The 288,358-nt window shown below is 35.9% G+C and overlaps 2 protein-coding genes, 1 long non-coding RNA gene and 1 pseudogene across 4 annotated transcripts; 2 read left to right on the plus strand and 2 right to left on the minus strand.

Moving 5' to 3' along the window:
- Window positions 1-34,759: 34,759 nt before the first annotated feature.
- Window positions 34,760-88,885, plus strand: ZC2HC1A (zinc finger C2HC-type containing 1A). Of its 2 annotated transcripts, XM_010367765.2 has the most exons (10): window positions 34,760-34,877; window positions 44,643-44,719; window positions 47,438-47,554; window positions 55,065-55,206; window positions 57,340-57,488; window positions 64,210-64,309; window positions 65,215-65,314; window positions 79,145-79,261; window positions 82,375-82,482; window positions 86,495-88,885. In XM_010367765.2, exons 1-10 carry the CDS (start codon window positions 34,862-34,864, stop codon window positions 86,658-86,660), a joined length of 1,092 nt encoding a protein of 363 aa, XP_010366067.1. In that variant the 5' UTR covers window positions 34,760-34,861; the 3' UTR covers window positions 86,661-88,885. The 2 variants fall into 2 exon arrangements, with proteins under 2 accessions (XP_010366067.1, XP_010366069.1); XM_010367767.2 differs by lacking the exon at window positions 79,145-79,261.
- A 4,372-nt stretch (window positions 88,886-93,257) lies between these two features.
- LOC104665840 lies at window positions 93,258-101,577 on the minus strand (annotated as a pseudogene).
- Window positions 101,578-102,240: 663 nt separating this feature from the next.
- On the minus strand, window positions 102,241-167,796 carry IL7 (interleukin 7). Its single transcript, XM_010367761.2, has 6 exons — window positions 167,186-167,796; window positions 160,166-160,302; window positions 109,717-109,797; window positions 108,247-108,378; window positions 106,231-106,284; window positions 102,241-103,295 (listed from the first exon to the last, which is right to left on the minus strand). The coding sequence occupies exons 1-6, from the start codon at window positions 167,193-167,195 to the stop codon at window positions 103,176-103,178; spliced, it is 534 nt and encodes a 177-aa protein (XP_010366063.1). The 5' UTR covers window positions 167,196-167,796; the 3' UTR covers window positions 102,241-103,175.
- A 31,977-nt stretch (window positions 167,797-199,773) lies between these two features.
- Window positions 199,774-202,805, plus strand: LOC104665835. The gene is made up of 2 exons (XR_748465.2): window positions 199,774-200,334; window positions 200,386-202,805. It is a non-coding gene; the product is annotated as an uncharacterized LOC104665835 (long non-coding RNA).
- Window positions 202,806-288,358: the final 85,553 nt, after the last annotated feature.

The raw sequence follows: 288,358 nt of genomic DNA on the forward strand, positions 1-288,358 counted from the left end.
ATTATTTCTAACTCTCTTATTTCACTTGGTCTTAAATAAAAGATATGATGAAGCATTTGCAATCCTCTTAAAGTTTAAATAAAGGTCAAATGAGAATTATGAAATTTTTACTCCACAAGAACTGTATTACTCAGAATTCTCCAGAGAAACAGAACCAAAGGATATGCATTTTGAAAGAAATTTATTATAAGAAATTGGTTCATGCTAACTCTTTCATTAATAGAGGCAATTATGGAAGTTGAGCAATTCTACAATCTACCTTCTGCAACCTGGAGATCCAGGAGAGCTGGCAGTATAATTCAGTCCAAGTCCAAAGTCCTGAGAACTAGGAATTCCAGTGCCAAGGCTGGTGCGTATAGATGTTCCAGGTCAAACAATCGGGCAGAAGGGAAAAGCAGTGAATTCCTTCTTCTGCTGCTTTTTTATTTTTTATTTTTTTTCATTATTTTCAGGTACTTAGTGAAGTGCAGTATGTCCAGGCACACGGAAGAGTACCATCTACTTTACTGGTTCCACCTACTCAATACTAATCTTATTTGGAAACATCCTCACAGACAGACCAAAAATAACGTTTAATCTGGGCACCCCTTGGCACAGCCAAATTGAAACATAAAATCAATCATTGCAAGAAGTAAATTGTTATTCCCTCTGGACTAAGCACAATTATATAAATTAACCACAATTTTGAAAATAAAATATGTAATTCTGAAAACAATGTCTTAGCATTTCTTAGCCTGTGAAAAATTATTTGATAACATAATAATTATAAGCAGCAGTTATATTTTGAGAAAATCAATCAATTTCTTGTCATACAATTAAATTTTTGTTTTATTCTATTTTTTCCTGAAGTATATCCTGAGAAGTCTTATTAAAATATATAATGATAATTACAAATAAAAATTACTATAGTATAATTTTATAGTCTAATTATAATACGGATTTAAAAAGAAGTAGTTTTAATCCCAAGGGTCTGAAGTATATTAAGAAACTTGAGAAAATACAAATTATTGACTGACATTTCTAGAACAATGATCAACTATACAATAAATAAATATTTTATTTACAAAAATTGAATGATATTTATTATTTAAACCAATGACAACAGAAAGAGAAGTAGTTTAAAAAATAGGTAATTATCTGTCAATTCTCCTGGTCTTTAGACCATGAAGCAGGCTATTATTAATAAGGAAGTCAATATTTCCTTCTTGTTTTTCAGACAGTGTGATCTGGAGTTGAACTACTGAGCTTTGTTTGAATCTGAGCTCTGTCATTTGCTAATTATGTGACCTTGAGAAAACTAGTTAACCTCTTTAAGCCACAGTTATCTCACCCCTAAAATTGGGAGAATAAATAGTTACTATCTTAGGGGATTGCTCGGTGGATTCGCTAAGATAATGTGTGTAATGCATTATGCAGCATGCCCGGCACAGAACTCCTACTCAATAAATGTAAATTGTATTAATGATGAGCTTTGCATCTTGATGGGTAGGTTGGGCAAAAGATAGCATCTTCATATTACTTCTAGCGTTGGTTTGCAGACAGATTGGTTACTGCTATAAAGTATTCTTTCCTCTCTTAGCTTTCAAATTCTCCTTCACAGATTCCTCAAATTACCCATTTAAGGATTTTGGATCTTAATTTAGTTTAACAAATATTTATGAAATCATATATAATAATTGCAATGCTTATAAACCCTTGCTTAGGGCCTGGTACTATGGTAGATTCAATGAGGGATTGAAAACAAGTATAAAACGGTAGTCTATCATAAAAGGTGAGAGGAGAGTGAGCTGGAGTAGTTGAGAGAAGGGGAAGGGAGAGAAATGAAGGGAGGATGAGAGAGATTGAGAGAGGAGGGCAGGGGAGGGGAGGGGCGGGGAACTAAGTTTCCTCACTCAGGCAATGCAAAGAGCCCTTAAGATTATAACCATGTTCAACATATGATAGCACTACCTATCATAGCACTTTATATTATATTTAGTCACCTGCTTAATGGCTGTGTTCACTAAGGGATCTGAGGTCTGTCAAGGTAAGATCCCTGACTATTCCTTACCTCTGTATCTTTGGTCTCTAGCCTGGCTCCTGCCACTTGGAAAGGATACAAAAATATTATTAAACTAATAAATGAAAACTATCTTATCTCCTGCAGGTGATATTTTTGATAAATTTTACCTTTAGCACAGTTCAAATTTGCAAAACATTTGGGAAGATAGTACAGAATGACTCCATATACCCCCCATTGTTTCCCCTATTACTAACATCTTCCATTAATGTGGTACATTTGTTACAATTAATGAACAAATATTAATACATTATTTTTAACTAAAGTCTATACTTTTTTTTAAGATTTATTTAGTTTTTACCTGATGTCCTTTCTCTGTTCCAGAATTTCATCCAGTAAACCATATACTATTTAGTCACTCTGTCTTTTTTTTAATCTCTATTTCATGTGACACTTTCTCAGATTTTCCTTGTTTTTGACAACCATGAAACTTTTGAGAAATACAGGTCAGGTATTTTATAGACTGTCTCTCAACTGGAATTTCTTTGATGTTTTTGTTGATGAATTTTTTGATGATTGGTCCTATGGCTTATGCCTTCGGGAAAAGAATACCACAGAGGTAAAGTGCCATTTTCATTACATCACATTAAAGGTATCCACGACTGATCACTGTTGATGTTGACCTTAACACTAACCTTGGCTGAGGTAGTGTTTATCAAGTTTCTCCCCTGTAAAATTATTCTTTTTCTGTAACTCCTGGGCTCCAGTGATCCTCCTGCCTCAGCCTCCCAAAGTGCTGGGATTACAGGTGTGAGCCACCGCGCCTGGCCAAAGTACTCTTTTCATGAAGTGATGTATGTTCAGATCCAGTTTATGTTGATCTGTCATTTCACTACTCAAGAAAAATCTTAGTTCTTTCACTTCTATATTGTCTGGAGCACTCTAACATAAACCTCTTCATAGTTGTAGGATGATTAAAAAGAGAAATAATTGGACTAGTGACCAAGGTCTTCACCAGCATTTTTTTTTTTTTAGACTACAGTTGCTTACCCTAGCTTTTGAAAAACTGGTAAATCCTACTCAGTCATCCACTTAAATTATCTATCAGGCATGATAATTGGTGGTGATAAAGAAAAGAGAGGAAGTCAGAGGAGAACATGAGAAGTAAAGGAATAGAGATTAAAGGAAAGACCCTATAGCTGAAAGACTATCAGAAACACGTAGTTTTTCAGGGTATCAGAGCTGAACTGTGACACTCAAAAATATATGACTATGTACTAAAGCTTGGAAGCCTGTGAGTGTTACCTTATTTGGAAAAATAATCTATACAGATGTAATTATGTTAAGAGTCTTGAAATAAGAAGATCATCCTGGGTTGTCCACTTGGGCCCTAAATCCAATGTTAAATGTCCTTATAAGAGACAAACAGAGGGGAGACACACAGAGGAGAAAGCCATGGGAAGACAGATGCAGAGATTGGAGCAATGCAAGAAATGGAATCTCCCCAGTCCACTCCGAGAGAACATGATCCTGCAGAATTATACACTTTTGTCCTCCAGAACTGTGAGAAAATAAGTTTCTGTTGTTTTAAGCCACCATGTTTATGGTTATTTTTAATGGCCCCATAGGAAATTAGTACAAGAGCACTTCTTTATAAATCATCACAGTTATCAATAAAGAATACATAAATGATTATAACTAAAAACTGGAAGATTTATGTATGAAATGTGTGTGCTGAGTAATGCAAAGTTTTGCAGTGGAATAGGATGGCCTAATTAAAGTATCAGTGACCTTTTAGTTTTTCAAAGTGCTCCTACATCTTCTTTGGTTTTATTTTTATGTTCATTGTCATGGACATTATTGGTGCTACAGAATAGGTGAAACTGACTTAAGTTTCTCAGTTTAAGGAATTGATTTATTTTCTTTTTTTTTTCTTCCACAGTTTCAGCATATTTCTGACAAATACACTTTTCCTAGCCCCATTCTCCCACAAGTGCAGAGGTGGCAGTACGTATGCTTTTGGATGAACCTCTGATGCTGTGCTTATCATTACTGTGTATTGAAAATACATACTGTTCAGTGCTCAACTATTTTATATCAAGAAAAAGCAGAAGTTGGAGTTTATAAGACTCTAATAATAGTAAATTATTATGGACGAGGCATTCTGTTAAGTATATTAATGTACTCTTTGATTTATTCTTCACAGCACCCTCATTAGGGGCTATTCTGAGTCTTATAGATGGAGAAATTTAAACCAATGAGCTTGTTAAAAGTCATACCGCTGAGAGGAGACAGGATTACAATTCTAACGTGGATCTGTCATTGTCCAGAAATATATTATTTAATCAAAATATCCTTTATAAGTAGATAATCACCCTATCTTAATAGTTTGTCACACAGTCAATGTTCAATAGTACTTGAGATTAACTTTATATTGCCTAATGGGGCAATAAATCAGGCAATGAAGAGGTAGGCCTTCAAGAACATGTCCTTCTTAGAAGAAAAACTACCCAAAACTATCCCTCCAAAATAGGCCGCAGAATACTACTGGGATCACAAAATGTGGATATTTTCAGATAAACTGTGTCCTAGAGTTAGCGTAAAACTCTTGTTTTATGAATGAGGAAAATGAAGATAGAGATGTTTATTGATTTGCTCAGGGATTACACAGTTAGTGATAGAACTTGGACTAGAAGTACTGGTATTCAGAAGGACTAAGGTTATTAATATTGCACCTCTTGGCATATATACTTTAAAACAGTCAAGTCCAAACTACTATGGAAGAAACCATATTTATAAAAAACATTTTACTAAAAATTTTTGTAATGGAATACTTGAATTACAGTGGAAAAGCATATGCACCAAGAGACTCCAGATGTGACCATTAAAGAGAAGAACTGTATCAAGTAGAAGTCATTTATATGGTTTTGGCTCATTATTAGTTATATTACAACCATTTAAAAATGCACACTTACTTCCAATATTTTGTAAAAGGGTCAACCATTTAGGTCTCTTATGCTGCCTGAAGATACAGTAAGTTCATCTTTGACCTAGTCTCTGCCTGCTTCTAGTTTTTTGTCTATTCTAATTAATAAAGCAAGTAAGCTAAATTAAGAAATCAGGCCAGTGCAGTGGCTCACGCCTGTAATCCCAGCACTTTGGGAGGCCGAGGTGAGCCGATCACGAGGTCAGGAGATTGAGACCATCCTGGCTAACACGAAGAAATCCCATCTCTACTAAAAATACAAAAAATTAGCCGGGCATGGTGGCGGGTGCCTGTAGTCCCAGCAACTCGGGAGGCTGAGGCAGGAGAATGGCATGAACCCGGGAGGCGGAGCTTGCAGTGAACCGAGATAGCGCCACTGCACTCCAGCCTGGGTGACAGAGCGAGACTCCGTCTCAAAAAAAAAAAAAAAGAAAAGAAAAAAAAAGAAATCACAAACTGGTATTTTGTTTTGCCACCATAATTTTTAAAAATTTATATGCAATAAAACAATTTGTTTTTTGGTGTAGTGTTTTAATTTTTAGTACAGGCGTAGATTCATGTCACCACCATAATAATCAAGATACAGAACATTTCCATCATCACAAAATATTCCTTATACCGTCCCTTTATAGTCATACTCTTTCTTCTCTGCCACCCTTATTCTCTGGCAACCACTGATATGTTCTCTGTCTTTGTAGACTTGCGTTTTCTGTCATATAAATGAATTAATAGAGAATGAAACCTTTTGAGACTAGCTTCTTTCCCTCTGCATAACACCTCTGAGATTTGTTCATGTCGTTGAGGGTATCAATAGTTTGGGTTTTTTTGTTTGTTTGTTTTTTGTTTTTAGAGTGCTGACTGGTTTTTCACTGTATGGATATGCCAGAGATGATCTTTTCAACTATTGCATGGGGTTAGAGTTGTTTCCAGTTTGGGGCAATTATGAATAAAACTACTATAAACATTCATGCACAGGGTTTTGTTTAAACATAAGTTTTCATTTATCTAGAATGAGTACTTAGGAGCAGCATTGCTAGGTCAAGCAGTCAAGCGTATATTCAACATTATAAGAGACCTCTAAACTATTTTTCTGAGTAGATGTCACATTTTGCATTCACAACAGCAAAATGTAAGACTTCAAATGGCTCTGTATTTTTACCAATCCTCAGTACTGTCAATATGTTTTTATTTCAGCCATTCTAAGAGGTGTCTAATGGTGTGAAGTGATATCTCAGTGTGGTTTTAGTTTGCTTTTGCCCTATGGGCTATTCAGAAACATGTTTGATTTCCAACTATGCCTGGGTATGTATGTGTGTTGGGGGGATTTTCCATACATCTTTTTAAATGATTTCTATTTAATCCCACTATGTGTAGATAATGCATTGAATTTTTAAAATTATTTTAATTTGTTTTAGCATTATGGCTTATTTTGTTGAATTTTCCATGTGCCCTTGAAAATTATTTGCATCTCTTCTACTGTTGAGTAGAGTGTCTATAAATGCCAATTAGTTCCAGTTGATGGATAGTGTTGTTTAATTTTTAAAACATTTTTGATTATTGCTTTGTCTATTTATTCTAATTTTAATTTAATTTTTAATTTTTATGGATACATAATAGTTATATATTTGTTCTATTCATTACCCAGAGACGATAGTTTAAATCTCCAACTCTAATTTTTAATTTCTCCATTTATCCTTTCAGTTCTGTTGGTATTTCCATCATGCGGTTTTGGAGCTCTGTTGTTTGGTACATAATCTAATTGATATCACTTCTTGGTAAATTGATGATTTTAATCATTGTGTAAGGTCTTTCTTAATCTCTCACAGTTTTCCTTGCTGTAAAGTCTACTTTATTTGCTGTTGATACAGCACTCAAAGTTTCTTAAGATTAGTGTTTTCATGATTTATATTTCTCTACCCTTTTGCTTTTAAACTACAAATCATCATATTTAAAGTGAAGTTCTGGCTGGTTGCAGTGGCTCACGCCTGTAATCCCAGCACTTTGGGAGGCTGAGTCAAGTGGATCACTTGAAGTCAAGAGTTTGAGACCAACCTGACCAACATGGTGAAAACCCCATGGCACACGCCTGTAATCCCAGCTACTGGGAAGGCTGGGGCAGGAGAATCGCTCGAACCCAAGAGGCAGAGGTTGCAGTGAGCTGAGACCCTGCCACTGCACTCCAGCCTGGGCAACAAGAGCAAAACTCTGTCTCAAAAAAAAAAAAAAAAAAAAGTGAATTTCTTGTAAACAGCATATAGTTGCTTCTTTTTGTTGTAATGATTTTATAGTATGCCTTTTAAGTGATCTATTGAAACTATTTACATTTAATGTAATTTTTGATAGATTTGGAGACATATCAAACATTTTACTATTTGTTTTATCTTGATATCTTTTGTGTTCTCGTCTCTCTGTTTCCTATTTCCTACTTTCTTTTGGATTGCTTGAATATTTTTAGTAGTCCATTTAAATTTGTTTACTGAGTTTTAGCTTTAACTAGTTGTATAGTTATTTAGTTGTTTTGTTCTTTTTCTTCTATTTATATTGTGAATATTTTAGGCATTATAGGCCATGCAATCTCTGTTGTAAATACTCAGCTTTGCCATTGCAGTGCAAAAACAGCATTAATAAATTAATGTGGATGACAGTGTTCCAATAACATTTTATTTATTAAAACAGACAGCTGGTCTACGGACTGTAGTTTGCCAAACTCTGCTCTAGAGACCAAAGGCCTAGCCACCATTCCCTACTTCTCCATGCAAATCACTTTTTTTCCTCATCCAGCCCTTTGAAATTGACCTTGCTTTCCATTGTTATAAGTGACTAGAGTCAGTTATGATTATATTATTATTTTATCAGAAATGCATGTACTTATTAGAATTAAAATATTTGTTTATTTAAATTGACAAGTAAAAATTATACATATTTATAGTGTACAACATGATATTTTGAAATACGTATACATTGTAGAATGAGTAAATCAAGCTATTTAACATATACCTTACCTCCATAACTATCATTTTTTTTTGCAGTGAGAACATTTAAAATCTACTGTTTCAGCAATTTTCAAATATACAATATATTATTATGCCCTGTAGTCAGTATGATATACAACAGCTCTCTTGGACTTATTCATCCTAATTTAAATGTTGTCCTTTGACCAATATCTCCCTGTTTCCCCCTTGTCCTTCAGCCTTTGGTGACCACAATTTTACTATTTCACTGAGTTCAACATGTTTACACTCCAAATATGTAAAATCATTAGGTATTTGTGTTTCGGTGCCTGGCTTATTTCACTTAACATAATGTCCTCTTCATTCATCCATGCTGTCATAAATGACAGAATTTCCTATTTTTTAAGGCTTAATCATATTCCATTGTGTATATATGCAACATTTTAAAAATTCATTCATCTGTTGTTGGACATTTGTGTTGTTTCCATTTCTTGGCTATTTTGAATATTGCTGCAATGAACGTGGGGATGCAAATATCTCTTTGACATATCTATTTCATACCCTCTGGATCATATTGTAGTAGTAGTTCTATTTTTAATTTTTTGAAGAGTTGCCATACTATTTTTTACATGTCTGTACTAATTTACATTCCCACCAACATTATACAAAGACTCCCTTTTCTCTACATCTTTACTTGCTCTCTTTTGTCTTTTTAATAAATCTGTAGAATGGACTTAAAAAAAAAAAAAAAGTAGGATCTTGCTTTGTAGCCCAGGCTAGAGTGCAATGGTGCCATCATGGCTCACTGCAGCCTCAGCCTCCTAGGCTCAAGTGATCCTCCCACCTCAGCCAACTAGCTGGGACTACAGGTGTGTGTCACCATACCCAGTTCTTTCTTTTTATTTCTGTAGAGGCAGGGTCTCACTATGTTGCCCAAGCTAGTCTTGAACTCCTGGACTCAAGTGATCCTCTTGCCATGGCCTCCCAAAGTTCTGGGACTACAGGTATAAGCCACTGTGTCTGGCTGAGAATGGGCTTTTTAAATTTGAGATTTCTGTCACTGGTTTTGTTTTTGCTGTTTATTTTTATTGTATCAATTCCCTTTAATTTACTGAATATCCAACTAACCACCTTTGTTGTAAAACACAGCCAACCAGATAATATTTCCAGGAGTGGTTGCTGACTTTATTACCTTCTGAAATTTCAGACAATGCTTATTAATATCAGTACAAAGTAACATTGAAGGCTGATGTTAAACAAACAGCCAATTCGAATTTTTGTCTTGAGAAATTGAGAAATGGTAAAGAGGATGAGGGATTGAGAAAATGTAAAGACAAGTCAGATAAAAGAAAATAAACGTGAATTCAACATTTCATAAAGAAAGTAACATGAAACCTTATTAGACTCAACCTTTTTTATTAGCTTTTCTAAAAATCAACTCAAGATGGATTAAAAATTGTAAAACCCAAAACTATAAAAACCCTAGATGAAAACCTAGGCAATAGCATTTAGGACATAGGCACTGTCAAAGATGTGATGATGAAGATACCAAAAGCAATTGTAACCAAAGCAAAAATTGACAAATGGGATCTAATCTGACAAAGGTCTAATACCCAGGTCTATAAGAAAGTTAAACAAATTTACAAGAGAAAAACAATCTCATTAAAAAGTGGGCAACAGACATGAACAGACACTTCTCAAAAGAAAAGACACTTCTCATACTTTTGGCCAAAAATCACATTAAAAAAGCCCAACGTCACTGATTATTAGAGAAATGCAAATCAAAACCACAAATGAGATACCATCTCACACTAATCAGAGTGGTTATTTGTGAGGGGTATAGGACAACACATTCAAGCTTATGTGCAAGGCATTTGAGGTCGAGGCATGGAAAAATGCTGAGGTACTGTGGGCATGTTGTTCGTGCATGAGACTGTAACTCCTTGACTCTCAAAACAGGACAAGGAACAGGATGTGTGATAAGGAGTGCTGAACACAGCACCTAAGAAGGTGGTTTGAGTGCTTTTAGATGTAATAAACAAGGCCATTTGCGCCTCATGACCCAAGCACAAATAGTCACCTGGTGGATATTTCTTGTTTGCCTAAATTGTAGTTCAACAAATCTTCTCAATAAATACTTGGCAGAGGGATCTTTTTGGATCCATCTTTTTAGATGCTTTAGTTCAGGCTCAGGTGGACGGTCATCTATTTTCTCAATGCTGGCAGCACTCCCTTGGAGGAGCTGCTTCCCATCCCATTCAGCTGTAATTGTCTGAATAGAAGATTTATAGGGAAAGTAAACACAGGAACTGGAACAACAGGGAGGGGCTCCTCCCCTGACTTCATTCCCTTCAGTGGGGCATAAAGAAGAGACTTTTTCTAGTGATGATGAGGATGGACTGGAGCCTTTTCCTCCCCCAATAGAAAAGCCATTGCCCTTTTTGCCTCCACTCTTAAGAAGACTTTCATCCATTGGCCCCTTCAGACAACAGCATCTCCCATCTCCCTTGAGGAGCTTGGAGGCCATCCAAGAGATGATTCTTAGATAAGACCTCCAGTCAGAGAACATCTATATGACCCGGTGGCCGCATCCCCTTGACAAACTTCCCTACTAGAGAGGTGCCTCCAGGAGGGACTTGGGGAGATCCTGAGGCGCTTTTTGGTGCATTCATTTCCTGTCATTGTTCAAAATAACAGGAGACAGCATGAGAACTTGCCTGTTGCTGTCTTTAAGGATTCAAAAAAAAAAAAAAAAGTATCCGCAAAAGTGGCATACATTCATCCTTTACTTGGGATGGTTGAGGCCCTGGGAAATGGTTATAAGATGATTCCACATGATTGGAAAACGCTGGTAAAAGGTTTGGTCTCAGCTGCCGAATATACTGTGTGGTGGAGTGAGTATAGTGATCTAGCCATGCAGCAATCTTTGCAAAATTTGGATAATAATATCCCAGTACAGCTTGATATGCTATTGGGAACAGAGCCTTTTGCTTTAGCTCAGGCTGAGGTGAACGACTGTCTATTTCCTCAATGCTCGCAGCTGGTGATACAGGCATGGAAGAGAATACCCATGGGACAATCCCATGGTTCCTCTGTGACGGGTAGACGGGGTCCCACAAAAACATACATTGAATTTATCAACCAATTGCTGGCTGCAATTGAAAGACAGGTACCCCATCCTGAAGCCATCAAACTTCTTATGTTGCAATTGACTTTTGAAAATGCAAATAAGGATTGTCAGGCAGCAACAACCCCAGTCCGAGCCACTGCCACTGAAATCGGTGTGTTTATTAAAGTGTGCCAGGATGTAGGCACTACGACTCATCTGGCTCAGACTTTTCCTGCAATGATGACCAGGGCCACATGTTATAATTGTGGTCGAACTAGGCATATGGTCAAAGAATGCTGACAAAAGGGAGTCCCAAAGAAATCAAAGGCCCCTAAAATACCCTCTAAAGAATGCCCGTGATGTGGTAAATGTAAGCACTGGGCTAACAAATCAAAATTTGATAAGGATGGAAACCCATTATCAGGAAACGAGAAAAGGGGTGAGACCTTCAGCAGCCAGAAAAGTCCATGGAGGAACACCAACCTCCAAACTTGGGAATGGCTTTCCCTTCCGAGTCAGGACCGGAAATAGCATCCATGACCTCTCTTCCACCACCTCTGGCAGTGCAGAACTGGACCTCGCAGTCATAACGAACATGGTGCTTTAAGAGCAAGACGGGGTCCAGATGGTTTCAATTGGGATCTATGGCCCATTATCCAGAGGGACATTTGGATTGATTATTGGAAGGTCTTCTAGTACACTTAAAGGAATTCAAATTTTCCCTGGAGTTATAGATTCAGATTATTTAGGAGAAATAAAACTTATGGCACAGGTGTCAGGGGTCCACGCCATCTCTAAAGGAACTCACCTTGCTTGGATTATTCTTATTCCTGCTCTTCAAGGTAATGCTCGACAGAGACCCGCGGGGCTTCAGGATTTGGCCATTCAGGCATGAAAGTTTTTTGGAGTAGTTTAGTGTCATCTTATAGTCCATACTTGGAAGTAACAATTAATGGAGTTATTTTTATGGGAATTATTGACACAGGGCCAAACTATTATAGCTAAAAAACAGTGGCCTTCAGATTTGGTCTTCCTCTCTTGCCTTATGTTCTATCATGGGTGTTGGAAGGTATCAACAGCAGTTTAAAAGTAGGCATATCCATCCACTTTTGGGTAGGGAAGGCAAGGTTGCCCATCTTCAGCCTTTTATCTTAGAAATTCTGTTACCTCTGTGGGGACAAGATGCCCTAGCAAAGTGGGACTTAAACCTCTCTGTTCCACCACCCTTTTAGTAGGGGCCCCTGCTCCTTTGAAAATTATCAGAATCAAGTGGAAAACTACCAGTCCGGTATGGGTGGAGCAATGGCCCATTAAGAAGGCAAAACTGGAGCATATTCAATGTCTAGTACAAGAACAACCAGATGCTGGCCACATTGAGCCTACTACCAGTCCCTAGAACACTCCTATTTTTACTATTCCAAAAAGGTCAGGAAAATGGAGGTTATTGTATGACCTCCATGCTATTAATGCTGTGATGTTTCCTATGGGACCTTTGCAACCAGGATTGCCTTCTCCAGTTATGATCCCCAAAGACTGGCCTCCTATTGTCATTGATATAAAGGATTTTTTTTTTCACCATACCCTTGCATCCTGAGGATTGAGAAAAATTTGCTTTTACCATTCCCACTTATAATAATTAACAGCCAGTTCAATGCTATCAATGGTCAGTTCTACCCCAAAGGATGATGAATAGCCCTACTATACGTTAGCTTTACGTACACGAAGCTTTACTTCTTATGCGTCAATCCTTCCCCCAGGCAAAAATCTTCCACTATATGGATGATATTTTGATAGCTGCTCAGCAATAGTCATTACTGCATCAACTTTATGCAATGGTAGTACAGCATATGTCACAATATAGTCTCGTTATTGCACAAGAAAAGATTCAGCTGATGACTCCGTGGCTCTATTTAGGAAGTCTTATTTTGTCTACTACTCTGAGGCTGCAGCTTACAAAAATAATTCTCCCACAGCACTTAAGCCTTAATACATCAGAGCAAGTCCTAGGACAGATTAATTGGATATACCCTTATTTAGGCATTCCCACAAATTCTTTGACTAATCTTTTGACACCTTGAAAGGTGGCCCTGCTTTAAATTCGCTGTGAGTCCTCTCTCCGCTAGCACAGGCAGAGCTTAACACTGTGGAGCAAGCTTTGGCCCAACAATGCATCTCACATTTATATTCTGACAGACCTATAGATCTTTCTATCTTTAATACCCCTCACAGTCCTACAGGGATGCTTGGGCAAGTTGGAACAGATGTCTCTCCTTTGTCTCTCCTTTGGAATGGCTTTACCTGTCTCATAACCCTTATAAACATATGCAAAAGATTACAGATTTAATAGCTTCTCTTCTCATAAAGGGACACCGAAGTTGCATCCAATTATCAGGATATGACCCTATTACTCTTTTCCTACCTTTAAGGAAGGAACAAGTTCATACTCTCTTAACTTGTGATCTTGATTGCCAAGTTGCAATGGCTGACTTTATTGGAAATATCAGTTTCCATTTACCAGCCTCTAAGCTCCTGAACTTTTTACAAATTGTGCCTGTTAAATTGTATTTATTGTTGTCTCTGAGCCCTGCTTCATGCTACTACTGTCTTCACAGATGCTTCAGGAAAAATGGAAAAGGCAACCATAGTGTTGCAAGATGTCATGCAAACTGGCAGAAAAAAAATCCACAGCTGGGATTTCACAGCTACACAACAGGCAAAGTTAGGTTCCCTAATATTGGTCTTACAAACTTTTCCTCACCAAGACATCAATATAGTGATTCTGCTTATGCAGTGTACAGTGTTATTCATTTAGATCTCACACATCTGAAAGGCATTACTAATGAACCCCTACTAACCCTGTTTCTCAAAGTGTAGATGCTCCTCTTTGCCCATCATCACCCTTTTTACATCACACATATTCACTCTCATTCTGGGCTACCTAGTCCCTTATCAGGAGAGAACTCTTGAGCTGATGCTCTGGCACGACCACAGATGTGGTTTGCAGACTCTTCTGCATTTTTGTGAGCTCAAGCTGATCATTTCTTTTTTCGTCAGAATGTACACAGTCTTAAACAACAGTTTTTTTGACACTTGCTCAAGCTTGCATGATTATTAAAACTTGTCCTTATTGCCAACAGCATTTTCTCTCCTCTTTTTCATTGGGACTGGGTGCCAACCCATGAGGTATGGTGCCTAATGCTATCTGGCAAACTGATGTTACTCAGCATCCACCCTTTGGACACTTCAAATTTCTCCATGTTACCATGGACACTTATATGAGCCTGACACATGCTACTCCCCAAACTGGAGAAAAAAACTAAAGATGCAATTGCTCATATTTTTTAACTATTATGACCTTAGGTCTTCCACAAACTATAAAAACTGATAATGGTCTTTGCTATCTTAGCACTCGATTTGGATATACATCGCAACTTTGGCACATACAACACAAAACTGGTATTCCTTATAACTCAACTGGTCAGACCATTGTTGAACGAGTTCATTGAACTTTTAAAGTATATCTTAATAAACAAAAAAGGGGGAATATGGGGCTCTCACCTCGAGAACAGATAGCAATGGTATTATTTACTCTCAATTTTTTGAATCTCGGACAAGATGCCTGGACAGCTATTGATCATAGGATGAAACCAGTTGACGTCACAAAAAGAAAGGTGTTAATTTGAGACATTTGTACAGGGAATTGGGAGAAACCTATGAAGCATTGCAATGGAGTCAAGGTGCGGTTTGTGTTTCAGAAACTACAGGAGTAGAGTGAATCCTCATAAAAGGAGTGAAACCATATTATCAGTTGGAGACCACCAAACAGCCCCCTCCTGATCATGAAGGAGCTGTCATTGGAGAATCGACCAAAAATGATCATGATGAGTTGGAAGGCACCTGACATTACCTGAGGACAGCTAAAGAAATTGGATCAGCAGGCAACTATCCAGCTTGCAGCCATGGGGGCCCCTGTAACTGCAGAGAACCAGTTTCTTATGTATCTGGCAGTAATGGGGTAAGCTTCTGAGAAAGTAAGACAGACATGGCTGGTAATTCTTGTTCTTTGCCAGGTGGGCTCAGCTCAAGAACATGCTTATTGGAGTCATGTTCTGAATCCCCCTGTTTTCGATGTTATTACATGGTAGGATGCTGACCTACCTTTGTCATCTAATGATACTTTTTGGGCGGGAGATCGATGGATGCCCCTGTCTTACCCCCTCACTGAAAATTTGGGATGGATCAAACTTAATGACTCCTTAACTTTATTGTCTAGCAACACCCCTCTCTGTTTTTCCACAATGGCCCAAGATACATGCATTACTCTCATTCTTCAGGAGTATCTTTACTATCAGCCTAAAAGGGATGCTAAGCCCGCAAACTTGACTTTTATTTCTGCTGTTACTATTAATCTTACTGAGATTTCTAATGAAACAATCTTCCTATATGCTGTCCAAGAAGGGACTGGCAATATGTTTGAGTCTGTCCACTGGTCCCCATGCAGACAACCTGCACTACATCAAAGACCTCTGTTTGATAATGGTACCTTACTTGATTGGGGTCCCCTTGGGTATGTCATGTCTGCAAACCAGACTATTGGATTTGGGGAGCCCTCCAATAGTTCCGTTACCCTCCAATAGTTCCATTAGCTGCTCCCCACCCAGTTCAGCTGTAATTGTATGAATACTTATTTCTTGGTGTTCACTTCAGAGTAAACTGCAGCTATTATTAAAAAGTCAAAAAAACAATAAATGCTGGTGAGGTTGTGGAAGAAAAGGAAGACTTTCACACTGTTGATGGGAGTGTAAATTAGTTCAACCATTATGGAAAGATAGAGTGGTGATTCCTCAAAGACCTAAAGGGAGAAATACCATTCAACCCAGCAATCCCATTACTGGGTATACACCCAAATGAATATAAATCATTCTATTATAAAGACACATGCACACATATGCTCACTGCAGCACTATTCACAATAGCAAAGACATGGAATCAACTCAAATGCCCATCAATGATAGACTGGATAAAGAAAATGTGGTATATATACACCATGGAATACTATGTGGCCATAAAAAGAATGAGATCATATCCTTTGCAGGGACATGGATGGAACTGGAGGTCAATATTCTTAGCAAACTAATGCAGAAACAGAAAACCAAGTACCACATGTTCTTACTTATAAGTGAGAAGTAACTAAATGATGAGAACACATGGACACATACAGGGGAACAATGCACACTGGGCATGAGAGGAGGGAGAGGATCAGGAAAATAAAAAATGGATACTAGGCTTAATACCTGGGTGATGAAAAAACTCTATGCAACAAATCCCCTTAACGCACATTTACCTATGTAACAAACCTGGACATCCTGGACATGTACCCTTGAACTTAAAATAAATGTTAAAACTTTTTTTTTCTAAATCCTATTAATTTCAATATGATGTTCATATCTAACCAATTTATAGGTTCCTAGTTTTCCAAAATTTACAACATGTATTAAACTTTACCACATTAGTCTGCATTCTGCATTTTAGTCTATTTTATCCTATGTTTACTCTCTGAGTTAGAAAACATGTAATATTAAATGTCATTCAATTTTATATACTACATTCCTACAAATCAGGACACAATGGCCTAGATGACTCTCAGCTGTGTAAGAGTGAACTATTGGACTAAGATGTGGAAAGTTCTGTGAATCACTTGAATATTGTAAATGATCTACATGAAAATATATGTAAAAAAACAAAGGAGACAAACTTTTTTCATTTTTATCCATATTCTTAAAAATTCAAAGATATGATTTAATTTAAAATATAACTTTCTTTTTTTTTTTTTTTTTTTTTTTTTTGAGGCGGAGTCTCGCTCTGTCGCCCGGACTGGAGTGCAGTGGCCAGATCTCAGCTCACTGCAAGCTCCGCCTCCCGGGTTCACGCCATTCTCCTGCCTCAGCCTCCCGAGTAGCTGGGACTACAGGCGCCCGCCACCTCACCCGGCTAGTTTTTGTATTTTCAGTAGAGACGGGGTTTCACCGTGTTAGCCAGGATGGTCTCGATCTCCTGACCTCGTGATCCGCCCGTCTCGGCCTCCCAAAGTGCTGGGATTACAGGCTTGAGCCACCGCGCCCGGCCTAAAATATAACTTTCTAATGATAACAAATGCTATTGATTTCAGAGCTGGCTTTAGTTATACACTTTTAATTTCACTGTGTAATGAGTTTGTTAAAAAACTTGTTATTTAAAATCAAGATTTAATAGTTGCTTTGTATCAAATTATGAAGGTTTCTACTAGAGTCTTCAACTATGTCTTTAACATTTTCATCTTTAAGTGTCATTATCCGAACTTACATTTTTGGTGTAGTATTCTTAAGATGTAGTTTTTACAAATCTACATACAGATGCTTATGGAAATAGTATTTAGGGAATATTAAAAAAGTCTGACTCCCGCATTGAAATTACCATGAAGCATGGGGAAGAGACCAAGCATCAGAGGTTAAGTTGATATGTCAGCAGGACTGTGTCTTTGGAGTCAGATATGACAAGTTGAATATAAAATCTGTAAACTGCAAAAATATTGGACTTCCCACAGCAGAGTGTTTAATTTAAATAAAAACTCTCAAAGAAGAGGTTGACTTCAGAAGGGTCAATTCTGTTCTAATATTGTATAAAAGCTATGATGCATGAAAGCTGCAATTTTCAGCCAGACTTCACAGACTTAGCAAAGTGTTCAACATTGAGTTGGAGCACAAAAGTAATCTGTAATTTCTTTCTGGTGTTGTTTCTAAGGAACAACTATAAAGTAGTTGTTATGAAGAGACCTCACTGTGTATAAAGAAATAAGTGAAAATTCTAACAGAATTATAAGAATGTTCCTTAGTATTTTTGTATTTCTAATATCTATTTGTAAGGGATATATCATTTAAGCCTTATTTTTAATTTGAAAATAAATTTTAACTTACTTTAAATTTCTTGGCTATATTAAACCTAGTAAGTATATCTCTGGACATAAAGATAGTAAAAATAGTATTTGAAAATCCTAATATTCAGACTTCAGATGTGTATCCTACATGCTCCAAACTAGATCCAACTGTGTTTACTTCTTTGTCATGTGGATATACAAAGTATAAACCATATATTGGTTCTTTTCAACCGTGAATGCAAAAATATTTTGGATGCTAAATTCTGCAAGCCTTAGTTAGAAATTTACTGACAAATCTTGAAAGAATGAGAAATTATTGCCATAGTTGTTTTTGAACAGATCCTTTAGCTCACCATTACACTACATATTGCACTACATACATAAGGAAAATTCTATTGGATATCTAGGTATGCCAGAAAAAAATTTAGGTTACATCTATTTTAATCTGTATTTTTATCACAAAATTTAATATTTGCCTGTTTATTTGCTAAGAAAGTCAAAGTACTTTCATAAAATAGTGAAAATGCTGTTTACAATGCCACAGAATAGTCACTTGTAACTTTAAATAACTCTTACATACTTTTATTTTGGAAACCTGTGTTTGGTCACTTAAAGTTGAATCCTATGTTATAAAAGGTCATTAACTTTGCCTACCAATCTTGTGATAATTAACTCAGTGTCTTTATCTGTGGGAAAGAGAGTTTCTGAGGTGCCAGTTGAGTTGGTCTCCCCTGTGTGAGACACCCATGGGAAGCCATGGGTGGCCTTTGAGGTGAAAAGTCTCCTTATTGCCTTCACGTCTTTATGCCCCAAGAACATAACCACTCAGTGGCATTCCACAGGTTGCTCAGGGAGATAACACTCCCTCGAAGCAGTCGAGTATAATCAAATATCTTGGCTCCTCCTGAAACCTACTCCCACCCTTTCAGTCCTGATAAGTTAAAGATCTTAAGTAGTTTAGACATACGCCTTTGCTCAAGAAAATTCACAGAAACGACCACTGCTATACATCTTATCAAATGACTCACGAGTTCTCCTTCACTGATTAATCCTTTTCCTACTCCTTCCTCCCCATCCCATCTGCCCTAAGAACAAAGAACTTGCAAACCAATAAATTGGGTGGAGCTCGAGAGCTCTGGGCCTTCAGCAAGGCTCCAATGCTCTGGTGCCCTGGACCCACCTTTTAAATGCTTATTCTGTCTCTTTCTAACCCATTTGTATCTGCCAGACTCAGGGTACCCGCTGGGTGGTGTGGGGCTGGTTTCCCAACTTGTGGCGCCCAACGTGGGGCTTCCCACAATCTCTACAAATAATCCAGTGAAGAAACGCCAGAGCATGGAAAGTGGAGGATGACTGACAAAGGATGCCAGAGTACGTTTTCACTTCAGGCTCTATGGGTAATTAGAGCACTCGGAGAATTCCAGGTTAACCTCAGGAAAATATGGGTCAGGCTGAAAGTGAGTTTACTAATTACTTAAGCCTGGTGCAGCAGTTATAGCACTGTAGGGGGTTAATTGTGAGTACGCAAAATCTCACATCTTTGTTCAATCTCGTAGAAAAGTATTCTCCTTGGTTCCTGGAATATGGAACCATGAATGTAAAAGATTGGGACAAGGTCGTATCAGACTTAAAATGAGCACAAGAGGGCCATGATATTTCCTTCTCCGCTTGGTCTGTGTGGTCAGCAATTAAAACAGCACTGGGGCCCTTCCACACTGAGGAAGAAGAGGAGGAGTTTCAGGATGACATAGAAAAGTTTAATAATCAGGAGTCTGATGATCAGCAAAGTCAACCATCACAGTCTAGTTTTAAAAAGGGGGAGAAACAGGAAGGAATATATGCTAACCTCCAAAAACTTACAAAAGAAACAGTTCCACCTACTGCGCCTTTAGGGGAAGGTCCGGAATGGCTACCCCACTTCAGCCTTATGAATTTTTGAAACAGGAGCCTGAGACGTGGCTTGCCGTTCCCATTGTTGCATGCCCTGCCATTAACTATGGCAAAGGGAAGCTTCAGCTTTGCCCAACAGCCAGTTAAAGTGAGGGAATGATCCAGGCTTGTCCACCTGTTAATTATAGTAGAGAAATGCTGCGAGCTGGTCCAAATACAAATTATGGTGCAGGGAGAATCCAGGCATCCATTCATCAGGAACAAGAAATGGGGGATGTGGGACTTGGCAGTTTCTGGTCATTATTTCTCCAGCTGAGGATCCCAGAGAACTTGCTCAAGCACACTGGGAGCCATTTCCTTTTAAAATATTAAAAGACTTGAAGCAAGCAATTGGACAATATGGGCCAAATTCTCCTTGTGTTCATTCCTTGTTACAATCTGTGGCTTATAACCAGTGTTTAATACCTATGGATTGGGAGTCATTAGCCTTATCCACCCTGTTCCCCTCTCAGTTTCTCCAATTTAAAACCTGGTGGATGGATGAAGCAACAAGTCAGGCATGCAGAAATGTTCAAACCCAACCTCCCATTAATATCACATCTGATCAATTGCTTGGAATTGGACAGGCATGGGGTACTCTAAATCAACAGATGGTAATGGGTGATGAGGCTGTTGATCAGCTCAGAACTATATGCCTAAGAGCCTAGGAAAAAATTCATGACCCTGGTACTACTTATTCTTCTTTTAATTCAGTTTGATGGGGTCCAAGGGAGACTTATCCAGATTTTATTGCCCGTTTGCAAGATATGGCTCAAAAGGCTATTCTGGATTCTCATGCCAGGAAAGTGATCATTCAGCTGCTTGCTTATGAAAATGCGAATACAAAATGTCAGGCAGCAGTTAGACCTATTAAGGGAGATGCAGATCAAAATTACACTTATTGGGCCTACATTTCATTCCCACCACTGCTTAGGTCTATTACATGGTTAGACCCCCAGGTGGAAGTTTGTGCTAATGACAGTGTCTGGATGCCTGGACCAACAGATAACCAAGGTCCTACTCATCCAGAGGAGGAAGGAATGTTAATGAATGTTTCCATTGGTTATCGCTTTCCTCCCATCTGCCTGGGGCTGGTAGCAGGATGTTTAAATTACGATAAACAAAGTTGGATAGTTTATGTCCCTGCACATAATGGATCAAAAGCCTCTATTCATGCAATCAGTGGAAGAACATTTCCATCTTTGGACACTATTAAATACCTTGACCACCGCTATGTTATGACACATTGCCAGATTAATAAATTTAAACTGAATAAGAAGCCCTGCTCTAGGCAGGCCACTAAATGGTCTGGAAATCTAGAAGTGCTAACCTGGGAAGATTGTATTGTAAACAGTGCTGCTGTACTGCAGAATAATTCCTACGGCATCATATTGATCGGGCTTCTAGGGGATGTTTTGCAGCAAATTGTACTGGACAGTGCGAAGATTGTAGAGGGACTCCTTTCGCAAACGACTACACAAATAATACACCAAAATTTTACAGAAGAATTGAAACAAATTACCCTATTAAGTGGGAGGAGAACAGTATGGATCCTCCAAGCCCAAAAATGATTGATCCAATTATAAGTCCAGAACATCCAGAATTGTGGAAATTAATGATGGCTCAAACCCCAATTTGGATTTGGAAAGGAGAATATAAAACAGAGATCCATAGTAAAAAACTTCGATTTGTTATAGTCATGACCGCTAATCAGACGGTCCCATTGCGGAGTTGTGTTAAACCTCCTCTTATGTTGGCAGTGGGAAAAATCAATATCCTACTTGACTCTCAAACCATATCAGGCATCAGCTGTCATCTTTTTACCTGCATTAATTCTGCCTTTAATAAAGATAATAACATTTTACTGGTTAAGGCCCAAAAAGGAGTTTGGATACCTGTTTCCCTCAATAGATGTTGGGAGGCCTCTCCTTCCGTACATATTATCACGGAGGTACTAAAAGGAATACTTAATAGATCAAAGAGATTCATATTTACTTTAATAGCTGTGATCATGGGATTTATAGCTGTCACAGCTACTGCTGCTGCTGCTGGTGTTGCTTTGCACTCTTCTATTCAAACTGTGAGCTTTGTGGATAGTTGGCAGAAAAGTTCTTCTAAGCTCTGGAATTCCCAAAGTCAAATAGATAAAGATTTGGCAAATCAAATTAATGATCTCCATCAAACAGTAATTTGAATGGGAGATCAGATTGTGAGCTTGGAGCATAGAATTTGAATGCAATGTGATTGGAATACTTCTGATTTTTGTATTACTCCTAGCTCTTATAATGCCATTGAACACCATTGGGAAATGATTAGACATCACCTACAAGGAAAAGAAGATAATTTAACATTAGATATTACTAAACTGAAAAAACAAGTTTTTGAGGCATCTCAGGCTCATCTCACCCTGTTGCCTGGAGCTGATATGCTTGCTGTAGCTGCTGATGGCCTTTCTAATACCAATCCTTTAAAGTGGATTAAAACCATAAGTGGATCAACAATTGCAAATTTTATTTTGGTTTGTGTCTGTTTATGCTGTTTTTAGTCTACAGATGTGGACAGTGCCTTGGGAGAGAAGCCAGAGACCATGAATGAGTTATGATAGCAATGGTCGTTATTAATCAAAAAAAATTAGTAAAGACAAAAAAGGGGGATATGTGGGAAAGAGAGTTTCTGGGGTGCCAGTTGAGTTGGTCTCCCCTGTGTGAGACATCCATGGGAAGCCATGGGTGGCCTCTGAGGAGAAAAGTCTCCTTATTGCCTGCATGTCTTTATGCCCCAAGAGCATAACCACTCAGCGGCATTCCACAGATTGCTCAGGAAGATAACACTCCCTTGAAGCAGTGGGGGTGTAATCCAACATCTTGGCTCCTCCTGAAACCTGCTCCTACCCATTTCAGTCCTGATAAGTTAAAGATCTTAAGTAGTTTAGACACACGCCTTTGCTCAAGGAAATTCACAGAAACCACCACTGCTATACATCTTACCAAATGACGCATGAGTTCTCCTTAACTGATCAATCCTTTTCCTCATCCCTTCCTTCCTCTCCCATCTGCCCTGAGAACAAAGAGATTGTAAACCAATAAATTGGGCGGAGCCTCAGAGCTCTGGGCCGTGAGCAAGCCTCCAATACTCCGGTCCTCTGGACCCACCTTTTAAATGCTTATCCTGTCTCTTTCTAACTCCTCTGTCTCGGCCGGACTCGGGGTACATGCTGGGTGGTGTGAGGCTGGTTTTCCCAACAATTATCTTTATTCTATAATTTCCCATATACAAGTGGTTAATTAATTAGTCAGAAAGCACCAAAACACTTAGTTCTTCATAATCTTGCTTGTGGAAATATCTGTTACAAAAAAGGACCTTAACAATTCATTTCTAAGAAAGCAACACAAATACGTTTTTCTTTGTCAAATACTGAAATCTATTTCATCTATTACTGAAAATACCATAAATAGTTGGCTTTATTTTTCATTTTGTAAGGTTTCTTATTCTTACACATTAACAAACATACATTTTTGTTTCAAACAAACTTCTTTGCCAATTTTGTTATTTCTCCTAGTATAATTGCCTTGCTTTTAATCATTCAAACTGGAAAATATGAAGTCATACTGCTTTTCTAATTTGTCTTCAATCCAATCCCAAGTCTCACCATAAAATGCTTTTTTATAAATAAATTTTAGGGGAAAATTTCCTGAAGAATCAGAACACTTCCTAATCTCTGATAAAGAGATCTTATAACTCATTAGTTCTTCTCAATCAAGACAATCTGAAATGCCAGAAAGCAAGTAATCGCAAGATAACAATTTGGATTTCTCACATAAGTGCTCAGTCAAACTTGTGGAATTAATTTTCCATTCTTTAAAACATATTTTTATTATTTTCTGAAAGTAACATTACTATGCCTGCTTTTTTACCTTTGTTAAGCCTATGATCAGTCCTTTGCTCAAAATGCCTGTCATCATCCTATATAACCTTCAAGAACAAAATACAAATTCCATCTCCTACAGGAAACTATCCTAATTTTAAGCCATGTGGACTATTTTGCATATAACTCTTCTGCCTCTTTTGACCTGAATTTTCATTCTGGCATTATATGTGTTGGTTGCATGAACATGTATTTTTAAATCACTTTTATGTCTTATTACCTCATTTAGATTATAAACTACTGTAGGACTTCCATCTTCAGTGCCTGGTTTTACTCATTAATCCGTCCCTGGTAAAGCAGCCCATAATAACCTCTTTAATTAGTATATTTAGTACTCATTTTCTGTAGTCTTCATTTGGCCCTTAATTATATTCAATATGCTATTTATTTATTATGTATTATTACCATATTCTTCATACATTCTTGCTCAATTAACTACATCTTAAGTTCCCTGGGAGGAAAAGATTTTATTCTTACAATTCCTGAACTGAACTTTGTAATAATTTGTATATAAAAAGGCACAAAAATACAGCTTGAAGGGCAAAGGGTCAGAAGGTAGAAGATTTGAGTTCCAGTCCTTAGTTTAGCCAACCAACCAATCATTGTTGAATAGTCTTTTAATAAACCTTTCTGAGTCTTTCCAGGGTAAAGTTGTTGTAGGAGAAGATTGTTAAAATTTTTTAAGTATTTATTGTTTTTGGAAACTAGGCAATGAGTTTGTCTCTATCTGCAGGGTCCAAATTTTTATTATACTAAGAGATAAAGTAGCTACTTCTGAAAATAGGATGGGAACAAAGGAGACATCCTATCCATCTAGAAACAGCCAGTAGGGTATTTGAATAAGGACACAGGTCATATTAAGGTTGCACATTCTTTCAGAGAATATTCTTGTTTGTACTTTGTGGTTTCCAGGAATTGGTTGCCTACCTACCTTGGTAAGCATTGCAAGCACAGGGTAAGCATTCAGAACTCTTCAGAGAGATGGAGTCAACAGGACAGGTATATACAGAAAGAAAGAATGAGAAATTTATTTTAAGGAATTGGTTGGCTCATATGACTGTGGAGGCTTGTCAAGTCCAAAATCTGCAGGGTAACACATCAGGCTAGAGAACCAGGGAAGCATTGCAGTTTGAGCCTAAAGGCAATCTGCTGATAGAACTTCTCTCTGCCCAGACGGAGGTCAGTCTTTATTTTATTAAGGCCTTCAACTGATTGGATGAAGCCCATTTATATTATGGAGGGTAATCCGCTTTATTCAAAGTCTACCAATTTAAATGTCTATCTTATCCTAAAACACCTCCGCAGAAACATCCTGAATAATGTTTGACCAAATCTCTGGTTACATGACCATGCCATGTCAACAGATAAAATTATCCATCATGCATTGATTCTGTCATTGAGGGAAACGAAATATAACTCAAACGGCTTGCTTTTACTTCAGTTTAAGGATAATTTATCAGCTATGATTTGAAACTCAAGAGAGCTTAAATCCAGGGTCTTCCCTTTTGTCATTCTCCACACACTCAGTGTCAACTAGAAAAAGCAGTTATGCTATGACAAATGGGATCTCAAGTCAGAATATTTATTTTCATTATCCAACCCTGCCACTCACCAACTGTAGCTTTGAAAAAGTCACTTGTTCTTAAGGTAAAACCAAGTAATCAATTATAATTATAATTAGCATATATTTATAGGGTGAATTGTCATACGGCTTTTTCTATTAAAAGGCAGCTGCAGAAACCACAGGATCTGATTGATCTGATTGTTTTAAGAGCCATAAGGTTTGTAAAACCATGAAGAAGTGCCAAGATAATCATTTAAGTGATAATAGGAGAGTTTTTCTTCTTCGTCTTTAGTATAAATCCTCTGATGTCATCGTTAACCTTACATAATATTTATTTGTAAATCTTAGTTTCTGCAACATAAAAATGGAAAGAATAACACCTACTTCACAAGTAGGTTATCACATGAGTCTATATGGGAAATGGTGTGCATAATAACATATTAACCATAACCATTAGGAGCTAAATAAAACCTCTCTGCTTTCCTAAATTAACTGTTTTGAAGACCATACCCATTCGCTCATATTTATCCAGTCATTTAGCAAATATTTATTGAATATCATGACTGAAGTATTAAAAACTAAGTTCTTAAAAACAACAATGTTTTATGAAAATGCAGAGAATTACTGTCAAAGGTACTGAATAGATAGTTGATAATCTGTTTATTTACTATCAGCTCTTTGAAATCTCCAGGGGTAAAATGCAGTCTGTTTACATATCACCATCAGTATTTTACATTCTTGGTTTCAAGAATGTAATTCAGGAGAGCAGTGAAAGTCAGGGCAAATTTTTTCATCTCAGACCAAAAGTAACAGCTGGGCATGGGATTGAACAACATTTAATACTAGCAGTAGGCCATTAAATTGGTGCTATTATCCATTTGTAAAGGAGTCTTAGGTCAGTTTCCTTAGAAGCTGAGGGGATTCTTGTGGAAGTTATTTATTGAAAAATAGCTCCCTTTGAGTGAGGAAAGCAAGTTACGGCCTGAGGGCAGAAGAAAGGTAAGCAAGAATGTAGTCTTACGTGAAGACCAACTTCAGGCTAGCCTGAATCAATGGAGCCTGCCTGTTAGTCATTGGTTGTGAGTTTCCCCTCAGAGAGGAGGGTCTTAACCTCTCAGATATGGCAGTACCCTTTATGAGAAGGGCAATTCTATGGAGAAGAAGTAGTTATAGATCATTAGCCAACATTCTCAATAGTAGGGGTGAACATCCCTTCCAGAACAGGAGAGTTTGGAAAGGCAACAACAACCTTCACTTCTGAATGGCCATTAATATTCATAATAACAACAAAGGCACTGCAAAGGTTTAAGAGCTCTCTCACTTTTAAAGAAATTTCAAAGAAGTTTCAAAGAAAAACTGACTGCTAACCACTATCGTCTTTTATAACATTCAAATTGTTTGAAAATTAGTGTTCCTGTAAATTATATTTAAATTCATTTTATAAAAATAAATTCATAGAAACAATTTGCATATAACTTAAGGAACACTAATGTTTTTAGATAATATTTTGTACCTAGAATTTATTTTCTTATGAAAGCATAAACTTTATTATGCTTTGAAAACAGAGTCAGAGGAGATTCTTATTTCTGTTTTGTTGATTATCTATTAGCTGCTAAGAAACATAAATGTACATAGGCTTAAAAAGCTCTGCCTCTTAGAAACATCAAGCAGACAGTTGTTAGATTCATGTGATAAAATTAGATAGACAATGTACCAGGTGCATACTTTTGATATACAATCTAAGTAAGAAATCAATATATAAATTAATAAAATGGTATATTTTCAATACAAAAATGCAAGCAAGCAACTTTTCTAGAATGTCATGTTTGCAAACATGGCATTTGTATAAATAGCTAATAACGCATAACTTTAATTACATGTGTATCTACTGTAAAAACTTGAGCTTTTTCTTAAAGTAAAATCGAGTAACCAATTATATTATAAATTAGCATATGTTTATAGGGTGAATTATCATATCACTCTTTCCATTAAAAGGCAGCTGCAGAAACCAAAGAATCTGGTGGTTTTATGAATATGGTTCTTTAAGAAGAACCATAAGGATTTTAAAATCATGAATAAGTGTCAAAATATTTATTTAGGTGATTGATAACAGGATAATTTTTCTTTGTCTTTAGTATAAATACCCTGACATCATCATCATTATATAATATTTGTAATATTTTATAGCATTTTAAAGCAAGTTTTCAAGGCCCTAGGAAGCTGCTATGATTAATAATGAAGCAAGGAGGAAAGGACTTTTGATAGTTTTCTCTTTTTTTGTTGTTTATTTTCCTCCAAAAGGAAAGTTGCATTTGAAAACACTTGGCTGTCCTGGAGAAAACAGGCAAAATTGGACAAAGCTGAAGTGCATAACTTCTCAAAAGAGCTCTGGGTATTGATACCTTTGCAAATTTTTAGAGTTACCCAGCAACATAAAAGAAACTAGGGAAAACAGTTTTTGTTGTCTTCTTACCTCTAAATCTCTGTTTTATGAGGGTTAAGTTTGGCTATAAATGTAGAACAATCCCCCTTGCCTTTTCTTTTCCCTCAAAAAAATTGCTTAAGATAAAATTATTTCTATTTCTTGTATAAATTTAGAGATTGATGGTCCAGATGCAAGAGATCCATGCTTCTTCAGTCTTTTACCTCTTCTATGAATGGACTCTACTCCCAAAGTCACCTTATGGTCCAAGATGGCTATTCCAGCCTCAGGTGTCATGCCCAAATGCCAGACAACAGAGGAGAACAAAAAGAAGGAGAATGGCTCATCTTCTCTTTTCTTTAAAGACGCTTAAAAATTATGCACATGGAAGTTATGAATTCTTTGTCACCTGGACTACTTAGCTGCAAGAAAGGCTGGGAACTATAGTTTTTATTCCACAGCCATATGCTCAGCTTTATATCAGTAATACTACTCTGAGAACAACAGATCAACTAGTGGCCTCTGCAGGTCCTCCCATCTCTATTCTGGGTTCACTAACATTCAGGCCTCCAATGGACTCATGCTGTGTCCCAGTCATGTAAATCAGAACCCTTCCCCCACATCATTCTATCTGTATCCCTTTCTCCAGGCCTAATGCCAATCTTCTGCTGCAGTGTCAGACACACCACAAAGCTAATCATAAGGTAAATGTGCTTCAAATTAAGATACGAATGCCCAAATATGTAGAATCATCCAAGAGGGAATTTCATCTTTAAAACTAGAAATATATTTTTATCTTTTGTCTATCCATTCCCCACCCAAACTGGTTGTTTTTTTAGAGGGAGTACAATTAATAAAATAGCATTACTACCAATTATCTAATCACCAATCACATTTCCTTGTCAATACCAACCCTCTTTTTTCCACCATTATTAATCACATATACCTATCTTTGGTAGATTCAGCAATACAAAGAATAACAAAACTTGTCACTGGAATGTATCATAAATATTTCAAACGCAGAATTCATTGCTTGTCAGTAGTAGAAAAAAGCTAAAATTTTAGATATTTTTTGATATTAAACTATACTTTCATTCTTGGTATAGTCCTTATTTAATAATAATTTGGTTGAATATGGCTTGCTAACATCTCTTTTATGACTTTTGTATATATAATGTTAGAAGAGACAATCCTATAATTTTTCATATATTGCTTGTAGTAAAAAATTATGCTAATGTTAAAAAATTAATTATAAGCCTTTCCTCTTTTTAAATTTTATTGAAAATCTGGACACAATAGAAATTATCTTTGTCTTAAAGTTTGGTAAAACTCACCTGTAAATCTTTCTCTACCTGGGGCATTAAAGTGAAGAGATGTCTTTACCATTTTGATTTATTAACAATTTTTATTCTACTCAAGTTTCTTCTCACAATTTTAAATTTTATCCAGAATGATATCCATTTCCTCTCAGCTTTTACATTTATAGAAACAAAGCTGCTCATAATATCCTTGTATTTGTAATTCTGTGATGTCTATATTTACTTTTTCTGTTTAGAGATAGTTTTGGAAAAATGGACTCATGTGATTCCTAACACATATAATACACAAAGGTGATTCCTGATGGGTTGAAAAGCTAATTAAGAAAGATTAAAAGGATAACATGAATACAAAAACATGTGAGCAAATATCCTCAATAATCTAGAAGTGAAGAAAACTTTAATAAAACAATGCACAATTCATAAAGAAATATATTGACATATTTTATAGAATTAATGTTATGGGCTTCTGTTCAGGGAAAGGTATCATAGACAAAATTATTAAGTATTTGGCAAACTGGAAAAAGATTTTTTAAATAATAGAAATTAGCAGGGGTCAACATCTAGCATACACAAGGAATTTACATATCCATAAGAAAAAGATGATAATTTCAATACATAAATGAATAAAACCAGGCAATTCATTGAAAGTCAAATCTGAATTTGCAAGTATATGAAGAAAAGGCCAACTCTTGATTCAACAATTAGAGCTAAGACAGCTATTACTGAGCCATAGAAATATGGGCCCTGTACATTGCTGATGGGAGTGTACACTGGTATAATTATTGTAGAGAGAAATCTAGGTGTACTTAGTGGAAGTGAATATGATCCAGTAATCTATTCCAGGGATGCATCCCAGAGAAACTTGAGCCCAGGTTCATAAGGGGACAAGCACAAAGATGTTCATTGTAGCAGCAGGTTAGAATCAGCTCAGTGCCCATCACTACAGAAATGAGTAAGTAAAATGTGGTGGTGTATGCATACAGTAAAATATTATTATCTGATATCCAGAAGCAACAAACTTGTATTTCATACAGTGGCATGGGTGACTCTCTGAATGAATGATAAAAAACATTAAATTTAAAAATTAAATAAAATAATTAAAATTAAAATTTTTAAATGACAAACAGAATGAAAGCCATAGAATAATGCCATTTATGTAAATTAAAAACAGATGCATATATAAAACAGCACCATATGTGTTTCAAAGAATCACACATATCCAAAGACATATGTACATAATAGAATTGTACTTATATTGAGGAGGCTGGTAAATTGAGTGAAAATGGGGGATGAATGACAAATTAATAAAAGGAAAATAAAAGAGATACCTTGGCATGAATAGTTGAAGTATGTGCTGTGTGTTAGCAAGTATCATTAACTCAACATCCTGCCCCTAAGATTAAAAAGATATAAATTATATAGCCATAATGCTTGTGCTCTATAAAAAGGAACAAATGTTACACATGAACCAAAATATATACAAATATTCTCCTTGATTCTTTAGACTGTCCCAAAACATTCCAGGCTTGCATCATTTTCTTAAGGAGGATTATGCCATTGTCCCCGCATCCTCAGTGATCTCTATGATACTCTTCAAGACACAATTTAAGTTCTACTTCTATAGAACCTTTAAACTTGTTCCATTCATGTAAATGACTTGTGAAACCCATTGCATTTACAAGCTGTACCACAACATCTAAAACGTAATACTCTTAACCACTCTATTGCCCTGTATTATGCCTTACTCAGGGTTTCCTTTACTAGATGTTAACTTTCTAGAGATCAGAGAGATTTCTTTGAAGCTTTCTGTTGTGCCTAGAGCAGTGTTGTACTCAAGGTTGGAAGATCTCAATTTCTTACTGGTCAGAATGTTATTTTCAGTTAAAAAGATCACATGGCAGGTAAAAAAATATGTACAGACAAATACTTAAAAACCTAAGAGAAGAAGCTGAGCTTCATTCATTTTAGTAACTGGCTAGTGATACAATAGACTTGAAGCACAGAAGGTATTCAACAAATATTTGTTGAAAGAATGCATCAGAAAAATGGACTAGTCTAGAGAGGACCTCAATAAACATTTTGGTTAATAGATTTTTAGTTAAGATTTGAAATTGTGATGCAAAGGGATAGATAGGCAAGATCATAGCTGAAAGTTGAAAAAAACTGATCTTTTTGCAGCTGCAAATTAGTTTTGAAAGTAGAGAAGCATAGAGCTAGAATTGCTATCACACTATGAATGAAATAGCCCTTCAATCAACATAGTAGGTAAAGTTTGCTTTAAGTCCTCACGTTTTTAAAGCCCCTCTTTCTTTTCTTGATGTTTCCTGTCTAGGACACTTTTCCTTCAATAAATCTTCACCTGTGACAGTCTACCTATATGTTTTCTGATTATTCCAGGCCATGAGAAACTATCACTATTTTCTCCCTGAACACTTAGAAAATTTTATTTTTACTTCAAATAAAACTAGCAAGAGCCAACTCAGAGTATGCTTCCTCAATCTAGAACACTTTTAAGTGAGATATTTTCTTATGTTTTTTGATGAAAATTATCATTTTCTTATTATTACAAAATATATGGATTATTTTTATAAGCCAAACTGTGGTAGGTCATTCCTCTGCTGGTTATGGAAGGAAGAAACGTCCTACATAGTGGAGGTGATAAACTGAGTTTTCACTGAGACTCAGAATCTCCTTTAGTTGCGCTCTGCAAATGATCTGAATGAGAACCAATGGCTTTCTCTGAAAGGGGACTTGAACTTTGTGTGGGATTCAAGAGATTGGAGCTTTGAAACAAGAAGCTATATGCAGCTTGCTCAGCTTTTTAGAACGTACAGAACAGATGTGGATCTGCTCAGGGGAATGGTGGTTGAAGGCAATATAATGCAAAGTGGAAAGAATCAAGGATATGATGTAATAAAACACTGATATAATATCTATTTCAATTAAGTACTAGTTTTGTGATCTTGACCAAGTCAGAAACGTCTCTGAAACTTTGTTTTCCTTTTTGTATGATAAGGAGGTTGGAAGATCTCGAATTCTTATTGATCTATGAATGTTATTTTCAGTTAACAAGATCACATGGCAGGTAAAAAAATTATGTACAGATAAGTGCTTAAAAACATGAGAAGAAGATGAGTTTCATTCATTTTAGTAACTGGCTAGTGATAAAATGGACTTGAAGCATAGAAGGTACTCAACAAACATTTGTTGAGGCCGGGCGCGGTGGCTCAAGCCTGTAATCCCAGCACTTTGGGAGGCCGAGATGGGCGGATCACAAGGTCAGGAGATCGAGACCATCCTGGCGAACACAGTGAAACCCCGTCTCTACTAAAAATACAAAAAAACTAGCCGGGCGAGGTGGCGGGCGCCTGTAGTCCCAGCTACTTGGGAGGGTGAGGCAGGAGAATGGCGGGAACCCGGGAGGCGGAGCTTGCAGTGAGCTGAGATCCGGCCACTGCACTCCAGCCTGGGCGACAGAGCAAGACTCCGCCTCAAAAAAAAAAAAAAAAAAAAATTGTTGAATGAATGCATCCTGAAAAATGCTGCAGAAGTAATGTCATGATACAGTGCTAAGACAAAAGAGACTCTCAGACTAGGTATATAGGCGGCAGAGGAAAGAACTTACTGAAGGCAGATAGGAAGAAGTCCTCTTTACTCAGGGGTCAGAATCAGGGAAAAGCTGCAGGAGCCAGGGTAGCTGTAGAATAAAAGTTCTGAAGAGACTAATACCTGTAGGGAAGACTAGCAATCATGTTTTAGAGAATTAAGATTCATTATAGAAATGCCTACTCAAATATATGTTAAACATCGTATCTGAACACTTGGGTTTACACTTGAGGCAGCTATAATAAAATGCAAGGCAAGAAAGGGGAGTGAGGAGCCCAATTAAATCACCATAGGCTTTAGAATTTAACAGACAAGGGTGTAACCAAGCTCTACCATTCACTAGTGATACAAATATTGACAAAATATTAATTGCTCTGAGACATCTAGAAAATGAAAATTTTAATTCTGACAAATGAAGATTGTAGTATCTACTTTGTAGATTTCTTTTGAAGATTCGTCAACATATGACAAGGGCCTAAAACATGCCTCACATGATTTATTCTTTATTGCTATTTTTATTATTTTTATTGTTACTGTAGATTTTATGCCGAATAAGGTATCAGCCAACTCAATATTCGTCTTGCCTTCAGTGAAAGAACTTGTAATTTGTAACAATGGCTTCTTTTTGTATTTTCTTCTCTGTGCTTTTTTTCTCCTTAAGGCTCTCTTAAAAGGTCTTCCCCCCCCACCAAAAACTCTACCTTTGCCTTAGTAGCACTGAAGAGGAAAAAGGACCTATCCGCAGCACCCAGTCTAGAGTAGCTTATGGCCTGCAAGGCTACGGGTTGGCCAAGTAGTCCCAGGATCTCAGAGGAACAGAAGAAGCAGGGGGACCGGGGAAGGGCAGACGGAGTCATTGAGGCATGGTTGAAGTGGTCTTTACTTGGCTCCACACAACAGATGGACTCTACCACATTCAAATGGACTTGGAGTACCTTCTCAGTAAGAGATGATGCCCCCTCAACTGTTTGTTTTCTTTTTTAAACAACATCTTCATGTGAGTGGAGAGTAGGAGGAATCCTGCTTCCTGAAGGTAACTGATTTCATAGTAGGTAAAGTCAGATATGAAGTTAAACTCTTCAATTAAACAGATTAACAATAAAATTAATTCGAGGTTTGTTATGGACAACACATTAATACTGGTAACTTGCCAGCAGATACGCTGTAGTCAACAAACAATACAGCTTGTTTACGATTGCTAAATCTAATTTTCAAAGAAATGTAGTTCTGGTAATTGTAAGCAAAACAATTAAAATTGTCTCAGTTAGTTTTTAAGTTACTTTCATCTTCAGGAGGTTTTTGAACTCTGTTAGAGACGGGTGGGCCTCATTCTGTCAGGTTGTAACTTAATTCCTCAACTCAAACTTCCCAGATCAAACATTATCAGGCCAGGCGACTGTTTTGGTTCAAGGATGATAAAGTATAGGGACAGGGTAGGCCAAGAGTAGAAGACAGTGGGAGGACTGGGTTTCACTTCTAATTTTTGGACCAAGCTTTTGTGGTGAGGAAATTGTTTTCAAGGGCTTAGAACAATCGCAGTTCCACAATCGCCGATAGAAAGTATGATTTCTCTAGAAAAAAAGTGTCTTAACCTATGAAGCTGTGTGTGAAGATCAAGTCTAGGGGATACGCTGAGGTCAAGTCATGCGACCAAAGAGCGGAAAACAGAGAGTGCTGCATGCAAGCGTGCTGGGCGTTTGTTTGGTTTGCTTGCCTGCTTAAAGTATCTGCTGGGAGGGATGGCGGCTAGAAGTCAGAGGCATTGACTTGATTTGAGGAACTGGTGAAGCGGAGTCCATGAGGTGCTGAGGTACTCTAAATAGGAGGCTAAGGTATGAGGGAAAACAAGGCTGGAGTCAAACAAAGGCGCCGTTGCGTCGCAGAATGCAACCTGAAGCGGCTCGCGGCTCCCTGGAGGGTAACCGGGGGAGACACAGCCGGGTGGCAGCCAGGCGGAGACCGCAGGAGCCTAGCCTCCGCCGCGGCCCCGCCCCCACGGATCCCCGCCCCCGCAGCTGCGGAACCAATGGGAGCCCGGAATGTTAGCGGGTGGGAGGTGCGGCTGGGTTGCTACAGCCAGGGCTGGGCGGCGGCGGGAGCTGCTGCAGGAGTCTCGCTGAGCTCGGGGCGGTGGCGCAATGGAGGGACTGGAAGGTGAGGCGATGAAGGGATGCGGGCAGGACGGCTAGAGCGGGCCCGGAACAGCTGGGGACCCTGGACACCAGTAGCAGGAAGGCGAGGGCAGGTTCGGAGCGGTGGACCTCACCGCGTCGCCGCCGCGTCTCTGGGGGCCGGGGCCGTAGGGAGCCGGACAGTCCCCGATGCAGTGGAGCGAACGCTCCCGGGCTGCCCCGCCTCAGACGGTCTTCAACTGGGCTTGCCAGCCCGGAGCCAGATCCTGCCTCTGGCAAGATGCCTGCACGTCTTTTCCTACTATTTTCTGATCTTGCTTGACTCCTGAGTGCCCTTTTAGTGATCCCAGTCTCTGGCCAGGTTTTGTTTTCCTTGCACTGGACTCTCTCCATTATTGTCCACGGCCTTAACATCACCAGGCCAGTTTGTGCTGGAGCCCCGGGGTGTGTCTCCAGCCTCGAGCTCCTGACATTCCTTGGCTAGTTTCCCTAGGTAACCGCTTTTTTACATTTCGACAGCATCTTCTGTCGGAGGGATGTCAGAGCATCTCCTAAGGAAGTGTCACTGGCCAGCTTTAGAGCCGGTACAATCGATTACCAGGAGGATTTGATGGCTTATTCACGGCCGGCCGCTGAGTGAGGAAGAGCCTGTAATTGATTCCTTATCTTTGGGTTTATCTTTGTACTGTAACCATGACTCCAGATTTTGCTTTGTTCCCAGTTCTTTCACTTTTTCTCTATTCTGTTTACCCATTTTATCCTGTGTAATGAAAGCATTCACCTAAAAACAAAGGAAGGAAAAAACCACGGTAACTAGCATTGGCAACAACAATTTCAAGATTTTTTAATTTGTTTTGATGAAGAACAAACCTTCAGAATTGAAAGATCTTCTTGTCTTGATTTAGCTCCTTTTCCCCTGTCTCCTAGTTTACACAGATTCAGCTGGAATTAAGAATTAGCAGAAGCTTTGAGTCTTGTGTATTGTTGCATGCCAGGGAGTAAAATATTGTACATTGTGTGATGAAGTGAAAAGTGGTAACCGGTAACTTTTTCAGTCACCTAAGTTCACCAAAAAACAGATGTAATAACGTGAGTAGGAGTTTATTTCGTGCTTTTGCTCTGATAAATAAATAATTCTGATAATTTTTCATTTGTGGACAGCTGCAGTGTGCTATGGCCGAATGAAGGTCTTGTTTTTTGCTTAGGTGTTTTTGGAAGATAATTCAAGTTTCCATGAAATAAGGAATTGTAATGATAGTACAGTATTTTTTTACTTTCAAGATACTTTTGTATCTTGGTGGGATTAAAGCACAGTGGGTAGGAGTATGGGTTCTGGAATTCTCATGAGATTATCATACACAATATGATAAGGTTTTTTACATATTATCTATAAAGTGTTTTTTAACAGTTTGCAGATTTTTATTATTTTATTCAACATTTGTTATTAAGACAAAGATCGTCATCTGATTTTTCACTTACATATCCTAAGCACCTAAAACAATGCCTGACACAAAGTGGGTACTCAATAAATATTTGTTGTTAAATAAATGTCTATTACGGGCATCTTTTTAGGTTCTAGGATGCAGCAAAGAATAAAAATGAGAAAGATTTACTCTCATCGAACCTACATTTTAGTGGACCTTACATTTTAACAGTGCTAAGATATTACTTTGGAAACCTTACTACGAATATTTTTAAAATGTAATGGAAACCTATTATGATACTCAGTTGGATAGGTGGACAAATAGGTAGGATTCTGTATTTATAGGCATGTTTTATGGACCTAGCTTATGATGTTATAGGGCCTAGCTTACGATGTTAATAGTGCTTGCTCTTTATTTTACTTTTTTTTTTTAAGAAAATAAGATTCTGTCATTAACTATAATGTGTTTAATTGGATAAATCGGGTTGAAATATGTGAAGTTGCCTTAAATTATGTAGGGCAAAACAGTTGAATTTTGGTAATTTCAAGTGGTTCAATTTAATAAAAGTTCTGAGAGCTTTCTGTTGAAGTTAGGATGGTGCCTTTCTCCCCTTTCTCCTTCTCCCCCTCCCTCCGCTAAGAGATTACACTTTGCAAATATCAAACTCTGAGTCTTAAGTTTACCGTTCATTAATTCATTCATCCATTCTTTCATTCTAGAAATATTGATACAGTGATAGATAAAGTAGTTTCTTACCTCTATTGGAAGTTAAAGTCTAGTACTTTGAAGGTGTCTAATAAATATTATATTGCAGTGTCCAGTAAGAAATATTCAAAAGTTTGCTTAATGTGTCAGAGTAATTGAGTAAGTATTGTACTCTGGCATTAGACATATGTTTCTAGTTAAAACCAGTTATCAGACATTGATCTTGGCTATAAAACCAGAAAATATATGGACTCTTGACAATTTCTATTAAAGATAATCTTACTCTTTCTTATAACTTTTACGTTATTTGCATGTAATCATATACCATTTGTTTTACTTTTGGTCTTCTGGGTCTTTACACTTCTTGAATAGTCAATAGATGAGGTATTAGGCTCAAGCCCTATACTTTGAAACCAAATGTAAGTTATCTATGTTTTTGTAGAATCAATATCTGAGCACTTCTACTTTCTGTGGGTAATTATAGCAAAGCCTTTTCATTCAATAAAATTTGTGCCCTACAAAATCTATCTAAGGATAATAGAAGTGGTTCTAGACTTGGGAGAGTTCTAATCTCTTACAAGCTTCTTTTTTTTTTTTTTTTTTTTTTTTTTTTTTTTGGTCAAATGAAGAGATGGTAAAATCTAAGCAGATTTTATCCTTGTATACAGTATTGTCATTCCCTTCATATCCCTAATAAATGGTTATAAAAATTATGGCAGAGGTCAGGCTGTCCTTTCCTCTTGCAGATTGTTGAAATTATTAGATCTTAGTACTGCCCTCTAAAACTTGATTAGAAGACTGACTGCTCTTCAGTGGTTTAAAGACAGTCATGTCTCATCAAAATTTCTGTTTTGTTTTATTTTTTCGTAGTATAAATGTATACTAGTTTACTGAATAATTTATCTTTATTTATATATCTAGCATTTATTGCTTTTTGGTACTGAGTTGGATGCCAGATATTTTAATAGACAGTATATTGGAGAGGACTGTGTTTGAGTCCTTGCTTTGTTTCTTTTTAGCTCTATGATGTGGTCAGTTTACTTAATCTAAACCCTTATTTTCCCTGCTATGAAAAAAATGGAGCTATTAAATATGTAACTACCTAAATTATATTAAGTATTAAATAATGTAATATATGTAAAACATTTAGCTAAGTGCCTAGTGCATAGGAGGCCCTCTCAGTGTGTGTTTGTTAGATGGAGAAAATCACAAAAAGCATGTTAGCAGGTCCAGTATAGGTAAAACATAGCATGCTTGGGAGGAGAGAAGGAAATACTGAAGCCAAGAGAGAAAAGAATTTAAAGGTGAAAGGGATTCATCAGCAGTGGCTCAGACTATTGAAAGGCCCAGTAGGATGGGGATTCAAAAGAGGGCTTCAGATTTGACCATTAGTAAATTAATAGTAATCAGTTACCTTCCTTTTTAATGTCATTATTATCTCCTTATTAAACAAACTTTCCCTGATTATCCATACTTCTCCAAGACAGCATTGTGACCATCTTTTCTCCCCTTACTTCGTTCTACCTTCATTGTGGTTATCACCATGTAACATTTTATATATTAGTTTTTATTTGTTTTTTCCCTATTAGATGAGTGAAAGCTCTATAAGATCAGAGTCTTTGTTTTTTTTTTTTTTTTTTTTTTTTTTTTTTTTTTATCATCTTTATACCCCTACCTCCTAGAACAGTTTCTGCCTCATGCTAGGTGCTCAACAAATACTTACTGAGTCAAGGAATGGATGTATTTCTTTCTTTGTTTCTTTCTTTCATTCTTCTTTTTTTTTTTGAGATGGAGTTTTGCTCTTGTTGCCCAGGCTAGAGTGCAGTGGCATGATCTCGGCTCACCACAACTTCTGCCTCCTGGGTTCAAGCGATTCTTCTGCCTCAGCCTCTGGAGTAGCTGGGATTACAGGCATGTGTCACCACGCCCAATTAATTTTGTATTTTTAGTAGAGACGGGGTTTCTCCATGTTGGTCAGGCTGGTTTCGAACTCCCGACCGCAGGCGATCCACCTGCCTTGGCCTCCCAAAGGGCTGGGATTACAGGTGTGAGCCATCGTGCCTGGAAGAATGGTTGTATTTCAATACAGTGCTTGGTCTGATAATGTCTCCCTGCAATTTAGACAGCGAGTGAATGAGAGGTAGGGAAGGACTAAGCAGAAAATGTAAGTTAGTGTTTCAAAAAATGTGCTCCTCAGGACGCTGGTGGAGGACTTTGGTCTTGGGAGTACAAAGGATTTCTGATAAAATAAATTTGGGGAAATAACAACATATTGTCTCTTTAAGACTAAGGGAGTTCTGCTCTAAGAGAACCCATTTAACTTAGTTTAATCTACCATTTTCCGAACATTTGGCCATGAAGCAAGGGATTTGAGGATAATTCCTAGTATAAATCATGGGTCATGTTCAGACTGGGTAGAAAGGGACACGCAGCCAGGAAATCCAGGCACTTTGGGAGGCCGAGACGGGTGGATCACGAGGGCAGGAGATCGAGACCATCCTGGCTAACACCGTGAAACCCCGTCTCTACTAAAAAATACAAAAACTAGCCGGGCGAGGTGGCGGGCGCCTATAGTCCCAGCTACTCGGGAGGCTGAGGCAGGAGAATGGCGTAAACCCGGGAGGCAGAGCTTGCAGTGAGCTGAGATCCGGCCACTGCACTCCAGCCTGGGCGATAGAGCGAGACTCCATCTCAAAAAAAAAAAAAAAAAAAAAAAAAAGGAAAAGCAACTCACTTTGAGATCGAGATAGTAACTTAGAGAAAGGTAGGAGGTAGAATTCTATGGTTAAAGAGGAAACTTGAGTGTTTTAAAGTCCAGAGTTGGTTGTTTAGGCAGTAGTTTTGCCAAACTAGAGTGCAGGTGACTAAAATGCTGTGAAGGGTGAAGGTTGTGTGTTGAGTTGGGTAGGCATTGACTAGGTTAAGACAAAAACTCTTGTAGGATGAGCTGAAAAGGGTAAATCTTGTGAGACACTGGAGAATATTGATTTGGAAGTAATTCGATTTTAGAAAGGATACTGGGAAGAAAGTGGTATAACATATTTTGTGCTTCAAAGAAAAGGTTTGTTGAGCATTAAAGGAATCAAATGAACGATGATAGAATATAAGACTTACCAGCAGTAAGGAGATAGACATGCCACAAGGGAGACCAGAACTGTTCTTAATTTCCAAGATTTCTTTGAAAATGTTCTCTCACGGTTCTTAAATGTATGCATTTTAAAATGTCACAACTATTTTAAATAAAATAATTATTTCTCATCACTTACAGTGTTAGATAAAGATACCATTTCAAGTCTTATCATCATATAGGTTTTGAAGTTGCAAAATATAAGCAACTCATAGTTGCAAAATATAAGCGACTCATAATGGAATCAACAGTGTGTGCCAAATGAATTTTGCATGGAGAGATTGGCTTTTTAAGAGTTCTAGAATATTAAAGTACTTTTTTGACTTGGTTCTATCTATCACCTTGAGTGCTTATTTCAACAATATTTGCTTTCTGTTACAATATTCACCCCTCTGAATATCATCTTTCTCTTGTATTTTTGTAAGCTACAAAATTTGCTTGTTTTTGCCACTTAGGAAAGGTTAGTGGAGTTTGCCTGCATGTCTTGGAAAGTAGTATTTTTTATTTCTGTAGGTTTTGAAGCATTTTATATGTAATAGTTGATCCTCTGAAATTTTAAAGTAAATTGAGCAAATATTAGCCTCATTTAACAGATGTTAAACTGAGTCTGCCTATATGAGTAGTCATACATTTCCTTCTAATTCATGTCTTAAAGGCTTTTCTAATAAGGAGTTCTTTGCTGTAAGTCCTTTCAGGTTCTCAGTTCTCTGTGTAAATAAGTGGAAATTATTTCCTCAACATGGTATATACTACCTGAAGCATTCATTCTACCATCTGCAATTGGTTTAATCATTCTTATATATAAACTTTATTTAAAAAATCAGTAAGAAAGATGTCTTCTATGTAATTTTCTTGCTAACGTGGTCTTAAGGTAGATTTTGTTAAATTACAGTATGTTACAGATAAAAGGGGACCATATATCATTTAACTTAAATTCCTTATTTTATATAAGAAAATCTAAACCTTAGAAAACTTAAATATCTTGCCTGGGGACTCATAGTTCTCAGTGACAGAGCTGGGGACTTGAAGTCAGATAATATAAGACAAATTCCAGTGCTTTTTCAACTATAGTTGCCATGTCTTTTAATGAATTTAATTAGAGCAAAATGTGGCTTTTGACTCTGAGGCCTAAGGTATTTATCATGATCTGGATAGAAGGTTCCATTAATATGTTTTTTAAAAATTATTTTAGTAATAAAATTTATATCCAGGCACATGATTATTTTAATTTTAATTGAGTGAAAGGTTTTACCCTAGACTCTTCAGATCAACTCAGTATGCCACTTTACTGATTACCAGCAGTATTTCTTCATGCCTTGGAGATTAATAAGATAAATTTTGTTTTTAAGGTTTAGTAATTTACCATAGAGATAACTTTTAAGGTAAAAGAACATGACAAATTGATTTGTTTAAAATAATTCCAAGAAAACTACATATTTTCAACTAATAAACTTGGTTATCCTTAGATTATGACTTTTCTGTGTTTATTCTGGTCTTTTTGCCCACTGATAACTCTTAAGCCCATTTTAATTGATAATTTTGCTTACTTCAAAATACAGTAAGAAGTATTTTTTACAGCAACTGACAACTTACCAATGAAACTAAAGAAAACATGACAATGTGAAGTTTCACAATTTAAATTATAGAAATTATTTTAAATTTTTTTTTAAATTTTACTTTAAGTTCTGGAATACATGTGCAGAATGTGCAGGTTTGTTACACAGGTATACATGTGCTATGGTGGTTTGCTGCACCCATCAACCTGTCATCTAGGTTTTAAGCCCCGCATGCATTAGGTATTTGTCCTAATGATCTCCCTCCTCTTGCCCGCTACGTCCTGACAGGCCCTGGTGTGTGATGTTCGCCTCCCTGTGTACATGTGTTCTCATAGTTTACCTCCCACTTATGAATGAGAACATGTGGTGTTTGATTTTCTGTTCTTGTGTTAGTTTGCTGAGAATGATGGTTTCCAGCTTCATCCATGCCCCTGCAAAGGACATGAACTCATTCTTTTTTATGGCTGCATAGTATTCCATGGTGGATATGTGCCACATTTTCTTCATCCAGTCTATTATTGATGGGCATTTGGGTTGGGTCTAAGTCTTTGCTATTGTAAATAGTGTTGCAGTAAGCATACGTGTGTGTGTGTCTTTGTAGTAAGAATGATTTATAATCCTTTGGGTATATATCCAGTAATGGGATTGCTGGGTCAAATGGTATTTCTGGTTCTAGATCCTTGAGGAATCACCACATTGACTTCCACAATGGTTGAATTAATTTACACTCCCACCAACAGTGTAAAAGTGTTCCTATTTCTTCACATCTTGTCCAGCATCTGTTGTTTCCTGACTTTTTAATGATCGCCATTCTAACTGGCATAAAATGATACTCTGTTTTAGAGAATGAAAGCGTTGTCCAAATTGAAGAATTGTTACCTTGCTACCGGGTAGAAGTTCCCTCCATAGGTCTTGACATCAGTACACATGCACATGTTGTATTTTGTCACAGTGCTATACTCTATGACCAGCTAATATTAGAAGACATTATAAATTTATATATATGTTATATATATCTTTATTTTGGGTGAAGTAATTGCATTCTTTTCCAAAAAAGATTTCTTTGGGGTATAATTGCTTTTAAATTATCCCCAAATAGCATTATTTTAAAATGGGATTGTATGTGTTTATGCCTTATAGTGATGATAATTTTCTTTTTCAAAAAAATTTTTAAACATGTTTGATAGCTTGTGGAAATTAAGCTATCAAATTAAGCTATCAGTCAAGAACTGGATTTTATTATATGGTAATATTCTGGTTGCTGTTATGTTTTAATTTTTTTGTATAAAAAATAGGAGATGATTTGGTTCTTAGATCTATTTAATAAGTAAATAATATAGATTATGTTGGCTTTATGAGAACAATAATTGTGTTATTCTGTCCTTGTGTTAATATTACTTAATGCATGCTTAGTATGTAGTTTTTCTATGTGCTGAATTTATTTTTCTCAATAGTTAATTTTTATAAGATTTTGCTTTGTCATCTATTTAACAAGTAAATAAACAAATACACTTTTAAGTATAATATGTGGTGCTTTTTAATATTTTTTATTGATGAATTTTAAAATCATTCCTTAGTATGTAAAAGAATACATGAAAACTATAAGCAAATTTAGTAGATTAGTTAGCATGTGATGTTACTTAGACCATCATTTTGAAGACATTCTTATCTAAATGAACCTAATGGTTTCCATTTAGTAACTCTGGATTGTTAGTGGACTTAAGTGATCCAGATAAATGAGATGCTGTCCCTAAATAACTTAGCTCCTGGTGTTGGAGAAGGACAAATCAGGCAAATCTTAGCTTTGCTTTTGTAGTGTTGACTGCTTAACTGCCATTACACAACGTTGCCTCCATCTGAGATGACAAGTAGTCACTATCCACCAGTCAAATAGGACAGTGGAGTAACAGGAAAATGAGAAAACAAAACAATTCTTCTGTTACTGTATTTGAATGCAATCTTACTAGTATCTATTTTGGTTTGCCTGCTTAGTTCTCTGTGAACTCACTACATTTCTTGGACCAGGTTATATGGAGTCATAATTGTACTTTTAAAAATTAGTTTGTTACTTCTAAAGGAAAATGTTTTTCTATTTGTCTTTCGTATGGTAAAAGAATTTCAGCATCTCTAAAATGTTCAGCAGAAACTAAGGGGAAAATGTTACATGTTTAAGTATCATTTTTAGGAAATTACAGGTATGAAAACAAGTTTATGTTTGATATTTGGAAATAAAATAAAATGACAAAATGAATTATGTAGAGTCACAAAGAATGTAGTTTCTTTTTTTTTTTATTTTTAGTAATAGCATTTGTTGTATTCAGGTACATGATAGTTATATTAATTTTGTTAATAATTGAGTGAAAGTTGTAGCTACCTCTTTATTTAATTTTGTTTGTAAGGTCAGAATATCTCCATTTACTAGTCCACTGACTCTTATATAAGTTGTATATGTAAAAAATAATAATTCACATAATGTATGTAATTGCATAACTAGGTGATAGCATTGAATGTTCTATTGTTTGGTGATAAACAGAATAAGATTCCTTTTATTCTATATACTTCAAATCATTGGAGGAAGTCGCTGAACTGATCACTAATGGTATTTCTTCATGCCTTGGAAATTAATAAGATAAATTTTGTTATTAAAATGTAGTAATTTACCATAGAGATAGCCTATAAGTTAAGAGAATATGACAAATTGATTTGCTTAAAATAATTACAAGAAAAGTAGATATTCCCAACAGTATTAGTTTGGATATCTTTAAATCATGACTCTTGCATATTTATCTTGACCTTTTTCACCACTGATAACTAAGTATTATGCTCCTTTTAATAGATAATTTTGGTTAGTTCAAAATGCAGTAAAACATTTTTCACAAAAACTGATAATTTACCTATAAAACTAAAAGATTAAAATGTGAAGTTGCACAATTTTAAGTTATAGAAATTATTTATTAAATTCCTTCCTGTTTTAGAGAATGGAGGTGTTGTCCAAGTTGGAGAATTGTTACCTTGCAAGATTTGTGGAAGAACATTCTTTCCAGTAGCATTAGTGAGTAGACTGATTTTGTACCTTTATGGTTTTACAGATCTGTAATTGTTCAATAATTCTGGTCAATTCTCATGGGAAGAACTTATGTGGAATAGTTTTTCAAGAGTTAATGGGTAATATTCTTTGTTCAAGGGTCTTGATTTCAGCTATGCCATTCTTCCAGAATGCTTTCTTTCCTTCAGAATTTGGTCTTCAGAACTCTTCTATTAAAGTTTAAAGTTATTCCTAGTTTTATGAGACTCTTACCAAAAACAAACAAAATCACAACAAACGAAATCAGATACCTTAGAAATAAGTAATTATTTGCAGATACAAAATAATATAATGTCTGGAATTTGCTTTATAGGATTTCAGGAAAAAATCAGGGATAGGTGAAACAAAATTGTTCAAATATTGGTAACTGTTGAAGCTGGGTGGTAAGTAGTAAAAGGGAATCAATTATCCTTTTTTGTCACCTCTTATGTTTGAAATGTTTCAAAGAAAAAGATTTTTTCAATGTAAAAGTACACCTGAAATTTTTTATGTGTTCTTTAGATATGTTAGCTACTTAGTAAGTACAAATAAAAACGCTTTTAACTAATCTTAATAAAAATTACCTAATTAAATAGGGAATAATAAAAATTATGCCTATGTACCTTACATATTTTAATTTCAAACACAGATACACATTTATTAATACTTTGATGTAAGACAGGATTTTTCTGTGAATATGGATCTGCTGATTAAAGTTCTGCCCTATTCCACTGTGCATCCTCTTACTTTTTCTGGTTTGTTTCTTTAAAGCAAAGTGAGGAATTAATGATCCAAAATGTCCTTCTGACTGTAAGAACCTTTTAAATAATGATGGCTTTTTTGTAATCTTTTAAAAACATCTTGCCCACACATTCAATGATTTTTTTTAATCAATTTATTATTTTTTAGAGTGTTCAGCTGAATTTCACAGCAAATAAAAAAAAAAAGCCTTTTTCTGCTCTCTTTTATGTGGTATTTAACTTAATAATGTTATAACAACTAAAACTTGAGTTACGTTGGGAAACAAGCACCACATACACTTGACATATATAACTTAATAAGGAACATATATACATGGGTCCACTAGAGAGTCATCTGCTATCCTCATTTAAAAAAAAGAATACTTAAGAGCTGTAATTACAGTGCTTGTTTGTTGAAATGAAAACTGAAAATAAGTATGTAAAGTAGTTGATTGCTAATTGTCTACTGAAAGCCTACGAGGCTCCAAGACACCAAATAATCCAGTTTTGAGGTTTCGTTTTTCCCAGAGAAAGTTTGACAGTTCTACCTTCTTCAGTGTTTATGAAAATACAAAAGAAAAAAGTGTATTTAGTGTACCGATGTCATCAGTCATCGTGCTTAATATATTGGAGGGAGAATGTTTATCCAGTTGGAGGTCATTTAAGACAGTTTCCATTCTAATGTCCCTAAACTGAATAACTGAATATAAATGAATGAATGGACGACTCTATAAAAACAAACAAACAAACAAAAAACCTGTAGGAGTTTTAAACACTAGATAGCTCAAGAAAAATCGTAGGTGAAGAAAACTGCTAAATTTGAGTTCCAGAAGGGAGGAAAAGAATTAGTATGAGGGAAGGACACAAATCAGACCACCTGTCCTATTAGGTTGTGTTAACTTTATATTAGCATACTACTATTATGTTAACTTTAGTAATCCAAACTACTACTCTTACGTTAACTTTTGTAATCCTAAAACTAATGTATTCTTTGTATTTTCTTTTTCTAGTATCTATGTTCAGGTATTTAATGGAGACTTTTTTTTTTCCCCAGTGTAGTAATTTTGACTTTGTTACTTTTTCTTAGTGTTACAGGACACAGAAATATGTTGCAGGAAAAGCGTCCCAATGGAGACCCTAAAAGAGAGTTTTTGGATTTTGCACACGAGTTTAGGGCGAGTTCGCAGTGCAAAGTGAAAGCAAGTTTATTAAGAAAGTAATGAAAGAACTGGTACTCCATAGACAGAGCAGCCCTGAGGGCTGCTGGTTGCCCATTTTTATGGTTATTTCTTGATGATATGCTAAACAAGGGGTGGATTATTCATGCCTCCTCTTTTTAAAACATATAGGGTTAGTTCCTGATGTTGCTATGGCATTTGTAAACTGTCATGGCACTGGTGGGAGTGTAGCAGTGAGGCTGACCAGAGGTCACTCTCGTCACCATTGTGCTTTTGGTGGGTTTTGTCCGGTTCCTTTACTGCAACCTGTTTTATTAGAAAGATCTTTATGACCTGTATTTTGTGCTGATCTCCTATCTTATCCTGTGACTTAGGATGCCATAACCATCTGGCAATGCAGCCCAGTAGGTTTCAGCCTCATTTTACCCAGCTCCTGTTTAAGATGGAATTGCTCTGGTTCACACACTTCTGACGTTAGTAATGTACAAACTAGGAGAAGAGTATTAAATAACTTAATGAAATGTTAGAATAGTGTTTATAATATATATATATATATATATTTTTTTTTTTTTTTTCTAGCGAGAAAGATAACTTAGAGCATGCCTTATATAAACCTTTTACAACTTAACTTTTGGTTAAGGCAAGATATATCTTATTTATTTATTATTTTGTATTCAGATTTTTCATTTGGTCTTAGATTTTTAAACTGGTCTCAATGTAAATAAAGTTCTGTAGTCTTACCTTCTGTAGAAAAGATAATAATAGGCTACATTTCTTTTTCTTAACAGAAAAAACATGGACCCATTTGCCAGAAAACTGCTACTAAAAAACGGAAGACTTTTGATTCAAGCAGACAGAGAGCTGAAGGAACTGATATTCCAACAGTAAAACCTCTCAAACCAAGGGTAACTATAGAACCTTTTGAACAGTATGAACCTTGGTGTTATGTATGTTGAAAAATATTATATTATCTGTTACATTAAGATTAAGAATAAACACAATTATCTGCTACATTAAGATTAAAGAATAAATACAATTATATGTTCAGTTTAGAAATTATCAGAAGCTTATAAAACAAATTTTATTTTAAACAATAAGCTTTTAAACTTCAAAGGAGAGACCAAAGTGTGGTCTCAAACTCCATCAATTACAGTGAGATTTTTATAGCATTGGAGAGCCAATTGCTGTCCCACATTCTTTTCATTATTAAAAGCTTTCAATGTAACTTAAGTTCTTATTTATTACATCTTCTACCATTATGATAATCTCTACATCCAGAAAGTTAAGCAATTATTTACAGACATTTTAGCATAATAGATACTGCTTATTTTGACATATTGACTGCTAGGATTTGTAATCTGTATAATGTTTCTAAGGAAAAGTTTTATCAATTGTTCAGTGTCCAGATATAGTTGTTGTCAGCTTATTTTCTTTCTTGAAACCAAAACAATGAACCTATTGTGATAATCTCTCCTTAATATCTGTCATGTATTATAGTAATCCCTTGGTGTTTGTGGGAGATTGGTTCCAGGACCTGCCTCTGATATCAGTATCTGTGGATACTCAAACTCCTTTTGGCATAGTACTTATGCACATCCTCCCATATACTTTATGTCTAGATTACTTATTATTTAATGCAATGTAAATAGTTGTTGAATTGTGTCTTTAATGTTTGTTACTTTTTATTGTTACATGGTTGTTTACTTTTTTCCTGAATGTTTCTGATTCATGGTTGGTTGAATCCATGGATGTGCAAGCCACGAATGTGGAACCCATGAGTAGAAGGGTCAACTGCGTATTGCTAGGAGTAAATTACTTACGTACTTATTCAGCATAGTTGTGAAGCATCGTTGAGTGAAATGGTCTAAGCTAAGTACCTGATTGAATAGGTTTTTGAAACAAAATCCTACTGTTAATGGTAATGACTTCTTCCAGTGGTATAAGAACATTTTTCTATGGGGAAATTAATCTTACTAATAAAAAATCATTTGATGATAGAAAAATTAGATGTTCATTTTTATTTTTACTGTGAACATTTAAAGTAAGGATGGTAAAGTTTGAGTAAGCTATATAAATCAATATATGACGTTTTTCTTAGGTACCTGCTACCTATATTAGCCTTAACTTGCTTTGGTAGATAAAATTGCCAAATCTTTGGAGGCAGTATAATATAATGCGTGCTAAAATTGGCTCAACAGTCATGCTGTCTGAATTTAACCTTCACTTTGCTACATACCGTATTATTCTGACCAAGTTATTTATTGTAATTATGCTTCTGTTCTCTGTAAAATGGTGATAGTAGTAGTATTTATCTTGTGTGGTTATTGTAGGGATTACATAAGATTATCCATGGTGATTTCAATGAATATTAGTCATCTTGTTTCTTTTATAAGGAATTGGGGTTGTAAACATAAAAATTGAATTATAGGAAAAAGCAAAGTGAAAAACCATTGCTTTGAATTAAGTGTTCATTGCCTTGTTACCTAAAACTGTGGCCCACAGAGCAGTAATAGCGGCAGTATTTGGGAACTTGTTAGACATGCAGAATCTAAGCCTCCTCCCAAACATACTGAATTAGAATCATTTTAAGAACATCCTTGGGTGAGTCATGCACATTAAAGTTTGAGAAGCAGTGTCTTAGAAGCTTTGTATGTTGTAAGTGTAGTTCTTAATATATTTACCTGTATCAAGAAAATCTTACAAAATCATAAGAAGAGTGGGGCAAAGCAAATACAAACTTCATTTTTGGAAAAACAAAAGGTAGGCATAATTCATAGATTACCAAATATACGTAAGGACTGCCCCAAAGCAGTTGAAATCCAGGAGAAATTACCCATAAGAGGAGGTATAGGAAATTGCTTGGTGGCCTGTGGCTGGATTCTGGAAAGATTTCCAGAATCTACCTTAAAGGTGAGGGGTTTCCTCATCTTAAAAGTGATTCCTTAAAGGTGAGAGATCTTATCAGATAGTATCTTTACTGTTGTTTAGTACAGCCAAGGCAGAAACTGGGAGGAGCTGAAGGAATTTGGATAGCTACCAAATGATTCCTATCTTATCTCCTGGAATGAGCAGGGCTGAAATTGTATAAAAGCCAGGAGGGAGAGAATGGTGGGAGTAGGAATAGATTGTTGAGGAGGCCTAGTGTCAGAGGCCCTTAGAAAACATTAGTGAAAATACCTTTCCTGAAGATGAAGGGCTGACCTAAAAGGCTGTGGCCTTTATTTTTTGAAGTGGTTCTCATAGGATCTGAGGGAAGCAGGGTGTAATTACACAGAGACGCCTTATTTGCAGGAACTAGTCTGAATCTGTTGCAATAGAGAGGAGAGCTGCTGGTTTGTGTAGCTACCCTGGGCCTCTCCTCCCTAAAACTTCTTGCGAATAGCTGAACCAGGAAATCATGCTGAATAGTAGAAATGAATAATAGAAGTGATGAATAATAGAAAGTATATTAGCTCAGCATCGATAAAAGATGCTATGAGAAAAAAGGTAGAAAAGAACAGCAAAATTTACCAGTAGATGAGTAATAATCAGAGCAGGTGAATGTTATGATCAGATATTTTCCTATAAAATAAGAAACTTTAAAAAGTCAGTAATCTCAAACATCTAAATTTGCTGACATTTAAGATTTTTGCATTTATATTAATCAGAGAAGTAGATATGTAATTCTTCTTTTTGTTGGAGTTTTGCTGCTCTCAGAACACTATCTGGAAAGTTGTTTTGTTGTTTTCTATTCTCTGAAAGAGTTTGTGTAATATTGATACTAGTCTTTTCTTATATGTCTACAAAAATTAAAAATTAAGGGCAGCTGAGCCAGGAGGTTTCTTTGTGGGAAGGAAAATATTTTCTAAGATAAATATGACTATTTTGATTTTATATTTGTTCTGGTATCTGTTTTTTGTTTTCCAAGGACATTGCCCATTTTGTCGTAATTGTCAAATTTATTGGCATACAGTTTCTTTATAATATCTTCTTGTCTTTCTCATATTTGTGTATTATTTTTCATTCCTTAATAATTTGAGTTATCTTTTTTCCTTTTTGTTTCTTTCTTTTCTTTTTTCTTTTTTCTTTTTTTTTGAGACAGGGATCTTACTATGTTGACCAGGCTGGTGTTGAACTCCTGGCCTCAGGTGATTTCTCCCACTTTCACCTCACAAAATGTTGGGATTACAGACATGAGCCGTCATACCCAGCCATCTTTTAAAGTACCATCTTTTGACTTTGTGGATTCCACATGTAAATCTTGATTTTAAAAATATAGACATAATAGGAATAGTTGGGTATCTCAATAATATTACAAAATAAATCTCTGTAGCATGTGAGCCAGCATCATGTTTAGTGGAGGATACTAGAGGCAGTTCTCATTAAAATCAAGGAGAAGGTTAAACTGTAACCAATACAGTAAGTGCCAGCCGATACAGTTAGATAAGAAGAAGAAATTAGACACATAGATGTATTAGTCCATTTTCCTACTGCTATTAAGAAATACTGGAGACTGGGTACTTTATAAAGAAAAAGAGGTTTAATGGACTCACAGTTCCGTGTGGCTGGGGAGGCCTTACATCATGGTGAAAGGTGGAGAAGGAACAGTCACATCTTCCATGGCGGCAGACAAGATCACGTGTGCAGGGAAACTTCCCTTTTTAATAAAACCATCAGATCTTGCAAGAATTATTCACTATCACGAGCACAACACAGGAAAAACTACCCCCGTGATTCAATTACTTCCTAACGGGTTCCTCCACAACCTGTGGGGGATTATGAGAACTACACTTCAAGATGAAATTTGTATGGGGATGCCGCCAAACCATATAATTCTGTCTCTGACCACTCCCAAATTTCACGTCCTTACATTTCAAAACCAATCATGCCTTCCCAGCAGTCCCCCAAAGTCTTAACTCATTTCAGCATTAAGTCTAAAGTCCACAATTCAAAGTCTTATCTGAGACAAGGCAAGTTTCTTCTGCCTGTGAGTCTCTAAAATCAAAAACAAGTTAGTTACTTCCTAGATACAACAGGGATACAGGCATTGGGTAAATATACCCATTCTAAATCAGAGAAACTGGCCAAAACAAAGAGGCCACAGGCTCCATGCAAGTCTGAAATCCATTAGGGCGGTCATTAAACCTTAAAGCTCTGAAACTTTGACTCCGTGTCTCACATCCAGGTCATGCTGGTTCTAAAGGTGGGCTCCCATGGCCTTGGGCAGGGACTCCAATCTCATATTTCCCTTCTGCAGTGCCCTAGCAGAGGTTCTCCATGAGAGGCCCGCCCCTGGAGCAAACTTCTTCCTGGACATCCAGGTGTTTCCATATATTCTCTGAAATCTAGGCAGAGGTTCCCAAACCTCAACTCTTGATTTTTATGCACCTGCAGGCTCAACACCATGTGAAAGCTGCCAAAGCTTGTGGCTTGCACCTCTGGAAGCCATGGCTCAACTTGTGCCTTTGCCCCTTTTAGCCATGCTTGAAGCAGCTGGGACGTAGGGCACCAAGTCCCTAGGCTGCACACAGTAGGGGGACCCTTGACGTGGCCTAGGAAACAATATTTCCCTTCTAGGCCTCTGAACCTGTGATGGGAGGGGCTGCCGTGAAGGTCTCTGATGTGCCCTGGAGACATTTTCCCCTTTGTCTTGGTGATTAATATTCCATTCCTTATTACTTATACAAATTTCTGCAGCAGGCATGAATCTCTCCCCAGAAAATGGATTTCTTTTCTATTACATTGTTAGGCTGTAAATTTTCCAAACTTGTATGTTCTGCTTCCTCTTGAATGCTTTGCTCCCCAGAAATTTCTCCCACCAGAAACCCTAAATCATCTTTCCCAATTTTAAAGCCACAGATCTCTATGGCAAGAGCAAAATGCTGCCAGTCTCTTTGCTAAAGCATAACAGGAGTCACCTTTACTCCATTTCCCAACAAATTCTTCATCTCCATCTGAGATCTCCTTAGCCTGGACTTTGTTGTCCATATCACTATTAGCATTTTGGTCAGATCCATTCAACAAATTTCTAGGAAGTTCCAGACTTTCCCACATTTTTCTGTCTTCTTCTGATCCCTCCAAACTGTTTCAGCCTCTGCTTGTTACCCAATTCCAAAGTTGCTTACACATTTTGGGTTATATTAATAGCAGTACCCCACTCCACCAGTACCAACTTACTGTATTCGTCCATTTTCGTACTGCTATGAAGAAATGCCTAAGTCTGGGCAATTTATAAAGAAAAGGAGATTTAACGGACTCACAGTTTCACATGTCTGGGGAGATCTCACAATCATGGTGGAAGGTGAAGGAGGATCAAAGGCACATCTTACATGATGGCAGGCAAGAGCATGTGTGCAGGGGATCTGCCCTTTGTAAAACCATCAGATCTCATGAGACTTATTCACTGTCATGAGAACGGCACAGGGCAAACCTTCCCCCGTGATTCAATTACCTCCCACCGAGTACCCCCCATAACACGTGGGGCTTATGGGAGCTACAATTCAAGATGAGATTTGAGTGGGGACACAGCCAAACTATATCAATAGATATTTGAAAAGACTAGGTAAAACCATCATTATTAGAAGATATACCTGGAAAACCCAAGAGAATTAAGTGAGAAATTACTACGAACAATAGGAGTAAAGGGAAGTAATGTGGTAGGTTACTATGCAAAAATTACTAAGCTTCATATACTCACCAAACAGGCTCTTGAGACATAACAATGAGGAAAGGACCCTCTGCAAAAGAACAACACAAAGTATGAAATACTTAGGAGTAAACTTTGTAATAAAAATACAAGACTTCCACAAAGAAAAAAAAATACTACTGAAAGATAAAAATGAACTGTTTTTCAAATGGAAATATATCCCATATTCTTGTATCGGTAAGTTCAACCTAATAAAGATTTTAAGTTTCTCAACTTGTTTATAAATGTGATTCTTAATTTTTAAAAATTAGACAAGTTGATTCAAAAGTTTACATGGAAAAATTTATATACATGAATAACTAGGAAAATATTAAAAAAGCTTAATAAAATATTACCCTATCAGATGTTAAAATATATTGTCTTAATATTGAAAATACTGGTGCTAACACAGGATAATCAGAACCGTGGAACAGAAGTAGACCCAAATTCAGAAAGGAATTTAGTGTATTATACAGGTGTTATTTCAATTCTGTTGTGGGGGGGGAAGCAGGGAGGGGAGAGCCACTAAAGGACAGGAAAAGTTCATAGCCATGTAAAAAAAAAAAAGCAAAATTTGATTTAATTTGATACTCCACACACAGCAGGATAAATTCCACATGAATAGAAGATTTAAGAAATTTTAATTGATACTGAAAGTTGTAGAAGTAAACATGGGAAAATTTTATTTTTTCTTGGTGTGAGGTTGCACCTGGCTAATGCAGATCCAGAGGCCATAAAAGATTAGTAAATTAAACTGTAATTAAAAAATAAGTATACATAGTAAGAAGTGATCCATAGACAAAGTCAAAAGACAGATTGCTGGTGGGAGGGAGGGAATAGTTTCCTATAAAAATTACTTCAAATTATTACACTAAAGGCCAGTAACTCAATGAGTAAGTTGATGAGGAATAGAAATAGTCCACAGTAAAGGCAATACATTAAATGATTCTTAACAATTTAAAAAGGTGCCCAGTCTTAATCATTATAAGAGAAAATCCAATTAAATACAGAAAGTAAGGATTATTTCTCATGTTTCTAATTGGTTCAAAACACAAATGATAGATAATATACTCTGTTAGAAGATCTGTGGGAAAACAGGGAAATACACTGTCTTAGTCTCGTTTCTGCTGCTATAATAGAATACCACAAACAGGGTAATTTGTAAAGAAAATAAATGTATCTCTCACAGTTCTGGAGGTTGGGAAGTCCAGGAGCATAGTGCTGGCATCTGGCAAGGGCCTTCTTGCTGCATAATCCCATGATGTAAGGGCAGATGTGCATGTGAAACAGAGAAAGTGGGGGCCAAACTCACTCTTTTATCAGGAACCCACTCCTTCAATAACTAATCTGCTACTGGGATAATGGCATTAATCCATCATGAGGGTGGAACCATAATGACTTAATCATCTTTCGGATGTCCCCACCTTGTAATACTGTTATAATATTAATTACATTTTAACATGAGTTTTGGAGGGAACATTCAACCACAGCAACAGTCTTAGTGGCAGGATAAATGGATGTAGCACCTACAGAAGGCATTTTAGCAGTGTCTTTTACAATGAGAACTGCATTAAGAAATTGAATATAAAATTGCAATGTAGTTGCATAAAGTTTCTCTTTAAAATTATAAATTTGAGAAGGATATAATTTAAGGACTCCTGATAAGAGAACATTTAAAATGATATGGCATTATCTGATATTTTGTTTCAATATACTAAAAAGATACTGTTTATGTATTTATTTATTTATAGCCAGAACCACCAAAGAAACCATCTAATTGGAGAAGAAAACATGAAGAATTCATTGCTACCATAAGAGCAGCTAAAGGCCTTGATCAGGCCCTCAAAGAGGGTGGCAAACTTCCTCCTCCTCCTCCACCTTCTTATGATCCTGGTATATGGAATATTGTTGACAGAAATGTTCGTGTGGGAAGAAAATAATGATAGAGTTTTTGTAAATTTTAACTTGTTAAGCTTAACGTATAATCATGGAGTTTTATGAAGCATAATCTTTAAATGATTTGGTGTAAAACAGTGGTGGTAATCTAGTCATGTAGGCTTATAAAGACATTAATTTGGAACACAGAAGTGTATTATGTTTTTATTTTAATACTTTTATTTAACCATAAGGCATTATAATATCATTTAAAAATTATTATGATAACTATTAAATGTGAGTATTACAGCAAATATTTTAACCATGCTCACTGTGGATTGAAATGTAGTCATTCAGTAGGAGTCATGTAATTTTGTTGCCTGGTTCCTTGGTATCTTCTCATCTGGGATTGATAAAAAAAAAAAACATTACTTTCCTAGAATGTGTAATTCATGTGGCTCAACTACATTTATGCCTTAAATTTGTATATTGTTAATTTTTTTTCATTGAGCACGTAAAAGTTGCTTGATTCATTGTTACTAAAAGCAAAGCAAGATTTTTGCAACCCTGTATGAGATACTGAGATACCAGAGCCCCCAGTGGCCTAATGGATAAGGCATTGGCCTCCTTAACGCTTGGGCTTTGAGATGCTGAGATACCGAAAGACTTAAAGTGACAAAGGTGACACTTTGACATTCGTTATTAGAGCAGCCTAAAGAGGTTGTTAATGTAACAGGGTAGCCACATTAATATTATGTTAGTACTCTAGATTGGGATTTATTTTCTAACAAAGAGAAAGTTCTTTAGCAAATCTAGATATGATCGTTTTTGACATTTTATTATAGAGGAGAGATATAGTGTATTTACAGATATAATAAATATCGTAGATTTTATATGCCATAAGGTTTCTGTTGCAACAAATAAGCTATAGACAAATATATAAATGAATGAGCATGGCTGTGTTTCTGTAAAACTTCATTTACAAAGACAGGCTACAGGCAGGCTGGATTTGGCCCATGGGCCATACTTTGTGAAACCCTGTTCTAGAGTATTAATAATTAACTTATATGAATGAATGTTTTTGGTATGCTTCAATTGATCCTGGGTCTCTTTTAATACTACCTTTATTTTCTTCATGAACTTGAGTTATCTCTCTGCTTTGAAGATATTTAGATATTGTGTCTTACTCTACGTAGCTACATTTCTCGTGTCTAATATAAGAGAGTGAGAGAGTACCAGTTCTTCAGGGATCATTTGGGCTTTAGAAGTTTTTTTAATCTTTTGGGCCTGACAAAAACCGCTTATTTCTTTGTTATGAGAGGTTTAAGACCTACTCCAGTAGTAAGCAGGATGAATTCTTGAGCTGCAGATGAATATAAATTGTTAAGGGCAAACTCTCTATCAAAAAGTAAACCTGTTAAAATTGTAAACCTGTTAAGATTCTTTTTTGACACTTCTAAATTTTTACATTTATTCCCAGTGTCTCATTTAGTTATTTTACAATGCTACAAAATATGATTCTGGAATAATTTCAAAAGAAGTTTAATTTACAGTATGTTTTACATTTTGGGAAGATATTTTATCTTGGAAACATTTGCTGTTTCTTAAATTTGAATTATGTCAGTGAGATATATTTTAATCACTTCTTCCATCTGTTGAGACTTTTAAGAGAAAATAGCACTTTAAAGATAAGTAAACTATTTCTTGACAGTTTTCCATTAGATGAAATAAAAAATTTTAATAGATGAGCCTATATTTTAAAATATATGTTAATGCCACATATTATTACTTCCTAACTAGTCTGCTGTATAAAATATATATCCATTATAAATGAAAACATAAAGGCGAAAAAGAAATAATGTTTTTCCTCTGCTTACTCTTTTGTACTAAGGATTTAGCTTTTGGTTTTTTCCTTCATACATTTGATTCAAAGCTAGGAGAAAATTGGAATTCATGTACCAGCAGACTTTTTTTTTAAGTCTTTACTGAGTTTAGACAAGTCAAACTGGGTAGTTATAAGGATATGGGAGTTTTTCTTATCAGACTTTATTACTTATATTTTTTGAATGACTCTGCATAGAAACTTAAGATTTTTTAATGTCCATTTCAAGTACTATGCTCTTAATCTGTTTCTGTTTTTATCACTTATAGATTATATTCAGTGTCCATATTGTCAGAGGAGATTCAATGAAAATGCAGCTGATAGACATATAAATTTCTGTAAAGAACAGGCAGCACGTATTAGTAATAAAGGCAAATTTTCTACAGATACCAAAGGAAAACCAACTTCTCGGACACAGGTGATAAGTTCAGTTTTAATAATTGCTATAAATGAGAAAATAGCTCATTGACTTTCATAGATTATTGTTTATGCTTTTCATGACATTAGACTATATTTTCTCACCTGCTTTTATATATATATATATAGTTATGTATATAGTTTTATATAACAGTTGTATACTTTTAGCTCTTTTATCTGTAAATCATTTCAAGCTAATTGTGTATAGTGTGAAGTAAGGGGCAACTGTTCCTTTTTTTCTGTGTGGATATTCTATTGTCTTAGCACGTTTTGTATATATACATACATAATACATAAAAAAACTATACATATATACATGTTTTTAGATTGAATGAAAGAGCTTGTTATATATTCTTGGTCTTTTCTCAGATGTGTATTAAGAATATTTTCTCCCATCCTGTGACATGGCTTTTCATTTTCTTAAGGATGTCTTTTGAAGAGCAAAAATTTTTAAATGTGATTAAGTCCAATTTATTAATTCTTTACGATTTATGCTCCTTATGTTGTATCAAAGAAATCTTTGCCTATACTAGGGTTGCAAAGATTTTTCTCCCATGTCTTCTATAAGTTTTATGTTTTTAGCTCTTACATCTATAAATCATTTTAGGCTAGTATTTGTGTATAGTGTGAAGTAAGGGGCAGATTTTCCTTTTATTTTCTATGTGGATATTCTATTGTTTTAGCATAATTTGTTTAAAGGACTTTTCTTTCCCTGATGAATTACTGAGACACCTTGGTTGGAAATCAGTTGAATATAAATGTATGGGTGTATTTCAGGACATGCTGTTCAGTTCCATTGATTTATATCCCTGTCCTTTTAGTCAATACCGCATTCTCACTATACTGAATAGTAAACCTTAATAAGTCTTAAAATCAAGTCGTCTAAATTTTCCTACTTGAATTCCTTTTAAAGTTTTCTTTGGCAAGCCAGGTGCAGTGGCTCACACCTGTAATCCCAGCACTTTGGGAGGCCGAGGTGGGCAGATCACGATGTCAGGAGATCAGGACCATCCTGGCTAACATGGTGAAACCCCGTCTCTTATAAAAATACAAAAAATTAGCCGGGCATGGTGGCGGGCACCTGTAGTCCCAGCTGAGGGAGGCTGAGGCGGGAGAATGGTGTGAACCCAGGAGGATGAGCTTGCCGTGAGCCTAGATCGCACCACTGCACTCCAGCCTGGACGACAGAGCAAGACTCTGTCTCAAAAAAAAAAAAAAAAAAAAAAAAATTATCTTTGGCTCTTCTTGATTTATGCTTATATATACATTTTATAATTGACTAGTCAACATCTACAAAAAATGACTTCTAGCATTTGACTGAGATTATATTAAATTCATAAATCAATTTGAGGAGAATTGACATTTTAACAGTATTGAATTGTTCAGTTCATGAACCTGCTATATTTTCTGATCATTTAGATGTTTTTTTTTTGTTTTTGTTTTTGTTTTTTTGAGATGGAGTCTTGCTCTGTCACCCTGGCTGGAGTGCAGTGGCCGGATCTCAGCTCACTGCAAGCTCCGCCTCCCGGGTTTACGCCATTCTCCTGCCTCAGCCTCCCGAGTAGCTGGGATTACAGGCGCCCGCCACCTCGCCCGGGTAGTTTTTTTTTTTTTTGTATTTTTAGTAGAGACGGGGTTTCACCATGGTAGCCAGGATGGTCTCGATTTCCTGACCTCGTGATCCGCCCGTCTTGGCCTCCCAAAGTGCTGGGATTACAGGCTTGAGCCACCGCGCCCGGCCCATTTAGGTTTTATTTTAGCAGTGTTTTGTAGTTTATATTATATAGGTCATACACATATTTTGTTGGATTTTTCCAAATATATCATGTATATGGATGATCTTGTAAATGGAATTTTATTTTATTTCATTTTTAGTTGTTTAAAAAAACTGGATTTTTGTATATTAATCTTATACCCTGCTATTTTGCTAAATTCATTTACTAATAATAGTCTTCTTATAGATTTCTTAGGACTTTTCTATGTATACAGTCATATCACCTGTAAATAAGGACAGTTTTATTTTCTTCCCTCCAACCTTTTGGCTTTTATTTCTTTTTTGTGATTTACTACATGGGCTAGACTAATGTTTAATAGAGGTAATGAGAGTGGACCTCCTTGCCTTGTTTTTCTATTCTTAGGTGAAAAGCATTGTTTCTCACCATTGTGTATGATGTTCCATCAATTACTGAGGGAAATATGTTAAAATTATGACTTTTTTACATTTCTCTTTAGTTTTGCCTGCTTTTGATTCAAAATTTTGAATTTCTCTTATTATTTGCATATGCACTTCTAAATTGTTATGTCTTCCCCATTTATTGACCCTTTTATCATTATGAAGTGTTCCTTTTTGTCTGTGGCAATATTCGTTGTGTTGCAGTATGTTTCATGTGATAAGAATATAGCCATTTTAGCATAATTATGCTCACTTCTTTTCTCTCTGTTCCTTAACTTATGTATGTGTTTTTGCCTTGCTATAAATGGTTTTTGTATTTCTTTTTTTAAAATCAAATCTACTAACTTCATCTGGTTGGTCAAATTGCCTGTCATTTACATTTGATGCAATTATTGATTTGGTTATTTTTAGGTCTGTCATCTGTTTTTTTGTAATTTTTTAAAAAATTCATCATTTATTTTCCCTTTTGTATTCATAAGATTTCATTTTCTTTATTGGCTTTCTAGCTATAACTCTTTGCAGTTTTTAAAAGTGATTGCTCTAGGAATAAAAAATGCATCTTTGACTTACCCATATCTATGGATATTTTTATTTATCTCTGACCGGTTAGTGCTATTGTTTCATATATGTAACTCTAGACATTGTAAGCCTATCAGTACTCTTGATTTGTATTGTTATACTTACTGCCTTATTATATATATTTATTGAAATTATAAATTTGTAGATTATAGTTGTATATATTTATGGGGTAAAAAGTGATGTTATGATTCATGAATGCAATGTGGAATGATGAAATCAAGCTAATTAACATACTGTCACCTCAAGTACTTACCATTTTTTTGTGGTAAGAACATTTGAAAATGTTTTCTCTTTGCAATTTTGAAAGGTATGATACGTTATCATTTACTGTATTCACCATGCTATGCAGTATATCTCAAAATAAAGACCACAACAAAAACTTACGCATTTGACCATCATCTTCTCCTTATTCTTTCCCCCCTTTCCCCCTCATTCTAGCCTCTGGTAACTACCATTCAGTTCTCTGCTGCTTAGAGTTCCATTGTTTTAGATTCTACATGTAAGTGAGGACATGTGGTATTCATATGCCTGTGCCTGGCTTAATTTCTCCAATTCCAATCCCTATAGTTCAGTCTTATTTATTATTATTATTATTTGATCCTTAACTACTAAATCTGCCACCTGTGTTCATTTGCAGTTAGTTTCTGTTGACATTTTTGCTAAATATGGATCATGTTTTCTGTTTCTTTGCTAGTAATGTTTGGTTGAAAGCTAGACATCACATGGTAGGCAATATATATCAATTTCTGTTTTGTTTGTTTGCAAAGTGTTTTTACTTTCTTTCCTTTTTTAGGCAGGGAGCAGTAAGGAGTTCTAAGTGTAGATGGTTAAATCCAGGGTGTACAGTGTAGGTTTTCCAGTGGTTTCCAGTCATCTGTTTTGTTGTAATTGCTATCTGTAGAATGGTTATATAGCCACTTCACTCCTCCAACATTGAGCTTGTAATTTGTTATTGTGTTTTTAATTTCTTGCAGTTGGCTGGCTATTTTTCTAATTTCTTGTTTTTTTATAGTTTGTAATTTTCTATTAATATATTCATAGTTGTCTCCTATTTCTTTAAATGTAGTACTCATAATTGTTGTAATGTGTGTCTGATAATTAATAGCAGTATCAGGTGACCTGTATGGATATGTTCCTTGTTTTTTTTTTTTTTTTCTCATTCAGGTTCCTTATATCCTTATTTCCCTGATTATTAATGACCTTTACCACTTGTTACAAGTAAAAAATTATTCATAATTATCGTTCATGCCTTCTTGCAGAGAAGATGTGTGCTTATTCCTTTTAGGTATCTATGAGTGTTATCAGTCTGGAAACATTTGAAATTAAATTATTGACTTAGTTTGCTTGACCAGCCTAATAATGCAAATTTATACAGCAAATCCATGTGATGTTCAGGTCGTTATTATAATCCCATATGCTTTGGCCTGGAAATTTCTTCTTTTCCTCTCATTTGACATTCAGTGCTTTTACAATGATTTCTTATTCTTTCCTGAGCATTTTTAGTTGTTAGTTGAAAGGTTGGTCTAAATAGTAAATTCTACCATTTTGTCAGAAATGGATGTCCTGCAAGTTCTTTAGACTTTTTCCAATTTCATTAGTCATTAGTCTTTGTATAAATATTTTTGCGAGGAAATGTATGAGATTTGTGAGCAGCATAAAAACACAAAATAATAATTACCAAATAATAATGAATGGAAGAAATATGTTGAATATAATTGTATAAAATGATTTCATTCTCCTCATCATTAAAATTGATTTATATAAAATTATTGGGTGATAGAGTAATCCTGAAAGTCTTCATAATAGCACACAAAACTGTTGATTGATAGAGTCATTCTGAAAGTCTTTATGTACCAGTAGACTTTCAGCTTGATGTTGTAGAATAGACAGAATATAGCTCAGAAAGGAAGGAGTCAGATTATCTAGGTCAGGGAAACAGCAAGATACCGAGGGAGAGGTGAATAATGTTTTATACAAGTGGTATTCGGAAAGGAAACTAACCTGACTAGTTCTTGTTGAAAGTAATGGGAAATATTATAGGATATAGATAAGGTTGTTCTAGCTTCTGAATATCTCAGAAAATTCAACAATAAAATTTAGTAAAATAGTCGTAAGTCTTATATAGAGAGGGGAAAAGCAAAACGTTTTTTGGAGACATGTTCTGCCTAAGTATTTGTAAGCCATTAAGTTGTTAATAATTTCTATTATAAACATAAACATCTTTAGTCTCCATTATGTAATGCTACCAGAAACCTTTCTGCCTGTGTCCTGCCTAAAGACTTGACCTCTCAATACGTAATAGGCCACATCAACACACTTTGTTTATGCTAATCATTTTGCTCTTTTTTGATTATTTGCACAATTTGAGTGTTTCTTAATCTGATTTTATAAACTCTGTTTTTATAGACATACCTCTCATAGTTTGACAAATCTTTGTTAGATTTTTTTTTCCCTGTTGCTGTAATTTTAAGTTTTTTTCTAATATGTCTTTCTCTCTCCCTATTTATATAGTGGCCCAGAAGCCCTTTTAAACCAGAAGCACCTCTAAGATTTTAAAAAATCAGTATCATGATATGGTTCATCTCCCAAAGTCTCATAGACATTTGTTAATTTGAAAGACATTTACTGAAGGTTTCGGTTTTCTATTTTTCAGATGCTGGCATAATAGTGCAAAATGTACATGCTACTTTTTTTGTGTGATCCTTTATCAAGATTTAACTTTTTAAAAATTCACATGCAGAGTTAGAAGGATATAGTGTTTGACTTCAGAATTGATTTTAGCTAGCTGTTTTTGGTAGTAGTGCATCTTAAATTTTATATTGATTATTGGTTATAAAATATGATTTGATTTTTGAAAATGATGTTTAAAACGAATTTTTCACATGAAATCTTGAACCGTATTGGGCTAAATTCCAAGCACATATGCAAGTATGATTTTCACCTTACGGTTGAAGCATTGGGCTAGAACCAGCATGAGTGTAAATTCCTGCTCTGTTGTGAAGTTGGGGCATAACCCTGGGCAAGTTCATTTCTTGCTATTGAAGCAGGTGATCAGTAAAATACTTTTATAGTCAGGTAACTGAGCAAAATTTGGCTCAAAAAGAGAAAGTAAAATAAAATTAATAAAGATGTCTCTTTAGACAAGTAGAGAAATATAAAAATCCAAGATAAACTGAAATATCTTGACTTATGTCAATCCATACTCCATTAATTTAAGGTGGTCTGGTGAGGATAGTGAAGCCAGAATTAGCTCTTTCTCTTCGTATCGGGGAAATCCATAAGGCAGCTATTGTAAAACTTGTTCAGGTAATAGGTCATCTTATGATTTTTATCAGTAGGAAATATGGCTGAATTATATATATGGAATATAAAACCACATCTAGGAACATGTAAAAATCTTAACCTTTAAAGCTTCACCACCAAGTGAGCATCACCAGCTGTTTCTAAGTTTTTCTACTAATGTTTGTTTGGTGATTACAATCTTAACTTTGAGGAAGTATTTTCCATTAGACCTTTTTTCTTTTTCCTGTGAACTGGAAAAGTTGCTGTTAGTTTGTTTTAGCAGTGGAACATCTGAGAGGGAGTCTATTTTAGAAAACTTTCGAGGTGACATATTTTAATCTATACTTCCTCAATTTGTATAATTCAGTAGCTAATAAAAAGACTGTTCATTTAAGGGAATGTGAGCTATTTCTTTCCAATTTTTTTTTTTTTTTTTTTTACTGTGGTATAATACATGTAGCAGAAACTTTACCATCTTAATCATTTTTGAGAGTACAATTCAGTGTATACTTACAAGTGTATCAATACATTAATGACGTGCAACCATCATCACCATTCATCTCCATAACTCTTTTCATCTTATAAGACCGAAATCCTAAACCCAAAGAATGTTAAGTTTTGAACCACTAGTTTACAATCCATAATCAAAAAGTGATGTTGATTAAAAAATTTTTTTTCATTATTTTAGTATAAGCCACCCGCACTTAAAAAGTCAAATTCTCCTGGAACTGCATCATCAGGATCTTCACGATTACCGCAGCCAAGTGGCACTGGCAAAACTGTTGTAGGTAATGATAGCCGTAAAGCAACTTGATTTGTTTTTAAAACCATGTTGGCAGAGCAGGAAATAAAGATAGTGGTCTATGCTGGAGTATTAAGATAGATTTATAATTAAGAAGAGATGTAAAGGATAAGTAATTATTTCTGAAAATAAAATAACTGAGTAGTTTCTACTTTTAACTTTTTTTTTTTTTTTGAGACAGAGTGTTGCTCTGTCGCCCAGGCTGGAGTGCAGGGTGCAATGTCGGCTCACTACAACCTCCGCCTCCCAGGTTGGAGTGATTCTTCTGCCTTAGCCTCCTGAGTAACTAGGACTATAGGCGGGTGCCACCATGCCCACCTAATTTTTTGTATTTTTAATAGAGATGGGGTTTCACCAAGTTAGCCAGGATAGTCTCAATCTCCTGAACTTGTGATCCCCCAACCTCAGCTTCCCAAAGTGCTGAGATTACTGGAGTGAGCCACCGCGGTGCCTGGCCATTTATTTTGTTGTTTTTTCAGCTTAAATGTTTGCCCCAGATGTTGTTATTGATGTATCATCTGTTTAGAATAGTCAGCCCAGTACTTTCTTGATTCTTTGATCCAGAATTTTCCTCTCATTTTACGCTAGCTCTTCATAGCTTTCTGAACTTGGCAATTGTTCTTAGTAGACAAATACTTAATAGTTAGAAGAAGATATGGACCACTGATATGTACCTTTATTTATATATAAATTATAAGAAAAGAAATTTAGAAATTAGAAATGAAGGATGCTGTATGTTGTCCCCTGGAAATGCCATTTAAAAGTCTTCAATGAAAACTTGATTTATAGTTACAGAGATTATTACGAAATCATTGTTTTCTTTGTTAGATGCTCTGTTTTATGTAACTTTTTTTTAGAGTATTGTTAAAAATAATGCTTTTTTATTATAAGGTGTGCCTTCAGGCAAAGTGTCTTCAAGTAGCAGCTCTTTGGGAAACAAACTTCAGACCTTATCTCCCTCTCATAAAGGGATAGCAGCCCCTCATGCAGGGTAAGTCTACATTGGATATAATTATTAGTGGTATATAATTAAATGATACTAAAGTTTTATTATGTTTTGATAATTGCTTTTTCATTAATCTGCATTTCCTAAGTTCATTTGTCTTTTAACATTTTTCTGGTCAGGAGCACACTCACTGCTGTTGAGTAGCTAAATTTGTATAACCATTTTAGAAAATAATCCGGTATCAAAAGCCTTAGAAATCATAACTTAAATTGAATAATTTTACTTCTGGGAATTTAGTCTAAGGAAATAAATTGAAATGTTGAAGATTTTTATACTAACTATAATTTACTAAGCACTATGTATCAGGCACTGTACTAGACATTTTGCATATATTTTTGTTAAAACCACTTCATAATCAAGAGATAAGATCAGAGAAGCTCAGTTTGCTCAAAGCCACATAGCTGTTAAAGTTAGAAGCAATACATAAATTGGGATCTCTTTGACTGTAAACATTAGACTCTTTTCACGTTTTTATTATAATGTTAAAAATAAATCACCAAAATGTCTATCTTTGTTTGAATAGTAAATTATGAAAATCTATAAAGGGGTATTTTACAACTATAGTATGTATATACATTTTAATAAGGTGATTCTGTTAAGAGAAAAGTGTTAGCTACTAAACTCCATGTATAGTATGATAGAAACAGTGTGGTGATTCTCTTAATTTAATACTTTTTTATATTTTTCTACAGTTATATTTACATGGCTTTTAATGAAGTATATAAACTTTCAATAGTAATGGGAAAAATTATAACAGTGGAGATATTAATATAAGGCCATATATTTTTAGAAATTTACCTATTTTGTATTTTGATATATCAGAAAATTAAGGGATTGCTACTGGACCATTAGAATGAAGGTGTATGTCTATATCTTTACATATACTGGTACAGTTGATTAATGAAATACAGCACACATTATTTTCTTTTTTTAATTTTAACTTTTAATTTCAGGGATACAAGTGCAGGTTTGTTACATAGGTAAACTTGTGTCATAGGGGTTTGTTGTATGGATTATTTCATCATCCAGGTATTAAGCCTAGTACCCATCAGTTATTTTTCCTGATTCTCTCTCTCCTCTTACCCTCCGTCCTCCAAAAGGCTCCAGTATGTGTTTTTCCCCTCTATGTGTCCGTGTAGTCTCATAATTTAGCTTCCACTTATAAGTGAGAACATGCAGTATTTGGTTTTCTGTTCCTGTGTTAGTTTCCTAAGGAAAATGGCCTCCAGCTCCATTCATGTCCCTTCAAAGGACATGATCTAATTCCTTTTTATGGCTGCATAGTATTCCATGGTGTTTATGTACCACATTTTCTTTATCCAGTATATCATTGATGGACATTTAGGTTAATTCCCTGTCTTCAGTATTATGAATAGTGCTGCAGTGAACATATGTGTGTGTCTATATAATAGAATTATATATGTTCCTTTGGGTATATACTCAGTAATGGGATTGCTGGGGCAAATGGTAGTTCTGTCTTTAGGTCTTTGAGGAATTGTCACACTGTCTTTCACAGTGACTGAAGTAATTTATATTCCCATCAACAATGTATAAGCATTCTTTCTTCTCCACAACCTCACCAGCATCTGTTATTTTTTGTCTTTTTAACAGCAGCCATTCTGACTATTGTGAGATAATACCTCATTGTGGTTCTGATTTGCATTTCTCTAGTGATCAGTGATGTTGAGCTTTTTTCATATGACTGTTGACTGCATGTATGTCTTCTTTTGAAAAGTGTCTGTTCATGTCCGTTGTCCACTTTTTAATGGGATTGTTTGTTTTTTTCTTGTAAGTTTATTTTTTTCTTGTAAGTTTGCTTTTTTCTTGTAAGTTTGTTTAACTTTGTAAGCTTGTTTGTTAAATTATAGATGCTGGATATTAGACCTTTGTTGGATGTATAATTTGCAAAAATTTTCTCCCATTCTGTAGGTTTTCTGTTTACTCTGTTGATAGTTTCTTTTGCTGTGCAAAAACTCTTTAGTTTAATTAGAGCCCATTTGTCCATTTGTGTTTTGTTGCAATTGCTTTTGGCATCTTCATTATAAAATCTTTGCTGCTGCCTATGCCCTGAATGGTATTGACTAGGTGTCTTCCAGGATTTTTATAGTTTTCGGTTTTACATTAGTCTTTAATCCATCTTGTGTTAATTTTTGTATATGGTGGAAGGAAGGGATCCAGTTTCAATCTTCTGCATATTGCTAGCCAATTATCCGAGCACCTTTTATTAAATAGGGAATTCTTTTTCCATTGCTTATTTTTGTCAGATTTGTCAAATATCAGATAGTAGTAGGTGTGTGGTCTTACTTCTGGACTCACTATTCTGTTCCACTGGTCTGTGTTCCAGTACCATGCTGTTTTGGTTACTGTAGCCCTGTAGTATAGCTTGAAGTCAGGCAGCATGATGCCTCCAGCATTGTTCTTTTTGCTTAGAATTGCCTTGGTTAGTTTGACTCATTTTTTATTCTATATTTTAATGTTGAAATAGTTTTCTCTGGTTCTGTGAAGAATGTCACTGATAGTTTAATGGGAATAGCATTGAATCTAGAAATTGCTTTAGGCAGTATCGCCATTTTAATGATATTGATTCTCCCTATCCATGAGCATGGAATACTTTTTCATTTAATTGTGTCATCTTTAATTTCTTTGAGCACTGGCTTGTAGTCCTCCTTGTATAGATCTTTCACCTCCCCAGTTACCTGTATTCTTAGGTATTTTATTCTTTTTGTGGCAGTTGTGAATGGGAGATTGTTCCTGATTAGGCTTTCTGCTTAACTGTTGTTAGTGTATAGGAATGCTAGTGATTGTTGCACATTGATTTTGAATCCTGAGACTTTGCTAAAGTTGCTTACCAGGTTAAGAAGCTTTTGAGCTGATAGAATGGGGTTTTCTAGATATAGGATCATGTCATCTGCCATCAGGTATAGTTTGACTTCCTCTCTTCCTATTGGGAAGCCCCTTTATTTCTTTCTCTTGCCTGATTGCACTGGCCAGAATTTCCAATACTATGTTGAATAGGAGTGATGAGAGAGGGCATCTTTGTCTTGTGCAACTTTTCGAGGGAGAATACTTCCAACTTTTGCCCATTCAGTATGGTGTTGGCTGTGGATTCATCATAAATGGCTCTTATTATTTTGAGATATGTTCCTGCAATACCTAGTTTATTGAGAGTTTTTAACATGAAGGGATGTTGAATTTTATTGAAAACCTTTTCTTCATCTGTTAAGATAATCATATGGTTTTTGTCTTTAGTTCTGTGGTGATGAATAGCATTTATTGATTTGCATATGCAGAATCAACTTTGCATCCCAGGGGTGAAGCTTACTTGATCCTGGATAAGGTGGATAAGCTTTTTGATGTGCTGCTGGATTTGATTGGCTAGTAGTTTGTTGAGGATTTTTGCATTGATGTTTATCGAGGTTATTGGCCTGAAGTTTCCTTTTTTTGTTGTATCTCTGCCAGGTTTTGGTATCAGGGTGATGCTGGCCTCATAGAATGAGCTAGAGTCGAGTCCCTCCTTAATTTTTTGGAATAGTATCAGTAGGAATTGTACCAGTTCTTTGTACATCTAGTAGAATTCAGCTGTGAATCCATCTGGTCCTGGGCTTTTTTTTGGTTGGTAGGCTATTTATTACTGCCTCAGTTTCAGAACTCATTATTTGTCTGTTCAGGGATTCAGTTTCTTCCTGGTTCAGTCTTGGGAGGGTGTATGTGTCCAGAAATTTATCCATTTCTTCTAGATTTTCTAGTTTATGTGTATTGAGCTGTTCATAATATTCTCTGATGACTTGTATTTCTATGGGGTCAAGTGGTAATATCCCTCTTGTCATTTCTGATTGTGTTTATTTGAATACTCTCTATTTTCTTCTTTTTAGTGTAACTAGCAGCCTATATTTTATGAATTTTTTTAAAAAACAGCTCCTAGATTCGTTGATCTTTTGAATGGTTTTTCATGTATCTTCTTCAGTTTAGCTCTGATTTTGACTGTTTCTTGTCTTCTGCTAGCTTTGGGATTTGTTTGTTCTTGGTTTTCTAGTACTTTTAGTTGTGATCTTAGGTTGTTAACTTGAGATCTTTCTAACTTTTGATGTGGACATTTAGTCCTATAAATTTCCCTCTTCACAGTACCTTAGCTGTGTTCTAGAGATTCTGGTATGTTGTTTCTTTGTACTCTATAGTTTCAAAGAACTTCCTGATTTCTGCCTTAATTTCATTATTTATCCAAAAATCATTCAGGAGGTTATTCAGTTTCTATGTAGTTGTATGGTTTTGAGTTAATTTCTTAATCTTGATTTCTAATTTAATTGTTCTGTGGTTTGAGAGAATATTTGTTATGATTTCAGTTCTTTTGCTTTTACTGAGGATGTTTTACATCCAATTATTTTATCACTTTTATTTTATTTTATTTTTGAGATGGAGTTTCACTATGTCACCCAGGCTATAGTGCCATGGCATGGTCTTGGCTCATTGCAACCTCTGCCTCCTGGGTTCAAGCGATTCTTCTGCCTCAGCCTCTTGACCAGCTGGAATTACAGGGATGTGCCATCACACCTGGCTAATTTTTGTATTTTTAGTAGAGATGGGGTTTCCCCATGTTGGCCAGGCCAGTCTCAAAGCCCTAACCTCAGGTCATCTGCCTATATTGGCCTCCCAAAGTGTTGGGATTACTGGAGTGAACCACCGCACCAGGCCCATGTGATCAATTTTAGAGTATGTACCAGATGGTGATGAGAACACTGTATTCTGTTGTTTTGGGGTATAGAGTTCTGTAAATATCTATCAGGTCCATTTGATCCAGTGCTGAGTTCACATCCTAAATATATATTTGTTAATTTTCTGTCTTGATAATCTGTCTAATATTGTCAGTGAGGTGTTAAAGTCTCTCACTATCATTGTGTAAGAGTCTTAAGTCTCATTGAAGGTCTCTAAGAACTTGGTTTATGAATCTGAGTACTCCTGTGTTGGGTGCATTTGTATTTAGGATAGTTAACTTTGATTGTCAAATTGAACCCTTTACCATTATGTAATACCCTTCTTTTTGTTGGTGTAAAGTCTGTTTTGTCAGAAATTAGGATTACAACCCCTGCTTTTTTCTGTTTTCCATTTATTTGGTAAATTTTTCTCCATCCCTTTATTTTGATCCCGTGTGTATCATTGCATGTGAGATGGGTCTCTTGAAGACAGCATACCAATGGGTCGTGGTTCTTTATCAGACTTGCCACTCTGTCTTTTAATTGTGTCATTTAGCCCATTTACATTTAAGATTAGTATTGATGTGTGTGGGTTTTGATCCTGTCATAATGATGCTAGCTGGTTATTTTGCAGACTTGTTTATGTAACTAAGTTTTATAGTATTACTGGTCTGTGTACTTCATTGTGTTTTTGTAGTGGCTTGTAATTGTCTTTTCTTTCCATATTTAGTGCTTCCTTCAGGAGCTCTTGTAAGGCAGGTCTGGTGGTAACAAATTCCCACAGCATTTGCTGGTCTGAAAAAGATTTTATTTCTCCTTCACTTACGAAGCTTAGTGTGGCCTGATATGAAATTTTGGGTTGGAATTTCTTTTCTTTAAGAATGTTAGCCAGGTGTGGTGGCTCATCCCTGTAATCCCAGCACTTTGGGAGACGGAGGTGAGTGGATCACCTGAGATCAGGAGTTCAAGACCAGCCAGACCAATGTGGTGAAACCCTGTCTCTATTTAAAAAAAAAAAAAAAAAAAAAAAACTTAGCCAGGTGTGGTTCTGCATGCCTGTAGTCCCAGCTATTTGGGAGGCTGAGGCAAGGGAATTGCTCAAACCCAGGGGGCAGAGGTTGTAGTGAGCTGAGATCATGCCATTGCACTCTAGCCTGGGCGACAGAGTGAGACGCCATCCCCTCCCCCCAAAAAAAGGAATGTTAAATATTGGTTCCCAATATCTTCCGGCTTGTAGGGTTTCCACTGAGAGGTCTGCTGTTATTCTGATGTGCTTTCCTGTGTAGGTGACCTGGCCTTTTCTCTCTAGCTGCCTTTAACACTTCTTTCATTTCAGTCTTGGAGAATCTGATGATTATGTGTCTTGTGGGTGATAATCTCATGAGTATCTTACTGGGGTTCTCTACATTTCCTGAGTTTGAATGTTGGCCTGTCTAGCTAGGTTAGGAAAGTTTTCATGGATGACATCCTGAAATATTTTTTCAAATTGGTACCATTCTCCTCATCTCTTTCGGATATACCAGTCAGTCATAGATTTAGTCTCTTTATATAATGTCATACTTCTTGGAGCTTTTGTTCCTTCATTTTCATTCTTTTTTTCTCTATTCTTGTCAGTGTGTCTTATTTCAGAAAGCCAGTCTTCAAGCTCTGAGATTCCTTCTTTGCTTGGTCTCTTCTGCTATTAATACTTGTGATTCCATTATGAAATTCTTGTAGTGTGTTTTTCATCTCTATCAGGTTTGTTATGTTCTTCTCTATATTGGCTGTTTCATCTGTCTACCCCTGCAATGTTTTATCATGATTTTTAGCTTCCTTTCATTGGATTACAATGTATTGCTTTAGCTCAGTGAACTTCGTTCCTGTCCATATCCTGAATTCTGCTTGTTTCATTTCAGCTGTCTCAGCCTCAGCCTGATTCTGAACCCCTGTTGGAGAGGTGATGTGGTCACTTGGAGGAAAAGAGGACACTCTGGCTTTTTGAGTTTTCAGCATTCTTGTGCTGATTCTTTCTCATCTTTGTGAGCTTACCTAACTTGAGTCTTTGAGGTTGCTTACCTTCAGATGGGTTTGTTTTTTTGAACAAGTCTGACCACTTTTCCACAGGGCTGCTTGTATATACTAGGTGTCCACTCTAGTCACTAGTCACCCTGGATTTTTCAGTAGCTGGAGGTATCACCAGTGAAGGCTATAAATCAGCCAAGGTAGCGGCCTGCCCCTCCTCCTGGGAGCTTCGTTTTAGGGAGGCCTCAAACCTCTGTCAGCCGTAGAACACCTGTGGGTGTGGTTGGAGACTCCAGTTGGGAGCTCCACCTGGTGATGAGGAATGGGACTGGGAGCCTGCTTAAAAAGCAGTCTGACCACATTTTCATGGGACCACTGTGGTGTGCTGGGGTACCACTTCCACCCATGGGTCAGCATAGTCTCTCCAAACCCGAGACTGGAACTGCTGAGTTGCCCAAAGAGCAAAGATGGTGGCCTGCACACCCTATGGGAGTTCTATCCCAGGGACTCTGCAAATCTCTGTAGGCCAGAGAACACCAGCAGGGCTGGCTGGAGGTTCCAGTTGGGAGGTTCTTTCCAGTGAGGAGGGGCAGTATTCGGGACCTATTTAAAGAAGCAGTGTGGCCACAATTTGCTAGAGCAGCTGTGCTGTGCTGGGGTACCGCTTTCATCCCGGTTGCCTTTGGCTCTCCAAAGCCTGCTGGTTGGAATGGCTAAGTCACCCAAACAGCAGTGATGGCAGCCTACCCCTCCCTCTGGGAGCTCTGTCCCAGGCAATTTTCAAATCTCTGTGGGCCGGAAAATACCAGCAGGGATGGCTGGAGGTCCCGGTTGTGAGGTCCTGCCCAGTGAGGAGGAACGGATTGGGAACTGGTTTAACCAGCAGTCTGACCACATTTTGGTAAAGCAGTTGTACTGTGCTGGGGGATCCTCTCTGCCCCTGGTTGGTTTGTACTCTGCAAAGCCTGCAGAACAGCTGAGTTACCCAAACAGGAAAGATGGCAGCCCGTCCCTTCCCCTGGGAGTTCCATTCCAGGTAGACTCAAAACTGCTACTAGTGGCTGGCTGGAAATCCAAGCCAGTGGGTCTTATCCTATGAGGTGTTATGAAAGTGAGACCTGCAGATCATCCCTACTTGGTCCCCTTGATTCAGCCTTTTTCTTAAGGATATGTACGGGGGTCTAACATCCTGCTTTGCTGGAGTTGCAGTTACTTTTGCTGGGAAGTTTGGAGTTCCTGGGTCTTCACATGTGCCTGAGCAGCTGCTTTGCCAAGATTCCCCATATCTGTATGTCAGACTGAAGGCCTTAATGGAGTGGCTTCACGGAACTGTGGTTTCCCAGGATCACACATTCACTCACCACTTCCTGGGCCAGGGAGGTTCCCCTTGCTCTGTGTCACTCCAAGGTGGGCTGTCATCCTGCCTCTCTTTTCTTTGTTCTCCATGGGTCAAGTTGTTTCCTTGATTAGTCCCAATGCAAGTACATGGATGTTACAGATGAAGGTACTGTATTTACTCACCCCTTTTCATGTTATTTTCAAGTATAAGTTATATGTGGCTCACATTCATTTTGTTTTTTATGTGGGAAATATATACAAAGATATCTGTCAAATGACAGTAACTACCTTTTACTTCTCAACTCAGACTACATAGAAAATGGAAGACCTAAAGGAATATAATATAATTATTATTATAGAAAAGGAAAAATAAATAAATCAACAATATCTTATGAGTTAAGTGATTTTTCTTACTGTTGTGCTTCCAAAAAGAAGAGACAGGCTATCCATAAGAAAGAGATAGATTATCAGTAGATCAAGTAGTTGAAAAGTAAAACATTTTTGTCTTTTAATGGTAAGAAACTGATCTGATTTATTTTCTTCTCCAATGAGTTGACTCATTGGATGGTTAAGTGAAGTATAGACATAACAGTATGTGCTTTAATTTTACAAAGTCATTTTACCATATCACAGAGAATTGGCCTCCATGTTAGGTAATAATGTTTGTTCATAGTGTTGTTTATAGTTTCACTTACAGTTGATCATAGATTAAAAGCTGATTTTTTCAGTATTTCTATAGTACTGGCAATTTTGTCAATTGGCAATATTAAATTGTACTGACACGGTATTCCTAGATAGGGCGTGTAAAGCTGGCTGGTATAATGAAGAGAGGCGCTGACCTTGCAGTTAGAAGACTAGATTTCTACATCATACTCTGCCACTAAATAGCTTTGGGCATGTATCTCTTTGTCGTGCTGTGACATGTTGTCTGACTGTGACAACATCTGTGACTCTGCTTAGACCTGGACAATTGATCCAAGAAAATCTGACCAACATACCTGGTTAGTAATGGAAAATACGCCTTTGCCAGCAAGCAGAGATTTTGAGTACAATAATTTTGTCAGTTGTGCATTGCTTATAATGCCATGAAGAGTACATAACTTTTTTTGGCTGTCCCACATCATATTTCACTGTCAATCATCTGTTCAAATTCTGATTGTCCATTCTGTATAAGATCCTTACAGATTAAAGGAAGATTTCCAGCTACTGGAAAGAGAGTGGTGGAGCTCATTTCTACCAATATATAACTATATTAACTGGAACATTATAATGTTACTATATTAAATTAGAACCCTTCATAGCTGTCTATTTAGTCACAGAGTTCCTTTTTTTTTTTTTTTTTTTTTTTTTAAAGAATTAGTGAAGTAATGATTTGTTTCTCTTGCTAGATTGTAAGCTCCATGATGGCAAAGACTATGTCTGCCTGGCTTCCATTTGTAACTAAAATCTAGCAGAATGCCTAGGCTAACAAAAAAATTTTGGTTAATAAGTGAAAAAAGATAAATTAATTCCCTCATCTGTTAATCTATAGGCACGTCATAAAATTATCATCTGGTACAAGTGAAAGAATTACTTGAAGTTTGTATGACAACTGTTATTTCGATTTATACAGACGATTCAGATTGGATAAAGTTTGAATTAAGACATTTGGTCAGGTGTAACGCTCAATAAATTGAGCATTCACTGAGATTAGTAAATGCTGTTATTTCAGTGGATTGCAATTGTTTAAAGTCTGCTGTATGTAATCTTTATTGTGGTCCACTTTAATCAGGCATACCAGTGATCTGTAATATAATCATGCCATAAAGAAATTTATTTTTGCACTCGGAAAAATTCTCATGTGTTTGGTTGTTTGCTTCTAGACAGTTTGTGGATTAGGCCAGGTGCAGTGGCTCACACCTGTAATCCCAACACTTTGGGAGAGTGAGGTGGGAGAGTTGCTTGAGCCCAGGAGTTTGAGACTTGCCTGGGCAACATAGCAAGACCTCATCTCCATTAAAAAAACAAAAATAAAAAACCTTTAATATAAAAAAAGCAATCAAATCAATTTCTAGGTCAGTTTTAACAGATTTGTTTAAAAAACAACAAAACACACCCAAGTGGAAAGTTTTTCCCTTCTTCTAAAAGATGATTATCTTTTTTTTTTTTTTTTTTTTTTTTTTTGAGATGGAGTTTTGCTGTTGTTTCCCAGGATGTAGTGCAATGAGTGATCTTGACTCACTGTAACCCTGCCTCCTGGGTTCAAGTGAGTCTCCTGCCTCAGCCTCCCCATTAACTGGGACAGGTGTGTGCCACCATGTCTGGCTAATTTTGTATTTTTAATACAGATGGGTTTTCACCATGTTAGACTGGTCTCAAACTCCCGACCTCAAGTGATCCACTCACCTCGGTTTTCCAAAATGCTGGGATTACAGGTGTGAGCCACTGCACCCAGCCAAAAGATGATTATCTTTAATTCCAGGAAATTTTAGAAGTATAATGAATCACAGATCTTTTAAATAAATATTTCCCCATTTGAATTGTTTCCTAGAGTTTACACAGTTGTACCTTATTACCAGTTTAAATGGATAGCTCAGTTAATAATTTTCAGTAGCGAAATTATCATATATCAAAGATTAGTTACTATGAAAAACACGTTTACTTTGGAGATCAACTGTAATACACATAAAATTAGAGCAACCAAAGGCATGTATGGAGCATTTTTTAATTTAAAAAATTGTATTTTGTTTCTCATACCTTATTAAAAACGTTAAGAAGTAAATGTCTTTAGTTTTTGAGTACATTTTTATATGAATAGGAAACATGCTGTTTTCATAATCCAGTCTTTTGATGTGTGTGAATTGAATTTGTGTGCAATGTTACGTAAATTTTATGAGCTTGTTTTTTATTGTTGATCTAGAAATGCTTGTGATAACCTAGAATTCAGAGCTTGGCTTCTTATGTGGATAACAATGATTGAAGATTTTGGATAGGGAGCTAACTTTGCCATGGAATTGAGGTACTAATTATTTGTGTAGGATTGATGAATGTAGGATCAAAAGTAGAGGTATGACACATTTCACAACTGCCTTAGAGTAGGGGGGTGTTCAGTCTTTTGGCTTCCCTGAGCCACACTGAAAGAAGAATTGTCTTGGACCACATATAAAATACACGAGCACTAATGATAGCTGATGAACTGGAAAAAAAAAAAAATCTCATAATGTTTTAAGAAAGTTTATGAATTTGTATAGGCCCCCATTCAAAGCCATCTTGGGTGGCATGTGGCCTGCGAGCTGCAGGTTGGACAAGATTACCTTATAGCATCATAACTACAGTGGTGTCCAAAGATACAAAATACCATCGGGTAAATTCTTTCCCAATATTATTTCAGAAATCATCTTTTTGTTATATCTCAATCTACAGTACTTGCTACACTCCTACAAGGTACTTAGTAAGCCACACTAACATTACTTATTTCCTAAGTGAATTCACTCTCCTGGTATCAACAGTAAACGACTTTTCCTATGTTAAAGTTTATTTCAAATCATGGATAGGTTGATGTCGTCACCATACTCATTCAGCTGTGAGTATTTTGAAGGCCTGCAAAAGTATTATATGTGTAAAATCTTGATTGTTATTGAGATTTATAGATTTTGTTTTTGATAGCCTAATGGCAACTTAAAATACGTTATTAAGTCATTTTAGCCTAAAAATAGCATTCATTAACTTTCAGCCTAAGTAACATTTGAGTTGTGAATGTACATGTGTGTATATATATGCACACACATAAATCGAATTGAATGTTACAGGTATGGTTCAAATCATTATTGGAACGTGTCCTTCAATTAGGTTTTCAAAATGTGAAAATATTGGCAATCTTTTTATGTATGTAATATTTCCATTAGATAATTACCTTTCAATTAGATAATTACCTTTAGATTTTTATTATATTTTACACATCTTTCTTGAACTGAACTTTATTGTATCACTTGTAGGATTTGACCATTTCTTATCATATAAGACGAATATGTTTTTAAAATATAATAAAAAATTTTCTAAATTTTACTTTCAGTAATTTTTTTCTGAGAAAGAAAAATTTTACTCATTATTTCCAGAATCATAGATGCCTTTTCTTAGATAACCACTGGAACAAAAATGTTTTGATAATTAAGGATTTAGAATAAAATCTGAATGTTTAATTAAAATTCCAGTAGATGGCTTTCTTAGTACTTTAACAAATTAAAAACAAATTTTAATTTAAAATATTTTAGAAATTTTACTTAATACATCTATTTAATGAAGGCTGCTTTTTTTTTTTTTTTTGAGATGGAGTCTTGCTCTGCCACCCAGGCTGGAGTGCAGTGGCCGGCTCTCAGCTCACTGCAAGCTCCGCCTCCCGGGTTCACGCCATTCTCCTGTCTCAGCCTCCCGAGTAGCTGGGACTACAGGCGCCTGCCTCGTCGCCCGGCTAGTTTTTTGTATTTTTTAGTAGAGACGGGGTTTCATCGTATTAGCCAGGATGGTCTCGATCTCCTGACCTCATGATCCGCCCGTCTCGGCCTCCCAAAGTGCTGGGATTACAGGCTTGAGCCACCGCGCCCGGCCATGAAGGCTGCTTTTAAGAACTTTAAATCCTCACATAAACACCACCACCTGCAAAGTATTATTATCAACTTTTTCAACAAAATGCCTGCTATGTATAAGCTACTGAAAGGAGACAAAAATTAATAAAATGTGTCCCTCCTCTTAGATATCTGTAATCTAGGAAAATGAACACATCCTTTTCAGACACTAAACTCCATAAGAAAAAGCATCAGATCTATCTTATTTACCACCACATCCTCAGAATGTAGGACAGTGCCTGACACATAATAGATGCTCAGGGTTTATAGTCAGTGAGTAAGTGAAGAAATGAGTGAGCAAATATCTCTTAAAAAGAATGGACTTTTAGAGTTAACAAGCAGTGATGTGTTATTCAGTAGGCAAATACATTTCTTTCCTAATTTCGTAATTCAATTTTCCCTGCTTCCTACTATGACTAGATGTTGGTTGGTGATAGTTTATATGATTCAGTTATTTGGTTGGTTGATTTAAAACAGTGAAATATCCTACAAACCTGCAGTTTGTCCTGCTATCCTCTAGGTGGAGATCCTTTATAATTTTGGTCAAAATGTGTGTGTGTGTATACATATTTAGATGGAATGGCCCCTTACCATTATTACATGCGATTTTTAGAATTGCCATCCAAGGTTTTTTTTTCCATGCCGAGTCCTGTTTTACTTTGGATGCATTTCAGAAATAAAGTCACTTTTTTTGTTAGAAGTTAGTGGAGTTAGAAAGTCAGATGGGGTAAATGTTATTTATTCAATTCCTTATTTTTGGAATTTTAAAAAGCACAGAAATAAATAATATGAAGAATAGAGAAAGTTTCTATGAATTCAGGGAGGAAGAAAAATCGTTTGTGAATAACAGCATTCAGTTCACTTATAGCCTCATGATTTTTTTTTTTTGAAATAGTTGTCTTTCCTAAGTTTCTTCATTGATTCCATTGCCCTGCTGTGTATAATTTAACATTTGTTTGGATGTGTAGGGTAGCCTGTGTAGTCAGAATTTTCAGACCTAATAATGAACATTGTATGAACTCTCTCTGAGGATTCTTTTGGGCATTAGTTCTTACCTTGACAGTCAGATAAAATTAAGGACTTGGGGAGTAGATTTCTGATAAACCAGAATAATGTCTTAAAAAAAAACTTTATATAAAGAAACGGTAGCAATCGCCTTATGGGTACACCTTTATATATTTTAATAGTAATATGGACAAGTTAGGCCCTCCACTTCGAACGGGAAGACTTGTGCAAAGGTTGTATGACAGTGATACAAAATCAGACAGTGCCATCAAAAGACATGAGTTCTTACCTATTTACAAGTAAGTATTTGTAATTCAGTTTGGTTAATATTTTTCAGATATTTCCTTAAAAGCTTTATGTAATGGAATAATGTAAGTTTTACTGTCCTATACTTAAAAAAAAGTTTAATAATTTCTAAGCCAAAATGTGTTGAATAATCTAGGATTTAAAACATTTTGATTTTTAGTAAGCATTTCTGTTGTACTAAATAAAACTGTTTTTAGATTATACATTTATTCCATTAAATATTAATTTTTGGAGATTTTAAATTGCAGTCTCATTTAATTGTTTTTTATGAAGTCTTTTTAGTAGTAATTAGGATTTTTTAAATAATAGTTTTAAAAAGTAGAGTTTGGGAAAAATAATGTCTCGTACAGTTTATAATATTGTTAGATTATATTTTAGATAAGCATACTGTGAACTATTATAAAAAGCCCGGGAAAAGAAAAGATTTTAGGAAACTTTCAATCCAAGGGTCCTTAGTCTTTTTGTTAGATGGTTGTAAATTCCACCTACAACCGGGAAAGAGTATGACACTGCCAAAGAGTCAAACTCGGGAAAGAGTATGACACAGCCAGTTTTGACTTGGCTGGCTGAAAAGAGTGTGTGGCAATGGCAGTTGCTTTGAAACTCTACAGCATGAGCTTTCAAGGTTTACTAATTTGGGTCTCAATTCTAGCCCACATTTTAAGTATGATTTTAGGACCTAAAAATTAATTTACCTATTAATGGTGGAAAATGTTAAACAGAGTAACTTAGTTAACTTTTCAACCAACACCTACTACAGCAGTCTGCTCAGTATATATGTATGAAAAGTAATAATAAATTCAACTAGGTAAATAAAAATAGGAGAAGTCTTTAAGATACTAGCAGCAGCCATTTGCTGTTTTTAAGTAGTTAGTGATAAATCTTAGCAGGTAGAGTTTGTGCCGTGAGCCGTTTTTCATTTTGCTGATTCTGCTGTCAGAACCCTCTGATGCAGATCTCACAGTAACAGTGACTAGCAGTAAGATGGATTAAGTAGAATTCCAAAAATAAACCTTCTTAATTATTAATGAGAGTTGTAACAGGTAGATTCTAGATACAGAGTTAAGAGTAATGCTTTGCAGATTCTGAACAGAAAGAAAAATTTGTGGACTGTGTAAGAATGGGGCAAGATGTTTTAAGTGATCAAGGCCATTCTAGATGTTACTAAAAATAAATGACAGGTATTTAATATTGGTAGCTATTAATGATGATAATCTCTTATATTTTCCTCTAAATATAAACATTTTGAACAACCTCAAGTTACCCATATGGTGACATTATGTGTATATATTCATGGATGTGTTTGTATTGTTTGTATATTTCATTCACTTAAGATGATTCTATAGCCCCCCCCCAAAAAAGAGTGTTCTTCCTATTAAAATTCCATTCTTTGACAGTGATTCCCTAGAGATTGAATTTCTAGAAAGAGACTCTAGTAGTTCTACAACATCCCAAAAGAGGCTATACACAAGAGTAGAGTAAACCTCATGAATGAACTTGGAGTGTGCATTTGAAGAGGTGCAGGGCATTCCATTCATGCACCAAAGTGATTCTTTGCTTGTTGAAGTTTAGAAGTAATTTAAAGAAGTAACCATGCAAAGCAACCACTTTGAATGACAGCATTGTATATTGAATATAAGTTCTGTAATATAGCCCACTGAAGTTCAAGTACTGCTGTAGCCACATAGTAGCCTCACAATTTATATAATCTCTTTGAACATGCTTCCACTTTAAAATGGGAATAATATCTTCTGAGATTTGGGGGACATTAAGTAAGGCATGTGTAGTACCTGGCTTCATATTTGTCTTGTAGTGGTTGTTTGAAAAATAGTGGATGTTATTACCTTCATGTATTTTGGAAGCAGCTATTTACAATTTTAGGGTACTCTCTCCTACTTTGCCATGCAAGTAGAGTAAGAAGAATTTCCACTGAAGAACCTCAAATCTGGAGGTATTTTTTTAAAGTATTCTACTGTTCATATAGCACAACACTGCTCACCTGTGAAATTTAACGATTTGGTTAAAGCTCTATAGAGAGGAAGGGAACTATGCTTTAATGAACGTCTAAATCCTAGCTTTGGAACATACTAGCAGTGTCACCTTGGGTAAGTTACTTAGGGGTTCTTTGCCTCATTTGTCTTATCTGTAAATGGAGTTATTAATGCTACCTATTTCATAGGATTATTAGGATAAATAAATTTCTATGGACAAAATAGTTAGAATTGTACTTGACATGGAGTAAGCACTATTATACAAATGTTAACTTGTAGTGGCAATAACAGTAGTGATAGTATTAACATCAACTATCTAAATATTTATATGAATTGTACTTTTTATCTCATAACCTTTCTATAAGTGATCATTTTATAAACAATGAGACTCAGACTTACTGTCACGACACTGTAAGTAGCATTGGCATTTGAATCTAAATTCATTTGAATTCCCAAGCCTCTACTTTTAGTGTTATATCATCATCATTTAGCTTTCTAAACCTTCTTTGATTCTTAAAGTTTCAAAATGGAGACTCATGGATGATCCAACCAGAAGTCCCTCTGATTTCGGATAGCCCAGGCTGTGCAGTTGGTAAAATTAAATCTTTAAAGGGAATATTATATTAACTCATTTATTTTAGTTGCTGCTTTTTAGAACTTTCATAAATTGAGTATTATTATTTAATGTGACTAGCAAAAAATTCTTTTTTTAACTACATCGTGTATGCTTAGAATAATAATGAAACTTGTGTGTTTATTTAACAGTTATCCATAACCATTTATCAGAATATATGTTTTGAGGGAAATATAAATTTAAACTGTTTTTAAAAATGTGTCTTTCAGAATGATTACCTTATAAATTTCATGTAAAGCATATATACATATTTTAGTTGATTTTATTTACTATCAGAATAGTGTTAGTAAGTGCAAAATGCTTTGGTTTATCTTTAATATTAACTGCTATTTGCTTTCAGATTTAAAATAATTATTGGGACTTTAATCTTTTGAACTTCTCTGAAGCTTCTAAGTATTCTTTCTAATCATGTGAGTAGGTAATTTGAGAAATGCATGCTCACTGTTCAATACTTTTCCATTATTTTTTCTCTTTTTCATAGAGCTAATGTCAAACCTCGAAATTCCACACCGCCTAGTTTGGCAAGAAATCCTGCCCCAGGTGTGCTTACAAACAAAAGAAAAACGTATACTGAGAGCTACATAGCCAGGTATGTTTAGCTCTGCTATCCTAATAACTAAAATAAAAATGAGTATATGATAGTTTTCCAAGGACCATATACAAAAGTAAGTAACAAGCTATTTGTAGAAAACCTGATTTTTTTTTCTTTTAATATGGCTTTTAAGATGTACACCTCTGATGGATTTGGGCAAAGTAAACTGAAAACCTTCCGTAAAGGATTAACCATTCTACATGCCACTAAGAACATATGTGATTTATGGGAGGAGGTCAGAATATACACATTAATAAGAGTTGGGAAGAAGTTCCAAACTTCATGGATGACTTTGAGGGGCTTAAGACTTCAGTGGAGGAGGTAACTGCAGATGTGCTGGCAAAATAGCAAAAGAATTAGAATCACAAGGGAAGCCTGCAGATGTCATTGAACTGCTGCAATCTCACGATAAAACTGGAATGGATGAGGAGTTGTGATGACTCACGCCTGTAATCCCAGCACTTTGAGAGACTGAGGCAGGTGGATCATCTGAGGTGAGACTAGCCTGGCCAACATGGTGAAACCCTGTTTCTACTAAAAATACAAAAATTAGCAGGGCATGGTGCACGCCTGTAATCCCAGCTACTTGGGAGGCCAAAGCAGGAGAATTGCTTGAACCTGGGAGGCGGAGGTTGGAGTGAGCTGAGATGGGGCCACTGCACTACAGCCTCGGTGACAGAGCGTGACTCCATCTCAAAAAAAAAAAAAAAAAAAAAAAAAAATAGTTTCTTGATACGGAATCTACTCCTGGCAAAGATGCTGTCAACATCGTTGAAATAACAAAGGATTTAGAATATTTCATAAACTTAGTTGATAAGGCAACAGCAAAGTTTGAGACAGTTGACTCCAATTTCAAAAGAAATTCTGTGGGTAAAATGTTATCAAATAGCATCACATGCTACAGAGAAATGATTCATGAAAGGAAGTCAATCGATGTGGCACACTTCATTGTTTTATTTTAAGAAATTACCACAGCCACCCCAACCTTCAGCAGGCACCATCCTTGATCAGTCAGCAGGAATCAACATTGAGGCAAGACCCTCTACTTGCAGAGTTTACAACTCCCTGAAAACTCAGATGATTGTTGGAATCTTTTAGCAGTAAAGTATTTTTAAATTGTGTACATGTATACATTGTTGTTTTAGACATAATACTGTTGCACACTTTAATAGACTACAGTATAATGCGAAATTGTATATGTACTGAGAAATCAAACAAATTCATGTAATTTGCTTTATTGCAATATTTGCATTTTAGCAATGGTCTGGAACCAAACCTGCAGTGTCTCTAAGGTATGCCTCTACATACCTTCTTTATAACATAAAAACTTTAATATCATGCAGCTGTCTTGTACAGCTATCTGTTCTCCTCAAAATTAATGTATAAATTTAGTGAAATTTTCAAATGAAATTCACGCATCTTGACAAGTTGTTTTCAAAATGTATACAAAGCACAAAAGCCTAATATTAGCCAGGACAAGTTAAAGAGAAAAATGTGTGAATGATGTATGAAGCCACAGTAATTAAGATGTGATACTGATTCAAGAATAGACAAACAGAACTCTATCAGAATGGGGTGGTAAGCAAGAGATCCCAGCCTCATAAGTAACTGGAAATTTGCCACATTTCAGAACTAGCAGTACAGATTTGGGAAGTGGGAGTGCTGGGCCTATTGGACATCCGTCCATATGTAGAGAAAAACTTTCTACCTCATGTCAGGTATAAAAAAATCAGTTACATGTGAACTAAATTAGGCCTAAATGCAGAAAGGAAGGCTATCCAGATTTTATAATAAAGCAGAAGAAAGTCTCATTTTCATCTGACTTAGGAAAGGATTTCTTGAATAATTTAGTGAATGCAAATTGTATGGCAAAAGATTGATATATTTGATCCTATTTAAAGGAAAACGAGTGCTGTAAATAGCTCCATGGATAGAATGAAATAGCATGATAGCTTGAGAGAGAATACTTACTATATACATAAATCAACAAATTATTATCTAGGAATTGTGGGGAATTTTTACAAATAAAGTTTTAAAAAACTCATACAGTAGAAAATGCCTTTGGGTTTTGGTGGAAGTAGGGGATAGGGAATAGTCAATTCACAGTAGGAGAAATCCGAATGGCAAAAATAACACAAACATGTGAAAAGATATTCAGCCTTACAAGCAATCAGGAAATGTACATTATATCAGTGGTAGGCTACCATCCATTTCACTCTCATCAGGTTAGCAAAACCAAAAAACTCTTGACAGTACGAATTGTGTTAGAAAATGTAAGACATCAAGAAACCTCATATACTACTATTGAGACTATAGATTTGCCAGCCACTATGTAAAGAAATTAGGCAATATCTAGTTAGGTGGAAGTTTTGATATTTATTAATATTGGTAGGTGTGTTGAGTTCCTTGAGTGTGTATACTCTAACACTGAAATGACCTTTTATTTTTTGAAATAGTTCTTACATGTATTGTTGACAATAAAGCTGATGTATTTCCCCTTGGTACTCTTTCTTGATTGGGGTTATGTCTTCTAATTCATTAGTGGGTCTTCTTTGTGGTTTAAATAAATTATGCTTATGCTATAAATTTGCTCTCAGTATCTAAGGTTATATTTCTTGATGCAGGACATTTAGCCTTATTTTTGTCTCTTTTAGATCCCTAGTGCCTTTTATTAGAAAGTTCAGTGTTCATTTGTTTGTTTGTTTTTGTCACTCCTAAATTGCTTGTATGAAAGATGCACTCAAACTGGGGAGCACCTAGAATTCTTCGATAACTACCTCTGTGGATGTAAAAAGAAATTTATTTTTTCCAGCAGTGTCATGCTTATAATTGTCCTAGCAATGAAGAGTTCCTTTTCTGGGGACTTTAAATTAAGTATCATGTTCTCAGAAGAACACATGCCAGGAGGGAATGTAAACATATTTCTGTAGGAATCAAATAGCTCTTCTTCCAATTAACTATTTCATCAGTAGAATCTGGATTTCTTTAATGACTGACATTTGTGATAAAACCTTTATAATCTCAAGCTTTTTGCTCTAAAATGTTGTTACGGTGTATAGTTCATCTAGCATCTATTTTACCTTTATTACTGTTTTGTTAGTAGATAATAGAGACCTCCCTGTGAGGGCATGCATAAGAGTTTATTATTTATTGCATCACAATAAGTTAATATCATTAAATAATAAAATTAAAGTAAATACTAGAGGCATCACCTCACAGTCCTTGTGACCAAGGAGAGAGACTTGAAACCTAAGGATCTCTTATCTTTCTTCAGGGTTAGGTTCTAGTTTTCTCTTTAGAGATGGGTTTGCAGAAAGGACATCATAAATGTTCATTCTGCTCCCAGTGTAGTAAATTCCTAGCAGGAAGAACAGATGGAAAGTGATGTGGTTTGGATTTGTGTCCCTGCTCAAATCTCATGTCAAATTGTAACCCTCAATGTTGGAGGAGGGGCCTGGTGGTAGGTGATTGGATCATGGGGTTGGACTTCCCCATTGCTGTTCTTGTGGTAGTGAGTTCTCACCATATCTGATGGTTTAAAACTGTGTAGTACCTGCCCCTTCTCTTTTTTTCTTCTGCTCCCACCATGTAAGACATGCTTGCTTCCCCTTTACCTTCTGCTGCTGTGACTTTAATTTTCCTGAGACCTCCCCAACCAAGCTTTCTGTACAGCCTGCAGAACTGTGAGTCAGTTAAACCTCTTTTCTTTATAAATTACCCAGTCTCAGGTAGTTCTTTATAGCAATGTGAGAACACACTAATACAGAAAGCGTGGCTGCATTTAGTCATGATAAATTCTCATAACACAGATAAATATAATGTTAAAGAAAAAAATGTTAGAATTATAGTATTTACTAACAAGGATTTTTTTAAAAAATTTGAACTAGAGGAATATTAAAAATGAGATTAAACAGGATAATTGTTAAATTTATGCCCTGTTTATCCAGGGTTATGGGTTGAAAACTACTGATATGATCTTTATCTTTTCATTTTTTTGTTACTTTTTTAGGCCAGATGGAGACTGTGCATCTTCCCTTAATGGTGGAAATATTAAAGGGATTGAAGGAAATTCACCTGGAAACTTACCAAAATTCTGCCATGAATGTGGGACTAAATACCCTGTAGAATGGGCCAAGTTTTGCTGTGAATGTGGCATTCGAAGAATGATTCTATGAATAGAATCTCAAAAAAAAAAAAAAAAAAAAGCCAAGTTCAGAGTTTATGATTATTGCTGCTTGGACAGCTAGAGCACATCCTTTACTTTGTGCTAAAAATACTCAAAATACCATTTCCAGTAATTTTGGAGCGTCATCTTTTGGCTATATAATGTGTGTGTGTTTATATGTGTATATATACTGTATATAATAAATATCTGATACCCCAGATTGTGTCATTCAAGGAAATATTCACTTAACTGTCAGAAAATAATTTCAGATGGAACAATTAATTTAGGTGTTACTTTTCTGTTGTTGTTAAAGCACATTAAGTACATTTCCACAAACTCTCATACTCTAGTGCTTAGCCCTTCAGGCTTTAGGATAATTATAACTTTCAGCAAAAAATTTGAATAAACATTTGTATTATTGGTGCCTATCTTCAGATAGTATCATAGTAGGATAGATGCTGGGAGTTTTGTAATGGAAGAGAATGGTTTTAGCTACCATTAGGTATGTAAGGTCACTCCTGTAGAGCATGTCAACAAATTATTTTATAAATCCTAAAAACTAAGAGAAAAAAATCCTCTGTTATGTAATGTAAACATCCTACTCGTTTTGTAAAAATGTAATTATGCAATTTCCTTTTCAAAAACACAGGACTAAAAATACAAATCTATCTTATTCTATTTATAACAGACTTTTTTTTTACTTCTGTATGCGTTGAACATATTTTTTTACTTCCAATTGTTTCTAGATTTCACTTTTTTCTTCCTTTTCCATAACCCATGAAGATAGTTTTAATTTGCTAGTTCATTTTTGCTGTATTTGAAAATGAATTATTTAATATAGAAGGCACTGAATTCCCTGCAAAATCTTACATGTTTAAAAACATGTAATTGTATCTGAATTTAGAATAAATTATGCTAATGCATCTTAAAACAAATAACCTCACCTAATCATAATAGTTGTGGTAACCTAATCATTAGTGCAGAGCATGCAGATAAAAAATATTTGAAATTTTTTTTTCTTGGAAGTAAATGTAGTTATGAGTAGGTTAAGAGAATATCTAATTTTCCTACTCATATTTTCATCTTTAGCGTTTAATGTTGAAACACCATTCACATCACAATAAGGAACCACTGAAAATGTATTGTTTTAATGCATAACTGACATCTAATTAAACATACACCCAAATTTAATTATTTTTTCTCTTTAACCTGATCACAACACAGCTCTTAATCATTGTCACTTTCAGTATAGCATAGTAGTTAGTAGTAGATTTCCTTGATGGCAGTAATTCTATAGTAATTTCTATTCAATCAAACCTAAGAGAGCTTTGATCTTACTGTAAAGGTACAAACAATTTTTTTATATAATTCCTAGCTTTTTATTTATGATTCTGATCAACTATAAGACACAATGTAAAGATTTCTGGCTTATAATTTCTCTAAAACTTATTAGCTTTGTTTAGTTTGGGCAGGAGTTATAAACTTAATAGGAATTGTCATTTTACTTACAGTTTCTTTCCTGATTAGTTATTTTTTTCCCCTCAGTTATCTTTATTCAGTCATATTGGTCAAAACAAGCAAATAGTCCATCAACTAAAATAAGCTGTAATGAATTTAGAAGATGAATGCACATTTTAGATTTCCATTTAAATCGCTTGTGTTACAAATCGTCCGAAGAACTTAAAACTTGTTTTTTTTTTTTAAGTATTTTTTTAAAACCATAATGTTTTTGTCTGTTCAAAGAAAGGTTAGATAAATACTTGGCACACATTTGTTTCTCACTGAATTTTACAGTAGTAAATAAATGTTATAATGTACCATATGGAGATGAGTTAGTAAGAAATCATCTAGTTCCAGAGCCCAGAGATTATAAACAGTAGGTGAAATAGATTTATGACTTACGAAATATGTTGTGACAATATATTTTAATGCATTTTTACATTACTTGCATATTCTCACATTGATTTGTGCAATAGTTCAGTTTTAAAAACTTCCTGTGCATCATGTATTTTATTTTTATTTATTTTCACAAGTATTTGACACTATGGTAGAATAAAAGATGATTGTAAGATTAAAAGTAAATATTGCTTGTGTATTCTGAAATGTGTTAGGTTGAAAAAGTAAGATGATTGTGGTGACTATTATTTCTTGTCCACTATGTTTGTTTTTTTTTGTTTTTTCACCAATAATGTCTTCATATTTAAACCTATTCAATAAAGACATGAAGCATAAAAATGCTAGTTCGTATTCACTGATGTCTTTTAGTCGTACATAGAAAGATAGGAACCCAACGAAATATAAATACAATATTTGAAGTCAAAAATACAGATTTTTACAAATAAAAAGTAGCTCTTCATTGGCTGTATTCTTATGCCATCAGCTTTTTAAAATGTATTACCATTTTATTGAAGTGTTTTCTGACATCAAAGTATTAGAAATGTTTTTGTTACAAGTATTTTAAGGCATTATTTTCATAGACAATATATTTAACAATCAAACATTTGTGATGTCAAGGTTAATAGGAAACATGGACATTTCTAGTTAAGAACTATACAGTTTAATGGCAAAAGTTATCTGTGATGAATATTTAGTATTTTAGACCATCATATTTAAAATTAAAAAGGAATTTAGTGAAAATTTCAGATTAGACATGTTTAATTCTTTTCCTTAGGTTAGAGGTGAACACTTAACCATGAGTAGAAACTCTGGAGATGAAAAAATATTAGAAAACATAGATAACAAAGAATCATCAGAATGCTTGGGTATTTATTTTCATTGAATGTGTATGTATTTTACATGGTATTTTTTAATATTGAGATAGGTTGATTTTTTTTCAAATGACTATTATTAAATAGAACTGTGGATAAATTAAAGCCACAATAAATTTTATTTTCATTTAGAAAAATTTCAGTTAAATGTTACTCTGCTCCGTTTTTTAAGCACAGTTTTACTTAGCTTGTATGTGAATTGCTTTTTAGCCACTAGAGGGTGCATTTGGATAATTATTTCATAATATTACTGGCCTATTATTTTTAAAGGCCTCTCAGCAATATACATATGATTTTTTGACGACACGAAATTACAGAGATTTATAAGGGTAGTTTTCTTTGTTTTGTTGTGATTTTAATAATGTGTTTATATCTTAGAAATTTGGCCCAGCTCTACTGGGGCACCAGGATTGCAGTAATTGTTAGAGATATTTAATAATTACACTTCACCATATTTTGTTAGCAAAATTATGCGTCTCAAGCATGTCACTTATGGACATTACATGGGTTAGTAAATACTCCTTGAAATATTACTTTAATATTTCATCTTAGTTCTACCACAGTTTAGTAGGTTATAGTCTCATTTAAGATAAGGATCTTTTTTCCCCCAATCCTCTGGTCTAATTTAACATTACCTAACACATGAGAGTATGATCTATTTAAATAGGAAGCTAATAAGTGGTTAGACCAACTACTGTAAGGTGCACAAAGCTAAAGTTTTGTACTTACCATTGAACAACGCTTTTATGTGCTCTTTCTGGTTATGCAATGATGGGGATCAAGAGAATAAGAAGTGATTAAGTGTCTACCCTCAAGTTGATACAATTCACTTGGAGAAACTGATACCTAAACAGACAATTAGAACGTGGGACAAAAATAAGTGATTTATTTTAATGGAACTTTTGTTTATCATGAAGGTACCAACAAAGTGTGGCAGAAATATTAAAGAGGGAGCTTCTTAGAACCATAAATTATACAGCTGACCATGTCCCATTTTTCTTTTCTTCCTTGTGCCAATGCTTGGGAGGAAACCAGAGTATGAACAAGAACTATTTTACCTTTTAGTGGAGAAAGGACAGTTTGCAGTGGAAAGAACGTGTATGTGGTCCGTTTGATCTGTAAAATGTGAACTGGTTCTGTAATTCTGAGGACTGAGGAAAAGAGATGTTGAGTAAAAGTTACTGATAACTCCAGCTGTTCAGTCTTACCTCACTTTTTCCTCTCTTTCTTTCTCTGCCCAAATACCTCTACTTCTGTGCCTACTTTGAATTTGCAACAGTGAGGCTGGGGATAGGAGACAGCCAGTAGTGCTGAGTACTGTCAAGTACACTTAACAGTGAAATCCTGGTTTTTACTCATCAAATAAGAAATCTTAAATTATCATAAAACTGAAAACCTGAGGCGTTAAGATGAATGCCCTTATGTGCTGATGGTGGAAATATAAATTGATCATAATTTTTGAAAAGGTCAACTAAATTTACGTTAAAAGCCTTCAAAACATTTGTGCTTCATAACCTAGTAATTTTATTTCTAAGACACACTTAGGGAAATAATCTGAATATAGGAAAATATTTTTGCAAAACATGATAAATAATATTGTATAGTGGTAAAATTGAAGAAATTGGCTATTATAGCAATTTTAAATAATTTTAATGGCATAACAAGTTGTTTTATTGCTAAGATAAAAATTTTCAAATAATGTTTGTATATAAAATATTCCAATTACATAAAAAAGTGCATAGACAAAAGACTAGAAATATATTTCTCAATATATTGTGCTTATTTCTACCAAAGGATATTTGGTAAGTTATCTTTTATATTTTGTATATTGTCAATTTTTAAAATAAATGCACATTACCATTATAATTTTTAACAAGCAAAAAGGTTTCTGTTTTTCAAAGTTAATCATGTTCATCTGCCAATATTTAATCTGAAACTGCCACCTTTTACATTGTTTTCTAATGTTCACAAATGTCTTGTGATCTAGTTAAGCTAGTTTGTTTTTATAATAGCTGTATTGCTGAAAGTGGTCTATCAATTATAGGTATAATTTTAATGAAATTATTTTTCCTAAATGTCATTCAAGAGGACATTCTATATTTTAAACTTTTAAACTTTTATTTTTTGCTTTCAGTAAGAATTTTGCACATTTTAAAAATTGCAATTTTCAGGATGTGTAAGAAAAATATTTTTCTAATACTGAAATAAGCATGTCTTTGGTATAGAAATCACACCCTATGTGTGATCTTTAACTAAAAAAACTGATCAAGACCTATGATCTAATATGATAAACAAAACTATTCTTTGCCCATCCATCTGTCCCCTTTCATAGCCCCATTCTGGGACTTTAGAATATAGTTCTGTACATATCTCCATATCTACAAAGAATTAAGATGCCATATATGTTCAGAAGTTATATATGGTAGAGAATTAATTGGCTTATCCTTGACACATAATACAAAACACCAAAAGCAATATAAATACAGGACAAGCAAAATAGAGCATTGTCATTAAGGCCAAATAGTAGAAAAACAATCACATCGTTTAAGTTTGATGCATTGGAAACAAAGTAACTTTATAATTATTATGTAAACAGTTTGCAAAGCTCAAAAGGTAACAGCACAGAGCCATAAATTTGATAAGGTACTTTAAAGATAGCAATCAGCCGGGCGCGGTGGCTCAAGCCTGTAATCCCAGCACTTTGGGAGGCCAAGACGGGCGGATCACGAGGTCAGGAGATCGAGACCATCCTGGCTAACACGGGGAAACCCCGTCTCTACTAAAAAATACAAAAAACTAGCCGGGCGAGGTGGCGGCGCCTGTAGTCCCAGCCACTCGGGAGGCTGAGGCAGGAGAATGGCGTAAACCAGGGAGGCGGAGCTTGCAGTGAGCTGAGGTCCAGCCACTGCGCTCCAGCCTGGGCGACAGAGCAAGACTCCGTCTCAATAAATAAATAATACATAAATAAATAAATAAATAAATAAATACATAAAGCAATCAAACACATAAAAATACCAACTACAAAAAAAAAAAAAAAAAAAAAGAACTGTAAAAGTAGTAACCATAAAAATAGGGAGTAATGTATGCATTCTTTCTAGATAGTCTTTCATTTTCCAAAGGAAAGCCTTCTATAAAAATATAAAATTACAAATATATATATATATATGAAAGCTGTCATCAAAGTTCAAATCTCTACAAAGAGAATGTTTTTCCTCAAGTTAGTAAACTTTGGATTCATACATTTTCTAGAGAAGCAATTACAATCTTCATGCTATATATAGGAAGAAAACTAGCTTTTAATTATGTTTGTCCACTCTTTTATTCAATAAACATTTAATGACTATTGTGTGACACTGCTTTAGGTGCTAGGGATGTAGAAATAAATCAGAAGCAATCATTAGCTCTGGAGAACTAAACCTAATGGAACTGCATCTATCACTGGCAACCTTAAAATTACCTCCCTTTGTACTTAAGTTGAAGCTCAACTTCAAACTCTGACATGCTTGGCATCTTGTTGAAAACAAATAACGATCTACTTAGTTTGCCACTGGTAGCACTTTGACACTATTAACTATCTACTGATGAAATTAACTTTCATAAAGGATTATAAAAAAGTTTAAAGGGCAGAAAATACTAATGGATAAACAAGTACTGGTCAGCAATAAAAATAGCATCAGCTTTCTGCTTTTACAAAAGCCAAGAAAACCAAGAAAAAAATTATTCTGAGTATATACAGAACTGCTGGAAAGAGATCTTTCTATACATGTAGTACATGTGCAAATATCATATATGAGGAAGTATGAGTTATGACACAATCATTAATAACTAAGCACACCAAATCAGTCATCAGGTTTCAAAGAATCATAGCCTTCTTTCCAGAGGTCCCACCAGGTTTTAAGGAAACATGCATTTTCTGTACATTTGAAGACAAGTTCTTCCACTTGAGCTGATACTGCAGATGTGACCTCAAGAAATTGGTTAATGAAAATACTGCATCTCTGATCTGCATCTCCACTTTCTCCAGCAGGTCTACCATTCGGCCGTTGCTCGTGCTCAGAACTGGCCAGCCCAAACTCACTGGACATGTGGGGAAGATGCTGAAAGGCGTCTGAAGGTGAGGGAGAAAAGGGAGGTTCTGGGGGCTGGTGAAGAAACCCACAACTCCTCAAGATCGGCCACGGGGAGGAGCTAGGAGAGCTCGGAATCCGACCAGCAAGAGAACATTTTAAAACACGTTTTTTTTTCTTTCTCTTTTTATCACCTATGATTTTCAGAGTCCAGGTAATACAAGTAAAGTTTTACTATATAGAGCATAGAATAAAAACAGTTGATCTAAATATTTAAGAGGTATTTTGCCATGCTATGGTTGAGCTGGGGTGAATATATATTTACATTTCTGTATATCTACTTATGTATGAAATATTTAGATCTGTTTTCATATATTTGCCTATTTAAAACTTAATTTAAAAAAATGTTTTATTATTTTTCTTCTAATTATTGTCAAGGGGAACACTTTAAGAACTAGAAAGTTTTAAAAATATATATATTTTACTTATCTTCTCAAATGTATAATTCTTATAGGGAAAACTCATATAAACTCTTCAAGAAATATCAGGAACTTTAAATTTTATTTTAAACGTTAATTCCTTAACTGTGATTCACTTTGGAAACATACTATTCAATTAACTATTAATTTGAAAATTCAAAAATAGGTTTTTCCATATGTCTTACTGTCAGTGAAATCAAAATGCATTTGAATAAGCAACTTGTATGCTAGAGCAGCTTTATACCCTCTCTGAGGCAGTCTATTCTCATGCCCTTCCCTTTTAGTAAAGACTGTCATGTTCCTCCCTCTCATATCACTAGAAAGACTGTTTCTCACTGATGTCATTACCAGAAAGCTATTTTCGAGGAGGAAGAGGTCTTACCACCTATTGGCTCAGGTACCATAATTTAAGTAGAAAACATTGAACAATATAAAACACTGCCCAATTCATATCTCCTAGTGAAAAATTATTTTGATTTGTGATGTATTTCAAATCTAAATTTTGTTTTTATCTGTAATGGGCATTTGTCATCATTATGGCTAACACCTTTTGAAAATCCTATGTTTGGCAAATTTTCCATGGTGAAAATCTCACTGCATCAAAACTGTAGCTAGAATTTATTGTTTTCTATACTTTCTTACAGCGAGGGAGTATTCATGTGACTTGGGAACTACTAAACAGGCTTGGATTCTGAAATGAGTAATATGAAATGGACACTGCAGCCTCCATTTCCTAGTGAGGATGGTAGAGTTTAATGGAGAGACACTGAGCTTCTAAGGTAACTGTGGCAGAGCATCAAGAAGTGACACCCTTATTGCAACATGTGGCCTGTTCCCCATGGTAGCACTTTAACTGACTGCCCTCCCCTCCAAGTTTGGAGGCTGTTCAGCCAGAAAGAGTGCCAAGTTTGTGATTATAACTTGGGCATTGTTTCTGCCTGAACAGCCTCCAAACTTGACTATCTGGCTCTCCCAGAGATTCTGTGCATTTCCCAATAGCTTTTAGTTATTATTATTATTTTTTGCTTAAACTGACTAGACTGGGATCTGCTGTTTGCACTCAAAAACTCTTCAATAACCAAATTTGGTATAACTTGTACTTTCCTTTTACAGTGGCTGTAGTAATGGGGGATGTGTTAAAATCATATTTTACTGGAAAGAATATTCAATATACTGAAACAAGACAGCTTCCTTAACCCAATCATAGTGTTAGATAACCACAAACTGAATTTAAGAAGTGTGCTTTGAGTATAATTATATGCATCTTGCAGGATGAATTTGAGGATTATCAGTAACATGTATAAAATCTTTGCCACAATCTGTGACGTTTAATAGGCCTCAGTAAATGTTATGAATTATTTATTACATAATGTTAGATATATGTGCGTGTTAGATGTTGATCAAATATTTATTTTATTTAATTCCCACTTGGCACTATTTTAGGTGCAGTGAACAATGCAGTCAAAAATCTCTGTTTTTTTGAATTCACATTCTAATATATGAAGATTGGAAATAAATATGTCAAGCAAGTAAATATGCTTCACATTAAATTCTGACAATGTCATGGAGAAAAAGTATGGGAAAGGGGGTTAGAAGGAAAATGTGAGAGAGGGTGGAAGAGGGTTACAATTTTAGATAGGGTGTTCAGGGATGATTTCATTGAAAAAGTGATATTTGAGCACAGACCTGAAAGAGGGGTGAGCCATTATTGTGTATCTTTTTTTGTTTACTATACTTGTTTCTTGAATTATTTTCCTTTAACATTTAGTGCTTTCTGTTAGAGTATTCAATATGATTGATATGTACAAATGTACAAGAGAGGAAAGAGTATTTCATGAAAAGTGTTAAATAAGAGCACAGGCTCTGTGGTGGGAGCCCAGTGCCTCTGGAATGGTGTGTGCGTGGAAAAGAGGAGAAAATTAGTCATGTAACCAGCCAGCCAGATTATGTATGCTTTAGAGGCCATTCATATGACTTTGGCTTACTCAGAGTAAGATGGGAATAGGAGAGTGACCTGAACTGGCTTAAACATATAACATGAATATACATTTTAGCCCCTAAATTAGTGAGACGTAAAAGCAAGAGAAAATAATTGTCTCCCATTCCTCCCTAAAGTGGTATTGATCAAATTAAGTATTCTTAGCACTCAGTTTTAAGAAAAGTATTACATGGTATATTGTAGAGTTGAAGCAAACTGAGACTTTCCTCCCTCACCTGAGTGTAAAACAAAATGATCAATTTCCGTAATAGTGCCCTCCTGTCCTCTAATCTCTCATCCTTAGTCCCACTCATTAGAAATAAAGCCCTATTTGTTATTGACTCAACTACTTTGTCTTGCTTAGGATGCAAAGATTAGTCATTAATTCTGGTTTTTTATTATAGTATCTAATGTTCATAAATTTACTTTTCATTGTCATTTCCTCATTCATCAATGTAAAATAATCTCAATAGAACTTTCATATACAAGGGACAGAGATCCTTTTAGTTACCTTGAGAAAAAGAGTTTGACAGAAGGTGCATATGGATAAAAACTGGTCCTGAGAAAGGTCCTGAGACCATTAGGTCCTGAGAAAGCTCCAAGGACTAGTATATCTGTGGACCTCTATGCCTCTCTTAGTTCATCTGTCCATTCTCTGTTGTCTTCTTCACTGTGGTGTATCTTTTTTACTTTCCTTTTCTTTCAGCTTGCCAGTGCCCAACTTAATTAAACCTTGCAACTTCTTCTTTTCATTGTGATTTGGAGCAAATTCATGTGAGATTGTGGTTGTAATTCCTGGCATAGAGCACGTCAATCATCACATCTTTTCAAGCTGTATGACATATGTAATAAGTTATTAGCCAGCCTGTTAATTAGTTGCACTTAGGGGAGTTGCCTTATTCTCTCTTCCCTTTAGTTGGGACAGAGGAATGAGTTCACATGATTAAAGAACATGGCCACTTAGAATGCATGTGCAGAATATTAATAAAATTAAAAGAAAAGTAATAGCGCAGAATCCTTTTCAGGTCATGTCGACATTCCAAGGAATGATTGACATATTTCAATAACAAGTATTTGTTTACATTTTAAGAGTCAAACTCGAAAATTTGAAATTTGCTTGAAGTGGAAATGTAGAAATGTATCATAACTCTCTATGACTATTAATTTAGTGCTGAATTTCTTAATAGCAGTAGAGTGACAAACCCCTGAGAAATATGTATCTAAACCTTCTAATGAGGGGGCAATGGGTTATTTTAAAAGGCAAATTCAATATATCTATTATTTTTATAATACAAACATCAGAAAGTAAGTTGACACAATCTTGTCTGGGGGGCTATGCAGAAGATAAATTAAGAATTTTAAAAGTGAGATTTCATAAAGTTCTATGTTCACAGAGGCAAGATTTCTATTTTGCAGATGTCATTACTGTCTTTGTAGAAAATATCACTCCATAAACAGCTAGAACTAATAAGTGAGTTTAATAATCCTGTATCCATAGGATATAAGAACAATATACAAAAGTAAGTCATTATTATATATCAGCTATGAATTCTGAATTTGAATATTATAATACCATTTGTAAAAGCAGACATGTGCATACAAACCCAAATAAATAGTCATGTGTATATCTAATGAAATAGGTATAGAATGTGTATGATGAAAACTATAAAACACTAAGGAAAGAATTCAAAGAAAAACTAAATAGAGAAATACACCATGTTCCTTAATCCCAAGGAATAACAGAGTACAAATGCCATTTGTCCCCCAATTTAATCTATAGTCTCTGTGCAATCTCTGCTGATATTCCAACAAGCTTTTTTTTACTGATTTGATAGACTGATTGTAAAATGTATATAGAAAGGCAAAGCAACTAGAATAGCCAGAACAACTTTGAAAAATAAAAACTGGAGGACTCGAATGACCTAATTTCTAGAAATGTTATAAAGCCATAGTAATCAAAACTATGGTATTGGAGAAAGGATGCATAGATCATCAGAACAGAGCAGAGCATCCATAAATATGCACACATAAATATAATCTACCAAAATTTACAATAGTGCAAAGACAATTCATTTGAGAATGTAGTCTTTTCAACAAATGGTGATGAAACAATTGGATGTCCATATGCATAAAATGAAACTTGATACACATTTTACGTCTCGTACAAAAATAAGTCATGAACCTAAATGTAAAACATAAAACTACAACTTCTAGAGCAATGCTTTCAAGTGGGAGTAACTTGTCTCCCAGAGACAATGTATAGAGACGGTTTTGACTGTCAGTACTTGGGGGAGGAGATCACTGGCATCTAGTGGGTGCAGACCAGGGATGCCATGGGATATCCCACAATGCACAGCACAGTCACTGTCACACACACAAAAATGCCACTTTCTAGTCTGGATAAATATACCATGGTTATGTAAGTAACCCTTTTTAGAGGAACAGAAACTTGGTAAAGGGTGTATGGGAATGCTTTGTACTCCCTTTGCAACTCTTCAGGGCAATAGACTATACTTCAAAGTCTAACATTTAATAATTTCCTAATTTATTTCTGTGAAGGCATCATGTACTGTAGCAGATGTATTCTGCTTTGATGTCTTGCAAAATCACTTTGATTCTTCAATTAAATTTATTAAATGTGTAAATATTGCCAGTCATGTATTATATGTTAAAAATTTGAGACCAATAAAATATTTTCAAATGTCTCCTCTTTGAAAAAGCTTTCCTGTTTCATCTAACCTAAAATACTACCTTTCTCCACCAATCTTTCTGATGTTCTCCCCATGGAACTTTTTTCTGACTGTTTTTCCTTTTCTAAGGTATATGCTCCATGAAGGCAGGAACTTTGTTGTACCTCCAGGGCCAGAACTGGCACACCAGAGATGGATGCTATTTGTTGAGTGAATGAATTATATGTCTTTTATTGCGTCTTCCCAATAAGTGGTCTTTATTTAAACGTTGCAGCTTCAGTAAACCCCTATTTGGCTGTGAACAGATTAGTCTCAATCCTAGTATTTAATTTACCCCGAGGGAAAGTAACACCTTTCTGTTAAGCAGCAAGATGCATTAGTCTTTGCATTAAGATTTTTCATGGCAAAAAAAAAAGAAAAAAATCCATTCTTTTTCTTCCCTTTCTTCAGCTCTGGGGATGCCAGGCAAGAAGGAGATGATGGGGTAGATAATGGTTACTTTGTAATTTTCTGGAAGATCATGCTGGTTCTACTACAAGACTTTTACCTCACTTGATTGGATGCTCTTCAAGCTGAACTCCTTCCATTTGTGATAGTATTTGGACCATTTCCAGAATATGTTATAAGGTTTTCTTTCCAATTAAATTTTTAGGTTAAAGTTCTCATTTGAATCAGATAATTTCAAATATAAGAAAATTTGTTATAAGCCTTGAAGATAGAAATTGGCAAACATATATCCCCCTTCCAGAGGTAACAGGTGGTAGGTTATTAAGAGTTACTTGTTGAGCTGAGCAGTGGAGGCACACATGAAGGAATGATCAGTTTTGCCTGGGACAGCTTCAGAAAGAATGAAACACTTAGATTGAAGAAAAATAATAAATCAGTAATCAACAATGAACAACTAAATTTTAATGTTGCCACTTACTTTAACTTTCTTCGTGTAAAATATGAATATGAAATTAGCTCACTTTTAGAACAGTATCTTAAGTAACAATGACCTCTCCCCCATTTAGAAAATTGTTGCCTTATATAGAAAAATGCACTTCATTCTTACCACTTTTTATGTGAAGGATGCAAAGCAAACCCCAGATTATTCCCAAGACAAAATGATGATTTAGCACCTTTCTCAAATATCAACTTTATGGGTCTATGACTGCATGTATTTTTATATTTAGACATAAAAAACTTTTAGAATTTGTAATTATCATTACACCTACTTATTTCATTGTCTTGTCCTACAATATTTCCATAGATTCTATTATTTGGTCAGAATCAAAGCTAAAAGATGTTTCACAACAAATGAAATTTAGAAATCAAGGAAAATTCTGCCATATAATCCTGAATGCACCCAGAATGCATGGTGATTTTGAGTACATAAATTTGTTGGGCCATATTGTCCTAAATTAGTTATGTTTTGTGGTCCTATCATACCCATCTTTAAGTAAATTATATTTTATTGTAGAAATGTGTTTTCTAGATGATTTAAATGGGTATTAATAACAGAATGGCACAGTGCAGTTCCTGTAGACTTGCTAACTACCGTATGCCTAGCTTTTCCCCTTAGGAGCTGAAGGGAAGACAAAGATCATAATTATTTTAGGGTAGATAAAACATTTCAAATGAACAGATTATTTAAATTGTATTTAAGATAAAATACTAAGATGAATCTGGTCAAACAATAATGAATGATGCAGGCTTAAGTGCTATGAACAACTAAGGGAACATATATTAATATTATCTAGAATTATCATGGAAGTCATAGCAATTGAGGAAAAGGAATTGAGATGCCCCTTGGACCTTAAGCAAGACTGGCGTAGAATTCGCAACAACATTCTAAGCAGTAAGAACATGATGAATGAAGATTGCACATACAGAACACCATAAAGATTATTTGACCTACAATACAAGATACGTGTTTCTAGAGAAATATTTATATGGCGTGGTAGGGTTGACAAAATGTCCTTCTTAAGTTGACTGTCAATGAAAGTATGGCCTAAAGCAAAGAAACTTTTCTAGTTCAGGTTTCCCATGGATCAATTTTAAGAAAATTATCTTAATCCTGAAAAGAGTATTTCCTTCAGCATATTACATGAAAACCTGTTTTAAAATACTTTTAACCAAAACCCTTTGTATAAAGCAGGATTCTCCTTGCTGTTATATTAGCTTTAATTCTATAAATTATATTAACCTTGTGTTAGGTTAGGGTTTTTTAATGTAAAAATATGTTATATAATCAAGTAAGTTTTAGAAATGCTATATTACTATTAATTTTTTTTCACAGCTACATGAGTGAGTTTTCAGAGCCTTTAATATACTTACATGAATTGTGAACCTCCAAGAGAAAATTTAACTCACATTAAAAATACGTATCTTCCCTCCTTATTTTTTTTTTCTTTTTGTAGCAATGACAAGGATTAGCATTTCTTGGGACAAACTTTAGAAAATTCTGACTTAAAACATCTACATATATATTTAAAAGAAAATATTTATTGAGATAAGTCTCTAATTTTGAGGTAGATATACTTATACTCTCCCAAATCATTATTAGCCAACCTATCTTGCTAGTGGATAGGAAACAAAGAAAGAAAATGCAACAATAATTGTATGGGTAATTTTTCCAAACGTTTGGCACACAGTACAAGCTGAATACACTGTTTGAGTCCAATTTTCTCAAAAATTCAAATCTATAACAAGTGACAGAAACCAAGGAAGAAAATTTTAATAATGTTTTTAAACAAGCATTTAAAAAATATTGACCCTTATTTTGCTACAATCTCAGGGAGAATATATTGTTTTAACACTGTTAGGGAACATTATAGATAGCCTTGAAGGAAACATTTTCAAGGATACTTTGAAGAGTTTACCTTTAGAAATGTAAATCTCCTCATTTCTCTAACTAATGGTTTACCAATCGCTCCAGTAATCAGGGTAGAGATATACCACATGGTTGACCATGTTTTATGATGGAGGGAGCATAGCCTACTTAGAAAAGTCCATCTGAAGAAAGAAAGCTTGGTGAAGAATCATTTGCTTCTAAAAAGAGTTAGTCAACTCATCTTTCTGGAGTTAACAGTGATAACCAAACAGAAAAAAATACTTGACTCAAAGTCCTGTTAACGGGGCAGTTCAGTAAATTGTATACAATTCTATACAGCTTTCACACCAGTGAAGGTGAAATGTCATATGGGTCAGGGAAAGTGAGAGAAGGCAGGAAGGTGTTACCAACACACACTGAGGGTGTCACCACAGCATCCTCTGTAGATCAAATAAAGCCCATCAGCACATAAGTAGATGGTGATGAGGCTGAGAAAGAGCGTGAAGGATATGAGTTCAGTGCAATGCAAACTGACAGCTATTTGTGGATTTTGGCCTGCTTAGAATAGTGTTTCCATTTCCCTTTATCAGTGAATGAAGACTGCAGACATTTCCAAACAGGTTTCTTTTAAAAGACTAAAATTTAACATAGAAGGTACTGTCTCATGTTGATTGTTGGTAATAGGCTATTAAAGGTCATACATTCAATGAAAGTAGAAAATCAAAGAGCAGTGTAGTATTAAAAATCTCATCTTAAAAATTCTGTTGAGATTTATTAACTGAATCTGGCAGTGTTAATACATAGCTCATTTATTTTATCAAAGGAGAAATGTTATCCAAAGTAAGCAATTTGTAATACTGTATGAAAATATTTTATATACAGATATAGTGTCAAAATTAAATACACATATTTCATTAATTAAAAGGTAAACATATATTATTATCTTAAAAATATACCTCCCAAATTGCAAACTTACTTAGATAAGTTATAATCTATATAAATGACAAAGTAACTCAGTACTAAGGTTTAACATCCTTAGACTACGTGAATTTATTTTTATTTTATTTTATTTTTTTGAAATTATCCTTTTTTCATGTCAAAACATTTGCTATACCATTTATTGAAGGTACTGTGCTACACATTCATGATGAATTAAATCTCTTGAAATCTCTTTTAGGTATCTTGGACCTTGTTATGCTGTTGCTTACTTAGGTATATGACTCTTATTCTCATGGCCATTATCCATATATCATTGTTAACCCTAAAACATCTCCAGCACAGAAGATGACAATTTTCACTCTAAATACAGTATAATAGATTCATAGTGAACCATAAAATTATTTTGACAGCAAAGCAATGTCAATTTTGAATCTTTGAAACCATTATATACTTCATAGATTTAATGTCTGGAAATACTTAAACAGGTTTAAAAAGTATTATTGCAACTGATAACTTACATGAATTGTCTTACAAAAATCAGTACAGAATTATACTGATTGATATATGTTCACATATGTAAGAAATAGTTTGTTGACTGGAGCATTCAGTTTCCATTGCTTGTATCCATCTTCTAGTAATACAATATGAATTTTTCAATTGCTCTAATCCGTTTTGACCATGGTGCATTCAGTAACTTCTAGGAAGCATTCCACTCTGAAAAACTGCAGCAGATAGATTCTTGGAGGATGCAACTAAAGTTCGTGTTTCTATATTGCCACTCCATATTTTTCAGTGTTCTTTAGTGCCCATCAAAATTTTATTCCAACAAGTTTTTATCTTTTGTAGTAGTCTCTTTAGGAAACACGAGTCATTCAGTTTTTTCTGTTCCTTTAAAGATTTATTTTCTTCCTAGAGAATAGAGTTTTAAAAGTTTAAACTTCACATTTTTACAAAAATATATATTTTAAAATACTCAATTTTTCATCATATTACTTTATGCTGAAAAACCGGTGCAATGAAAAGGTAGAATTTTGTGTGACATTTTAAAGATGATGGTTTCTAACTACCCTTGTGATAAATGACACGTAGAAAATTCAAAGTTGGTGTGATTAAAGATTTAGGATTCTCCAAAGAGCTATATCAGCTGACCTGCAGTTTCACAGTTTAACAGTGGACATAATAATACTGTTTAGAATTTCATGAGAAAGGTAATTGTAGATTACTCAGTTGAGTTTCTGAGATGCTTTTTTTTTTTTTTTTTTTTTTGAGACAGAGTCTCGCTCTGTCGCCCAGGCTGGAGTGCAGTGGCCGGATCTCAGCTCACTGCAAGCTCCGCCTCCCGGGTTTACGCCATTCTCCTGCCTCAGCCTCCCGAGTAGCTTGGACTACAGGCGCCCGCCACCTCGCCCGGCTAATTTTTTTTATTTTTTAGTAGAGACGGGGTTTCACCAGGTTAGCCAGGATGGTCTCGATCTCCTGACCCCGTGATCCACCCGTCTCGGCCTCCCAAAGTGCTGGGATTACAGGCTTGAGCCACCGCGCCCGGCCTCAGTTGAGTTTCTTTAATGTAGAAAAATGTATTTTTAGTGAGAAGAATAATCAACATTGAAAATACTCAGATTATTTTACCAAAGATAATTAATAAGGATATAGCTGATGGAGCTTGTACCCTAAGGTCTACTCCAACAATTAACTTCACCAGAGTATGTCAGATGCCCGCCTCATAAGCTAGGTTTTAGCACCTGACAAGAATCTTAAAAAGGGCTACCTGTACAACCCATAGGAAGAAAGAGATACTTGGCATGAACAGACATATAAAGGAGTAACTCCGTATAGACTCAGTTATATTTCTCTGAGTTCTCTGACCTGTGAGAATGGGAATACTGCAGGGTAGAGTAATTCTTCACTTAGACAACAACTAGTTAATCACAAATATAAAGCATACTAGTGACTTTTACCCCTTCATAGAACAGGAGGTGATATCAGTCGTTTTACACTCTTTACAGTTGAGCCCAGACTTGAGGGTTAAAATCAACATAGTGTTTTCAACCATCACTACTAAGTAAATGAATGTGCAAACAATATAAAAACTATTATAACTAGTTATTACAACTAGCTATTCAGTAACTAGATAATTTAGATAGCAGGTTATTGGGTATTCTCTCAGTCATGTATTGTGCTCAGTGTTTTACATAATTTACTTCATTTTATTTGCTTAACTATCTTATGAACTTGATGATTTGAACTCATTTCACAGATGCAAAAACTGATATGCAGGAAGATAAATAAGCTGCTACCGTATGTGTCAAGTAAATATAATGAGTGAATCTTGAGCTCCTCTGTCCTATATTTAATTTGGCCACAAATTCAGATCTCTTTTTGTCATGTATTAGTAACACTAGCACATACTTTTTAAAGAATACATTTCAAAGATTAAACAACAGATCTCAAAGGGAAATATAAAGGCAAACTTTTCATATTATTTTCAATAAGGGGTCCTGGACAATTTTTTTAAGTACAAGTTGAAGTTGACTTGCCTAAGCAGATCTGAAATATATAGATGTGAAAATTTCATACTTTTCCTCGGACACTGAGAATAAACATTCACTAAAAACTAAAAAACAGGGAATCTTGGTTTTACCACTGCATCCTGGGAAAACAGTTGTTTTCTTTTCTTGTCTTTTTTTGTTTTGTTTTTTTGTTTTTTGGTTTTTGTTTTGAGATGGAGTCCCACTCTATTGCCCAGGATAGAGTGCAGTAGCACGATCTTGGCTCACTACAACCTCCGCCTCCTGGGTTCAAGCGTTTCTCCTGCCTCAGCCTCCTGAGTAGCTCGGACTACATGCGTGCACCATGCCCAGCTAACTTTTGTATTTTTAGTAGAGACGGGGTTTCACCATGTTGGCCAGGATGGTCTTGATCTTTCTACCTCGTGATCCGCCCACCTCAGACTCCCAAAGTGCTAGGATTACAGGCGTAAGCCACCGCACCCAACCTTTCTTTTCTAAACTTCCTTTTCAAATTATCTTAGTCAAAAGCCTTCAGGGTGTTTATATTGTTTTTAGCTCCTGTATTAATTTCAGATGTTCCACTTTTCATGGAATCCCTAGAGTTTCCTAAATCTGAGTGTACAGGCTCACTTTGCTTTTCTGAAAAGAATAAGGAATTTCCATGTTGCCACATAGCTATTGGTCAAATAATGGAAATGTAAAAGAAGAATCCATCACTTTTATGAACCAGGTGTGCTCATTTATCCATGCCTCAACCTAATTAATATCTATATCATTTTAAAGTTTAGTCAGATCCAGTTAAGTATTCTGCCTTATTAAGTCATTCATAAATATTTTCCATATTATTATATAATTTATCTAATAAAATTTAGTAGTATATGTATAAATATATGTTTATATACTATTATATATTATACTGTACATCTACAATAATAAAAGAGGTATAAGTTCTTATTGTTTAATTTTTATTTCTTTACAAACTAACAGGGATGGCTTTTTTTCTTCATGTATTTGTCATCTAGTTTATTTTCTCCTATATAAATTATTTGTTTATTTCTTTTACCTACTAGCTGCAATATTTTAATGTTGCTGCTTCTAAAAAAAATCATGCTTTGGCATTTGCCCTAACAGCTTCTCTTTTAAAATAGTGGGTTTAAAAATGCAATTTAAACGACTCAAATTTTTGAGGGGCACCTCAATTCTCCTTTTATCAATGTTATGATAAATTATTTCAAAACCAGCTATAAGAAGGAAACAATTCAAGATGAAAAATTAGGAATTAAGTTGAGTGAAAAGTTGATGAACCATAAGGAAAATTATACAATTATTCTCACCAAACTCTTTGTTGGTTGGGGTTCACCCAGGGCAGCTGGTTTTCTTCCTTTAACCTTAAAAACAAAGTCACATTTATGATATTGAATATTTCTTCATTGCTCCTCCAATTGTTTGTAATTGCTAATTTTCATATTGCCTTCAGCTCATCTAATCTATTTGAGACTCTACTTTAAATTTCTTATTGTTAAGAAACTAAAACATTAATATGATTTAGAAATGGAATGTCAGGGTAAAGGAAGAAGCAAGAGAATTCAATCTTTTGAACACCCAGAATCCATAATTTTGTAGGTATGCCTAGCACTGTGAAAAATTAACATAGTAGGGTATACTAGCAGAGATAAAACTTGAATTTTAATCCATATAAAAATAAAGTTAACAAGAAATTGTTAAATGCTGGCCATACATTTTATTAAGCTTCACTTATCAGAAACAAAATGAAATAAAACAATAGTAAAAAGCATGTAGCATGCCCGGCTCATGAAGAAAATTCAGTGTAGCTGATTGTTTTAACATCGTGCCTTGTTATTTCAAGAAAAGGGTAATTTGTATCAAGTTAATCAATGTTGTAATATAATTTAATTTCAAAGATTTAAATTATTTGCATATTTTCTTTCTCTACAGTTAGTTAATTTTGGAACATGATGATCCATACAAAGCTCAACACATAAGAGAAAGAATCACAAATATATAACATATCTAAGACCTTTACCCCTTCCTAGACCAAGAGGTGATATCAGTTGTCTGTTTTACACTTTTTTCAGTTGAACCAAGAGTGGAGGCTTATAATCAACATAGTATTTTCAACAGTCATAACTAATTAATTGGATGTACAAGCAACATACAACTTATTTGCATTAGACAGTACTTTGAAATAACTATAAGCAGGAATGAAGAAATGGTAGACTAGAGTAGGAAGTCTTCATGACTCTTGAGCTGAACCTTGAAAGCATAGAACAAAATAGATCCAATTTATAGAAAAAAAAAAGTAGAAATGCTCTCTAGGGGACAAACGTAAGGACTCAGGTTTGGAAATAAGCTTGGCAAATCCAGCACACTAAGAGGAGACTGGCTTCCATCGAGTACATAAAGCAATGATAAATGAGGCTGTCCAAGTTATATAATAGACAATCTACATTTTTATCACATCAATAGGGTTCAAAGATAATCTTACCATTTTACCTTCCATGGGAAACTACTAGTGCTCAAACAAAATTATTTTTTAAGTCATAAAAATGTTATTTAAGAAAACATTTAAAACCGTAAAATAACCTTTTGATTTTGTGTGGCAGCTGGTAAAAATCCATAAAGAGGCAAATAATACAAATAAAATAAAACATTGTATTAAATATTGAAAACTTTTTAGTACTAAGCACTTTACATGTGTTATGCCATTTAATCCTTTCAAATCCTACAATATAGATATTATGTTTTTCTGCATTTCGTAGATAAGGAAACTGCTGTCCAGTCTCTAGATGATGTCTTCCATATTTGGTTTTGTTGTTTTAGTTCATAACCACTAGTAGAAATGTAGGAAAATATTAGCCCTATTTGTATCAAAATTATTTAAAGAAGGGGAAATTGTTGGACATATATATGTCTAGTTTAAGCATAAAAAGATATTTGTTAAATACATTTGATTTCCTGTTTTATTCACTAGGAGTTCTTATAAATGTGTACATATATGGATTAAAGCTATTAATGAGTTTTAGATATAGAAATTTGCCATTCCCCACCCAATATATCACCCTAGTATCCTTGGAAGTTATTATGGCAATGAAGCATTTATTTATTTATTTTTTACTCCCCTTTCACAAACAATTCACTCTAGCCAAGATATAAACAGGTATTTCCAAACCGAGCCTTTCCTCTTCTAGGATTGAGTAAATATATTTCAACTTTAGATGATAATAAACACTTAAGATTCTATGATAATGGATATGATCACCAGAGAACAGTGGTATCTTGGCACAGGAGTAGTTAATATTTTCATTCAAAGTAAATAGTCCTTAGCTTACCTTGCCAGTGCAGTTCAATAGTATTGTTGTGCCTTCTGAAACTTTTAATAAGTGGAGATCAAAATCACCAGTGCTATTCATTTTAAGAAATTGCCTCAACTTGCGAGCAGCACGGAATAAGAACATACCTTCCTATTATAAGAAAAAGTCAGAAGGGCCATGGTTCAAATAAAATATTAAGAAATGATAAGCTTTCTTAAGGAGCCTAGAGCTTGAGCTATATTGGTAGATAATGCCCCACCTCCACCCCAGCTGTCTATTCCAGTTAATCATGTGACTGACAAGTAACAGAAGTAAAACTGTTTGACTCCTAGGTGACAGCAAGAAGTTCTTGGAACTTGGTTTAATGATTATCTTGACTTTTAAAGTTTGTTTTCTCTATTATGCTTATGTGATCTTATCGCTTATATGTGAATATATTACAAGATTATTCAATTTTAAACATGATAGCCGAAGGAGAAGTCTTCTGGAAGCAACAATATATTACAAGAGGTATGTGTGGTTTTTTCTTATTATTTCTTGCATCTTTTGAGCTATGGATGTATAGCTGATAATATGAAAATAAAGGACTGTAGTCACCTAAAACATAAGTTTTGCAGTTATTTAAATTAAGATATTTTTTAAAAAGCATTTATGGTTTTGAGATGCCATGAGGCTAACTTAGCTACTGTGAGTTTTTAAAAGACTATGAAATAGCACACCCGTTTCTGTAAGGAGCAATGACATAAACTTTTTAGGTTTTGTCAAGTGTAATATTATACCAACTAGATGTGATAATCATTTAGAGATAAGCAAATACTGACAGAAAAATTTTCAAAATGCTCCCGACTAAATTATACCAATGACTTATATTTGTATGTGTGCAAGCAATCACATTAACAAGTATTTTTCTGTATAAGAACTTTTAGAGGCCGGGCACGGTGGCTCATGCCTATAATCCCAGCGCTTTGGGAGGCCTACTCAGGCGAATCACTAGGTCAGGAGATCGAGAAACCCTGTCTCCACTAAAAATACAAAATTAGCTGGGTGTGGTGGTGCATGCCTGTGGACCCATTTACTCGAGAGACTGAGGCAGGAGAATCGCTTGAACCCAGGAGGCGGAGGTTACTGTGAGCCGAGATTGCGCCACTACACTCTAGTCTGGCGACAGAGCGAGACTCCGCCTCCAAAAAAAAAGAGAAAGAAAGAAATTTAGAAATAAGAGATAGATGTGTCTTTGAATTCGACAATTCTAGTATTTCCAAGGTAAAAAAATAGAATGGTTAAACAGAAAAAAATTATCTAATAAGCACAGGGCTATTTGTAAAACAAAAATATAAAATTGGACCATAGTATGATCTAATCAATGGGAATTATGTGGTCAGACTGCAAATATTAATAGTATTCATATAATTCTCTAACAGAGGCACAAAAAATATAAGCTTCTATAAAATCAAGCTTGAATGACAAACTCCAAATAATTATCATTACCTTATTATCATCACATAAATGTCTTTTAAAAAAGTTAAATTCATTATTCAGGCAATTGCTACCAATTTCTTTCATGCTGTCCTGTAATAAATAACATAAAATAATACAGTTAAAACTGAGTACTTTTCTAGTATCTTATAATTATAAAAATAATAATCTTATAATATCTGGTATTTATATGTGCATTTTAAGGAAAATAACTTTTGCCTGGCTCAGCTGACTAAGCATGAGGAATAGTTTCCTATTGTTGAAGGATAAATAAGTGTGTACACAAATTCTTCCATATCTAGAGCCCCTCCCAGATCCCATAATTGAATCCCACAATTCACTAAGAGAATCTGGCTCATCTAAGGAAATAAAAGTATCTATTTTAGAAGTTATGCTATATAGACAAAGTATTATAAAATGTGAAGTCATTAAGTTGAGATGAATTTAAGAGGTTATTCAGTCAAATTTCCTCCCATCAACAAACAACAAGAAAGGAAATTTATATTAGAATTAAGGGATCCATACAAAGCTCAACACGTAAGAGAAAGAATCACAAATATATGACATACCTAAGACCTTTACCCCTTCCTAGCCGAGAAGATTTCAGTTGTCTGTTTTACATCTTTTCAGTTGAGCCAAGACTGCAGGCTTATAATCAACATAGCATTTTCAACAGTCACAACTAATTAATTGGATGTGCAAGGAATATAAAACCTATCTGCATTAGACGGTACTTTGAAATTGACAGTGAGAATTAAGGTTGAAATTTATTCACAACACTTTTAGCAATCCAATTTTCTGGGATGGTTAAGGTAGAATTTTCCTGAGACACGGTGTAATTGCATGTGTGTGTATTATAAACATAGGAGTGGGAAAGCAGACTGGTATGTGCTCTATTTTTTTTTTTCCTTTTATAAGGAATGTAGTAGAAGAAGGTAGAGATTACCTAAATCAATAATTTAGTTGATATTAGGAAAAACTTCGTAAGGTTTCAGATTTTCGTATGCACCGGTTTGGACTAACTCTGTCCAGCAAACTAGCAATTCCATGCTATCAGAGCTTCTAGGACTAAAAACAATCTTAGCCTACAACAGGATAAGACGTGGAGCAATGGCAGGATTTAGTCATGGGCTTTGAATCTTCATCTGCCTCTCAGAAAAGTATTCATTACTCTTATCTCCTATGAAAAGCATGATGATGTCTGGGTTTACCCTGATTTTAAAATGTATATACTATCAGTTTTATCTGGAAGAAGTGTCTGAATACATACATCTCAAGTGTAAAAGATACATTTTCAATAAATATCTTCACATTGCCATTGTACATATTCCTGAAAATGTAGTGGATAACTAATATTTGCCTATTAAGTTATTTTCATGTTGACTTCCTCTTACCCAAAGGACAATAACTCATACATAATTTTTTTCTTTGATAAAACATAGAGTTTTTAATTTTTACCATGTCATCCTTCAAAAAAGAAGGTGAAATATGTGCAGCTACTCTATATGATATCTTCCAATTCACCAAAAATATCATATGAGACAATATGTCACATAATGAATGCCAATTTCTTGAAACATTTTAGCAAATTGCATGACACACGAATATTTAAAAAGCCATATTGGTTAGGTGGCTGTTCTAGGTTATTAATAAAACTTATTTTTGGCAGATCCACAGAAAGATAATGTTATACCAGTTGATTTTTTTTTTACCTAATGCTTGATACAGAATGTAAATGTGTTACTATAGCCTTAAAAGGTTGACTCCTATAGAGGTCACAGTTATTAATTCATCGACCTTAGTACATGTTATTAATGCATCCAATATAGATCTATTTGACTGCCAATTACTGTTGCTTTCTAAAATACTCTTCATTCATGCCCAGTCAGAAGAATGGCTCAGAGTAAGAATTATAGATACATGGTGTTGGAAAGAAACTTAGATGGCCATCTTTTGATTTAACAAAGAACAGAATTACTTGACCAAAGTCACAATAATTGTTTATTATTCACATGTCACATATGTCCAGATGCAAATAAGAAATCACAGCTGGGCACGGTGGCTCATGCTTGTAATCCCAGCACTTCGGGAGGCCAAGGAGAGTAGTTCGCGAGGTCAGTAGTCCCAGACCAGCCTGGCCAACATTGTGAAACCCCATCCCTACTAAAAATACAAAAAAAAAAAAAAAAAAAAAAAAATTAGCCAGGTGTGTTGGCACATGCCTGTAATCCCAGCTACTTGGGAGGCTGAGGTAGGAGAATCACTTGAATGCAGGAGGCAGGAGCTTGCAGTGAGCCGAGATCACACCACTGCACTCCAGCCTGGGCAACAGAGCAAGACTCTGTCTCAGAAAAAAAAAAAAAAAAAAAAAAGAAGAAGAAGAAACAAATCATATATCACATATGTCAAGATGCACATAAGCAAATTTCTTCAAATATTTTATGAATGTGGAAAATCAAAAGAGAAAAGCCAGGACTATAAGACTGAACTGCAGTATTTTCTAGTACAAAACATGACATTGTCTAAGTTCTTTTTTTTAGGTGAAGTTATTTATTTATTTATTTATTTAGAGATGGAGTCTCGCTCTGTCACCCAGGCTGGAGTGCAGTGGCCTGATCTCAGCTCACTGCAAGCTCCGCCTCCCGGGTTTACGCCATTCTCCTGCCTCAGCCTCCAGAGTAGCTGGGACTACAGATGCCGGCCACCTCGCCTGGCTAGTTTTTTGTATTTTTTAGTAGAGACGGGGTTTCACCGTGTTAGCCAGGATGGTCTCGATCTCCTGACCTCGTGATCCGGCCGTCTCGGCCTCCCAGAGTGCTGGGATTACAGGCTTGAGCCACCGCGCCCGGCCTAAACCTAGTATTCATTAGTTGTTTTTTGATCCTCTCCCTCTTCCTACCGTCCATCCTCCAAAAAGCCCCAGTGTGTATTGTTCCCCTGTGTGTGTTCATGTGTTCTCATCATTTAGCTGCCACTTATAAGTGAGAACATGTGGTATTTGGTTTTCTGTTCCTATATTAGTTTGCTAAGGATAGTGGCCTCCAGCTCCATCCATGTCCCTGCAAAGGACGTGATCTCATTGATCTCATTCTTTTATATGGCTGCATAGTGTTCCATGGTGTATATGTACCACATTTTCTTTATCCAGTCTGTTATTGATGGTCATTTAGGTTGATTCCATGTCTTTGCCATTGTGAATAGTGCTGCAATGAACATACATGTGCATGTGTCTTTAAAACAGAATGATTTATATTCCTTTGGGTATATGCCCAGTAATGGGACTGCTGAGTCGAATGGTATATCTGTCTTTAGGTCTTTGAGAAATTGCCATATCATCTTCCACAATGGCTGAACTGATTTACATTCCCACTAACAGTGTATAAGCATTCCCTTTTCTTCACAACCTTGCAAGCATGTTATTTTTTGACTTTTTAATCATAGCCATTCTGACTGGTGTGATATGGTATTCCATATTTCGTGGAGGTTGTGTTCATTCCTTCTCATTCCTTTTTCTCTACTCCTGTCTGCCCGCCATATTTCATAAAGTCAGTCTTCAAGCTCTGAAATTCTTTCCTCTGTTTGGTCTATTCTACTATTAATACTTGTGATTTTATTATGAAATTCTTGTAGTGTGTTTTTCAGCCCTATCAGGAGGATTAAGTTCTTCTCTATACTGGGTATTCTGAACCCTTAATGGAGAGGTAATGAGGTCAGTTGGAGGAAAGAGGGCACTCAGGCTTTTTGAGTTTTCAGCATTCTTGCCCTGATTCTTTCTCATTTCTGTGAGCTTATCTAATCTACCTTCAATGTTCGATGTTGCTTAACTTTGGATGTTTTTTTTGTCCTTTTTTTTTCCTGGCACAATTCAGCCACTTTACCATAGGGATGCTGTGGTTTGCTGGGGGTGTACTCCAGTCCCTAGTTGCCTTGGATTTTTCAGTAGCTGAAGGTATCACCAATGAAGGCTGCAGAACAGTAAAGATGGCAGCCTGCCACTTCTTCTAGGAGCTCTGGCCCAGGGAGTTACGAACCTGTTGCCCGGTGGAACGCACCTGCAGGAAGTGGCTGGAGATCCTGGTTGGGAGGTCTTGCCCAGTCAGGAGGAAGAGTATCAGGACCCACTTATAGAAGAAGTTTGGCCATGCTTTTGTAGAGCAGCTGCGCAGTGCTGGGGTAACGCTTCACCGCCTTTTGGCTTGGGCTCTCCAAAGCCTGCAGGCTGGACAGGCTCAGTACCGAAATAGCAGAGATGGCAGCCCACCCCCCCCTCTGGGACTTCTGTCCCAGGCAGTTTTCAGGTCTCTGTAGGCCAGAGAACACCAGCGGGGATGGCTGGAGGCCCTGCTTGGGAGGTCCTGCCCAATAAGGAGGGATGGCTCGGGGACCTGAGTCTGACCACATGTTGGTCAGAGCAGTTGTGCTGTGTTGGGGGATCCCTTCTGCCCCTGATAGGTTTGGACTCTTCAAAGCCTGCAGGCTGAAAAAGGTGTCTCACCCAAACAGTGAAGATGGTGGTCTGCCCCTCTCCCTGGGAACTCTGTCCCAGGTAGGCACAACACTGCTGCTGGTGGCTGGCTGGAATTCCAAGCCAATGTGTCTTATCCTTTGAGGCACCATGGAAGTGGGGCCCACAGACCATTGCTCCTTGGCCCCTGGATTCAGCCTCGTTCCTAAGGGTGTGCACACAGATCTAATCTCCTGCTTTTCTGGAGTTGCAGTTACTTTTGCCGGGAAGCCTAGAGTTGGAATATCTACAGTTCCTGTTCTCCAACATGTGCCTGAGCAACTGCTCTGCCAAGACTCCCATATCTCTGTGTGTTAGACTGAAAGCCCTGGTGGAGTGGGTTCAAGAGGGGATCTCCCAACTCGAGGTTGCAAAGATCCGTGGGAAGAGTGTAGTTTCCGGGTCCCATATTTATTCACCGCTTCTCTGGGCAGGGGAGGTTCACCTGGCTGGGTGTCGTGCCCAGGTGGGCTGTCGTCCTGACTTTCTCTTCTATGTTCTCCATGGGTCAGGTTGTTTCCTTGATTAGTCCCAATGCGAGAACTTGGATGTTTCAACTGAAGGTGCTGTATTTACTTGCCCTTTTGTTCCTCTTTGTGAGAGCCACTCACACGAGCTACTTCTAGTTGGCCATCTTGGCCACTTCCCAACTCCTTTTCTTTCAAGTTCTTAAAACACATAATGTTATTCACATTTATGGAATTAGATCTTCTTTAATTTCAGCATAGTTTTCTTCTATCTTTGAATTTTTAAATTATATTTTAAGTCTATTCTTTAGAAACACTAATTATATAAAAAATGAATCTTCTATTGAACTTTTTCTTTTCGTGTGTGTATGTACACAAATACATATACACACACACAATTTCATTTTGTATGGTTTTACACATCCTGTCTTTCATATACCTGTTTTAATGGAGTATTCATTTCCGGTTTTTATTTTAGTCTCTATATTTCCCCTAAATCCAAAGAACATTGGTTTCTTTCTGGTTTCTTTCATACTATATTGTTTTTAGCTCTTTTTACTTTGGTTTCTTAGAGACTTCACATTTTCCATTGCTTTCATGGATAATTAAACTGTGGTCTTAATACTTCATTTTCCTTTTGCCTATTTTTGTGTTAATTCATTTGTTCATTTATTTTGCTAGTATCAGTGCATAATGTTCCTTTTAAATTTTCTGATTATTTTTGAAGGGATGCTAAAGTAGAGTAGATTATTGTTCAGCCAATATTTAACATCTAATCTCACCAAATGAGAGGATGTATTCATTCCATATGGCTGACATAACAAATTACCAAAACCTTGGAGACTTAGAACAATAAAAACTTATTATTTCACATTTCTAGAGGTTCTGGTAGAGCATGCATTGTTTGCCTCTTCCATCTTCTGTTGTCTGCCAGCATTCCTTAGTGTTTCTTGGCTTGTCGCCTCATGGCTCCAGTCTCAGCCTCCATTTTCACATCACCTTCTTTGTGTGGGTGTCAAGTGTCCTCCTGCTTTTCTCTTAGAAGGAACTTGTGATAGCATTTAGGGTCCACCAAGATAATCCAAATAAACTTATCATACCAATATTCTTAATTCAATCACATCTGTAGACTTCTTTACCTTATACATTTCCAGAGATTAGAGTTTTTTTAATCTGGGTGGCCATTATTTAATCTGCTATACAGAAGTATGTTCCTCTGTCCATTAATGTTGTGTTTGTCCAAAAGACGTGTGGTAAGAAATTGATGCTTTCTGTATAGTTTCTGTGAGACAAGAATTTGGAAGCTGCTTAACTGGGAGCTTCTGGTTCTGCATCTTCCATGAGGAGGTAGTCAAGATGTTGGTCATGTCTGTAGTCACCTGGACTTCATCAGGACTAGAGGATCTATTCCCAAGATGACCCATTCATGTAGTTATTGGCAGAATGCCTCAATTTCTCACCACATGAGCTTCTCCACAGGCTTTCTTCAATATCCTTCCAAGATAGTTGCTGACTTTCCCCCAAGTATCAATGTAAGAGAAAGCAAGGAGGAAGCCATGTCTTTTATTACATGGAAGTCACACACTGCCATTTCCACATTATTCAATTGCCTTGCAGTGAGTCACTAATTCCAATCCACACTCAAGAGGAGGGAATTTAAGCTGTACCTCTTGTAAGGTGGAGTATCAAATAATTTGTGGGCGTATGTTAAAATTCCCACACAGCTGCTCCTTTCATCTTATGACTTAGAATGAAACATGTGGAGGTAATCAAACTCAGCTAAACTGTATACCTGTGAACCTAAGGTAAATGCATATTACTGTATGCCTTTCTGTCTTTCTGTGTGTGTATGTGTTTGTAGCAAATACTGACTGATAGAGAACTATTGCTTTTTAGATCAACTAATTTTCCAAAAATAAAGGTGGAAAAGGGCAAAGGTAATGAAATGAAACAGCTGTTCATTCTTATCCAATTTCTGTATTCTCTGTCATAGGACAGTTTTCTTCTTAATTTTTTCATATTTATCTTTTTAGGAGAGAAAGTCAATATGGTTCACAGTTACTCTTCATGGTCACATGTGTTAGAGCTAGCAAACTAATGTCTAATTATTGCTCATAGCTGATTGCTGCTTCCTTTATGTTCTTTTTTCCGTCTTTTTGTAGGGCTGGTTCTAAGGATTGGAAAGTTTTGGCATAGACTATGTTCAGTCTCATGTCTCTTGCTATAAATGAACTTGGTCCCTACAGAAATATATTTCATTGCTTTTTTTTTTTTTTTTTTTTTTTTTTTTTTTTTTTTTGGAAATGGGGTCTGTCGCCCAAGCTGGAGTGCAGTGGCACAGTCTCGGCTCACTGCAACCTCTGCCTCCTGGGTTCAAGCAATTCTCCTGCCTCAGCTTCCTGAGTAACTGGATTCCAGGCATGCACCACCACAGCCCGTAATTTTTGTATTTTTAATAGAGACTGGGTTTCGCCATGTTGGCCAGGCTGGTCTCAAACTCCTGAATTCAAGTAGAGTAGAAATAATTTTCATTTCTGATCATCACTATGACAACCTATCCATGGCCTTGTGCCATCTGAAGCCTTGTTTAGGGGGACTTTGAAAATGCGCTGCTTATGTTTTAGAAAATCTACTCTGTATGAAATTTGAAAAAGGCACATATTATTCCTGGAATTCTATTTCATTTGCTACAATTTTTACCATTTGTCAAGTAGCTTAGCAGATTATAGTATGACTTAATAGTTAATTCTTAGTTTAAATTAAAGTCATTTATTCTTTGATCAAATACTTTAGCACCTACCATGTGCCATTTAGTATTAGGAATACAACAGGGATCAAAATCATATATGGCTCCTTCCCTCAAGAAGTTTACTATTTGGTGGCAAAAACATTAATCCAATAACAGCAATCACTTCTCAACTTGATAACTGTTATAAATACAAGATATATGCTGCCATGAAGCCTATACAAGAAGATTTTATTTAAAAACCTCAATGAATACTTCCCAGAGGAAGATACTTCACAGGAGATCTCAATCATAAGTACCCTAGGGAAAAGGGGGATTCAATAGCAAACAATATAGGTCACTACTTTGAAGAGGGAGGGAATATGGCCTGTATGTGGCTAGAAACAAGAGAGCAAGGGAAAGTAGGAATATGGCTGAGAGAGGAAGAGACAGAACTGGTTCAACATAAAGCACGGGCTGGAAGAGATCAAATTATGTGTGGCCTTAAGGATATTTTAAGATGTTTTGTGTCAATCCTAAAAGCAATAATTAATGTATTTCTACTTACAAACGTGGGAATAGCTCTTCTGGTTTGCTTTTTTCAATGATCATATTAACAGCCACATACCAGATGGTTTGGAGAGAGGTTCAAGAAAGTATATGGGTGAATCTTTATGAGGCTATTACATAGTCAGTGCTTAAGATAATGGTTTATTGCACTTGATGGTAACAGAGAATCTTGAAATATGTGAATATATTTGAGAAATAGGAAGCAAATTTAATGTGATTTGAAAATAAAAACTAAGCAGGATGGACATATCAAGGATCATTCCTGACTTGTCTGGTGTGTACAACAGAAGAGTCAGATGCTCCTTGACTTAAATGGGTTTACATTCCAATAAGCCCATTGGAAATTCAAAGATTATAAGTCTAACTATGGTAAGCTGGTTATCATTAGTATTATGTTGCCATTGAGACAGGAAATAGAAGAAGAGGTGGAGTGTATAAATTACGTGTTAGGTTTTAAACAGATGATGTTTGAGCTGACTTTCAAAGATTCAGGAACAGATAATAGACAAATAGTGAAGCCAGAGAGTTAGACGGAAAGCCAAGAGAATAGATCATTTTGAGGAAGTGGTGGTCCACAGTAAATGCCAATTAAAAGGTCAGGTAACTTGAGTCTTGTTCAAAATTTATCTACATAAAGAAAACAAGTTAAAGTAGAAATAAAAGCTAATAATGGAATGGTAAAATAGATGATGGAAAATAAAATAAAATATTAAGCAGATATATTTGTTTTCAGGTAATGTTTATAAACAAGTGATGAATCTATAATAAAACATTAAGAGAAGAAGGTACTATGTAGAAGCCTATATTTAAATGTGAATGCATATGTAGACACTTGAACACACTTATCTAGCAGAAGCTTTTTAACTTTCATTTAACTGACTTTCTGCATGATCAATAGTTTCTATTCCTTCTGCCAAAACATATTGACTAATGCTCAGAGAACAATGAAGACTCCAGACTAGTAGTTTAGTTTCTTATGTGCTCGTGTATATTTTTTCCCACCATTTCAGCTGCTTTTTACTAAGTCAATTCCTTAACACTAAGTTATACTTAGCATTTAATTATAATACTTAATACTATATAAATCAATAAAACATTAGTATAAAAATAGTTCTTTTGAGAACTTCTACTTTTCAGTTTGGCATGCAGGAAGCTTAGAAGTTGCCAATCCATACTTACAAGTAAAAAAGCTAAACTCAATAAAAAAAAAAAACAACTCTCTTAGATCAGAGAAGTGAGGTCACAGGGCAAACCACTGCCCTGAAGTTGGAAAGACAGAGAGGACCCACAAATTAGAGAAACAGAACCACAACTTACTGAAGCAGAGATCCATGAGCAGAAACCTGCATAGCAACCATTGTGGGAATAGAAATAATTAAACTGTAGTTGGCAAATCGCTGAAGGCTCAGTGTGAAACAACTTTGAGAATTAAAAACTCCAAAGGTACCCAGTCATAGTGGGGGAGGGGGGGCTACATACTTTTATGAGTTTGACCTTTAGGAGCTCTATCTACTAGGTCCTCATGGTAAATATCAGATGAGAAAGTCCTCTTGTGCTTTTTGGTAGGAGGAGGGGGAAAAGCTACTATAAAATCAGCCAGAGGTGGGAGGATCACTTGAGCCCAGAAGTTTGAGACCAGCCTGGAGAACATAGTGAGATCCTATCTTTACAAATAATTACAAAAATTCAGACAGGCATGGTGGCACATGCCGATGGTCCCAGCTACTCAGGTTGAGGTAGGAGCATCACTTGAACCCAGGAGGTCAAGGCTGCAGTGAGCCATGATTTATATCGCTGCATTCCAGTCTGGGTGACAGTAAGACCCTGTCTCAAAAAAATAATAATAATTTCTAAAAAGCTGAATAGTCTGCTCTCCTTTAAAGGGTCTAACCTCAAGGGAGACTATTTGACCAGAGCCTAACCTTCTGAGGTTTTATCAGAGTCTGATCTGCCTGGGGGAAAAAGATACCCAAATCCAGGGTCCTCTAGTTTTTCACATGTTGGAAGGCTGCCCTGTATCCCCTAAGGAGGGGGAGAAAAAAAGCAGCACTGGTAAAGTTAACAGTCCAGGGCACAGGCTCACCAAAAGACTAAGACCTAATCACAGGCTTATAGAACACATCCCCTTTTTCCACACCATATCATGACATCACTAAAGGCCTATTTATCACAGTTTCTTTTACTCAGAACGTTATAATCAGCTATGAAAAAAAATTATAAGGCATACTAGAAGGCAAAAAACACAGTTTGAAGAGCCAGAGCAAGCATAAGGACTAGACTTATATATGGCCATGAGGTTGGAATTATCAGAACAGAAATCCTTTTAAAAGTCTATGATTGAGGCCAGGCGCGGCGGTTCACGCCTGTAATCCTAGCACTTTGGGAGGCCGAGGCAGGCAGATGACAAGGTCAGGAGATCAAGACCATCCTGTCTAACACAGTGAAACCCCTTCTCTACTAAAAATACAAAAAAGGTAGCCGGGCATGGTGGCGGGCACCTGTAGCTCCAGCTACTCAGGAGGTTGAGGCAGGAGAATGGTGTGAACCCGAAAAGTGGAGGTTGCAGTGAGCCGAGATCGTGCCACTGCACTCCAGCCTGGGCAACAGAGTGAGACTTCATCTCAAAAAAAAAAAAAAAAAAAAAAAAAAAAAGTCTATGATTAATATGCTCAGAGCTGTCAGAGCCGTAATGAAAAAATTAGACAACAGACAAGAACAGATAGAAAATGTAAGCAGACAAATTAAAATTCTAGGAAATATTTGTAAAATGATAAAGATCAAAAACCATCATTTTTAGCAAACTATCACACGAACAGAAAACCAAACACCGCATGTTCTCACTCATAGGTGGGAACTGAACAATGAGATCACTTGGACTCGGGAAGGGGAACATCACACACTGGGGCCTATCATGGGGAGGGGGGAGGGGGGAAGGATTGCACTGGGAGTTATACCTGATATAAATGACAAATTGATGGGTGCTGATGAGTTGATGGGTGCAGCACACCAACATGGCACAAGTATACATATATAACAAACCTGCACGTTATGCACATGTACCCTAGAACTTAAAGTATAATAATAATAATAGTAATAATAATAATAATAATAATAAAACAGAAATAAAATATGCCTTTGATGGGCTCATTAGTAGACGTCACATAGCTGAGGAAAGAATCTCGGAGTCTAATGATAGGACAACAGAAGCTTCCAAAACTGAGAAGCAAAGATAATAAAAAACTGATAAAAAGGAATAGAATATCTGAGAACTGTGGGACAACTACAAAAGGAGTAGCATACATGTAATGGGAATATTAAAAAGGAGAAGAGAGAGAAAAAGAAAAATCAAGGGATAAAGAAAATATCTAGAAAAGAATAAAAGTGGAGAAAAGAAACAACTTACCTAAAGAAGAGCAAAGATAAGAATTACATCCAGCTTCACCGCAGAAATCATGCAAGCAAAAAGAGAGTGGAATGAAATATTCAAAATGTTGAGAGTAAAAAAACACTGTTTAAATTCTGTACTCTGTGAATTTATCCTTCAAAAGCGAAGGAGGAATAAAGACTTTCTCAGACAAACAAAAATTGAGAGAATTTGTCACAAGTAAATCTGCCTTGCAAGAAATCTTAGCAGAAGCTATTCAGGAAGAAGGAAAATGACATAAGTCAGAAACATGGATCCAAATAAAGGAAGGAACAGCATCAGAGAATAAGTGAAGGTAAAATAAATACTTTCCCTTATTTTTACTTTTATTTTCTTTCATTTTTAGTTGACGCAATAATTGTGCATATTTATGTATGACACAGTGATATTTCCATATGTGATATACAATATGTAATGATCAAATCAGGGTAGTTAGCATATCCATCCCCTCAAACATTCATCATTTCTTTGTGTTATGAACATTCAAAATCCTCTATTCTAGCTTTCTGAGAATACACAATAAATTATGATAAACCATGTTCACCCTATAGTGCTACAGAATGTCAGGGCTTATTCCTCCTATCTAGTTATAATTTTGTATCGGTTAATCAGCCTCTCCCTATTGTTCCCTCCCTCTTACCCTTCTCTGCCTTTCATACCCACAATTCTATTCTCTACTTTCATGAACTCAATTATGTTTTAGCTCCCACATATGAATGACAGCATGTGGTATTTATCTTTCTGTGACTGACTAATTTGGCTTAATATAATGTCCTCCAGGCTCATCTATGTTGCTGTGAGTGACAGGATTTCATACATATTTATACCTGAAGCTTATTTCATTGAGTATATACACTAATTTTCTTCATCCATTTGTTTGTTGATGGACACTTAAATTAATTCCATGTCTTAGCCATTGTGAATACTGCTGCAATAAACATTAAGGTACAGGTATCCTTTTGATAGACTGATTTCTTTTCCTTTGGATAAATGCTTGGTAGTGAGATTGCAGGAGCACATACTAGTTCCATTTTTAATTTTTTGAGGAAACTTCATACTGTTTTCAATAATGGCAGTACTAATTCACATTCCCACCAACAGTTCCAATGGTTTCCTTTTCTCCACGTCCGCATCAACACTTATCTTTTGTCTTTTTGATAGTAGCCATTCTGACAGGTGTGAGGTGATAGCTCATTGTGGCATTGATTTGCATTTTTTCTGGTGATTAGTGATCTTGAGCATTTTTTCACATACTTATTGGCCATTTGTATGTTTTATTTTCATAAATGTTTATTCAGATCCTTTGCTCATTGTTTATTATTATTATTATTATTATACTTGAAGTTCCGGGATACAGAACGTGCGGGCTTGTTACATAGGCATACATGTGCCATGGTGTTTTGCTGTACCCCTCAACCCGTCATCTCTATTAGGTATCTCTCTTAATGCTATCTCTCCCATTGTCCCCCACTCCCCGACAGGCCGCGGTGTGTGATGTTCCCCTCCCTGTGCTCGTATGTTCTCATTGTTCAACTCCCATTTAGGAGTGAGAACTTGTGGTCTTTGGTTTTCTGTTTCTGTGTTAGTTTGTTGAGAATGATGGTTTCCAGCTTCATCCATGTCCCTGCAAAGGACATGAACTCATTCTTTTTTATGGCTGCATAGTATTCCATGGTGTATATGTGCCACATTTTCTTTATCCAGTCTAACATTGATGGGCATTTGGGTTGGTTCTAAGTCTTTGCTATTGTGAAAAGTGCTGCAATAAACATATATGTGCATGTGTCTTTATAGTAGAATGATTTAAAATCCTCTGGGTATATACCCAATAATGGGATTGGTGGGTCAAATGGTATTTATAGTTCTAGATCCTTGAGGAATCACCACGCTGCCTTCCACAATGGTTGAACTAATTTACACTCCTACAAACAGTGCAAAACCTTCCTATTTCTCCACATCCTCTCCAGCATCTGCTGTTTCCTGACTTTTTAATGATCACCATTCTAACAGGTGTGAAGATGGTACTCTTTGTGGTTTTGATTTGCATTTCTGTAATCACCAGTGATGATGAACTTTTTTTCATATGTTTGTTGGCTGCACAAATGTCTTCTTTGGAAAAGTGTCTGTTCATATTCTTTGTCCACTTTTTGATGGGGTTATTTGTTTTTTTCTTGTAAATTTGTTTAAGTTCCTTGTAGATTCTGGATATTAGGTCTTTGTCAGGTGGATAAATTGCAAACATTTTCTCCCATTCTGTAGGTAGCCTGTTCACTCTGATTATAGTTTCTTTTGCTGTGCAGAAGCTCTTTAGTTTAGATATATACCTTGTCAGTTTTGGCTTTTGTTGCCATTGCTTTTGGTGTTTTAGTCATGAAGTCTTTGCCCATGCCTATGTCCTGAATGGTATTGCGTAAGTTTTCTTCTAGGGTTTTATGGTTTTAGGTCTTACATGTAAGTCTTTAATCCATCTTGAGTTAATTCTTCTATAAGGTGTAAGGAAGGGGTCCAGTTTCAGTTTTCTGCATATGACTAGTCAGTTTTCCTAGCACCATTTATTAAATAGGGAAACTTTTCCCCATTTCTTGGTTTTGTCAGGTTTGTCAAAGATGGTTGTAGATGTGTGGTGTTATTTCTGAGGCCTCGGTTCTGTTCAATTGGTCTATATATCTGTTTTGGTACCATTACCATGCTGTTCAGTTACATTCCCTTTGAAAACCAGCACAAAACAAGGATGCCGTCTCTCACCACTCCTATTCAACATAGTACTGGAAGTTCTGGCTAGGGCAATCAGGCAAGAGAAAGAAATAAGAGTATTCAAATAGGAAGAGAGGAAGTGAAATTATCTCTGTTTGCAGATGGCATGATTGTATATTTAGAAAACCTCATCGTCTCAGCCCCAAAACTCCTTAAGCTGATAAGCAACTTCAGCAAAGTCTCAGGATACAAAATCAATGTGCAAAAATCACAAGCATCCCTATAAACCAATAATAGACAGACAGCCAAATCATGAGAAAACTCCAATTCACAACTGCTACAAAGAGAATAAAGTAACTAGGAATACAACTTAGAAGGGATGTGAAGGACCTCTTCAAGGAGAACTACAAGCCACTGCTCAAGGAAATAAGAGAGGACACAAGCAAATGGAAAAACATTTGATGCTCATGGATAGGAAGAATCAATGTGAAAATGGCCATACTGTCCAAAGTAATTTATAGATTCAGTGCTATTCCCATCAAGCTACCATTTGACATTTCTTCACAGTGTTAGAAAAAGCTACTTTAAATTTCACACGGGACGAAAAAAGAGCCCGTATAGCCAAGACAATCCTAAGCAAAACGAACAAAGTGGAGGTGTCACACTACCTGACTTCAAACTATACTACAAGGCTTTGCTCACTTTTTAATCAGATTTTCGTTGTTGTTTTGTTTTGCTGTTGAGCTGTATGAATTCTTTATATATTCTGAAAATTAATCCCTAGTATGAATAACTTGCACATATTTTGTCCCATTCTACAGGTTGTCTCTCCACTCTGTTAATTATTTCCATTGCTGTGTGGAAGTTTTTAGTTTAATACAGTCACATTTGTTTCTTTTTGTTTTTGTTACTTGTGCTTTGGAAATCTTGGCCACAATATCCCTCCCTAAAAATGTTCTGAAGCATTTCTCCTATATTCCCTTCTAGTGGTTTTATATTTCTGGGTTTTATGTTTAAGTCTTTTATCCATTTTGAGTTGACTCATATATATGGTGAGAGATAGGGGTCTAGTTTCATTCTTCTGCCTATGAACATCCAGATTTCCTAGCACTATTCATTAAAGAGACCATCATTTTCCCAGGTATGTTCTTACATATTTGCCAAAAATAAGTTGGCTGTAAATACATTGATTTATTTCTAGCTTCTCTATTCTGTTCCCTTGGTCTATGTGTCTGTTTTTATACCAGTGCTATGTTGTTTCGGTTAGAGCTTTGTAGTATATTTTGAAATTGTATAGTGTGAGACCTCCAGCTTTGTTCTTTTTGCTCAGTATTACTTTTGCTATTCAAGTCTTTTGTATTTCCATACAAATTTTAGGATTTTTTTTCTCTTTCTGTGAAAAATGTCATTGATGTTATGATAGGGATTGCATTAAATTTGTAGATTGCTTTGTGTAGTATGGTCATTTTAACAATTTTTCCAATCCATAGGCGTATTATGTCTTTATAGTTGTTTGTATTCTCTTCAGTCTTTCATTAGTGTTCTGTAGTTATCATTGTAGAGGTCTTCACCTCCTTGGTTAAATTTATTTCTAGGTTTTTATTTTTATTTTATTTTCCTCGTAAAAATTGTAAATCAGATTGCTTTCTTGATTTCTCTTTCAGCTAGTTCATTATAGTATAAAGAAATGCTACTGATTCTCATATGTTAATACTGTATCTGGCAACTTTACTGAATTCATTTATCAGTTCCAAGAGTTTTCTGGTGGAGTAGTTAGATTTTTCTATGTATAATCATGTCATCTGCAAAGAGGGACAATTGACTTCTTCTTTTCCAATTTGGATGTCCTTTCTTTCTTTCTCTTGTCTAATTTATCTGGCTAGGGCTTCCAGTGAGATGTTGAATAGGTGTGGTAAAAGTGGGCATCCTTGTCTTATTCCAGTTCCTATAAGAAAGACTTTCAGTTTTTCCTCATTCTATAAGATGATAGCTGTGTATTAATCAGATGTGGCCTTTATTGAGTTGAAATACTTTGTTTCTATGCCAATTTGTTAAGAGTTTTCATCATAAAGAGTTCTTGAATTGTATCAAATGCTTTATTTCTGTGCCAATTGAGATAAGCATATGGTTTTTGTTCTTCACTCTTCTGAAGCAATGTATCACATTTATTGATTTGTGTATGTTGAACCTTCTTTGCCTCCTTGGGATAAATCCTTCTTTATTATATTCTACTATTTTTTAGATGTGTTGTTAGATTCAGTTTGTTAGTATTTTGTTGAGAAACTTTGCATATTGGCTTGTAGTTTTCCTTTTTGTTGTCTCTTTGTCTGGTTTTGCTATCAGGGTAACGCTGGCTTTGTAGAATGAATTAAGAAGAATTCTCTCCTTTTTTTTTTTTTTTTTTTTTTTTTTTTTTTTTAAGAATAGCTTGAGAAGAATTGGCATTTGTTCTGCTTTAAAATTTTGGTAGAACTCAGAAATAAAGCCATCTGGTCCTGGGCTTTTCTTTTTTGGGAGACTTGTTATTATTGATTCAATCTTGTTACTCATTATTGGTCTATTCCTGTTTCCTATTTATTCCTGGTTCTGTCTTGACAAGGGTAGATGTATTTAGGAATTGATTCATTTCCTCTAGGCTTTCCAATTTGTTAGTGTACAGTTGCTCAAAATAATCTCTGATAGTCCTTTATATTTCTGTGGTGTCGGTTGTAATGTGTGCTTTATTTATTTCTGATTTACTTATTTGGGTCTTCTCTCTTCTTATTAGTTAGTCTAGCTAGTGGTTTATTGATTTTGTTTACGTTTATCTTTTCAAGAAATAAAATTCTGTTTTGTTAATCATTTTATTAATTAGTTTAATTTAGCTTTTAGTTTCTATTTTCTTTATTTCTGCGCTTTATTTTTTCCTTCTTTGTATTAACTTTGGGCTTGGATCCCTCTTGCTTTTCTAGTCCCTTGTGGTGCACTGTTAGGATGTTTATCTGAAATCTTTCCACTTTTTTGATGTAGATGGCTACTGCTATAAAATTCCCTCTTAGCACTACTTTTACTCTATTCCATAGGTTTGGGTATGTTGTGTTTACATTTTCATTTTTTTCAGAAATTTTTTCATTTTGATCTTAATTTTTTCATTAATCTAATGATCACTTTGAAGCCTGTTGCTTTATTTCAATGTATTTGTATAGTTTCCAAAATTTCTCTTATTATTGATCTATAGTTTTATTCCATTGTACTTTGGGAAGGTACTCAATATAATTTTGATCTTTAAAAATTTTTTGAGACTTGTTTTGTGGACTAGCATATGGTTTATCCTGAAGAATGTTCCATGTGCTGGTGAAAATAATGTGTATTCTGTAGCTGTTGGATAAAATATTACATAAATACCTGCTAGGTCCACTTGGTCTATAGCACAGATTAAGTCCAATATTTCTTTGTTGATTTTCTCTCTAGATGATCTACTCAATGCTGAAAGTGGGGTGTTGAAATTTCCATCTTACTGTATTGGAGTCTCTCTCTTTAGCTCTAATAATATTTGCTTTATATATCTTAGTGCTCCAGTGTTGAGTCCATATATATTTACAATTATTATATCCTGTCAATGAATTGATCCCTTCATCATTACATACTGGCCCTCTTTATCTCTTGTTATGTTCTTTGACTTAAAGTCTACTTTGTCTGATGTAAGTATAGCTACTCCTGCAAGGTTTTGGCTTTCATATGCATGGGATACTTTTTTCTATCATTTCACTTTCAATCTATTTGTGTCTGATATGGTTTGGCTGTGTCCTCACCCAAATCTCATCTTGAATTGTAGCTCCCATAATTCCCATGTGTTGTGGGAGGGACCCAGTGGGAGGTAAGTGACTCATGATTGTGAATCTTTCCCATGCTGTTCTTGTGATAGTGAATAACTCTCACGAGATCTCATGGTTTTATAAATTAGAAGTTCCTTATGCAAGCTCTATTGCCAGCTGTCAAGTAAGGTATCCTTTTGTTCTTCTTTCATTTTCCACCATGATCGTGAGGCCTTCCCAGACATGTGGAACTGTGAGTCCATTAAACCTCTTTCCTTTATGAACTACCCGGTCTCAGGTATGTCTTTATTAGCAGCATGAGGACAGACTTAATACAGTGTCTTTTCACATGATGTGAATTTCTTCTTGGCAGCATATAATTGAGTCTTTTGTGTTTTATTTTCTACCCATTCAGCCAGTCTATGTCTTAGAATTGTAGAATTTAAACCATTTACATTCAATGTTGTTAAAAATAGGTGAGAACTTACTACTGTCATTTTGATAGCTGTTCTCTGAATGTTCTGTATATCCTTTGTTCCTCTTTCCTCTTTTAATATTTATCTTTACAATTTGGTCATTTTCTGTAGTGACAAGCTTTGATTTCTTTCTTGTTTTCATTAATGTGTCTGCTCTATCCATGAGTTTAATTCTTTCTTTTGCTTTCTAAATAGTAGACATCATCCTTTTATTTATAGATGTTGTACTCTCTGAAGCATTTCTCATATGATTGATCTAGTAGTGATGAATGTCCTTCAGTTTTTACTTGTCTGAAAAAGATGTTATTTCTCCATCCTTTTTAAAGGATAGCTTTCCTGGGAGTAATATTCTTCATTGACATTTTTCTCTCAGCACTTTGAATATAGGATCTCATGCTCTCCTGGCCTACAAGAGTTTTACTGAGTAATAGGCTGCTAGTCTGATGGGATTTACCCCCCCCCCCCATGTGACTTGATGTTTTTCTCTTGCTATTTTTAAAATTCTCCCTCTGTCTTCAACTTTTGACAGTGTAACTTTAATGTGCCTTGGAGAACATTTATATTTTTATTCAATCTACTAGTAGATATTTTAGCTTTCTATATCTAGATGTCTGTATCTTTCACAAGAAGGAAGAAGTTTTCAGATATTATTTCAATAAATAGGTTGTCTATGGCATTTCCCTGTTCTTATTCTTATGGAACTTATAAAATTCAAATATTTGTTTGCTTTATGGTGTCCTATATGTCAGTAGGCTTTCTTCATTCTCTTTTATTCTTTTATTCCCCCTCACCTTTAAAAAAAAAATCTGGTTTTGTTATTTTAAAAAACCATGTTCAAAAATTCTTCTGCTTGATTTAGTCTATTGTTGAACTCTTGATTGTATATATAATTTTTAATTTCATCCATTGAATGATTTATTTCCAGGATTTCTGTTGGGTTCCTTTTTTATATCTGTCTCTCTTTCGTGAAATCCTCATTGAAGACATGAATTTCCTTCCCAACGGCTTTTTTTTTTTTTTTATTGTGTCTCTTGTATTTGTATCTGTGTCCTCTTGTATCTCACTGCATTTTCTTAAGAACATTATTTTGAATTCTTTTTCAGGCTTTTAAACATATTTACATTTCTTTGGGATATTTTACTAAAGAATTATCATATTCCTTCAGAGGTGTCATTTTTTTCTTGAATTTTCATATTTCTCATGTCCTTACCTTATCTGTGCATCTATTTTAATGGTTTCTCTTTTAATTTCATGGATTGGCTTCTTTCATAGAGAAAGACTTTTCCTGTTGCTGTATTTAGGGTATTGTTTGGGGAGGATGTTTTAATCCTGGGCTGGCACAGTAGTATTGTCTCTGTATGTTCTATTTGGATGCAATCAATGTCAGCATTGTCTGAGAGTTCTTCATTGGCTTAGGCTCTGGTTGTTAGTGAAAATTATGGTGAGGTGGGCCTGTCCTCTTGCCACTAGATAGTGCACACGAGTACTGTCAGTGGTGAGTAGAACTGGCCAATATGTAGCCCCCTGGACAACATTTGTTGGTGGCAGTTATGGCACATGGGGTGGGCTAATCCTCACACCCCCAGCCTATTTTTCTTATTCTTAATTGATATAAAAGTGAATATCTTCAAATAATAATAGCAACCATGTATTCAATTATGCTTATATGTTTATTTATAAGTGAAATGAATGATAGCAATGATAAAAGGTTAGGAGGGAGAAATTAGTAACATTTTGTTACCATAAATTACTTGTACCTCCTATGAAGTGGTATAATGTTATTTGGAAGTAGATTTAGGTTGATATTAAATGCAAATTGTTCATATAAAAATGATACAGAGACATCACTCTAGATCCAATAGACATTAAACAGATAATAAACAAATATTATGAGCAACTCTAAGTCCACAAATTTGATAACCTATATGAAATGCATCAATTACTCAAAAGACACAATCTGCCAAAACTCACACAAAAAGAAATAGAAAATCTGAATAGGACTATATCTATTCAAGAAATTAAATAAAAAATGATGTTAAAAAACAAAAATTACTAATCCCAGATGAGTTTATTGGTGAATTCTATCAAATATTTAAGGACAATATTATATCAATGCTCCATAGTATCTTACAGAAGACAGAAGCAGGAGGAATACTCCCCAACTCATTCTATAAGGTCAGCATTACCCTAATATAAAAATTCAAGGACATTGCAAGAAAATAAAACTATAGACAAGTACTTCTCATGAACATAGATACAAAAATCCTCAACATAAAAGTGTATACTTTTATACATTATTGGATTCAATTTGCTATTGGAGATAGCACTTATCATCTACACCACAATCAAGTGGATTTTATTTCAGGTATGGAAAGCTGTTTTAACATTGGAATATCATTTAATCCATCACATCAATAGGCCAATGAAGAAAAATCACACAATCATATCAATAGATGCAGAAAAAGCATTTGACAACATTCAACACTCATTCATGATAAAAAATTTTAACACACTAGGAATAGAGAGGGACTTCCTCAACTTGATAAAGGACATCTACAAAAGTCCTATAGCTAATATCATACTTAATAATAAGAAATTTGAAGGCTTCCTAATAACAAAGCAAAGCTATCCCCCTTCACTTCTGCTTTCAACATCTTACTGCAACACTTAGCTACTGCAATAAGACAAAAAAAAAAAAAGGAAATAAAATGTATACAGATTGGTAAGAAGAAAATAATACAGTCTTTGCAGATGATATAGTTGTCTATGTAGAAAAATTTTTTAATCTGTAAAACAATCTGATAACTAATAAGCAATTTTATAAAAGTTGCAGGATACAAGAGAAATAAGTCAATCACTTTTCTATGTACCATCAATGAACAAGTGAAACTTGAAATTAAAAACTCATTGCCACTTACATTAGCAACCCTAAAAATAAAATACTTAAGTGTAAATCTAAAAAAAAATCCAAGGTACATATGAGGAAAACTACAAAACTCTGATAAATAATATCAAAAAAGAAAAAAATAAATGGAGAGATATTCCAGGTCATGGGTAGAAAGACTCAATATTGTCATGATGGCAGTTCTTTCCAAATGAATGTACAGACTCAATACAATTCCAATCAGAATCCCAGGAAGTTATTTTGTAGAAATTGACAAATTGGTTCTAAAGTTTATGTGAAGAGGAAAAAGACCCAGGAGAGTAAATTCAATATTGAAAGAAAAGAGCAAAGTTAGAGGACTGACACCACTCAATTTCAAAACCTACTATAAACATACAGTAATCAAGACACTATAGTATTAGTGAAAAAACAGACAAATACATCAATGGACCAGAATATGAACTCAGAAATAGACTCACCTAAGTATAATCCATTGATCTTTGACAAAGGGGCAAAGGCTATTAATAAAATGGAGCAGTCTCTTTTCAACGAATGGTGTTAAGACAACTGGACATTCACATCCTCACCCCTAACATTAATCTAGACACACACCTTGAACCTTTCACAAAAATTAGCTCAAAATGGATCACAGACTTCAATGTAAAATGCAAGATTACAAAAATCCTGAAGAATGATATAGGAGAAATTCTTGGTGAACTTGGGCATTGAGATGGCATTTTAAATAAAATACCAAAGGCATGATCCATGAAAGAGGTGATTGATAAGTTGAACTCCATTAAAATTCAGAACTGCTGCTTTGCAAAAGGCAGCATCAGGAGAATGAGAAGACAAGCGACAGACTAGAACAAATATTTACAAAGGACATATCTGATAAAAGAATATTACCCAAATTTTATACAGAACTCTTAAAAATCTAAAATAAGAAAATTTACAACCCAATAAAAATGGGCAAAAACCCTGAATAAGTACCTCAGCAAAGAAGATACACAGATATCTAATAAGCATATGAAACGTTATTCAACAGCATATGCTATCAGAGAAATGCAAATTAAAGAACAATGAGATACTATGACACCCTATTAGAATGGCCAAAACCCAAAACATTGACCACACTAAGTGCTGACAAAGATGTAGAACAAAAAGAATTTTCATTCATTGCTAATGGGAAGGTGAAATGGTACAGCCACTTTGAAAGACAGTTTGGTGGTCTTCTACAAAAATAAACAATCTCTTATCATTTAATGCAGCAATCCTTGCTATTTACCCAAAGGATTTGAAAATTTGTGGCCACACAAAACCCCCATGTGAATAATTATAGCGACTTTGTTCGTAATGACCAAAACTTGGAAGGGTTGAATATGTCCTTCAGTAGGTGAATGAGTAAGTAAACTGTAGTGCTTCCAGACAATGGAATATTTTTTTTCAGTTCTGAAATGAAATGAGCTATTGAACAATGAGAAAACATGGAAGGACCTTAAATGCATAATACTAAGTGAAAGAAGCCAATCTGAAAAAGACTATATACAGTTTGAGTGCAACTATGTAACATTCTGGAAAAGGTAAAACTAGAGACAATAAAAAGATTTGTGGTTTGTTATGATTTAAGAGGGAGCAAGTGGATGAATAGGAGAGGTACAAAGAATGAACAGTGAAGTTGTTAGGGCAGTGAAACTATTCTGTAATATAATTTGGATTGAAGACATTTGGCAAAACCCATAGAATGTACAACACCAAGAGTGAATCTTAATTGAAGCTATGGACTTTGGGAGACAATGATGTGTACAGTCATTGATCATAATAAATGTACCACTGTGAGAATGACTGTTGATAGTGGGGAAATTTGTCTGTGGGGACAAGGAGTATATGGGACCTCTGTACTTTCAGCTCAGCATCCTATGCCTATGCATGTTAGGTGTGCAGGCATAGAAAATACACACATATAGATGCATATATAGGGTTTTACCAGGGTATTTTCCTTTTTCATTTTGTTAAAAAATAGGATCATGGTGTATACATCACACTTCAATTTTTGTATCATTCTCACTTTATATCATGACCATCATTCTAGGTCAAACATACTAGAACAAATTTTTTATAACTGCATAATATTCCACATTAAGTGTATTCCACAAATTATTCGATACTTCTCTTATTGATTAATAGTCAAACATTTGCTCCTACCAACAATTCTATAACAGACATCTTTGTATGTATATCTGTATGTGTTTGTTATCTCATTTTATATTAATGCTTGCATTTCTGTAGACTTAGTTCCCAAAAGTGAGATTTGCTGAATAAAATGGTATATGTAGTTTTAAAATAATTTGTGCTTCTACCAGCATATAAAGGAGGCCATTCTGTAACATTCTTACTTCGATCAGATGTCGTCAGTCTTTACCATTTTTACCAGTCCTGAGAAGTGAAAAATTATGCCTCATTATAGCTTAGATTTGCATTTTTGTAACTACTTGAAGATGAACATCATTTTATGTTAATTAACAATTTGCATCTTCTTTTCTATGAATAGTGTGTTCTTATCCACTTTCTTATATGTTTTTTGTCTTTTAATGATCAGTTGATAATTTTATATAAGCAATTAAAAAAAATTTCAGTATTTTACTTTAGGTTTATCTCTTATATACTGCATACAGTGTGAGTGAGTGAGTGTGTGTGTGTGTGTGAATAATCAGGTTAATTTTGGGGCTTAACATAGTTTATATTTATTGTCAGTCATTCTATTTCTTTTTGTTCCTTTTCCTTTATTTTATAATTTTACTGTAATTTTAATATTTAAGTGACTACATTGTATTTTCCTTTTCCTTTGTAATTTGAAAGACTCTAATTCTTTTAAGAGTGTTTTCCAATAATTATTAAAATTATATTCTCTACCAATCTAATTAGTATACATATCCACTAATCATTCTAATATAAGGGAGGGATTTATCATCTTTTTAGCTTTCTCAGTCCTTCTATAACCACACACTTTTTATATCCTTAGATCTTAGGTGAAACATGTTATTTTTGTGTTTCAATATTTATGATAGTTATCTATTGTATCTATGTCTAATAGAAATCACCAAATACTGCAGCATTTAATAGTTATTGTTTTATATCACTTTTTCTCTATTATTGATATTTATTAATATCTTGTTCAAATGGAGTAATCTTAAAGTCAGGTTTTTATGAATAAAGAAGCAATACCCTTGCTGGCTTATGTGTGTCTTTATTATTCTTGGTACATTCAACAAAATTTGCCTGGGTCTAAGACTGTGAACCCACAGTCACAAAACTTAGTAGTTATCACAAAATTCAGTAGAGCTTGGTCAATTGGAGCTAAACATTGGTAAAAAAAAATAGAGGTTAACCTAATTGTATCCTTTTGTTGACATGTTTTCCCTCTCTTGCAGGAAGGATGCTTCCTTGAAAAAATTCACCTTGATATATCCTAGTGTTTGTCTCTTACTGTTGAGTCATAATCAACAAGTTTAAGATTTTAATGCAGAAATAGATCTCCTATTCTGAACTTTCACTTCTATTTTGCTGGGCTATTTTCTCTTCAGAAACACTTATTATTTATAGATTAGCTCTCTGCTCTGTGTATGGTATCAATCATCTTCTCTTAATTATATATACATATGCATACACAGACCAATATGCAAAGACACACACACACACACACAAAGTGAGACAGGTCGGAAGATAGTATGTAGACAGATACACAAATTATTTCCTTTTGCTTTATAGGAGATCTTTACACTTTTGTCTATCCAGTGATTATATCGTAAAATCACTCTTCTTTTTTTATACACACATTATTATAATTTAAGCCTTTAACTTCCTATCTGATGGAGATAAACTCCTCTGAAAGCACCATGTAATTTCTGAAAATTCCCATAGTGGAGTCTAATGTGTGTTCTGCAATAAACTCTTCAGGTTCTTCTCCTTGGTCTCCACAACTTGCTGTCATAGAAATGATGAACTTCATGAAGCCACCGCTTTCCTAGGTAAAGCTACTTCTCTAGTGGGAATCACTAATGTTCCCACTCCAGTTGTGGAGAGGGGCCAGATCTTATTGTGTCAGAAAGTGTTTTCCTAGCTGTTTCCTGGCTGTTGGAGCTCCAAAACCTCCCAGTGCAATAGACATTCTGGTTTTCATTCAATGTCTTTCCTGTTTCTCTCTCTCCATTATTTAGTAGTCATTTTTTAAATGAAAGTTAATACCACTTCCATCTCTGACCTGAGCTTTGATTGGTCTAAGACTTAGATACTAAGCTAATAAGGGTCATCCCAGCTCTCAGTCCAAAGCAACTTGCTCAATTAAACAAGGTCTAAGGCAGTTGAAACCTCGGTCTTCCACTGACATACGGATTTTTTCATAGATAATCCAATCAGAGTACATCTAAGACCTTAGTTAACTGTAAGCAAGGGAATTACCATTCTCCTGGATATGAAAGAAGAAAAACCCTGGTGGCTACCAGTAAGCCACAACATGAAGATTAATGCCACATGGAGAAATGCAGAGTCAAAAAATTGCAAAGAAATAAAGTTGAAATTCTAAGCCACAATTGAAAGCATTCAACTGAGGTCTTTTCAGTCCACAGGCCATTAAATAACTCTTTAATGTTTAAGTCCATTTATGTTCAGTTTTCTACTAATTATACATGAAAGCATACTGACACAAATATACATGCTGAGAAAGCACACCTTCTTGAGCCTGGAGGGTTCAAAAATGAATACCTTGTGTCCGGCTGCTGTAAAAACTGCCCCCCTTTCTGTTGCAGCCACTCCTACAAAGGAAAGGCTTGCTCCTGCTGTACCTTCACATGGTTAGGGGAATACAGTCATAGCACTGGAACAGCTCTAGTCCTCTTTTAACTGAGATTTTTAAAGTAAGTCATTTCTAGTCCCAAAGAGAGGAGGAAGTTCCTTCTTCTCCTTTGGGAAAATAATCAGTCATATTTCGTATCCCAGGAACCCTTCTTCCTAAAATAATGGACAGTGCAAACAATATCTAACAACTATCACTACCATTACACTCCATGCTATTTTGGTTGCTGTAGGCTTGTAGTATATAGTTTGAAGTCGGGTAGCATGGTGCCTCCAGCTTTGTTCTTTTTGCTTAGGATTGTCTTGGCAATACTGGCTCTTTTTTGGGTCCATATGAATTTTATGGTTGTTTCTTCTAATTCTGTGAAGAATATTAATAGTAATTTAATGGGAGTAGCATTGGATCTATAAATTACTTTGGGCAGTATGGCCATTTTCACAATGTTGATTCTTCCTATCCATGAGCACGAAATGTTTTTTCATTTGTTTGTGTCCTCTCTGGTATACTTGAGCAGTGGTTTGTAGTTCTCCTTGAAGAGATCTTCACTTCCCCTTGTTAGCTATATTCCTAAGTATTTTACCCTCTTTGTAGCAATTGTGAAAGGGAGTTCATTCATGTTTTGGTTTTCTCCTTGTGTATTGTTGGTGTATAGGAACGCTTGTGATTTTTGCACATTGATTTTGTATTCTGAGACTTTGCTGAAGTTGCTTATCAGCTTAAGAAGATTTTGGGTTGAGACAATGGGGTTTTCTAGATATAAAATCATGTCATTGGCAAGCAGTTTGACTTCCTCTCTTCCTATTTGAATACCCTTTATTTCTTTCTCTTGCCTGATTGCACTGGCCAGAACTTCCAATACTATGTTGAATAGCAGTGGTGAGAGTGGCATCCTTGTCTTGTGCTAGTTTTCAAGGGGAATGCTTCCAGCTTTTGTCCATTCAGTATGATATTGGCTGTGGGTTTGTCATAAATGGCTCTTGTTATTTTGAGGTATGTTCCATCAGTATCTAGTTTATTGAGAGTTTTTAACATGGGGGGTGGGATGTTGAATTTTATCGAAGGTCTTTTCTACATCTATTGAGATAATCATGTGGTTTTTGTCTTTAGTTCAGTTTATGTGATGAATTACATTTAATGATTTTTGTACATTGCACCAGCCTTACATCCCAGAGATGAAGTTAACTTGATTATGGTGAATAATCTTTTTGATGTGCTCCTGGATTTGGTTTGGCAGTATTTTACAGAGCATTTTTGTATTGACGTTCATCAGAGATATTGACCTGAAGTTTTGTTTTTTTTTTTGTAGTATCTCTGCCAGGTTTTGGTATAAGGATGATACTGGCTTCATAAAATGAGTTAAGGAGTCCCTCCTTTTCAATTGTTTGGAATAGTTTCAGAATAAATGATACCAGCTCCTCTTTGTACCTCTGGTAGAATTCAGCTCTAAATCTGTCTGGTTCCAGTGTTTTTTTTTGGTTGGTAGGCTATTTATTACTGCCTCAATTTCAGAACTTGCTATTGGCTCATGCAAGGATTCAACCTCTTCCTGGTTCAGTCTTGGGAGGATATATGTGTCCAGGAATTTATCCATTTCTTCTAGATTTTCTGGTTTATTTGCATAGAGATGTTTATGGTATTGTCTGATGGTTGTTTGTATTTCTGTGGGGTCAGTGATGATATTTATCTTATCATTTTATTGTGTATATTTGATTCTTCTCCCTTTTCTTCTTTATTAGTCTAACTAGCAGTCTATTTTATTAATTTTTTCAAAAACCAGCTCCTGGATTCATTAATATTTTGAAGGGATTTTTATGTCTATATCTGCTTTGATTCTTCTCTGATCTTGGTTATTTCTTGTCTTCTGCTAGTTTTGGGGTTTGCTTGCACTTGGTTCTCTAGTTCTTTTAGTTGTGATGTTAGGATGTCAATTAGAGATCTTTCTGGCTTTTTAATGTGGACATTTAGTTTTATAAATTTCCCTCTTAACACTGCTGTCACTGCATTCCAGAGATTCTGGTACATTGCCTCTTTATTTTCATTGATTTCAAAGAACTTCTTGATTTCTGCCTTAAGTTCATTATTTACCCAGGAGTCATTCAGGAGCAGGTTGTTCAATTTCCATGTAATTGTATGGTTTTGAGTGAGTTTCTTAAAATTGAGTTCTAATTTGATTGTGCTGTGGTCTAAGAGACTGTTTCTTGTGATTTCAGTTCTTTGGCATTTGCTGAGGAGTGTTTTACTTCCAATTATGTGATTGATTTTACAGTAAGTGCCATGTGGTGCCAAGAAGAATGTACATTCTGTTATTTTGGGGTGGAGAGTTCTGTAGATATCTATCAGGTCCACTTGATCCAGAACTGAGTTCAAGTCCTGAATATCCTTGTTAATTTTCTGCCTCAATAATCTGTCTAATATTGACAGTGCAGTGTTAAATTCTCTCACCATTATTCTGTGGGAGTCCAAGTCTCTTTGTATGTCTCTAAGAATGTGTTTTATGGATCTGGGTGCTCCTGTACTGGGTGCATATATATGTAGGACAAGTAGCTCTTCTTGTTGAATTGGACCCTTTACAATTATGTAATGCCTTTCTTTATCTTTTTTTTATCTTTATTGGTTTAAAATCTGTTTGGTCAGAAACTAGGATTGCAACCTCTGATTTTTTTCTGTTTTCCATTTGCTTGGTAGATTTTCCTATTTTGAGCCTATGTGTGTCTTTGTACATGAGATGGGTCTCTTAAATACAGTACACCAGTGGGCCTTGACTCTTTATCCAGCTTGCCACTGTGTGCTTTTTAATTGGGGCATTTAGCCCATTTACATTTAAGGTTAATATTCCTGTGTGTGAAGCTGATCCTGTCATCATGATGCTAGCTGGTTATTTTACAGACTTGTTGATGTAGTTGCTTCATACTATCATTGGTCTATGTACTTCAGTGTGTTTTTGTAGTGGCTGGTAATGATTTTTCCTTTCCATATTTAGTGCTTCCTTCAGGAACTCTTGCATGGCAGGCCTAGTGGTGACAAATTTCCTCAGCATTTGCCTGTCTGGAAAGGATTTTATTTCTCCTTTGCTTATAAAGCTTAGTTTCACTGGATATGAAATTCTGGTTAGAAACATTTTTTTTTTTTTTTAAGAGTGTTGAATATTGACCCCCAATCTCTTCTGGCTTGCAGGGTTTCTGCTGAGAGGCTTGCTGTTATTCTGATGGGCTTCCCTTTGTAGGTGACCTGGCCTTTCTCTCTGGCTGCCCTTAATATTTTTTTCCTTCATTTCAACCTTGGAGAATCTAACGATCATGTGTCTTGGAGTGGTTCTTCTCATGGCTTATCTTACTGGGGCTCTCTGTACTTCCTGATTTTGACTGTTGGCCTGTCTTGCTAGGTTGAGGAAGTTCTCCTGGATGACATCCTAAAATACGTTTTCCAACTTAGTTCAATTCTCACCATATCTTTCAGGTACCCCAATCAGGCATAGGTTCTGTGTGTGCACATAATCCCATAGTTCTCACAGGTTCTGTTCATTTCTTTCCATGCCCTTTTTTCTCTAATTTTGTGTTTTATTTCAGCAAGATAGTCCTCAAGTTATGAAATGCTTTCCTCCACTTGATCTTTTCAGCTATTGATACCTGTGGTTGCACTGGAAAGTTCTTGTGTTGTATTTTTCAGCTCCATCAGGTAATTTATGTATCTCACCAAACATTATTCTGGTTAACAGCTCCTATAATGTTTTATCATGGTTCTTAACTTCTTCACATTGGGTTAGAACATGCTCCTTTGGCTCAGTGAAGGTCATTATTACCCACCTTCTGAAGCCTACTTCTGCCAGTTTATCCATCTTAGCCTCAGCTCAGTTCTGTGCCCTTGTTGGAAAGGTGTTGCAATCATTTCAAGGAGAAGAGGTACTCTGGCTTTTTGAGTTTTCAGTGTTTTTTTCATTGATTCTTTCTCATCTTGCTGAGGTTATCTACCTTTGATGGAGTTTTTGTGGGTACCTTTTTGTTGATCCTGTTGTTGTTGCTTTCTGTTTTCTTTTCTTTCAACAATCAGGCCCCTCTTCCATAAGGCTGCTGTCATTTGCTGGGGGTCCACTCCAGATCCTATTTGCCTGGGTCTCTCCCACCCCTGGGGGTGTCACCAGTGGAGGCTGCAGAACAGCAAAGATGGCTGACTGCTCCTTCCTCTGGGAGCTCCATCCCAGAGGGTTACTGACCTCATGTTAGTGGGAATGTTTTTATATAAGGTATCCGGTGACCCCTGTTGGGGTTGGTCTCACCCAGTCAGGAGAACAGGATCAAGGACCCACTTAATGAAGCACTCTGGCTGGAATCCCACTCGTCTGAACTGCCTGGATTCCTCAGAGCCAGCAAGGGAAAAGACTAAGTCTGTTGATCCATGGAGACAATAACCGCTCCTCCCCCTAGAAGCTCCATCCCAGGTGTATCAGAGCTTTGTCCGTAAACCCCTGGCTGGAGATGATGAAATTCCCAGAGGGAGGCCACATGCAGTGAAGAGGGATGGGTTCAGGTGCAGCCTAAAGAGGCAGTCTGGTGATATCTGCCACAGCTGCTGTGTTGCACTGTGGAGAATTTCTCCTGAATCTGAACCACCCAATATCTCTGGCACCAGCAGGGGAAAAGGCAGACTGGAGGCTACAGTGATGGTTGCTGACCCTCTTCTAAGTTCAGTCATCTTAGGCAGCAGGTAGACATAGTGATGGTGGCTGCCCTTCCCTCTAGGAACTCTGTAGTCTTAGGCAGCCCCCAGTCCAGTGGCCACTGAGAGAATATGCATTGCTCTGTGTTTGCAACCCAAGACCCTTTTGGCATAGGCTTATGATGGGAATCTCCTGATTTGCAGGTTGCAACCATCCATGGAAAAAGTGTGGTTTCCCGGGCAGGGTAGCACAATCACTCACTGTCTCCCTTGGCTGGTGTTGGGAGTCTCACTTACCCCTGCAGCCCCCAGGTGGGCCATTATTCCACTCTGATTTCTTTGCTTTCTGTCATTTGTGCCAACCACCTAGTAAGTCCAAATAAGAGAACCTGGATACCTTAGTTGCCAGTGCAGGATTCACTTGCTATTTTTGTTATTCTCGGTGGGCGCCTCCAACTGCAGCTGTTTCTAGTCAGCCATCATGGCCCAGCTCTCACTCATTAGTCTTAAGGTTAATATGCAGTAATGGTTATATACTATCCTACAAGCAGCAATCTAATTACCATTAACATTCTTCACAGAATTAGAAGAAACTACCATAAAATTCATATGGACCCAAAAAAGAGCCAGTATTGCCAAGACAATCCTAAGCAAAAAGAACAAAGCTGGAGGCACCATGCTACCCGACTTCAAACTATATACTACAAGACTACAGCAACCATTAGTCTATGTGTTCCATTGGTCTACGTGTCTGTTTTTGTACTAGTACCATGCTATTTTTGTTGCAACTGTAAATTTATAATCACAAGTGCTTATATGCTGTACTTTATAACTGTCTTACTATTTACTTGAACTTTAAATATCAATTTCAACTATAGAACCTATAATTAATGAGACAATTTGAGAGACGAAGTATGAGATGGATATATTCGAACATTCTGGTGAGCTGAAGTGGGGTGGTAACAGGCAGATCAAAAATAAAGATTTACTAAAGAAATATGGAAAGCAAAGTAGCCAAATATGATAAACCAAACTGTCAGAAGAGAGTGTTTTGTTTCGAGAGCATAACTTTAAACACCACCTGGTTAAGCAAAAATAAGCAAGCCATTAGGTAAACTGCAAGTAAATATATGAGTAGCACATAAACCAATAGTGAGAAGTCACTGATAGAACCAATATGGTGAAGACTGTAAGTCATATAATGATTTTACAATATCACTGTTATGAACTGAATATTTGTGTCTCCTCAAAATTCATGTGTTGAAACCCTAACCCCCAATGTGTTGGCATTAGAAAATGAGGCCTTTGGGAGGTAATTAAGTCATGAAGGTGAACCTCTAATGAATGGTAGTAGTGCCTTATAAAGAAACACCAGAGAGTTCTCTAGCCATTTGAAAATTTCACATTCTGCCACAAGAAGATATGAGAAGCTGGCAGTCCATAACCTGGAAGAGGTCCTTCACCAGAACCCAACCGTACTGCCAGCCCAATCTTGGGCTTCCAGCCTCCAGAACTGTGAGGAATAAATTTCTGTTGTTTATAAGCGACCAAAGTAGCAAAGTCCATGGTTCTTTGACATGGCAGCCAGAAGTGTCTAACACAGTCACTTACATATATCAACATCTTTACAACATAATTTTGAATTATACAATATACATGATATAACATACAATTTTATGCTACACTGTAATTTTATAACTTTAAAATAACATTTAAGTTTTTAAAATGTAAACTATGTTCATTCACTCAGTCAGTCAATAAATATTTATGAAGGGTCTTGTCTGTAACAGGTAACATTCTAGATGTTGGGGATACAAGGGTTATCAAGACAGAGAGTCTCTGTCCTAAAAATATGATAATTTCAGACAGTAGCAAGAACCATGAGGAAAATTAAAAAATACAATATATTTTGAAGAGGCCACTCTAATTTTACAAGGAAGTGAGTTTTGTGCCATCAATTGACCTTTTACTAGTGTCTGCATTTTTCTCTTGGTTGGTTGGATTTTATATTCAGTAGCTCCCCTCCCCCACCACCTTCTCCTTGAAAAGGCTCATGAGTGCTCTATTGCCTAAATTCTGACATACATAAGTTTCTGCCTGTGCACTTTATATTTGAACAATAACTTGTCTATGTATCAAAATCTGAGTCACATTTTTATCTCTCAGAATTTTGTAGACATTATTCCATTATCTTTTGCATTTAGATGTGAAAAATCTGAAGCTACTCTAATTCTCCTCCAAATGACTTGCCATTTCCACCTTTAGAATTATTCTTCCTTGCTCTTGAAATTCAGTCACTTTTCCAAGATAGAACTTAGTAACAGTCATGTTGAATCAATTTTTATAGTACATGATATACTACTTAGCATGTACGGTTCATTCCATTTTTGCTTTAATTTGTGGAAAAATTTTCCTCCGTCATAGGTTGTTTCACTCTTCCATTTTGATGAATTGTCTTTGGTAGGAACAATTATTCATAAAATGGCTCACTATCATCTCTTCTTATCTCTTATTGTTTCAGCAACTGTTTGTAATTTGTATTTTTACTTTGCATTCATGGTTATTATAACAAATCTATTTCATATTTTTTGTTTATTCTTCTTGTTATTGCTAACATTTTTGTCAGGTCCAAAATAGAGGGAGTGCATAATTTTGTATTTCAATGTATTTCCTTGGTTGTATAATATCCTTTTTCATCTCATTGCATTCTTTTATCAACTACTCTTTGATATTCTTTTGTAAAATTCATGTGTACTTTAAAACTATGGTGTGAAGTACAAATGAAGGTTTTTATTCTATTTCTTGGTGTCTGCCCACCTTCCAGAATGGACTCTCATATTCTAGGTTTCTTTTAGTCTTTTTATTTTGCTGTGGAATTTCTCTGTGGTTATCACAGAAATTCATCTTAAATTTATTTTCATCTTAAATTTATTTTCATCTTAAATTTAAAGTGGACCACTCTGTGCTGATATTTATTTGACTCTATATCTCATGATCCTCTTCTCACTTATTATAGTCTCTTCTCTGTTGAATTTCTAAGTTAAGCCACGGTATTATCTGCTCTGTGTGCTCTTAGAAAGCCTGGGAACACAGCTTTTTGGGAAGGGGTATGTGGCAATGGTAGTGCACTGAGAAGTGGGAAAATCTGTGGTCAATTTTGTTGGTGGACAGGGACTGTCCACTTTCTTTTTATTAAAGACTATTTTACAGAGTGGTTTTAGGTTCACAAAAAAATGAGAAGAAGGTATAGAGATTCCTCATATACATGATGACACTGTGAAATACAGTTATGTGTCACTTAATGATAGGGGATATGTTCTGAGAAATGTGTCATTAAGTAATGGTGCCATTAGATGATTTCATCATTGCACAAACATCATAGAACCCAAACCTAAATGGTATAGCCTACTACATACCTAGGTTATAAGGTATAGCCTATTGCTCTCAGGCTACAAACCTGTATAGCATGCACTAAATACTATAGACAATAATGACACAATGATAAGTATTTGTGTGTCTAAACATATCTAAATATAGAAGAGGTACAGTAAAAATAGGGTATAAAATATTAAAAATAGTACACTTGTATAGGGGACCTTCCATGAATGGAGCTTGCAGAACTGCAAGTTGCTCTGGATGAGTCAGTGAGTGAATGATGAGTGAATGTGAAGGCCTAGGACACTACTGTGTAAACTACTGTGCTATACGTTTATATGGCTGGCAGTGCAATGGGTTTGTTTACATCAGTATCATCACAAACATGTGAGTAATGCATTCTAAGACATTACCACACCTATCATGTCACTAGGCAATATGAATGTTGCAACTCCATTATAATCTTTGGGGCCACCATGGTATATGCAGTCTCTCATTGACTGAAACATTATGTCATATGACTGTGCATGTTTGGTCTTTTTCCCAGATTCCTGGGACACACAACCCATAAAATCCTTGAAACCTCCAAAGGGATGTCTTTTTCAGGGTTGATGAGATGACTGGTGACTGGCAGCCCGTAGGTAGCCCCTAGCTCCAGCCCCAGTCCCAGCCCCTAGGATAACAAAGCGTAAATAGAGGGTTGGGACTTTCAGCCCCAGCCCCATCCCCCAACTTCTGGGGAGGGGAGAGGGGATGAAGGTTATGTTGATCACCAATGGCCAATGATTTAATCAGTCATGCCTAACTCTCCAGAGAGCTTACAAATAGCTGAACATGTGGAGGTATTTGGAGGGTGGCACACCCGGAGAGGGCATGAAAGCTCCAGACCTGCTCTCCCATACCTTGCCCATGAATCTCTTCATCTATACCTTCATAATATTCTTTATAATACATGATAAATATTAGTATTTCCTCACGTTCTGAGAGCTGCTCTAGCAAATTAGTTAAACCCAAGGAGCAGGTTGTAGGATCCCCATTGTACAGCCAGTTGGTCAGAAGCAAAGGTTAGACAACCTAGGGTTTATGATTGGCATCTGAAATGTGGGTGGAGGGAGAAAGAGGAGTCATGAAGACAGCCTTAACCTGTGTTATATGATGCTGTCTCCAGGTAGATAGTGTCATAATTGAATTGACAACCAGCTTGTGTCCTTTGCAGAATTGATTCCTTACTTAGAATATGAGGGAAAAAATCTCCCACATATTTGGTCACAGAAGTCTTCTGTGTTGATTGTTGTTGAAGGAGAGAATAATAAAACTGTTTTTTTTCTACAGATACTCTCTGTCCCCACACATGCATAGCTTTCCCTGTTATCAACACTGTGCTCTCTTTTTAACAATTTACCTTTTGTTAAAGTGCATCATGGTGTATGGTGAGCTGGCCTGCATGAAGAAAGTGTTCTCATTTGGTCTTCAAGTTTCCTCCCAATTGAGAAAGAGGTGTTTTGCTTTTCATAGACTACCATATTTAGGGGTCATTTTCCCAATTCACTTGCTTTTCTCCAGTAGACATTTCCACGACCTCTCTTCAAAGTGTAGTGTTAGTGAATTTTTTTTCAGGATGTTGTCCACTTTTGTCACCACTTATTTGAGTTTCCTAGGGCTTCTATAACAAATGTCCAAGAACAGCGTGGCTTAAAACAACAGAAATTTACTCTCTCACAGTTCTGGAAACCATAAGTCTGATATCAAAGTGTTGGGAGGGTTGTCCTCTTGGAGGCTCTGTGGCGAAATCATTTCATGACTTTCTCATAGATTTTGGTGGCTGCTGGCAATCCTTGGTGTTTCTTGGCCAAGCTAAGTTGATGCGTAAAATTAACTATCAAAATACTATTACCTCATTATCTTTTTAACACCCATGGAATCAGTAGTGATGGCTCTCTTTTCACTTCTGATAGTAGTAATTTGTATCTTTTTCTTATTTTCATGGTCAGCCTGACTGGAGGCTTATTAATTTTATTGATCTTTTCAAAGAACCAGTTTTGCTTTCATTGATTTTCCTCTATTAATGTCTTGTTCTCAATTTCATCTCTAATTTCATTTATTTACTTCTGATTAATTTAGTTTTAATTTTCTCTCTCATTTCTGTTTTCCTAAGGTGGAAAATTAGACTATTGATTTTATATCTTTTTCTTTTCTTTCTATGCATTTAATACCCTAAGCACTGTTCTCACTGTATCACACAAATATCTATTTTATTTTCATTTAATTCAAAATATTTTAAAATTTCTTTTGAGACATTTTGTTTGACCTATATGTTATCAAAGATTGTGTTTTTAATTTCCAAATATTTGGGAATTTTCCCTCTATTTTTCTTATTTTATTGATTTCTATTTCAATTACATTTTGGTTGAGAGAATGCTGTGCATGACTTGTACTTATAAAAATTTGTTAAGGTGTGTTTTATGGCTCAGTACATGTTCAATCTTAGGGAATATTCCATGTGAGCTTGATAAAAATGTGCATTATGCTGTTGTTTGATGAAGCATTTTATAACTGTCAATTAGATCCAGTTGATTTACGGTGATTTCAAGTTTATCTGTAACCTTATTGATTTCCTCCCTGCAGAATCTGTCAGTTACTGACAGAAGGCTGTGAAGTTTCCAACTATCATAATAGATGGAATTTTATCTATTCCATCTATTATATTATATATTGCAGTTTATCAGTTTTTGCTTCACAGAGTTTGATGCTGTTGTTAGGCATGTACAGAGCAAGGATTCTTATGTCTTCTTGGATAGGTAGCCCTTTATTATTATATAATGCACACTCTGTATATCCATGACAGTCTGCCTTGCTCTGAAGTTGACTTTGACTGAAATGAATATAGCTACTCCCATTTTGATTAGTGTTAACATCGTGTATCATTCCCCATCATAATACTTTCAATCTATGTGTATCTTTATATTTAAAGTAGGTTTCTTTTAGACAACATAGGTTTTTAAAATCTACTCAGGCAGTCTCCATATTTTAATTAGTCTATTTTTATTTAATTTTTATAACTAGAAAAAAGTGATTCATAAAAAAAAAATGCCTTGCCTCTTAAAAAGCAATGTCTCTTGTTAAATTGCAACTGATTAGTCATGCTGAGTCATATAAACAGGAAATTTATATTTTAGCATAATGTGATATTAAAAAACTAATTTTTATTGTAATCAATTTACATTTGCTTTTATTTGTTAACTACAATTATTTAAACATTGTCCATTTATTTACACATAGTTTTGAAGTAATAATTGACAAGAATTTGATCCTTCTTTGGCTACTTCTGTTAGCAAATCAATAAAATGCAAGACTAAATCCTGATAGGTGCTGGGGGAGAGATGCTTTATTAAAGAGTTTAAGAAGAAGAAAAACTTTGGGAGGCCGAGACGGGCGGATCACGAGGTCAGGAGATCGAGACCATCCTGGCTAACATGGTGAAACCTCGTCTCTACTAAAAAAATACAAAAAACGAGCCGGGCGAGGTGGCGGGCGCCTGTAGTTCCAGCTACTCGGGAGGCTGAGGCAGGAGAATGGCGTAAACCTGGGAGGCGAAGCTTGCAGTGAGCTAAGATCCGGCCACTGCACTCCAGCCCGGGCGACAGAGTGAGACTCCGTCTCAAAAAAAAAAAAAAAAAAAAAAAAAAGAAGAAGAAAAATGGTACCAGATTTGAAATGGGACAAATAACTCAAGCGTCATTAAAAAGTTCAGACACACAGGGGAGGCAGGAAGGTTAGTCAGGGCCCATTGATGGCTGCAGAAGTGGTCCCAGTGAGATCTGGCAACTACTTGAACTAAGACTAGTAGTAGAAGTCTATAGAATAAATGGAGAATACAGGTGTTAAGATGATATGCTAAACTATAGAATTTGGTGATGGATGAGATGAAGGCTTTCAGAATTGAAAGACTGGGAAAATGCTAAGATTACCTAAGATAGAAAATACAGAAGCAGGAACAGGCTAAATGTGATGATAAATTAGTTCACTATTAGGCATGAGGTGCCATAGTACATCCGGGTAGAAATATCTACTTGATATTTGAATTAAATGGTCCTAGAGTTCGTGGAGAAATGTAGACTTCAGGCTATATGAGAGCTGTCAGTGCAAAAACAAAAGTTGAATCTGTGAAAGCCTCTAGAACAGAGTCACAGTTAAAAATATTGGAAGTTGTGAAAGCCCATTATAACTGATTAATCATTAGATTTATAGGTTTATAATTTAAAATAAAAGGATAGCCCTGTATTTGCCTACAATTAGACTGAGTTATTTCTAGAAAGCGTTTGGCCATTTCTAGCAGCCTTTATATTTTGAAGCAGCCTTTGCTCTGGTGACTAAGAGTTATGTAGTTCAACCACATGAGTTATATTTAGGTAAAATAATTTTTTATGGATAAAAATATTGTACAACATCCAAAACTAGTTCATATTGATATTGAAAAGTACCTGACATTTGATTCATAACAAATTTCCAAAGAAACATATGTTTAAAAAAAAACAGGCTTCCTAGATTATTCAAAATTAGCTCTGGGTTCTCATTAATTTATGGTGTTAACAATCCATAAACTATTTATTAAACATTTGAAAAACCACCACGTTTAAGATGCTGGGCTAATAGTCTGTGAGATACAAAGATAACTCAAACATAAAATCTGTCCTTACTATATATATATAGACTAGTATGGGGAAATAAGACGCATACTTAAGTAAGTATACAAGGAGTGGAGAGTTAGAAATCAAAGATAATTTTAAAATAAAATAAAGAAAAAATTCCATTTGCAATAGCATTAAAGAGACACAAGATACTTAGGAATAACTTTAACAAAAGAAGGGTAAAACCTATATTCTGAAAACTATAAAATATTGTCAAATTTTGTACTACAAGGCTACAGTAACCAAAACAGCATGGTACTGGTATGAAAACAAAGATATAGACCAATGGAACAGAACAGAGCCCTCAGAAATAATACCACACATCTACAGCCATCTGATCTTTGACAAACCTGACAAAAACAAGAAATGGGGAAAGGATTCCCTATTTAATAAATGGTGCTGGGAAAATTGGCTAGCCATAAGTAGAAAGCTGAAACTGGATCCTTTCCTTACTCCTTATACGAAAATTAATTCAAGATGGATTAGAGACTTAAATATTAGACCTAACACCATAAAAACCCTAGAAGAAAACCTAGGTAATACCATTCAGGACATAGGCATGGGCAAGGACTTCATGTCTAAAACACCAAAAGCAATGGCAACAAAAGCCAAAATTGACAAATGGGATCTCATTAAACTAAAGAGCTTCTGCACAGCAAAAGAAACTACCATCAGAGTGAACAGGCAACCCACAGAATGGGAGAAAAGTTTTGCAATCTACTCATCAGACAAAGGGCTAATATCCAGAACCTACAAAGAACTCAAACAAATTTACAAGAAAAAAACAAACAACCCCATCAAAAAGTGGGCAAAGGATATGAACAGACATTCCTCAAAAGAAGACATTCATACAGCCAACATACACATGAAAAAATGCTCATCATCACTGGCCATCAGAGAAATGCAAATCAAAACCACAATGAGATACCATCTCACAGCAGTTAGAATGGCAATCATTAAAAAGTCAGGAAACAACAGGTGCTGGAGAGGATGTGGAGAAATAGGAACACTTTTACACTGTTGGTGGGATTGTAAACTAGTTCAACCATTATGGAAAACAGTATGGCAATTCCTCAAGGATCTAGAACTAGAAGTACCATATGACCCAGCCATCCCACTACTGGGTATATACCCAAAGGATTATAAATCATGCTGCTATAAAGACACATGCACACGTATGTTTATTGCGGCACTATTCACAATAGCAAAGACTTGGAATCAACCCAAATGTCCATCAGTGACAGACTGGATTAAGAAAATGTGGCACATATACACTATGGAATACTATGCAGCCATAAAAAAGGATGAGTTTGTGTCCTTTGTAGGGACATGGATGCAGCTGGAAACCATCATTCTCAGCAAACTATCGCAAGAACAGAAAACCAAACACCTCATGTTCTCACTCACAGGTGGGAACTGAGCAATGAGATCACTTGGACTCGGGAAGGGGAACATCACACACTGGGGCCTATCATGGGGAGGGGGGAGGGGGGAGGGATTGCATTGGGAGTTATACCTGATGTAAATGACGAGTTGATGGGTGCTGACGAGTTGATGGGTGCTGATGAGTTGATGGGTGCAGCACACCAACATGGCACAAGTATACATATGTAACAAACCTGCACGTTATGCACATGTACCCTAGAACTTAAAGTATAATAATAATAAAATAAATAAATAAATAAATAAATAAAATATACAAATAAATGGATAAAAGACTCCATGTTCATGGGCCACAAGCATTTTTAAGCATTATTAAGAAGATGATATTCCTCAATTAGTTTATGCATGAAACAAAATCCCTATCAGAATCCCAGTTGACTTCTTTGTAGAAATTTGACAAGCTGATTCTAAAATTTTCACGTGGAATTCCAGGGGACCTGAAATAACCAAAACAATCTCAAGAAAAAAAAAAAAAAAAAAAAAAAACACGTAGAAGAATTCATATTTCCTGATTTCAAAGCTTATCCAAAGAAAGAGTAACAAAGACAGTCTGGTACTGACCCAGGACAGATATATAGATAAACAAAATGGAATTGCGAGTCCAGAAATATCTCTGGTGAAGTGATGTTTGATGAGGATGCCCACATTATTCAAGAGGAAAGACAAGTTATTTCTTCTCCAAGTGTCACCTATTTGTGGCTTTATAGGAAAACTATTTCTGTATAAATTTCACACCAGCCCCTGATCCCTCCCACCTTGGTGCCCAAATTGAACCCTCTGAAATTTTATTATATAGATGTCACTACATAAAAATAAAATTATCTATCAAAAGTAAGAAACTAAGGGAATTATGAATGGAAAGATGTTTTAAACAGATAGGACAATTATAGAGTTATACTTAGGCCAAGCACAGTAACTCATGCCTGTAATACCAGCACTTTGAGAGGCTGAAGCAGGCAGATCACTTGAGATCAGGAGTTTGGGAACAACCTGATCAACATGGCAAAAACCTATCTCTACTAAAACTACAAAAATTAGCTGGGTGTGGTGGCACATGCCTGTAATCCTAGCTACTTGGTAGGCAGAAGCACAAGAATTGCTTGAACCTGGGAGGTGGAGATTGCAATGAGCTGAGAACACACAATTGCACTCCAGCCTGGGTGATGGAGTGAAACTCTGTCTCTAAATTAATAAATTAAGTTATACTTAATATATTATAATGTACTTTTACCAAATGATGAGAATATCATCAAAATCTAATGGGAGAATGAAAATGGATCTTGAGAGCTGTAAGGAAGAGAATACTCTTAAGCTCCCCACCACTTCTCTACAGTCTGTCATTGCTTCTGTCCATACCACTCACTTGACCATACTTACTAGTATATGGAGTCACATGGTTTATTAATTGCTCAGAGATATGACATCACCAGAGAGATTTAGATTGCATTTAAATTATAAAGCTATTTAATATACTAATCCCTAAAAAAAGGTAGTCAATTCATAAAATAAATATCAGTAATTTCATCAGTATAAAAGATTTTAAGGAAATAAAAACACAAGTGAAAGACAAAACTGATTTCAAAACTAAATACCAAGCTACAGTAATTGAGATTGTCTGGCCCTGGCATAGGGATTATATATCAATGGATTACCATTGAGAGGTCAGAAATAAACCCATACATTTGAGTTCAGTTTATTTTCAACAAGGGTATCAAGACATTCAATGAGGGAAAATATAATTTTCAATATCAGATGCAGGAACTATTGGATAACCACATGAAAAAGAATGAAGTTGGACCCCTACCTCACACCATATACATAAATTAACTCAATATGAATCAAAGACCAACATGTGAGACTGAAACTATAAAGCTCTTAGAATAAAACATACCTGTAAATCTTTGTTGTCTTGGATTAAGCAATAGTTTCTTTGATATGAAAACAAAAACATGAGCACAAAGAGTAAATGAATTGAACTTCATAAAAATTAAAAATGTCCTTCAAAGGACACTATCAAGAAAATAAAACATAATACAAATGATGGGAGGAAAAATTATAATATCTGATAAAGTTCTAGGATACAGAGCATATAAAGAACTCTTACAAATATAAAACTGAAAAAACAAATAACCCAATTTAAAAGTGGGTGAAAATTTTGAATAAACAATTCTCCAAAAGAAGATATGCAAAATGGCTGATAATAACAGTCAATAATGAAAAGATGCTTGACATCATTAGTCATCAAGGAAATGAAAATCAGTATCACTATGAGATACTATTTCACACCCACAGAGATAGCTCGAATAAAAAAGTTAGATGACAACAAGTTTTGCTGAGAATGTAGAGAAATCAGAGCCTTAACAAACTGCTGGTAGAAACGCAAATGGTGCAGCCCCTTTAGAAACAGTTTGCAGTTCCTCAAAAAGTTTAACAGAGTGACCATATAATCCAACAATTTGACTACTAGGAACATTCTAAGAGAATTGCATAAAAACTTGCATAGTCAAAGAATGGGAAACCCAAATGTCCAAAAATTGATGAATGAATAAACAAAATGTGGCACATCCATACAACAGAATTTTATTGATTCGTGAAGAGAAATGAAATACCAACTCCTGTTATCATATGGATTAATCTTAAAAACATTATGCTAAGGCAAACAAGATCAATACAAAAAGTTGCATATCATCCATATGAATTATATACAAGACTTATATGAAATGTCCAGAATAGGTAAATTCCTAGAGACAGAAAGCAGAATGCAGAATAGTGGCTGCCAGAGGCTGGTGATGGGGAATAAAGAGTTACTGCTAACAGGTAGAATATTTCTTTTTGCAATGATGAAAATATTCTAGAATTAGATAGTGATAATGATTGCATAATTTATTGCAGGCATACCTCAGAGATACTGTGGGTTTGGTTCCACTGCAGCAAAGCAAGTATCATAATAAAGTGAGTCACACAATGCTGTTTGGTTTCCCAGCATATAAAAGTTATGTTTATATTATACTGTAGTCTATTATGTGTACAATAGCCTTATGTCTAAAATAACAATGTATATATCTTAATTTAAAAGGACTTTTTTTGCTGAAAAATGCTAACAATCATCTGAGACTTCAGGATATTGTAAACTTTTTTGCTGGTAGAGGGTCTTGCTTCAACATTAGTGGATGCTGACTGATGAGAGTGGTGGTTGCTGAAGGTTGGGTGGCTGTAGTAATTTTTAAAATAAGGCAACAATGCAGTTTGCCACATAGATTAACTCTTTCTTTCACAAAAGATTCTTCTGTAGCATGTGATACTGTTAGAAAGCATTTTATCCACAGTAGAACTTCTTTTAAAATTAGAGGCAATCCTCTCAAATCCTTCCATTGCTTTAACTAATTTTGTGTAATATTCTAAATGTTTTCTTGTTATTTCAGCAATGTTCACAGCATCTTTACTCAAAGTAAAATTATTTCAAGAAACCACTTTCTTTGCTCATACTTGAGAAGCAGCTCCTCATCCATTCCAGTTTTATCCTGAGATTTCAGCATTTCAGTCACATCTTCAGGCTCCACTTCTAATTCTAATTCTCTTGCTATTTCCACCATATCTGCATTTGCTCTCTCTATTGAAGTCTTGAACCCCTCAAAGTCATCTATGAGAGTTGGAATCAACTTCTTCCAAACTCCTATTAATGTGGATATTTTGACCTCCTCCCATGAATCACAAATGCTTTTAAGGGCATCTATTACAGAACAATGAATCCTGTTCACAAGGTTTCAATTCTTTGCTCAGATCCATTAGATGAATCATTATCTCTGGCAGCCATAGCCTTACAAAATATATATCTTAAATAATAAGACTTGAAAGTTGAAATTACTCTTTGATTTACAGGCTGAAAAACAGATGTTATATTAGCAGTTATGAAAACATTAATATCCATCAATACTCTTGGGTGACCAATTTTGCACTGTCAACGAGCAGTAATATTTTGCTGAAACTTAAAGTCACCAGCTGCATTTCTCCCTAACAAGAGAGTCAGTTTGTCCTCTTAAGCTTTGAAGCCAGGCATTGACTTCTCTTCTTTAGCTATGAAAGTTCTAGATGTCACCTATTTCCAGTAGAAGGATGTTTCATCTACATTGAAGTCTGTTGTTTAGTGTAGCCACTTTTACCAATTATCTTAGCTAGACCTTCTGTATAACTTGCTGAAACTTCTACACAGGCCAAAATTGCTTCTTTACTACTTCCAGAACACCATTTAAATCTTTTTGTTTCTGAGTTTGGTTTACAACCAGTCTATTTGTTAGATGATAAGCAGACATCTAACAAACAGGTAGTCACTCTTCCTACTTTTAAAACTGTAACTTGCATTATACACCACCAAACTTTAACCCTCACCAAAATGTAAGCTTCTTAAAAGAAGGATCTGTACTTGGTCCATCATTGTATTCACACCCAAACCCAACATCACCCACATAAATGGGTTTTTCATAGTAACTCGTACATATCAGGCCCTAAATAAATGTTTGCTGAACGAATAAACTATCACAGAGATTGTACTTGGGAGGTAGGAGAGTTGGGTAGAGAGCATAGACAAAGATTCTGGCTCAGTCACTTGTAAACTGGGTAACCCTGGGCCTCAGATTCTTCTGTTTTGAAACAGAGGTAGTAAGAGTGCCTTTCTCAAGGGGTGTTGTAAGGATTAAATTAGTTAAAACGTGGAAAGCACTAAGAACATAACAAGCACTTCATAACTATTACCATTGTGGTCTCCCCAAAACTTAAACACAGTAATGTCTGCAAAGCATCTAGTCCACACTGAGTGAATGAGTAACTAAATCTGCTCTACCAGTCATGTTGATATTAATAATTCACTGAGACTTTCTCCTTACCTCAAATTTATCCTCTTCTATGTATAGAAAACATTCTTAAAGTTACTATGGAACTACTAAGTTGGACTGACTAGCTGTGTTCTTTTCCATGTCTTGTGAATTAACCTCCTTAAGAAGAGTAGCCATGTTTTGTTTTTTGAAAATAGTATTATTATTGGTGCTGACGTACTTGTTCTTGTTTTGTATGTTAATGAGATTAGCTCCTCTATATTCTCCCACCAAAAAAATGTGTCATGAGTCTATTGGATGAAACTCTCCTTTTATGGAATTTTAATGGCATATTTTTTGAAGTTTTATACACATACAGTTGTCTATAAATGTTGAACTAGCACTACTTTGTTCTCTGCCCAGATAATAAAATTAAATGAAAAATATTATCTTGACTCAAAAGATTAATTTAGTAGCATCATCTAATGCAATGTCCAAATTAGCAAGAAATCTAAATTAACATTTACTATGCCCTATTTTTTTTTCTTATCAAAATCAGGCAAAATCAGGGACCTCTGGATTACAATGTACAGTGTAGTGCAGTATCTCTTTTTTGTTTCCATATTCCTACAAGAGGTATAACACTAAATTCCTCAAGGCATCATGCCACTTCAGTATGAGTATGTAGAAGAGACAGTGGAGTAAAAGGGGGGACAGATTAGACAATTTCTCCTATCTTAGGAACATTTGAGAGAGTTTTCCTTTGCTATTCAGAGTTTCAATGCAATTGAAAAAAGACTAATTATATGTTAAAACAATACATCAATCACATTGTATTGATACAACTCTGAAACCTTGGAAAAAATTAACTCTTGCAGATGACATGGTTGTCTATGTAGAAAATTCCTGAAGAAGTCAAATTGTCCCTGTTTGCAGATGACATGATTGTATATTTAGAAAACCCCATTGTCTCAGCCCAAAATCTCCTTAAGCTGATAAGAAACTTCAGCAAAGTCTCAGGATACAAAATTAATGTGCAAAAATCACACGCATTCTTATACAACAGTAACAGACAAACAGGCAAATCATGAATGAACTTCCATTCACAATTGCTTCAAAGAGAATAAAATACCTAGGAATCCAACTTACAAGGGATGTAAATGATTTCTTCAAGGAGAACTACAAACCACTGCTCAGTGAAATAAAAGAGGACACAAACAAATGGAAGAACATGCCATGCTCATGGATAGGAAGAATCAATATCGTGAAAATGGCCATACTGCCCAAGGTAATTTATAGATTCAATGCCATCCGCATCAAGCTACCAATGAGTTTCTTCACAGAATTGGAAAAAATGGCTTTAAAGTTCATATGGAACCAAAAAAGAGGCCACATTTCCAAGACAATCCTAAGCCAAAAGAACAAAGCTGGAGGCATCATACTACCTGACTTCAAACTATACTTCAAGGCTACAGTAACCAAAACAGCATGGTACTGGTACCAAAACAGAGATATAGACCAATGGAACAGAACAGAGTCCTCAGAAATAATACTACACATCTACAGCCATCTGATCTTTGATAAACCTGACAAAAACAAGAAATGGGGAAAGGATTTATTTAATAAATGGTGCTGGGAGAATTGGCTAGCCATAAGTAGAAAGCTGAAACTGGATCCTTTCCTTACTCCTTATACGAAAATTAATTCAAGATGGATTAGAGACTTAAATGTTAGACCTAACACCATAAAAACCCTAGAAGAAAACCTAGGTAATACCATTCTGGACATAGGCATGGGCAAGGACTTCATGTCTAAAACACCAAAAGCAATGGCAACAAAAGCCAAAATTGACAAATGGGATCTAATTAAACTAAAGAGCTTCTGCACAGCAAAAGAAACTACCGTCAGAGTGAACAGGCAACCTACAGAATGGGAGAAAATTTTTGCAATCTGCTCATCAGACAAAGGGCTAATATCCAGAACCTACAAAGAACTCAAACAAATTTACAAGAAAAAAACAAACAACCCCATCAAAAAGTGGGCAAAGGATATGAACAGACATTCCTCAAAAGAAGACATTCATACAGCCAACAGACACATGAAAAAATGCTCATCATCACTGGCCATCAGAGAAATGCAAATCAAAACCACAATGAGATACCATCTCACAGCAGTTAGAATGGCAATCATTAAAAAGTCAGGAAACAACAGGTGCTGGAGAGGATGTGGAGAAATAGGAACACTTTTACACTGTTGATGGGATTGTAAACTAGTTCAACCTTTATGGAAAACAGTATGGCGATTCCTCAAGGATCTAGAACTAGAAGTACCATATGACCCAGCCATCCCATTACTGGGTATATACCCAAAGGATTATAAAGCATGCTGTTATAAAGACACATGCACATGTATGTTTATTGCGGCACTATTCACAATAGCAAAGACTTGGAATCAACCCAAATGTCCATCAGTGACAGACTGGATTAAGAAAATGTGGCACAGGCTGGGCGCGGTGGCTCAAGCCTGTAATCCCAGAACTTTGGGAGGCCGAGACGGGCGGATCACAAGGTCAGGAGATCAAGACCATCCTGGCTAACCCGGTGAAACCCCGTCTCTACTAAAAATACAAAAAAGTAGCCGGGCGAGGTGGCGGGCGCCTGTAGTCCCAGCTACTCCGGAGGCTGAGGCAGGAGAATGGCGTGAACCCGGGAGGCGGAGCTTGCAGTGAGCTGAGATCTGGCCACTGCACTCCAGCCCGGGTGACAGAGCAAGACTCCGTCTCAAAAAAAAAAAAAAAAAAAGAAAATGTGGCACATATACACTATGGAATACTATGCAGCCATAAAAAAGGATGAGTTTGTGTCCTTTGTAGGGACATGGATGCAGCTGGAAACCATCATTCTCAGCAAACTATCACAAGAACAGAAAACCAAACACCTCATGTTCTCACTCATAGGTGGGAACTGAGCAATGAGATCACTTGGACTCGGGAAGGGGAACATCACACACCAGGGCCCATCATGGGGGGGGGGAGGGGGGAGGGATTGCACTGGGAGTTATACCTGATGTAAATGACGAGTTGATGGGTGCTGATGAGTTGATGGGTGCAGCACACCAACATGGCACAAGTATACATATGTAACAAACCTGCACGTTATGCACATGTACCCTGGAACTTAAAGTATAATAGAAAAAAAACAAAAGAAAAAAAAGAAAATTCCTAGTAATCAATAACAGACTTCTAGAACAAACAAGTGATTATAGTAAGGTTGCAGGACATAGGTTAATATACGAAAATCAATTGCTTTCCTATGTACCAGCAATAAACACCTAAAATTTGAAATTAGAAACACACCATTTACAATAGCACTAAAATATGAAATACTTAGGTATAAATTTAATAAAATATTTACAGGATTTATATGATGAAAAGAACAAAGCTCTGATGAAAGTTTGCATTTTCAATCACATCTTCTTTTGCAGAGTTTTACACACATATAATTATTTACAAATGTTGCCAAACTAATACTCATTTGTTCTCTGTCCAGATAATAAAATTAAATGATGAAAAAAATTAAAAAAGAGATATTGCATGATAATGGCTAAGAAGACTCAATATTGTTAAGATTTCAGTAAAGATGTGAGTTCAGACACCTCAGTAAAGCAGATATACAAATGGCAATAAGTATCTGAAAAGATGGTTAACATTGTATGTCATTATGGAATGGAAAATTGAAACAACACTGAGATACTATGGCAAGCCTATTACAATGGTTAAAATCTGAAACACTGACAATACCAAACACTGGCAAAGATGGAGGTCATTAGGATCTCATTCATTGCTGGTAAGGATGCGAAATGGTACAGCCACTTTGGAAGAAAGTTTGGCAGTTTTGTACAAAGCTAAACACAGTCTTACCATATGATCCGGCAGTCATGTTTGTAGGTATTCACCTGAGTTGGAAACTTATGTCTACAAAAAACCCTGCATGTATATGTTTATAGAAGTTTTATTCAAAATTTCCAAATATTGGAAGCAACTGAGACACATTTTTCAATCAGTGAAAAAATAAACAAGTTGTGGTATATTCACTCAATAGACTGTTATCCAGCAATAAGAAAAAATGAAATATCAAGCCACAAAAAAGTATGGGGGATGCTTTGATTCACATTGCTAAGTGAAAGAATCCAGTCTAAAGAGGCCACATGCAGACCGCATGATTCTAACTACATGACATTCTAAAGAAGGCAAAACTACAGAGATACAAACAAATCAGTGGTTACTAGGAGTTCAGGGGTAAAAAGGGAAGGATGAGTTGGTGGATAGATTTTTACCATATGATTTGTATGATATGTAATCATGGATACGTGATGTTATACATTTATCAAAACCCATAAAACTATAAAACAAAGAATGAACCCTAATGTTAAATATGCACTTATGTAATGTATTAATGCTGGCTCATCAATTGTAATAAATGTACCATACTGATGTAAGATAAGGGAAAGAGTGCAGAAGGAGAGAGAGCATATGGGAATTTTCTATTTTCTGTTCAAATTTTCTAGAAACCTAAGTTGGCTCTAAGGTACAAAATATATTAATTAGAAAAGCTTTACCCATCAAAAACAGACAATTTAACTCACAACAAATTATTGATTACACATAGATATAAAATACACACATATAAATAACTATGCATCTACATATACACATCCAAATAAAACACATCTATTCACCATAAGTTTTAAATATTTACTCTGTTATTTTCCCTCTCTTAATGTAATGCTTCTACAGGGACTAACATGGTAAAGGAGAGGTGAGGAAATTTAGGCAGTGATACTGAATTATGCTTTCAAGAAATTTACTAGTGAATAGGACCGAAATGAATAGTCATGAGAATCTTAGAGTCTAGGAAAGAATTATTTTTAAGCTACATAATTATGTCAGCTATAAAAATATGCAGTTAGTAGCTCATTAAATTTTATTCTGTAGTTATTTCACTTTCTTGTCAAGAAAGATGAATACTTGATATAAAACTACATACCAAAAAAAAGTTCAAATTTTCTCAATGCATGAAAATGTGAGTAAAAGAAAATAAGCACATACCAATAATTGATCGATGCTGACCATTAGAACACTCTCATATTGTTTGCCATCTTTACCTTCAATATCACAATCAGATGATGCTACTGGCAACAGAACAAGGATCAGGGGAGGAAGTCCAAAGATATACCTAAAAGAAACTAAATTCAACAGTAAATAAGAATGTGCTAAATGTTATATCATATTGCATTTGATTGTGGGGTTTCAATGGACTGGACCACTTATTTCTAATAATTTTAAAAATACATCTTGGTTTGGAGAGACTACAGGAAGAACCCCAAAAGTTGAACTTATGTAACAACCAAAGTGGAACAGTCTTTTGGAGTGTAGCGTCCTTTCACTTTTTTATTTTGCAATTACTCTTTAGGAAAGTGTAAAACAAGGGTGATGAAATCAGAGACTGCTTCTGAAAAGCACTCAAGGGTGTTAATCAATTTGAATTTATGTTGAACATCCCCATAAGAAAAGGCTACATTTCAAAGAGTTACATATTGTTGAAATGTTATGATGTACTGCACGTAATTGTATATTTTTGTAAAACTTGATGGTAGTTTGTATGTCTATTTGATATTGCAGGCAACACTGTGGGAGGGATTGCACTGTAACTACTGTAACTGCACTCTTTCTTTTTAATAATGAACCCTGAAGGGTTTACATTCCCAAAAGTCTTACAAAGTTTATGTTTGTATTTTGGGACTCCTCTCCTATCCTTTCACTATCTTCTGTCTCTGAATCCCCAGAGACTCAGATTCCTTTCAAACACAGTGCTGTCCAGCTTCTTGTCATGTTAGAAAAACTCAATAAATAAATTCACATCCTCAGATAGAAACCAATTATTTCTACCTGTTTTTGATAACTCTTCCCAATTAGGAGCAATTGTCTCATCAAAAGGACTGAAATAAATGGTATTATTTCAGGCAGAAAAATAGAAAGCCAGTGGTTCCCACAAACATTAAAATCTGATCATACAGGGACCTATTTCTTCATAAACCTGCCATAGTGTTTTATTTATATCTTTTTGTAAACTCTGAGGCATATTGATGATATATTTCCTGTGAATTTCCCAAATGAACTTTAATTGTACTCAAATGCAAGACATTTCACTTGTGTGCCTTCTCTGATTACGAGTACAAGCAACACTCCTTCAAACCCAAGGAACTAATATTGTGACAGCCTGAAGACTGTTAGGGATATCACAAAGTTTCCAGTAACACTGTCATCTATTATATCATGATCTGTCATATTAAACAATCAATAACACCTCCCAATAAATCAAATGACAAATGTTATTACAAATAGAGAACATTGTCTGGGCAGCAGTTATGAAAACAGACAAAAATCTAACTTCTCATCTGCATATGTGACAAGAAAATAAGAGAAACAAAAATCCAATAATTTTATTTATACAAATCTATTCATAACTCTGCCACTAAGTGCCTATATGCATGATGAGCATGAATTAACTCAGGAGACAGATAATGATGATGATGCTAGTTACCTTTAATTGAGTACCTGCCATGTGTCAGGAACTTTATATATAAAATCTCTAATACATATATATGTATATATGGGTGCGTGTATGTGTGTGTGTGCGTGTGTGTGTGTGTGCGTGTGTGTGTGTGTGTGTGTGTGTGTATATATATATATATATATATATATATATATATATATATATAATTTGTAAATATCCAAAAAGATCTGCAAGTTAGTCTTTCTGTAACACATACATAGTAGGTGCCAGGTATGGATGCTAACCTGAATTTGTTGCTTTACCAGGATTTGATGGCCATAATCTATTGATAACATGTAATCACATTTGTCTTCTGAATGAAGTTTTGCCTCTCTCTTCTACTCCTGTTCCTTCATCCTAAAGATCCTCAGTGATTGATTGCTAACTTAAAAAAATAGTTTGGCAATTAAAAATGTACACTCAGATTTAAGGGGGACCAGAGCAGATTTCTTAATAATACATATTTAATATACTGTACAGTGGTGAAGTCTGTGTATCTATCACTTGAATAGTGAACATTGTACCCAATGGGTAATTTTGTAATCCTTATCCTCCTCCTGCTCTCCCACCTTTCCGAGTCTCCAATGCCTATTATTCCACTCTGTATGTCCATTTGTACCACTGTTTAGCTCCCAGTTATAAGTAAGAACATGCAGTATTTGGCTTTCTGAGTCATTTCACTTAGATAATAGCCTCGAGTTTCATCCATTTTGATGCAAAAGACATGATTTAACTCTTATGGCTGAGTACTATTCCATGGTATACATGTACCACATTTTCTTTTTTTTCTCCTCTCTTTTGGAGACAGGGTCTCACTCTGCTGCCCAGGCTGGAGTGCAGTGGCATGATCATAGCTCACCAAAGTCTCAAATTCCTGGGTTCAAGCGATCCTCCTACCTCAGCGTTTTGAGTAACTAGGACAACAAGTGTGCCCCACCATGCCCAGCTAATTTTTAAAAATTTGTTTTTAGAGGACGGCTCTTACTCTTTTGCCCAGGCTGGTCTTGAACTCCTGGGCTCAAGCAATCTTCCTGCCTTGGCCTTCTTGAGTGTCAGAATTACAAGCATAAGCCACCATGCCTGGCCATACCACATTTTCTTTATCCAATCCTCTGTTGATGGACATTTGGATGATCAATTGCTAGTTTTCATCAGATTCTGACCTTATAATCAGATTTGTATAGATTGTATGGAATCATACTTTTATTTTCTCTGTCATCTTACAGGTGTCCAAAAGATATACTTCAGGAGGAGTAGATGACAGGGGAAAAATTATATAACATATAACTTGAAATGAGCTTAAAGGAGAATATAATAAAATGATTAAATGCTAGAGTGAAAGCGATACTTTTACCATTATCATAAATATTATTTCAAAGGTCCAGCTTTTGTTTTAATACGTGAGGTTGTTTTACTTTCTATGAGTACTAGCTGTATTCTTCACCCCAATTTTTAGTAGTTAAGTGCTCCCCACATTTAAATCAACCTATTTATTCACTGGATAGCATTTTGTCCATTCTTTCCAATGATGGTTGTTGGAAAATTCAGTCTTTTTGTGTATTACATATACTTTCTCAATTTTGAAACATAATTTGTCTTGCCTGTTAAGAGTGTTTTCTGTTGCCATTGTTGTCATTGAATAATTAGTCCCAGACAGACTGTGGCAATGTTAAAAGCACAGAGGTTTTGGAATATAGACATTTGAGACTTTTGACTTGCCAAGACAATGGTTTGTGTGACTGTGTAAATGAACAGCATCTCTTAAAATCACTTACCTGATTTCTAAAATGAAAACTTTAGACTAAATGATCTTTTTCATCTCGCAGACACCTTATTCTAAGAATCTACCTGGCCATCCAAATGCAGAAACTCTTTAGATCTGAAATTGCCTCAGGGACAATGCTGCAAACATACCTAGGACCTTGGACCCACATCTCATAGGTCCCCAGCTCTCCCATTAATGATGTAGCTTGGTAGTTTGGTCTGTAATTGAAGACCTTTCTCCTACATCACATAGAGAGTAACATATTAAGATTGGCTGGTTTGAGAGTGCTTTGGACATTGTTGTCACACCCACTCCCCACCATCCTGAACTTTTATTTAGGTTACCAAAAAGATAAACCATAAGAACAATGCAAGGCAAGAGTGGGCTTGTGGGATTGCCCTTACTTTCCCTGAAGAAGCTGAAATTGGAGAATTTGTTTTCAGTAGGGAATTTGGTTAAACCAGAATGAGGTCTGTCTAAAAATTCTTGTTGGTTTTTAATGTAAGCCAAATAATACATTCAATCCTCAGATGCTTAAGTTATGGGGGTAAAAGTGAACATAAATAATTTTCTACAATCCATCAACTCCAGTATTTATCAGTCTTTAAAACCAGTTTTTACTGAATGTCCATTGCATAGACCTATTTTCACCGATAATTTGATTCCATAACCACTTCATGAGGAAGTAGGTAAGTACTACAAGTTATTCAAATTTATAGATGGAGAATCTGGGGCACAGAAACAGTTATGTAGGAAAACTCCAGGCAGGGCACGGTGGCTCACGCCTGTAATCCCAGCACTTTGGGAGGCCGAGGCAGGCGGATCACGAGGTCAGGAGATGGAGACCATCCTGGCTAACACGGTGAAACCCCATCGCTACTAAAACCAAAAAATTAGCCTGGCGTGGTGGCGGGCGCCTATAGTCCCAGCTACTGGGAAGGCTGAGGGCTGAGCAGGAGAATGGCGTGAACCCGGGAGGCGGAGCTTGCAGTGAGCGGAGATTGCGCCACTGCACTCCAGCCTGGGTGACAGAGCCAGACCCTGTCTCAAAAAAAAAAAAAAAAAAAAAAAAAAAGAAAGAAAGAAAGAAAAAGAAAAAGAAAGAAAACTCCTTTTCTCTCTCTCTCTCTCTCTTTCTTTCTTTCCCTCTTTCTTTCTTTCTTTCTTTCTTTCTTTCTTTCTTTCTTTCTTTCTTTCTTTCTTTCTTTCTTTCTTTCTTTCTTTCTTTCTTTCTTTCTTTCTTTCTTTCTTTCTTTCTTTCTTTCTTTCTTTCTTTCTTTCTTTCGATGGAGTCTCATTCTGTCACCTAGGCTGGAGTGTCATGGTGCGATCTCGGCTCACTGCAACCTCAGCTTCCCAGGTTCCAGTGATTCTCCTGCCTCAGCCCCCTGAGTAGCTGGGATTATAGGCACTAGCCACAACGCCTGGCTAATTTTTTTTTTGTATTTTTAGTAGAGACAAGGTTTCACCATGTTGGCCAGCCTGGTCTCCAACTCCTGACCTGAGGTGATCTGCCCACCTCAGCCTCCCCAACTGTTGGGATCACAGGCTTGAGCCACCACGCCTGGCCGGAAAATTCTTGTATATAATATAGATATGGAATTCAAATCCAAGTCTGTCACGTTGAAGAGTCTAGAACCTCAGCTTTTAGGCACTGAACTACATTGCTTTCTTAAAAAATAACCATATATGTGTAGTCAAGGGGATTGTACAAAAACCTATCTTCTTGTGCATGAACCTCACTAGGGTACTTCCTGGCCAAACTGTGATACTGCATCATATACTCTTATTTCAGAAAAAGACTAAATATTTGTTCTTATTACAGTAGGTTATGTGTCAGGGTTAAAAGCAGAAAAAAAGTCACATACATGAGTGTGAATATGACATGTAAGTTCGTTCTATGAAATGGCCTTTTCCATGTTTTTAAAAAATATTCAAACACTAATGTGATGCAGTTTGTAATTCTACTTTATACCTGTTCAGGGTTTCTAATGTTAGTTCTCTATTATTAGTTTTTGAGACAGGGCATCACTCTGTTGCCTAGGCTGGAGTATAGTTGTAAGATCATGGCTCACGGCAGCCTTGACTTCCAGGTTCAAGCAATCCTCCTGCCTCAGCCTCCCGAGTAGAGTCTGTTTTTATTGCTATTCAACTTTTTGGTCCTCAAATATGATGAAATTACCCTAACCAGATAACCACATAGTAGATCCTCAACTACTTCAACTCTCAAAAGAAATGGCAAAAACAAAGGGTAAAGAGTAACCTTATGTGCACTCTTGATGGAACAAACTTTTAGTGAAATCTCTTGAAACAAACTGCAGGAAGCCATGCATTATAATCATTATTATTAGAATTTTAATATTTTGTCTGCTAATGAAAACTTATAACCCATAATTCATATAGCTGTACTTTAGAAAGTAAAGACTCTTTCTGAAAAATGCACACGCTAGCTTCCTTTTCTCGGTTTACCTTTCTACTTTAGAGCAGAGGTGTTGCAAGGATTAGAACCAAAGGTGATCCAGAAAGAAGAAACTGCAGGAGAACTGTGGGCATTGCAAGGAAAATAGGGTTGTGCTCAATTTTTAGTTTTACATTAAGCTCCCGGAGGACACTCCTTAGAAGTCTTCCATAATTATGTCGGCTATTCTTTCCGCTATCCCTATCTGTGTTTTGTTACTGAGCTGGTACTCCTTGGTTGTGTCAGTTCTTGATTCTTTACTCACGGGAGTGGAAAGAAGTCATGATCTAATGGAGTAGCCATCAAAAGAAAGAGCAGTCAGTTTCCTATTCCTGCACGCTCCCCCCAGCTGTCTTCTTGCTTGAGGAAGTAGTTACTGTAAAGCATTCCAATTTCCCTAAGCAGATCTTTTCCCCTCACATCCCTTTTCCCTCCTTTTTTATTCCAGTAACTGTTGTGGCTCTTTCATTGGTCATACATGACTGCCATCCGAATCCAACCCTCCTGAATTCTGTCCCTGTCCATTCTAAATCCTTATTCTGCACAAATAAGACATACTAGGTCTCAACACTGGTCTAGAAGTCAGAGTCATGCCTATTTCATTCTGCCTCCATCAAGAAACGCCCGTGGGGAAAATAATAATAATAATAATAGTAACAACAACAACAACAACAAAAAAGAAGCTGGCCTTGTCTCAGCGCCAGCCCCAGGACTGGTTTCCCAGCAATAGGCGCAAGGTACAGCCCTTGTCGGAAACTCCCAGCCTCACTCGGGGGAAAAATGGGGTTTTCCGGAGACCTGTTTCCCTAGGGTTTAAAAGCGCGTCGCGTGGGAGCTTCGCTTTCACTTCTCTAGGGAGTTCTGAGCTGCAAGAGCCCAGCTACTCGTCGAACCCGGGTCGTCTGCGTGAGTAACTTGGAGCGTCCAGGAGCACGGGAAGGGCGCCAGACAGACAGAGAGCCTTTGGCTGCCTCTGAGACCGGCTGTAGGCTGCCACCGCTGAGCGGCGCGGAGGCTGCAGCGTTCCGTCTCCGGACAGAAAGCAGGCGTCGGGGACTGCTACTCGCAGCCTGCCAGGGGCAGCAGCAGCCCCAGGTTCAAGTGACTATGGGCCAGGATACTCAAGCGCAGCTGGCGGCCGCCCGTGGGAGAGCCAGTGCTCTCCGCAGGTCCAAAGTGCAAGGCCGGGCTATTCCCGGACTTGCCTAGGCGCAGGGGCCCCCAGCGCGTCCCGGATTGCCCCGGCGCGCCTGGCGCGCGAACTTGTGCGCAAGGGAGAAGAGTGCTTACCATGGAACATGGTCTGAGGGAGGTGGGCGTAGTCATGATGACCGCAACTGGAGCAGGAGCAAGCTCTCACCGCCCATAGTCACTCCCAGGACCCTGGTCTTCCGCGGAGTTGCCGAGTCTGCGTTGGGCAGGGTGATCTCTGAAGCTGGTTCCTCTTACCCACGCCGCGCCTGCTGTTTCATCCATCCCAGCGGGGGCGGCACACACCACGGCCTGGTTCTGCGCTTTGCCTTTTCCATAACTTCCGTAGGATCTGCCAGCAATGTACTTTCAGTTTCTACTTTGCGCTTGGTCTGCAGGTTCAATTTTTGGGATAATTAGCACGGAACCTTCATTATCCCCTCTCTCCTGGGCACCTGCTTCCCGCGCACCTGGACGAGGACCAGAGGAGGGCGCGAATTTCCAAATCACCGCAGGAGAAACCAACTGGCCTGAATCAAAGCGATTCTGGGTAAAAGACTTTCCAGATGACCTCTCAACGCCTTGGCAACGCTTGGCGACTGGGAGCTAAAACCGTGAGTTGTTAATATGTGCACGGAAACCACAAGTGTGCAAGACGCAAGCTGGGTTATTGGAAGCGGACGACACCAAGGAGGCGTTGACGCGGATGTGGTGGACGTTGCCAAGTTGTCTCTTAAAAAGAGGAAGTGAAGAATGATTAAGAGGGTCACGCCCTCTACCACTCCAACCTCTCTAATCAGTCTCTTTCTGTTCTGTCTACTGTACATGCACCTGCTCAGGTGAGACCTCAAGGAAAAATAATCCTGTGGGTCCACCTAATCTGGTAAGTGTTACATTTGGAAAATCAAACCCCAAATTAAATAGAAGACGATGGAAACTGACAATAACATTTGACTATGACTTCCACATGCACATTTATCTGAATTGGTTAATAAATCAAACTAACCATCTTGAATGTGTGCCACTGAAATGTTAACTTTTTCCTGGGCTTGAATTATGTAGCTTATTTGCTACATTAGTTTGGTTTCTGCTATTCTGCAGAAACTCTGCTTAAATGAAGGTGGATAATGTAAACCAGTAATGACAGCGATAATAACAACAACTATCATTTATCTAGCATTTGCTCTCTGCTAGTGTTGGGCTAAGTATTTTATGTATATCATCTCTGGTAAAACTTTGTGTGAGGCAGACCATTTTCTTATCTGCACTTTGCAGATGTGGGGACTGAGACTTCCTTAAGTAACTTTCGAAAGTTCACTTAGCTAACTGAGCTTAGACACAGACTTGCTGCATTTGGGCTGTAGAAACTCCTGCTTGGAACTCCTGTGAATAAAGTAATAATGTGCACACTGATGCCGGGAGGGAGACGACAGGACGTGTGTGGCTTTGCCCCAGTGTGGGGACTTCAGGAACGGTTCCTGGAGTTTGTGACTTCTAAATTGACACTTGAAGAGGAATGAACTTGGGGCTGATAAGGAGTATGTCACATTCTATTATAGTGTGAAGAAGGAAGAGGAAAAGAGGAGGGAAGGAGAAAGGAAAAAAAAAAAAAAGAAGAATGGCAATGAACTAGTGAAAACAGAGTTGCTCAAGCCTGAAACTTGGGTCTCTGATTTCCTTTTTTCGTCTCACTTCCCACATCAAATCCATAGACAAGTGCTGTCTGCTCCACCTCCAAAATTAACCCTAAGGTGACTATAGAGACTGTCTAAGGGATCTTCCGGCTTTCACTTTTGCCGGCAACCCTTCATTCTTCTCAGAGCAGCAGGATATCTGATTCCACTTTGTGCCCCGCCCTCTGGTCACTTCCCACTGGGTACCAGGCCCTCAGTGCCCTGGTGATCTGGGCCCTGCTGCCCTCTCTGACGTTTCCTGGCACCATGTCACTATCCTCCAGCCACACTGGCATTTCTCTTGCTGCCCAGCGTCCACTTAGTATGGTCTCTAGCCCATGGCAGGCACAGGGTGATAGAGTAAGAGAGAACAGGTGAATGGGAATGCATGAGTGAATATGTGTGAAAGAGAAAGTGCATGAAAGCAGAAGGAAATAGAATGAAAGAGGAAGAGAAGGGGGTAAGCAAATGGAAAAGAGAGACAGAATGGAGTGAGAAAAGCCACATATTTCCATTTGACTGGAAACTAGAATGGGAGGTGGGGAGGAGGACAGACATGACACTGGAGTGAGCTTTAAAAATGATTTCTATAATGAAACACGCCTAGCTTGGGGATTTATTTATTTTAAATCCCTAACAGCAGCATTGAAGTATGTAACTATTCACAGCCTGCACCTTTTTTTTTTTTTTTTTAAACTTTCCAGGAACAAAGTAAAAGAGCATCCATCAATAATTTACACAAAAGGAAATCCGTCTTCCTTTTTATCACAATCACCATAAATCCAGGCAAAATAAGGGTTGTACATACCTGAACTTTTGGGAAGCCTGAAAGGAAGTTATTCAGAGCTGCAGGAACGGCAATGTAAATGTTACACTGGATTCTGCCCCCAACTATAAAGAATCTGTCTGAAGAGAATATTCATAAAGCTTTGGGAACTGTTGTGGTTATATGAAATGGGCACATTCTAACAACATCAAGTAATGATTTATTTTTCTGTCTATGAGATAATTAGTGCCATTTAGAAAAAATCCAAAATGAAGTTTTAAATTAGCTTTTGATATTTTGATAAACTGAATATTATTTTTATAAGATAGATGAACAAGGACAAAATGTTTTATAAATTTTTAAAATGCTAATGTTTTATGATTAAAGAAATGGAGTGGTTACTATTATATTTGCTCATAGACTCAATGAACAAGACAAAAAAGCCTTTAAGGGGACAAAATAGTAAATACATTTTATGAATTATGGTAAATAAATGTTAAAAGAGAAGACAACATTCTCAGAATGATCAATATAATGTAACAGAAGAAGTTCAAATAAAATTATATGATGTCAATTTAAAGAGAAAATTATTGAACATTAACCAATATCTTTTTAATGTTCTACAGTCTTCAGTCAGAATAGTCAATAATTATAAACCGGAAAATATTTTTTGATTAATATCTGAAGTATTTTTACCCAACTTAATATGACCACTTTTTATAGTCTGTGATCTGAATTCTATCTATCATTCTATCTATGGGTAGTATGAAGTTATTTTTATTTAACTTTCCAGTAATAATATTCAACATATTTAAAACATACACACAGCCACACAGCCAACATTATGGATATATGATCTGTGTAATTGCACAGGGCTTTGTACTTCATTTGATGCTCTGCTGTCACTGTATTGAAATACCTCATTTTTAGATAAAGGGACTCTTATTTTCATTTTGCACTGGATTTCACAAATTCTATAACGGTCATGCACATTCATACATGCTAAGTTACACATTGTGGATAGCAGTGCATGTCTTTGAGGTGATTTCAGTTTGGTGGGAAAAACAGATGTTAAATATCTAATTTCAAAGATGAAAAATATTATTAAAAGGGAAACATGATATATTATGTGAATCAGAAGTTTAAAGTAGTATAGGCCCATTTTTATAGTTAAATGCAGATCCATAAAAACTAATTTACCTGCCCAACAAACAAGCAGCTATGAGAGGATGACCTGTAATTTGATAAAGTTTAAATCTTACCAAATGACTAATGAACATCTATTTACATGATCATGGGTTTTTTTGCTGCATTCCTAAATAAACCATAAATTTGACATAATGCAACATTCAAATTGGTAATATTTAACCTAGAATTTTACAGTTGTAGTCATAATTGGGTTATGTTTATTTTTCATTTTATATTCAACTGATATTGGGCTAGTTTTGTCAGGTTATGCTAGTTTCATAAAGTAAATTGGGAATTCTATTGTTTTCTAAAACTGTCAACTGTTTAAATATGTGAAATATGTGTTTAAACATATTTGTTTCTGACAGACTTACTGGAGTTCAACAATAAAACTTACTTGATTCCATGGATGAAGCCCAGGGATAGGATGAGACTATTAGTTTTGAGCATTACAAGTATGAAAACGAAAAAGGGTTTATTTTGAAGGCTGAATCAAAATGGCCATGTCAGACTGTCAGAACTTTGCTGGAGATGGGTATGTTAGCATATCAGTGACGGCCAGAGCCGTGAAAATGAATTCAGATACTCAACCTGTGTGTTAGAAGACAGAAGACAGAACTAATGCTAGCAGGAAACTTGGGGCACGAGCAACCCTAAAAAGTTGAGAAAGGGGTGGAGAAAGGGGTGCCCATCAACAAAACAGACAAATACATAGTAGGTAGCAAAGTGGAAAAGTCAGAAGTCAGTGTCCCAGAAGGCAACGGAAAATAGAATTTCAAGATAGAGTAAGTAGCCACTATTTCCAAATGTCACAAAGAGGTTGAATAAGATGGAGACTGAAAAGTGTGTCTGTTAAATTTGGCAGAGCAGAGATTATCCATGATCCTCATGGCAACAGTTTGAGAAGAGCAGTGTAGATGCAAACAATATTCTAGTTTGCAGGGGTTGAGAGAAGAAAGAAATAAAGTAACAGAGTACAACTTTTACAAAATGTTTGGTAATAATAAAAGGGATAGGGTAATGATTTGAAAGTCATGGAATTTTTTATTTTCAATTATAAGAAACACTTGAGCATATTTATATATTAATTGATAAAATTAGGTTCTGCAGAACGGGGAAAACATGGAACCTAGAAACCCAAGATACTCCGTTGATTTGTTTTTCTTATTTTCTCTCCATTTCTCCCTCCTCTTTAATTTCTGACCCAAAATTCTATAATTCTGAACAATCAGAATCCTCTCTCTATCTGGGACCTAAATTTATGTTTCTTACTGAAATGTTGCCATTGGCACTCATCTAATTCTGGATTGAGTATTGGCTTGTCTAAGAAAGAAGTCTAATATTTCCCAAATCGCCTTTCAGAGAGGGCAACTGTAGCTTTTACATAGATTGCATTATCCAATCCCTTTATATGCTAATGTTGCATTGTTGGCAATCAGGGCTTTCTTGTATATACAGTCTGGCATCGCTTAACAATATATTCTGAGAAATAAAAAATTCACCTTTGCTTATTGTAACTTTTTTACTTTATAAACTTCTAATTTTTTTTCAACTTTTTGACTCTTGTCATAACATTTGACTTAAAACACGAACACATTGTACAGCTGTTCAAAATATTTTCTGTCTTTATATCCTTATTCTATATGCTTTTTCCTTACTTTTTAAACTTTTTTGTTAGAAACTAAGACACAAACACACATATTAGCTTAGGCCTACACGGTGTCAGGATCATCATCACTGTCTTCCATCTCCACATCTTGTCCCACTGGAAAATTCTTCAGGGACAATGACATGCATGAGCTGTCATTTCCTATGATGACAATGCCTTCTCCTGGAATACCTCCTGAAGGAGCTGCCCCAGGCTGTTTTACAGTTAACTTTTTTTTTAATAAGTGGAAGGAGTACACTCTAAAATAGTGATAAAAGTATAGTAAAAACATAAACCAATAACATAATTGTTTATTATCAAGTATTGGGTACTATACAGTACTGCATGTGCTATACTTTTATAGGACTGGCAGTGCCGTAGGTTTGTTTATGACAGCATCACCACAAACACATGAGTAATGGGTTGTGCTAAAGTTGTTACAATAGCTACAATGTCACTAGGTGATAGGCATTGTTCAGCTCCATTATAATCTTAGACCACTGTCCTATATGCAGTTCTTTTTTATACAATGCATGATTGTGCTAGATTTTGGAGGGACTATGCTTTTAACCATTGCCTTTATAGAACATTAATTAGAAAAGAATACACCTACAACAATTTTCTTCATGCAAACTGAAAAAAAATATAAACATCTTTTGTTTAAATCACTGGATAGATTCCCTTTATATGATCCAGTTACTATATGAAGATGTCAAACTGTTCTTATGAGCTCTTGGAGAGCAGTTACTATCTTATTCAACCTGGAATTCTCTGTAGTCAACAGAATACCTTTCAATTTACAAATTCTACCCAAGTATGACTTGTGGAAAAGGGAGACATCAGACTGCACAAGTCTTGACTTGCTGTTATTACACAAAACCAGTATCTGAGAGAACTTGTGATAACATCCAAGAATGTTACAAACCCAGCTACTGATTGATATTGATATATCTAAAGTTCTGAGAAGCTTGTTAAAATTCTAATATTTAATATAGATTTAGACTTCTTTTCCTGATATGGAAGACTTCCTAATATGGAAGTCTGTCTTGTTGAAATCCTTTTATTGTTAGATTAGAAATTAATCCAAACTACCTTTCCTTCAGGCAAGCCAGGTTTGGTACAAGTCAGGTGTCTCATTGCCTTAGACTATGATTGGACTCTTAGTACATCCATTAACTCATATACGATGCAAAATCATTCGGTTTATTGCAACAGTAATGAAATCATAATCTAGAAAGATATTATATGTCCCTGAGTTTCTGGGGTATCAGTCATTGTTCTATGCCAATAATGTGTCAATTAACTGTCATCCTACAAGCCTGGAACTACCATTAATGTTTTCTCCAAATAATTTAATATATTATCTGGCAGTGACATATATATTTCAACGAGAAGCGCACAAAAATTGAGATTTTTAAGAGACGAAAACACTAAGTCATGGAGTTTCATGTGCCGGTGATTTCTTCTTCAAACCACGAAGCAGTGTGTCATCTATTTCTTGAGTAACGTTTTATTAAATGTCGGCTGTATGCTTTCATTTCCTTGTTTCTTTTTCTAACAATTCTCCCCTATGCTTTACTAAAATGTTTTTCAATTATGTGTTTCTCATTTAATGTTTTCAAATTTTTTTATATTGACTGATAAAATTGTCTGATTTCAAGTATATATAAATTGTGAAATGAATAATCTAGTTACCATATGCATTACCTCACATAGTTATCATTTTTATGATAAGAACACTTACCTTCACTCTCAGCATTTTTCAAGAATATATTGTTATTAACTATATCACCATATTGTACAGTATATCTCTTGAACTTATTTATTCTGTCTAACTGAAATTCTATATACTTTGACCAACATCTCCTCTACTTCCCCCACAACCACTCCAGCCCCTGGTAACCATAATTCTTCTCCTTATTTCTAGATCAGCTCTTTTTTAGATTCTACATATGAATGAATAAGATCAGGCAGTATTTGTCCTTCTGTGCCTGGCTTATGTCATTTAACATAATGTCCTCCAGGATCATCAATTTTATTGCATACCACAGAACTGCATTCTTTTTATGGCTGGATAGTATTCCATTATGTATATACACCATATTATTTTATTCATTCATCCACTGATGGACGTTTAGATTGATTATACATATTGGCCATTGTAAATAATGATGCTATAAACACAGGAGTGCAGATATCTATTTGAAATACTGATTTCATTTCCTTTGGATGTATACCAAGTAGCAGGATTACTGGGTCATATGGTAGTTCTATTTTTATTTTGTTGAGAAACTTACACACCATTTTCCGTAATGGCTGTATTAATTTACATTCCTACCAACAGTGTTCAAGTGTTGCCTTTAATTCACATCCTCTCTAAAGTTATTATCGTATGACTTTTTCATAATGAACATTCTAACAGGAGTTTGGTAATGCCTCATTGTGGTTTTAGTTTGAATTGCCCCAATGATTAGTGAAGTTGAACTTTTTTTCATATATCTGTTGATTATTTGTATGTCTTCTTTGACAAATGTCTATTCAGATCCTTTGCCCATTTTTAAATCAAGTTATTTGTTTACTTGCTATTGCGTTGTTTGCATTCCTTATATATTTTGGATATTAACCTCTTAACAAGTCTATCATTTACAAATATTTTCTTCCATTTTGTAGGTGTCTCCTCTCTCTGTTGATTGTTTTGTTGTCTGTGCAGAAGGTTTTTAGTTTGATGTAGTCCTAGTTTTTGATTTTTGCTTTTGTAGCCTGTGTTTTTGGAGTCATATCCAAAAAGTCATTGACCCGGTCCATGTCATGGAGTTTTTCTCCTATGTTTTCTTTTAATAGTTTCACCGTTTTAGGTCTTACATTTAAATCTTTAATCCATTTTGAGTTAATTTTGGTATAAGATCTGAGATAAGAATCTAATTTCATTCTTCTGCATTTGGATATCTAGTTTTCCTGAAATCATTTATTGAAGAGATTGTCTTTTCCCTATTGCATGTTCTTGGCTCCTTTGTCAAAAATTAGTTGGTTATAAATGTGTGGATTTTTGCCTGGGGTTTCTATTTTGTTCCATTGGCATATGTTCTATTTTTATGCCAATACCATGATGGGTTTTAGTTAATATAGCTTTGTAGTATATTTTGAAGTCAGAGAGTGTGATGCCTCTTGCTTTACTCTCTTTGCTCAAGATGGCCTTTGCTCTTTGGGGTCCTTTGCGGTTTCATACAAATTTTAGGATTTCTTTTTGTATTTCTGTAAAGAGTGTCATTAGTGACTTGACAGAGATTGTGTTGTATCTGTTGATTGTTTTTAGTAGTGTTGATATTTTAACAATGTTAATTCTTTCAACCCATAAACATTCAATATGCTCCCATTTATTTGTGTCTTCCTCAATTTATTTCATCAGTGTTTTATAGTTTTCAGTGTAGATATCTTACACCTCCTGGATTAAATTTAATCCTGAGTATTTAATTTTTTTTGTAGCTATTGTAAATGGGATTGTTTTCTTGATTTTTTTAGACTGTTTGCTGTTAGTGTATAAAAAATGACTTTTGTATGTTGATTTCGTATCCTGCAACTTTACTGAGTTTCTTTATTAATTCCAATATATTATATGTGTATAGTTTCTATATATAAGACCATGTCATTTGCAAAGGGAAAATTTGACTCCTTTCTTTCCAGTTTGGAACTTTCATTTCTTTCTTTTGCCTAATTGTTCTGGCTAGGACCTCCAGTCCTATATTAAATGGATGTGACAAGAATAAGCATCCTTGTCATGTTCTAGATTTAGAGAAAAACCTTTCAAGTTTTCTCCATTGAGTATAATGCTAGCTGTGGTTTTGCCATATGTGGCCTTCACTGTATTGAGGTACATTCATTTTATACCTATTTTTTAATGTATGTTGCATTTTGTCACTTTTTCTGCCTCTATTGAAATGATCATATGATTCTTGCCTTTAATTCTATTAATGTGATGTACCACAATTATTGATTTATGAATGTTGAATCATCCTTGCATCCCTGGGATGAATCCTATAAGATCTTGGCAAATGACTTTTTAAAATGTACTATTGAATTTGGGTTGCTAGTATTTTGTTGAGGATTTTTTGCATTTATGTTCATCAGGGATATTTGCCTGTAGTTTTCTTTTTTTGTAGTGTCTTCGTCTGGTTTTGGTATCAGGATAATGCTGCCTCATGAAATGAATTTGTAAGTATTCCATCCTCCTCATTTTTTGGAACAGTTTGAAAATAATTGGTATTAGTTCTTCTTTGCATGTTTGATAGAATTCAGCAATAATGCCACCCAGTCCTGGGTTTTTATTTGGTGGGAGGCTCTTCTTTATTTCCGATTCAATCTCCTTACCTGTTTTTGATCTGTTAAGATTTTCTACTTCTTGAAAATTGATAATCTTGGAAGGAGGTATGCATCACGGAATTCATTCATTTTTTCTAGGTTATCCAATTTGTTAATGTGTAATTGTTCATAATAACCTTGTATGATCCTTCGTATTCTTGTTTTATTGGTTGTAATGTCTCTTCTTTTTTATTTTGGATTTTATTTGAGTCTTCTTTTCTTTCTTACTCTCTTAAAGTTTTGCCTATTCAAAAAAATTCTGTTTATTTTTTCTAGTCTATATTTAATTTACTTTTGTTCTAGTCTTTGTTGTTTTCTTCCTTCTCCTAACTTTGGACTTAGTTTGTTCTTCTTTTCTAGTTCCTAGAGAGACAGTGTTAGGGTATGTATTTGAGATCTTTCTTCTTTTGATGAAGGTTTTATTGCTATAAACTTCTCTCTTAAAACTGTTTTTGCTTTATTCCATAGGTTTTGGTATGTCGTGTTTTCACTTACATTTGTATCAAGACATTTTTAATATCTCTTTTAATTTTTTCCTTGACCCATTGGTTGTCCAGGAGCATGCTGCTTAATTTCCATGTATTTGTGAATTTTCCAAAGCTCCTTTGGTTACTGATTTCTAGTTTTATCCCATTGTAGTGAGAAAACAAACTTGATACAATTTTAGTATTTTAAAATGTGTTAAAACTTGTTTTCTGGCCTAACACATCATCTATCCTGAATAATATTCTATGTGTAGTTGAGAAGAATGTGTATTTTGCAGCTGTTGGTTGGAATGTTATGTATACGTTTGATAGGTCCGTTTGATCTATAGTATAATAGGTTAAGTCTTATTATTCCTAATTAATTTTCTATGTGAATGATCTCTATTGCTGAAAGTGGGATGTCCCTATTATTATTGTATTGCAGTCTATATCTACCTTAAGATCTGCTAATACTTGCTTTATATATTTAGGTGCTCTGATATTGGGTGCATATATATTTACAGTTGTTATGTCTTCTTACTGAAAATGCCATTATATAATGCATTTTTGTCTCTTTTTACTAAAGAGGTCATTTATATAATGACCTCTGTAAAGAAGAGTCATTAATATAATGACTTTCTTTGTCTCTTTTTACAGTATTTTACTTAAGGCTTATTTTATTTGATGGAAGTATAGCTACTCCTGCTCTCTTTTGGGTTCCATTTCCATGGAATATCTTTTTAGGTGAAGTGATCTTCTTGTAGACACAAAATAGTTGAGTCTTTTTTTATGCATTCAGTCACTCCATATCTTTTTATTGGATAATTTAATCAACATAATTATTAATAGGTAAAGATATTGCCATTTTCTAGTTGTTTTGTAGATCTTTTGTTCTTTCTTCCTTTCTTGCTGTCTTCTTTTGCGGCTAAGTGATTTTCTCTAGCAACATGTTTTGACTCCTTGCTTGAGCATGTGCGTGTGTGTGTATTTGTGTGTGTGTGTGTGTGTCTGTTTCTACTTACAGGTTTTTGCTTTGTGATTGCCATGAAGGTTACAAAAAACTTCTTGTATTTATAACAGGTTATTTTAAACTCATTAAAATAAAAAAAAGAACAAGAAAACCAAAAGACCTCTATGATTTTACTCCATTTCTCCCTCCACATTTTAAATTTTTGTTTGCAGTTTACATCTTTTCGTATTGCACATCCCTTAACAAATTCTTTTAGCTATTATTTTTAATAGTGTTATCTTTTTATCTTCATCCTAAAGATACAAATAATTTTCACACCATTTTTACAATATTAGAGTATTCTCAATTTGTGTACTTTTTCCCATGAGTTTTATCCTTTCAGATGTTTTTGTGTTACATATCAGCATTCTTTTCTTTCTGACTGAAAAACTCTCTTTAGCATTTCTTATAAGACCATTCTGGTCTTATAACACCTTCAGCTTTTGTTCTTCTGGGAAGGTCTTTATAACGCCTATATTTCTGGACAACTTTGATAGGTGCAGTATTTTTGGTTGGCAAGTGTGTAGCAGGCTTCTTCTTTCTTTCTTTATTTTCTTCCTTTGTATAAATCATCCTACTCTCTACTGGCTTTTGTAAAGTTTTAATTGAGAAGTCTGCTGTTAACTCTATTGAAACTTCCTATATATTATTTGTTTATTTTCTTTTGCTGCTTCCAAAATCCTCTCTTTGTCACTGATTTTTCATAGTTTTGACATTTGTGTTGGGGTAGTCTTATTCACATTGAATCTGATTGGAGACCTTTGATCTTTAATGTCTAGATATTTACAACTATGTTAAGGTTTGGAAAATTTCCTGCTACTATTTCTTTAAGTAAGGTTTCTGCTTCTTTAGTTTTCTCTTTTCCTTCTTGAAGTCTAATGTCTTGAACGTTTAATGTCCTTTTGAGACTGTTCCGTAAATGCTGTAAGCTTTGTTTATTTGTTTATTTATTCTCTGACGGTATATTTTCAAATAACCTAATTTTGAGTTCAAAGATTCTTTTCTCTACCTGAATAATTCTGCTGTTCATGCTCTCAAGTGCACTTGTTATTTCTTTCATTGTATTTTCAGCTCCAGAATTTCTATTTGGTTTTTTTATTACTTCAATTTTTCTACCAAGTTTTTCATTTTGGTCACATGGTTTTCCTCATTTCATTGAATTGTGTTTCTGAATTTTCCTAAAGTACTCCAAGCTTCCTTAAAATAGTTATTTTGAATTCTTTGTCAGGTAGTTAATACATGTCCATTTATTTAGCATCTATTACTGGCACCTTATTTTGTCTCTTTAGTGATGTATTTCATTGATTGTTTGTGATCTTTGTGGTTGTGTTTTGAAGTCTGTGTATTTAAAGTAGGTACTCATCTTATTCTTTATAGACTGTTTTTTTTGGTTGGTTTGTTTGTTTTTCTTGCAAAGCCCTGTGATAAGCATAGCACTGATGTATGCCAGAAGTTGGGGAAATTGCGACTAGCTTGCTATTTCCAGAAGTTTGGAGTCCACTGTGGTTGGTGCAGCACTGGCATGGACTAGAAACCAGGGGCAGATGAGGCCAGTGCAGTGCTGGAGTAGACCAGAATTCCAATGCAGCTATGGCTGACATGTCACTGCCAGAAAACTGGAACCTGCTATGACAGGCACAATGCTGGAATGAGCTCGAAGCCCAGGGCCATTGAGGCCTGCCTGCTACAGAGGGCTGTGTGGAGCCTGGATCTCCTGACATCAGCCCAGTGGTGTGGGATAGAGATTGAATATGCCACTTAAGACTGAAGCCTTAGCCTGTGTGGTCCCACTGGTTATGAGGGAAGGCAGGCCTATAAGTTAATTTCAGGGGTACAAGTCTGGAATATAGGACCCTGGGGCTCTCCCAAGTGCTGGATTTACTGTGGTGGGCCCAGTGCTGGGGTTCAAGGCAGAGTCCTGTGCTCACTTCCCTCTGTTTCCTCCAAGTGTACAGTATCTCCCTACATGCTGTGCTGCCTGGGTTTGGGGGAGGGGTGATGCAAACAATCCAAAACTCTTCTTCTTACCCTCTTCAATGCATCTTTTCTTATTGTTGTCCCACAATCAAGAACTATGATCTCTCACCTTGCTTCCTTGACTCTTATGAAAGTATGTTCGTATGTGAAGAGTTATTCAAATTGATGTTTCTGCAGAGGGATTATCACTGGAGAGTTCTACTCTGCCATTTTGTTCTCTATCTGGATACATTATGAATAATTATAAAGCCATCCTTTAAATGGAAAATCAGTAGAAGAATGCGATTGTGGAGGCTAAGAAGTTCCACAAGCTGCAGAACTAGGAAAACCAGTACTATGGCTTAGTCCAAGTCTGAAAGCCTCACAACCAGGGAAACTAATGGTGTATACCAATCAGTACAAGGCCAAAAACTTGAGAACCTTGGGGCCACTGGTCCTGGACTCTCAGTCTTGGAGTCCAAAGTCTGATGAACCTGGAGTTCTCATTTCCAAGGGCAAGAAAATAAGTCTGTCCCAGTTACAGAAGAGAGAAAGAGATAATTTGTCTTCTCTCTATTTTTTGTAACCACATAGTTTTTTTTTTATTTATTTTATTTTTTTATTTTTTTATTTTTCTGATCTTCCTTGGTAATACATTGCTTTAATCAGCATAATGTAAAATTTTATATTTTCTGTTATTTTCATCATTTCAAAATGATATTCTGAATTATTTTCATTCTCTGAGACCTTTAAGTTTTTATCTAAATTAGGAAAAGGAGATCGTTTTGATTCTATCTCTAAACTAATAGAAACTTTTATAACTTTCCTATTCTAAAATACATTTCATGAAATTAGGGCTTTTTTTTTTTTGGCAGAGTTTCACTCTTTTTGGCCAGGCTGGAGTATGGTGGCACGATCTAGGTTCACTGCACCCTCCCCCTCCTGGGTTCAAGCGATTCTCCTGCCTCAGCCTCCCGAGTAGCTGGGATTATAGGCATCTGCCACCACGCTGGGCTTTTTTTTTTTTTTTTTTTTTTTTTTTTTTTTTTTTTGGTATTTTTGGTAGAGATGAGATTTCACCATGTTGGCCAGGCTGGTCTCAAACTCCTGGCCTCAGGTAATCTACCTGCCTCGGCCTCCCAAAAAGTTGAGATTACAGGCATGAGCCACTGCACTTGGCCGAAATTAGGGCTATTTACCAAACAAATATATCTGACTATATTAAGCTATTTGAGTTTTACTTTTAAGCTTTTCAGTACATATAGTTTTCCCTTTATTTGAGTGGTCTTATAACCTACAATGAGGTCTAATGGGAAAGCAAAACAAGAGCAAAAATATTGTGTGTTCAGGTGTGTCGATCATTTAAGAATAAGCCAGTGGTTGAGACTAGAGGTTTTTGCAGTCATTCTCCAATAATTACCAGATTTAAATCAGTGATTTAAAAATAAAATCCAAAACCAACCAAACCCCCAAAACATAAAACAATAGAATGGAAGACTTTCAACAGCCACATGGATCAGTATTAAAAGGCAAAAAAAAAAAAAAAAGAAAAAAAAAAAGAAAAAAGAAAAGAAAAATCCAAGGAAAACCCCAAGGGTTAAATCTAGAAAAGATCAGGAGATACCAAGCAGGGCAATTTCCTGTTTGTTGTTGTTTTAATCTTGACTACAACGACTGTCTTCTTTATGACTTTAAATTTTTTAATGAGTCTTTATAGGCCCTTAATACCCTCAATAAATATTTGTTTTCTTGGCCTGAATTTGAATTAATACAACTTCTTCTTTTCTTCATCCTGTAACATCTTTATTGAATATTAAACTGCAAAAGAAAATAATTGAACTCTATCACCAAACTGTTCTTGCAAGTACACTTCTTTGGAAGTTCTCTTTCAGTACTTTCCCACGGTTTTGGTGCAGCTATTTCAATATACTATATCAGGAAATGGAATTAACTGGAATTTTGATTATCATGATAATAAGTAGTGGTTCAAACATTGTGTGTTTCCCAAACATTATTGCCAAGACAATGAGTTTCTTTCTCTGAAAAAGCACCACCAAAATTTTTGCATAGCTATTTGTTCTAGCAGTGTGCATCTTTCGTTACTAGAAATAAAGACCAGGCTGGGTGCAGTGGATCATGCCTGTAATCCCAGCACCTTGGGAGGCTGAGGTGGGCGGATCACAAGGTTGGGAGTTCGAGACCATTCTGGCCAACATGGTGAAACTCCATCTTTACTAAAAATACAAAACATTAGCCGGTATGGTGGCACGCACCTGTAATCCCAGCTACTCAGGAGGCTGAGGCAGGAGAATTGCTTGAACCTATGAGGTGAAGGTTGCAATGAGTCGAGATTGTACCACTGCACTCTAGCCTGGGCAACAAAGCAAGACTCCTTCTTGAAAAAAAAAGAAAGAAAGAAAGAAGAAGAAAGAAAAAGAAACAAAGGCCAAATGGCAAAGACACATAATGGTAATCAGTTTTACTCTTTACTGGCCTGTAAGATTTCCTGAACAGGTTTTATCTGTTTACTACTGTAAATATACTATATACACTGTCTGAAGAATCAAAGGAAATCTCATAAGGATTGCTCTGTTGTCCTGCACTTCATTGATGAGACTCATTCTTCTTTCTGGAAATAGTAAAGATTAGCTTGTAAATGTGCTCAAGTCTCTCCAATCCTAAATAACTTTTCTTTTAATTCAACATACAGTTATCAAGTAATCTTATGTGCCATACAGTGTTCTAGGTACTCAAGATATATCAGTGTCCAATATCCAAAAATAATTTCTTTGAAACTGAGTTCACCTATTAGTGAAACAGCTACACAATATATAGTAAAGAATATCAATTGTATAAAATGCTAGATAGTTATTAAGTTCTACGGGGAAAAAAAGTAGAATCAGGGTAGAGAATTTGTGTGTGAGGTGTGGAGGAAGTGTTATGATTTTAAATAGGCCTTAGTGGGAAAGTAACTTTTGAGTAAAGATGTGAAAAACATGAGTGAGTGCGCCATGTGGATACAAATAAGAAGTGCCTTCTGGAGAGAGCCAAGGCAGCACTAGAGTCCTAAGGCAAGTGCCTGCCTTGAAACTTCAAGCTGTCCGCTCTCAGTTACTTTCCTTTCTCTTTCTATTCTTACATACTGGGCTCATTCTGCATAGTTTTACACTTACTGTTTCTGCTCCTATTATTCTCCACTCCACTGCACTTTGACTTCTGTCTGCTGTGTCTGAAATCACCAATGAACTAGTTGGCCAGTTGTTTTTGATGTTACTACTTAAATAGCCATTTAAAAATTATAAAACAGAAACATGCAAAATGTAAATGTTTAATAAATGAAATTAAAATTTTAGAGCAAAACTTCATATAATTTGTGACAATTATGCTGTTAATACCCTACTACATAGTTGCTCTCTGCACACATAAATGTTTATGTACAGTATGGTACCACATAACAGTATTTCGGTGAATGACAAACCACATATATGACAGTCTATCCCATGAGATTATAACACTGTATTTTTACTGTACCTTTTTTATGTTTAGATACACAAATACTTACCATTTTGTTACAAGTTCTTACAGTATTTAGTGTAATAACATGTTGAACAAGTTTGTAGCCTAGGAACAATAGGATATGCTTTATATCCTCGGTGTGTAGTAGGCTCTACAGTCTAGGTTTGTGTAAGGACACTCTGTGATTGCACAATTACAAAATTGTCTAATGAAGCATTTCTTAGAACAAATAGCTGTCATTTAGTGATGTATGACTGTATGTATGAATTTTCAACCCTAATGAGATAATACTGTACATATTGTTCTGCAACATGGTTTGTTTTCTGTCAATGACTTCCAATTTATATTTCAATAAGTTTTTTATCTAATATTCAAATGGTTAAATTTCCAAAATTGCTCCCAAAATGTTAGTTGCATTGGAGATCTGTTTCTGGGCCATTTCTGTGCTTATAGCTAGAAAAGTTATGAGCTTGCATTCATGTTTCCAATTGTATTTTAAGAAATAGTTTAGCTTTTTTAATTTTATTTAAATAAATAACTTTACTCTTTTCACTTTCATTGAAAATATTGACTTAATTACTTATTAATAATAGATTCTTATAAATAAAGTTCTCATGAAATATCAATACTGATATTACACCAAACGATATAATTATAAGGGAAGTTTAAATGGTCTTCATAGTTATTTCTGTTCTTTGAATGCATCTGATATGGTTTGGCTGTGTCCCCACCAAAATCTTATCTTGAATTTTAATTCCCATAATCCCCACATGTTGTGGGATGGACCAGGTGGAGATAATTGCATCATGGGGGCAGTTTCCCTCATTCTGTTCTTGTGATGGTGAGTTCTCACAAGATTTGATAGGTTTATAAGGGACTTCCACCTTTGCTGGGCACTGATCCTTCTCCTTCCTGCTGCCATGTGAAGAAGGATTTGTTTGGTTCCCCTTCCGCCATGATTGTAGCTGTCCTGAGGCCTCTTCAGCCATGCTGAACTCTGAGTCAATTAAACCTCTTTGCTTTATAAATTACCCTGTCTTGTGTATGTCTTTACTAGCAGTATGAGAATGAACTATTACAATAAATTGGTACTGGCAGAGTGGGGTGCTGCTGTAAAGATACCCAAAAATATGGAATTGTCTTTTAAACTGGGTAGCAGACAGAGGTTGGAGCCATTTGGAGGGCTCATAAGAACACAGAAAGATGTGGGAAAGTTTGGAACTTCCTAAAGACTTGTTGAATGACTTTGACCAAAATGCTAATAGTGATATCGACAATGAAGTCCAGGTGAGGTGGTCTCAGATGAAGATGAGGAACTTGTTGGGAAATGGAGCAAAGCTGACTCTTGTTATGCTTTAGCAAAGAGACTGGGGACATTTTGCCCCTGCCCTAGAGATCTGTGGAAATTTGAACTTGAGAGAGACGATTTAGGGTATCTAGCAGAAGAAATTTCTGAGCGGCAAAACGTTCAAGAGGAAGCAGAGCATAAAACTTTGGAAAATTTGCCTGACAAGGCAACAGAAAAGAAAAACCCATTTTCTGGGGAGAAATTCAAGACAGCTGCAGAAATCTGCATAAGTAACAGAAGCCAAGAATGTTAATCACCAAGACAATGGGGAAAATGTCTCAGGGCATATCAGAAACCTTCTCAGCAGCCCCTTCTATCACAGGCTTTGGAGCCTAGGGGAAAAAATGCTTCCAGGGGCTTAGGGCCCCCTTGCTGTGTGAAGCCTAGGGACTTGGTGACCTGCATCCCAGCTGCATCAGCCATGGCTAAAAGGGGCCAAGGTTAGCGCAGGCCATTGCTTCAGAGGGTGCAAGCCCCAAGCCTTGGCAGCTTCCATGTGATGTTGAGCTTGCAGGTACACAGAAGTAAAGAACTGAGGTTTGGGAACCTCCACCTAGATTTCAGAGGATGTATGGAAATACCTGGATGTCCAGGCGGACATTCACTGCAGGGGCAAAGCCCTGAAGGATAGTCCTGCCTTTCATGTCTTTATTAACTCTGTGGACATATGTACATAGGTCCATTCTAATACATATGTATTTTTAACCCAAATGACATCATACTATAAATATTGTTCTGCAACGTGGTTTGCTTTCAATGGTTTCCACATTTATATTTTAATAAATTCTTTAATATCCAAATGTTTAAATTTAGAAAACTGTCCCCTAAATGTTAATTCATTGGAGCTCTGGGGTTTTTTAGTTGATTATTGTACTAGCAACTACAACCTGGGCACTAGAAATGTTAAACATTTCTGGGTCATTTCTGTGGTTATAGCTAGAAAACTTATGAGTTTGCATTCATGTTTCCAATTGTATTTTAACTAATAGTTTAGCTTTTTCACTGAGTTTAAACTAATAACTTTATCTTTTTTATTGAAAATATTAATTACTTAATAATAAATATTTATAAATAAAGTTGCTATAAAATATCAATACTGATATTATACCAAACAGTATAACTTATAGGGGAAATTTAAATTGTCTTAATAGTTATTTGTGTTTCATGAATGCATCCTTTTAAGGACATATGTAACATCAAAATCCTGTATTCTAAAGTGACTTATAATCCAGCATTCTATTAATGGTTATTTTGCCAGTTTAATATATGATTAGATTTATTTGCTTACATTCGTTTTCTTTGGTATTTTTGAAAACTTTAGTTGTATAGAAAGTGATATCACAGAAGTTTTATATGTTCAAGTTCTACCTGTTTTATAACTTCCACTCATTTTTATCTTCTTCCAATAGGTAAATATTTTTCATAGCAGAAAATATATATCTTTTTGCTGTTATTTTATACTACCTGAATTATATATGAATGGCCCATAACTTTTAAAACAATGCCCTATGTCTAACTACTTGGTTTGGAAGTGGTCTTGCAAAAGCATTTTGGGTACATTTTAACACTTGATATCTCTGATGCATTTGGCACTTGTTCTCTCTTTCTTGGATATTTTCCCTCCTATGTTGAGCCTGAGATCACTCTCCTGATTCCAATTTTACAGACTTAATCTTGCCTTCTCATTCTTTGGATTTTCTTCCTCTGCCTGTTGACCATATTATTTCTACTCCCCAGAGTTCTGCCGTTGGCATTGTCATGTGTCACTTTATCCACACCAATGGTTTTAACCACAGCATCACACTTATTGTGTACATGTTGTATTCTCAATCTAGTCATACATGATTTCATGTTCCAACCCTATAATCCAACAGAGTACTCTACCTGAGCTTCTTAAATATATCTTAGACTCAACATGCACAAAAATGTGCTCATGTTTTCTACCTCATTTTCCCCACCATATGTCCTCCCTGAGTATGAACTTTGACTATATATTTATCACCTGGACTATAGACCTGGGAATAATAAAATTAATCACTAAACCCTATTGATACCAACTACTTGCTAGTAACTCCCATTTCATCCGTTCCTGCTGCCTTTGATTGGGTTATTTCTCTATTTCTTCTTGACTACAAAACCTCCTTAACAGATGTTTTTGAGAAAACTGTTTAAAGTTTTTCAGTGGCTTCCTGTTTCCTGAGGTACTGTACACATACACTCTGCTTGGAATATAAAGTTCTTCATAATTTATTCTGCCATCCTCTAATCACTTATGTGTCCTACCAGATAGAGCCTCAATTCTTTCATACTATCAAGCTTCCCAACCTCTGCACATGCTGTACTTTTAACCTTTCCCACTCCATGCGTGAGGTTAACTTAGGTTTTATTTCTTCAGGGATGTTCTGTGTAACATTACTCATATGGATTAGGTCTTTATTCTCTCAAGCGCTTATTGGATATAGTGCAGTTGTTTTGACAATTGTATCCCCACAATGTGGGATCTTTGAAAGCACAGACTTCCCTTTTGTTTGTGATATCTTTTGAGTCTAGCACAGTACCTGTCTTGCCTTAAGTATTTAAGGTAAGTTTGTTGCATGAATGAGTGGCTACTTCTACTGTTACATGTCAAATTGTTATACTTTCACAGTTTCCAGAGGGCAGATACATATCTTATTTGTGGTTCTATTCTCAATTTAGTATAGTCTCTGGATATCATGGTTACTCAGTAATGGTATAATCAATATCACATTTAAATGTATTATTTCATTCTGTTATCATCAACTGGCAACTGGGATATAGATTAGAGTAACTCACTACTAAGAAATTATAGATGTAGACTGACTCCCCCTTTTAGATATATTCAATTTAGTCATACTGTAAACAACAAATCTACTGTTATGATTCCATCACGCATATCTGATCTCAACAGTGGTATCTACATATATGGCTATGTTCAAAAGGCAGCTCTAAGTATAAGAAATAGTTCCTATCTTGTGGTATTTAATACTCAGAAACATCATACAATCTAGGTAGGGAAACACTATCAATGTAAAATAAGACTTTATTTTTAAAAATGGTCTCCAGATGGATTTAATGTTAGCTAAATATGTGTGTGTTTGTGTTTGTGTGTGTGTGTGTTTTGTTCCAGAGTGAGAAATAGATATAATAACATAGGACTGTGAGGAGGAACAAAATTTAGCTAAATATAAACTAGCTTCTTATGTTAAACATTTATTTAAACATTTCCCTTTAAATTGTATGATTAAATTGAAAAATATTTTAATTATTAGATCAACTTTAGATTTTATTTTCTTCCTGTTTCTTCTCAAAAACAGGCAAACAAATCATTTGAAATTGAGGATACTGGCCCTAGAAAGTATTCCAGAATCACTTGTTTTTCTTTGCCATGTTCAGTTTGTGGGAATTATTTGTTATAACAATATTTATGATGACTAATGGTGGCTTCTAGGCAGCATTATAAATAGAATTTTGTGTCTTAGCAGATGGAAGGTTATGTTGCATGAATTGAGTCCACAAAATATGTTCTATAAACTAGTGAAGGTGTTGGTTTTGAAGTTTATTTATATTTTAGAATTGTGAATATAAAATATTCTAAAAGTAATACAATAATAGTATTGTATTACATTTGCTGGCCTTGTCAAATGAGTTTGGAAGTTTTCCTTCCACTTCAATTTTCTGGAATAGTTTGAGAAGAATTGGTATTAGTTCTTTAAATATTTGGTAGAATATTTAAAGGGGACTTCATAACCCCACTTTCAACAATGGATAGATCATCTAGACTGAAAATCAACAAAGAAGCATTGGACTTAAACTGCACCATAGACCAAATGGACCGAACTGACATTTATAGAACATGTCATCCAACAACTGCAAAATACACAATCTTCTCAGTAGTACATGAAGCATTCTTCACAGCAGATCACATGTTAGGCCATAAAATAAATTTTAATAAACTTAAGAAGATAGAGATCCTGTCAAGAATCTTTTCTGACCACAATGGTATAAGATTAGTAATTAATGACAACAGGAAACTCATAAATTTTATAAATACATGGAAATTAAACAACATGCTTTGGAATAACCACAGAGTAAATGAAGAAATTAAAAGAGATATTTAAAGAAGTGTTGAGACAAATGACAATGAAAACACAGCATACCAAAAGCTATGGGATACAGCAAAGCAGTTCTAAGAGGAAATTTTATAGCAATAAATGCCTACAGCAAAAATAAGAATGGTTCCAAAAACAAAGTAACATTACACCTCAAGAAACTAGAAAAAGTAAACCCGAAACTGGTCAAAGGACAAAAATAATAAAGATAAGTGCAATAATAAATGAAGTAGAGACTAAACACATACAAAAGATCAACAAAACAAAGAGTTGGCTTTCATAACTCAGAGCTAACGGTAAGATCAATAAACCCTTAGTTAGACTATTTAAAAAAAAAGCATACTTAAATAAACTAAATGATAAATGAAAGAAAAAGGCATTGCAACTGAAACAACAGAAATACAAAGGACTGTAAGAGACTGTTATGAACAATTATATTCCAACAAACTTAATAACCCAGGAGAAATAGATAAATCCCTGGACACATATAACTTAACAAAGTTAAATTACAAAGTAGAATAGACTTGTAATAAGTAAGAAAATTAATTTAACAATTAAAAGTCTCCATCAGAGATAAACCCAGAACCTAATGGTATTACTGCTGAATTCTACCAAATATTTAAGGAACTAATATCAATTCTTCTCAAATTATTCCAGAAAATTGAAGCGGAGGGAAAACTTCCAAACTCATTTGACAAGGCCAGCATTATTCTGATACTAAAACCAAAGACACAACAAGAAATACTGTAGGTCAATATACCTGACAAATGTAGAAGCAAATATCCTAAACAAAATACTAGCAAACCAAGTTCAACAGTACATTAAAAATATCATCCACCATAATCAAGTGGAATGTATCCCAGGATGCAGGAATGATTGAATGGAAGTAATCAATGTATGTGATACACCACATTAATAGAAAAAAAGGACAAAATCACATGATCATTCTAACAGATACAGAAGAAGCATTCAAAAAAATTCAACACCCCTTCATAAAACTCTCAACGAATTTTGTAGACATAATAATGGCCATATGTGACAGACCCACAGCTAACATTGTACTCAGTGGAGAAAAGGTTAAAGCTTTTCTTCTAAGATAAGGATAAAAACAATAATTCCCACTTTTACTGCTTCTATTCAACATGTACTAGAATTCCCCGTCAAAGCAATTTGGCAAGATAAAGAAAAAGAAGTCACCTAAATTGGAAAAGATGAAGTCCAATTGTCTTTGTTTGCATATAACATACCATATATATAGAAAACCCAGATAGATAGATAGATAGATAGATAGATAGATAGATAGATAGATAGATAGATAGAGTCTGTTAGAACTAACACAGAAATTCAGTAAAGTTGCAGGGTAAAAAATCAACATATAAAAATCAGTAGGTTTTTAATACATTAGTACTGAACTATCTGAAAAAGAAATGAAGAAAAAACAACCCCATTTACAATAGCTACAAAAATAAAATAAAATGAAATAAAATAAAATAAAATGCCTAAGATTTTTGTTTTTTTGTTTTTTGAGACAGAGTTTCACTCTGTTGCCCAGGCTGGACTACGGTGGTATAATTTCAGCTCACTGAAGCCTCAACGTCCCTGGTTCAAATGGTCCTCCTACCTCAGACTCCTGAATACCTGGGACTACAGGCAGCCACCACCATGCCCATTTTTTTAAGTTATTATTATTATTATTTCTAGTAGAAATGAGGTCTCATTATTTTGTTCAAACTGGTCTCAAACTCCTGATCTCAAGCAATCCTCCTGTCTCAACTTCCCAAAGCGCTGAGATTACAGGTGTGAGCCACTGTGCCCAGCCCCCTACGAATATATTTCACTAAAGAGGTGAAAGATTTCTACAATGCAAATTTTAAAAAATGAAATAAATTGAGGAAGACACAAATAAATGGAAAGATATCCTGTGTTTATCGATTAGAAGAGTTAATATTTTTAAAGTGCCCATACTATCCAAAGCCACCCACAGATTCAGTGTAACCCCTATCAAAATGCTGATAACATTTTTCACAGAAGTAGGAAAAAAATCCTAAAATTCATGTGAAACCACAAAAGATCCGAAATATCCAAGCAGTCCTGAGCAAAAAGAATGAAGCAAATCACACTGACTTCAAAATATATTATGAAGATATAGTAACCAAAACAGCATGTTACTGACACACAAAAAAACAGACATATAGACCAATGGAACAGAATAAAGAGCCCAGAAATAAATTCATACACCTACAACAAATTTATTTTCAACAAATTGCCAAGAACATACAATAAGGTAAGGACATCCTCCTCAATAAATAGTGTTGAGGAAATTGGATCCCTTACCATATCTAAAAATCAACTGAAAATGAATTAAAGACTTAAATGTAAGACCAATAACTATAAAGCTACTAAAGAAAATATAGGGAAAATGCTTCTCAACATTGCACTGGGCAAATATTTTTTGACTAAGCCCTCAAAAGCACAGGTAACAAAAGCAAAACATAGACAAATGGGATTACCTTAAACTAAAAATCTGTTGTGCAACAAAGGTAATAGAGTGAAGAGACAACCTATACATTGGGAGAAAATATTTGCAAACTATACATCTGACAAGGGTTAATATCCAGAATGTATGAGAAACTCAAACAACTCAACAGCAAAACAAAACAAAAACTTGATATAAAAAATGGGGAGAAAGACCCTAACAGAAATTTCTCAAATGAAGAGATAAAGATGGCCAAAAGGTATCTGGAAAATAATCAACATCACTGATCATCAGAAAAATGAAAATCTATAACCACAATGAGATATCACCTCACTCTGATTAGAATAGCTATTATCAAAAAGGTGACAATGAGTGTTGGTAAGGATTTGGAGAAAAGGAAACCGTTTTACCAGTTTGGGTGGGAGAGTAAATCTCTACAGTCATAATGGAAAGCCATATGGAGTTTCCTTAAAATATTAAATATAGAAAAATTATACAATCCAGCAATCTCACTACTGTGTATATATCCAAAAGAAATGAAATCAGTATGTCAAAGGAATATCTGCACTTCCATGTGCATTGCAACACTATTTACAATAGCCAAGATACAAAATCAAACTATGTGTCCAACAATGAGTAAATGAAAAAGATAATAAAATATATGCACACAATGGAATACCATTCAGCCATAAAAAATGAAGTCATGTTATTTGAGACAACATGGATGAGCCTGGATGACATTATAAGTGAAATAAGCCAGACACAGAATGACAAATACCACATGTTCTTACTCATCTGCAGAATCTTAAAAAGTTGGCCTCATAGAGGTATTGAATAGAACAGTGATTACCAGAGATTAACAAGGGTACAGGAAAGGGGGCATACAGAGAGTTTGTCCAGTGGGTATAAAGTTAAAATTAGAAAGGAAGAAAAAGTTCTGGGATCAATGGCATAGTAGTATGAAGGACTATAGTCAACAATATGGTATTATATATCTCAAAATAGCCAGAAGGGAAGATTTTGAACATCCCTAAAGAATTGACAACTGTTTGAAGTGATGTATATGTTAATGACCCTGACTTGATTATTATGCAATGTATACATGTATCAAAACATCACCTTGTGCTCCATAAACATGTACGATTGTTATGTGTTATTGAAAGATAAATATTCTACCAGAATTGGATGAATGATGATTTGATAAGTTTCACATTACACATTGATGAATAAATATTTGCCTTGATTTGTAAGTAATCTGGTGATACTTCCCCACATTGTCCAATATATGTTAAAAATTTTCAAAATATACAATGTCATTCATATTTTATTATATTTCTGTATGCTGATAGTGTAGAAATGATCACAAGAAGAAATCATGCTCTAAAATGAACAAATGAACAACATGTATTGGGATAGACACACGTTAAACAATAATATAAGTATCTGCATAATATGTATCTTAAATTATCATTATAAGCTATTATGAGTATTTTAACACACTGGAAAATTTACTTGCTAACAGTTTCTTCCATTCACACTGCTTACCTTGTGAATTTATACTTTTGTACTCATGCTACCATCCCTCAAAATGTTTCTTGGAAACCTCTCTTAGAGTAGGTTTTAGAGCCTCCAGCATGTATTTTTAAAATTCTTGCACATGGATCATGAGTTGGATTTTTGAAAACAGTTGGAAAAAATTCAGAAACAAAAGGAAATAATGGAATTCTGAAAAAAAATTATGAATTAATTTTGGTAGAATTATAAATTCAAGTGCCTGCATGTGCTGGATAGGTAATGTAAAGTGAGTTCAGACAGCCTGCTGGATACTGTAGTAGCTGGAGAGCTCAGGCTACGTGTAAAGGATGCTGGAGTGCAGGATCAGCATAGCCTGGTTTTCCAGTCTTGCAGACTAGGCTGAAAATTTGCATACTGTCTGGACCATCTCAATGTTTTAAATGTTGCTTCAGTTCTTTCAACACTTGATTTGCAATCTCTGCTTTACAATAGTACATTTTCATAGTGCTTATATTCTATGCAGATTTTACTTAAACTTTTCATAAATATAAATGTCTTCACACTTTTTTTCTCATTAATTTATCAATAACATATGACAAAGAGTGAGAGGCAGAATGGAAAGATATAATATGGTCTTCCCCCATATAAAATAGCATTTTCCTTCTACTTTATCCTCACATATTTTTGTCATCACATTATCAGCATTTGACAGATTGTGTATTTACTTATTCGTCTTTTTCACTACTATAACCTAAGCTTTATGAAGATTGTTGTTGTTGTTGTTGACTGATTTATCCTTAGTTATTAGAATATTTATTGGCAAATAATAGACTCTTAATAAATACACATTGAATGAATGAATGACTATTACACAGATAGGCAACTATATAGAAGAAGTGACCAGGGAATTACGGATATTTAACTTTGACAAGAAAATATACAATCAGGAATACATTCGATTGTATGTTGGAGCTGGCTCATACTGGCCTGCAAGAGGTGACGGTGTGCATCTCTTCTCAGCTCTGCATACAGTGGCATCCCATTGGTTGGCTGACGTAAGGCATGGTGAGATTAATTGCACCTCAGAAATCAGCAAATGATACAAATATTGTCTCATTTACCAGCATACTATTGGATACAAGAGTTATGATATATTGACTTAGTCAAAAGAAGCACTTTCTAACATTTAGAGCTATCTAACAACAGAATGGCCTATCTCACAGTGAGTATTTGGTTCTGCATTAAAGTTTCACTTATTGAAACTATACATCAGTGGTCCCCAATCTTTCTGGCACCAGGGCCTGGTTTCGTGGAAGACGATTTTTCTACAGATGAGGGAAGCTGATGCGTTTGGGATAAAACTGTTCCACCTCAGATCATCAGGCATTAGTTACATTCTCATACGGAACGTGCAACTAGATTCCTCACATACACATTCACAATAGTGTACTGCTCCTGTGAGAATCTAATGCTGATCTGACAGGAGGCGGAGTTCAGGTGGTTGTACTCTCCTGCCAGCCGCTAGGCTCCTGCTGTGCGGCCTGGTTCCTAGGAGATCAGAAACCGATATCCTTCCGCGGTCTGGGGGTTGGGGACCCTCGGTATACATCGTAAAACTTATTCGAGCTTGTAGAATCGCTGGGACCATAAGATATTTTGCTTCTTTGAATATAGTGTCATTTTTCCTATGGCTGCTTTTAAGATTTTTCTAATCCTCATTGGTTTTTCTAATGTTTTAATAAGGTATGTCCAGTTTTGGAATTATTTTTATTTATAATTTTTAATAATATTTTATTCATTTACTTTAGATTCTTGGAGGTTCTTGAATTTGTGGTTTGGTATCTTTTATCAGTTCTAGAAAATCTCAGTTATTATTTCTTTAAATATTTTCTCTGCCATATTCACTTTGTTCTATTTCTGACATGTTATACTTTCTCATTGTACTCTCAAAGTCCCTACCCCTTCCTTTATATTTTCCATCCCTTTGTCTACCATTTAGTTTCTCCTAATCTTGCTTCTAGTTTATTAATTCTTTCTTCAACCTGTGTCTAATCAAATTATAAATCCCATAGAATTTTTTTGCAAAGTTATTACATTTTTCTGTTATTTATTTTCTATTTGGTTGTTTTCCAAATTTGCTATGTCAACTTTTATAGTTTATAGCACCATACTGAAATATTTATACTTGATATTTTATTTTTTTTGTGAATAATATAAGCATGTATGTTTTTACAGCCTTATACTTCATTTATGATAAACCTAGTATATCAAGAGTAGTATATATCAAGCATTTGTGGGTATGTTTCTATTTGCTGTTGTATCAGCTTGGTTTCATTCCTGGATTCTTATCTCCTGTATGCCTGTTCAAGTGTGTTGGACATTGTTTTTCCGCATAATTTGTAAGAATAATTGGAAATCTATGATGACAAGCATATTCCTTCAAAGAAGACTTTTTTTACTTTTTGCGAGTAACTGGAAATAATAGTCTGGGACCATTTTAATCTCAGTTCAAGCTTTAAGATTTTCTGGATTATTCAGATGACAAACAACCAGGCTAATAGTCTATGGAAACATTCATTTATTTTCAGTTACTATTTATGATGGAAGTACAACATTTTTATGTCTCAGTTTAATGAAATAAATGATTAGAGTCTCCATTTTAAGTGGAACCCAGGCTTTGACTCTTGCTCTATAGCCCCATGACATTGCAGAAAGCTTAGCTTAACTTCAGAGCCTTTTCTCTGCAATGTTAGAATTTACTTATTTTGGGGTTCTCATCTTCCCACTGGCTCTGTGCTGTTAATTCTTCACCTTCTTGTTAACGCATAGCTGCTTTTAAGATTTTATTTTTATTTCACATAACTTGTTGTTTTCCTCATTTAAAAGTTTTTCTGAATTCTGAGTTCTCCATCACTCTAAATTGAACAGTGATTAATATTTTGAGAAACTGTATGTCTTAAAATACTCTTATCCTTATTTCACTTTTATACTTAATGAATAGTTTGATTGGTTATAAAGTACTGTGCTAAAATAATTTTTCTTCTATTTTTCGAAGGCATTCTCCATAGTTTTCTAGATTCCAGTATTGGTATTGAGAATTCTAACTCTAGTCTTAGTTCCAATACTTCGGCTTTATTTCTTCTTTGTGTAAGCTATCAGGATTATACCTTTGTCCTTAATATTTTGTAAACGTTCATGATAATGGGCCATTCTATGGATTTCATTTATTGTGCTTTAATCTCTCTCAGTGTAGAGATTTATGTCCTACAATTGTGGCAAGCTTTCTTTGTTAAATTTTTACTCTCCATTTTCTTCCTCTCCTCCCCTGAATCCTCCATTAATCAGATAATGAGGCTTCCTAGGATGATTTTCTAATTTTTTATACTTTCTCTTCTATTACTCACACTTCTTTTTTTGTTTTAATGTGTGAGAGGTTTCCCTGATTTTATTTTCTAATTCTTCTACTGGATTTAAATTTCTGATGTATATTTTAATTTGCAAGAGTTCTTCTTCTCTGTTCCTATTTTTGTATATCAATCTGCTTTGTTTTTTGTTTTTTGTTTGTTTGTTTGTTTGTTTGAAACAAAGTCACATTCTGTTGCCCAGGCTGGAATGCAGTGGCACAATCATGGCTCACTACAGCCTTGACCTCCTGGGATCAGTTGATCCTCCCACCTCAGTCACCTGTGTAGCTGAGACTACAGGTATGTGCCACCACACTCCCCAATTTTTTTTTTTGTATTTTTTTTTGTGGAGATGGGGTTTCGCATGTTGGCCAGTTGGCCAGGCTTGTCTGGAACTCCTGTTCTCAAGCCATCTGACCACCTTGGCCTCCAAAGAGCTAGGATTACGGGTATGAGCCATCATGCCCAGCCAATCTGCTTTTGTTTTATGGCTGTGGTATTTTCCTTTGTTGAGAGAGAGAGAGAGAGAGAGAGAGAGAGAGAGAGAGAGAGAGAGAGACAGAGAGAGAGAGAGATTTAAATGCCAATTTTGTGTTTGTATTATCTCCGTATATTTGTCTTTTTTCCCTCTTCCGTTACTTTTTCTGTTTCTGTGGTTAAAAGCAGAGAAGATTCTTCCTGTCTCTTAGAAGGGGGTAGTTGGGATAAGCCTAGCTCTCAATGGTGGGAGAGAGGAGTCTAAAGGCCTACTCTTCAGCATGCAGACTTTCCTTAACCCCCTTGATTTCTTCTCTCCACAATTGTCCTTCTTGCACTCTTCTTGCTATTCCAAAGTTGAGTCTCTCAGGTTCTATTTTCCCCTAAATTTCAGACTCCTGTGAGGCAGTTGGGAAGATGAATGGAAACAGTCATAGCTTATTTTTGTATGGCAGAGTTGTGAGAATGGAATCAAAACTAAGCTGCATAGATACTTGTGTTCAGAATCTCGATTTTTAGCCACAATCCTCATCCCACCTTCCATACAACCTGAAAAATGGCTTTTTGCTAAGAGAAACCCATTGTCTTCAATTAGATCACCTCTGAAGGCACTTTTTAAAAGTCACTTCTTTTACTAAGTTACCACTCTCATCTTTCAAAAATTTGTTGACATCTGTTCTCCCCTCTTCTATTCTCATTGTCTCAGTGGAATTTTACAATTTTTATTTCTTTAAATTTGGGGTGGTTTCTAGACATAGCAGAAATAAAGGTATATTTCAATTTTCTATCAAGGGATATAAAGGACCTCTTTAAGGAGAACTACAAACCACTGCTCAAGGAAATAAAAGAGGACACAAATAAATGGAAAAACATTCCATGCTCAGGGATAGGAAGAATCAATATCATGAAAATTGCCATACTGCCCAAACTAGTTTATAGATTCAATGCTATCCTGATCAAGCTACCAGGCTTGAGCACAGAACAGACCAGTCTTGATCACAAGACTTTCTTCACAGAATTAGAAAAAAAGCTACTTTAAATTTCATATAGAACCAAAAAAGAACCCATATAGCCAAGACAATCCTAACCAAAAAGAACAAGGCTGGAGACATCACACTACCTGACTTCAAACTATACTACAAGGCTATACTAACCAAAACAGCATGGTACCAGTACCAAAACAGATATATATACCAATGGAACAGGACAGAGACCTCAGAAATAACCCCAGACATTACAACCATCTGATCTTTGACAAACCTGACAATAACAAGCAATAGGGAAAGGATTCCTTATTTAATAATTAATATTGGAAAAACTGGCTAGCCATAAGCAGAAAACCCAAAGTGGATGCCTTTATTATACCTTATACAAAAATTAACTCAAGATGGATTAAAGACTTAAATCTAAGACCTAAAACCATAAAATCCCCAGAAGAAAATCTAGGCAATGCCATTCAGGACACAGGCATGGGCAAAGACTCCATGACTAAAACACCAAAAGTATTGGCAACAAAAGCCAAAATTGACGAATGGGACCTAATTAAACTAAAGAGCTTCTGCACAGCAAAAAATAAATAAATAAATAAATAAATAAATAAATAAATAAATAATAAAAATTAAAAAATAAAAAAATAAAAAAAATAAAAAAAAAATTTATCATCAGCGTGAACAGGCATCCTACAGAATGGGGGAAAATTTTGCAATCTATACATCTGATAAAGGGCTAATATCCAGAATCTACAAGGAACTTAAACAAATGTACAAGAAAAAAGCAAACAACCCTATCAAAAAGTGGGTGAAGGGTATGAACAGACACTTCTCAAAAGAAGACATTTATGTGGTCAACAAACATGAAATAAAAGCTCATCATCACTGGTCATTAGAGAAATGTAAATCAAACCCACAAAGAGATACCATCTTACACCAGTTAGAATGGGGATCATTAAAAAGTCAGGAAACAACAGATGCTGGAGAGGATGTGGAGAAATAGGAATGCTTTTACACTGTGGGTGGGAGTGTAAATTAGTTCAACCACTGTGGAAGACAGTGTGATAATTCCTCAAGGATCTAGAACCACGGATATCATTTTACCCAGCAATACCATTACTGCGTATATACCCAAAGGAGTATTAATCATTCTGCTTTAAAGATGGATGCACATGTATGTTTATTACAGCACTATTCACAATAGCAATGACTTGGAACCAACCCAAATGTCCATCAATGATAGACTGGATAAAGAAAATGTGGCACATATACACTATTGAATACTATGCAGGCATAAAAAAGGATAAGTTCATGTCCTTTGAAAGGACAGGGATGAAACTGGAAACCATCATTCTCAGCAAACTAAGACAGGAACAGAAAACCAAACACCACATGTTCTCACTCATAAGTGGGAGTTGAACAATGAGAACACATGGACACAGAGAGGGAAACATCACACACCAGGGCCTGTCAGGGGGTGGAGGGACAGGGGAGGGATAGTGTTAAGAGAAATGTGTAATGTATATGATGGGTTGATGGGTGCAGCAAACCACCATGGCACCAGAGGTATTGTTATATACCTATGTAACAAACCTGCATATTCTGCACATGCATCCCAGAACTTAAAGTGTGTGTGTATATATATGTAAATCCTACTGATCATTAAAAAAAATCAGATGAAATTGGCTCTTTAAATGTTTTCTCCTAGCTCCCATCCATTGTCATGTTTTCTGTGGCCACATTTAGGCTTGTTCTCAGATCTGTATTTCCAATCTAAATCCCATTTCTATTCTATTATTAGTAGTAGTACAAAAATAGTAATAAAAACAAACATTTAAGTAAAATCTAATAAATACCAACTATTCTTCTAAGAACTTGACATGTGCAAACTCATTTAAGCCTCAACCCTGTGAAATAGTGTATCAGTTATGTATTGCCACAATAATGCTATATAGCAAACTACCCCAAAACATAAAACTGTAAAAACATAATTACAACAATAGATCTTTTTATTCTTTCTTACAAGCCACTGTTTCTGCTGATCTTGGCCAAGTTCAAAAGACATTGATTTGGCCCACTCAACTATGTACAGTCAGCTGCCTTGTTGAATGGGTGCTGGGAGTATAGGATGGCCTCAGTTAGGACTGCTTGGCTGTTCTCTAGATGGTCTCTCATTTTCAAAATGCTAGCCTGGACTTATTTCCATTGCCATAAAAAGGTTCTAACAGAGAGAGAGAGAGCGGAAGCAGGCAATGCTTCTTAAAGCCTAGGCTTGGACTGCACCCTGTTACTTCCCACATATACTATTGGACAGATCAAGTGAAAACACCTAGGTCAAGAGGTGGGGAATAGACTTTGCTTCTAGATGGAAAAAATACACAAAGTGTCAAGTGTATGCATCCAGGAAGGGGTAAAGAACAGGACTAGTTTTGCCACTTATTAGGATATTGTTATTAATCCTTATTTTAGAAGAAACTAATATATAGCGGGGTTAAGCAACTTGCTCAAGGTCATGGACCAATGAGACAATGGCACTAGTATTTAAATACTGGCAGTCAGGTTTCATTCTGTGCTGTTAACTTCTACATGGTGCTGTCTCTCAGTTGAAGGAATGATAGAGGAGGAAAGGCAAAAGGCAACAAATAGGCTTTGAAGTAACTCTACGGAGATAATTGAAAGACCGCATAAAAGAAGGAAAAAATAACTTACTTCAGGAATTCAACACTAAGAATCCTACTCCCTTCATGAAATCAGAAAAGGTTTGCATGAACCCTGTGGGCCTTTGAAAGAGAGAAGGCATACTGTTGATGGTCACCAGCTTACTGAAGGCTGCAGCTTGCAGGAATCCATCTCATCAGAGTAACTGGAAAGAGGCCACAGTATCCAAAAACAAAAACAACAAAAGTCATGTGCTGGGATAAGTTATTGATGCTATGAATAGCCAGGAAAAAATATTTTGGATCTTCTTGACCCAGCTGTGATATTAACTTTGAATTTTGTCATATAGTTGATTAAGTTGCTTTATAAGACTAAATTTTTATAAGATGTGTACATAGGAATATGACTTCCCTCTCCTAAGTTAACATAACAGATATTACCAAATGTGTTGTGAAGTTGACATTCTTAAGTTTTAATTCATGGTTTTATTGCTCCCTGCAATAGCATCTTCTTTCATTTCCTAGTTCCCAGTTTTTCCGTTTTGTTTGCAGTAGCCAGATAAATCTATCGAAATGCACATGTGATTGCAGCATCCTTCGGTAATCACCATTATCTTCATACTGACAAAGGTCACTCTTTAAGGACCTTTATCAAGTGTCCTCTCTTTAGTTCCCCAACCTATGTCTTACCATTGTTTATCCCCCAGCTAAATACCTGGGAGAATTCCAAGTGCGTCATCCACTGTATTGTTCTGTTCTCACGTTGCTAACAAAGACATACCCAAGACTGGGGAATTTATAAAGGAAAGAGGTTTAATGGACTCACAGTTCCACATGGCTGGGGAGGCTTCACAATCATGGCAGAAGACAAAGGAAGAGCTAAGGGAGGTCTTACATGGCGGCAGGCAAGACAGCCTGTACTGGGGGAACTCCTGTTTATAAAACCATCAGATCTTGTGAGACGTGTTCAACATCATGAGAATAGTATGGGGGAAACCGCCCCCATGATGCCATTATCTCCACTTGTCTCTGGCCTTGACACATGGGCTTTATCATAATTCTGGGTGAGATTTGGGTGGGGACACAGGGCCAAACAGTATCATCCACCTTCATGTCTCTTTCTCTTTACTCACCTGCTTTCTTGACAAGAAATATCTTCATCAGCCCTTCCTTCCTTCCTTCCTTCCCTCCCTCCCTCCTTTCTTTCTTGCTTGCTTGCTTTTCCTTCCTTTTTCTTCTTTATTTCCTTTGCCTATTTGAGAGACTGGCAAGGAGAGTAATGCTGGAATTGAAAACACATATAACTAATACCAGCCGAAATAATTGTGAGCAGAAGTGATATGCCTTCTAAGCCAAGGCAGAGGAAAGATTATATGTAATTCTCAGACTTCTTCTCATCCTCATTGGCTAAGAAGGGCACAGGTCCCAGATGGAATAGCTATAAGTTCCTCCATCTGGATCCCTAAGTAACTTTGGGAAACAGAGCCCTTCTCCAACCTGTGATCAACTTGTACTACAAAGGAGAACTCAGTTTTCTTCTGCTAAAATACTGAGATTTGGAAATTAATGTGTGCTGTGTTATAACCTAGGTTACTAGAAATATATTATTGCAAATTATTTTTAATATTCATTTTTGTCATTATCAGTGAATTTGACGTTTCAGATAATTACTGAACATTTATATGTTATTTATATATTTATTATACTTAGTTCTTTGGTAAAATGCTATTTATGTCGTTTGCCTATTTTTCTAGTAGACTCTTTATGTTGATTTATAAAACATGTTTATATATTAGGCTACAGTAACCCTTTCATGTCATTGGTACTGAAATACCATTTCCAATTTATTAACTGCCTTTTATTATCATTTTATGATGTATTTTATGTCCAAAGGTTTAAAAATTATCTACTGAGTAATCTATAATTATTTAAAACTTTTGTTCTTATTTTACGAGAAAGGCCTTCTAAAATCTGATAGATTGGTTTTTCTCTGAATTTACTATTTTCTAGTTTTAAAAGATGAAATTCTATATTCCATTATGATTTATGTTGTTGCATGCTGTCTGGTAGGAATATAGCTTTGTAATTAGTACATTCATCTTAAAACTGACTTGACTCTTTCTCCTAAATTAAAAAGACAATTCTGATGATCTGCTTTTGAGTTATTCCTTAAGCTACCTTCTCTTGATGTTAAATATCCATTCAGAGGATTCAGAACACCTTGGCCGCTTCACCTCCCCCTGGAGATCTGTCCACTCCAGAGATGCTGAGCTCACCAAAGGTGTACAGGGGGGAAGCAGAGACCTCTGTGGAAGTCAAAAGAGGAAATGCCTGACTCAGCAATGCAAGCAGGTTGTGAGTAGAACAGGAAACAGTTCTCTTCCTCAGTACCTCTTTAGTTAGCAATTTATTTATTCACTGAGTCATTCAGACTTTCCTGTGGTAGTAAAATAAATTGAAAATTGAGAAACATTTTGCCAGGCAAATGAGAAACACCCTTGAATTGTTTTGCAGTTGTATAAGTGAAACAATAAGTAATTTACAGTCACTGAGACTTCCACTATGCTTAGAGAAAGACACACCACAGGTAGTAAAAACTTACCTCACCATATTTTTCATTACATGACATGTGTTCTAAAATTTGTATTAGGATATAATACTTGATTCTCTCACTAAGTACACGTAGATGTTACTCCTTTAACACAAAGGTCTGATGAGAACCACAAGATCAATAAAAGCCTGTAAAACTGAGGTTCTACAAATTTCACTCAGAAATGTGTAATTAGAAGTATGTCTGACTTATGGTGGTGGAGTATGGGTTTGTGTGTGCACGCTTTCACGAGAAAGGGAGCGAGAGAGAGAGAGAAAAAGGAGGTAGAGTGAAAGGAAGAGAGAGATATAAATAGAGATGATAGAGAGAGACTGAGAGACAGAAACAGAGGGGACACAGAGGGGGAATCAGAGACAGAATGAGAGAAAAAGCTAGAGACAGACAGAGATAGGCAGCAAGAGAAAGAGTCAGAGACACACACAAAGAAACAGAGAGGGGAGAGAGAGAGAGAAGAGAGGGAGAGGGACGTTGAGAGAGCTAGTGACACACATCTACACACAGGGGACCCAAGGAGATGCTGCCTGGTCAGAGGCAGGTTTACTTACCAAGTCAATAGCCTTCTGCTTTAAAAGCGGTCTTCCTCATTGATGAAATGGACCATCCCACCATCTTACTTTAGCCTGACTCACCTTACAAAGAATTTTTCATGGCGCTGGGCTGTGATAGTTCTGGGAAAGAAGGAAGATGGATGTTCTTAGTACCAACAATACAGAGAGCTTATAATAGCAACCACATTACCAGGTTTTTTTTTTTTTTGCATTTGTAGAAAACAAATGCAAAAACAGGTTCTATGATGCTAGCTCAAAGCACTAATCTTTATTTTGATTTCCCAGGAAGTTGCAAATGAAACTCTACATGGAATTGGTCTGTTGGTTTAATATTAGAGAGAAGTAAAAATGATGGGCATTAACTCTATCAGTCATTGTTTTGTGAATTTCCTTGTGTTTTAACATCTAGAGGAAGGTGACAAAGAACACTTACATGCAAAAATGGTATTTTGTGCATTAAATACAAGTTTTCCAAATATTGACAGAGTTATATTTCTAAATTTCTTAATGCACAAACCATTTTTTTAAAGGTTTTATTGTTCCAATTTTATCTTTTTGAAGATTATTAATTATGTACTATGTTTCAGGTATAGCCCAAGCAGTGGGGATAAATCAGTGAACAAATCAGCAAATATTTGTGCCTTTATGGAGCTTCTATTCTGGTATGGGGAGATAGACAATGAAACTTAATAAATGATTAAGTTGCATGGTATTTAAGAAGATTATAAGTACTATGAAGAAAAATAAAGCAACTTAAGGTGGCTAGGGAATAACCAGAGGGTTAATGGCTGCAGTGAGGATTCTGGAGTTAACTGAAGGTAGAGTCATAAGGATTTGTTAACAGATTGGTTGTAGGATATAAAACAAGTGCAAAGGCCCTGAGATAAAAAACATCCTCATTTATTTCAAGAACACCAGGAAATCCATTGTGACTGAAGAATAAAGATCAAAGGGAAGAGAATTAGCAGAGGAGATCAGAGGGGTAATGGTGGGGCCAGAAATATAGGACTTTGTAGGCAATTGTAAGAATTTGAGGGGGGAGGTATTTATTGCACTGGTTTAAGCAGAAGAGTGACATGATATTACACTTTAAACTGATCACTCTGGTTGTGTTGCTGAGAACAGGCTGGAGTGGGTAAATGGTGAAAAGCAGGAAAACCATTTTGGAAAATGGTGTGCTAATCCAGTTAATAGAAGTTAGTGCTTATTCCAAGATAGTAACAGTGAGGATATTAGGAAGAGGCCAGACCCTATGATTATTTGAAGGTAGAGTAACCAGAATTTGTTATCAGATTGGATGTAGGGTGTGAAGAACAGAGAGGAGTCAAGGATAAGTCCACGGTTTTATATGTGAGCACCGGAGTGATGGTAATTTTATTAACAGAGATGAGAAAGGGGAGCAGCATTTGGGAGAGAAGAAAATGTTTTTTGGATATGTTCATCCAACGTGTAGGTGTCATTTTAGACCTTCAGGTATATGGATGTGGCATTCACGGGAGAATTGTGAGCTGCAGATAGAAATTTGAAGGTTGTCTATGACTGGGTGATGTTGAAAATTGTGAGTCAGGATAAAATGACCAATGCAGTGAAGGTAGTTAGAAGAGTGGCTAAAGGACTGGGCTGTGGGGCACTTGGGCATTAAAATGTCTAGGAGAAGAGGAAGGGCTTACACAGGAAACTGAATAGGAGTAACCAGTAGGGGAGGAAGAAAATAAGGAGTCTGTCTTGAAAGCCAAGTAATGAGCCTTTTTAAATGTTTCTAGGTAGTCAAATAAGGTGAAAACTAAGAATTTGCCAGTGGTTTAGCAATATCTAGGTCACTGAAGACTTTGATCTAGCCACGGTTCAGTAGAGTGACAAGAGTAGGAGAAAGGGAGGACTTGAAGGTACAAGGAACAGATAAATGATTGTGTTTCATTTAAAAAATTAGTTTCAGCTGGGCAAGGTGACTCACGCCTGTGATCCTAGAACTTTGGGAGGCCAAGGAGCGTGGATCACCAGAGGTCAGGAGTTTGAGATGAGCTTGGCCAACGTGGTAAAACCCTGTCTCTACTACAAATACAAAATTAGCTGATCCTGGTGGTGCACACCTGTAATTCCAGCTACTCAGGAGCCTGAGGCAAGATAATCACTTGAACTTGGGAGAGAGAGGTTGCAGTGAGCCGAGAAAGTTTCATATGATAGAAGTAACAGTACACTTGTATGCTGATGGAAATGGCAAAATATAGAAGTGGGGAAATTGATGTTGCAAGAGAAAGAGAGATTTGGGGAGCTGGTTCCTTGAATAGGTTAACCATAACCTAAGGCAACATAGTGAATGATTGAGGAGTTGCCCTTGGGTAAGAATGCAGACAGTTTATCTATAACAAAGGAAAACAGAGTGAAGGTAGTTATTAGGTGCAAATATAATGATGAGAGCTTGTTAGAGTGTCTTCTGATTGCTTCAGTTTATTTTTATTCTTCTTCTTTTTTTTTTTTTTTTTTTTTTGAGCAAAGTAGAAAGCAGAGCCATTGGGTGAGAGTGACAATAGGAGAGGTGTTGAGCATGAGGAGGGAGAAAGACATTTATGAAAATAATCATCCAGAGAATGGATTAGATAATCAGCACGTACAAATAATGTAGAGGTGGGGCTGCAGGACGGGTGTCCTTCTGACCATTGTTGCTCAGGGTAGTTCAGTACTTCTAGGCTGGTCAAAAATTAGTAGAGTTCTACTCTTAGTCTCTCTCGTCTTCTGCCTCTGCTTCCCAAGGAATCCAGCCAGAACCTCTGTCTCTTTCTCTACCTAAACTGAACTGCTTGCACTCCTGTGATTTATATATCATCCTTGTCTCCAGTTGTTCATACTTTGTAACTTACTGTTATTAGTTATTATATTAAGAATTAATGTTGTCCATGGAGGTTATGATTGGCTAAGCTTGGATATATAACTAGATTTAAAACAAGGAACTGTTGTCTCTGAATCAAGTTTGTGGATTGGAATTATGGAGACTTGATTATAAGTTAATGTAAACTTTTTAAAATAAACAATAGATAGCATCTGGCCATAAAAACCTTTTATTCTGGATATTTAATGAATGGGCAAGAAGGATATATACTTTTGTGAATGTGTAGGAAATGTATCTATTCTGTTCTTATGTGAACAGGAAAGAAAGTGAGGGCTAGAGGAGCCCCTGGAAAGAGGAGCATTTTCCCATTTTTACTTTTATTAACTTAGCAGAAAATAAACGCCTTATGGCTGTGGCGGAATAGTCAGTGCCAGAGGAGCAAAGCTAAATGCAAGACTCTGCAGTGCCAAGCTCCACGGAATCCCTAAATACTCACTGACAGATCTTGATTCCAAGTTCAACATATTAGTGTGAGTTGAATGAGTGTTTCATTAATACTCTAAAATCTAAGTCAGATTGAAGAAAGATCACGAATAGCTAAGAATTACTCTTGTAAATATAACAAGGAGTAGAATGGGTAAGAGAAGTCAGGAAAAAATAAAGAAACTGTGGACTCAAAGTCAGAAGTCCTGAGTTTTAATCCTGGTTTTGCCATTGCCTAGAAACCTTAAAGAAATCCTGTAACCAGTAAGCCCTGAACTTCTTACTTGAAAATGCAGGCTTGAGTTAGATGTCTTCTAAAGACTCTTTTAGCATGAAAAAGTAATTATCTCGAGTTAATCTTTATTAAATTGTTTGATCTATTAAAAGATGATAAAATATCTTGATGTTTATCTTAATGTATTTAGTTTTTTAATTTTTAAGGAAAATAGGTATTTAGTTTTTGATAATATGTTTTGTTTTTGTTAATAAAATTAACACATTTTTTGAAAAATACAGAAATCTAGACAATAAAAAAGTGAAGGAAGAAAGCACATCCAGTCCTATCTCTCCCTAGTAACATTTCATGTCTGTAAGGCTACTATATAACAGTTGCTATTGTGAATGAAATATCTTTGTTTTGTTTTAAATAGTTGTTTATTTATTATAGAAAAGCTCCATTTAAAAATATTAATTTCTTAACTGATTGTCTTTGCTGAACACTCTATCTTAAGTTACTTTTAGTCAATATTCTTGTTTTCTTTATGTGGCAAACTATTTTGTCTACAAATAAAATTTAACAAATTTTGAGTCTTTATTAAAATTTTGTTAAAATTTAACAGAATTTGAGTCCTTTTGATTGTTTATGCATAATATTCTTAGAAAATATTTTTAGTGATTCCTTTGCCTAGCTTTCCTAGAAGAATATTAATAGTAATGGTGAAAGAGAAAATTTCTGGCTGTTAAGTTTTTTTTTCTTTAAAAGATATGCTAAAGGTCTTTATTAAGAAGTTTTTTAAAAGGTTGAATAGGCGTTTGATGACTTTTTAGAACATATGGTGACTACAGATTCTTTTCCTCAGTCTATTTATGAGAGAAATTATATTAACAAACCTTCTAGCATTAAACCATTTTTATATTCTGCAATGAACATCAGTTGGCCATTAATAGAATTTCAGTATAGCAATGGATTACAAATATTAACATCTTATTACTAAATTTTACTGTTAAATTTATGTTGAAATGGGTCTGGGGTTTTATTATTTGTAGGTTTTTTTGGTTGAGTTTTGCTTCAGGGTTACATGGATTTTGTATAAAATTATGTGAAGCCTTCCTTCTTCCTCTGAGCTCACAGAAGTAAATTCCTTGAAATCTGAAAGAATTCTTCTATAACACTTGTTGTTCTATAACAGCTTTGTCGGCTTTCTTTTATTATTGATTTATTTTGGTTCACTTATATTTTTCTAAGAAAAATGTCTTTCAAACAGATTTTTAAACTTATATGCACGGGGTTGAACACTTTACACAGAGTTAATAGCTTTCCTAAGAACTTGAAAAATGGGAAATTATATGATAATTGTATGACAGTTTGTATTATTGTATAACTTTGTATTATTGTATGCCTTGACACTACAGTTCCTCCTTAAAATTTTCTCCTTTTTCCTGAAATAAATCTATTGGCAAAGAATATGCTTAATCTGTTTCCCATGCTGCACTTTCTGCTGTATTTTTAAAACATTTTCCTTTTTTTTTTGGCTCGTACTCATCTTTGAACAAAGACTGTACAAGATAACTTTTGTTCCAAAAATAGCATGGATAGATCATTCATGGTTTCTCCTGTTTATCTGGCTGCCATTTTAATTCATCCTTCAAATTTAAATATAAATTCAGTTACGCTGCACCTGGGCAGGTAGGAAAAGACTTATGGCCATGAAAAGCTTTATTTCTGCATTTTTTCTCTATATATTTGCTGGGAAAGAATGCACTAAATTTCAGTTCTAGTGTGTTGTGTGAGTTCCAGTGTGTGTGGGTTGGTGGAGGGAGCTAGGAGGAGAAGATGGGAGTGGGTTGTGTGTAGCCTGGGTTGAAGGTAGTAAGAAGTATGCCTTTGATTTTGGATTATTCAGGTATGTTAACTAGATTAGAAACCAGGTTGGATAAAAGCTTTCGGGCCTATCGGCTTTCAGTGTGCTGAGGCTATGTTTTTTCTCTTGTTTCTTGCATATTAACATTTACATCTGTGAAAATTGTTCAACCTTGCTTCAAAAGTCTCTAGATTCTGAGGATCCCTTTCCCATTGCCATCCCTTTCCCATTGTCTCTAGATTCTGAGGATCCCTTTCTCCCATTGGAGAAAATATGTTACTTTTAAGAAGAGCGGCATCAGTGAAGAAACAAACAATAACAATGTACTGAGGAGTGGCTGTCCATTTTCCTGAGTTTGATTAGCTTGGGACAACAACAGTCTATGGCAGAAACCCATTTCCCCCAAAGCTGCCTGTGCTTCCAGCCTGTTCTGCAATTACTTACTGTTAGTGAGAAGTGTCAGAATTTGCTCTAATTACTTCCCTGAAAACTGCACATTTTCAGGAAGGGAAGTTGCATATCAATCTGGTGTTTTTCTTCATGCTGATTCAAATTTACTGTATCTAGCAGAGACTCCTGCCAGAAAGTTGTGATACAAAGTAAGTGTCCCTTATCTGAAATGCTTGGAACCTCAGCGTTTCAGAGTTCAGGTTTTCTTTTGGATTTTGAAATATTTGAATATACATAATGAGATATCTTGGGGATGGGACCTGAATCTAAACACAAAATTCACTGATATTTCGTACACACCCCATGACCGTGGACTGAAGGTAATTTTATACATTATTCTTAGTAATTTTGTACATGAAACAAATTTGTGTACATTAAATCAGCAAGCAAGGGTGTCACTATCTCAGCCATTCATATGGACAATCTGTGGTTGTTTGGTGTAACTGTCATGATGTGCTCAGAAAAGACATATTGCAGCAGAAGCGGGCTGGGGGGTCTTTTTTCTCTTGAGGATGCTTGGTAAACTGTATGCTGTGCGTCTGTGCTTTGACTGTGACCCATCACATGAGTTCAGGTGTGAAATTTTCCACTCGTGGTGTCATGTCAGTGCTCAAAATTTTCAGATTTTGGAGCATTACGGATTTTGAATTTTGGGATTAGGGATGCTCAACTTGTGTATCATTGGCAGTATTTACTGGTTTTAGAATTGATGAACATTTTCTTTCTCATTTGTATTTATTTTAGGTTATCTCTCAGTTTCTTGGAGGAATCTTTTATAAGAAATTCTCATAAGAAGAAACTTTTTTTTTATTTTATGTAAAAACAAGTGAGTAAAACATCTATAGGACGCTTGATTATTTGAACCCTGAGACAGTTAACATTTCATGTAGCAGTTCTCAAAGTATGTTCTACAGAAGTCAGTTCCAAATCATGTTAACAACATTTATAGGAGCAAAATTTCCATGGTCAAAAAAATGTTAATCACGGAAGTGAAACAAAATTCAACGTAATTCTTTACTGAAGGACTTTTTTTTTCAGATATGGAGCTTGGTTGTTATTTTTTTTTAATTTTTTAACCTCTATTTTAGGTTTGGAGTTACATATGAAGATTTGTTACATAGGTAAACAGGTGTCACAGGAGTTTGTTTTACACATTATTTCATCACCCAGCTGTTAATCCAGGACCCAGTAGTCATCTTTTCTGCTCTCTCCCTCCTCCCACCCTCCACCCTCAAGTAGACCCCAGTGTCTGTTGTTTCTTACTGAAGGACTTTTCGACACCATGAGTATGCAAAAGAACATTGTGACAGACATAATATGCAGTATTTCCTATAACTTATTTAATTTAGTGCCTTTATTTTTTCTATAAATTATGAGAAAGGAAAAATAAGTTAGTATAACAAACACCAAAAACTACTGGTATAACAGCATCATTTCCTAATTATAGGTGAAGCAGTTAAGAAGAAATAAAAAGTCTTCTAAATGTTAGCCTTGCAAATGTAATTATAAAAGCAATCACTGCCTCCCTTCTCCTGTATCCATGCAGCAAATATTTGGCCCATGCTTAATTCATGATCCCATAAATGTGTGAAAGGAAATTTTAATACGAGGGAAATCGTATGTTCACCTGTTACTTTATAAGGATATTGTGAGAATTGAATGAGGAATGCATGTAAAGTGCTATAAAAATCCCATTGCTTTACAATGAAACCTATAGACCAACACTTTTAAAACATGCTGTTGTAATATACAGATGTATTGTGAATCATTGTGAGATATGTTGCAAGTTACTAATATTTCTAAGTTTGTGATATTATATGATATTATACAATACAAAATGTAACATGTTCTAGGTTATGCTTATTATGATGTCATTGTCACTATTTCTGACATCATCTCTCAAGTGGGAGGAAAAGGGAAAAAGGTTTAACAACTCTGTTGGAAATTGACCTGGGACTGGAATGTCTTTGTTGTTGCTATTTAGCACGTGCTGTGATTTGAACGTGTCCCCCAAAGTTCATTTCTTAGAAACAATCCCGATGCAATGGTGTTGAGAGGTAGGACCTTTAGGATGAAACTAGGCCATAAGGGCTCTGCCTTCATGTGTGGTTTAATACCGTTATTTCAGGAGTATATTCCTGATCAAAGGATGTGGTTGGCTTCCTTTCCTCTCTCTCACCTGAGTGCTCTTTTGCTCTCCTGCCATAGGATGATGCAGCAAGAGGGCTCTCACCAGGTGCCAGCCTCTTCATCTTGGACTTCTCAACCTCCAGAACTTTAAGAAAATATATTTCTGTTTATTACAAATTTTTCAGTCTCAGATATGCTGTTATAGAAGCACAGAATGAACTAAGACACCATATGAGCTGTAGCCCATAAAGGTTGTGAATTAAAGCAGCAGAACTCTCCACCTTGAAGCAGCAAACATTCATAGTTTTGATAAATCAAGAGCAGCCCCCTAATTGCCCAATGTGGTGACTGGTAATATTGCTGAGACATGGCTTTGAGTCACATGTGTTGTGAGGCTGCATAGTAGGGTGTATCACTTGGCTCTTGGTGGAGAATATGATTTAGGAGAAAATCTGACGCTTATACCAGTAGTCCCGATGAAGGCACTCATTTGGCTACTATATTTTTCTGTGAATAGAATGTGAAAATTTTTAGAAGACAATTTCTGTTTGCATAAGTTCGTGTTAACAAAAACTATCAGGCCACATTTTCCACAAAAGGTTTTTTTGCTTGTTTGTTTTTTGTTTTTAGGAGCTAAAGAATTTTGTGTATGGGAAAAGTTATAAGGTGGCTGAAATGAATGGCCTGTGAGGATGAAATCAGACAATACTGAAAAACAGATGTGAACACATGTATGCACACATCTACTGCAGAGATGCCAATCTCAGTTTTTAAAGGCATAAAGGCACACTGACTTTTCTACTTAATTGCATTTTAGCAAACTTTGTGATTAAGGGCAGACTTGTTCTACACTTTGACTAACCTAAGTGCATCTAGCCAGAAAAAGAAGGGCATCGTGCATATATATTAGCAGCCCATTACATTAAACTGTGACATGGCACAACCCCTTTGTACAGATTTCATTAGGGCATAGTCTCTTGCAGACATCAGAAATGCAAAGCCAAGTAGAACTTTGTATGCTAATTCCCCATTGTATGCTAATTCTCCATTGCCCCTTATTTATTTTGATTGGCAGATATTCTCTGATACAGTAAAAATGTCAAAATGATGACAGAATCTTATTGTTTCACACTTTCTCTTTGGAAAACTTGTTGCAACAAAGCACCTTTTACCTACATCTACCAAATGCTACTGCTTTGATAGTCAGTTTGACTGGCTATTTGGGAGTGAGCTCTGCCAATGGCTGCTTCAGGATTTAGTGCATTTTGTTTGAAAATCAACATTCAGTCATGATATTCAGGAGCTCAGGAAGACCCACACATTCTATTTAACACACAATGTATCTGATAGGACTGTATTAATGGATATGCAAAGCTACTTGCTGTTAATATGTAATGTACATTGGCTTTACAGTTTGTAGAATGTTTTTCTCATACTAACTCTCAATGTTGTTGTGGTAGAAATAATTTGGAGTTACATGGTTGGATGCAGGTATCCCAATTGACTCTTTGGCATTAGGCTGGCTAAGGTCATGTTGGAATCTGGGGATTCTGCCAGAGTCTGAATGAGAACACTGACCTCACTGTCAAAACTGCCCCATTGGAGGGTGTTCAGTTGTGACCGGAGTAACTGAAATACTGAATCCCTCTCATTCCTAACTCTGGAGGTATGCACACCAAGTGATACCATCCTACAAGTGGAGGCACAAAAAGTGTGATTCACAGCATGGTTCGAAAGGTGGTGCCAGGCTGTCACTCTTTCCTAGAGAGCTAAGCCTTGATAGCAGGACCCTCATCCTATGGTACTAATGCAAAAAGAAAGGGACTGACCTACATATGGTCTCTGGACTCAGGCACATGACCCAGAGTTCAGAAAATTCTTCAAATCTTAGCAGGAAACAAAGTGTTAGGCAAAGGGACAGGGCAGACTATGGAGTGGAAGTCAGCATTTCAGGAGAAAATCAGATCCTGTGCTTAGAGGATCAATCACCAGGGCTTGGCGATGGCAAAGTACTTCCTGGCATCATTGTGTGAGTACTCGGTCCTAGGTAGTAATGGTAGAGGCCTGTAGGCAATGACAAGACCTGATCCAGTTAAAGGACAGAGGCTGCACATTAGGATTCCCCCAGGAGATTTTAGGGTTAAGGAATGTATCACTGAAATACTTCATTCTGCTTACTACTCTGCAGAAGAATAGACAGAAGAATTAGGTAAAACAATAAGTTGTTGAGACACATTTGTTGTAATAATGAAAATGTTTTTTATTTTTTTATTTTTATTTTTATTTTTATTTTTTTTTTGAGACGGAGTCTGGCTCTGTCGCCCGGGCTGGAGTGCAGTGGCCGGATCTCAGCTCACTGCAAGCTCCGCCTCCCGGGTTCACGCCATTCTCCTGCCTCAGCCTCCCGAGTAGCTGGGACTACAGGCGCCCACCACCTCGCCCGGCTAATGAAAATGTTATTATGTAGTACCTTCCTTGTTTTGATGCCCTGTTTGTTTGTCGTTTGTTATACTTTGGAATATGTGTTATACTTTGTACTGTTTGTGAGTCCCAGTATGTTTTCTCAATTTCCATTTCACTTTCTGGAGTTTAATTTTAAATTTTGCACTATTTAAAATATATGGTTTGTTTCTAATGAATTTTGCCTTATCTGCTTGTTTTGCCAGGTTGTTTCCAACGGTGTTATCTACTATTGTGGCAATAAACACAATAAAAAGAACAAAAAGAATTTTTATCATCATCATCATCCTCAATCACTATCATCACCATACCACAATGGGTATCATATCTTAAAAATAAGAAGACTTTCATATTCTACAGGAAGTAATTTCAATGTAGATCATAGCTTTTTATTTTATTTAAAAATTTTTAGCATTACGAATATGAAAATTATATTTTATTCAACCACCAGAGGGAGCTCCCAAATATATGGATTCTAAAAGGGAAGGTGTAAGTAGGCAGCTTTGTATGTTTTATGGTTGAAAATCAAAGATTTAATCAGCTGTGTGTCATGGTTTTGTGGGATCACACGTTGGGTCTTTGTATATCAAATCATACTATATCATACTATAGCTGCTACATCATTTTAATTAATAGCTATGAAATAATAATCTTGTTTTTATGTTTTTTTTTTTAAAGTTTGAGTAATTGTGTTATTTTAACTTTATATTTTAATTTTGGACAATATTGATTGACAGCATGCTTTGCAAATATAATTATACTTCACAACCTCCTCTCTTAGGTCTCAATTTTTCTTAAGTTGTGTTTTTATATTGTCCAATTTATAAAACTTATATTCTTTTTCGTAACCATAAATTCAATGCTGACACATCTCCTTTTCGTATTTATTTGTTTTGATGTATTGCTTGACTTGCTAAATGTTATTGTCAAATAGTTTATTTGAGAAGGGTCTTTGGGTTCTAGAATCCTTGATATCTTTCATGTTTGAGAATGACTGCCTGTTGCTTTACACGTGTATGACATGTAGAGTGGGTATAATATTGTGAGGTCATATTTTCTTCTTCTCATCTATGATTTAATATTCCCCCTGGGAAAATCAAGTCTTCCAATTTTTTTTTCACTAATATTATGTGGGTGTGGAAGGGGAAGGAAGGAAATTATCCAACTGTTTCCTGCAGGCAGAGCAAGTCCCTACAGAGCAGGTTGCCCTCAGTGATGATGAGTTTTGGATCTCCCAGAACATCCCACCTCTTAAATGTCTGGCATCTTGTAAGTATCCTTCCCATTCATGTTTCTTCATAGCTTACTGAGTTCTGTCTCTCCTCTTTTAAATGGCTTTATTGAGATATAATTGATAAGTAAAAAACTGCACGTTTGATGTGTGAAGTTTGATGTGTTTGGAGGTATGTATACACTGGCAATACTATCACCACAATCAAGACAATAAACATATCCATTATCTCCAAAAGTTTCCCTGTGTCCCCTCAACCCCCTCCTTTTTTGTGTGGTAAAAGCACTTAGCAGGATGATCTGGGGAGGAGCAGTCCCTGGGATCACTGTGTTTATCTGTTGTCTCTGTACCCCACTTTAAAGCACCTGAAAGTTTTCTCACACAGTAATGTAATCAACCCCATTTTGTGGCTGTGGAAATTGTCAGGCACAAAGGTTAAGCAAATTACCCAAGGCCATGGAGCAGATGAGTGAGAGACCTGGGAGTGGATCCAGGACTCATAACTGCTCAGTTGATATATTGCCTTCCATTGCTTGACAAGGCTGCGAGCTGTCCTGCTTCTTCCCAACACACTTGACTAAAGTCAGGTATTTAAATTTCCATTTCTAAGCTGAAGTCAGCAGTATTTCCATAACTAGGATGTTGTCACAACAGAAAAAATGAATTATAAGCAATGAATAGAGGTGAAATATATTCATTCAGAGTCAGTGTTAATACATTCCATCTTTCTTCACTTCCTTTAACCTCTTATTTTCTCCAGGCTGCTTACAAATGTATTCAATGTGTTAACAAAAAAATGTAGTAAAGACATTGCCAGAATATCAGCATTGGGAATAAAGAAAAATACTTTCTATTTGGTGTTAGCATAACTGTGCATTTTAACTAGATGTATATCTCTCTGTGGATACTTAACATGCTATTTGTAAATAAAGTAAAATATTAAATATATGAAGTCACCATTTTGACTTATGTTTTTCTGCAGAGCACAACCACTCTCTAACAAATTTGTATCTGACAGATTGATAAATTATGGTCTCTGCCAGGTCAAATGAGCTCACTTCCCTTCAAACCTTAAAAGCCTAAGCAATAATGTGGTCTCCCAGACACAAAGAGGAAACAGCAAGCCTCTCTACTCCATCGTGATTGTTTCCTGGGCAAGCGTGTTTCCCAGCTGCAATCACAGATGCCCCAAAACGATGCCAGTGTCAGGCCCTGCCATGCTGTAGCTCCCTTCAGGGGGCATCTCAACTGCTGTTTCCCCCTCCCCTAGTCCTGCACTGAACCTGCCACACCTTCTAAGAAAAGCAGAGGGTTGGCTCAGGGCTGAACTGCAGGGGCCCTCACACACACTATAACCTGCAGGAACATAGGCATTTGACTGCTGCCTCCTCAGCTTACCACAGGGGGCAGACACTAACTGAAAAGAGGTCCAAGAAATAAATTCCTAAGGAACAGCAGGGAGATACAAAAATGCAAAATATAAATGAATCAAATAAAATTTAAAACATGTGTTCTGGTGCCGCCTTTAATAGTACATATCATGAGATGGGGTTTATTTCACTTATTTACAAATAAATAACTTCATTATTGCTGAAGATGTATGAATATAAGATTTAAAACTAGGGTGATTTAAAATTTTTCTGCAGAAAACAACTTATGGGTAGTGTTCTCTTTTTTACATTTTGTATTTCAAATTCAATAATTCTATGAATATGTTCCATTCAAATGTCCCAGCTTTGTTATGATCCCCCAAATGAATAATGCATTTCTTAGCAAGTATCTTTTCCAAAGGAGAAAGCACTATGAACATTCATTTTAACTTCCTTTATCAGTCAATGATTTTTATCCTTCACTATACAGGTCTTTTAAGACCTGACAAAGGTTCATAAAACATTGATAGTCTTTATCAGTGGAGCTACATGTAAAATTCAACATTCTCAGATCTGTGGGAAAGATTATGAAGAAATATTATGACTGGTTATCAATCTGCACAGACTTGCCTATGTTATCCTAACATTGTTTTTAGCATGGTGAAGACAAGGATAAACCATGAAGCCTACCTGCTGGGATCTGAAATTCTGCTTCACCACTTCCTGTCTTGAGCACATTACTCAATTTTTCTGTACCTCAGTTTTCTCTTGTCTAAAATGGAGATAATAATACTACTTCTGTTGTCATGAAGACCAAATGAGTTACTATTTATAAATTATGCCCACTAATTAAAAAATAGAACAGTGTCCGAAAGTTTTATTTTTAAATAAAATAAAACATACATTTTTTTACAGCATCACTATGCTCCAGGTCAATATTTCTATATTAGTGATCGGGTCTCTTTTCCTTACCTATCCAGAATGCTTGTGTTAGAGTTCCATTTGACAGTGAAAGGCATTAGGAATCTATCTGGGTCGATTTTCTCATCTAGAAAATGGTGATGATGATCTTGTCTTGGAGGTCTAATATGAAATGGAGTGAGTTTGCATAAATGAAGTCTTTAACAAAGGATCTTACCAGTACAAGGCACTCAATAAGTGCTCACTGATAAATAGAAGTGACTATGTGCAAAGTCATCATATAAGCTCAAGATTCAAGAAGATAAAATGACTAACATGGAAACAAAACAATTGTTCATTGAAAGTGTCAGATTGTTTTATCCCTTTATTATCAGATTCAAATATTTTCAATTCATACTTTCTAAAGGGACTATTCAGAGAGAATTTCTGAAAAATTTCATCCCTCCAGGGTTTTATAGACATTTCTTGACTTAAATACAATAAAAATAACAATAAATTTCTACTTACTGGGAAAGTCTTGTCGAAATATTGTTAAGGTTTACTTAGGGGTAAACAAAAGAGATTGAGCTACTTTTTTGTTTCTTGCTTATTTGTGTTACTCAGTGGTGAAGAATAGCACTTATCGTTTCCTTTGTGAGAATCATTAAGGAAAATGAAAAACATTTGTCTAAGCACAAGTCAATTGCTGAAAGCAGGTAAAAGCATTTGGTGTGGAGTAGGCACCATCTCAATTTTAGCAAACTGGATTTTAGTATCAGATAACTGGATTTGAGTATCAGATGACTGGAAATGAGCCTGAAAAACCACCCCTCATACATTATGGCATATTGAGTTAATGCCTTTGCAAATACTTATTGCTGCTGCATAAAATTTTAGATACCCATAGGCAAATCCAGATAATTGAAAATTGCCTTAGTTCTGGTAAAAAAAAAATAAATAAAAAATAAGTGTGATATTAGAACTGAGGGTGTGGTGGATGGCGGAACAGGCTGGACTTAAGAATGTAAGTTCTTAGGAACATATTAAGTCCACTGAGTTATGACAAAGTATCTGAGAAATCCCCTGCAGTGGGCACTTGGTGGGAAATCCCCTGCAGTGGGCACTTGGTAGGAAATGAGCAGGCTCTGATGAAAGCTGCAGCCAATAAGCAAGAAGTGCATGGAGAACGGTAAGCTGAGAAATACCGGCCAGGAAGGGCTAATCTCAGAGCAGTCCCTCTAGCAGCAGATAGAAACCATACTATCATAGAATTTTGAGTTTATGGAAAGTACCCTAACACCCAGGAAGACTGTAAGGACAAGACAGAACAAAGACCTGCTACTAAAGATATAGCCTTACTAGAGCATGATTCAGTTACTAAAATTGCGTTACAAGACAATAGTGTAAAATTGAATGTTAAGACATAACACAAGAACAGGATTTAAAATGTATCTGCCTAAGGAAAAGATAGGTTTTAAAATCTAGGTTAAAGCTGGACCAGCAGGTGATAGCCTTACTGTGCAGCATAATTAACACTACTGTCACCAATATCTTATCACAAATAAATGTGTGAGTTTCATAGAATGGCTTCCTTTAATGTCCTTCAGAAAGGCAGATGGCATGGAAAACCAAAGTGTAGTCTAGCAAAAGTCAAAATAGACCCATTTGGAAGGTATTCCATGGATCTGTGTGGTCTGTTTTTATGCTAAGGAGTTTTTGCTTTGTGCTACTAGTGCAAGACTAGAGCCTGGGCCATGCATCTCCTTTTATGAAGAGCAAAAGTTGGATTCATAAGTATACATGAATATGAAAGACTGGGGATGGGGAATAAAATAGTTTTCATTACCTAAACCAGGAAGTGAAAGATGGAGGCAAAGTAGACTTGTAGTTTTCAGGGGGCAGACAACTTGGATTGCTTTTCTCTTTGTTGAACGTATTATTCTGGGTGTCACCAGTAGAATTAGAGGGCTGATGAAATTCCTTCTAGCATAGACAGTTTTCAAATTAAGCACAGAGTTGACAGCATAAAGGATGACATAGGTGGGCCCGCCACAGTGGCACCACACCTTCTCTCTGGTGTGCGCAGCTATGCGTATAGTAAAAGCCTCATCCTGCGAAGGCTTGTTTGTTTTGCAAGAGAAGACAACAGAAGAAATGGAAGAGAGGCAAAGGCTGGTATGCAGGGTTCTGATACCCTCACTGTTTCCCTCGAGACAATTGGATCTCTGATCTGATAGTTTTAAAATCACATTAAAATACAAAATTATTTAAACGCTGACATCAGAATTGTCCTTTCATTACTAAATGTACCATGGAAAAAAATAGAATAGTGTTTTTCGAGAGAAAATGTTAGCACTGAAAAACCCTATACCCAGCCAAATTATTGGTCTCGTGCTTTGGCAACAGAAAGTTCTTTTATCACATGACGATTCTCAGAAAATACACTGTCCACATTCACTTTTGAAAAAAATATTTCATGAAACACGAGATGAAAATAGATATCACAAAAATGAGGAAGCTATAGTATACAGCTGGTAAGCATTGAAACTATTTGAACATTGTTGTATTTAATCAACAGCTATAAAATTCATGTAAATATAAAAACAATTATAAACAAAAAGATACACTGTATACATTAATATTGAATTGAACCTAATACTCCAGAATATTGTTTATTAAAACTAACAAGTGGGTTTGGGTTGGTGGCTTGGGTAGAGGAAGTAAAGCATGCTTCATTTCTCATCTATCATAGGAGGAAGTCAATAGATAACACTTCTGTACTGATGTAGAAATTTTTAAACATATATATTACAGTATACATTTTAAATATTAAATTTTTAAGTAATCAGTAGAAACATAAAACACGGTAGCTTCTAAACTGCTATAGAAATTAAGCAAACAAAATATCCATATAGGGAAAAACTAGTCGAAGGAGACAGAAAGAAACCACAAAATAAACCGTGTATGAAATACAGTGATATTCATGTGATTAAATATTTCAGATACAATGATAAATTTAAAGATTAAATTCACTATTAAATTACCAAAGTTAAAATGTGGCAACTCCAATGTATCTAAATATGCACTATACACAAGAATTACCCCAAAACAAAAATAACCAAAAAGTAAACAATAAAAGGATAGACAAAGGTATATTCAGCGAACAAGAACTGAATAAAGGCGTGAGACTATTGATATTCATTAAACATAATTCCAAAACAAAACCAGCAAAGGGAAGAAAGATAAAAGTTATTATCCACACTGAAGATATAATAGAATCAAACTCCAAGGAGCAAATAACATGGTTTTGACATATACAGAACAGAAATTGCTAGAGAAGAAGGAAAAAAAGTAAAACAATGCAATCACTTCAGGACATGTTATCACCACTTTGAATTTTTGACAGGTGATTAGACATAACATAAGTAAGCATACATAATATAATAGATTTAATTATTAGAATGACAATCGACATTTCTTTCTTTAAAAAGGTTTCATCCTTTTCATTTTTCTTAAAATGTTTATCAAATTGATGATACAGTAGTAAGGAAACGGAAAAAGTTCCCTTGTGCCCTTGTCAGGGTGTGCGACAGGGGAACTAGCTCACTTCTTCAGTGCCCCACTGCTCAAACCTCTAGGGGAGTGTACAGACGGGCAGGCTGTGGGGCTCCGACCTCATGGCAGTGTGCAAGGGTGAATGTTTATAGCTCCTCAAGCCCCACTGGGTGTGTGTTACAGGGTGCTCTTTTAGTTTTGCTGTCTATAGGCGTGTGTTAACCAGCTCAATTAGACCCTTTACCTCGTCGCAAGGACAGAGGGCTTTCTATATGCTGGGTTCTTGCCTTGGTGTACTGGAAGAATCGGATCACACCTGGGCTAGGAGAATAAGCGTAAGATTTTAGTGAGCGGAAGTCGCTCTCAGCAGATGGGGGAGCCATTGGGAGATGATTTTCCCCTGGAGGCCTCTCTGAGGGCTGGACTCTCCTTTGACTACACTATCCAAACTCCGCATAGTTCCCCTTGTTGATAGCCTGCCCGCCTGCCGGTGTCTGTAGTGTGCTCTTCTGCTGGTGTGCGCCCCTCCAACGTCCAGCCGCCTGTGTCTTCTGCCGATGAATCTTCCTCACGACGTCCAGCCGCTTGTGTGTCTGCCCACTGGGATCTCGGTTTATATTTCTAGGCCCAGGATGGGGTGTGGGGGGCCAGGGTGGTCTTGGAAAATTCAACGTTGGGTTTGAAGGCAGGAGTGCCTGTTCTCACCTAGGTCCTAGCTAGAGACCACACCCTCCTCTAACCAGCACTTCCCTTCTCCCCTTCTGTCATTTAAACGCACCACCCTCTTCCCTTCCCAGCACTCCTGTATCAGTAGGCCATACAAGAAATTCCAATAAATTCCCCAGTTTGGGAAATGTGCAGGTCATAGTTTAGAATAACGCTTGAATAAAACTCAAAATCAAACAATAATACTCACAACTTCTTAGAAATTAAAAGTTATCTTCTAAGGAACTCTTGAATCAAAGATGAACTTAAAATTAAAATTGCAGGGTTGCTTTTTCTGGCAATAATGCAGAATACATGTCTGGAAAAGCCTCACTACAATGCACATTTCTATGTGGATAAAGTAAAACCATTATTTTTTCAATGTATTCACTATAATGTAAGGGGATCTTTGTGAGTTAAAAAAAAACAAAAAACAAACAACAACAAAAAAAACAGAATTAGCAAACTGATTGGGAAATAGAACTGAAATCTATAACTACCCAGCAGAATAGTTTCAGAAAAACAGGAAGCTTTCCCAGGAGACCAGGCCTTGGACCTAGGCAAAAAGAGAGAGGTTGAAAATGAAGCTCTTGAAGAAAGTTGAAAATTAAAAGGGCTAAAATATTAATAAAAGAGTAGATGGAAAAATGCTAAGCAAAACAAACAAAAACAACAAAAGAAAAACCTTTTAGGAAGAAAGGTAGAATACAAAAATACTTATTTGTTTTAGTTACTACTTTCAGTGGGCGAACAATAAAAAGGTTCTGGAAGTGTGTAACCACATTGGTTTGGTGTTCTAATTTAAACTATTTCTGTGATTTAGGGAAACTCAAGCTGAGGCATGAACTTAAGTTCCTCCAAAAGCAAACAGAATTATAGCATGCATAGCAAAAGACAAACAGAAAGAAAGAACAAAATAAACATCATGAAATAAGATGCTGAATTACATTAGAAGGAAAATGTAAATCTTCTGAAAAGAGTTGTAGCCTTTTCTAGGCCTGGTGGAAATTCCACAGAAAAGTTATACTGGATATAAATTCACAATCAAAATTAAAACACATACATGAAATTAGCCCACTGAATGAGAACAATTGCAATGGAAAATATGAAAAATAAGGATATGCAATAAAAACATTTTATAAAGAAACCAAAAACAACTTGTAATGAAAAATATAATTGAACATATATCTAATAGGACATTTAGGAAAAAAAAATTGAGACAAGGGGAGAGAGGATCTTTTTAAGTAGATAAAGCCTAAGATTTTTCCTAATCAATCAAAGGCATTAATCTTTGTATTAAAGAAGCATAAATGACTCTTTTTTAACTTTTAAGTTCAGAGGTACAAGTACAGGTTTGTTACGTAGTTAAACTTGTGTTATGGGGGTTTGTTGTACAGATTATTTCATGACCCAGAAATTTAGCCTCATACCCATTAGTTTACCTGATCCTCTCCCTTCTCCTACCCTCATCTCTCTGAAAAGCCTCAGTGTGTGTTGCTGTCTGCTATGTGTACATGTGTTCTCATCATTTAGTTCCCACTTATAAGTGAGAACATGCAGTATTTGATTTTCTGTTCCTGTGTTAATTTGCTAAGGATAATGGCCCTAATTCCATCCATAGACGAAACCTAAGTAAGTCTTAAACAGATATAACAAAGATGAAATATATACAGAAATTCATCATTGTTTTCTAACAGATCAACAAAAGTAGAGAGACGTCTAAAAAGCCACAGAAAAAAATGAGACTACACATGTATAAAATTGACAGCAAATTTCTTAACAATAGAAGCCAGAAGACAGTAGAGGAATCTTTCTAAGTGTTGAGAGAAAATAATCTGGCACTTTTATATTTTTTCAAGAATGATGATTTAGAGCAAATAAAAACTCAATTTATCTCTAATAGACACTCACTAAAGTACCTTGAAAAGGATGTACTTCAAAATGAAAGAATATTATCCTAGGAAGACTATGAGATGCAATATCAAATGGAGAAAAAAGAACCTCACATGCTAAATATAAAATATAACAAGTATAAATAAATGTATAGAACATATATTGAACATATAAAACAATAATGTCTAATTTTGTGTTAAATAAGTCAGATATAAAATGCTGCACAACAATATCATGAAAGATAAGTTGGAGTTGATCGGGGTTAAAGTGTTGTAAGGTCTCTTTTGTTGTTTGAAAGAGTAGAAAGAGAAAATGCTCATTTCATTTTCATATTAAAATTTTCAGGAAAACCATTAGAAAAATAGAAATAGGGTGCATAAATTATGAAAGAAGAGAGAAAAGAAAAGAAGAGAAATTAACCTTAGACAAACATATATGGAAATAAAATATGCTATAAAAGCAGGACAAACAGCAAACACAAAATAAAACGGTAGAAAGATTCCAAATATATCAATAATCACAATAAATATAAATCGATGATTCTCACCACTGAAAAAAGATTTACAGATTATGTTAAAAATTATCAACTATATGCAAGTTAAACCCAATAACTTAAGGTTCCAAAAAAGATGACAAAAGGTAAAAGTACGCAGAAGAAATTAACCAAAAGAACTTAATATTGACATATTAATATCAACAAATTACATTTAAGTCAAAAAATAGAAATAAAGAGAACTACTACTTAAGTATCAAATGCTGAGTAAATCACGTTACCATATCTTTTGGCCAGTTCCCTGTGTACAACAGGCGTTTAACGTGCCTTGCTTATTTTCTCTTGTTGTTTGTCCTTCTTTTATAAATTGTTGAAATTCATTTTTCTATTCTAGATATTAACCATTTATAGTTAAATGCATTGCAAATGTTTTCTCCCAGTATGTGTTTGTCTTTTCAAACATTTGTATTGTATTTGGGGATTGGTTCAGTTTTCTTTTCAGCTAAGCTTGAATGCAGTGCTCAGATCCTTACTGAAAGGAAATGGTATCCAAATAAGACATGATATGCAGGACATATTATTGTCAAACTTTTCATATGCAGTTGATGGTGGTGGAGTGCTCAGTGAAGCAAATGTGTGGTGCACTTGAAGCCTGCTGTGTTTAAATCTTGCGACTGCAATAATTACTAAGAACATTGTAGCATGAGATGGTTGCTCCTCAGTGCAAGGAAGCACTTTTAGAAATAAAATATCTCACATCCTTAAACTTTCAGGTGATAGGACTCTCAGACAGGTCCCACTAGTAGAAACAGATAATTCCTATGGAAAATCTAAATTTATCTCTTGTTTCTTTACGTGCTATGATAATGTCTCTGAAAAAAAAAAAAAAGAAAGAAACTAAAATTAATTGTATGGATTGCCGAGGGTGAGTTTGCACCTTCATTAAAGTGACTCGTGAAGTTAGGGCATTGATGGAGAAGGAGTGGGACCCTGAGACTTGGAATAGAGATATTTCGGAAGACTTGGATGATATTGAGCATTGAATTGGATCATTCTGAATTTTCTTTGCTAGTGGAAGCAGTCCTTCTTCCTGTGTTTAGTATCTTATGATTAGTGTCAATTTTCAGCATGCCCCAGGAGGATATGTACAAAGTGACTTGGAAGGAAGTAGATTGTACTCCAAAATGAATTGCAAAATGCATATAAATGGATGAAGCCAAATATATTGATGCAGGTACATCTAACAGAGTCTGAATTTCATGTGCTAGTTTGGTAGGTGAAAGAAGCTCTAACATTTTACCTGAGTGTGATGTTGAGATACAAGAACTTCCCTCATGTAATATACAGGAATTAATCCAAAGGTTTAGAAAGATAGGCAAACTGAAATGGCTTTATCACATGCAACTAGTTCTTCCCACAGTTTGTTTTTTCCTGAAGGGGTCCAAAGGATGCCCCCTTCATTAAGTTATTGAGAAACTTCATTAGTTAAGGGAATGTCCATCTTTTTTTTTTTTTTTTTTTTTGAGACAGAGTCTTGCTCTGTCGCCCAGGCTGGAGTGCAGTGGTCTGATCTGAGCTCAGTGCAAGCTCCACCTCCCGGGTTTATGCCATTCTCCTGCCTCAGCCTCCTGAGTAGCTGGGACTACAGGTGCCCGCCACCTCGCCCGGCTAGTTTTTTGTATTTTTTAGTAGAGACGGGGTTTCACCGGGTTAGCCAGGATGGTCTCGATCTCCTGACCTCGTGATCCGCCCATCTCGGCCTCCCAAAGTGCTGGGATTACAGGCTTGAGCCACCGCGCCCGGCCGTCCATCTTCTTGAAATATGGGGATGCCCTCTATAGGTCAGGTATAATGTTTGGAGATGCCATCATTCAGTTGAGCTTTCCATAAAGATAATGCAACGTTTAACTGCCAGAGGCTAGGTGGGCACATTAAGTATAATGTGCTCTGGGGTTGAAGTTTTTACCCACAGAGATCTCTATCGGGTCAATCACATGTGCCTAAAATAAAGTAAATGTTCAACCCAGTAAAACATTATTTGATATACATAATAAGAAAACTTTCAGGTTAAAGGTCAAATCCATGATTTGAGTTACCACAATGAAGAACCACATCCTTTCCCCTCATTCTAGACTTAAGTCAGTTTACAGAACTCAAGCCTCTTGACTGAAGGAGAGTTTTGCTCTACTGCCATAGGAATCTACCATTTCTCTTCCTCTGACTTTGTCAAAAGTGACATGAGGACAATTATTAGGGTGATTTTGCATTGGAGAAGATGGCATAGCCATGCTTTTGGGGACTGACATAAGTTTTGGGGTACTCACAATACCAATGTGCAATTATAATAGATAAGAAATGAAGGTGTGGACCAAGTATGAATCACCCAGCGTCCAGCAAGTGCATGGACTCACTCTGTGTGGGTCTCTATACCCTAAATGTATAATTAAAATGGACCTACCTGGCACTGACATTGGCGGTGTCCTCAGACTGGTTCTCTAAGCCAGGGAGTGAGGGTTATTAGTACAGAAAGGATAAGTGAAAGCTGCCAGAACTTCCCCTCCCTGCCAGCTCGCACAGGCAGAATATTGAACCCCAAAGTAACATTGTACTCTTTTGGAAATTGCGGAAATAATTGTAGCCCATGAAAGACCTCAAAGATGCAGGGCAAGTGATGCTATTCACATCCTCTTTGATATCTTCCTGTTGGTCTATATAAAATGTGATGGTTCTTTGAAAAGGACTGCATTATTTTAAACCACATCAGGAGATAATCACAATTGCGTTCCTTTTCCAAATGCAGATTTTTTTTCTAAGCTTTTACTTAGAAATTCTGATCAGCCATGATTTTGAAGAATCTGTTTTGGATGGAGTGGACTTAATATATTATGGGAGTGGATCTAAGAAGTTCAAGGCTTGGACTGAAGTGGACAATTTGGGTATTCTGCAAAGACCCCCTTAATATGTTTTATTTACTATTTTTATGTGCCAAGCCTTTAGTGTGCTTTTGCCTCTAAAAGTTAGCATTTGTAGCACTTGTTTTTATGTAACAGCCTTCAGGTTACTGATACCTACTTTGCTTGAATGGACATCCAGAATTGGTTGGGAATGTGTACTTTGTGGGTACATCCATTTATCATTGATTGACACATATTGAGGTAGAACAGTTCTAGCTTCCTTGCCATGACTCTCAGCTGACACTCCACAGTTCCCTGCAGGATCAAGAGGAAGTTATCTTTTGCAGGTCTGAGATTCTACCCTTGCTTGTCTTTGACCCCTTCCCTTCCTTCCTTTTCCCCACTCCTTTACTGGTTTTACCTGGGAACAATTTCTTAACAAATTACTTGCACATGAATCCTTGCTCAGCATCTGCTTTTGGGGGAAAAAGCCTAAGACATAAGCAATGGCCTGTTAGAAAATGTGATGGAAATTTATTTTATTCCTAATAAATTGCAGCAAAAATGTAAAATACTTGTGAATAATAATAGAAAGTAATCTACAAAATCTTAATGAGCAACATTAAAAGAAAGATTGAAAATGGACAAGCTATGTACTTATGTAGAATGATTAACTATCACATAACTATTTTCTCCTAAATGTATATTTATATTTTTTCAATTTTTAATTTTTATGTGCACATAATAGGTTTATATATTTATGGGGTACATGAGATGTTTTGGTACAGGTGATAATTGTATCATGGAACATTCAATGTCCATCCACTAAATCATTTATTCTTTGTCCTATAAAAATTCAATTATACTTTTTTAGTTATTTTAAAATATACAATTAAATTATTATTGACTATAGCCCCACTGTTGTGTTATCAATTAGTAGGTCTTACTCACTCTTTCAATTTTTTTGTACCCCTTAACCATCTCCACCTCTTCCCACCCATCTCTCCACTACATTTCCCAGTCTCTGGTAACCATTCTTTTACTCATGTATCTCCATGAGTACAAATGTTTTGATTTTTAGATCCCACAAATAAGTGAGAACATATGATGTTTATCTTTCTGGGCCTGGCTTTTTTTTTTTTTTTTTTTTTGAGACGGAGTCTCGCTCTGTCGCAGCCCAGGCTGGAGCGCAGTGGCTGGACCTCAGCTCACTGCAAGCTCCGCCTCCCGGGTTTACGCCATTCTCCTGCCTCAGCCTCCTGAGTAGCTGGGACTACAGGCGCCCGCCATCTCGCCCGGCTAGTTTTTTGTATTTTTTTTCGTAGAGACGGGGTTTCACCGTGTTAGCCAGGATGGTCTCGATCTCTTGACCTCGTGATCCGCCCGTCTCGGCCTCCCAAAGTGCTGGGATCACAGGCTTGAGCCACCGGGCCCGGCCTGTGCCTGGCTTTTTTTACTTAATATAATCATCTCCAGTTCCATTCATGTTGTTGCAAAAAAAAAAAAAAAAAAAAAAAAAAAAAAAAAAAAAAAAAAAAAAAAAACTGATCTCATCATTTTTTATGGATGAATAGTACTCCACTGTGTATATGTACCACATTTTCTTTATCCATTCATCTGTTGATGGACCCTTAGGTTGCTTCCAAATATTAGCAACTATGAATACTGCTGTAATAAACATGGGAGTGCAGATATCACCTTGATATACTGACTTCCTTTCCTTTGGGTATATATCCAGCAGTGGGATTGCTGTTGGAAGCTCTATTTTTAGTTTTCTGAGGCACCTCCAAATTGTTATCCACAGTGGTTGTACTAATTTATCTTTCCACCAACGATGTACAAGGGTTCCTTTTTCCCCACTTCCTTGCCAGCATTTGTAATTGCCTGTCTTTTGGATGAAAGCCATTTTAACTGGGGTGAGATGATATCTCATGTAGTTTTGATTTTCATTTATATGATGATCAATGATATTGAGAAGCTTTTCATATGCCTGTTTGTCATTTATATGTCTTCTTTCAAGAAATGTCTATTCAAATCTTTTGCCCATTTTTTGACTGGATTATTAGTTTTTTTTTTCCCTATAGAGTTGTTTGAGCTCCTTTGTATATTGTGGTTATTAATTCCCTGTCAGATGGGTAGTTTGCAAGCAATTGTTTTCCCATTCTGTAGGTTGTCTTTTCAGTTTCTTGGCTGTTTCCTTTGCTGTGCAGAAGCTTTTTAATTTGTTGTGATGCTATTTGTCCATTTTTTTTTGCTTTGGCTACCTTTGCTCGTGGGGTATTACTCTAGAAATTTTTGTCCAGACCATGTCCCGGAGAATTTCCCCAATGTTTTCTTATATTAGCTTCATAGTTTGAGGTCTCAGATTTAAGTCTTTAATCCATTTTGATTTGACTTTTGTATAAAAAAATGATAATGAGAGATAGAGGTCTAGTTTCATTCTTCTGCACATGGATATTCAGTTTTCTCATCACTATTTATTGAAGAGGCTATTTTTTCCCCAGTGTATGTTCTTGGCACTTTTGTTGAAAATGAGTTCACTGTAGTTGTCCAGATTTACTGCTGGGTTCTCTATTCTGTTCTATTGGTCTATGTGTCTGTTTTTATGCCATACTCTGCTGTTTTGATTACTATATCTCTGTAGTATAATTTGAAATAAGGTAATATGATTCCTCCACTTTTGCTCTTTTTGCTTAAGATAGCTTTGCTTATTCTGAGTCTTTTGTGATTTCATGTAAATTTTAGAATTTTTTTCTATTTCTGTGAAGAATGCCATTATTATTTTGATGTGGTTTGTCTTGAATCTGTAGATTGCTTTGGGTAATGTGGACATTTTAATAATACTGATTCTTTCAATCCATTAACATGGAATATCTTTTCATTTTTTAGTGTCCTCTTCAATTATTTTCATTAGTGTTTAATAGTTTTCATTGTAGAGATCTTTCACTTCTTGTTCAAGTTAATTTCTAGGTATTTAACTTCATTTGTTGCTACTGTAAATTGTATTACTTTTTAAATTTCTTTTTCAGATTGTTCACTGTTGGTATATAGAAATGCTACTGATTTTTGTGTGTTGCTTTTGTATTCTGCAACTTTTACTGAATTCGTGAGTTCTAACAGTTGTTTGGTGGAGTGTTTAGTGTTTTGCAGTCTTTTCTTCCTTCTTTTCTTCCTTACTGTCTTCTGTTTAGTGAAGGTGATATTTCTCTGGTGGTATGCTTTAATTTCTTGCTTTTAATTTTTTTGTGTATCCATTGTATGTTTTTTAATTTGAGGTTACCATGAGGCTTGCAGATACTATTTTATAACCCATTATTTTAAACTGATGATGGGTGAACACTGATTGCATTTACCAACTAAAAAATGAAAAAGCAAAATTAATAAAAACTCTACACTTACCCTTTTTAATTTTTTGTTGTTTCTCCTTAAATGTCTTATTGTACTGTCAATGTCTTGAAAAGTTGTAGTTATTACTGTGTTTTGTTCATCCTTTAGTCTTTTTACCTAAGACAAGTGTAGTTTACGCATTACTATTACAGTATTATGGCGTTCTGTGGTTTTCTATGTGCTCACTGTTACCAGTAAGTTTTGTACCTTCAGATGATTTCTTCTTGCTCATTAGCATATTTTTCTTTCTGATTGAAGAATTCCCTTTAGCATTTCTTATAGGACATATCTGGTATTGATGAAATCCCTCAGCTTTTGTTTGTTTGGGAAGCTCTTTATTTCTCGTTCATGCTTGAAGACTATTTTGAATGGATGTACTATTCTAGGGTAAAGAGTTTTCGTCTTTAGCACTTTAAATGTGTCCTTTCACTCTCTCCTAGCCTGTAAGGTTTCCACTAAAAAGTCTGTTGTCAAACATATTGGCGCTCCCTTGTATGTTATTTGTTTCTTTTCTTGCTGCTTTTAGGATCTTTTCTTTATCCTTGACCTTTGGGGGTCTGATTATTAAATGCCTTGGTGTAGTCTTCTTTTGGTAAAATCTGCTTCATATTCTATAATCTTCTTGTACTTAGATATTGGTATCTTTCTCTAGGTTTGGGATATTCTCTGTTATTATCCCTTTGAATCAACATTCTACCCCTGTCTTTCTCTATCTCCATTTTAAGGACAATAACTTTTAGATTTGCCTTGCTGAGGCCATTTTATAGATCTGGTAGGTGTGCTTCACACTATCTTTTATTCTATTTTCTTTTGTCTCCTCTGACTGTGTATTTTCAAGTAGTCTGTCTTCAAGTTTCCTAACCCTTCTGTTTGATTAATTCTACTTTTAAGAGACTCTGAAGCATTATTCAGTATGTCAATTGCATTTTTCAACTCTAGAATTTCTACTTGATTCTTTTTAATTATTTCAATTTCTTTGTTACATTTATCTGATAGAATTTTGAATTACTTCTCTGTGTTATCTTGAATTTTTTGAGTTTCCTCGAAAGAGCTATTCTGAATTATCTGTCTGAAAAATCATATATCTATTTCTCCAAGATTAGTCCCTGGTGCCTTATTTAGTTCATTTGTTGGGGTAATGTTTTCCTGGATGTTGTTGATGCTTGTAGATGTTTGTCAGTGTCTGTGCATTGCAGAGTTAGATATTTATTGTAGTCTTCACAGCCTGGGCTTCTTTTGTCCCTGTCTTTCTTGGGAAGGTTTTACAGGTAACTAAAGGGACTTGGGCTCCAAAGCCAATAACACTGTAACCTGTGGTTTTTGCATAGTTGTAGAGATACCATTTTGGTAGTCTTGGATAATATATAGAAGAATCCTCCGGAATACTAGGCAGTGTTTTTTTTGTCTTTTTTTTTTTTTTTTTTTTTTGAGATGGAGTCTCACTCTGTCGCCCAGGCTGGAGTGCAGTGGCACAATCTCGGCTCACTGAAAGCTCCACCTCCCAGGTTCATGCCATTCTCCTGCCTCAGCCTCCTGAGTAGCTGGGACTACAGGCACCCACCACCACGCCCAGCTAATTTTATTTTATTTTTTATTTTTAATAAAGATGAGGTTTCACTGTGTTAGCCAGGATGGTCTCAATCTCCTGACCTTGTGATCCACCCACCTTGGCCTCCCAAAGTGCTGGGATTACAGGTGTGAGCCACAGCACCTGGCCAACTTTTCTTTTCTTTTTATTTTTTTTTTAAGTTCTAGGATACATGTGCAGAATGTGCACGTTTGTTACATTGATATACATGTGCCATCGTGGTTTGCTGCACCTATTGACTGGTCCTCTAAGTTCCCTCTCTTCACCTTCCCATCCTCCCAAAGGCCCTGTTGGGTGTTGTTCTCCCTGTGTCCACGTGTTCTCATTGTTCAGTTCCCACTATATTCAAACCAAAACATGTGGTGTTTGGTTTTCTGTGTCTGTGTTAGTTTGCTGAGGAGGATAACTTCCAGCTTTATCTATGTCCCTGCAAAGGACATGATTTCATTCTTTTTGTGGCGTATAGTATTACATAGTGTATATGTGCCACATTTTCTTGATTCAGTCTATCATTGATGGGAATTTGGGTTTATTCCATGACTTTACTATTGTAAATAGTGCTGCAATAAACATATGCATCCATGTGACTTTAGAGTAGAATGATTTATATTCTTTTGGGTATATACCCAGTCATGGGTTTGCTGGGTCAAACGGTATTTCTGGTTTTAGATCCTTGAGGAATCACCATACTGTCTTTCACAATGGTTGAACCAATTTACATTCCCACCAGCAATGTAAAAGTGTTCCTATTTCTCCACAGCCTCATCGGCATCTATTGTTTCTTGACTTTTAAATAATTGTCATTCTGACTGGAATGAGGTGGTATCTCATTGTGGTTTTGATTTGCATTTCTCTAATGTTCAGTGATGTTGAGCTTTTTTTTGGTATGTTTGTTTGCTGCAAAAAAATGTCTTCTCTTCAGAAGTGTCCATTTATTTCCTTTGCACACTTTTTGATAAGGTTGTTTGTTTTTTCTTGTAAGTTTGTTGAAGTTCCTTGTAAATTCAAAATATTAGACCTTTGTCAGATGGGTCAATTGCAAAAATTTCTCCCATTCTGTAGGCTGCCTGTTAACTCTGATGATAGTATCTTTTACTGTGCAGAAGCTCTTTAGTTTAATTATATCCCGTTTGTCAAGTTTTGCTTTAGTGGCAATTGCTTTTGGCATTTTCGTCACAAAGTCTTTGCCCGTGCTTATGTCCTGTATGGTATTGCCTACGTTTTCTTCTAGGGATTTTATGGTTTGGGGCTTACATTTAAGTCTTTAATCCATCTTGAGTTAATTTTTGTATAAAGTGTAAGGAAGGGGTCCAGTTTATGTTTTCTGCATATGGCTAGCCAGTTTTCTCAGGACCATTTATTGAATAGAAGATTCTTTCCCCATTGCTTGTTTTTGCCAGGTTTGTTGAAAATCAGATGGTTGTAGATGTGTGGTGCTATTTCTGAGGTAGCTGTTCTGTTCCATTGGTCTATTTGTCTGTGTTTGCACCAGTACCATACTGTTTTGGTTACTGTAGCCTTGTAGTATAGTTTGAAGACAGGTGGTGTGATGCCTCCAGCTTTGTTCTTTTTGCTTAGGTTTGTCTTGGCTATACAGGGTCTTCTTTGATTCCATATGAAATTTAAAGTCGTTTTTTATAATTCTGTGAACTATGTCAATGGCAGTTTGATGAGAATAGCATTGAATCTACAAATTACTTTGTGCAGTATGGCCATTTTCATGATATTGATTCTTCCTATCCATGAGCATGGAATGTTTTTCCATTTGTTTGTGTCCTCTCTGATTTACTTGAGCAGTGGTCTGTAGTTCTCCTTGAAGAAGTTCTTCACATCCCTTGTAAGTGTGTTCCTAGGTACTTTATCCTCTTTGTAGCAAATATGAATGGGAGTTCATTAATGATTTGGCTCTCTGCTTGTCTATTGTTGATGTAAAAGAATGCTTGTGATTTTTGCACATTGATTTTGTATCCTGAGAACTTGCTGAAGTTGCTTATCAGCTTAAGGAGTTTTGGGGCTTAGATGATGGATTTTCTAAATATAGAATTATGTTGTCTACAAACAGAGACAATTTGACTTCCTGTCTTCCTATTTGAATATCCTTATTTCTTTCTCTTGCCTGATTACCCTGGCCAGAACTTCCAATACTGTGGTGAATAGGAGTGGTGAAAGAGGGCATCCTTGTCTTGTACCAGTTTTCAGATGGAATGTTTCCAGCTTTTGCCCATTCAATATGATATTGACTGTGGGTTTGTCATAAATAGATTTTATTATTTCAAGATAGGTTCTACCAATACCTAGTTTCTTGAGAGTTTTTAACATGAAGGGATGTTGAATTTTATCAAAGGCCTTTTCTGCATCTATTCAGATAATCATGTGATTTTTGACTTTGGTTCTGTTTATGTGTTGAATTGTATTATTGATTTGCATATGTTGAATCAGCCTTGTATCCCAAGGATGAAGCCAACTTGATCATGGTGGATGAGTTTTTGATGTGCTGCTGGATTCGGTTTGCCAGTATTTTATCGCAGATTTTCTCACAGATATACATCAGGGATATTGGCCTGAAGCTTTTGTTGTTGTTGTTGGGTCTCTGCCAGGTTTCGATACCAGGATAATGCTGGCTTTATAAAATGAGTTAGGGAGCAGTCCGTCGTTTGGAATTGTTTGGAATAGTTTTAGAAAAATGCTACCAGCTCCTCTTTGTATCTCTGGTAGAATTTGGCTGTGAATCTCTCCTCAGCTTTTTTTTTTTGGTTGGTAGGCTATTAATTACTACCTCAATTTCAGAACTTGTTATTGATCTATTCAGGGATTCAACTTCTTCCTGGCTTAGTCTTGACAGGGTGTATGTGTTCAGGAATTTATCAGTTTCTTCTAGATTTTCTAGTTTATTTGCATAGAAGTATTTATGGTATTCTCTGATGATAGTTTGTGTTTCTGTGGGGTCAGTGGTGATATCCCCTTCATCATTGTTTATTGTGTCTATTCTTCTCTTTTTCTTCTTTATTTGTCTAGGTAGTGGTTTATCTTCTTTTAAAATTAAAAAAAAAAAAAAAACAAACAAAAAAAAAAAACCCAACTCCTGGATTCATTGACTTTTTGGAGAATTTTTGTGTCTCTTTCTCCTTCAGTTCTGCTCTGGTTTTAGTTATTTCTTGTCTTCTGCTAGCTTTGGGATTAGTTTGCTCTTGCCTCTCTAGCTCTTTTAATTGTGATGTTAGGGTGTTGATTTGAGATTTTTTTAGCTTTCTGCGGTGGGCATTTAGTGCATTACATTTCCCTCTTAACACTGCTTTTGCTGTGTCCCAGATAGTCTGGGATGTTGTCTCCTTCTTCTCACTGATTTCAAAGAACTTCTTGATTTCTGCCTTAATTTCATTATTTAACCAGGAGTCATTCAGGAGCAGGTTGTTCAATTTCCATGTAATTGTGTTGTTTTGAGTGAGTTTCTTAATCCTGAGTTCTAGTTTGATTGCACTGTGCTCTGACTGACTGTTTGTTATGATTTCAGTTCTTTTTCATTTACTGAGGAGTATTTTACTTCCAATTATGTAGTCAATTGTAGAAAAAGTGCCATCTTGCACTAAGAAGAATGTATACTCTGTTGATTTGGGGCAGAGATTTCTGTACATGTCTCTTAGGTCCGTTTGAGGCAGAGCTGAGTTCAAGTCCTAAATATCCTATTAATTTTCTGTCTCGTTGATCTGTCTAATATTGACAGTGGGGTGTTAAATTTTCCCATTATTATTGTGTGGGAGTTTAAGTCTCTTTGTAGGTCTCTAAGACCTTGTTTTATGAATCTGGACACTCCTGAATTGGGTACATATATATTTAGGATAGTTAGCTCTTCTTGTTGAATTTTTCCCTTTACCATTATGTTATGCCCTTCTTTGTCTTTTTTGATCTTTGTTGGTTTGAAGTCTGTTTTGTCACAGACTAGGATTGCAATGCCTGCTTTTTTTTTTTCTTTCCATTTGCTTGGTACATTTTCCTCCATCCCTTTATTTTGAGCCTATGTGTGTCTTTACATGTGAGATGGGTCTCCTGAATACAGCACACCAATGGGTCTTGATGCTTTATCCAATTTACCAGTGCGTATCTTTTAGCCTGTTTACATTTATGTGTGAATTTGATCCTGTCATCATAATGCTGTCTGGTTATTTTCCACATTAGTTGACAAAGTTTCTTCATAACGTCATTGGTCTTTATATTTTGATGTGTTTTTGAAGTGATTTGTAGCAGTTTTTCCTTTCCATATTTAGTGCTTCCATTACTAAATTGCAAGAAGCTCTTGCAAGGCAGCTCTGGTGGTGATGAAGTCCCTCAGCATTTGCTTGTCTGGAAAGGATTTTATTTGGCTTTCATTTATGAAACTTAGTTTGGCTAGATATAAAATTCTGGGTTGATAATTTTTTTCTTTAAGAATGTTGAATATTTGCCCCCAATCTCTTCTGACTTACAGGGTTTCTGCTGAGAGGTCTGCTATTAGTCTGACGGGCTTTGCTTTGTAGGTGACCTGACCTTTCCAGGCAGAGACTGTTGCTCTTTTCTCTTCCTTTCTCCCAACTAAATGGAGTCTTTCACCGGTGCTGAACCACCCAGAGTTGGGAGTGTGATGCTGTAAGCACCCATGTGTCCACCAACACTTGGACTGCACTGGGTGGAACCTGAATTAAGCATAGCTCTAGGTCTTGCTCAAGGCCCCACCCTTTAATATGGTAAGATCCCCCAGGCTCCAGGCAAGTCCAGGGATGTTGTCTGGGGTCCAGAGATTAAAGTCAAAAACCTTAGTAGTTTACCTTATATTCCATTCTACTCCATCTAAACTGGCACTCACACCACAATACAGAGTTCTTTCTGCTCTTTCTTGTCCTTTCCATGAGAAGAGGAGCCTCTTCCTGTGGCCACCACCCCCACTGATCCACAGGGGCTTTGTCAGGTCACTGCTGATGTTCATTTAAAACCCCTGGTCTCTCCTGTCAGTTTGTGGTGAATACTGCCATGCCTGGGACTCACCCTTCAGGGTAGATCCCTCCCTTCTGTCCAGGATATGTCCAAAAATGCTGTGCAAGAGCCTTAGCATGGACTTGGGGACCCTAAAAGCCTTCTTGTTGCTTTACCTCATTGTGGCTGAGCTGATACCTAAGATGCAAGTAAATGTCTCCTTTCTTTTTCCACTCCTTTTCTCAAAGAAGAGAGTCTTGTAGTTACTACAGCAGGGAATGCACTCTTGAAGTCGCACATCTCAGAGCTCAAGGGCCACAGCATACTCCCTGGGTATCACTGCTGGTTATTCAGGGCCCAAGGGCTCTTCAGACAGCAAGTGATGAATCCTGCCAGGATTTGGTCCTCCTCTTCAAAGCAATGAATTCATTTTCGGCCAAGGGTGTGTCTAGATATATTGTCCAGGAGGAAGGGCCTGGAATGGGGACATTATGACTCTTCCTGGTGGCCTATCCTACTGTGGCTAAATTGGTACCAAGAGGAAAGACAAAGTCCTCTTTACCCTTTGCTCTCTTCTCCTTAAGAAGAAGGAAGGCATCACTTTTGTTGCTGTGAATTGCAGTGCCTCAGATTGGGGGAGGGATGGTGCAGGCACTCTCTTAGCCATGCCAGCCGATATCTCTGAGGTCACGTGCTACCCTATTTATCTGACTCCAAGCACAGCTTAGCACTGAGAGTTGCCTCCAAGTTGCAGTTTTTGTGCCCTAGACTGCCTTTCAAGTTTACATAGGACCCCAGAGCCCTTCGGCCCACAGTGGTGAGGCTTGCTGAGAAACTTGGGACTTTATTCTCTGCTGTGACAGGGTGGCACTAAGTTCAATGTAAAGACCCCAGTCATTGCACTCGCCCTCCCCAAAGTGCAAAGAATCTCTCACTGTGCTGCCCAGCCACTGGCTGGGAATGGGGGACAGGTGGTGTTGGTGATTCAAGACTGTTTCTCTGGCTCTCCTCAACGTCTCTTTTGGCTATATGAAGTTAAAATCAGGTACTGTAATCACTCACCTGGTTTTTTGTTCTTGTAAAGGTGCTTTTCTGTGTGCAGATAGTTGTTAAAATCTGATGTTCCAGTGGGGAGGATCAATGGTACAGGTTTCCATTTCACCATCTTGCTCCACCCCTCTCAAATTTATACAAAAACTTAAAAGTCGTTTCAAAATGATTCTAAAACAATGTGGAAGAAATAACAGGCAATAATTATTATTCACCATACTGAGATTATCATACCAAGAATTTTATTGAAATTATTATATTAACTATACTTATAAAAAATTGTAAGTTTTACGTGGCGGGTGACTGTAGTCACAGCTACTCGGGAGGCTGAGGCAGGAGAATGGCATAAACCAGGGAGGCGGAGCTTGCAGTGAGCTGAGATCCGGCCACTGCACTCCAGCCTGAGCAACAGAGTGAGACTCGGTCTCAAAAAAAAAAAAAAAAAAAATTGTAAGTTTTAAAAAACTATACTTATGGTTAAAGATATTATTTACAAAGCAAAAAGTAAAATAAGTTCAGAGAAAATTTCTCATCAAAAAACATTAAGAGAAGGATGTCCTGTAATTAATTATAATAATAATGGCAAACATTTATATAGCATGTTACATGTATACAATGATAGTATACACACATATTGATATGTAAATGATTATATGTATATAAATGTACTACTCACAACTTCTCTGAAAATTACATACAGAGTTAGAGAGGAATAAATTAATGTATAGATAAGTTACTCGTTCAAGGTCTTACAGGTCAAAATTGGTAGAGTTGGGATTTAAACACAGGTATTTTGGACTCAGTCTTTGTTTTTAGCCACTTTGCAATGGATACATATATGCTAATAGCATATAGTATCAAAAACAATAAAAAATTAGAGCTCACCACTAACAGGTAAATTTGTCATATGGAAGATGCATATCTTTAACGAAAGAGATATTTCAAAATTGTTTTGAGTAATGTCACTTATAGAAAATATTGTATATTTGTTCAAAGTGATTACCCCGAGGAATGGCACTCACATGAATGTAGGAACAGAATTCAATTAGATGTATAATTCTTGAGTTTATTAAAACCATCTATCTCAAAATCATGTGTTGTGACAGTTATCTTTGTATCTTCAATTGCCATTACTGCAGAGTCAGTCCTCAATATGTACTTTAAAGATTGAAATGAGAGTTATTCTTTGCTCTTCTTTATCTTCCTCTTTATCTTCTAACATGTGTAGCAATATTGAACAGAGATTTATTAATTTTTTAAAACTTAGGGCCAATATAAGGTTACAGATGTCTTACTGAAAAATTTCTTCTCTAGTTTCACACAGATACAGAAATATAGCCACCATAAAATATTTGTATTCCTGGTATTATATTATATGATTAATTGTCACTATGGGTATTTGAGTTTCCTACAGAATTGCCATGGACATTTAACCTGCACCTAACAATCAGTCTGACAAGTGATGAAATGAAATGGGTGTTGATATGAAGACCAGGTTAGACTCAGTTGTAAACTTTTAGTACCTTTTTTGATAATGTTTTCAATTACATTTTCTCAAAAGGCAACACTGAAGAAAAATATGTTCTTATATAAAACATATATCATGATTCTATTTCTAAAATATTTTTCTTTTAAAAATATTTTGATACCAAAGATTATTTATATTTTAATCACTAGAATTTCACTTAATATCCCTTTTATCCTAAATATTAAAACAAGTAAATCTTTATTAACCAAATAATGAAGACAATAGCAATTTTAGTTATGCTAAATAAAAATTGTACTTATTATCACATATGTTGTCCCTTATGTGTGTGCTGTTATAGTCATATAAGTTTACTGTGATCAAATGTTTTTCAGTATCTATACTTTTTCCATATAACTTATGAAAAATAAATCAAGTTAATTATTCCATTTTTTCAGAGGTTGATTCTGTTATAATATGTGAGTAGGAAGACCAGGGACTAACATCGCTTATGTGTTCTCTTAATCTGATCATCTTAATCTTAAAGCTAGATTCACGGAAAAGTGAGAAGAAATAGAGTTAAATACAACAAAAATAAATGTTTTTCATTTGCTGTGGAGGGAGAATTATCAATGAGTGTGATGATTATGTATCTCTACTGATGAAAAACGATCGAGTGGTGAGGAGTGAACATTCTGGCAGGGAGCAGAAAGCAGACACATAACTCACAAACCAGACGGTGAGAGAGAAGCCCCTGAATAAAAATAAGCTTGGACATTATGAGTAGACGGTAGAGTGTGGTGGCAGAGGCTGCCTGCACTGTAGGATGGGCAATGGCATCAGGGCTCTGAGCACATTTCATCTGCAGATACTAAAAAGCCCCGTAAAACATGAATGAATGTTTTGCTGTAGAAAAGTGATGGAATTATTTCCAGGAAGAATAATGGAGAGACACTTTAAAATAGGAAAACGTAGCTTAACTTTCTCCTCATGCATACTTAATAAAATGTGGACTTAGCTTAGCATTCAGTATGAATAAACTTAGAGATCTCATCTAATCTAATCTGTGTGCATACGGACAGCATTAGGCATATAAGGTAACTGAGGCCCAGAGAAGCTAAGTGGCTTTCCAAGGTCCTGAAGTTTAGTGGTGGCAAAGTTTAGACTAATGACAACACTTTTGAGATGTCAGATTATGTGCACCTGTTTATATTTGAATACTAATTTCCATCTCCACCCTTTGATACAAATTAGAAATGTCTCAATTAGGAGATATATTTATAATCTTTACTGTACTTTCATGTTCGTTAATTCAACTCCAAACATGTATTGCATGACTAATATGTGCAACCAGTATGTTAGAAAATATAGAGTTAAAAGAAACACTGCCCCTGCATTGAAAAGAGTTCATAAATTAGTAAGAGAATCTAATACAGAAGTACAGTCCTCAGTTGCTTAACAACAGGGATATGTTCTGAGAAACATCGTTAGGCAATCTCATTGTCGAGTGAACATACAGTGTACTTACACAAACCTAGATGGTATAACCCACTACACACCTAGGTTATATGGTCCAGCCTATTGCCTCTAGGTTACAAATCGGTACAGCATGTTATTGTACTGAATACTCTAGGCAATTGCAACACAATGATAAGTGTGTGTGTATCTAAACATATCTAAACATAGAAAAGGTACAGTAAAAACACAGTATTAAAATCTGTCCTATATGAGGCCTATTGTTGACTGAAATGTCATCATGGGGCACATAGCTATACATCCAGTCTATCAATAGTGTGTCTCCAGACCTGCCTGATAATGAGACTTACTTATGATAAATCAAAAATAGTGACTCAGGTGTGTCTGTCTTGGAGATTCAGATTCTTAGATCTGGGGTAGAGGCTTTTAACATTATTTAATACAAATTCCAGTTGATTCTTATGATCAAACAGTTTGGGGAACTCTTGCCATAGTTCCCAGATTTGTCTGTACGTTGGATACTGAAAGAACTTTAAAAATTATAAATGCCTGTGTCCCACCCACCCCCAATCCTGGATATTATGATCCTACATTTGATTCTAAGATACAAACAAGTTTGGAGACTACTACTTTACTATGCTGTGGGGATCTGGTACTCAAGGAAGGAGTCATAAAGTAAATACTATCCAATATGTTCTTAAGCTAATATATATTGAAAACCTACAATGTTGGAAACATTTTTCACATGCTATGTCTTTAATCTTCAAAATAAATCTATCAGGTTAACACGATTATTATCTGTATTTTATAGATTAGAAAGTTTGTTTAGAAATCTCATTCAAGCTCATAGAGTTTGAAAGTGACTAAGCAGGTACATAAAACTAAATTTGTCTGAAGTCAGAACTTGAGCCTGCGTCATTGTGCCAGACTGACTTTCAGATGCAGCTTGAAGGATGCAGAGGCTTGCAACTGACAGAAATGATGATGGAAGACATTCCAAGAGAGACATCAATGTCAGCAAGGGAAGAATTGTACTAAGCCAAGTTGGAAAACTTGGCTCCAGATAACGGAGGCTTTGACTTCATTGACTGCTTGTCTAATTATCAGATGATTAATTGATTGACTCATTTATTAATTCAGTACGTTACTGTTTTATAATGACAAATATCATACATTTAAAATTTTTGAAAAATAATCACTATTGGATTGAATATCATAAGTTAAATACTTACCTGGACTTTAGAGGTTAAATGTGTTTCAATATTTCATTTCTTGTTTCTATGTAATGTAGTGTTATAAAGAATACATTAAGGCCCATGCCACAAATGCAGGAAGGGTGCTGAAAAGTGCTGAATAATCACTTTGGCTGGGACTTTAAATGACCAGAGATAATTGGTTTGAAAAGTACAGGGATAATGTTTGTTCTTCCTAGCCAGTGGGACTTTAGAGGTGTTTAGACTAGACAAATTGTATTAGCATTTATTCCAAAATAAAATGCTTCTGATAGGTAATGACTTTCTATCCAGAACCCTCACTTTTCAGAACAATTTGAGTTCTGGTTATCAAAGAGAAAACGCAGTTGGATATCAGTTATCTAAAAATAGCGAATCTCTCTTTTCACAGAAAGTGGTTATCATAAGACCTGCAGACAAAAGCAGCCACTATAAAATAGTGAACATTTTGAGAGGGAGCAGAAGTGTATCTTAAAAGCTCTGAATTTTGACTGTTTTAATGAGAAGAGTTTCTTGGACACAGAATCATTTTCTCTGTTGATTATTAAGTTGCTTTCATTTATATTAGTCATGTGCATAGGGGACCTGTATTTTATCAATATCAACAAACAAGCCCTAAAATGATACAACAAAGTGACTCTATAAGATTACTTTGCAATTATTTGTTTCTGTATAAAGGAATGAAATGCCCGTGGCATGATAATTTTAATGTTTAGTATCATATTGTTTAAAATCTATAAATTTATATGTGCATTCATTTGTTGTTTATTCATCTAACATACATCTTTAAGTATCTGCAATATTCCAGGCAGTGCGCTATGTGATGGGGACACAGAGCAAGCAAAAGAGAACATTTCCTATTCTCATCGATCTTACAATCTAGAGGGAAAAACTATCAAATGATCATACAAGCATATAACTAATACATGTTAAATTTCATTTGTTAAATTACATAATACAGACAATAGTATACTCATTAAAGAATTTCCAATTTAGTAGGATAAATATATTGCAATTGAACAGTTTTTTATTAACACAAAAATGACAAATAGATTTACGGTTCAGATTACAGAGTCCAAATTAAAATTTGTATCTATGTGGGAAACTTCATTTGTAATGTAGAATTAAAATCTACTAGAAAAATGTTGGTTTGTTTACTGAAAGTTCTTGATATATTTTGTTAAAATTTAATAAAAATAACAGAAAACCACTTATGTATATATACATATATTAATATATGTATATGCGATATATACATATATGTATATGTATACATATACATGCATACACATGCATGTATACATATGTGTTTATGTATACATACATATACTCATATATGTATACATAAATGTACATATATATATTCATATACTCATATATGTATACATGCATATATTCATATATATTTGATATACACGTGTATGTATATATACATACATTAATATATGTACATGTGATATACACATGTACGCATATATCACATACATTAATATATGTATATGTGATATACATATGTACGCATGCATCACACACATTAATATATGTATCTGTGTGATATATACATATATATCACACATATCAATATATGTGTATATCACATATTAATATATGCATACACAATACACATATATGTATATATCGCACATATTAATATATGCATATATTATGCATATTAATATATATGATTTATACATATATGTAAATACACATATGTATGGCATGCATACATGTATATCATATATGTATATGCATATATTAATATATTACACATTTATGCATATGTGTATGCATATATTTATATACACATATATGTATATGTGTATATAAATATATTTATATATACATCTATATACATAGATGTATATAAGCATACATGGCTTTCTGCTATTTCTATAAAATTTTATAAAAGTTTAACATATATCATATATGTATACATATATGATATATGTATACGTATCATATAAAAATGGCATAAGCAAAGGTTTGGAGACATGAAAGATCATGTCCAGAGAATAGTGGATAGGCTGAAGCAGGAGGAGAGTAGGAGGTTAAAGTTGTAAGGTATAGAAATAAAAGGGGACAAAACTTAAAAGGCATGGAATACCAAGGAATAGGCTGAAGTAGGAGGAGAGTAGGAGGTTAGTGTTGTAAGGTATAGGAATAAAAGTTAGGGTACAAAACTTAAAATGCATGTAATACCAACGAATCCGCAGTTTGTTAGGAATAGCGATCCGTGCAACGTTTTGAGTACAGAATGCCAGGATTATGTCTTCCTTTTAAGAAAGACGATCTGGTGGATGTATAGAAGTCAGATTGAAATTGACTGTAAAAGTGTTCTTATTTCTCCACATCCTCTCCAACACCTGTTGTTTCCTGATTTTGTAATGATTGCCGTTCTAACTGGTGTGAGATGGTATCTCATTGTGGTTTTGATTTACATTTCTCTGATGGCGAGTGATGATGAGCATTTTTTCATGTGTCTGTTGGCTGTATGAATGTCTTCTTTTGAGAAATGTCTGTTCATATCCTTTGCCCACTATTTGATGGGGTTGTTTGTTTTTTTCTTGTATATTTGTTTGAGTTCTTTGTAGATTCTGGATATTAGCCCTTTGTCAGATGAGTAGATTGCAAAAATTTTCTCCCATTCTGTAGGTTGCCTGTTCACTCTGATGGTAGTTTCTTTTTCTGTGCAGAAGCTCTTTAGTTTAATTAGATCCCATTTGTCAATTTTGGCTTTTGCTGCCTTTGCTTTTGGTGTTTTTACACTGTTGGTGGGATTGTAAACTAGTTCAACCATTATGGAAAACAGTATGGCAATTCCTCAAGGATCTAGAACTAGATGTACCATATGACGCAGCCATCCCAATACTGGGTATATACCCAAAGGATTATAACTTATTCTACTACAAAGACACATGCACACGTATGTTTATTGCAGCACTATTCACAATAGCAAAGACCTGGAATCAAACCAAATGTCCATCTGTGACAGACTGGATTAAGAAAATGTGGCACATATACACCATGGAATACTATGCAGCCATAAAAAAGGATGAGTTTGTGTCCTTTGTAGGGACATGGATGCAGCTGGAAACCATCATTCTTAGCAAACTATCACAAGAACAGAAAACCAAACACCGCATGTTCTCACTCATAGGTGGGAACTGAACAATGAGATCACTTGGACTCGGGAAGGGGAACATCACACACTGGGGCCTATCATGGGGAGGGGGGAGGGGGGAGGGATTGCATTGGGGAGTTATACATGATATAAATGATGAATTGATGGGTGCTGACGAGTTGATGGGTGCAGCACACCAACATGGCACAAGTATACATATGTAACAAACCTGCACATTATGCACATGTACCCTAGAACTTAAAGTATAATGAAAATAAATAAATAAATAAATAAATAAATTGACTGTAGAGATGGATGAGAAGATAGACAAGGCGCAAGAACTAGTTAGGCAGCCATTATACTAATGCAGATGAGAAATAAAGAAGGTTGCCTCATTATGGAGAGGTGCTGAGAACAAAAAGGACTAAAAATGTTCAAAAGTAAAGTAGAAAGATTTCATAAATTGATTTGAATTGGGGACGATCAAGAAAGGGTAATATAATAAAATGACTCTGAGCCTCCTAATGTAAATAATGGAGGGCAAGCTTGTCATAATTTCAGAAACGGTCTGGAATTTGAGCATGGAGCTCTAATGTAAAAAGGTCATTGGCTAAATGTCTACTAGTAAGGATACACGGAGTATAAGTTAATCTACACATTTTATGTGATGTATAAACTACAAATCAATCTGTGTTTTAGCACCACATATAAAATATTAGTAAATTTAGGGAAGGGTATAAGTCAAATTACCTATTTATGTCAAGTCACATGCAGCATTGTGTTTTTAGCACTTTGTCTGACACAGATTACACAGCTATGTAGAGAAGCTATGAGTAGGAGGAGAGTTACAACAAAGAAACTGCTTTGTCAAGTCCTGTCAGTATCTCTATTAGATATTTGCTTCAATTATTTAATATAAAAGAATAATGAGAAGAACACGTAAGGAGAGATTTTTTTTAAATTGTAGCTATAGATCATTTGTTAAATGACATCAGTGAACTTAGTCAATGCTGAACTAATTTATTATTTACAAAGAACTAGAAATCGTTTGACCATTCAAAAGATGTATGCTGGATTTGTAGTTTTTTAAAGATCAATTTAAAAAAAATCCAGCTTGTCTCTTCAACCTAATAAATACAGTGAATGTAGTTATAATAAAAAAACCTCCTCAGAAAAAATCATGTTAGTATGTTATGTGAAATCTGGGTAAAGTCAACTTAGTAACTAATGAAATTGCATTTTATTTATGTGAGTGTTTGCAAATACACAGCAGAAAGCCAAGTTTCACAGTGGATTGCAAGGAAGTTGCCACAAAGCAATCTCCCACAAAAATCTCTAAGCCACTTTCTACGATGCCAAGTGCAACAGACTCAATGATTGCATATTTATCCAACATGGAGATAGGATGGCTTCTGATCTAGTGTTACACCAGTAAAAACATGTCATAGGTCAGCAAGAGCTGTTAAATTAGATCAAGCACATGCTGCATGTGTGTGCATATGTTTATATGCACACTAGCTTTATGAAGCCAATATCCACACTATGGTATCATAGTTATCATAAATAGCCCCAAACTAGGCTTAATGAAGGGTAATATTTCTATCTTGTCTATGTTATAGTATACTTAAATATAAGGTAATATAACAAGATATTTTCAAGTTTTTGAATATTAAAAAGATTCTTATTAATCACTGGAATGGCTATTAAATTCTCACTAGGCAAAATGACAAGGTTTTAAGAAACAAGGGAAAAAGCAATCATTACTGAGCTGAAAAACATAATTAAGCTTTAAAGTAAGTGATTCTATTAACTTAGGTTGTTTTACCACTGTGAATTGAAGATGTCTTGTTTATTTTCACCTCTTTAATGTATAATTGTGAAAGTAGTAATGCATAAAATGTTTCTATTATAAATTTTCCCATTAACGAATTAATATTATCTTATTAGACCACTAGATGCAATTTTGTTGATTTTTCATAGAACTTAAAAGATATTCTAAGATTGCTTCACATTCTTTAGAGAACTCTCAAATACAATGTGTTAGTTCTTCCTCAAAAATCTCATAACCAAACTGGACGTAGTTGAAGCATCAGGGAAGCCATGAGGCAAAGACACTGGGACTCTGAACATTTTTGTGGCTTTCCTGAAATAATACAGCAGTTTAAGTGACTTGACTCTTCAAATTGTTTCTTTTTGGGGGGATGAATTTTTGTAACCTGCAGAGACACTATCTCTTATAATGACCATACCAGTTTGCTAAGATTACTGTAACAAAGTACCACAAACTGGGTGGCTTAAACAATAGAATTTTTTCTCTGAGTTCTGGAGGCTAGAAGTCAGAAATCAAGGTGTTGGCAAGGTGGGTTCCTTCCAAGAGCTGTGAAGGAAAGATCTGTTCTGGGCCTCTCTTCTTGGTTTGTAGATGGTTGCCTTCAGATTCACATGGCATTCTCCCTGTATCTTCACATCTTCCCTCTGTGCATATCCATGTCCAAATTTTCACTGTTTATAAGGACTACAGTCATATTGGAGTAAGGCCTAAACTAACAACCTCATTTTAACTTGATTGCCTCTATAAAAATCCTGTTTTTCAATTAAGGTCACATTCTAAGGTACGGAAGGTTAGAACTTCAACATATGAATTTTGGTGGAGCACAGTTCAGCCCATAGCAATGACCTTTGGCTGCACACCCAACAATGTTCTCTGAATTGCTATCAACCTCAGTGCTGGGATGGATGGTGGGGTACCTCCAGTCCCACCTTTCTTTCAGTTGACCTGCTCCTTTATGGAGTCACTTTTGTGCCCTGTGAACCCGCTCCCCTTGTCCATAGTTCACTGTTCCGCAGCAGTCAGCCAAGTTAGTCATATTCTCCTTGAAATTTGGAACTGGGATACCAAGAGCCATTGATCTGTACAGGCTGAATTATTGAAATGTAGGCAAAAAATTCAGGAGCTCTGGGGTAGCTCTCCAGTCCATGGCCTTTGCCCTACTCACTCCATGGCTGTTGGTATTCTTCTTGGGATTCTATGAGAAACTCTATTATACTTTCAACAAATTCTTCACCCCACCCCCCAGCTCCCTCTCTCTTTTCCTCCCTTACTCTCTGTCTTCTCTTTTTTTCCTTCCTTCCTTCCTCCCTCCTTCCCTCCCTCCCTCCCTTCCTTCCTCCCTCCCTCTCTCCCTTCCTGCCTTCCTTTTCTTTCTTATTATATTTTAGTGTATTCATCTTGAACTTGTTTAAAATTTATTTATGTTTCTTACAACAACAAAAATCTTGATGAAGAAAGGGGTGGCTTACTAGATTTGTCATCATTTAAATTTTTAAAATATACACTTTTCTCTGAATCCCAATATACAGAAAAAATAAGCAGAGTCTACTATGATGAAAGGAGGAGCTGGTTGCCCTCCCAGGTGCTCCTTCCAGTTTTTCCTTACTCCTCACCATCTCCACCCCCACAGGCATCCTGTTGCTGAGGGATCTCTCTGGAACCCTGGGTCTTTGGCTTGAAAACCGTGATGGTGTCTCACCCAGCTCCCAATACTTGGGCCTTTAAAAATCTTCCTCTATTTGTCATCAAAAATCCATTGACTTTTTAGAAAGTAACTGAGTTTGGGAAAATTATTTTCTATCTATGAATAACCAGTGTCAAAAATATGGCTCCCTAAGAAGCTGGAGCCAATGAGTTTCCAAATAGGTGAAAACACACCTTGAGATTTCTAACTAGAAATCCAAGAGTATAACTTTCCCAAATTACTTAAAAAACAAGGTTTTTCCTATTTCTGACTGTGCTAGTTGTTTGTTCAAATTTTGGGGGGTTGTTATTTTCAGTACTGTAGAGTTTGATAAATGAAGTGAAGTAGATTCCAATTACAAGTAATTGATCATCAGTATAAGAGAACATTTTTTTCCTAAAAAATCATGTGAAAAAATTGTTATTAATTGAGCAAGATATGCTGATAGTATCTTTCCCTTATTTTTGTGAAGAGAAATTTAGTGTAGCCTGTCTGCAACTCTTAAGAAATGCAGGAAATATAAGGAAGAATAAAATGATCTCATTAATGGGTCCTTGTTTTAATTATAAAATTTTAAACACTAGTATTAAATAAGGATCTTACATTCTTCATCCTGAATAAGGTGTGCATGAGGGGTCGCATGCAGAGGTAGAATTAGGGTCTCCATGTGGTAAAGGTAAGGGTATATCAGGTGGGACATAATCAGCATTTCAAAAAATCTAATTTTCTTCAGGCACTCCTGACTTGCTCCATGGTTCACATTTTCAATAGAAATGTGCCATGATATCTCATATTTAATTGATTATTCTTGCTTTTGAATTAAAAAAAATCACCAGGCAAGAACTGAACTGCCTTTGACCGTTTAAGGAAACTACTGGGTCTTACTTTCCTTGTCTATGAAATAAAGCCTCTAAGTCATAATATTTTATATTTCTACTGATTTTGGAAAGCACATGCTGTAAGTCAATTTCTGATCAATGACGCTGCATTGCATGAGTCCAGGTGCCACTTTTTATGTAGAGCACATGGCAACCCAGATTTGATGTCAGTATTTTAATCAATTATGTCTTATTCTCATTGCAATTAATTAGCATGACGGCCAGATTTTACTAAGCATACCGGGTTCAATTTACATACACATAAATCACTAACAAATTCCTTTGGCATTTCAGTATGAGAGATACTAAGCTCTCTCAATAATCTTTAAAATACAATTTCCATTTTGAAAAATAAATTGGCCAGAAACCAAAAATTTTTTAAAAGCATCTACAGTGAGGAAGAGAATGTTATAACATTAATTCATTTCCTAGACTAATAAATATTTTCTTTTTTTTTGTTTGGTCAATTTTTTATCATCTGAAGATAAAGAGCAAAAGTAGAACTTAGAGAAACATTATTTATTCAGACTTTCCCATAAGTGGTGCCTTCTCCTCAGATTTTCTGTAAAAAAAGGTTTTTTACAGACAGAATCTGGCTATGTTGTCTCTGTTTGAGTGCAGTGGTCAATCACAGCTCATTGCAACCTCAAGCAATCCTCCCACCTCAGCCTCCTGAGTAGTTAGGACTACAGGCATGTGCCACCATGCCCAACTAAGCTCACTTAATTTACTTTTTGTGGAGACAGGGTCTTACTATGTTGCCCAGGCTTGTCTTGAACTCCTAGCCTCAAGCAATCCTCCCACCTCAGTCTTCCAAAGTGCTGAGATTACAGGACTCAGCCACTGTGCCCAGCAATGGATCTTGTTTCTAAATGTCATCCTTCATTGACCAATCTACAGCAGCTACAAGTTACTTTCAACCCTATTACCTTGGTTTAATTTTATTCATAGAATGTATCACTATCCTATGTTTTTGATTATTAATTTATTTATTGTATGTGTCTCTACTAAAATAGACTTCGTGATTGTGGGAACATTGCCTTATTCATGTCAATTGTATTCTCAGTGTTTAGTATAGTGTCTAACACACAGCAGAGATGCAGTTGATATTTGTTGAAGAAATGAATAATAGTGCCCTGCCTATCTCAGAAGAGAAGTAGAAGAGTGTACTGATTAAGAATGAATTTATCAGAGAATGACAACCCAGTTTTAGATCCAAGAAGGATTAGCTACATAATTTGAAGAACCTAATACAAAATTAAAATGCAGGACACATTATTCAATATGTATTAATGTTGAGACAGCAATAGTACAGCATTAGTTAGTGTGGACCCATTTAAAGGAAGGGTTCTTTTCAAAGCAACTGCATTGGGTACACAGTCACGAAGCTGGCTGTAAATGATCTTGGGCAAGACGCTGGGGGTGCCACCAAGGATTTTCATTTGTGCACCTGGACAAAAGGGTTTGTTATTAATAATGAATTCTGAGGAATGCTGGTAAAGGAAAGGTTTTTAATTTTTAAAATTTTAAGGCGTTTTGGGGGGCTGTTTTTCAGAAAATCAAGTGATCAGTTTTAGAAATGTTAACTTTTAAAATGTGGAATTTCAAAAGAATTCAAAAGACTTCAAAAGATTACAAAAATTTGGAGTTTCTCTGTATGATGCAGAAGAAACTACTCCCCTTAATGTAGTGCTATCATCCCAATGTGTCTTTTTTGCTTCTCCATGTAACTGTGCATCCAAAACAGAGCATGTATTACGTATTTTCAACCTTATTAATGGATATTACACTGGATAGGTAGTATTGCATTTTTAAGTCTCTCACTATTATATTGCATAAAATGTATCTGAGTTTTGTACGTATTTTTATTTATTTCAACTACAGTATACTATGCCATTGAATAAATATTATTATTACACTCTTTATAACAGATATTTAAGCAGTTTGCTCTTTATATCACAAAGTGCTACAGGTGTTATTGTATATGTGTTTCTGTGCACCTATGATAGAGTTCCATTAAGAATTATATCTGGATGATAAACTACTGAATTGAAGGATATGGACATCTTCAGCCAGACATGGTATAACTGTTTTTATATGTGCTACATAAACTCATTCTCCCATTAGACTCCAAAGTTGATAATTATTCATACCATCATCCACGTGATTTTAATTTTGTCAGGCTTCTTTTTCTATTACCAGTCAGATGAGTTGGAAAAAATACTCACTTTATTTTACTCTGCATTTCTCTTATTTCTACTGAGTTGGGCATTGTTTTATATTATTTTCATGAATATTCTATTGTCATTGTCTGTAAATTCACTGTTTATATCATCTGCTGATCTTTCTATTGGATTGTCCATAGTTTTTTTATTAATTTATAAGTACTTTGTTTCTGGATGCTAATTCTTGATAGTTAGATGTATCACGAATAATATCCTGAGTCTATTGCTTTCTTTATTTGTTTTGGATGTCTTTGTCATGAAGATCCAGAAGCAAGTAAAAACCTCGAAAGGCTTGAACATGTATAATATATAATTTTTGTCTACAGCAAGAATTCTAGAGTAGCTATCTTATGGATTTAGTCAACTCTGTGGTTTCCATAATCATCCAGGATCTGGGTTCTTTCCACCTTTCAGCTCAGTCAGCCTCAGTGTTTCTCTTTTGTCCTTCGGCTTGTTCCCTTCTTTCCAATTGGGTGGCTGCCACATGGGCATCACATACCGACATGGAAAGAACTAGTTGAAAAGCTGCTAGTGTAACATTTTAAAAGCAACAAATCTTTCTGAGGAACACCATTACCTTTCTCAGTCTCACTGGCTAGTCAAAAACCAATCGTGTGTGAAAAGAAAGGTAAAAGTCAATGATTAACTTAGTCTTCTATAGGATTTTCTGCTGAGCTGAGAATGGTGTCCTCTGCTTTGAGAGATAAGAAGCTGAACACCACAAGAATTCTGTTAGCAAGGAAGATGGAAAAGATGTCTGCTTTGTAGACAAGGCCATTGGATACTAGGATTTTGTTTATTGTTGGTGCCTACTGTAAATAAATCCCTGGTCAATTATATTTTCTAAGCATTTATTGCTGATTTATACTGATACTGATGATTATATGTTGATCTTTTTACAAAGAAGCCTCCTGAATTTCCTTTTCAACCAAATACCATAATATATTTGTATAGAACATTTATGAATACTGTATATCTGAAGGCAATTTTGTATTTTTCTTTTTATTATTTATTGTCTTTGTTTTATTATATTGTCTAGGACTTTTGATATGATGTAAAGTAATAGTTATAGCATGTTTGTCTTGTTTCTGATTTTAATGGGAACTTTTATTTCATGAATGGATTCACATACTGGAACTAATTTCAATCTGTGGACATTTCTAAGAGATGTATATCAGACTCATGTATATAAAATTTATAATGGTCATGCACAGAAGAAACTGGCTATCTGGTAAAGCCTTAGGATTTCTACTGGAAGAAGTTTCCAAGCAATTGCTTGTCAACTTCTTGGTAAGAATATTGTAAGAATAGTTCAAGATTACCTCAAAAACAGAACCATCCCATCCCTGGCTTGTGCTCACAGGATTAGATATTCCTTTTACTCACAATAATGGGAAGCATCAATACATCTGTTGACAGGTTTATTTATTTATTTTCTTCATTAAACAAACATTTTAAGAAGTCACTAACTCTGGGATAAACTTTGGGAACTCATTATATATTCTTTGTGGAGATATAAATATGTACACATATTAATAGTTACAGAATTGCACCATAACTGCTACAAAGAGCTATATACAAAGTTTTCAGGGAAAAAATATTGAAAAATACACCCACAAGTAAGGAAACAGAGAATCCGAATCAGTTCACAGAGAATATAACCAGCCTATTATAGCTAATGTGCAGTGAAGAATAGCAGCAGAGTGAAAGGTTGCAAACTGATATTGATGTGAAAAATGACACTTTTGTTCTTCATCAAACCCTCAGGGTCTCTTATTCCATCCAGGTCCTGAGGAAAACGAAGGCTTTCATGTGTCCCAGTAGGTCCAACAACCATTGCTCTGCCTCTTCTTGTTTTTGGTTAGCTGTGGTTGCTTTGCTACAATCAGGATTTCAAGTTGGTTGATGCTTCTAAGACAATATCTGAGAGTGTAGCAGACAGAAAAGGAAAGAGGAAAGGGGGCTGGGTAAGAAGAAGTGATGTCGTATTGTTGTTTTCTTTCTTCTTTCTGCATCCCAGAACCAGGGAGTTTATCATGAATGCTTTTATGATCCCTGAAACTAATGCTTCTGTAGTAGAATAATAGCTTAGTAAGTAATTAATGAAGAAGCCCTCATGTTCTTGTATTGCTTATAGCATTGAAATCCAGGTAAAAATTTACTATTCTGGCAACCCACAATTACTATTGATACATGCTATCCACATTTTGCCCCATTTACAAAAGGAAAGAAAAGATGCAGACTAAGTCTTGCACTTACAGTTGAAACTCAGCAAGGGCTGATTTCTGAAGGTTTTACATACTGTGAATCCAAGTCCATCTGGACCAAAAGATAAAGCTTTTCATAGATCATGTAAATGAAACACATAGATTACATTCCAAAATTGCCATTAAAAGGCTTTTAACAAGTTGGACATGTTCAGTATCATCCAAAGGTTTTCACTACCCTGTGACTCCTTAGAGAATTAAATTACCATCAGAGAACTTCAATAAGCCAGTGTTCAATTAGTACGTTTGTTTGTTTTTCCTCAGTCTTGTTGAAAGGAAGATTAATGTGCATTTTTTTCTGCACTCAGTACAGCTTTTCTTAAAAGGAATATGGTGTCTAAATCAAAATTCCATTTAGATGCAGGGAAACTGTGATTTTTTAAAATAGTGTGTGATGATCATTTCACCTTTCCTCCAATCTCCTTCACTCTTAATTTTTTTCCCTTTTAAGCAAACATTTAATCCTGCTTAACCCTCCTTCTGCACCATTCTCCAGTCCTGTGATGCTGAATACTATAATCTTTGAGTTTTACTGTATAGGTGAAAGAAGAAATGATTTCTGCAAAGGTGGAAGTTAAGAGAAAAAAACTGTAGGGTCATTTTACAAATGGAATCACTAAAAAGTCATGCATCTTGCTGGGTAATAGCACAGAACCTTTAAATCACAGAAATTAGAGACAGGAGACCTGTTAGGTCACCTTGTCCACCTCCTATAGCAGCTTTATGTATTTTGTGTGAAATGACATGCAGTGAAGCATTTACCGGAGCCCTGGGGAGACTCTAGTCCTTGGTAATACATCTCCCTGTTGAGAAAATGTCATAGAGAACAGTCCAGCTTTTCTTTTGCCTAATTTCACATTGTTCTGCTTTGCTATATCTTTTAAAAATGCAGCCACACATTCTTTTGCTCCCCCATCTTTAAAACCTACAACCTTGTAATATTACATTATTGTCTGTCTTTGTAATTATTTGAGCCAAGCTATGCAATTTGCATCTTAAAATATTATGTTAATCAGTCACCTTTGCACCACGTAGTGATTTTCTAAAGGGTTATTCATTACACTCCCATCTACCCTGGTCAGAAGCTGTGTTTCCTGTAATTTCATTTTTTTCATGTGTGTTTGTAGAATCAAGGAGTTTGCTCAATTCTTACAGAGAATGAAAGTGGTTCTCAAGCTAGTGACTGGACATCACAATTCCATTAAGATTCAGATAACTCCTACAGCCATTACTTATTTTCCTACACAAGTTTCTAGGACACCATCAAGTTCAGTATCTCACAAATCTAACTACTTCCTGGTGTGTCAGGTTGCCCAAGTGAAACCACCTTTGCAAAACTGTGACGGAAAGAGAAATCTGACATGGCTGACTCCATCTTGCTTCTAGGCTCACAGGCTGGCTGTCTTCACTCATTCCTGGGGATAGGCCAAGCTAACTTTGGGAGAAATTTAGTTTATAGTTCAAATGATAATAGCCCCTCCCCAAAACTAAACTGTCCTTGTAAAACTAATGAAAGACCCCCAAGTTAAGAGGATGAGAAGGGCCTGAATTCTACTATGATGTAGGTTTAGCTAAATAATTACCAGACATTATTCAGGAGGTCACAAGATTTGCAAATTCCTCAATTACTCCTGTAAATAACGTCACCATTGTAGTATAGTAACTAGCCTGACCTGGTGGCCAGAGCCTGTAGTCATAGCTACTCAGGAAGCTGAGGTGGGATGATTGCTTGCTTGAGCCTGGGAGGTCAAGGCTACAGTGAGGTATGGTTGTGCCAATGCACTGCAGCCTGGGCAACATAGTGAGACACTATCTCAAAATAAATAAATACATAAAATCTAAGACAGGGCTTTTGAGATGTCTTTTCAGACTTTTGCATTTCTGACTACCTAATGATCCCACCCAGATCTGTCACTCAACCAGTCCTGTGGCCCCAACTCAGAAGCAGATCCAGCACAAGAGGACTGTATTCTACATCCCTATTATTGCATCCCCAATCAATCAGCAGCACTCATGCCTTAGCCCTCTGCTTACCGAAGTATCTTAGAAAAACCCCTAAACTCTGCGCCTATGGTGAGATTGATTTCAGTAATAACTCCATCTCCCATGTGGAGTGGCTGGCCTCGTGTCAATTAAACTCTCTTTACTGCAATGCTATGGTTTCCATGAACTGATTTTGTTTTTGCAGTAGACAGGAAGAATTCACTGGGAGGTTACACAATTGTATGTCTGAAGAAACCCTGTTTAATACCTCTTGGGCAAAGCATGAGCAAAGCTATATGACTGACTCTTTCTGGATAAGTAATTTTGTTTACGCGTATTTCAAAATGCCATGTATTACATTATCTTCTGGAAGATAAAACTTCACATTTTGCAGATCCAAAAACCCTCTACTTCTCCTAGGCAGGGAAAGGAGACAGAATCTCCACTCAGGTTTTTAGGGTGAACCAGAGTCAACTAAACTTAAAGATCTGATTTTGATTCCAAGATACTGTGTGTTGGAAGGTGGAGATGCTCTTGTAATTATTCCTTCCCCACCCACCACCAGCACCCACAATTCCATTGTGCTGGCCGCCAGTGGTTGCACTGCTCAGTGTTTAACCTCCTGCTGAGGCATGGGCATGCAGTCTTTCTCACAATGCCCCAGGGAAGGGCTGCAACATTTTGATAAGACTTTAATAAAGACTTTTGGACAACCACAGGGACATACACACAGAGAATCAGGCATGCGGATTACAACTTGAATTATTGGAATGGTAGATCACATTCCATGTTAGTTTTTGGCCTGTCTCCACGATATGGTTTGGCTGTGTTCCCACCCAAATGTCATCTTGAATTATAGCTCCCATAATTCCCATGTGTTGTGGGAGGGACCTGGTGGGAGATAATTGAATCATGGGGGCAATTTCTCTCATACTATTCTCATGGTGGTGAATAAGTCTCACAAAATCTCATGGTTTTATAAGGGGTTTCCTCTTTCACTTGACTCTCATTCCCTCTTGCCTGCTGCTTTGTAAGACATGACTTTTGCACCTTCTTCAATGATTGTGAGGTCTCCCCAGCCACATGGAACGCTGAGTCCATTAAATCTCTCTCTCTCTTTTTTTTAAATAATATATTACCCAGTCTCAGGTATGTCTTTATCAGCAGCTGAGAACAGACTAATATACTCAGAGATTTTTTCTTTCACCCAGGGCCCAAAGTATAGATATTATGATGCCTCAAATTTAAGACTCTTCTGAACCTGCCTAGTAAGAATAATGCTGAGAGAGGAGTTACTTGTCCTACCCTCTGGAGACTTTACTGGAGCTAGGAGCTGGAACATGCCCATGTATACCAGATAGACAAGGATAGTATGCTTTTATGCATTTTTTTTTCTCAGAAGGGATCAGAATATTATTGGGCCAAAAAACAACCTAAAACTCCCCCACAAAACCTGACAAACTTGTCTCAACTTGCGTTACTCTATAATGAAAAAATGGGGAATAGGAGGTTGCAGGAGCAGTGGGAGGGAGAGAATGGCTGGTGGGCAGAGAGATAGAGAAGGAAAGAGAATTATGTGTTGAGTACTTACCCTGCAGGCATGTACTTTATGTACATTATCTCATTTACTCATTACCTAAATGATTTCCAGGTAGGTAAATGGAAAACAGTTCTGTCTGACTCCCTGGCTTATACCCTTCCATCCACACAATGCTACACCATTTTTCAAAGACATGAGGTTTAATGAGACAATAATGTTGGTAAAGTGTTCTAATTTCCTTTGAGAAAAAAAGCCATAAAATTTTATTGTTATTGTTACTCTTATTATTGAAGCTCAATGAATGCTTTAGTGGTGTCATTGATGTAACTAATATTACGTTCATTTGTTTCACTTAGGGAACTAATGTCTAAAAATAAGAACAAGCAAATTTAGTGGGCTATAGATTCAGCTGGTTATCAAGTGCGACTTTGCAGATAGAGACCTTGAGGACTAACTCAACCCAACAACCCAGGTGGAAGGTGGTCTTGGGGGCAAAAGTGAAAAGTGTAACCAGTAGGTGCTCTTTTTAATGCTTGGCTTTCCCAAGGGGGTAAGAAAGGGGTGGATTAAAGGTGAAAGACTTGAAACATTGTATTATCTGTCTGTAATTGTTAAGGAATGTAGCAATAATTCCTCCACTTGTTTGTGGAAATAACAATGGGATCAGTTTAGATAATTGTTTCTATAGAAGGGCAGGCATTTTCCCCTTTCTATGAAAGAGTTTATTATGTTAATTATATAAAACAAAATTATATCAAGGACAGGAAGGTACTGCAAAATGACATGGAGTCATGCATATGTTTAAGCACAAACAGGAATCTTGGCATGATTAATTTTATTTTGCCATCTTAAAAAGTCTTTACAGTGGGAAATAATTCAATTTCCTCCTGAAAGCTACATTATTGCTTAAATAACCATGAACATGAACTGTAATTTAAGAATGAAAGAATGAGAATTCTACCTGCATTTTTACATGGCAATTATGTGTTTAATTATCATTTGCCTAAGCTTGGACTTTATTGTGTTATTTTTTTCTGGCATGTGCTACATTTAAAGAAATGTAGAATTCTGCACTTTACTCAGACCTGAGCCCCAATTAAAGCAGAAAGTAATGTCCATGTGATCCGCTTTCTTGTTTTCAGAGAAGAAAACTGAGACCTAAAGAAAACAAGGGTCTCAGTTGGGAACTCGCAGTTGGTTAACAGTGCTTGGAATTTAATCTAGGTCCTATTCCACTACTACATTTGTCCATTTCATTTATAATGAATTTGTGTAGACAAGTGTTTCTCTCAATTTACTTTCCCTTGAATTTGTCTCATCTCTTTCCTAAAAAGGCAATGCAGAATGAAGACAAGGACTCCTTTGGTATCTATTGCTAAGAATAGGGAAGGTGGAAAGCACCTGGTTGCCTCTGCAGCTCTTCTCTGTGTCCTTGTGTGTGGCACCACTGTGTGACAGCAAAACTAGCCAATGCCTTTCATTGAGGCAACTGGGGATAAATATCTCATTGATTGATGCAAAATAAGCAAGCACAACAAGCACAAATTATTCCTTCATTGTAATCCATGAAGTATTTCCCTACCACATCTCCTCTTTTCCTTGCCTAATCTTGCTTTTCTACGGAAGATGTTCAGCACTGAAAGCTGGGGAAAACAGGAGGGAAAATATAGGAAATGGTTAGGAGAAAGGAAAGATTGACCCTGGGAAGCGATTTTTAAGCCTGTCTGGAAATAGTTGGCATCTCAGGCTAGATATAAATTCATTCACTTGAGTTCATAGCACTAGCTTTTCGTTTTCTGGAAGTCACACTTCTTCAGGGGAATAAAAAATGTCTCCAAGTTTGGTAATCTCACTTTTTCCATGGAAAAAAATTCTCATTATCACCTCCTCTCCACACTCCTAACCAACCTCCCAGGAATCTTGTTCTCTTTAATCAACCTACTTCCTGTAATTGAAAAAATAAATGAAGGAAATCTTTTTATTTGGCAGGCTTATAATTTAGTTTATATAGAAAAACATTTTATTTTTTAAGCTAAAACTATAATACAATATCAAATAGAGAGTAGGTGCTAAACTATCTGATGAGTGAGTGGATTGTTTGGATAATGAGTTTGGTAATCATTTTTTTATTACCTACACTGGTCAACCTTTTTAGGAGGGGGAGACAGATAGTTACTGTGATAAGAGTTTGCTGTAGTTTAATGGAAGAGACATACAGGTAAATGATAAAAACAGTGTAACATGATAAATGTCATTAAGAGATAGGAACAAAGCACTGTGGAATCTTTGAGAAGAGAATGAGAAATTCTCTTGGGGTGCCAGGAAAGGCTTGTAGCGATGTTAGCATTTGAGTTGGACATTAAAGGATGATTAAGACTGTCCTAGGATTATAAAAATGGACAAAAGTGGAAAAAAAGAATCTTTCAAGCTTATGCAAAGACTTGGAGGCTACAGAAACCTAGCATGTTTGATGAACACTTAGAAATATTAGAAATTTGGTGGGGCAGAAGCCTTGAGGGAAGTGGCAGGAGATGGTGTATGCTGGAACCAGAGTCTGAAAAGTCTTGCATGTCAACCTGGGGAGGTTGGATTTTATTTTCTGGGCAGTAGGCAACCAAGAGAGGCTTTAAACCTGGTAAGTTACATGCTTGCTTTTTTTCTTTTTAAGAAAGAAACCTAGGGATGATATCTATAAGGGTCTTGTCACAGAAACCAGTTAGGGAGTAATTGTAATAGTTCAAGTGAGATGTCTTATTCAGTTTAGCCTGCTCTCACAATGTACCATAAACTGAGTCATTTATAAATAACATAAATTTATTTTTCATTTATTTCCAGGGCATCAGCATGGACATATTCTGTTGAGGGCTGTCATCCTCTTTAATGACTACTGACTTTTGTTGTGTCCTCACATGGCAGAAAGAGTACAAGAGAGCTCTCTGGCCTCTTCCTGTAAGGGCATAATAATCTCATTTGTGAGGGACTTGCCCTGGTGACCTAATTACTTCCTAAATGCACCACCTCCAAATATTATCACAGTGGGATTAGGGGCTCAATATATGAATTTGGGGGCACACAAACATTCAGTTCATTGCAGGTAAAATGAAGATTTTCAGAGGCAGTGGAGACAAGGAGTAGAGGTCCCTAATGCAGACTCAACAGATTTCGGTGACTGAGTGAGAGGGGAGTTGACAGTAGAACTGAGGTTCTTGTAGTGGGAAGTCATTAAATTAACTTGAGAACATAAAATACAGATAAGGTTTTCACTTATTCAACACTCTTTTCATTAAATATCCTTCATGTGTCAATACCTACTTAGAAACCTTACGAAAGAGAAATATTTCCTACCGTTACAGAACACACCATTTGGTGAGGCTATACAGATTTGAAAGTTAATTATGTTGTGGTAACTACAATGATGGCTAAAAATGGCCAACCTTTATAGTGATTATTATGTGCTTGACACTATTCTAAATATTTTACATGAACTACTTTTAATCCTTGAAAACACTCTTAAAAAGGAGAAGCTATTATGATTCTTACTACACATGTGAGAAACTGAAGCACAAGGAGGTTAGGTAATTTGTCCAAAGTCATACAACTGGCAATGCAAGAGCCAATATTTAAGCCCAAGCAATATGACTCCAGAGTCCACACCAGTGAACACAAAACAGAATTCCTCTGTGATAGAAGTATGTGTAGAATAGTGTGTGTGTTATGAATTTTGTTGTCAATATTAAGTTGGAGCTGTACAATCTCAAAGTTTACTGTTCCAGTAAACAATTAGAAATCTTGGCTTATAGGTTGGAAAACAGTTGAAAGCTAAAGGCATAGTTGAAATCTGCATATAATAAAAGCTATGGGAGTATATTTGCAAGGGTGAGCATTTTTTCCACAATTAGAAAGTCATAGTTCTGGGATCCCCAACATATAAGGGATGTACAAAGAACATGAAAGCACAGGAATGACCAGATGATTGCTAGGTGGTGTCGACAGTGGAATATATAGATTTATAGAATATCAGAATTAGAGTTTCTAGAAAGAGGGAGATACAATGAACAGTGCCAAGTGCTGTAGGACTGAATATAGATGAATATAGATGGTTGAATTTAGCAATTGGAAGGTTATTGTTGGTTTTAATGAGAACAATTTTTGTTGTCTGATAGTAAATGTAGCCACATTTAAGAGGCTGAGAATGAAAGGTCATGCAAAGAGGGAATGACATTTTTTGTTTGAAGAAAGTAGTTTCCAGAACAAAGGTAGTAATGTCTGTCGATGCCAGATTATCAAACAGAATTTGGAAATAGTGTGGAGGAGGAAGGAAACAGAGAGATCATTTGCAACTACCATTCTTACAAAACAGCTGAAGGAAAAATTTAGCCCACAAATAAAAGGTGGTCAATCACAGTGCTTATTACTGAACTTCAATTTCATTATGTAGCAATTCAAGAATGTATCCGTAATATACCTTTATTCAGTCACTCATTCATTTGTTTGTTTAATAACCTTTAAGCACTTGGGAAGCACTGTTCATGTAGACTGTATGCATGCACAAGTATTGGCATGTATTCAGGGGAATGGAGGAGGAAAGGGGTGGTAGGGAAGACAGTTGACCTGAAAGCTTGCCTGGCATGATGACCAACATTATAAAGCCAGGGAGAGCCCAGCAGTCCTGTTCGTTAAACTGTGTGAAGTGCAATGGGCCTAGAGTATTTGGGGGTTGGTAGGTCATATTGTTATTACTGACAAAAGACAAGAAAGCCACAATCAAGAGCTGAGAATAAGAATGTAGTTTTGTATTACATTTTATTTCTTAAAATTTAAAAACTGTATGTTTACATTAAAAAGTAAAAAATAACAGCTAGCAATACTAATATCACTTTCTGTTTGTCTCTCTGAAAATATGCTGAATCATCATATTGATGAATGCAGAATGCATATCCCATACAGAGATTATTTTGTTAGCAAATTTTCTTTTTTTCAAGCTAATATGTTAATGTTTTATATTTTTTATTCTTTTTGTAATTGATAACAGCTGTCTATCATGCATGAAGATGGCATTGACTGAATATTGTTTCCCATGCAAAGCTATTGATAGAGATGGTTCAAGGAATAGCAGATTTCTCTTTGGATCTTGACTCAGCTCATGTAATATAATTACTTCTAAAACAAATTTACTCTCATGCACCAGAGAAACAGACTAAATTACAATAAAAATAGATCTATGAACCCACCATAATAATCATTTCTCAGGGATGACAGTTGAAAAGGTTATTTTTAATGTCATGAGAAAAAGTGGAATGAATGGGAGTCAGGAAAAGGCTAGGCAAGAAGAAGAAGGGAGAAGTGATGAACAGAACATACTGGCAAGAGGAGCTGCAGAATGAGAACCTCTGTTATAACTGGCTTCAGGAGTGCATATTTGAATAAACACAGACTACATATTTTGTTTCTGGTTTTCCTATTATGGCAGATGGTATATAAAGTGTTGATTTGGTGCAGATTAAAACTTGAGACACCAAACATCATTGTTTCATTTTCCTGTGATGCCCCTTGCCCCATAAAGAAAGAAAACATAACTGTTCGTTCATTTGCTGTAGGACAATCAGTACACACACACACACACACACACACACACACACACACACACAGAATTAATACAGACTTTTTAGCTTCTGATGTAAAATGTGTATGTATGTGTGTGGTTGAGAAATGGGAAGCTTCCCTGAGAAATACGGAGGGGAAGGGAAACTGACCTGTTGTTTAATGGAGGTCATTTTACAAGCTGACTTCAACGGCCTCTGTTCTTACTTGGATATGGGAAAGAAGGTGTTTCAAGGTACACCACCCATGCTTCGCGAGAAGTTATCACAGAATTTGGGACATATGTCCCTGTGATTTGGGGAGCACATGACAGATGGTAACTTCTAGACAGGTTGGTGTTTTGGTAACTGAGTAAGAAGGCCACACTGGGAGCCAGTCACAGTTGCACCAATGGTGGATGACAGGGAGATGTCTTGAGATGATCCCACTCAGCGTGAGGGGAATGCTTCAAAAGGAGCCTGGAAACAGATTTTCAGATGCAGAACTGAAAGGTTGTGGACTGTTATAAGCTGTCAGCCAGCCTGAAGGGGGCATTTCCACCTTCAGGAAACTGTAATGAGAGATCCCCATTGATGACAGACATTCCTGAGAAATCCATAAAAGCGCCTAATGAGAGAAAGAGCCAGAAGACCAAATTAAAATCCTTCCAGTCTCTTAGTACCTTTGCTGTGCCCTACCCTCTGCCTGCCACCCCAGTTTACTCATTCTGAAGGCGCCAGAAACTAAAGCAGGTAAGGAAGAAACAACAACCCAGTACCTTCCACCTAAGACAGGTCCAGGCTGAGGAGTGCAGATGTTTTTAATTGGCAGAAAGTTGAGTTTTAATGTTGGACTTTGCTGGTCATGTTAATAATTCTTTATTATGCAGTAGCTAGTGTTAACGGGAATGGTAAGTCAAAACTCAATTGCTTTCCGTTAGTATCCTACCAAGTCAATTTCGTTCTATAAGACAGTAAGTCAGTATTCTATGATATCACTAAGTACCTTATCTTACTGATGTCTAAAAGATAAAGAGTGATACAATGGAAAGGTTTTTCAAATTATTTAAAAGCAAAAGAAACAGAGATTGGAGTTTGAGTGTCAGATCTCTTTATCGGCAATGATGCCTCTCTAAGCCCTAATTTTCTCATATGCAAAGCGGAATCATAATTGCCTATTTCACTGAGCTTCTTTAATTCCTAGTTTTTAGATTATATTTGTTATTTAATGTACTAAAATGTGTGAGAAAAATATGTATTTCTTTCTGTGATGCCATTTTGAATTGTAAGTCTTCAGTTCTCAGGTCTTATACATTAATCTCACTTGTAGTCTGTGCCCTCTCTATCTGTGAATCTATTTTATTTGTGTTTAGTGAAATTGAACCATATTTCTTCATTGTACCCTCCTTCTGCATGTGCCATCTTTGATTTATTTGAGTTCCTAAGTTTAAAAAACTATAACAACTTAGTCATTTAACAGACATTCTCAAAATGATGACAAATGGTATGTGTATATATAGTAATATGTGTGTGTGTGTGTGTGTGTGTGTGTGTATATATATATATATATATATATATATAATTTTATTAATTTCCAAACTACTGGTGTCATATCCATCTATCTCCAGACATCTCTTCCCTCCCCTCAACCTCCGCTCTTTCTCTCTCTTTCTTCCTGCCTCTCTCTCTCTCTTTGTCCTTCTGGACCCTTGACCCCTTCAATATTTAATATCACCTCCAAAATGATAATTAAAAGGTGATTTGGAAAGATTTGCTTTCCTCAGTCTCTTCACCTACTTATTTTCACCAAATTCTCTTTTTTCTCCTCCTTTGAAATGATTCTGTAATCTGTCTACCCTCTCACCTCACTGTGCTACTTCTTTATATTTTACCTAAATTATTACCTAAAATCATAATATACATGCTCATCTCCAGGTTTACACACTCCAATCTGTATGGCTGACTGTTAAATTTCTAGAGTGCATACTTGATTCTCTCATTTCCTGACTTAAAACCTTCATATTTTTCTGCATTATATTTAGGATGATTTCCAACTTCTGTCCTAGCATAGCACTTGAAGCTGTTTATAATCTGCCTTGCCTGTGCCATCTCTGGTGCTCTCTACTCCTGTCAGACTGTTTTGCGGCTGTTTTCCACGCATGCCCTGAAGCTTCACACCTCTCAGTTTGTGCTCATACTGTTCCTTCTGCCCAGGTTACTCCTTCCATTCTTATCTAGTTGTCAAATCTTGTTCCTCACATTCTGCTCAAATGTCAAATATTAAATACTCTTTCTATGCAGCTTTTCACAGAGTTCTAAGCAAAATTGTTATTAATCACCCACACTGCGCTTCCCTCCACTCTCCCACTCCTCATTTTTTTTTTTAGTTAGTAGTCCTTGTGATCCCCCAGAGATAATCAGGGCCTAAGAGCTGAAAATAAGTTCTTTCATACTTCTAAACTCTCATAGGCAAGGCAAATGCCAAATGTTAATTACGAAAGTGGGTAGTAATGTGGTTTTAGAGTTCAGTACGTATCAGACAAATGTATGCACGAGGCTTTTACATGCATGAAGAAAACTTAATTGCAACAACATTATGCTGTAATTTTCCTGAAGAAAGAGACTAGCTTTATTCATTGTAGGTTCTTTGATGTCTAGAACTGTGCTTGGCCCGGCAGATGCTCAAGATCTCTTTGTTGACCTGCAAAATAAATTAATGAATGAAGAAACAACTCTGTAAGAAATGGACTAGAATGATATCCATAGCACAAATAAGGAGCACAAAGCAAATGAAGTCAAGTGATTTGGTTGTTACACCTAAAATATGTACTAGCACACTATAGTCAATGCTTTTAAAACATTAATACAACACTGCTCTATCCAGTTGGACTGGGAAATGGCAATTGTTTTCGAAGCGAACTTTGGAAAGGTGGCAGCACAGAAATTAATCCCTACACAAAGTCAAACAAAAAGCAAACAATAAAAGACACTACCACAACCACCAGGACCACCACTTTAATCTGATATGAGATTTAAATGCTGCAAGGAGTTTTAAATGAATGTAATTATTATCGGTAGAAATTGAAAATTAGAAGTGTAAGTAGGACTTCAGAACCCAGTCCCCGACACCCCATCCTCCACTTCAATCCACACATATACCAAGAGATGGTGCTTTAATACCCAGAGCATGCTGACCATGGTCTAGTGCCAGTTAAGGCTGGGCTTTATCATGGAAGCAGTTGTTGTTCTTTCTATTGCAATAAAAAATATTGAGTTGTATTTTAGACACATAGAATAAATAAATAAATAAATAAATAAATAAATAAATAAATAAATAAAAAGATATATTTAACTATGTCTTCAAATATTTCACTCTGTTATATCCCTCATATACTAGGATTTCCAAAAGGACTGGTAGAAATCCTGCTTTAAAAATATTATCTTAAAAAAGTAGAGCCTATCTTTCATTATTAGAGGTATTTAAAGTTTACAAAGTTGTGTGCTATGGGAAAGAGATTTGTTTTAAATTTATTAGAAGATGAGAAGTCTAGTTAATTTTCAGTAAAGTGCTCTCAGTGAAAAGCTAAAGTAATAAGAGATAATAAACTGTTTAGATACTGAAACTTCCAAAAATTTTTGAGAGACGCCAATTTTGCCATTCTCCTTTTAACTCACTTGTGCCTTCAATGCCATAGAGAAATGTTTAAGAACCCAGCTCCAGACCCAAGCTGCCTTAGTTCAAGTTATGGGTCATACACATAATAACTGCAGTATCTTGGGCAAGTTACTTAATCTCTTTCTGCCTCAGTTTACACATTTGTGTGGAGGTAATAGTAGAACGTCCCAATGTCATTATAAGGATTCAATAAGTTAGAATCCAAAACAGTGAGAATATTGCCTGTCATGTGAAACCAGCTAATACATTAGTTGTTATTATTTGTGAAGAAGGAAAATTGAGCCAAAAAAATGTAGTTCTGATGACAATCTAGATCCCAATGTCTTCTTTTACCCATTCAGATTTGATTAAGTGTTAATAAGTGAAGTATGAGCCTATTAGCAAGACACTGTGGAGGGCAGTGGGCATGGAAGAATGAATAAGGAATGGGCTTTGGCCTGAAATGACAAACCATACAGACTCAACAACCTGTAATAACATGCACACTCAAAGGCGATGTGTTTTAAATTGTTTGTAAAAGCCCCCATGAAATTCTATCAGCTGACATGAAAATAGCATTCCATTAATTTTGATAGAATTCATCTCTTTCCTCCCTGCTTCACAACAGGCATTGTAATGGAGAGAACAGACACTTATCCCTCCTATCTACATTCTTCCTTATTTCACATCTGTAGAAAGAGGGGGCACTTAGGCAGATCTCTGAATAATGACTCTGAAAGTACATATGAAATAGTCCTAAAATAAAATCAAAGCTTTTGTTAATTCAGAACAAAAGGTAGTTGTTTCTGTAAACTTCCAGCAAAGCAGGTTGGTAAGCAGATAATCTCTTCTACCCAATGCCATCAATATGGCCATTTAAACTTGGAAAGATTTATGGGTATGGTGTCTTCCCATTTGAGAATGCTATAATTTACTTTTTTGCATTTGTTAGACTAGCCCAACCTGGTGAAAACACCACTATGATTATCTCAATAGTGCTGAGTCAGATTAGGCTTTTTGGTAAGGGCTCTTGGAGTCTGTCAAAGGAGTGACTTTCTCTTACATGACAGCACAGAGGTAGAATTTGGTGCTTTGAGTCCTAGTTATAGGATTTTTAAAAATTATTTATTTTTATTTTTTAGAGATGGGGTTATGCTAGGTTGGCCAAGCTGGCCTCGAACTCCTGGCCTCAAGCAATCCTCACACCTTGGCCTCCCAAAGTGCTAAGATTAAAAGCATGAGTCACCGTGCCCAGCCCCAAGGCACAGAGTTTTAATAATGTTGTGTGTTCTTCTGTAATGGGACAGCACTTGAGAAGTTTTCATGTGAGCGTGAATGAGAAACTTGGAACTGTAATATTGGTAAGTGACATATATTTTTACAGATCATACCATGTTTTTCATGTTGTACTTAAGATATTGTATATTAGACCTGCTTTTGCCTAAATGTTATCTCCCCCTCTCTACATCAGTGGAATTATTATTATTTTAGCACTCTACGACATTGTAATTTATATAATACTATAATTGTTGTGCATTTCTGTAAGTTTTAAACTTGACTTCTTTGCAGAATAGGGACAAAGGGGACACTAAAGCAAAATACACTAAGGGCATCCTAAATTCTCCTTCACCATCAAAATAGTATAATCATCCGTCAGTTCTCCATAAAAATTCATTCAGCAGAACAGGGAGAAGTCTGGCATTTCATATTTAGCTACTGCTGAGAATATGCTAAAAGCTTTTTCTCAGACACACTGTCATTTCTAAAAATGTCAGGCTTACAGACATGACATGCTCCAGAAACTCACTTTAATTTGAATAATAACTAAGAGCCTGTCACATGCTAAGTCATTGGAACTATTTCCTACTCAGTTCTGCAGTAAAGAAAACAACAAGCTCTTCCCAAGCCTATTCTGTTTTCCTTCCCACCTCCCACCAAGAAAACATTGTTTTTTCTATCACACAAAAAAAGTTGTGAGTATTTTAGGTCTCCTATGAGACATTATTGTGTGTTGTCTTATTCCAATTGTTATAGACTTCTTCTGCCTTATTCCTTAATAGCAGCTTCTTATTAAATACATAATTTTGTGTCTCTCTTCTGAGAAAGTATGAAATTACTGTATTAATATTTGTTTTATGAAGGAAAACAAGATATCAAGGAGAGACTGTGCTAGCATTTCATGTGGGTAATGTGCAGAATCTTATGTGTGTTCATCAACTGCCATGAAGGTTTGATATTTCTTTCTTATGGATTCTGGGAAACACTGTCTTGAAGATAAGATAGCCCCTCTTTTAGGAAATGAGAACTCAATAAGGAACAATATTGATTCGAGTTCATGCATCTGGGAATTGTAAGGCTTTGTGTCCTTCATTAAACATGGTCAGCGAGGGCCCAGATACTCCTGAGATACAGGCAATTATATATGAGTGGTTTCATTTACCACAAAACAGTAGGTGGCTTATAGTTTAGGAATGCTTCCTTGATATTGGATGTCAAATCCTCATTTAAATTCCTTCAGTGTCTTCAGTGACTACCTAGGCAGCTTCTTCTACTCCCTTGCCTGTAAGCGGAGCCTGGTTCTTGGGAAAAAAGTGAACTACCACAGACAGGGTAGATGTTAGTGGCAGATGGTATTCATAGACTCAACAGTCATTTTCAGAAGGCACTTGGAAGGATACTGGTGTGGCCAATGAGATATTATAACCCCGTAGTTTGAATCTAGGGTGAGCAATGCAAAGGACTGGGGAGAGGGGAGATGCTATTTCAGGGACAGTGAGTGACAGCAACAGACCCCCTGAGGTAGCGGGGAGATATGCCCCCTATTCCCCATTTTATAATATTTGGAAGGAAGTCACCATACCTAGTTCATGTTTTAGGAGTGAGGAATTATATTACACCTCATTAAGGGTGGAGTACCTACATAAATTATTCGGAATATGTCTGCACAGGAGATGTCTCTATTCTCCCTTATTTTTTCTTTTTGTTTGCTTATGGAATCAAGGAAATTTATTTTACACTTTGGGTTATAATCTAATATCACTTTATTTTGTTCAAATGATTGTAACTGTGGTCATTGGGAGTTCTGCACTTGTCTCATCATGTATATCTTCTGTCCCAACCCTAAAATCAGTCATTCCTCTAATGATCTCTGGATCCTTATATTGGAGAATGAGAAACTAAAACCTGGGTGCTAATGTGTGTTCACTGTTATTGGATTTTTTTCCTAGGGTTTCAAGATGACAGAGTAAAGAAAAATATATTTATACTAACCCATATATATACACACATCTATAAATATTTCTATATTTAACTGCTATAGTCTGAACATTCATGCTTCCTAAAAATTCATGTTTTAATCTAATCATCAAGTGCTGATACTAGAAAGCGGAGATTTTTGTGAGGTGATTAGATCACAATGGAAGAGGCCTTATACATGGGATTAGTGTCATTATTAAAAAGGTCCCAGAGGCCTGCCTTGTCCCTTCTAGCAGGTGAGAATACATCAAGAAGACATCTTCTATGAACCAGGAAGTGGGCCTCACCAGACACAAAATCCACTGTGGCCTTGATCTTGGACTTCCTATCCTCCAGAACTGTGAGAAATAAATTTCTGTTGTTTATAAGCTACTTGGTTTATGACAATTTGTTATACCAGCCTGAACTCACTGACTGTAACTACCTGTGTCTGTATTAATCTAAATGAGTTTTCCCACTGATATCTCCAACTCTAATCCATTACCACATGGAGCATTCTAGCCTGTTCTCCTTGAGAGTGTGTGTATGTGTGTGTGTGTGTGTGTGTGTGTGTGTGTGTGTATGTATATATAAAACATGAATTCATGTATATATAAAACATGAATATGCATATATTCATGTTTTAGGATATATGTATGTATATAGTGTTTTCAGATTTTTAAATCTCTACCCTCATGGAAAATAACTTTATCAGCTAAAACACAGTGCTTATGTATATTTCCTTTTGACTTTTTAGTCACAGTCTCTACTCATTTTCAGTTACTTAGTGACTCAAGACACTTTTCTTCACTCTATTCAGTGAGGATATGTCATAAATGGGTAATACAGTTTTATTCTTTTGTCACATTTTTCATTCTACCTTGGAAAACCCCAATATCCTAATGATGTTTTTTCATATGTTAAGTTTTATCCTTTGTGCTATAATCTTCTGTGTGCTTTGATAAATGTAGAGTTCCATGAATCCACCATTAAAGTATCAAAATAAAACACAAAATAGTTTCACAACTCTAAACAATGCTGTAAGTTCTTCTATTCAACACTTCCTCCCCAAACTCCTAAGAAAAATTGCCTCTATAACTTTTCCTTTCTAGGATGTCATAAAAATGGAATAATATATTGTGTAGCCCTTTCAGACTGGCCTTTTAATGTCTTATTTATGTAAGATGTATCTAGGCTTTTACATGACTTGATAGTTAATTCCCTTTTTTTCCCTGAATTTTCAGTATTCCATTATATGAATACATCCAGTCTATTTATCCACTTACCTATTAAAGGATTACTTCCAGTTTTTGGTAACTATGAATAAAGCTGCTATAAACACTTACATTCAGTATTCTTTGTGGACATAAATCTTCAAATCAGTTGGGTAAATGCCTATGAGTGTGATTTCAGAGTCATATAATAAGACTATTTTGCTTTGGGGGAAAAAAAAAACTGCCAAATTATCTTAAAAGTGACTGCAGAATGATACTTTCCCACAAGCAATGACAGTCTTTTCCTTTTTTCTATATCATTGCCAGCAATTGTTATGTCAGTTATTTAGGATTTTAGCTATTCTAATAAATATACATTAATAGGGTTTCAATTTGCAATTCTCTAACGGCATGATGTTGAGCATCTTTTCATATGCTTTTTTTGATACCTGTATAAATTTTTTGATGAGGTGCCTATTTCAAATTTTTTTTACCACTTTTTAATCAGTTTGTTTGTTTTCTTATGTAATTGTAAGAGTTTTCCCCTCTATTTTAGATACTCACACTTTATAAAATATGTACTTTGCAAGTATTTTCTGAGTCCTCACTGTATTTTTTATTTTCTTAACAATGCCATTCCCAGTGCAAATATTTTTTAATGTAATGAAGTTCAACCTACCAATTATTTTCATGGATTGTGATATTGGTGGTATAACTAAAAACTCATCATCCAATCCAAGATTGTGTATTTTCTTCTGTGTTTTCTTTCAAAAGATATATAGTTTTTGTATTTTTCTTTGGGTTAATAATTCATTTTGAGTGAATTTTGGTGTAATGTGTATTGTCTACATTTAGGTCATTTTTTTCCCCTTTGGCATATGGATTTCCAATTGCTGCAGGACCATTTATTGAAAATATTACCTACTCTTACCTGAGTTTTCATTGTCAAAATCCAGTTTATTGTGTTTGGGTGGGTCTATCTCTAGGTTACCTATTCTCTTACACTGATGTTTGTGTCTATTCTCTCACCAATTACTGTCACTTTAAAATAAGTCTTGAAATCAGTTAGTCGGAGTTTTCCTCTGGCTTTTTTTTCTCCTTCTATATTGTGTATGGCATTCTAGGTCTCTTGACTTTTCATATACATTTTATAATCAGTTTGATGATATCTAAAAATTACTGTGCTGGGACTTCGTAATTAAATTAAGTGTATACTTCAAGTTGGGAAAAAAGTGACATCTTAACAATATAGAATCTTCCAATCCATGAACATAGAAAATCTCTCCGTCATTTAGTCTACTCATTTCATCAATGTCTTGTAGTTTTCTATATACAGGAACTACTATACATATATAAAGAGCTCTTGCAGCTCTTTCAGGTAGAATTGTATTGAGCCTGGCTGTAAAATGTGGTAAAATGTGGAGGTAAAATGTGGGGGATGGTAGTAGTTTCATAGTTTTAGGTCTTAGATTTAAGTCTTTAATCCATTTTCATTTGATTTTTATATATGGTGAGAGATAGGGGTCTAGTTTCATTCTTCTGCATATGGATTTCTGATTTTCCCAGGACCATTTATTAAAAAGACTGTGCTTTCTGCAATGGATGTTTTTGGCCCCTTTGTCAAAGATGAGTTCACTGTACATGTATGGATTTGTTTCTGGGTTCTCTGTTCTGTTCCATTGGTCTATGTGTCTGTTTTTATGCTAGTATCATGCTGTATTGATTACCATAGCTCTGCAGTATAATTTGAAGTCAGGTAATCTGGTTCCTCCAATTTTGTTCTTTTTGCTCAGTATAGTTTTTTTCTATTTTGTGTGGCTTAATTTCTATCTCACAAACTGTGGTTTCTCCAACATTTTAATGGGCTTTGAAGCATAATTATTCTCAATCTGTGAGGAATCTGTCATGTCATTGTCATGAGGGCTTTACAGCTCTTGTTTTTAATGATATAATTGTGCACTAAGAACTTTTCTTTCCAAAAAGAGTTACAAGAGAACAGAAAGTAGAATGAATCCATCTCTAGATCATCACCTTGTTCTGGCGGTGATCCAGGGGGCACCACATTTATTTTCATTTAGAGATAACCAAACACAATGAGGACATACACACTGTTGTCCTTTTTTTGGGGGACCTGACTCAGATGCTTCCTTTTTTTCCTGTTTGTAAGCTGTGGTATTCAGGAGAACTTGATATTGACCCAACACTCACAGTTATGGTTCATTGCCAAGAGTGGGCTGACTAGAGTACATATTTTCCACATGTTTTCGACTGAATCTGACAATCCTGGTGCATGTGATTCTTCCTGCTCTGAAAACAAAATTCCTTCATTGTGACTGTCTTTTCTTTCTCCCCGTGTGTCGATTGCCTTTCTACTATTTTCACTGGTCTTATTATCTTTCCCCTGCTGTTAAGTCATGTTTTGACTTTAGAGGTTTCTCCATTTGGGAGAGAGACATTGCTGTGTGATGGAAGCAAACACTCCAAGGCCACCTTAGATCTTTTTTTTTTTTTTCTTTTTTAGAGAGGAAGTCTTCAAAAACATAAATGTTGCTGTTGAATTTGTTCCTTAAGATCGCTAAATTAGAGAAGATCTACTTTGCCATTTGTAAACCTGTATTCTTCATATCACTTCAAATGAATTGTAAAGCTCCCGCTTGTATTGGCCGTGTGTGTCTATTATAAGCTTCAGCTTGTATTGGCTCTGTGTGTGTGTATTATTTTGATGTAGAGGTCATGTGTCTTGCAGAAAAATACCATGGCCATATCTGAAATGAGTTTAACTGTGTGTAATTGTAATGGTTTCAGCCTGCTGTATGTGGAAACAGAGAAAGAAGCAACTACGTGATTTAGTCTCAGTTCAGTACCCTTAGCTCTCCCATGCGACTTCACGTCTTTTAAGTCCTGCTCCATTTGATACTTGGGACCACTGAAATTCTGCTCAGTAGAACTTTAACATAAAGCTTTGACCTCTGTTTCAAGGTATTTATGTTGTATGTGAATGTGGGATCTCAAAGTAAGTTTTAAAGAGTAGGAGAAAGAAGAACTAGGAAGGCATGTGGGCCTGAGGTGGGTAGTGGTGGCATTACTAGGAGGAAAAGATGAGATGATAAAAGGAAATCTGGGGACTATAAATGCATTACCGTTTATTTTGTAGCATTGCATGGATCTTCACCTCTCCTGAAATCATCTTTGTCATCTGGCAAAATTTGTCTCTTCACACTTCCAGTTTCAAAAAATAAAAGAAAATGATCCAGCCATCCCACTATTGTGTATATACCCAAAGGATTATGAGTCATGCTGCTATAAAGACACATGTATACGTATGCTTATTGTGGCACTATTCACAATAGCAAAGACTTGGAACCAACCCAAATGTCCATCAATGACAGACTGGATTAAGAAAATGTGGCACATATACACCGTGGAATACTATGCAGCCATAAAAAGGATGAGTTTGTGTCCTTTGTAGGGACATGGATGCAGCTGGAAACCATCATTCTCAGCAAACTATCACAAGAACAGAAAACCAAACACCACATGTTCTCACTCATAGGTGGGAATTGAACAATGAGATCACTTGGACACAGGAAGCAGGAACATCACACACTGGGGCCTGTTGTGGGGTGGGGGAAGGGGGGGAGGGATAGCATTAGGAGATATACCTAACGTGAATGATGAGTTAATGGGTGCAGCACACCAACATGGCACATGTATACATATGTAACAAACCTGCACGTTGTGCACATGTACCCTAGAGCATAAAGTATAATAAAAATAAATAAATAAATAAATAAAAATAAAAATCTTTAAAAAATAAATAAAAGAAAAGTAAAAAATAAAGTTGCTATAAGGCATCTCTAAAATCCATTTCTAAAAGTGAGGTTATTTATTTTAAAGAAAGAAGAAGAGAGTTACATGTATAAGTGGATAGGAAATCTTAAATATATTCAGAACTGTACTGATAATTAAACTTGAGTGTAGCCTTCAGTGTGTGACTTGTAACCATCATTACCTTTGGTACATCTGGAGCTACTTCAGTGATTTGGTATAACTATTCACTATTTTCTTTCTGCTCCCCTTTGGGTAAAAAGAGAATTCTTCCCCGCTCAGACCTTAGCTTCCTTTACAAACGAGACTACACATGAAAGAGGATTTTGCTAAAAGAAAGAGCTGTTGTCACTGCTACAATTGCATAAATAGGAAAAACATATTAGTTTGTGCAGATAATTCACATCAAAGTGGACTTTAAGCTCAGGAATTATTAAAATCAATGCTATCGCTCTTTTAATTTTCCAAATAAATCCTGACACCTATTATACTACATTAATTATCTTTATTCAAGTTTAATATTTCCTGTCAAAAGATTTTAGTTCAGAATTTAAAAAAACAACTTACACCAAACCTTATAATAAACTAAATTTGGTGATTTGAAAACATTGAAATGTTGCTGTGATGGACAGATTGCTTTATAGGAAGAGAAAATTTGGTCAATTCAAGAGAGAGGTTCTGTGAGCATTTGTTTGGAAGTCAAGCATCTGTTTAGTTGGTTTATGTTTCTTCTTTTTAGATCTACCAAAAAGTGACCCTTCTTTAGAAATGAAAGTTCCAAGGTAACTCTTAAAAGATCCACATTTCTGCCCATTTGTCCTACAGGCAGAATTATTTTAAAAAGCAGAATATCTTATAACATAATTACTAAAAATCCGTATAGTGATAGTTTAAAAATCTTATTGGTTTTAAGACAGGATTCAAAATGGACTTCCAAAAGCAATTTTCAGTTCCAATTATTCTGAAAAGTAGGGATGCCAATATTACCCCCTTTGCTGCCACCTGTTGTTTCACCAAAGAAATTACTCACTTGTAATATTTTTTTCCTTTAGCATAAATTACTCATCAAAATTGTTATTTCCAGTATTAAAATCAGATTATCTTCAGAATATATATATATTTATATTGTACAGAGAATCTTTTTGTCTCTAACAGTTGGAGAGACAGGTTTTCAAGTAGTCACACATGATATCCAGAGATTTAGATTCTCCCTTTGGCACATGCAATAGACATTTGAAAAGGTTGAAAAGACGAAAACAAAGAAAGCCAATGATTCCTAAACAAGCACATGATACCTGAAAGGGCTTTGTAAACTAAGCTTTCTAATGTAAAAGCACTTAGCTTAATAGCAACCCTCTTAGCCCTGGAAGAAAAATTTAAAATAAAAACTCCCCATACCCACTCTCCTATACCCTCCAATTGTTGTATATCAGGTATTCAAACTGGTAAAATCTGGAAGTATAGAGATGAATATAACATGATCCTTTTAACATTATTTATTTGTTTGTTTGTTTTTTGAAACGGGGTCTTGCTGTGTTGTCCAGGGTGGTCTCAAACTCCTGGACTCAGGTGATCCTCCTGTCATGGCCTCCCAAAGTGTTGGGATTACAGACTTGAGCCACCACAACTTGGCCAGGTCCCTGTTTTTGAGCAATTCAGAAGTTAAAAGAAAAGACAAATTATGTTGAAAGAAGAAAGTCCCTTGTTCCTGTTGAAACTGGATGCATTGGTGATGAATTAGGAAATCAAGATAGGAGACTGATAGTAATTCTGCTATGATAAAAACATCAGCAAAAAGGACAATATTGGCGAAAGAAATGGAAAAGAGTCTATAAATGAGACAATTAAAAGCCTGGGATTTGGTGACTAAAAGAGTTGAGAGAAAAGAGATTATTCCAAGTTCAGAGTGAGGGAGATTGGAAAGGGTTGTTGGTTAGCAGGAAAAAAATTGTTCTTTAGCTGTATTTCATTTATCAGAAGACCTGTACAACTACTGCAGCTATCTAAAATATAACCCATTCCCTCATCCCCCAAAAGAGATAAACCACAATAATAAACAAATAAGAATTTTATGGCAAACAGTTGAATAGTTCCAAAACAAACATATCTTAAAAATTAAGCTCTTATATTCTATCCATGTTAGATTATTTATGTCTCTTGCCAAGACATTATTTATTCTTATTTTAGAAACAATTTTAACTTTAATCCGTAGTAGATTAGGATGCACAAGAAGGTCAGGAAACAATTTCTGGAGGCAAACAGGCAGGTAGCTGTAAGACAAATGGTTGACAATCTAACTTTCTAAGTATTTTAAGCTTCATTTCTTTGTTTGTTTTTTATTTTGATTTTTTAAATTTCACCTGACCCTATTTCATTCACCTTGGCCTTAGACTAACGTTTCAAGCCAAGAAAGCTCAGTTTCTGAATGTCCTGACAAGAGGTGGCCCATGATCTCCTGGGAAGGGTGCTGGGTCCACTCTGCTTCTGGTGCCGGATACTGGTACACTGAATGACTGCCAAATATACATTAACTACAGCAGCAATGAAAATAATGTAAATGCTTGTGTGGCACTAAGCAGGTGACAAACACCGTTCTAAGGGCGTTATGTACTTATTTAATCTTCCCCATCACCCTGTGAGGTGAATGCACTCAGTAGACTGGCTTTACAGTAAGGGATGAGACATGGAGACCGCACAGATAAGAGGTGGATGTAAGATGCAAATCCAGCAGGTCTGGGACCAGAGTCTGTGCTCTAGCCCACATACACTACAGTTGCTCAGTGATGACCACCAGGGAGGAGTCTTTCCAAAGTAAATTGGGTTAGTAATTTCTAAGCAATTCAGTTTACAAGCTATAGACAAATATTTAAAGCTGAAGTCATTAGGTCAAGGCTGGTATTTTGTTTCAAACCAGTTTCATTTTGTGGTGGAAATGGTCTATACCATGCATTACTTTCTCACAGCTGATAATACAGGTAAATATAGTAATTCAGTGAACTAACCCATTTCTTAGTAAATGTATTATATATTCATAAAGTGTTACTATATGTTATTCTCATCAAGTTATTCTCTCATTATTATCAGAGTTAATAAGGCACTTTATCAAGTACCCTCTGCCCCACAATTTCTAACTAACCTATGTTATATGGCTCAAGATGGATTTGTCAAATACATTTTTATTACTATTTTTAAACTTTTATTTTAGGTTCAGAGTTACAAGTGTAGGTTTGATACATAGACAAACTTTTGTCATGAGAGTTTGTTGTACAGATTATTTCATCACCCATGTATTAAGCCTAGTACTCATACCTTTTAAATATTAAGTCACTCTTAATGAAAGATGATTTGGAAAATGCTATCTAACCTTCTTTTGTAATTTTATTTCTGAAGATTGTAAACATTTTCTCTTTCTCTTTGCATGTCTGGAATGTTAACATGCAATGTCAAGGGGTGTGTGTGTGTGTGTGTGTGTGTGTGTGTGTTTGTGCCCATTAATACCGCCCCGGGCACATTGTCTCTTTTGATCTGAACACTCAACAAATTATGGTAGCTTCCTCCTCTTTCTTTATTTTAACTTTTGTCTAATGATTCATTTCCTATCTGTACTCTGGCAGCCCTTTTGAGGACACCTATTATATTATCTGTTCACCTGCCTAATGTTCTTTTACTACATAAATTCCAGCTTTGTAGAACTTCACTTTTTGTTGTGACTTTTTTCTCTTAATCTTTGAAAATCCTAAATTGCTTATTAATATACATCATTCTCTCTTTCCTTTCATTTTAAAAAATTTAACTTCTTAAATAGTAGAAACCATATTTGTTAACTCTAGAAAGTCTTTTTGGAACTGTAATTGTCTCTTTGAAGACCCTCATCTTTTGCTTAAAGATTTTGTTCATCTCTTCTATTAGTTTTATTTATTATTATTATTATTATTATTGAGACTCTATTATTGAGACATTTTTATTATTATTATTGACTCTGTCACCCAGGCTGGTATGATCTCAGCTCACTGCAACCTCTGCCTTTCAGGCTCAGGTGATCCTTCCACCTCAGCCTCCTGAGTAGCTGGGAATACAGATGCAGGCCACCACACCCAGTCAATTTTTGTATTTTCAATAGAGATGGAGTTTCACCATTTTGCCCAGGATAATCTGTAACTCCTGGGCTCAAGTGATCTTCCCACCTCAGACTCCCAAAATACTGGGTATTCGTTCTATTTCAATGGAAGCTATCTGTTTTTGCTTTTACAACTTGATTCTCTTTCCTTATATGAATTAATACCTTAAACAAATTATATTTTGCTGTCCTTGTTGTTGATGATGATGATTTATAGACATTATTCCTTTTAATGTTGTGAGTAAGGCTTTTGACTTTTTTCCATGTAGGGAAAATGTGGTTGTTTCTTCCAGGAACAGAAATGATTGCTCTCTGCTGACACTAGGACTGGACTGCCTGAGCCTCTTGGGGTTTGCTTGCTGCAGTCTTTTCCCTCCCAATTGTTGGAGCAGGAACTCTTCCACTCATCAGCATATAATCTGCCCCAACCATCCCAGTTTAGTGCTGTCTGTGGGTTTTGGGTTACTCAAAGACAGTAGGCAGCAAGTGGTCAAGAACTGTCCTGTTTTGGGACCCCTGAAGAATTCTGCCATCATGTCACGGTGGAATTCTAGAGAAAGAAAAGATGCCAATTGCAGAAAATGTTTTGATACACAGATTCTGTCTTGAATAAAGACAACTTGCAAAGTTCAGCAAGAATTCTTAACTATAACATTTGTTGATAACTTCAAGTTATATAGAGTTCACAAATGTATAAAATGCATAAAATTATCATTTAACTGTGCTTCAAACAATTCAGCTCTTCAACTTGAAGTAAAATTTTTGTTTCCCGATGTGCAGAATAAACCTGGAAAGTTCTTTTAAAAGAAGATTTGGCATTGAGCTCTAAAGTAATTTTGAAGGAATATTTATAATTTCAGCTATTGCTAGGCATGGTTCAGGAGATCTAGATTAAATGCAACACAGCTATCCACCACTGATAGTCCCAGAACAAGTCATTTAACCTCAACATAACTTAATATTTCTCCTCTAAAATATATAAACAGCGTATTGGATTGTTAACTAAGTTCACTCAGGAGCTACTAACTTACTCTTGCAATGCAAAACAGTCTTTAAAAGGTTTTTTGCTTCCACTAAATCAAAAATCACAAGATTTCATGGACCTTTGGCCTTTTGTTTTTTGAATAGTGAAAGTCTGGGATGCTAAAGTGGTGAATACCGAAAGTCGATGCTATAATGCTGGTCCATTTTAAATGTTCAGTCTCTGTGTGTGCCTGTATGTGTACATACATGCATATAAAGGCACATGTGAGATATGTGATACTAATTTTTAGTCTGTGTGTGTGCATGTATGTGCACGTACATGCATATAAAGGCACATGAGAGATATGTGATACTAAGCATGGGACCTTAATAAAAATTACTATCAGGTCAATATTGAGCCTAAGAAAACATCACAGAAATCCCGTAGAAGAGAAACTCAAATTTAGGAAAATTCAATCCAAGCTTGCTCTTTTAGAATACTTTATGGAAGATACTAGAGAGGAACAGAAGCCAGAGTAAGGTTTAAATAAATTATAGATTGATAGATCTAATGCTAGAATTTTCTATAAGAAATTTCTTTTTCTTTAAAGTTCTTTACTAGCAGTTTCTATCTGCTTTTGAGCGATTTATTGGAGCTACTTTAATTTCCCCCAGCTGTCACAGCTGAGTGAACTTACAGGCCTTTGAGAGGCTAACCACATCCCATTACAATTATTGCTTTTGTATCCAATTAGAGCACCTAGGTCTAGCATGGATATTGGCATAGATTAAAGTAGGTGACAATCATGCACTTAAAAACAAGAGGGATGTGTGTATGTTTGTGTGTGTGTGTGTGTGTGTGTGTGTGTGTGTGTGTGTTTGGAAATGGGTGGGGTAAAAACTTGCACCTTTATTGAAAATCTTCATAGAGATTTATAAAACAATATACTTTTTTTGTTACTCACCTTTATAAGTAAATATATTGATTTTTCATAATTTAATCTGTGGTGAATAAATATTGCTATAAAGCCTCCTGATCTTAATAGTTCTAGACACAATAGGTATTTTCTTCTCAGTAGGGTCACTGGGAAATATGCCTTTGTCAGGTCTTTTCTTCCAGACCATATGCTATGGCACATACAGAAAAGATAAAACTTGGCCTCTGACCTCTGCAGTTTAACTATGGGTTGGTTTTCTCTTTTCTGCATTGCTGACTTTTGAAATGGAATGATTTCCTTTGTGACAATCAGTATTTTTAAAAAATCAATTTCATTAATGCCTTTTCATTATTATATTCACCAACAAAAGACAGTTTATTGCAACTAATCATTTAGAATTGAAGAGATTTTTGTATTTTCTCTATCCTGCTTACACACACCTTCACACATATAAATTTATTCCCAAGACGTTACATCTTTGTTTCCTAAGAACTTTATTTTATTCTGAAATAAACTCAGTAATTGGATCAGGATATTTCTCAGCAGGGCTATTGTTTTTGTTTCTAAATATTTGTTTCTAAATATTGCCAGTTCACTTCCAAATTTTCTGTAGGTTGTTGCCACATCTATGCCAAAAACAAAGAGAGATTTGGTATTTAATAGAATACTTCTGTGTGTGTGTGTGTGTGTGTGTGTGTGTGTGTGTGTTTTCCCATATCACCAACTCATTTTTTTTACCTTGGGATTCTTTTACTCCATGTATACCACCAATTAATCAGCAATCGTGTGCTAAGAGTCTTCTTTCAGCCCTCCTAATAACATACAAAATATGGTAAATATTTCTTTGAATGCATAAGTGTTGTGTTGCATGTTGATTCTAGACAGTATTGATTTATACTGAAGTCAGTCTTTTGCTTTATTTATTTATCTTTTCCTTTGACTCAGTCAGCACAGCCTCATGACAATCAGTTGAACAGTGAAATTTATCTTTATCTGTTAATTTGTTCGTTTACACAGGACTAAAATACTATTTTGAGTACATGTTTTGTCACAGTTAAATGATGTAAGTTTTAGCAGAAATTTAATTTGGGGCAGTAACATTGAATAAAGAATTCACCATCGTGATAAAGACAAAATATTTTAAAAAGAAATATTCAGATCTATATGGTTTGCTATAATAATTAAGACTCAAGACAATAGCATTTTTTTGAAACTCACAAAAAATGTAATTACCATCTTGCAGTAGAGGCAGTACATAGCATTTCAATAGAAGACCTGGCGTTGCAGTTCAAGCCTGTATCCCACTCCCTGCTCTGTCATAAAGTTGTGTGACTTTAATATTTTTTAAAAAAAGAACTGTTTTACTTTTCATTTGTAAGATAAATTTAAAGAAAATCTACTTTATCAAGTCCCTCTAATTATTTTACATATTGACTCAAGTACATCCTTTATGACTAATAATTTGAAATAAAAATGATTTTTTTTAAATCTGGGGAGGAGTTAAAGGAACTAATTATGCAATATATATTAAAGTGAATGTGATCCAGTGAGCCACTGAATTTGGGGTGATGTTTCTATTCCACTCTGAGCTACCTAGACAACAGGCTATTAGGGGCCAGTAAGGAGTAGAGAGAGGGCACTCCTTCTCTTAGCTGGAGAGGCTGTACCTGAACAGATCTTTTTATAGAATCAGAGAAAACTCTGTTCTCATGGACTCCAAGGTCTTCCATTACTGGACACATAGATTTCCAAGCCAACTCTTACAGCGTTGAATTACAGACTAATTGGAGTTCAATTCTCTTTTCATTCAGAAGGATGAATAACACATATAGTAGAAAGAATAACAAAGAGAGGATAGGATTCTTCCACTCGGGGACTCATTATGTGTCCACCAGTGTGTGGGTCCAACTCGTTCTCTGTGGGCTGATAGAAGAAATGAGAGGCCTTGATCTTTTGTTGGAAGAGATGGAATCATGAACTATGATTAGAGAATAAAATGAGTAATTAATACTAAAGTAGTCCGTTCACCTTATTTCTTAATGTTTACTATGCGATAGACATAATGGTGGTAAGGAAAATACGAAAGAGTCCTTGTTTTCGCTAAGGGAAATTGAGGAGGGTGATACAGAGAAGTGAAAAAGCAACTAGAATGCTAAGAGCCCCAGGATAACTACCAACTGCTATAGTTGTTTTAAAGTCTTTCACAAACTTGCCCCAATCCAGGTTAAAAACAATCATATCCCCCAGTGTTGAAAGCAAGCTACTCTAATCTTCTTCCTTCCTTAACATTTACTGAGTCATTTGCACGTGCTGGGCAGTGTGATCAATAACCAAATTTTGCCCCTTTATAAGCGAAGTGCTATTACAAGTGTACAGAGGAGAAAATCAAGGCTTGGGGTGGTTGCAATCACACAGTTGGAGGCCTCTGAGCCGGATTTGAAACCAAGTAGTCTGGCTCCTAAGCTCTTAGTCACTGAATGAAATTGCAAGGTGTGTGTGTGGTTGGGAAATAACACTCCTTCTTACATGTTTGTGAGGGCACCTGACTTCGAATCTTCACTCGAACATCTTGTGCTGTACATTTCATGGGAGCTCACAATTATGCATTTATTTTAGAACTATCTTTAGCTGCAGGGCATTTCAAGGTGCCAGTTACTTAAATTCCTTTTTTCTACCATAGTAAAAGAGAGCATTTAATCAGAGAGTATTCTAAAGGGAACGCCTAGCAACTAACGGCTCCTCTCCCGTGAATCACTCAGGGTCAGAATTAGACTGGATTAAATACCAGTGGATATCTTACGAATCGGAGGGGTGGGGTGCCATCCCCAATTGCCAGATTTGGCTTATATTCCAAACTGAGACGGCAAATTTTACGGATCCCGTTGCATGCTTTACCATATCAAACATGGCGGCTCTTCTCCCTGATCTTCTCTGTTTATTATTCCCCGGAGTTATTACAAAGAGCAGGTTGAAATACCCTTATTCTTCCCTGGGCTAATAAAGAAGCACCAGCACTAAAGTATTTCGATTGGCCGCATGATCTCCCTGGAGAAACATAGCACTTCTAGTCTTGCTCCAACGCCACTTTATGCTCCCATTCTATATTTCCTTTCTTGAATGGAAGAGAAGAATGAACATTAAACAAGAAGGGGTCAGACAGAGCAAGAATTGCATACAAATACCAGGACAGGGATGAAAGGAAGGGGAGGAGATAAAGAAGGAAGGAACAGGGAATATACCTCCTGAAGAGACACTGAGCCATGCTGCTATGGCATAAACCTCCAGTAAGGTAAACATATTAAAGTGCACTTATATCCGTAATTTCTTTCTTAAAAGAGGGAAGCAAGAGATGCTTGGAGAAGGAGAATAGTCAAGAAGATGGAAATAATGACTAATGCTGTTCTTCTCACCTGTTTGCCAGTCTCACTCAAATGAGGATGACTATTTAGAGTAATATTGAATTACAGAAAGTTTATGTGATTATAAGCCTGAGAAAGAAGCACCCAAATGTACATGTAAAAGATGGACTAATAAGAGACAAAGGTAAGGAAAGATGAAGGAGAGAAGGAAAATAAGGAAATGCCAATTATTAGTTTAGAATACCCGAATACCAGTCTTCTTCTACTAAAATATTTAATTGTGAAAATAACTTTATTCTTCTCTTAGAACTTTGAAAACAATACATTTTGCATTATGTTATAAATCAGGAATGAGAACACTTTATTGCTGTTTATCAATTTTGTAGAGGAGAAACAATTGGGGTCATTTCAAGAAAAAATGCTCACCTTGTTTTATTTGCTTTTGAAGAGACTAATACACACATTTAATTTATACACTTAAAAATTAATCATTGGGGGGGGTGGAGCAAGATGGCTGAATAGGAATAGCTCCAGTCTCCAGCTCCCAGCACCAGCAACACAGAAGACAGGTGATTTCTGCATTTTCAACTGAGGTACTGAGTTCATCTCACTAGGGAGTGCAGGACAATCAGTGCTGGTCAGCTGCTGCAGCCCGACCGGCCAGAGCTGAAGCAGAGTGAGGCATGGCCTCGCCTGGGAAGCAAAAGAGGGAAGGGAATCCCTTTTCCTAGCCAGGGGAACTGAGACACACAACACCTGGAAATTCGGGTAACTCCCACCCCAATACTGCGCTTTACCAAGGGTCTTAGCAAACGGGCACACCAGGACATTATATCCCACACCTGGCCGGGAGGGTCCCACGCCCACGGAGCCTCCCTCATTGCTAGCACAGAAGTCTGAGATCTAACCGCAAGGCAGCAGCCAGGCTTGGGGAGGGGTACCTGCCATTGCTGAGCCTTAGGTAGGTAAACAAAGCCGCTGGGAAGCTCCAACTGGGTGGAGCTCACTGCAGCTGAAGGAGACCTGCCTGTCTCTGTAGACTCCACCTCTGGGGACAGAGCACAGCTAAACAGCAACAAAAACAACAACAAAAAGCAGCAGAAACCCCTGCAGAAGCAAACGACTCTGTCTGATAGCTTTGAAGAGAGCAGTGGATCTCCCAACACAGAGATTGAGATCTGAAAACGGACAGACTGCCTGCTCAAGTGGGTCCCTGACCCCTGAGTAGCCTAACTGGGAGACATCCCCCACTAGGGGCAGACCAACACCCCATACTTCACAGGGTGGAGTACATCCTTAAGAGGAAGCTTCCAAAGCAAGAATCAGACAGGTACACTCGCTGTTCAGCAATATTCTATCTTCTGCAGCCTCTGCTGCTGATACCCAGGCAAACAGGGTCTGGAGTGGACCTCAAGCAATCTCCAACAGACCTACAGCTGAGGGCCCTGACTGTTAGAAGGAAAACTATCGGGGGGGGGGGGGGGGGGGGGGGGGGGGGGGCGGAGCAAGATGGCCGAATAGGAACAGCTCCAGTCTCCAACTCCCAGCGCAAGCGACACAGAAGACCGGTGATTTCTGCATTTTCAACTGAGGTACTGGGGTCGTCTCACTAGGGAGTGCCGGACAATCGGTGCTGGTCAGCTGCTGCAGCCTGACCAGCGAGAGCTGAAGCAGGGCGAGGCATCGCCTCACCTGGAAGCGCAAGGGGGAAGGGGATCCGTTTTCCTAGCCAGGGGAACTGAGACACACAACACCTGGAAAATCGGGTAACTTCCACCCCAATACTGCGCTGTAAGCATACAGGCACACCAGGAGAATATATCCCAATCCTGGCCGGGAGGGTCCCACGCCCACGAAGCCTCCCTCACTGCTAACACAGCAGTCTGCCGCGATCTATCCGCAAGGCAGCAGCGAGGCTGGGGGAGGGGCGCCCGCCATTGCTGAGGCTTAAGTAGGTAAACAAAGCCGCTGGGAAGCTCGAACTGGGTGGAGCTCACAGCAGCTCAAGGAAGCCTGCCTGTCTCTGTAGTCTCCACCTCTGGGGACAGCGCACAGCTGAAGACCAACAGGGGAAGTAGCGGGAGCCGGTGCAGACGCGAACGACTCTGTCTGACAGCTTTGGGGAGAGCCGTGGATCTCCCAACGCGGAGGTTGAGATCTGAGAACGGACAGACTGCCTGCTCAGGTGTGTCTCTGACCCCTGAGTAGCCTAGCTGGGAGAAATCCCCCACTAGGGGCAGTCTGACACCCCACACCTCACAGGGTGGAGTACACCCCTGAGAGGAAACTTCCAAAGGAAGAATCAGACAGGTACACTCGCTGTTCAGCAATATTCTATCTTCGGCAACCTCTGCTGCTGTTACCCAGGCAAACAGGGTCTGGAGTGGACCTCAAGCAATCTCCAACAGACCAACAGACAGTCCTTCTGTCAGAAGGAAAACTATCAAACAGGAAGGACACCTATACCAAAACCCCATCAGTACGTCACCACCATCAAAGACCAGAGACAGATAAAACCACAAAGATGGGGAAGAAGCAGGGCAGAAAAGCTGGAAATTCAAAAAATAAGAGCGCATCTCCCCCTGCGAAGGAGCGCAGCCCATCGCCAGCAACGGATCAAAGCTGGTCAGAGAATGACTTGGACGAGAGTAGAGAAGAAGGCTTCAGTCCATCAAACTTATCAGAGCTAAAGGAGGAATTACGTACCCAGCGCAAAGAAACTAAAAATCTTGAAAAAAGAGTGGAAGAATTGACAGCTAGACTGATTAATGCAGAGAAGATCATAAACGAAATGACAGAGATGAAAACCATGACACGAGAAATACGTGACAAATGCACAAGCTTCAGTAACCGACTCGATCAACTGGAAGAAAGAGTATCAGCGATTGAAGATCAAATGAATGAAATGAAGCGAGAAGAGAAACCAAAAGAAAAAAGAAGAAAAAGAAATGAGCAAAGCCTGCAAGAAGTATGGGATTACGTAAAAAGACCAAATCTACGTCTGATTGGGGTGCCTGAAAGTGAGGGGGAAAATGGAACCAAGTTGGAAAACACTCTTCAGGATATCATCCAGGAGAACTTCCCCAACCTAGTAGGGCAGGACAACATTCAAATTCAGGAAATACAGAGAACGCCACAAAGATACTCCTCCAGAAGAGCAACTCCAAGACACATCATTGCCAGATTCACCAAAGTTGAAATGAAGGAAAAAATCTTAAGGGCAGCCAGAGAGAAAGGTCGGGTAACCCACAAAGGGAAGCCCATCAGAATAACAGCAGATCTCTCGGCAGAAACTCTACAAGCCAGAAGAGAGTGGGGGCCAATATTCAACGTTCTTAAAGAAAAGAATTTTAAACCTAGAATTTCATATCCAGCCAAACTAAGTTTCATAAGTGAAGGAGAAATAAAATCCTTTACAGATAAGCAAATGCTTAGAGATTTTGTCACCACCAGGCCTGCCTTACAAGAGACCCTGAAGGAAGCCCTAAACATGGAAACGAACAACCGGTAC

This window comes from Rhinopithecus roxellana, chromosome 9 (assembly GCF_007565055.1).
Source record: "Rhinopithecus roxellana isolate Shanxi Qingling chromosome 9, ASM756505v1, whole genome shotgun sequence".
NCBI lineage: Eukaryota > Metazoa > Chordata > Mammalia > Primates > Cercopithecidae > Rhinopithecus > Rhinopithecus roxellana.

Bases quoted from the DNA above. Each gene is read 5' to 3' on its own strand.
- ZC2HC1A (XM_010367765.2), top strand. The intron at 55,207-57,339 runs GTATATGGAATA...TATCACTTATAG, and splicing joins TCCACCTTCTTATGATCCTG to ATTATATTCAGTGTCCATAT. The intron at 65,315-79,144 runs GTAAGTCTACAT...ATATTTTAATAG, and splicing joins ATAGCAGCCCCTCATGCAGG to TAATATGGACAAGTTAGGCC.
- IL7 (XM_010367761.2), bottom strand. The intron at 109,798-160,165 runs GTATGTGCTTAT...TATTTATTACAG, and splicing joins TCAGCATCGATCAATTATTG to GACAGCATGAAAGAAATTGG. The intron at 106,285-108,246 runs GTAAGCTAAGGA...TTTGTTTTTAAG, and splicing joins TATTGAACTGCACTGGCAAG to GTTAAAGGAAGAAAACCAGC.